Consider the following 288,358-nt stretch of genomic DNA (forward strand, 5'->3'; position numbering starts at 1 on the left):
GAGAGCAGACAGCTTTTGCTTTGGCCCACAGGCTTTTTCAATGTCCCCCTTTCTCAGACAGTGGAAGAGAAAATACTCAACCAAATGTGATCCAAAGTTCACAATTATGGTGACTCGTTACTGAGAGGTGTAATTTCAGTACACAAACTTCAGACAGGCAGAGAATAAGCAATCTCTGGTTAAAGCAGTCTCGTCAAGGTTGATGCACATCTTAAGTATTACCTAGCTTTTGTCATCCACATGGATATTCATAGCTGAAAGATCCACATAGCCTCTCTAGCTTTTCTGTGATTCTTTTTTTCCTTATATAAATTTTTAATAAGGGTGAATTACGGAGGAAATAACACTGAAGCACAGATCCTTGGATTGCTACTGCAGCCCTGCGAAAGCAAGAAGCAGGCATGTGAAAAGAGACTGGCAGCAGAACAGGATTTATCTTGTGCTGGCCTGAGCATCTAGGCAGTTTTCCTCCGTGGGATTAAGAGAAGTTTCCTCTGGCTTCCCTGTGGTTCTCTAGCCAACGCTGCTCATCACTCTGGTGCGCATGGGTGTGTATCTCCGAGAGGATTTTCTGTTTCCCTTCTCCCACCCCTGCCAGTAATTACCAACACATAGCACCAGGGAATGAAGAAGGAGGGAGAGCTCTAAAGGGGCCTACCACCAATTCAATAGTGCTTTGATTTAACAGCTCCGAGCCCTTTGAAAACATTTTGCCAAGAAAAGCTTGCCATCAACACGTATAATCTCTTATCAGGGGCCATTGAAAGCCTGGGCTCCGAGGTTAATTCTCCCATCGCAACGAGTTTCAATCAGTTCAAAACTCACATCGAGATGAAAGCCACGAAGCCTTCTCGCCCGGCTTGTCCCGCAAAACCCACTGAGATCAACAGACTGGGGAGGATTAGGGCATGCTCATCTGCTGGCTCTCCAGCGGGACGGGCAGGCTGAAAAGAAAAACAATAATTAGGGATAATTGCTTGTGTCCAAACACAGGCATTAAAGCCCCGTTCCCCTTTGGTACTTTGTGAGCTGGAATGAAAAAGACACCCCCTGTTTTGACAGCTGGGCAGGCGAGCAGAACTGGTGACAGATGAGGTGAGACGTCCCCAGCCGCCGGCAGCGCAGCGGGGCGGGCCGGGCCGGGCCGGGCTCGCCCCACGCCCGCCTCTCCTCAGGCGGAGCCGCCCCGCCATGGCCGCGCCCCCACAGGCGGGCTCCGCCTCAGCGGCGGGGCGGCGCTGCCGTTGCCCCAACGGCCGTAACGGCAGGAACGGGCGGCGCCGGGGCCGCACCGAGGGCCCTCGGCCGCCTCCGGCTCCCCGGAGGGAGCCCCGCCGGAGCTGCCCCGGGCGGAGGGGGCGAGGCGAGGGGAGCGGCGGTGTGCGAGCCCCGACCCGCGCCGAGCGGGCAAATGCACATCAGATGGGGAGAGCGGAGCGCTTCAAAAACGGCTGACTAAAATTACACTCTTGAGCTGTAATGTATACAACGGCATGAGTGATTAATTAGGGGAGCCCACATCCGACAAGAAAGGAATCTTGGAAAACGCTGCAAATACAGCTGGGATCCAGATTAATACACTTATCTAATAAAGCGCTTCCCGGCCGCCTCCTGTCTTCTGCCCGGTCCTGTCTCCTTCTTCTTCTGCCTCGCATTAGGGCAGGCTCGATCGGGAGAGCTAAACCTTTGCGCTAAAAAAAAAATTGTATTTGTGTGGTAAAGGTAATGGGTCTGATTCCAGCTCGGCACACCACACCGCTAGAGCTCACTTCGGTTAAAAAAATTTAAAAAATAAAATAAAATAAAATTAAATTAAATTAAACTGTTATGTCTCTGTAAAATCCCAGACACCCAGAAGCCGGCTGACTTCAGAGCGCACCGAGGAATGAAGCGGATTGCAGAGTTTTTACTCTCCCCGTCGTGTTTTACAGTGCCACGCCGACCTCAGAGGAGAGCAGCTCTCTTCCTGTTTGTCCTGGACTTCTTCAGCAGCTAGCCTAAATATACACATACAGTTAGTGCCCTACATAAAAAATTTTGATATGTATTTCCAGTTACGTAAGCGCGTTAATAAAAATAATAAAGGGAAAAAAAATAATAAAGAAAAAAAAATAATAAAGGAAAAAAAATAAAGCAAAAAATAATAAAAATAAAAATAAAAGGAAGAAAGGCGCCGTAGCTCCCAAGCACAGAGCAAGCTCTGCCCACATCAGAGCTCCGCTCGCCCCCGCGCCGCGGGCGCAGCACCAGGCTGTGGGGCGAGAGCAGCCGCGGGGCTGTGGGTCGGCGGTGGTCTTTTTCTTTTCCTTTTTCCTCCGCTGTACAGAAATACCGAGGGCAGGTTGGGAAGTAGAAACCTTAAAGCAAGCACACCGCGACGTAAAAGTGCGAGCCAAGCCTCACCGGGAGAGAGGCGGCACGCCTCTGTGCTTTCCCAAGGCGGCTGGGGATATCTGTGGGGCTTCTTCTGTGAATAAATCTCGGGAGGGAAAAAAAAAGAACAATTATTAAAGAGAACAATAATTAAGTTAAAGGATCTCTAAACTAGTTCAAACGCAAGAGACACCTCTTTGAGAGTTCCGGGGGTCCCCAGCATAAAACAGGTTGTCATTCAAATGCGGTGTGTGGGTGAGTGGGTGTGTGGCGTGTGGTTTCTTTTTTCTTTTCCCCAGGGGTAAAATCTTGACAGCTGTTTCACACGAGAATCTTTAGGGTAATTTTGTGGACAGAAGTCGGCAACCTAACCGCGGTGTTTCCTAGACGAAATGCCCACCGAAGCCTCACCAGCGCGTTGGCATGGGCATACCCAGTACCTCCAGCCCAGCTCCACGGTTACACTGCAAAATCCCAGTCCCTTGCCTCCCCACTTTCGGTTCCTTTGATTTGACAAATTTTGACAAGCTGCAGAGCCCCGATAGAGACCCTACCCCGTCTGCCGGGACTCGGGGAAGTCTACAGAAAACTTCTATTATCTTGTAGCACCGCGGCGTTGTGCGCTGCTGGGCTGGTATGTTTTATTGGTGGTAGTCGCAATAACCCTGGTTGAAACGATGATAATATAATCGTCGGTGTGTTGTTAAAGATCGTATTTCGTTCTGAAAATTTCCTAGAATCATAAATACAGCCATGAAAAACACAAGGGCAAACAATGTGCCGAATTACAATTCTCCAGAAACTCCTGGATAACCTCCCCAACCTTCCTAATGCAGGATCAAACCCCAAACAAGAAGTGTTTAACTTCGGTGTAGATGCTAATCCAGAGATTGAACGAGAGGCACAACTCGTCCCCGTCTGCTCCAGAGTCTGCAAGCACAAGTGAGAGGACAGCACGGGTTTGTTCCTGCAGTCCTTCTTTTTCTAAAAAGCTTCTGAATCAGTCACTAAGAAATTAATAGAGAGGAGGAAATACCACGTACACTGTGTTGAGATTTGTCTGGAAGATACTGTGCAGGCATAATTCTCTTCCGAAATTGTTTTACACATCGCAAGTACAGAGACAGGGGAAAGACCCCTTTATAACGAAATTCGAGCGGGTATTTTTACATTTTCTTTTTGAGCGAGGTCACTTACTCTTTGGCTATAGCCGTGTGGCAGCCCGCCACGGCCAGCTGCCTGCACACATTTGGTGACAAATGGGCAAAAAAGAAATGTAGGCTGACTGCAGCGTCCGCGCCCGGGGACTTTATTCTACGTGTTACACTCAGAGTTTTACTTTTCTATTCGTCTAATGCAGTTTTTGCCGGGAGGTTTTGTCCCAAATTAAGCAAGAGACGCTGATCGCTGTAAGAATTATCCTGTGTCAAGTTTTAGGTGGAAAAGGGAATTTGACAATGCCACTGTCGAACATTTCAGCAGCCGTTTACCACTAAAGAGAGCAACTTCCAGAGTTATATACCTTGTACTACAGTTCATAAACTTGATTTATGATGAAACAGAATTACTGGATTTTACTGCTCTGGCCCTCCCAGCTGGTAAGAATTTGTCTGCAACATATGGGATTTACTGTGAGCGAAAACAGCATTATATCGAAAGCTTCCTCTGTATACGTGTCCCCAGTCAACAGGTAATGCAAAACCCCGTCTTGCAAAAACACACGCGTATTTAAGAACAGATTTTCACGTCCAGATGGAGCAGATGAGGTCTGCATGCTCCTGAGCCCCGAGACCTGCCCGGTGCTGCACACACAGAGGGAGTGCCCCGTGGGTGCCTTTCGACAACCTGACGGAGCCCGTACCGGGAAGAAGGCGATGAATTTCCAGAGCAAATGTTTCCCGAGCATCCGTGGCACTCGGGGGAGGGAGGAATTTGTGCCAGCTTAGCGTGCTTATACTCGTGGCCGAAACAAGCTGTCGATGTAGCCACCTAATCTGGTGCTTTTTAATGTCATACAACGGTGTGCTACATGCACCACTCGCTGCAAATTCCCATCTCCCGGCTCGCCCCCCTCGGAAAACCTTGTGATCCGGAAAGGCACGACCGTGGTGCGCCCAAAGCACTACTCCCAGGACGTCGGAGGAGACACCGGTGCCAGGGGGCGAGGATTTCCCCTGGATTTCCCCCGGATTTCCCCCGGGAAGCTGCTTCAGGGACCCCGCCGCTTTCCAGGGGACCCTCTCCTTGTCCCCCTGTCCCCAGGGTCCGCTCCGCAGCCCTCTCCTCAACTGTGCGGCATCTCAGCGAGGCGCTGGGCGGGGGGCTACCTCTCGCAGAGGGTTGCGAGCCCGTCTGGAGGACAGGGGGGAGCGGCTGCCGCTGCCCCCCGGCTCGCTGGTGCCCCGGGGGATGCGGGCGGGCTCCGACACAGCCCCGCCGCCCGGCAGCGCCGAGCACCGCGAGGAGAGACCCGGGGGCATTTTTGTGGGAGATTCGTACAAATCCATGGAAAGCTGGGGAGAAGGAGGGAGGGAAGGGGAGCCGGCGCGGGAGAGTGCAAAACCCGTGCTGGAGAGGGAGAGCTCGGCTTTGGAAGAAGGGAATTGTATCTTGCCAAGGTGATAGTTGGAAAAATATCGCTGCGAGCCAGCGTTTATATAGTTTTTTGTTGTTGTTTTTTTTTTTTTTTTTTTTTTTTTTTTTTTTTTAACTTGGTACAGTACAAATTCACGTAAGCTTTCGACAGCTAAAGTCGTCAGAGTTTCCATACCTCGCCCAGAAAGCCACTAATCTGAGTTGCTGTTGCGGTGGCTATTTACAGGCAATTATAGGATAGGCATATGTTACCAAAAAGCAGGAACGAGTGTGGTCTTTCGTCCTCTTTTCATGCTTTTAATTAAGTGGTTCTCTCTGTTCGTGCACACTTAAACACTTTTTTTTTTTTTTTTTTTTAATTGCCTCCAAAGCCCCTTGCTTAAAAAAATACTGCCGTACCATAGGCTCGAAGTTTCTTTCTTTTTTTTTTTTTTTTTCCCTACTGCAGTCCTCTCCAGGCTAAATGAAAGGTGATGGTGTTTTTTTTTTTTTTTTTTTTTTTTTTTTTTTCGCTTCAGACGTTCAAACGCAGGCAAGGAGAGCCAGATAATGATTAACGAGCACATTTCGCGGCGGGGGTCGGCGGGGAAGGGGGCGCTTGGCGGCGCAGGGTGGGCTCCGTGCGGGGCCAGGTCCCCCCGCACGCCCCGCTCCGCTCGCGGACCGTGGGAGCGTGGCAGGGGCCGAAGGTGCGGCGGAAAACAAAAGGTGGCTTTGTCGTCCCCGTTGTTAAACTTACGGAGAAGCAGCTTACGTGAACGGGCACTCCTGGAGGCGAACGAGCAGCTCCCGGTCTCAGTGTTTTTTGCGGGATGCGCCGCTTCGCGTTTGGTCACACAGAATCACAGAATTTCTAGGTTGGAAGAGACCTCAAGATCATCGAGTCCAACCTCTGACCTAACACTAACAGTCCCCACTAAACCATATCCTGGTCCTGCCTGGCGTGTTAATTGCTGCTCCCCTCATCCTGGAGATGCGGTCTTGACACAGCTGAGCTGCTCAGCCAAGAAGCCAGCAAGGGACAATCACAGGCAGGGCTGTCTCCTTCGCTGTGAAATAATAACCGAGCACATTGTAAACCCGGCGTTATAACCTCAGCAGCCGTTTAACTCATGCTCGCCACTGGTCTTAGCATGGAGACTTTATTTATAAGGATGTCTCTGTAGAGACGTTTAAGTTTTAGTTCTCTTTGCATGTCATTTCCCGATTTTCTGTGGTGCGCATCCCTTGTTTGGAGTTCTTAAAATTAACAAAACTCTTTTTCAAAAGTCCTTAATGGTACTTTTTATTATTATTATTATTATTTTATTTTCATGGGGATAAGCATTTTATTCTCAGGGTAATAACTGATATTGCAATATCTGGTCCTTCTCTTCCCCAGATGAACTGCCCAAGGGACAGGATACCAGTCAGCTACAGTGTTTGCAGCAACAGAGGACAGAGGAAATGCCCTTCATAACACCATGGTAAGTTACAAGGACTTTCAGAGGGCTTGGTGCTGCAATTGTGTTTCTTTTTTTTTTATTTATTTTTATTTTTATTTTACCTGTGGCTTCCCCTTAACATCCCACTTCTCCACAACTCATTTTTTGCTCTTTTTCTCAGCCCAGCCTGACTTTCTTTCCTCTAGACCCTGAAGTCATTTTCCATTTCATCTCTTCAAACCACCTACTTCTTTTCCCTACAGGTGTTTAGGACTTTTCACCTAGGACTCAGTAGAAGGAGGCTTCTCCCCAGGGCTGTGTTCAGCCTTGACCGTAGCTCGTGTGACTCCAGTCTGGCATTCTGGCAAGTTCTTCGCTCTGGAGGCACAATGGATGAAGGTCCAGGAGGCACAATGGATGAAGGTCCAGATCACGAAGTAGACAGCCCAAATGACTCTGAAGGTTGAGCTATATTGTTTCCCCCTTCTTTCTAGAATGTTTATTGAACATAAGAGTTCATTAATTGGAGTAAGACTCTATTGCTGCTAGTGGTATACCACAATTTATATCAACTACAGATCAATACCATAGTCAAATGTCAGCCTTAATGGAGGCGGACACTTCAGCAAAGCAGAAAGCCTGTTATGGGGTTGGAGGGGAAGGGATGAGTGCTAGAACAGAAACTTTTTAGAAATCCAAAAAAACGAGTCAGATCTGGTTCCATTTGCGGCTTGTGACACTTCTTATTTTATCTGGGTGTTTCACCAATTCCTCGCTAAACAATAATAGGCATTTCTAGATAATTTGATATTTAGCCATTAAAATGATTCAATATGTACTACACAACACTTCATTATGATCCCACCTTAAACCAAGCGCCTGTGTATAAAGAGTTGAAGTCCAACGTGGGACAATTGCTCTGCTGCTTTGAAACCCTGGTGCAGTGTGTGCCCATGTAACGTGGGGCAATTCCTGGGCTATTTGCTGCCGTTCCCTGTGGATCTGGGCCTTTCCCTTTGTTAGACATCTGCCATGTGATCCGTGTGGATGACTGAAAAGGGCAGCCTTGTAACAACATTATTTCAGGAGGATAATAAGTAGCCATCATAAATTCCTTTTTTAATAGTTTATTGCCGGTTGTAGTCTATTGACAGTGCCTGTTTTATAGCATGGAGGAAAACAGTTCCTTGTTGGTACTAGTCACTAAAACTGTTTGATAGCTCTGGTCCTTTTTAGTGCCTTCAGAGAAAACCTAGTGTCTCATGAAATGAATCATAAATAGCTGAGTTGAAGTCGAACAAAAGACGGAAAGAGGGAGGAAAAAAGAAAACAGTCTTGCACTTACTGAAATATGTTTACTTTGGACAATAATCTATTAACTAGTTTAACAAAGATACTTTAAGGCTCAATCCAGCTGTTTTAGCTGAAAAAAAAAAAAAAAAAAAAAGAGAGAGATCCATGAGGACTGTGTCTTGAGCCGTGTCTTGAGCGTTTATAGGGAGACTGTTCAGCAAATACTGTCCTTCCTCTAACTCACAGGGTAGTAAGCACAAAACTGTAACTAGACTTCACCTTTTTGGAAGCCAAAACAATGCAATCTAGTGCCTAGAAATGTCTTGTCATCACTGTCTTGTTGTATAATGTTGGACAATTTAGGTAATCTCTTGGGGCAGTATACAATGAAATACATAGGTATTTAGAGAGGGCTGTGAAGGAACTGCAATGGGTCCCACAAAACCCCACATTAGCTGCTGTGTAACTCTCCCGATGTTTATATTTACAGTTCCTATTCTGAGTCACTTTTCTCTGAACCCTATGACTGTTCTTATTTAAGACTGTTCAAAACCGAGAAACCTGTGTGTCCTAGTTGGTGGACTTAGCTGGTGTGGTGGAGGCCCTGCAGTCATTATGGGCACTATCACACAATTTTCCTAGAGATTACTGCCCAGTCTTTCTCTCTTTCCTCTATTTGGCCTGAGATACTAATTTAAGCTTTCACCAGCTTTATCCCTAAACAAACCCTCTCTACGCATGCTGGTTGAGTGGTAATTTTAAAGTACATCCTAAGAGATACCAGGAAGATGTAACTATTCTGACAGAATTTATTTTGGTTGAAATACACTACCCACTGCCTCCATGAAAGACAAGATGGAGCCCATTTTATATACAATGCTGAGACAGAAGTGAGGGACCTGGCCTCAATGTCATCCCCAGCCCAACATGCTGAAAGATCCTATGGGAAGTCTGATCCTATGGGAAGTCTACATTTCCATTTGTCATGAGTGCCTCTCAGCCATTAAGCTGAGCTGCACTGCAGAAATTAATACAAAGGTCAGGGAGATGGAGCACAGCTCACAATCTTTGTATTTGGGGCATCCAGGGATGTTTCTGGTACCTGCTTCCTGGTCAGCTACTACTTTTAATACAATGCTTTTAATTCCTCAAAAGAGAACGTGAAGCCTCAGAAGCCCCATACCTCTCAACTGATCAAGGTTTTGAGGCTACAGTCATACTCCTTCACTGAGATATCATAAATTATTTGCCTCATACAGCTACAAGAGGAATGATATATGTCTACACTGTTATGAGTAAAACAGACGCAAGTGTGAGCCACCAGTCACTGAGCTAAAATAGGAAGTGAAGCCATCCTCTAGTCCAAAGTGAATACTGTAATCCATGTTGTTATTATTATTATTATTATAATTTAACTATAAAGCAAATGATAACATTATTTTCACCCAAGGCAAATCCTCAGCTTTGTTTGGACCAAATGACCCAGAAGGAGTGCTGGGCTGTGTTACTCACATAAGGTGAAGGTAGTTTCATACACAGATGCTCACAGGTCCTTAAATTGAAGAAGGCCAGATGTCTCTTTGGATGTTCTCTGTCCATACCGTTCCTTATAGCTCATTCTCTATAACCCCATGCTTGATGTCAGAATTGTTTGGGCTGCCTTGTAAGGCATGTATGTTTTTCTAAGGTCCAAGCATTTCATAATGAACTCTGGATTTCAGTCCAGACCTAAATTAGGTGCTGCCTATCTTCTGTAACAGCTTTCATTCTTTATTGTTTCATGGTCTCATGATTTTATGGAGTGAGAATCTATGATTTATTTATTTATTTATTTATTTATTTCCCCAAGTAGGCTCACATTGCTGTAGTTATCCCTGTTTTGTTCACTTAAGAATTAAGATTTCTCTTGAACCCTCTTTTTTGGACACTTCTCCTGAACTCCTTCTCAAATCTACTTCTCCACCAGACAACATTGTGCCTCTAATTTGCATTGCTTCTCGGTTTTGTCCTAGGAGCAACTCTGGTCTGATGATCTGAAGTCATGTTCCAGTAACCACCTCCTACCACCCGTGGTCTCTTTAGTATTGGTATCAGATAGAGGAAGAAGACCTAACATCTCTGGTTTCAGTGGAGGGAGACAGAGATGCCTGTCTTTGAAAGCTTCTTGTGAGGAGTCATGATGCTGTAAATTGCTTACCTCCCGTGGTATGACCAGAGGTAGACTTCTCTGAGGAGTTTACAAGGTCTGATCTGTTACAGAATACATTGGAAACCTGAGGAACAAATAGGGAAGTCTGAGCAGATGTCAATAATAAATATCAAATCACTCCCTCATTTATGGTATTTTTTTTTCCCCTTTAATTGATTGCTATATGCTGTGAGCAAGAGCTAAGGGAATTAATAAATGAAATAAACATTGCAGTTATCCTGTCTGTTGTTTGTCAGCCGTCTGAAACGGTAAATGAAAGATGTGATTGGTGCCGAAATGAGCATGCAAAGTAGATCTTGCCTGCTCTTGATATGCTAAGCATGAGGCTCACATGAGTGGGCTCTTGCAGTCAGACACAGACGCAGCCAAACCAGTGGGACCCAATAACTGTGCCGCTGTTTGCATGCAAGAGGATGCAATGTTAGGTTCGCATGTTTTGATATGCATGCAGTTACACACAAGTAACTTTGCACTGATTTTGTTTTTGTTGAAAGAGATGAAATTGTCTTCCTTATTTCATATATGTTGTAAATGTAAAGTTGCTTGTTATCTTTGTATGCTTGTAGGATCCTGGCCCACAGCAAACAAACAAATAATCTATTTTATGTCACCGTTTCTTCTTAAAGATGCCAGTCACCTGGTGCAACAGCATTGTTTTATTATTGTGCTCCACCTTTCTTTCACTTTGGTTTCAAAGTCCACTTATAAGACAGTCAGCAAATCCCTCTTTTCTACTGTCATACAACATGTGCAATTTTCAGAAACCCTCAGAAATGTTTGTGCATGGAGAATGAGCACAGTCTGCTTTTTCCTATGAGATACTGTGCTTTACATATTTTTATGCAGTATCTGATCTTTCCTGATGGCCGATTCACTATTTCATTTGATATAAAGTCTTAATCCTTTTCCCTCCATTTTTTCCTGATGCCTTTTGGACATGGTAACACACCAAAATGCTGTGCAATACTGACATCTGCCAATATGTGTCTGGAGAGCACTAAGCAACTTACCAGCATCTCCTCAGACTCTCCTGCAGGGAGAAAAATCCTATTGATTTAAGCAATAGCTGGAGAAGACAGGCAAAAATGTTGGGGTCCTCTGCCCTTTTCTCTTAAAAAAAAATATTTTTTTTTCTTCAAGTGTTGAAAATAAGAGATCAGAAATCCTCCAAAGCAAAGAGAAATTTAGAATAATTGAAGCAAAATACATATGCAACTAATCATTTTAGTGATATATTGCTTTGCCTAATCATTAACTTAAAATGCCATATAAGAATTTGTAATCTACAGTAAATCATTTGGTAAGAATGATTTAAATGTACTGCTGACTAATGTAAAACAGTCTAGTTTCCACACACAGTTGGCTGCCAAACATTGTTTAAGAAAAAGGAGGGGGGGGATCCAAGTTGACATAAGTTATAGCAGATATAACTCTCCAATATAGTGGTGGTTTTCAAATTATTAGGTTTAAGAGATAGGAAGAAGATGACATACTAAGCACCACAAGGATTGCCAGGCCTCTTTTGTCCCTTAATTAGGATGCATTGCAACTCTATGTTTAATTCTTCTCAAAGACTGCTTGGAAATGCTTTTATGACCATCCTATCTGCAACAACACTAGGGAGTGAGAACGTGACCCTGAAATGCTGGATAATTTACTAAAAAAACCCAGCAATATAGAGGCTACTTCTATGGTAGATAAAGTAGCTTGTAGGTTGTTCTCCTTACTACAATGATGTAGTAATCATAGTAAGAGCTTTCTAGTATTTAAGAATAAATGAAAAAAAACAAACAAAACCCAAGCATACTCTGCTCAAGCACAGAAGAAAACAAAAAACAGTGATTTAAGACATTTACATGGCGGCCTTGTTGAAGACATAGACTGGTAATGTCCAAGTACCTTGGGTTTAAGGAACAACGATGATGTGAAATGAGGCAACCAGTAGTAAACAGTGAGTGTGAGGGAGACAACTTATCTATCCTCACATCTTTTTAATTTAGAATTTTCTTTGAAATAAAGGAGAAAACAAGGATATACAAATTCTGATTTTACCGTGGACATGTAAGTCCCTTCAGTAAAGTACTTCCTATTCACTATCTCATAACAGATATATTATTTCTGCTGTCATAATCAGAAATTCTTTAGGAAATGAGCCCCTTTTGGATCAGTTAGCATGTTGTATCATTTGTCTTTCCTTAGACTAAGATTCTATCAGCATCTTCAGCAGTGCAAGGAGGGGGGAGGATGCCAGCTCCAGAGCCACTTCAATGTGATGCAGCACAGCTGAAAATCAACTTTGGCACTCCAAGTAGTCCAGCTGTAGCATCATGGGTGAACTGTTTGAATATTTACTCAGCTTTTCAAACAGTTTGCTCAGCCTTCCATGCTGCCCCCACCGCACGACTGCCAGACCCCGAGGCAACCAGCTGTAACCTCACTGGCACTTGGGTCTCTTGTCTCATGGCTGTGGCAGTGAGGCAGGTCCCAGGACCTGGGCAGGGTACCTATAATCTCAGATCCCTCCTGTGCTTTGGAAAAATCTCCCCCATTGTGTCTGTCTGTGAATAATGCTTTGCTGCTGTGTGAGGTATGACAGCGTATTCCCAGCAGAGGAACGAGTGGGAAAATTAACTCATCCTGCACAGTCACAATTCAGTTCCTGCAGAAATCCCCCCAACACGCATACACCATCCCTGCAATGCACATACATAATGATCTAATGGTTGTAACTCTTCTAGACACTCTATACAGAGAACAGGCTTTGCAAATTCAGGTTTTAGTATGCCAGACATAATCAATGTGTTTGCAGAAAAGCAGAGATTTAACAGTGCCAGGAACACCATGCATAGGAGTATGGAAAGCAAGGGTTCTCCCTTGAAGTTAAATAATCCATTTCATTCATATATTTTATAGCTTAAATGGCCATAGGTGACTAATGACTTCTAAATTCATCATTTTTGGAGTTCCTAGCTGTAACACCTTAAAGCGATGTGATTTTCAGCCAATTGTCTGACAATCTGGCAAAGGTACCTCAAAAGCAGCAATCTCTAAAGTCAGTGTTAGGAGGGAGACTGTGAAGAGGGGATGACGTTTGCTAGAAAGTGTTGAAGAGCAAGTGATGTAGAAGGGGGAGGGAGGGTTTTGTGCAGCAGGAAACAAGCCAGCCGGGCAATTACCATGAAACCAAGATGAAATAGCAGTTCCAAGAGAACTATTTGAGCTGGTTGGACCTGCTTGCTCCTGCTGCTGGCAGTGACCAGAATCAGGATGGTCAGGTTAATGGGTAACCTGTCTCCCACATGGTGCAGCAGTTTATTTTAGGGAGCTTTATCCCCTGTGCTTATGAGTCAGGATCCCCCAGCAAGATTTCCTTAATGTGGGGTTGGTTGTGGCTGTGGCTGGAGCAGTAGATCAGAGCTTCAGAGCAGCAGAAGCAAACACAACAGTCCCACTTGCAATATCAAGAGCTTTACCTGGACACAGGGGCATTGCATAAGGGCAGGTGCAAAGGAGAAGACAGAAGGTGATGGCCAGCCCTGCCTTTGTGGCATTTCTGTGTCAGGCCATACCTGCTGGTGGGTGTGAGCACCAGCCTCATCACATGAGGGAGCCTTCCCATCTCCTCTGGACACTGGACAGCCACCTGATCAGGAGCTGGGGAGTAAATGCCACATGCAAGCCTAGAGCACCAGCTCAGCTCCCTCCAGGTGTCTTGGGTTCAGGGCCTGCAACTGCCTCCTGCACCACCTCTGAAGCCCCTTTAAATTCTCACTGTCCATTTTCTGCTATTTCTTGTCACCCCATAGCTGTACCCATCAGTTGTGCAACCTCCAGCAGCATCCCTGACTGTCCTCACAGTTCATCCTCCTGCCTGCCCCCTGTGTCACACCAGCGTGTCCAGCACCCGTGTTGCTCCTAAATGCTTGGCCTGTCCCAGTGCTCTGCATGCCTGCTGCTGAGGGAGGAAAACAAGCAAAAATGTCACTCTGGGCTCCAGACACTCTTCAGCTACCTCGGAAAGTCTTGTCTGTTCACGAGAAATGCTTCCAGCCCTGTTACCCAAGACAGAAATTGATGCCTAAGGGCGTTATATCTACATGCATGTGCACATCCCTATTTTGTCTAAACAGCGACATCTCCTGACACCCGAGTTGCAGCTGTGTGAGTAGGTTACTACTCCAATAAAGTTGTTGTTGTTGTTACACACAGTAAATGGCCTCCCGAGGGCCACCCTTAACAAGAACCATGTATGCTCATACGTTTCATTCTGTGCCAAGCATGCTGTCAGCACTTAACAGCTATTAATAATAACAGAAAGAATTACAAAGCTTCATGGGACAGAGTAAAGACTGCTTAAAGGCAGCTCTTTGAGCGCTGTCCTGCTCTGCTTGTGTTCATACATCCAAACTGGATCTATTTAAGATGATAAAGTTAAAATTACCAATGTAATGTGATTCTCAGTTTGAAGCTTTGCCAGACATTAAGTGTTAAGACTATTTCTATAAACAACATGCACTTTCTAAAGGAACAGTGACTTCAGCTTTTTACTGTGAAAACAGTTGTGTTGGTGAAAATTCAAATATGCATTTTATTCATATGTTAATTATGTATTGTTTATAAAAGCAGCAAAGATTTCTTTTTGGGCTTTTTTTTTTTTCTTCTTCTTTCTCCCTCTCTCTCTCTCTATTTTTTTTTTTTTTTTCCTGGCATCTATTTTACTAAATCTGGTGTGAAGTCTTCACAATGTTCTCCAGCTCCTAAAGGTGGTTGACAAATGACAGAAAATACCTGATATGAAGATAATTATTTTTTTCAGGTTTATTGGGCCAATCCAACATTACTGGGGGCAAATGGCATTATTTTTAATAGAAGCAACCAGGAAAGAGCAGCTGAATTTGTATCAGTATTGTAGGTAATGAGTGTATTCCAAGTTTTAATGGAGGGCTGGGAAATGTGTTCATGTATGAAGCACAAAAACAAACATAATTTTCCACTCTTGAAGTAGGCAAATTTCTCTCAGTTCTCTGTGCCAGGGTAGGCGCAGTTAGCAAGGGACAAGAGAAACAGGTAACATAAAAAATTATGCTGCTGAGTAGCATAAAATTAGGATTGGTTGGCTCTTTAGTAAATGTAAGATGGGAAATGTATATGCTAGATACAAATTTTGAAATATTACTATCTTTATGTGATGTATTGTAACTATCACCATAGTAGCTCCCATTATAACTGAACAATTAAAATAATGTTATCTTCTGGTAAACAATGAATGCTAATATCAACTTCTGAAAAATACAAGAGGATACTTTTTTCCAAATAATTTTTATTTATCAGTCTTCAGCTACTAAATTTATACGAAATATAGATATGAATTGATAGGTTAAGTCAGAGTTTATGTAATTTAGGCGTGCCCATGTGTGTGCATATCAGCTACTTATGCACCCCACAGTACTGTAAATAGGCATATGATTCTGCAATAATGCTATTTTCTGTCCTCATTACTCATGTTGTGCATGTAACTTGTCTAAACTACAAGTCCCAGTGCAGCAGCAAAGCTTATAAGCAGGGCTTGTATACAGGATCCTGTTACCAGCTCCATGCCTTTGACAGAGATTTCTTCAGGAGCAGACCATTCATCTTACATTCCCACATTGATTTCCATACTCTGTTGAAACAATAACAGCAACAACAAAAATAGCCAAGCAGAAGTGGTTATAGTTGGTTCTGTTTGCTGGGTATATAAAAACATGTGATGAATCTGGCAACCATAAAAATTTATGTTGGCTGGTTTATGGGGCCTGAAAAAATCTCTAATTTGTATTTCTCTGCAGCAGAATAATATTGTTGCCTGTTATGAAAAACTGAGGGACTATTAAGTCTCTCTGAACACCAACATAAGCAGCTAAATGCCAGGTAATAGGAACCTGAATTCATTTACACTTGTAACAAAAATATTCAGGCTGATAATAATTTTGATGCAATATTGTAAGTGAAATATTATCCAATTAAATCACAAGCCTGGTTCTGATTAAGAAGGCATGTTTATGCACGTTGAGATTTCATTATTCCTTTTGGAAGCAGAGACATAGCTTTGCAGCTCATACAGTTATTATTTTTTTTCTTTACTAAACAGATGGAGGAGAGCTTGTTTTTTGTGAAAATAGCAGAAAAGTAACATAAAATACTTGAACATGTAATGTAAACCCCTAACATCTTAGTAATGCTGCCCTGTAGGTCACCACCTCCTGTTCTCTAGGGCTAAGTAAACATTAAACATTTACACATTTGTTGCCTCATTTTGATTTACTATCAATATTAAGTGCAATACACAAAGCACAGGCTGAGAACATAGAGGTACTTAAAACAGGTAGCATAGTTTGTAAAAGGAGTTTATTTTTTCTCCTAAGTTTTTCCTGTTTGTTTGTTTGTTTGTTTTTCTTCCCTGCCTTGTTGGGTGTTACTTTTTCTTCTTGACTTTTCTTTGCCTTCCAGTAAAAGTAGGGACAAATCCTGACTAATTTTAACATGTAGCTTGAACAGTTTATAGAAGAGGCTGTGCAGTTGTCTATCACAGCAGGGACTGTGCAATCTTTTCCACTTTGGTGCTCCCAGTGCTGTAGCCTCTCATCGATTGCCACATTAGTTCAGTTCCCACTGACACAGCCTTATGGTAGGAGACCTTAAGCAAGTTATTCTACCCTGTGGAACTGCAGGTTGGGGCGCTGTGCATATCTGTGTTTGTGTATTCCAGTGCTTTGCACATTTATACCACCAGATTTTTTGAATATATTGGAATTGGTGGAGGAATTCATTCCTAGAAAGAGATCTCAAACACGTTTATATGGAAAAGTTAAAGGAATGACTTTAAACTGAAATTTTGTTTAGAAAATTGTTCACTTGCATCATTTGGTAGGGTGGAGAGTTCTCCCCACCATTTTTTGTTCCTTCCCCATCACCAATTTATTATGCTTTTTTCTCTTTTCCTGTCTTTCCTTCTCATTATAAATGTGTAAGAATATGAGACATCCTACACTGGCATTCCTGTAATTTCCCATTTCTCCATTTTCTGGCTTTTCCAAATATTTATGCCTTTGCCCTGTGGTTTCCATGAAGCTGGGTGGAATTTGTGGTTGCTACAATTAAGGGAAGGGTCTGAATATAGGATTTTTACTGCAGCTACTTCTTCATATTTCTTCCTGTTCCATGCCAGCATATCCAGGCTGAAAATGCAAGTACAGAAGAAGCATTAGACATTTCATTGTACAACCCTCATCCATCTTGTCCAGGATGCTGTGGCCACATGCCCCACAGTATTCATTAGACACAAATAAAGGCCACATTCAAGAATGTTAAAATACAAGAACAAAGTCCTAACATGACTGATTTTCAAAGATGGTGAATGTGCCTGTTTCCACAGTTTTTACAGGTAAAAAAACAGTGCTCATTCTGCCTGTGAAGAAAGTCAACTGGTCCAAACCAACCCTGGTGCAAGTGTGCTCTGTGCCCCCAGAGCAGCACAGTCCTGGTCAGTCCCTGTCCAGCCAGCCTGGAGAGCAGGAAGAGCAAGCACCTGTGTGTCTGCAAAAGGCCAGAGAGACAGAAAAGAGGCTGTAATAATGCAGGTTGCTGGTACATTACAAAGGGCTTTTGAAGGGAAAATATGGAGAAGGGAAATTCTTATTTGAACAAATATTGTAAAAACATTTATTTATATATTTATTTCTCCCTAATGCTTTATCAGGATTAGTAAAACTGCATCTTTGTATACACATGCACAAATTCAGAGCTGTGTGACTTTACAATGATTTTTCTGTCTTTCTCTGTCCCTTTCCATGGAATGTGTTATAGGAAACTGCTGTTCTGTGGAAAACAGACAAACAAACAAAACACAAAAACAACAAAAACACTATTACATCTTTATAAATCTGCAGAGAGTAATTTCTGCCAAAGTCCTGGTATTTTCAGTCATTTTCCTCCACCCCTGAAAATAGCATAAGAAGAGAGATTTCAACTGATTGTCTAAATAGTAAGTTTTTGAAAATGATAACATAGCAGCTATGCTGTGGCCCCTGCTGTCCTGCTAATATTTCACTTTCCATCTACTTAAATGCAGGTGGTGATATGTTGAAAGCTGAAAAATAACTGATGGTAAACAAGGATGGGAAAGAGGCACAAACGACAGCATCTTCCATCACCTGGCCCCTGACTGAGGCAATGCCGTGTCACCTGTATAGACCTGGGCATCAGTTTGTTCTCTCCTGCACTGTGCTTGCATGGAAACTCAGGGCAGGACAGGGGAAGAAGGAAGGAAAAGCCGCAGAAACACATAAGCGATGCATCTTTAGTAACGCCTGTGGAAATATCTGTATTCTAAAAATAGGCTGCATTCTTCAAAGTTTTTCCCTGGGTTGGAAGGTTTGTGTGCTGCTTTTGGGAAACTCCTGGTGTGCTGTGTTTGCTATTTGCCTGAGGGAGGCTGGCTTGGTGAGAGACACCAGTCACCCAAAAGTGGGGCACAAACCAGCCCCCACACCAAAAAGAGGGAAAGCAATCACAGCCTTACCTATGGTCTGATGATCCAGTACCAAAAACTAACAAAAATCACCTGCTACATTCTAAATAAGTCTGGTGCAATATAATACAAACAGAAGAGAATAATCCCATCCTAGGAATTTTAAAAGATAGGCAGCAGCTAATCTGTTACAGCATGTCCAGTGGTGTTGCTAAATAGGTTCTGTATATGCAATCAATTGCTCATTACAGCTGCCACACGAGGCACACATACAAGCAACCATAGCATTACTGATTTCTCCTTGACCCCGCGCTGTTTTTACACGATGGCATTGAGGGCAAGGAAGGCATTTCCTGATTGATCACTTGAACACGGGAAATATTTTTGCCTGTTCCCTGAGGAAAAAGACTCTCCATCACTTTGTAAATGTTGTTCAGGAAGCCACAAGCCTGCTACATCTCACAATTAGACTCTGAGTAACTCCGGAGGTGGTGACACCATGCCCTGAGACCTCTCAAAGGCATTCTGGCAGGAAAAACAACCTCTGCTGGTACTGGGACAGGCTATCCCAGGAGCTTGCTGGTGTCAGTTGAGAGAAACATAGGTCCACGTGGGTCCACCCCACCACATCCAACTGCTGCAGGTCACCCCATGCTTGTGGGACAGGGCTAAAGAAACTCTCCCTCCAGTCCCCACCTTCCCTGCAAAGCTTTGCATCATATCACCAGTGGTTTTGAAGCACGTGAGCCAATTAATACCTAACGGGTAAAAGCAAATGAGGAAATACATCCTAGGAGAATCTCAGCAGCTAACAGCATTCAGCTAACCGGGACAAAGTCGGTGCTACCCAGCTGATGCAGGCACTGCCAGGACGGTGCTGCACGCCTCTCTGCCAGGCACGCTAGTGCTGGCCTGGGCATGGAGCAGCAAAGGTAGTGTTCAGCGCATCCTGACAGCGCTGACAGCTGGACTGGAGCCACGGATGATACTTGCATCAGGCACGGGTCGTCCTGTGCGCTGTGTACAAGCAGCATGCCCTAGCTCTCCGGAATTGACTCTCGGACTCCCCCGTCTCCTTCCTGCAGGGAAATCATGTTGTAGGAGTGAGGAGGAGGAGGGTGGATGCAAGGGCACCCTTCAGCCCCGGGCTGGATTCCTTGCAGATCTCCGCTCCTCCACTGGGGGCGAGCACATCCTCTTCTTCGTGGGTTTACTGGGTCTTTCACAAGGGTTTTTTTTTTTTTTTTTTTTTTTTTTTTTTTTTTTTTTTTTTTTTTTTCCTAAGCCAAATATTGGTCTCCTGGGAGCTTGGGGTACTTTTTAAGGGTATTTTTATTTTCTGTAACAAGGGAGGAAAACTGTGGACCAAATGGTTCAAAAGCTGAGAGGAGAGAAAGAGGTGGAGGAGGAGGAGGAAAAGAAGGAGAAGGAGGAAGAGGAGGAGGAGGAGGAGAAGGAAGACGGGGATGAAGATGCGGCCCGGCGGCGCCCTCTGGCGGGTGCCGGTGCCGGGAGCCCTGCTCTAGGAGAAGGGACCCTTGGTTCCCCTTGCCCTGAGACCCCGGTTTCCTAAATCCTGGTGCTATTTAAAGATGTTGCCTGGGAGGATTTCAGCACTTCTTCAGGCGATTCAGCTCCTTTTGGGCACCTTTTCAGGCTTTCCTGCATGTGTATGTGGGCACATGCACAGGAGCATCATTGGGTGAAAGTAGGGTTTTGTGAGAAAGTGCTGTGAGAAAGAACACCTTGGCTATGGTGGCTCCTCACAGATACCACAGCAATGGTGTGATGTTAGAAAGCAGAGCTGAGATGTAGATGTTATCTAAATAATGGCAAGTGGCATTCAGCATCTGGAGACATTCCAATCCCTAGAGACTTTTACTGTGATAAATAGGTTGGGCTCAGCTTCATGCTGATGGGCACATCGGTACCAATTTCATAAATAGCTAGCTTATGGTCAAAATGGTATAAATGGAATCATATTAGGGAAAATCCCAGTAAATCACTCGATATTGCATGGTTTGGATAATCACATAAAACTTTCTATGGCTGGAATTCAAGACACATCTAACTCTAATAAAGTGTAATTCTATGGATCTGCAACAGCACTGCAGACAACTTGAGAGAAGGGGTAATTTTGCTTAAGGAGCAGTATTTTAAATGAAAAGTGTGTTAACAAAATCTCCCAATGTAATCTTCTGGGTGCTCTGAGGAGTTAAACTGGTATCATCCAGAGAGGCCTTGTCAGGTTACCTGGGTTGAAGGTCTGGCCAAATGGGTTTATTCTTTCACTCACCATAGGGCAGAAAGATATTGTAATATTCAGAGCAAAGGGCAAAAGAAAATAAACTTGTAAAGATAAAAAAAAGTTAAAATAGGAAAAAGGATGATATTAGAAGGTGGAAAGAAGAGTAAGCAGAAAAGCCTTCATAGAATATTGCCCTATTCATAAAATAAAATAAAATAACTTAACTAAACTAAACTACTAAACTAAGCTAAAATAACTAAACTAAACTAAACTAAACTAAAATAAAATAAAATAAAGATAAAATAACAATCAGAACAGTGAGGAAATATCATCAGAATGGAGTTTCTCAAATAGCTATGCAGCAGTAAAACACACCAACAGAATCCAGACAAATCATCTGATGGGTCAAGATTATTTTAATACATAGCTATTAACATTTATTTAGTTATTTTTCTATCCGGAAAAAAAAAAAAAAAAAAACAAAACCAACCAAAAAACAACAACAACAAACTTGGGACTCCCAACAGGCTTAGTGTCTATAAAAGTAAACTTTAAAACCAATATGGAGTCCGCAGGACAATCTGGATTTCCCATATTTACTCTGGCAGTACAGTCAGGTGTCATGAAAATAAAGCTATGACTACCTCATGAAACATGTTTATGTCATGCATTTGGGAAAAAAAAAAAAAAAAAAAAAAGCCAGCAGCAAAGGTCCGTGGTTTGTGACAGAAGGCATTTTCTTGCTGTGGGGGAGGAGGGCCAGGCAGAAATTTTGATCCTGATCCTGCAATTGGATTCACCACGCCTGACCTCTGTGCTCTCGCGGTGCCTGCCGGGGCCAGCAGAACTCCGTGCTAAGTGCAGGCGCCTGCCCACGGGACCCGGGGCCTTCCAGCTGCCTGCTGCGGCGGCCGGGTTCACCTCCACGCACACTCTGGAAGAGGAGCAAGAGATTCCCACAGGGGAGCCTCATGCTTATTTTTAGTCCTCCTGTTCTCTCGCTCAGTCCCACAGAGATCGCGCAGAGTGCTGGCCCTGCTCCAGCTTCACGTGCTACCTGCTGGCACCTGGTCGAGTGCTGCCGAAAGTCAGCCTGTCCCATATTTCCCTGGTGAGAGAAACCTCGCACACTGCAGAGACTGTCTGGAAGCTGCTGCTGCTGTTGCTAATCCAGCTTTTGAGTCAGCTTTAATACTGTGTCCCAAACGTGACCCCTCGGTGCCATTTCCTGCACATCAGAGCACAACACTTTTGTAGCTGATTGTCTCTTGCACCCCTCCAAAAAGGCTTATTTTCTTGGCATGCTCTAAACAGGCAGGACAGGGAGGTTGATGTGCATCTGGAGAGGGACAACATTCTGGATGCACCTCTCTAGCCTGAGCTACATCTCATGACAGCCAGCGAGGCTGCAGGGGCACTCCAAGACCTGCTTGTGCTCCTCCAGCCCCCAGAAGTCCTCACAGACTGATGACAGCAGGCAGAACCTGAGACAGTTTTGTTTTCAAGCAAGGGAAAGCATCCAAAACACAATTCTTGCTTTCAGAGAAGCTATAAGACCAGGAGACTGGCCTGCATGCACACCACTTGGTTGCCTTAGACTCTGACCGTTCCCCCCAGCAGCACGTTGTGTCGTGCCTGCTCTAACATGTGTGGGCTGGGAAAAGCTTTTGGGTTGAGCCCTTCAAGAGAGGTTGGCAAACCTGTTGGGCTCCTGCATAAGGTAGATAGATGTTGACTTGTCCAGCTGTACTGGGGCACTTCTGGGCACACTCAAGAGCAGAATTTAAATGTGTGAAAATACAAAATAAAAACAGAAGGACTCATGGCATTTTCCTGGCCATTGCTCTGTGCTTTGGACAGCTCCCGAACAAAGATTCTGAGGACCTCCATGCTGATATCAGAGATTATGCACCTCTTTTCCTTGTCAGATCTTGTTAATCTGTTTGTGGATAAAACATCTAGAACCATGTTGGTGTTGCAAGTCGAACTTGATCAAGAAAATTCACTAAGACAGGTAGTTGCCTTGATGCTCTTGGAGAATCTACAGCCTGAGTTCTGTGCCTAAGACCCACAATGAAGAAAGAAGAGGTGTAGAAGGTGTCCCATTACAACTCTCCTGCAGAATTAGGGTGCAGCTGGTCATAGCTAAAACCTTAAAAACTGGTAGGACCATGCACCAGTGTCAAGACTTCAGAAAAGTGCCGTTTTGTGGTGTTAACCAATTAATTATTAGGGCCCTTGGTGGGAGACAGTGCTTTGTGCTCCATCAGGCAGAGAATGGAAGTGAATCCAATGCAGGCAGGATCTCTTAGGGGTCTGTGTAAAAATGGGCATAAGGCACTGTTTTTATTTTCTCTCTTCCAGGATGCTCTGATTCAAGCAGGGTACTCTGAAAATGCCTGCAGGACTGGCTCATACAGGGGAAGCAAGCAGAGAAGATTGAATGTGTGGACTGGACTTATGAGTGAGTAAGCTAGTCTAAGGAATCAGGCTGAATTAAGACCTTATAGGCACTTCTGTAGATCAGGCATGCAGACATTTTTGAAGATTTCCAAGGAATCAAGAGGAAGAATACATCAAAAATAAATCAAGTGTATTCCAATGATGCTGAAGGTCCAGGAGCAATCGTGACCTTCCACAAACATCCTGTGTGTTCATTGTTTGCATTGTTTTCAGCAAGTCTGAAATTCAGACTCTTTGTTTGGGAACCCTAGCATGGATTTAAATCTCTCAGTTTAATAGTTTTGCTATTTAGGCTGCATAGCAAGGAAGAAAATAGCTTGAGGAAGAAAAAGAAGGGGTTGGTTAAGTACCTTCAACAATACTCAACCACACACAGGACCAAGATTTTGCTTACACTTGCTTATCATGCAAGTGCTAAGGAAAAGATTCATGGGGATTATAAAGCTGGTGTCTCTCAGAAGTGCGGTTGTCCATAGTTACTTTATTAAGATAGTGGGTAAATTTCCTCATAACGAGGAGGTGACAAATCTTCACAGGTGTAGTCTTCCAGCAGCTCTTCTGGCTCACTGGCACTGTCCTCTGACCTGAAAATAGGAAGAGAAGGAGACACAAAAAGTATTTAGCAAACACAAAGCATACAAGTAACCATAATTCAGTTTCCTGTCAGCCTTATCTGAGCAAAGTGCTTCTCGGCTTCAGTGGGAATTTTGCTCAAGAAAATGCTACAAGATGAAGTTTTACTGTAATTCAGCTATTTGCTGTATTATTTGTGTAGAGTAAAAATGTCAAGAGGTGACCTTTGTTTTCACGTTGTCTCTGCCTGTTGCACGTGGTGCTGAGAATGATGAGTCAGTCAGCAGTTTTGCAAACAGACTTTGATAATGAACTCAGTGACTTAATTTCTAGGCAGGATATAATTCTGAGTAAATCCTGTAATTAGAATATTTTCCCTTAACAGTCTGTATAGAATTATTTTATGTCTGATTAAAGTAGTTTCCCGTTGCTCTGTAACACCTGTGATCTTGTTTGTACCTCAAAAGTAGGATAAGAATAAAGGCTGGAAGGTCGCTAGGGTGGCAAAGAGTAGTGACCAGCCGTAGTCAGCAGGGAGATCATCTGGTACTGAACTGACTTTCACTGCTGTGAAAATGCTGTTTGTGCATTCACTCTTGTATTGTGATTCTGTTTGAGTGGACATAGAATAACAATCTTCTGAACACAGTAAATCAGCATTAAAAACACACAAAGAAACAAAAAAGCAGTTGTACAGGAGCATATGCACTAATATCTTTGAAAATAACAAGAGACTCAGTAGGTTGAAAATTAAAAGGATTCATAACTGAATTCTATTTGAACAAAAGTGCTTCCCAGAAAAGAAAAGAAAAAAAAAGTATGTCTCTCTGACCTTTACTCAACAAATATTCCTAACAAAGGGGAAAAAAAAAAAAAAAAAAAAAAGGGAAACAAAACAACAACAAAGAAGTCTGAAGGACAACACACTGGACTAGCTTTTGTTTCCTTTGAAATCGTACTCAACACTTAAAGAAATTCTCAGAAATTTATGTTCAGCTGTACCAGGAAATTTCAGAAGACGTACCTTTGGTTCCTCGTATTCTCTGCAATAAAACTGGTGTAGCTCTCGTCTCCAGTAAAAGCTGGGTTGTCCAGAGGATAGGCCGGGCAGAAGTGAGCAGAGCCTGGGCTGGGGATCGGGGAGGCAGTGGAGGGAGCTGCACTGCAGCAGCCGAGCACAGGGTGCAGGTATCCTGTATTCACAGTGATGCCTTCCTGAGATGGGTAAGGCGGGGGGATGTACTGTACCACGGTGGCACCATGAAAAGTTATGGGCTGGTTAATCCCAGTGAACACGAAGGACTGTCCGCCTGTGGCCTGGTCGATGTCTGATGTGTTTTCCTCTCTTTCTTTGCAGGGCTTGCACGTAAGCATGTTAAACTTGCAGACAGCAATCAGGATAAAAGTCACGCCGACAGACAGCAGAATAGGCCCTAGTAACTGGGTCCACTCCAGGTGAGTAATGCCATCGTATTTTATCCATCCCATCACAGTGAAAGTGATCCCCACCAGTCCCAAAAACACACCTGAGAAAAGCAAAGTGGCACCAGCTTTGTCTCCATCTGACACCAGGACATCAGACCTATTTGGCTGGTAAGGAGCGACAGAAAACACGTTCAAGGAGAAATCTTCTACATTGCTGTTGTTCTGCTCCATTACCAAATACCAGGTATCTCCTTTCTCAAGAGAAAGGGGGTTTGTAAAGGACTTCGCAGAGCATTTAAAGTCAAAGGTTCGGGTTAATTATACAAGAACATTGTGTGTGTATGGTTAACAGAGTCCATCATGTGAAGGAATAAACTTTGCTTAGAAGAATAAAGGTCTGAGAAGTGAAGCCTGAAGCGACCATTAAAGACTTCTTGAATTACCACCATTGCTTCCGAAACGGCTTCACCCTTGCGTGGCTACTAATCCCTTTGTTTATCCCCTTCTTTAATTTGGCACCCACTGATCCTTCCTCGCTGTGCCCATGCCAGATGGGAGAGAAAGGAAGCTGAGGTCCCCACAGCTTCTCCCGCCCCCCCCCCCCCCGCCAGCTGAGGCATCCAACATATGGGCTGCACACATTCGGCCAGCAGCACTGCAACAACTCACTCCCTCTCCTCGGGCCACCACTCCGGCAACCCGGGTCTGCAGGGAAATACACGGCCACCGCCGTCGGTGACCTTTGTAGATGTGCCCAGACCCCTGCTGCAGCTGGTTCTGCAGGCCAGACCTTCCATGGTTTACACAAATATCAAAGAAAACTTTCTGATGGTGTGCCAAGAGGGAGTAGTGGGTGGGTGGTAGGGTAAAGGGGAGCAGGGCAGTGAGTGCTGAGCAGCCTGAGAGAACTGCTGGCTATGGGAGAGCAGTCATTTCCAGCCAGACAAAGCCTTTTCAGCTGTTTGAAGGTAGAATAATTACTCTGTAATTTCCCCTTAATTGTAGACATTTGTTGTTGTTGTTGTTGTTGTTGTTGTTGTTGTTGTTGTTGTTGTTGTTGTGGGATTGCCATCCGTTCCTCAGAGTTTAAGCTGAGTAAATCCCCCCTGCACTGTATGGTGCACAGCTGCAGGGATGAGAAAACCTCTCCTGGAACATGGTAGAGCAAGGGATCTTGTCCTCTAAGGTAAATTCTGTATTCAAAAATACCCAGAATGTTACATTTGCACCAAAATTAATTGTTCTGTTGGAATTCCCTTCTGACAGTACTGTGTGGCTTGCAGAACCCACTTTTTTCCTGAATTCCTGGGGCTCCACAGTTGAAACTGGCATTGTAATTATGTCAGGATTAACCAGTGTCCTGGCAGCAGCTGGTTTGTACTCTGCACCTACCTGATCTGTGGGCAGAAGGGTGTCCCAGCCTTCTACCATTGAAGAAAACACCACAGCAGGACCAAGTCCTAATCAAGGATACACCAGCATTGCTTATTTGTATCTGAAATATTAAAAAGATGGATTAATTGAATGTTGAGATTTCTGTTTCCTTGTGGTTTCAGAGTGAATTGCTCTTGGAGTGCTCCAGTAGAACATCTTTGTGCAATTCCTTACGGAGGAAAAATCTTCCACTACTCAATCTGTTTTGATTAGCATAGCAGGGGAGCACATGCAGTACAGAGATTACTCCTCAGGAGGTAGAACATATAATGCTATTTCCTGCTACCAGCAGCTCTGGGGAAGCAAGCTTATCCTGAGATTTATAAAATAAAAATAGCTCTAGAACTAGAAAACTCACCTTCTTTCAGACTGCTTCTTCAAAACTGACGAAAGTGCCCTTAGCCTATTGTGCATTCATATCAGTTCTGAACTTGGCTGCTCACCAAAATAAGTGCTCTCAGAACTGATGCTGAATACATCTGCAGATATGTCTTTTTCTTCTTAGTTGTCAGTAGACAGATTTTGCAGAATATTAATGCTGGACTCCTTTAAAATAAACAAACAAACAAACAAACAAACAAACAAATAAATAAATAATCTGTGAAGTTTCCAAAGTCAGTATTATGTCTCTTCTGTTAGTGAGGGTGTCAACAAATTTTCTGACAAATGCACTGAAGATCAGACCTGCTCCCAGCACCAAGTCTCGTCAGGACTCCACGCACCACCTGAGCAAAGCCTAGGGATTTCAGTGTAGTGGTTTCATATCACTCCAACTCAGAAAGAGCTAAAACATTAGGTAAGGTAACATTGGTAATTGTAGACAAATTGGCTAATGTGGTAATTAGACCCCCCCCCCCCCCAAAATAAATAATCTTCAAATTTATATTTGGTAAAATAACTGGAATGAGCTTTTGTTGCTGCTCTCTGCAAGCCAGATTTTTCCATGCCGTGAATCATTCCAGTCCCTGTTTGCTGAATCTTCCAGGCTTTCCAACATCCTTTTTAAAGCAGTACATGTATCACATTCACTGCCTAACTAATGGTATACAGAGATGTAATATCACCTTTCTACTCACAGCCACTAAGGAACTCTACAACTGTTATTTGCAACACCTTTGTGCCAGAGCTCTTCCTCAGTCCTGTGCAGTGGTACTTAGACGCTAGCTGGAGCCAGAGATTTCCAGCTCAGGTGTTGCACCATCCCATGGGTTACATTCCTTGTCTCTGGCCTAGGACATGGCTTATCAGTCACTGAGCAAGGGCACAGCAGGGCTGGAAAATGAAGGTGGTTTCTTCTAAGACTGCTTGTCACTTGAACTTCAGAAATTGGATGTCTGGTACAGCAAGATCTAAATTAAAATTATACCTTTCCCTGTAAATAGCACCCTCTTTACCTGTAAGGTATAATTTTCTCTAACCCTCCCTATGTTTCTCCCATTATTTTCCCACAGAGTACCCATGTTGTATTCAGGCAGCTGTCAAGGTCTTAAGAGATTACCAGATCGCATTGATTTTATAAGTCCAGTACTTTCCTTTGCCAAGTAAGTGGATGTTCTGGGAACTCACAGATGGTGATTTACTAAATGTATCCCTTTTACCTGGAGTAACTGTTAAATGAATGAAAATGGTCTTGTGAAACCCAGGAGGTGGAAGTGAATGAATTTTCTAAAAACCTTTCTGGTTTTATTCCAGTGCAGTGTCACGCAGAGTATTGGTATCACTTTTGTCAAACAGATAAATTGGAGACTACATCCCCACTATCTTCAAGTGACTCCTATGTTTGTTTCAGGATCCTTTTTCAAAACAGATAATTTTCAGGTCTCACTGCAGTATTGCTCTGGTCTGCTTCAGGGACCTTACACCTGAATCCAACCACTGCGTTATTTTCTGTTCCTTGCATAATTTTCTATCATGAATACAAGTCTTACCCTGCAATGTTTGCTGCTGGAAGCAGGTTTTCTGTACTGCTCTGTACCTTCTTAGTTCTCTAACCAGTTTCAAGAGTCATCCTAACAAACACCAATGGGTCTACACTTAATCCTTCCTTTCTCTTCTCCATCTGCTACCAGTTCTTACAAGGTTGTTCACATTATCACTGTCACAGTAAGGTTTTATTTCTTACATGCCTGTAATAGAATCAGACATTTAGCCACAGAACGTCCAAAAGGTGCCATAAAAAAATAAAAACAAGTTATACTGTGGTACTGCACACTGATCAGCTTTTAGAAGAGAAGGTATAAGATATAACTCCATAATGAGATTATCAGTTAGAGGGAGATCGAGGAGTTAATGATTTGACCCAGAGAGACCTTTTTCCTAGAGAAAGGAGACTATACTTGGCATCCTTAGAGAAAAACACAAATTACATGTGTTAGACTAGCACCTAACCATGAATTAGCCTCAACCCTTGTGGCCATGTACTACTTCAATACCAGCCTCAGAGCATAAACATGCAGAAAGGATCCAGTTCAGCCAGCTGCCCACAGCAGTATCTAGCTACAGGGTGGTGTTATACACTCAGGGAATGTTGTCCTGCCAGCAGGCCAACCAAATCAAAGGTATTTCCATGTATAAGTATAGAGATAGATGCATGTATGGCAGAGGAAGGAGCACAGATCTAGATCAAGGCTGACACATTAGCTGCAGAGACATGGAGGTATTGGCAGAAAAGTCTGCCTGGACACAGAAATGCTTCATAAGCTGTGACTCTTAGGAGACAGGATGGAAAAGGGGTAGTGGAATACAGTGCTGTGCATAATGAAGTACATGGTTGGGCTGGATGCACTCCAGCAAGAGCAGCTATCCTAAAAGCAGCATCATTTGAAACATTTGTGTAATTTCATTTTTTCACAGAAGAGTTTTCAATTTTTCTAGCTGCTGGTGATGCAAGAAGAAAGACCTCTCCTAGAGAAGAGTTATCCCTTTATGTATTTATAAATCTTTCTCATATCCAAAAAATTGTTGTGTTCAAGTTACAAGCTGGGCAATGTCAGTGCAAACATCAATGAAGACAGATCTTAACTTCACTTACAAGAGCATAATCTGTCCTTACCTCCCACTTTGCCTGTTTAAGTAAGTGTGAATCAGTAACCAACTTGATTTGCTCCCTAGCATTTGTATGTCAAGCACTTAAGCTAACCTTAGGGCAGAAAGGGGGTTATAACACCATTAGTGTGATAGTAAAGTATGTCACTTCCTCAATAAAAATGCTATTCTGTATCATTTTAAGCTACTTTTATAGTTTTACAAAGTGTTGCTTCCTTTATAATATAGGCATTTCACTTCTACTCCCCACATCAAAAATTCCTCCCACAAATGCTGTTCATGCAGAGGTAGTCATCAGTGGTAGATGAAGATCTGCCAGCATTTTACTCACGTTTTCTGACCTTGCTGAAATGGATTTTGACAACACAGTAAGCAAATACTCTTACACTGGCCTGGTTAGCTGTCAGTGTTGAGCAAGTTATGGAGTGAATTTTAAAGGAATGACCATCCAAGCCAAAAATAGAAGGTGCTTGCACAGCTGCAAGATGAACTAAAACTAGGCATCTTTTCAAGATGATACACAAGGAAATTCTGTTTACAAGCTTCATTTTAAAAGGTAAGTAAACCTTCCCCTCCCAAGAAATTCAGGTGGATTCAGCTGACGCTGAAGAGCCAGGCCAACAGCTTTCCACTCAGTGTGCTTATTGCAAATAAAGCAATCCACACAGGATCTACAGTAGAAGATCAAAACACAATAACCTTGAAGGAAGATTATGTTTCAGTTCAGGGTTAACACACTTTACTTGATGTATGTGGTCATTTGGATACATATTGGGAAAAACTGATTGAGCTAGTTGTAGAGAGCAGAAAAGGCTAGTAACTTTACAGTTAGCAATCAGATGTTGCCTGCATTCTTTAAAGAAGAAGAAAAAAAAAAAAAAAAAAAAAAAAAAAAAAGGATATATTAAAGATTTATGTCTGTTTAGATTAATCACTCTTTGATTTTTAACCTTCTAGGGAAATGAGTGAGTGTTCATTTGTAATTCAGACAACAGCAAAAAGCCAATGTGGGCCTTTGTTTGCACATGACCTTTAAGGTAAAATACTTCATCTTCTATACTCTCTATATAATATCATGACAGATCCAGAGACAAACTCCTTTGACACGCACAAGATTTTGTATGCACAAGTCACACAGGGCAGTGGGCACCACTGTTAAGAAACAGGTGAGAAACACAATTAAAAAGAAAAAACAAACAACACAGTAAGACATTAGGTGATAGCTTGGATTATAGAAGGCATTTGAGGAACCGTGTCCTTTAAAAATTTACTACTGTGAGGAATGTTTTAACAATTCGTGTCCATAAAGAACAATTCTGTTTGAATCCTGTCTGCCTCTGGGCCCTGCACTGGCAATTTAATTCTTGAACCACAGATGCAGTGTGTCCCAGTCTCCCCCTCATTCTAGTCAATTTATCACTTCTTAAATTTATGAACCTGTTTGCTTTTGTTATTCCGGACTTCTATTTCTAACACTGCTATAGATGTGTCTGTGAATGGCTGGGGAAGAATGTTTTAATTACTCGTGTGTCTGGGAGTTTCAGAACAACTGATAACAACTAGTGACTGTTATGGGATACTATGTGGATCTTTGGTATCTGGTTAGGGGGGGCTGAGAGATAAAGAGGAAGGAGAAAGAAGCTGAAGGGCGGCTGGGAGACAAGACTTGAAGAAGATGTTCCGTAAACTTGGGATGGTGCCCAGCAAGTACAAAGGGGGAGAGGAAGACTGCGAGTCTTCAGCATGGAAGACCCCTAGAGACCCCCAGAAGAGACCCCAGAGGAGACTGCGCATGCTCCAGTAGGAGGGACTGCACCCCAGAAGCTAATTTTAATAATCTATTTTTTTTAGAAGTAGTAATGAATATGTATTAGTCTAGGAGCATAAAAATCAGCTGCTTGATGTAACTGGTGTGTGTCCTGGTGGAGCGGAGACTCCTGGTGCACCCAGCGCTGTTTGCTTACCTCTATTCCTTTATATTCTTTCAATAAATCCTATTTTTTTATTTAATCCTAATTTGAATCCTGAGCCATTTATCAAGGGAAAAAAAATCAAGGGAAGGAGGAAAGAACAAAAAAACCTGCTGGCTTTGTGGCTCCCCTTCTTCACGTGGACATGTCCCATGGCTGAGTCACACCAGCGTAACCAACTTCCACATATTAAAACCCTCTCTGTGCTCTGCTTGGTCATTCCTCTGCATGTACATTGATAACTCCCTCAGCTCTGTCACTGGCTAAGTACACCTGCCTCACTGACTGGTTTTCAGCTGTATTGCTGGCTGAATGTACCTCCCCATCATTGTCTTTGTTGGTGTTGTGTGTGTGTGTTGCTGCAAAAATTGCTGCCCCAGCACGACAGAGAATGACGACACAAAAGTGTAAATAAATGGCGAAATGCAGGAGTTAGTAAGTATCTCCCTGAAGTACTCTGCTGGTGAGTACTCTGCATGGTCATAGGAAATATGAGGCAATTGCCTTTCCCTAGGCACAGGAGTGCACTTGCATGCCTAATTAAAGCTTAGCATTCTGTGACAGGTTCCCTGAAATTCATCAGGGTAGAACACAACTCCTGTTTGGTTGGGGTCCCACAGCACACAAGTGTTCAGAGACTCAGCTGAACAAGACAGAGACCACTCTTGCAAGCTGTTTTAACACCAGTAATGTTTACCACATGAATATGGTTTACGTGGCAAAGGTTTGGTAGGAAGGGGACTGTAGCTGCCCCGTGTCAGAGCAGAGCCAGCTCCAGATGGCTCCAAAAGGGACCCGCTGCTGAACAGAGACATGCCAGGGAGCGATGCTGGTTGGGCCTCTGGGAGAGCAGATTTAAGGAAGGGAAAAATGTTGTGCTACAGCAGTTGGGAGAGAGGAGTGAGCACCAGCCCTGCAGCCCCCAGCTGAATGCAGCAGGAGGGCAGGAGGTGCTGCAGGCAGGCAGCAGCAGTTCCCCTGTGGGCTGTGGAGAGGCCCCTGGTGGGGCAGGCTGTCCCCCTGCAGCCCATGGGTCCCACATGGAGCAGATCTCCACGCTGCAGCCCCCCCATGGGTGGAGGAGCCCCCGGTGGAGCAGGTGGATGTGGCCTGGAGGAGGCTGCGGCCCATGGAGAGCCCCTGCAGGAGCAGGCCCCGGGCCGGAGCTGCAGCCCATGGAGAGGAGCCCACGCAGGAGCAGGGGGTCTGGGGGGAGCTGCTGCCCACCTGTGGGGGACCCGTGCTGCAGCAGTTTGCTCCTGGGGGATGGATGGACCCCGTGGTACAGAGCCGTGTGGGAGCAGTGCTTGGAGAGCTGCTGCCTGTGGGCAGCCCTCACAGGCTCAGTTTGGGAAGGACGGCATCCCATGGGAGGGACCCCATGGGGAGCAGGGGAAAAGAGTGATTGTGAAGGAGTGGTGGAGACGAAGTGTTAGGGACTGACCACAGCCCCATTCATCTACACTGCTCAGGGGTAGGAAGTAGAAGAGGGTGGCTGAGGAGAAGGTAGTTGTAGTTTGCATTTAGTTTCACACTGTTCTAGTCTACCAGTGATAGGCAATACATCTCATTAATCTCCCTCTGCACAACCCCTTTTGCATGCGATAACTGATGAATGACATTCCTGTCTTTACCTCAATGCCTGAGACCTTTCCATTGTATTTTCTCCCACTTCTCCTTTTAGGAGATGGAATGACAGAGGAGTTGTGGTAGAGTTCAGCTGCCCAGCCAGGGAAAAAACATTACACCCTACTGAGTGGAGCCCCAATAGAAACTTTGCCACCTTCCATTGCAGGTCTCTTTTTCTCAAACTAGGAGGTTACAACAGGTTTCATGTCAAGTCAAAACACAAAGATCAGAAGCAACTCCCTTGTGAATTATCATCTCCTATAAGAAAACGTTTCAATTACAGACAGATGAGCTAGAAGAAGGCTGCATTTCTGAGAGGTCAGGAAAGAGCTGTGTCAGTTAAAAACATGCATTTCCATGAAATACCATCTCCTGCAGGAGCTGGTCAATAATGCCTGCTTGTGGAAAATACTCATTCTCATAAAGTTAATCAGTACTGCTTGTATAAACTGTAAATGATGGTATTTAATAGTAGTATAATGCCCCTGAAGTCAGTCATTACCACAGTTAAACTGACAGCCTATTAACTATCCTCAGTCTTGCCTTAGGGCTCTTAACTGCTGGCTAAAACTGATTTTCAGGGGGATTATACTTACATAAGGACCAGAGAGGGTCTAAATTAAACTGTGTAGGGGTTGTTACTAGGCAGATGAAGAAGTAACCACTTAATTTCTCTATAACATATTGGCTCCCCATCTTAAAGACTCCTATGGGTGATGCTCTCAGAAAACAGTCAGTGACTGAAAGGAAGTATTTTCCACAAAAGTTAAAGAAATAGAAGCACTTCTTAATGATTTCTTCTTTGAAGCTCTGAACAGATTTTAATTAAAGAAGTAAAAGAAGTTTGTCTTTACTTACTGCCTCTTTTATAGAAAGAAGAACTAAATGTAGAAACTGAAGCTGTAACAGAACAAGATGAACACTTATTATTGCAGTAAACTAAATCACTTCATAATATTCACTCAGAAGTCCAGCATTATCTTGTATTTCTTGAAGCAAAAACTCATGGTTTGTTCTTGTTAATGAAAAGATCAGACAGACAATATCAGTGCTTTTATTAGAAAATGTAAATAGTCAAAAAGTCATAAATCTGAGTCAAAAGTCATAAACCTGAGTGCAATTTCATTTAAAAGTGGAATCTAGCTGACAGTCCTCTACGAGCTGGTGTCCAATGTGGTTAGGGAAACAGATGAAGATGTCAGAGAACATTCATTACTTGTTACCGATACTTTGTCTTCGTTCTCTGGAAGTGATTCAGAGGAGGGAGACATGGGGAACATTGGTAAGATATCTGAAAGTGAACTGTATCCAGAAATTGTACATGCAGCTTCATAGTCTCTAGCAGCAACTGTTCTATCATCATCTGCAAGTTGTGCTCTGTAAAAACAAAGCCATATATTAATACAGCTCATTTCTCTATAGCAAGTGAAAAGTGAAGTTACTCTTGACTTACATGAACATACATGTACACACACACTCCCTGAAAACCCCTGAAGCAAAGAACTTACATAGGCATTAGGATTTCATACTATGTGTTACATTATGACTCAAAAATTCAATTACTTCAGATGGAAGGGCAAACAAGCTCCTTTCTCATTCACATCACAGCCTGGCTTATGGGTATTAGCTGCTTTTGGCAGGGCAATCTTACTAAATCTTTTGATCCTTTGCTCCTAATGTATCTTCCTTTTTGCAGTCTACCAGTCTATTCTCTTCTGTTATGAAAGACTGTTACTAGACTTAGAATTGCATCACTAAAATAGGAATCCCTAGCTGCTTGAGACCTTAAATGAAAGGAAACTTGAATTTTTATAAGCCTTCCAGCAACCCGTTAGGACATAAGGAGTAGCATTCCTGCTCAGAGCCAGAGAAACAGAAGCAACAGGACACCAGACTACTAAGTTCAGCGGAAGTCAAGGAGAGCAGTCAAGTAGTCAGTGCTTCCATCTAACCATCACAGCTAGATCCCAATTGGTTGCATCCACACTATTCTAGCATGCTGCTCAACTCACCCTGGAGGTGGCCCTCTGCATATTGCTTCAGCTGCTTCCCAAGACAAGGGAAGAACTCCTCTTTCTTTATGCCTTACTCCCAGAGCCAACTTGTAGTTTTGTGTGTACATCCATACCCCCACCAATTCCGCATTCAGTGAGGAAACACTGAGCATAGTCACCTCATCCCCAGTAACAGCATTCATAGAATCATTAAGATTGAGAAAGACCTCCAAGATCATCTTGTCCAGCTGTCCCCCTATCACCAATACCTTCCGCTAAACCACATCCAACCTTTCCTTACACAACCCAGCGACAATGACTCCACCACGCAACCCATTCCAATGCCTGACTGCTCTTTCTGAGAAGAAATGTCTCCTCATTTCCAACCTAAACCTCCCCTGGCACAAACTTGAGGCCATCCCCTCTTGTCCACTGAATATGTATGTTTAGGAGTGAAATAAGCCACTGACAACTTCACAGTGTGATAAGCAGGAAGGAGTAGGCACCATTCTAACACAAGCCATCTCCTCCTCTGTGGCACTTAGGTCTTTGGACATGAAAAGGGTTTGTGCTTGCTTGCTTCAAGGCGAAGATAGAATTCTGATGTAGAATTGATACCAGACACACAGCTAATACAGCTGGTCATGGAACTCACTACCTCATGTGAGCAGAGAAATCTGGAGTACAGGGACTCTTGCAGTGATGGTGCTTCATATACTGCATAGTCTTGTAGACCAGAGGCATCCCATTGAACAAGACTCACACAAGCTACTGACCCACAGATTAAAACCAAACTCATTGGCCCTTCCAAAGGGTAAAACCTCCTCAGTCCTGAATCGTTAAGGGCCTGAGAATAAATTGGGTATATGGTACCTAGCTTTTGGCCAGACCTGGTTGAAGCTCCTGGTATGTGGCCTTGCAGTAACCTCTTTCACCCTCAATAGCAACCCACTGCTTCTAAGCCACAGGGGGAAATGTCCCTGAAAATGTGTATAATGCAGGAGACTCTTCAATCAGCTATTCTTGCTACCTAGGCCTGGTGGTGGCAGCATCTAGCAAATCACACTCTGCTCAAGGCATAGGGGAGTAGCTACATGGGGAAGGTACAACACCTTGTTATGAAGTTGGCATTGCAGCCTCCCTTTAAAGCTCCCTGGAGTCTCCTGCTCTTCTTCCACAGTATCAAGGCATCCTTCTGTCTCACCACGCTGTCAGTCACAGCAGGAACAGGGCAGACCAGCAAGAGCCTTTCCACAAGGCCATGAAATAAAGAGTCACAGGGAGCACGGTACACATTAAAGTGCCACTCCCAGGGTCATGGGACCTCTGGACAGGTGTCATGAAGTGTTCATCACACTGGTTCTACAGAGGCTTCCTAAAGTCTGGCAGGGTCACCTTCTCTTGGTGAGTCTACGGAAGTAATCTGATCTAGCAGTAGCTAAATAAGGCCACTAATATAAGATTATTGATGAAATTAACTTGTGACAAACTTAAAAATTTTAACCCTTATGGAAGACACTTGGTAGTGTGATTCCCAACTCCTCTTTTATAGTAGGATTTGTGCCAGTAAATAAGTAAATAAGGTATCTGTAGTTAAGCAACAGAGTAGAAAAGTTTGTAGTGCCTATTAGAGAGACTTAATTCACAGTTATTTAAGAACATGTGTTGAATACCTTGAGAAATGTCATTTCCAAAAACAGACAAGAAAAGTCTTACCCATCATTGAAGATAGATTCGTATGGTGGAGGATTTTCACTTGCAGGAAAACCACTTGACATAAGACAAGGTGTCACAGATGGTGACATAGGGTCAGCAAAATAAGGTGGTGGTGGAGGTGGGAATACCATTGTTGCATCAACTAGGGGAAAAAAACACCAATTACTGCCTTTGAAAAAATAAGCACCCCTGTTTTTTTTTCCTAAATGTATCCTAGAACATCTCCTGTCTTTTAAATTACAGTATTTTTACTTGTCTATCTTTTAACATAGAGTGCAGTAACCCTACATGTAGTTTATTATATATTCTGAGCTGCAGAAATACATTGGGGATGCATTTTGGGGTAATACTATTTCTGACTGAAGACACAGCATATTCATAGATGGAAGAATTCATTTAGAGAACTCCGCTGGGTGGTTTTCCAGCTATGAGATAAACCTCTTTGCTGTTGGTTGTCTTCAGAAACTGGAAATACAAAACCCACAGTTACCATTGACTCAATTTAAGGGTAGAAAAGTATTGTTTTTCCTCATGTATCTAAAACAGAAGTTTTATGAATCTGCCTGTATCTATTTCACTGCTATAACAGAGTATTTGAGTCATGAATGGTTCTGATTACTACTTCATGTAGATTTTGAGTGCCTTGACAGTTTCCCTACCAAGTTACTCAGGCACACTATTAACACAAGTACCACAAAGCTATAGATAAATAATTCAGTATTAAATGTACTGTGTAGCGTACCTGCCAATTTCAATTTCATATTTCAGGATTCTTTTCTAAATACAAAGTTTGTATCAGTCACTGAGCTTGAATAATTTATATGGACATTCACTGCTGCCTGGCACTTCTTTCTTTGCAGCTTGCAGGGACAGGTCAGGAAGCATTGAAGACACCGAGTAAGGCAAGGGGTGTTATCTAGTGGGGTGACATTCTGCCACAGTGGTGACTATGTCAGTCAGGCCTCATTGTTCTACCTTTGAGTTTTACTCTCCAATGGAAGCATAAAAGGAATCCACTAGTTTTGTTTTTTAAAGGCAATAAATTAATCTGATTTTTCTCTATGCCCCTTTCATTTATTCTAGTGGCTGGAAAACTGATGCTAAACCCTCACATTTTCTGAGCTATAATCAGGCTACAGGTCAGTATATTAATTTGACAGACAGAAGGCCAAGAGTTGCGCATAATGGACCTCAAGTCCTGTCAGATTACAGTTGAGCAATACTATGATTGACCCATCAATCCTTCCTGAGAACTAGAGAGTTATCAGAATAATCTATGTATACAATGTATTCACGGGGCTTTAAAATCAGAGTGATACTCAGGATCACAGCATTTCCTCCTAATAGACTATTTAAACACAGTATATTCTGCAATTAACAGAAGCATCTTTCATCAGAAAGATTAACTGCAAGATCTGGCCATTATTCAGGGGAATACAATACAAGACCTATGAATCAGACTCTCCTGCTTAGGGGGTTCAGATCTCCATGCTAAAATACATGTAAGTCTCAAATATAGTCACAGAAGTCATTAGACCTATGATTTACACTGTCAGCTACACTCTTTTGGAAAGGAAGTGAGATTAGATTAATTTGTGCCAGACTATGTGTTTTTTTTTTTTTTTTTTTTTTTTCCCCATAGACAATCAGATGCTGCTTTTAATGCCAAGAGGTTCTCTCATTGTGAAAAAGGTAATTGAATTGATTGTACAGAAAACAAGACAAAGCAACTTAAACTCTAAGACTCCACTTTGTCTGTTTGGACAGAACAGAAACAACATGCCTATAGCCCAAACAAGTAATATTCATAAACAAATAAGCCATTAGTGGAAAGAAAGCAAGCTCAAATTAGAAGTTCACACATCTACCCACCTGCTGTAACTTGAAAAGATTCAGGGCTCTGAGGATGTTCTTCATTTTCAATAGACCCTTGGCTGAGACCGAAGTTTTGTTTTTTAACATGAGCTATCACGAAGAAACACAACCCAGTAAACACAATCATTGGCCCCAAGACTTGAAGCGACAGGAATCCACAACCCTGGAGGTTCACATCAGAACTGTGAGTCTGGTTGAGCAGCACACTGTGCCAACCAGGGCTGCAGCCAGGAACCCAAATGCCCAGGATACTAATTAGCATTCCACTCGTCAGAAATAGGAATCCAAAGATGAGAAACTGGGCAAACTGACAGCTCCCTCGACAGAAAACAAGGCCATACACTTGCTCATTTTGCAATTGTCTTTGTCTTATATGCAGCCTGGCCCTTGATTTTGCCAATAAAACAAAAACCAAGCCAGTTACAACCAGCACAGGCCCAGAAGCCTTAAGAACCCCATTACAGTCCGTGAAGGTTTCATATGGGCATGACTGTAGAATAAAGACTAAAAGCAGAAATCCAGCACAGAGAAAGACTGCTCCAAAAACAAAGAAGAAAAAAGTAACTTTCTCATGTTGTCCATTATTTCTTTCACCTCCAGGTGCAGGAACAGCCACTGGAGGCATTACAACTGAATAATCAAGCAGATTTTTTCCTGCCAGCATTCAGTTGCAGAAAACTACAGTCGATCTGTAAATATGAAAATACACAAATCAGAAGAAAAAAAATAGCAGGACTAGCTACATAATATTTACTGCTACATTTGCTCCTCAACCTATTCGAATTGCATGCTTTTAGTATATTTTCTGTTTTGCAGTAATGCAGTCATGGAATGAAAGGCCTAATGAAGTTTGTTGCCATTGAATACAGACAATGGGTCAAAACTTACTTCAGAGTTAGGCTGAAAACAACTGTAACACCCCACAACTGCTGATATACAACTAATGAACTATTTCTTTAGAAATACAGTCTTATGATTAAGGGGACATTAACATAAAAGACTGAATACTTGGAATAAGGTGAGGTTAACTTCCCCTTGAACACAAAGCTAGGAGAAATTTCTGTAGCATATGGTAGGAAGTGACAAGTGTTGAAAGCAATAACCTTAATGAAATTGAGTTTAGATGACTACTGGCCCTTTTTACCAAGTAAATCTTCTAATACGTACCTTTCAAAGCATGTACATCTTGTTTCTTTTTCCACAGCCACTAGAGACTTTGCAGCTTCTCTCCCTAAGTCACCTTCCTGTCCTACTTAACCACAAGAGCAAGTACATAGAGGATTTTTGGTTCCATTCTGAAAATGAAAAAAAAAGCCATGTTAAAGATTGTACTTCAAGTTTCACTGATTCCATAACCAGAGCTGGTACGTGTATCACTCCCACACTTCCTTTCAACCTCCCCTGTTTCCAAATTCTTTGTCTACACTCTAAGAAAGCTTTGAAAAGAAGTAACAAAGGTGGCTCCTGTGGTGTAATGACCACACAAACACCAGGGTTCTCTCAGGATCTGGTTTTTACACCACAGGCTCCCAGAAGGCTTCTGGACCTATCAGCCTGTGGGAGTTCAGATTCAGAAGTAACCAGAACACAGAAGCTAGTGCTGAGGCCAGTAACAGTTTTGTGCATGCAGACAACAATCTGCTGATGTTGACATACCAGAGCAGGGAAAACCTGAATGAAAATTAGGACAGAGTGCCATTCAGTGAGCTCTAGAAAAAAAATTCACTTATGTCATTACTAATAGGGAAGTTTGCACCACTCTGACACAGGGATCAGGTTGACAGCTGCAACCACTGAGATCTGTCCAAGCAGCTACCATCTATCAAGAGCTAACCTGAAACCACGGGGAATTTCAGACTGGAAAAATCACAAGTCCAGATGCACCATGAGAAAACAGTCTCCTGCTGGGAGCAGGAGGCACTTGATCCTGCCCATACTGCAGTGTTTCAGCACTGCTCTCTTCCCTGCACCAGTAGTCTCCCAGGACAGGCTTTGTCTGTGACTTGGAAATACCACAAAGGACATCAGACTGGAGCAGTTTGTCAAAAATGGAAGCAGGTAACTGGCTTAATTTGCTGCTTCAGGTAATCTTCAGCATCTCCTCTACTGCCCTGCTATGAACTGAGACAACTGGAAGCTACAAGTTAAGTTAGACTGACTCCTCCTTACAAATGCCTCAACAACAGCTATTCCACAAGAAAAACAAAGTATTCTGTGATTTCTGGAAGCAAACTGTCGAACATGTGTCAGCCACAACAAGCTCTGTGTCACTCCCCAGTAACTGCAGTGCCCCACTGGGATGAAAACAAAACATAACCATAAAACCCACTAGTCACTCAAATACATAATTATCTAATTATCTGTCTGCAATATAAGGCAATCTATTGAGTCACTTAACTTGTAAGAGCAGAATCCCACTTAAAGAAAGGGGTGTACAGATATACACATGAAGTTACTAGATCTGCTGAACATCAGACAGGACCTCTAGCAGCATGGGAGAAGGCAGGGAGCATGCTGGTGACAAGGCACAGTGAGCACAAGACCTGGAGGGCAAGGAAGCAGGCTGTTCCACAGCAGCAGGATGACCACTGCAGGAAGCAGTCCCCTGTCTGGCTATCTCAAGCAGCACAAGTAAGGGACGGGCCTTAATGAAACACGTTACTCTGGTCAGTTCATTCATAAGCTATACCAAGTATTTCTTCTCTATTTTGAGAATAACTTCTCTTTACTATGAACGGTTTGAAAAACTGCTAGTGGGCGCTCCCTTATCACAGAATGGTTTGGGTTGGAAGGGACCTTAAACACCATCTAGATCCACACCCCTGACACAGGCAGGGACACCTCCCACAGACCAGGTTGCCCAAAGCCCCATCCAGCCTGGCCTTGAACACCTCTAGGGATGGGGCATCCACAGCTCCTCTGGGAAACCTGTGGCAGGGCCTCCCCACTCTGGAAGAATTTCCTCCTTACATCTAATCTGGATCTAACCTCTTTTAGTTTAAAGCCATTCCCCCTTGTCCTATCACCACACTCCCTAACAAAGAGCCCCTTCCCAGCTTTCCTGTAGGTCCCCTTTAGGTACTGAAAGGCTGCTGTAAGGTGTCCCCTGAGCCTTCTCCAGGCTGAACAGCCCCATCTCTCAGCCTGTCCTTACAGGAGAGGTTCTCCAGCCCCTTGATGATCACAGCCTTACGCTGGGCTCGTTCTAATACTCCCATGTCACCCCCTGTGCTGGGGGCCCCAGGCCTGAATGCAGGACTCCAGGTGGGGACTCATGAGAGCAGAGGGGAAGCATTCACCTCCCTGTCCTACTGGCCACACTGCTTTTGATGCCTTGATAGTATTGAGCATTGTAGGAGTATTACTCGTGACTTCACTTTGGAAAAAGCTGCTATGCAGGGCAGTAAGGGTAGGAAAAGAAAAATAAAGAAATCTTGATAGATTTCAAACTGAAGACCTTCACCCAAGCGTACTTCTAATATTGCACACCAATTTGACAGATATATTTACGAACAGAGAAAATAATTAGGTTGGTCACCCCTTCCTCAATTTCACTGGTCCTTCCTAAATTACTTTTTTTTCCTAATAATTACCTCTGCTCCCTGATGACTAAAATTGTTCCTCATTTTCATAATTGATTTGAGCTGGTTCAGAGTTATTGACCTACAAGGGTACTAAACTGAGTAAAGGGCCTCTGAAATACAAAAACACACAAAGCTCAGTTTTAGACACAACTGTCTTGAGATGTTTTGCTGTTGAGGCACATTAACCATTATAACAGCAATACACTATAATTAGAGAAAAGTCTGAATGCTTTCTTTGCAATTCCCTCTAGGGAAGAAAATATGGAAATAAGTACAAGAAAATTAGGACAAAAGGAAACAATGTGAAGTGGAAAAAAAAATCAAGTGTTTAGTCCTTGAAAAGAAAAATCCAGAGATTTGTTCTCTTTGCTCCAACACAGTGCCTGTTTCTCCTCCACTAATCTTGTTGTTATGAGATTAAGTTAAAACACACATTAGAAATGAAGCATGTGCATATTTTCTTAATTCTCGCAGGCCACAAAAGAAGGAACATTTGGAACAGTCTGTTGTGGCTTTGAAGATGAAAGCCACAGATTTTATGCTGCAAAATCCAAGGGCAGACAAATTTTCATTTGTGCTACCATCAAATTTTAATAGCAAACCCAATGAAAGATTAAGCCATATTTCTTGTGTTTCAAGAAGCACTTTAAGACAGAAGCAAGGCTTATATTGACTATGTGTTTGAAATACTTCCACAAGATCAGATGTCTCCAAATGCATATTGACAAGGGGAAGTTTTCACTTCCTATTCACCCCTAGCTTGAATGCAGACATTAAATAACAGGTCAGAAACCGCTGGAACAAAATTCAACAGTGTAGAGACAGTTAGGTATGAGGGAAGGAGGAACTGGAAATGTGGCTCGTAAGGGAAGTCTGGTTATGAGCTTAACTTAAACAATATAGTGCTTTATTCTCTTGTAAGCCTGGCCTATGACAGGTATGCAGAACAGGAAATAACGTTGTATTTTCTGGATGTAACATGTGCGATACAACTTCCACATTATGGACTGCTCAAAGAATTTAAAAATCCAAATTTTGATTACAGAAAGGGGACAGGTTGCTTTCTGTCTGACCCTTCAGAGTTCACTTTTTCTAAGATTTCTACTGCAAACACCAGGGCTATATGCTTACTCTCCCTTACCCAATTTGATATCCTCATGCAGTCATATGAATTCAGGAACTGAGGATTAAAAGAAAAAAAAAAAAAAAAAAAAAAAACACTGGAAGAATTAAAACACTTCTGTCTCTCTGTTTTATGTCTCCCAGAGTAGGCCTTATTTCTGCTATTTCACTTGCAGATGCACCCAAATCTTTTCATGCACAAGGACCATGCTCTTAGGACAAGATGGAATGGCCTCAATTTGTACCAGGACAGATTTAGGTTGGAAATGAGGAGACATTTCTTCTCAGAAAGCTCAGTCAGGCATTGGAACGGGTTGCCCAGGAAAGTGGTGGAGTCACTGTCCCTGGGGGTGTTCATGGAAAGGTCAGACCTGGTGCTTAGGGATATGGTTTAGTGGGTGATATTGGGGTAGGGGGATAATTGCACCAGCTGATCTTGTAAGGTCTCCTCCAAACTTAATGATTCTATCACCAGGTGTAGTTTATACAATTACTTAGAAACTACAATATCTAACTCTTTTAGCTGTAGCCCACAGCTGCAACTCTCAATGGACTCACAAGCCATCTTTCAGATGTTTTGCTTTTAACTGTTTTCACCCCTAATTCCAATTTTGACCTCCTCCTGCAAAAGTTGCCACTGCCATTCTATGTTTTTTCCTTCTGGTTTCAAGTAAAACCATGAATCCTGATAGGACAAACTAACTGGAGGGAAAACCTCCAAACTTTGCTCAGTTTAACTTCCATGTTACAACTCCAGAGGGCTCTCTCCTTCTTCTTGCTCTGCCTCTCACTCCTTGTATAATTCCCTTCTCCATTTACATACAACTCTGTACCTATTACATTTTCTACAATTATCACAACACAATTTCTCCCCTAAACTGCTCTCTTGACAGTCAGCAGAACTATCTTTCTGTGCGCACAGCTGGTCAACCTAAAGTAAATTGGAGTTTACCATCTTTTTCCCCCCCCCCAATGTACCACCCCCTCACCCCAACACAATTTTTAATCACTTGTGTAGGTACAGGCAAATGCCAATTAAACTGAAAGTACTATCAGGCTCCTACTATCAAGCAACAGTAACACTACCAGCACTAGCAACTCTGCAGATGCTAATCTAACCAATTTGCTCTCATACATAAGCAGACTAATTAGTGCCTGACTTTGTTCTCACATAGCATCTGACATTCCAGAAGAAGGATCTGCAAAATTTAAAGGCTGCACAAAACAATCTCCAAGCATTCAGTGGATGTCACAGAGAGAAACTCTACCAATGTGAGTTGACAAAATGATTATACCAGTTCACAATGTAAGAAGGGTAACACTCTGTTAGTTCTGAGTGTTAAAGGTGGGACAGGACTAAGCCCCTGGAAGAGTGCTGGAAAACACCCTCAGTAGGAAGTTACACAAAACAGGGTAATCCTGACAGTCTCCAGGCACGTGTGCAGCAGGGATCCTTCTCACTACAAGCCGGCAACGTGTCAGGGCTTCTATCCCGTGCCAGACAACTACATGTACCCTCCTTTAAGAAGCTGCCAGCTACAATCCCTGCGGGCTACAGAGAGAAATGGCTAGAATAGAAGCTGGTCTACAAATGGTCCAAATGGTACAAAATTGCAGGTAGAAAATTAATAGATGTGAGGTCCAAGCACACAGTTAAAACCAGAGGTGACTTTCTTCAGACACAAGGCAGAGCAGCTTATGGCAAATTCTAGGATCTGATGGACGTTGACTGGCAAAAGGCACAGGCAAGGAGACTCACAGATCTTTGATGCCTGTGACCATCAAGAAGACCTAAAGCTCCACAAGCTGTCCAGAGCCCTCCCGTGTGAGTTTCTTGATGCTGCCCTTGGGCACTAAAACACAGCCAACACATGGACAAAGCAATTACGCTCTACTCCATTCAGGAAAGGCACCATCCCACCAAAGACCCCACCTCACACTGTCTCCCAAAGGCCAGAGAGGATCTCAGAGGGGCAGGACGATGCACTGCGAGCGCAGCCCGTGCGTAGCGCCGAGAGCCAGGTGGCAGCAGACCCACAGGTGGGTCAGAGGCAGAAGGCAGCCGGACCCACAGCGACCACAGCAGCACAGCCGGGTGACACAGCACCCCACGGAGCTCAGCAGGAGGACGAGACCTCCTCCGGCACCCTCCGCCGGAGCCGCCGCTGTCCCCCCATGGCACCGTCCCCATCCCTCCTTCCCCCCGTCCCCTCAGCGTGGGGGCCGCCCGCCCGCCATGTTCGCGCCCTCCCTCCCGCCCGCTCTCAGGGGGCAGCGGGACCCCGACATGGCGGCACGGCCCCGCACCGCAGCAGGTGCTGCGCACAGCCGGCAGCTCGCTCCATCTTTCCTTCCCTCCCTCCGTCCTTCCCAGCGCCCCTTACCTGGCCAGACAGCTTACGTTGTTCAGCCGCCGCCGCTATTTAAGCACCTGCGCCCGGCTCCGCGCACCTGGGTGGCAACGGCGCGGGGCAGGGCTGAGTCCAGCCGCCCTGGGGCGCGGCGGCGGCGGCGCTGCTGGTGGTGGCTGCGGCGGCACCGCCTCCTTCTCCACCTTCTTCTCCTCTTCCTCCTCCTCCTCGCCTTCCCCGGTGCCGGGAGCCCCGCCTCGGTCTCCCTGAGCCTCCCCCGCTATCCCTGGGGGGGGTCCGGCAGCCCCCCGGGGCGTGAGGAGGGCGAGGGGGCGGGCGACGCCATGTCAGGCGCCCCGCGGCTCTGAGACGACCGCCGGGGCTGAGGGGCTCCCTCCGGGATGGGCTTCCCAAAACCCCGCCGCTGTGTTTGCTGCCCGGCTGCGAGGGATGCTGCTCGCCCCTCACAGCCCTGCGTACGTGGCCCGTGTCTGGCGCACACCCGAAATTCGGGTGGTTTTGGGGTGAGGCCGATGAGTCTTGCTCCCGGGAGGGTTGCGCCACACCTGGCATCGCAGGATCCCTTGGGTCACAGCCTTCTGTGTGTCCTTGACCCAAGGTGTTGGGTTTGGGGCTGGACTCCCCTTGCTTCTCGTGGTCTGGATGTGCCTGGTGTTGCTGAGGGTGACACAAAGGTGATGCCACATTTCCTGCCCCTCCCGCCATTTCAGTAAGATTCTGCAGTTAAAGCAAGCAAGCAAACAAACCAACAAAGAAAGCAAAAACAAACAAGCACAAAACAAAAACAAACAAAACCAAACCAAAACAAACAAAAACAACAACAAAAAACACACTTCTGCATTCTGGGGAAGTTGCAAGGCATTACCTATAGGCCAAGCCTAGGAGTAAGAGATTTCCCTCAGTGGTGATTCAGTCCAGGCAGTGAAAATGGACGTGAGGAGATGCTTTCTCTCCAGCTTCCTAGGCGCAGGCAGCGTGAAGGAGAAAGGTGGCTTTGGCAGCAGACGTGAGAGCACAACAGTGAACAGCAGGCTCAGGTGGAAAGGCAAAGAAAAGTGGGAGTAGCTGTGCAAGAGGACAAGGGGCTAAGGGAATAAGGTGGGGATGTGCCACTTGCAAGTGCATGTAGCTGTGGTTGGACCTGAATGACCACGGGACTAAAGCTGCTCCACTGGTTAGGCCCAGACTGGCAGCTAGTGAGGTGCAAGGGAAGCTTGGTCAAAAAGTGAGTCAAAGTGAGAGGAAGAGTGAAAGGCGGAACGATGCATGGGAAATAGACAGCAGGAGGAAAAGGGATTGGTTAAAGTCTTGTTTGCTGGGAGATAGTTTTGCTAGATAACAACACTGAGAGAAAGGGAGATATGTATGTTTTTGGAGGGGATCTGGGTTTGGGTTAAAAATAAGGAAAACTAAGAGTGAAAAGTTAAAGACCGGGGACTTACTAAGTATGACTAATATGTTACATGTAGGGTGTGAGAGAGAAGGATGGGTTCAAATTTTCTAGAGTTATAGGTTTCTGGATGTTATTGACCCTCTGTTGTTTCTATGTTTTTATGTCCCAACTCAGCTGCCACCAACTGGAAGGCAAATATCAGTTGTGAAAACTGAGACACTGTTGTGAAGGATCCCACAGTAAGGAGAGACGAGGAAGTAATTATTTCTGTATTCAGTGAAGAGTGAAGTATTTCAGTAAAGGAGAAAGAAGGGGAAAATGGCTTGAAGAAAACAAAAGAAGATGAGCATCATTTGTTACAAACACAAGCTGAAGCTGAAGTCTTGAAAAAAAGAGAAGGAGCATCAAAATGCACAGTCAGACTGTTTTATGATGTGTGGCAACACTGACACGAGGAGATTAATTATGTTTATGTGACAGTTTTCTATTATCTGATTCTAGTTCTATTGTTGTCCAATACAGAGCTTTAATAATAGTAATAATAATATATTATGTGATGCTTATTTCTGTACTGTCTTGTCAGGCTGAACTTTCTTCAGTTGTCTGGTATCCTTAACTGAGAGGATCACTGTTGTTTTATAAAATCTCTCCCTTTTCCTGTTAAGTAAATACTTGTGCCAACACATATTAGGAATTTCAGATTTATTAAATTATTTTCTTTAATTTAAAAAAAAAGGATTTTTTTTTTTTTTAAAAAAAAAAGGAAGACAGTCACTCTGTTTAACTATAAGTTATGCATATTTTATTTCTGGATACCAAGTGGTAATATTTGGCAAAAGTGGAGGTAAGCTGATTTTCCCCATACCAGAAAGTACAGAGAGAGTTGTTTGTATAAATCTGGACATGGTTGTAAGACAGTGGTTATAAAAGTTGACACTAATGGAGAAAATAAAGTATTTTGGACTGACATAGAAAGTAGTCCTAGGGCTATGGAAAGCTATAGTGCATTCGCAGCTGGAGTGTGACAGGAAACCCAGAACTACCAGGGTGTTTAGCTTTTGACACAATTTCGAGGCCTGCAGTCAGGAGCACTTGTGAAGGCACCAGAAAGGCAGATTTACCATTTTGGGATAGTGAGCTGGGAAATAGAGTTGTTCACATTGTATTGGTTGGGAATTAGTCAAGGCTGTTGTGGTGGAAGCAACTACTAAAGCAATAATCTAATGAAATACAAACTAAAATTACTAACTTGCTACACACACACCTTTTTTATTTTTATTTTTTAAATTAACACACATAAATGACAAAGTCATTTGCGTGATTTCGGTTGCCTAATGAGGAGGGTCTCTAGAAATGAAGACAAGTACTGTAAGGAAAGTTAAGCATATTTTGTCTTCTATAAGTTTACAATGCAGAAGAGAAGTTAATTTGTTATGAGCGATATGAGACTGGTCACAAGAATCACAGCTGTTGGAGTAATCTTTTCTCTTTTGAGATTATACACGCAAAATACACGATGTGCTGAGATCGTGCTTCAATTCAAAACACTAAATACACTCTCCAGAAAATATTTAGGTATCCGAAAGCACAGTGGAAGAGCCCGGGCTATTCTAATCTGGCTTGATGAGAATGCACCCACTAGAGAAACATCCTGTGTTTATAATTCACTCCACACTTGGAAGTTTTTCAGTTGTTTTTCTGAAACCATACAAAATCCTTGAATCAAGGCTGGTGCTACTTGCTTTGTCTCAGTGAAATCTGACCTTTAACTGGTATGCTTTGAAACAAGAGCTATTGAAGAACACATGGAGGTAATGTGCAGCAAATTGTACTTTATACATTATAACTTGCTTACTGTGACAGTGTGGACCAAACGAAATGATGGCACAGAAGCCAAGGGAAACCCAGTTCTCCTGCTCCCATTGAGTTCTGTACAGCCAGTTCACAGCAAGCACTCAGCATGCACAGTTACTCTGAAGCTCAGCTGAATAGCTGAGGACTGTGTGTTTTGGTTTATTTAAGTTCTGGTAGACTCAAAAGAGCTATACTTAGAAACACAAGGATATAAAGATGCTTGTTTTATTAGAATTGTCAATTTATAGGCTGAGGACAAAAGCATCAGTGCCAACAGCCAGTAAGCTTTTGGACCAAGCTTAATTAACCCTGAAATAGTTGTTCTTTTGCAGCTGTTTGGCAGATGGTTACAAAAGAGTTGCAGAAAAGTGCAGCATGCTGGCAGCACTGGAAGTGTGGGAGTGAACTAGACATTGACACCCTTCTCCCAACTGCTGCTGCCTTCTGCTCATGCAACGCACCCTATTCACCTGTGAATGCCCCTCCTGCAGGAGAAACTGGAAAAGTCCCAACAAAATACCAACAAGGCTGCTTTCTTCAGGGCCTGGGCAAGCCAGTAGTGCTCTTGATTTGGCTGTCACTGCCCCTCCATAAATCTTCCTTCCCACCCTTCCCTCTGTTCCTCTGAGAAGTGTGTGAATGTGGCAGTTCAGCTCAATTTTCTGTTTGTAAATGAAGACATTTAGAGAGCAGAGGTCATTTAATTAAAGGTTACACGGTCACCCTACCAAAAACCATGTAACTTTGTTTTGGCCTGTAGAGGTAGCCCAGTATCTCACGTCTGCATCTTAATTTGTCGTGTTTGCCTATCGTGCCTGAGTCGGATTTTAAGAGAAGGGTGTGGCAGGTCCTTCAGCTGGCGGTGCAGGCAACCCCTCACCTGTGGCACTGAAGAGTCACGGCACTGGGATGAGGAAATGAAGGTCAGCCCCGTGCCTGCTGCTACGTGCTGCACCTCTCGGCGCAGGTGTTGGCTGCAGACACCTACACCCCGACTGGCTGCCCGCCTGCCTGCACTGAAGCCTGGAGCATGGTAGAAAACACAGTGGGATACAAAGATGGATCTGTATTCTTGAATCAATACGTTTTTAACCTGACACAGGTGGGAATCTTCATTCCACTTGGGGTGCCTCCCTTCCTACTTCTCCCCTCTTGCTCCTCCCAGCCTTTCTGTGGGAGTCACAAGCTCCTCTGGTGCTGGAGTGACAGCTGAGGCTCTGATGCTGCTGTGGATCTCTTCTCTTCCTATGTGTAGCAGCTCAGTGGCTGGGACATTTAGGATGGATGTGAGAGTCCCTAGTCTGTGGGATTCAGCCAGGATCTAAACTGGGAACTTGAAACAATTAAACTGGCCCATGCTGGACTGTGGTTGGGGGAAGTATCAGGTTGGTGTTGCTTTTGAAATTGTGTCCCCCTGCCCAACTCTGGGCAGACCCAGAGTTGAAGTGAGGTGCCATTTAGGTACCTGCTGAAGGTAACATTTAGATTTAGATGCTGCCAGGAGAATAGCATAGGAGTGTGATTCGAGGGAAAACACTGTCTTCTTGCTCATCTTTTAAACAAACTTTTAAACAAACTTTACTCCAACTCCTGACTATTCCAGAGAGGTGCCTTTAAGTGGAACATGGACAATATATTGGAGGCAAGTCACTGCAAGCTCTCTGGCCTGTCCAGGTCTCTCTGAATGGGACTTGCAGAAGGTACACCCAGGCACAGCCCTCTGGTGTACCACACCTCACAGTTTTGTGTCATCACCAAACATGCTGAGGGCTCACTCAGTGCCTTCATCCAGGCCACTGATGAGTAAATTGAACAGTTCTGGACCCAGTACTGACCCCCCCAGGGACACCACTAGCTACAGGCCTCCAGCCAGACTGCGCTGCTGATCACAGCCCTCTGAGCTCTGCCATCCAGGTGGTCCTTAATGCACCTCACTGCCCACTCCCCTAACCCACAATTCCTGAGCTTACCTGTGAGGATGTTGTGGGAGACAGTGCCAAAAGCCTTGCTTAAGTCAAGGCAGACAACAGCCACTGCTCTCCCCTCATCTACCCAGCCAGTCATGCCATCACAGAAGGCTCTCAGATGGGTTAAGCATGATTTGCCCTTGGGGAATGCACACTGACTGCTCCTCATCACCTTTTCGTCCACATGATTAGAGAAGACCTCCAGGATGAGCTGTTCCATCACCTGTCCAGGGATGGAGGCAGGGTGACTGGCCTGTAGTTCCCTGAGTCCTCCTTCTTGCCCTTTTTGAAGGCTGGCATGACATCGGCTTTCTTCCAGACCTCAGGCACCTTCCCCGTTCTCCACAACCTTTCAAAGCTGTTGGGTAGCGGCGTACCGATAACATCTGCCAGTTCCCTCGGTGCTTGTGAGTGCGTCCCATCTGGGCCCATGGGTTTGTGAATATGATGTTTGCCTAAATGGTCTCTAACCCGATCCTCCCCAGCCAAGAGAAAGTCTGCCTTTCTCCAGACTTTCTCCTGTGTCCCAAGGGTCTGGGATTCCTCAGGGCTGGCCTTGGCAGTAAAGACTGAATCAGAGCAGGCATTAGTTAGTGCTTATGAAGCTCTTGAGAGCAGAGGATACTGTGTGGAGTTTGCTGCTTTATGAACCAACCACATGGTTAAGTTACCGCTGATTACGTGTAGGAGGGTTGCTCTCAAACAACAAAAATTTCATTATAACAAACCTACTTAGTATTCAGAGAGGAGGACTATTGTAGGGAAATCCAGATTTCATTGAGTTCCGCTGTGCCAGATCAGCTGTTTTTTTGAGGACAAATAAAAACAGTTACATAAAGTTCAACTTGCCTGCTGATGAAACCAGGCTGTAAACTTCTTCACACTGGACACACTTTCATGTAAAGCATATCTCTGGTAGTGTTTAATGGTGCTTCAAGTAGCCAAAAAATACAGCATATAGCCGTGTTAGCCATATACAGGTTCAGTTCACCTTTCTCTTAGAGTGGTGTTGCCGTACGTGGAGTTCTGTCTTTCTACTTATGTTCATGTAAACTGTAACGAGTTCACTCCTCAGGCTTTGATATTCTGAAATAGACTCACACCATTAGTGCCCTGTTTCACTCATTTTGCAAGTCCCATGGCTTTTTTAATATTCTTCATATTGGCTTTAAAGTAAGTCGAATGAAATTATGTTAAGATCATCTCTAATGTAATAAAGCAAAACAAAACAAAAACCAGGGAAAGTTAACTTAACCATGGCCAAAACCTTTACCTGACTATCAATGAAGCATATTTATTTATTTATTTATTTATTTAGCTGAGGATTCTTGCCTGAAGTGTTTTATTTTATTTTATTGGTAATGTTTCACATGCTTTAACTAATTATTTTGATATAAATGCTGAAATTTTACTTCTGTACAGTCTAAAGATTTGTTCTCCTATATTTTGGACATCATAATCAAAGAAGAAAGGCGGATTACCGATTCTTCTGAGCATGGCAAGTGTATGACTTTGCATGCACATATCCAGGTACTGATGCTGAAAGGTTTTTTTATAACTCTAATGGTACCTGTGAACTACGTGTCTCCCCATGTGTCAAGTGATTCATATGGCTTTGCAGCACCACAGGCACTTGGCATTTCTCAGACTCAGATTTCTCTTGTTTATTCAGGAAGCTTCTGGCCAGAGGCAATTTCTGAATGGTATCAGAGGTAATTTCTGAACGCCTTGAGGTGGAGAGAAATGGAGATGGTTGGGATATGTGCCACAAGGAAGTATTTCTTGATAGTGATTGTACCCTTATTCTGAGATATAGTATACAGTTTTATACCATGAATGACTCCAAGCAGGCAGTTTTTGATAATACTTGTGTTATCTGGATAAAGATTGCAGAAGCATATGAAAAAAGTGACAAGGAGATTGCTTCTACCAACATTTGTGTCTTCTCTGCACTGTACCTAGCTACAGTGCAGTGTATAGAGTTTAGGTCTATTTTGTGGATAGAGCTATAATTTAAGGGATAAAAATGTTTCGCTTTCATCCCATAATATGGGCTGGTGTCACATCAGAAAGCTTCATCTTCCATGAGAGCTTCATAGGGTATGAGACAGACACTAACGCACTGGGAGAAGATGAGTGAAGACTGTAGTAAGATTCTTGGAAAAGGAAGCAACATAATTGCATTCAGTCAAAATTAAAAAAAAAAAAAAATTAAAAAAATCTAAGCATGTTAATAGGTAGGATAGAGAGTGTTGCTTCTGCTGTGGATGAATGAGATTTAGAAAAGGATGTAGGCGGGGTAGTTTGGACTAAGTGAAACTGAGGAATTATTTTTTGGCAGGAACTCCTGGTCACTCTGAAGTTAACTTTGTCTCCAAAACTCTTCATATAGGCAGATCTGTCACAGAAGCCTGTGTCTTTTTTGCAGTCATTCCAGCTGAAGTAAAAGATGCCAGAAATTCCATTTCATAGACGTGAAAAATGTACCGCACTATTCCACTGAGGTCAAGAGAGTGAAACCAAGGCTTCTCCAGGCAATTGGCTTCTTCTTTAGAAGAAAAACACAAGGAAACTGTTGAGAATGGAGCTTCAATCAGGTACGCACAAAGAAAAGGGGTGAACGAGTAAGACAGGAGTAGCAGCTAAATATATGCTCAATAAACTAATGGAAGCTAATGGAAAGCCAATATAGCCTGGAGGAGGTTGCACTGGTAGATGGTGGAATGATGGTTTCCACAAAACAGTCTTTGATGGATGTTTTTGTTGTTAAGAATGACATTTTTATCTCAATGGAGTTCATTAAGTAGGTAAGAACTCAGGTCTTTGCCCATGCTTTGAGCAGGTGAAATGGCTTGATGATTTCTGGGGTTCCTTTCCAGCCTCAGTTCTTTTGTGATTCTGTGAAGATTTGCAGGTTTATAGTCAGAAGTTGTGGCACTGGATGCCTTTTAAAAACAGTTTAGAAAAGTCATTAGTTATCTGAAAGCAAGAGAACATTTTATCCTTATTTAATTGATCCTAAAGCCTCCTCACACCTATTGTGTGTGATGTCAAAGTGGTCCAAACTATTTGCACGTGAATGAGATCTGGTTTATCTTTTGTACCTTTTGTCATCTGCAAACCTTTATTTTTTTAAAACTTCAGGTAATCAGAAAAATGTTGAGCATTATGAAGTTTGCAGGAATCCATCAGAAATGCACTTGATTTCTTTTTTTTGTTACACCTTAAGGCTCAGTTTTTAATCTATTGTGTGCTTGTATTGTTGTAGGTATAAACAAAAACGTTGTGTACTATGAAATCAGTATCTTATATATTTTTTTTTCTTCTTTTGACCCTATCAGCCTTATGATTCAGATTTTTAACCTAATCCTGAATTATTTTAAGACCTTTATTTGGTACATCCATGACAAATACTAATTAATTATATTTTAATTTTCTTACTAAATTCTACATTACAATTATTTAGACTTTATTATTTTTTTTTTTGTACTGATGCAGTGTTAGCTTTCTTACAATCTTCTAATACTTTCCAACCATTTAAAGGCTCACTGAAGGGAAAATTAATCGTTCATAGTGTGGCTTATCCAGCTTCCTAAATTCTTGGATGTCATTTATCTGATCTGCAGGTTTAAAAAAATGTAGCTTGATGATTTTTTAATATTCTCTTAGGTACTGCTGGATTGCAAGGTATTTTCACCATGTGACTACATAGCCTAGGTGTCATTTAAGAAATGTACAAAATAATTATTAAACATTTTTTTTAAACTGTTTTTTGTTATTACTGATTCTGGTATTTCAGTTTAGAAAGGGTCCAGTAACACAGTGGAAATTAAAGGATCTTTGTTGTTTTTCAGAACAAACTCCTTTCCATTGCCCTCAGTTAAACTACCTACATGGACTTCCCTACCCCCTGTGTTTATTTGCTTTTCTTATCAATCTCTCAGTTTATAACTCCCGGTTTTACAGACACTATCAAGAAAAGTCTCCCATTCTGCCATCTGAGCTAGCTGCTTCAGTTCCCCTCTCTGGCTGTGGCTCAGTGAGCAGCAGAGCCAGGCTTACAATGCGTTGCAGCTGAAAGGGGAGATCTCGCTCCCTGACCCTTCTCTGCTTTTGGGTGGGGAAATGCCCGTGTGCGGTGTTGGTCAGACCCTGCTGCTGGCTGGTTCAGCTGGATAACGTATCAACAATCTCCCTCTCTTCTTTATTTCCCTCTCCTGCATTTGAATTATGTCTGGTTGGTGATTTAAGTTGACTCACAGGCCAATACGATGCATGCCACTGGTGAAGTGGACAAGTGTGGTGTCCGTCTTTTGGCACTGCCAGGACATTGAACTGGCCCATCGTGAAGCTGTAGTCTAAGCCAGTTTAGTTGTTAATTACTCTATACCTTTCAATCATGGGACTGCTGCTTTATAAGGATCAGTAAAATCTAAAAGTTGACCTTTTAAAGTACTACCTGCCCGTAATATTAGTTTGGATTGATTATAAATAACAAACATGAATAATGGTGACTTGGTTGTTAGAACTATGTGCTTGTGCCATCCAGCCAGGCAGCTTAAGATGAGGTATAGCGTATGATTCTGATGGCTACGTCAAATGGTGTTCTATTTTTCTTTCTTTCCATGACCTTCATGCTCCAATCTCCTGTTTGGGGCACCATAAATTAATGTGCATACTTCACAGCTTCAGTGAAGAGGACAAAACTGACAACGGATATTGCTGGACGCATGAGCAAGATCTAAAGATTAGACCCAGATGCTGAAATAATGGCTGGCAGACTTCTTGAATAGTGGAAATGGTGAACTTTTGGATGCTGCTCCTGCAATGTCTTGGTTCAGGCACACATTCATCTTTCTGATGACTTGAATAGGAGGTGTGGTGAATCTTTGTTGGGAATGATTCCTTAAGGGTAAAATTCAGCACGTTTTTTGTTTAAAAACTAGTGTTGAGGTTAGAGTCACACGTTTAAGAAACAAGACATTTTTGGAAGGCTTCTGTTCAACCTGTGGCAAACGGTGACTTTTCCTAATCATTTTTTGCTAATCAGTAATAACACTGGGACAGCCTTAGTAACTCTGTATCATTGATGACTATCGATATAACCCAGCAATGACAGTAGTGGGGAGGGGAAAGGAAGGCAGTGGAGGCTATGGATACTATATAATGGTTGTATCTAATTGCAAAGCAGGAGGGGGGAATCAGCGATTGCAAAAATCAGCTGCTTCATTTAACAGTGAAGAAAGAACTGAGCAGAAGTGAGCCAATGCATAACCACTGATAGCTTGCTGGAGCAGAAATGAGACCTTCAGGAAGGGAAATCAGGCGATGCTAAGAGGAAGAGTTGAACTGTTACCATAATTGTGAAGTTGGCGTAATTTATGACATGATTATTATCCTGTTTTTTTTTTTGTTGTTGTTGTTGTTGTTGTGTTTTAAATATCTGAGTTCTAAGAATAAAAAAATGCCAAGTCACATAACAAGGCTTTTAGCAAGAAATACATCTGAGACAATGGCAAACAAAATGATTCCTTAGGTTATAGTAATTGAAACAGTCATCCCAAATTAAGAGAGATATAATGGATTCAAACTGAAGTGAAAGCAAATATAGGAAATGCACCATTTGAATATTAAATTCTTAATAAGTAATTCAGGAATTGCCTCTTGTTTCTAAGATTATTCTTTACAGGCTGGATGATATCTATTGGTATTGAGTTAACTAAGGAAGAACTTAAAAATCAACACATCAGTAAACACAGAGGTCACACAGTGTTGAGAAGGAATATGTGGTAGTGTAATAATATGCACAGCTGAAGATAAAAATCAGGTTTTCAATTAAGAGGCCTAGTAATCAGTCTAATCAAGGGCACTACACATTAAGTATGCTATTTGCTGCTTTAGTACCTTGGACTGTTTTTAGCTTACTCCATCCTTACAGGAATTTCTGTTTTTTTTTTTTTTTTTTTTTTTTTTTCTTGCTTGCTCTAAAGTAAACTTGTCCTTTCATGGCAACTGAAATGGAAACCAATTATCTAGCAATTCCAAGAAAACAAAAGGTATGGAGATATTAAGATGCCTATCTTAAGCTTCTCAAACATGCAAGGCTTGAAATGTAATGCTTTTTGGCATGATGCCAGACCTTCCTGGCTAGTTGGATGGCAAAAACCACCACACTTGTAACTTCCATGCTGTTCTAGTTGATAATCAAATAATTCATCTGCTTCAAATGCACTACCTAAATATTATTTGGCAGTGGTAGGGGTAGATGATTATCCCTGAAAAACTACCTGATAATACACTTAGATAATGACAAACCAGCTTGAGCAGTATAAATCCAGTTTGTAGGAGCTGTGAGCAGTACCTGGGCACTGGCTTACAATAACAAGTCAAATGTTAACAGAAGTGCCAGAGCAGTGATCTCCAGCACTTTGGGCTAAATGACTGCTGGAAGGACTGAGCAGAGCTGAACCATTTCACATCCCTAACCAATAACTGAGGATGCTGGGTGAGTAGCAAGGAAAAGGCTTATGAGCTCTCCTTGCCACAGTCCATTCTTTTGCCTTTGCTGAAGACAAGAGTCCTGGGCTAGACAGACCACTTGGTCTGGCCACAGGGCAGTGGCCAAAGGGCACTTGCATTCTTCATTCCTGCCTTGCAGCAGAAGATAGCAATCAAACCCTACCCTTGGACTATACTACTTGCCAGCATGACAAGAATGGTACTTACTGAAATGATATCCAGCCAGCTGAGAAAGTCAATTCAATAAATCATTACTTATTAAACTACACAGACTGTGGGACTAGTGGGGAAGAAACAGACAAGCATACATTTGTTCAGCTTCAACCTTTGTTTCTGTGCTTGAAGCTTTGAGGGGTTATCTATTCTCAGACTGTGGAAGTAGTACTTGAATTGCCTGCTGTTATGAGTGGGGAAACGTAAGTCAGAAAGAATTCCTTTAGCCTCGACATGGACTTTTTTCCTGTGCACTCAACAAAATATATGCCTATTAAGGAAGTTAGGGAACGTATAGCATTTTATGGCACTATTTAGAGACAGCAGCTACAAGCTAACTCATCTCTACAAAGTCAAGATCTTTCTGACAAACGTATCTGCAGTTTTGTCTGACCTTAATTAGTTAAGTACATCAATTTAGTAAAGGCAGAAGACATTGTAGACATCTTCCCAAGCATTCCAGTTTAGTAAAGATGTAACTCTGCAGAAATCATCTTTCCATCTTTTTTGTGTTGTTTTAAAGTACAGAAAATAGATCATATATTACCTCTACTACTTATTACTTGCAAATCAATTAACACTTCACAAACTTGTAATACAGGCATATTTTTGTTCTATTATCGTATTGTACCTCTCTGGCTTTGAGTGCAAAAGTATAAGCAATATAAATCAGTATTTAAATTATATATTACATGTTTATTATGGGTGCAACATTTTTTAAACTTACATTTTATGAAAAATCAGAAGTATTTACAATTTTTGCAAGATAAACTTGTATGCTCTAATTTACAGTCTGACGTAGTAACAATTCATAAAAATTCAGATCCTTTAGAGTTGTGTTTACAAATTATTTTTTTTAGGAGGCAGCTACAAAGGATATTGCTGTATACACAAGCAAGAACCAGCTTGCTACTTTTTTTCTTTCTTTTTTTTTTTTTTTTTTTTTTTTCATCAGACAGCTACATGTATTTTTTACATTGTTTTTGAATTTCTTTACAAAAAGTCTACATAAACTTGTATGGCTTCAAAATTGTAACCTGCACCCAATGCAAATGTATGTATAATCACCTGAATGAAGACTAGTTTAAAAGTGCTGAAACATAACTACTTCATTTAACTTAGAATTGAAAGTAATGGTTGATTAAAAACAGCTATACAGTTTTGGGTTTTCACTAATAAAACATATTAATGTTAAAGAGCATTTGATTGCAAAGCAGATTACAATTAAGATTCCAGTAAATTGACTGTACCATTTTATGTGAGTTAGAAATTCATCATTCAGTAAGATCATCAAATTAGAAGCCAGATATACTCTTCCAATCAGGTCTAAAGTACAGTATCCCCATAATGCTAATAATGGAAATCTCATCTGCAAAAGTGTATAGTATACCTTAGAATTTATGTAGCCTCTGCAAAGCTTAATTTACTGTAAAGCTTCAGCAGTCCAATTTATTACCGGTTCTGCATGAATTAGTTCTAGCAAGTTTTATTGTTTTAATATACAATTTAAAATAGATACTGGTATTGTGAATGGTCATATAAAATCCCCACTTGCACGTTATTAAATTATTTTGCTCCAATACTTTTGATTTCTGTATTGAAAAAAACACTTGATAATAAAAACACATAAAATATTTTCTAAATTAGAAATTTACTTTAAAAATGTTACTAATGTGTCACTTCCCTGTGCTTAGGCTGTATAAGAAAGAGTAGATGACAAATATTAAAATTGGTGGTTACAGATAAAATTTAAGCTAATAAAAAGGGCAGTACTTGTCATCCTGCTGCCATAAAATACCCTTCTGAAATGCTATTCCTCCCAAGGTATTATGTTTACATTCACTTCACACAATTCCAAAAGCACTTAAATTCCAAAGACGTGCAATCAAAGTGAAGGGAAATGCTGTCTGTGTGCTGTTATAATCTTCAGTGATTTTTCAGGATTCTCATCTTTGGTGACATTAAAGTTTCTGTATCGAAGTTTCAATGTCCTGCATGATGCATCTCCCTCTACTATGGCTGCATGTATTGCAATTACCCCATAAGGAAGTAATCCAGTATTTTAAACCTCTTTTAAAACAATCTCCAGTTTTTGCAGATCTCCCTTTTAAATCCCAGTCAAAGGAATTTTTATAAAGTCGTATGTATTATAAAAACAGTATGCTTTCTTTATGAAGGGCCAAACTTTGAAAAAGGAAGTGAGGCACATGAATAACAAACTGGATAGGCACAGGTTTCTTTTAAAGGCACAAATGTTATGCAATTCATATAAAAATAAATTAAATCTACAGCATTAATTCAAACAATCACAACGCCCATAAAATTTACTAACTGCAGAAGTAAATCTCTTCTGTCTTTTGCAATTTTATAACACATTGCACTTCGGAAAAAAACGAACAAACACCTATATAAAACAACTTAGATGTTAATAATATATGATACATGGGAATCAAGTTACATTTTTATACACCTCTAACTCAAATGGTTTTATGGCATGAGTGGATGGAAAAACTACATGAGTTTGCCTTTGTTTTCTTTAAAAACTGGCAATTAAAGAATCTGATATTACTTATGGAAAGCTCAAATATTTCTTACTTGCTCTCCTACGTTTTAAGGTTTAATGCTTACCGTATAACATACAATTTCATACTTTCATTACAACTATTGATTACCATTTTGACTTCTATATAAATTTACTAAAATTTTAACAAATTTTCCCCAATATTGCAGTTGATCATTTACAGACAGTGTTGAAGTTAACTTCAGTGCTATTAAAGTAATAAAAAGTTTGCAAAATGACTTTCAAAAGTGCATTTTCTGTTCTGTAGTTCAGCCTCAAAGTAGGTCAACATTTAAAAAAAATTAATGCATGTTAAAATAGTGTTTGAGAAGTAGAGGGGGCAGAGTGAGCTTCTTGCACTCCTTTGATCCAATGACTTTCACAGGTTCATCAGCAGTCTGCCATATACCGTCCTGAAAAATAAAGGTAGGTTTTTTTTGCATTCAGTAGGTAAAATAGATTTTGTCAGTATTTTCCTGTGAGCAGTTTAACTGACTATGGAAAAACAAAAGAAATGCGAAACAACTTTCAGACGTGTTTTAAGGAAACACAATTACGCATCAGTTGTTTAACAGTTTCATAATCCAAAATTTAGCACTACAGAATACACATCATATATTAATTTCAATACATAACCATTTCAACATCTTACCAGTGGCAAATCTCTTCTTAAGTAGGGAAAGCCGATAGCCAGTGCCTACTAGCTCTACATCTACTCCTGAAAGGGTGCTTCCTTCACTTATGAATTGCACTGCAAGTGTTGCTGGTTTACTGGGTCCTTCTGAAAGTTCAAATTTTGCCCTGAGGGATCCAGAACCTATAAAAAACAGTAATGTACCAAGAGGAAAAAAAAATATCTCATTCTTCTAACATAGACAAGATCTAATTAAATACATTTCCCAAAAAACTTTAGTTGATTTTTCATAGACATTGGTGAAGCTCACTTCAGTGCCATTATAAAATAGCAGTAGTTCAAAATTATTTTAAATACACCTCTGTAGCTAGTGCAAGGCATTAAAAAAACATGCTACTGCTCCCTTTTTCTAGTTCTTTAACATTTTCTTGTTCTTGCACTGTCTAGCGGAAAAATAATGAGATTTAAATAATAAATAATGGAATAGTAAAAGTCAAGTCCCTTTACTTGCTTAAAACAACTTGCTATTCCTAGTCAATAGGAATAGCTAATTGATGAGGAGAGCTAGTAACTTGATAAATATGCCATAAAGTCCACTCCATTTCTTTATTATGTATGTCATAGTTTGGGTAAATGGATTCTCATATTCAAGAGCTTTGAAAGTCAGTTGTGTTTTACCTCTGTGATTCACCACTCATCTGATGTGTTGGATTGTACAAAAAGCACATTTTACCACCCTGTGCACCACAATAAAGAGACTTCAAGGCATTCGCCCTAATATGAAGTCTTTCTGTAACTTCTATTGTTTCTGTAAGTGTAAGCCTGGCATACTATTACTTCCTCTTAAACACTGGATTGTGAGTATTAAGTATTTGCATTCAAGAGAAAGGGAAACAAAGATGGTGGGAAGACAAGGGAATGTAACAGAACCAGTGGGATATGCAGAAGTCTACTGGACACAAACAAGATGTGATCTGCATCACTAGCAGTCCATTTTATGTCACTCTGCAAGTGTTCAGTAGTTTTTCATCTGGCTGCATTCATGTTTTAGTATGGCTTTTTTTTCTTTTAAAAGAAAATATAGTTTAGGAAAAAAAAGAAAAGAGAAAGCTATCCCTACATAATCAAAATGGAAGACGAATGGCAAAGAACTGTGAGGTCGGTGAACGGTAAAGTACACCAGACTACAGCAACAACCTCTGTCAGATCAACATCCCTCAGATTTTGTTCAAATGACCACCACAACTTTGCAGCCTTTACACCAATTGAAGAGGGCTTCCCTTTCCAGGCTTATAGTTCCTATATGAAATCAGACATATTTACAGGAAAATCTATGTTTTCATAATGCTCTTCACTAAATTCTTAACAGGACTAGAGGCTCTTCCAAGGGCCACAAGGCCATTTTTTACATAGATGCTTTGTGGATGAGGTGCTTCCCTTTTGCCCCTACTTTTCTAATTCAGAAAAAATATTGCAACTACAAAGTCTTCAAGGACTGTGACATCAATTGGACTTAAGGGAAAGGCAGCTGTGTGGAGGATACCTACTGACACCTCACAAAATGCCACATAACCTACCACTCTGAGCAGATGTGCACAGTCTTTTTTTTTTTTCTCAGAGCTGTACGCAAAAATTAAGACCCTCAAAATGCTGGTCAGGAATCATCTAGAGTTGAGCCTGTTTCAGCACAGCATTTTTTTAATTTTTTTTTTTTTCATTTCTTCCACTTACCTCTTGCTACTGTATCTCAACTGTCAATGTGTGGCAAAACATAAGAGAGTGAGTGATCCTTTTTCTTCGAATAATTGCTCATTTTCAAATAGCATTTATGTAATAATTTCCTTACTAAATCTAAACTCTATTTCAGAGCTGGTAACTGCTTTTAAGGGGGTTCGATATTTTTCCTTTTAAGATTAAATTACTTGTGCTGGTTTCAGATGGGATAGAGTTAATTTTGCTCCTAGCAGCTCATATGATACTGTGTTTTGAATTTAGGATCAGAATAATGCTGTTAACATGTAGATATTTCAGTTGTTGCTGAGCAGTGCTTATGCTAAGTCAAGGTCTTTTCAGCTTCTCATGCTGCCCTCCCAGCCACTGGTAAACAGGATACAGCATGAGATGAAGTGTATACATGCATAAGGGTGCAGAGGCTAAAATGATTACATTTTTATTGTTACCATTTTTCTGTAGAAGAAAACAAAACAAAAAAAAATCAACTTGCCTCCATTCTCAGACTTCTCTGAAATGCTAGATATTTTCCAACAAGCTTTCATCTGGTCTGCATTCCTGTAAGAGAAAGTTACAGGTTAGTTACAAGCATCAATTTTTAGATAATTATTTCTGTAAGTTTACACTAGTACTTTAAAAGACTATGCACATAAAAACTACATCTCTAAATGGATGTTTATGAAAATGCTTGATTATTTTGTATAAGTTTGTGGAAAACTATACAAAGCAAACAAATGCACTGCACCTGAGTTTGTAGCAGAGCTCATGTGTACATGACCTCTTTATACAGTTTACACTGTCCTATGCCTAGGTTGACAACTCAAAAATATTTGTCTTCAAAGGGCAAAGACAGGCCAAATACACTGGAAATGGTTTTAAAGATGAGTTTTTACGCTTGATGGTGATAATATGAATGGGAACAATGCTGATTGCTCTCTCCTTTGTGAGACTCTTGGCTGTGTAAATTTTATTCCATTTCCATTCTAATAAAACTATAGCTGGCAAAAGTGGCATGTGGTTTAAGTTTATGACACACAGTTTAACTTCTGATTATATACAGGGACAGAAAAGAAAAAGGCACCAAAAACTGGGGTCTCTAAACTGATAAGACATTTCGATATTGAGCACTTTGCAGCTGTTTCATCATAGGAAAATCAACAACACAAAGCTGTGAGTGGCATGAAATGCTGACGGGTATGAAATTGTCTTTGACATTGGCATAGCAGGAATGAAATGTTCACATAAGCAGCACAGATGATACCAGTCATTTGCCAGAGACAGAATTAAAAAACTTTACTAAAAATAAAAATAAAAAAGCACAACGGGCCACTACCCAACCCAGTAGACCAAAAATGTAGCATGACAAACACTACAACTGTATTTTTTATCAACTTGCAAAGCTTAAAATTCTAGCTTTGGGTGGTTTCTTAGTTGAAAGGCAGAATAGCTGGGATTGAGCCCCTTACTCTGATGAATCTGCTGTGAAACTGTCACTAAGTGTTGAATCTTCCTAGCTAGCACTAGAGATGTTCCTGTTTTTACTTAGTTTTCACTATGAAAGGGTTTTGTGGAAGAAACATGGACTGGGAGAAACTGATCATGTTGTGCAGGCAGGATACTGAATCTGCTCCAGTAGAAAAAGCTTAAGATGATCTGATTACAAGTTTTGATCCCTAGAAATAGAAAATCTAGAAAGATTCAGTCTTGGTAGATTTTTTTCCACTTAAAATGATTCTGTATTATCACATTGTCCAATCAACACATTTAAGAGGATTGCCTCCTGAAACATCAAAACCTGTATGATAAATATATCAAGCTTATTCTTCTTCTGAACCTTGCTTTATAGGAAGGTTAACGAAGTTTGGCATTCTTTTCTCTCTTAATCTTCATGTTTTCCTCAGTTATAAAGACACTCTTGACCTCCTTGGAAGTAAACAACCTGGAATTAAATTACACCTGGGGGAGTAATTTAATGTTACCAAACCACAGGTGCAGTGGTTGAATTTTGGTCACCTTTCACTCATGGATGTACTTCTCTGCCTTTTCCTACCACTTATCTAAGGCTTATGTCTCACTTTCAAGTGCTGCTGTAAATGGTCTGCAGGCTTAGGAGGTGGTGGCAGGTAGCTTCAAGTCAGGTGATAATTGTGACAACTCTCGAACTGAAAGGCAACGCTGCACGGCTTATAAAGTACTCTTCCATTTAGTGAGTTATCTTTTAAAACAATTTAAACCAAACGCTAACTTTTAAATTAAAATAATCAAGAAGGATAAATCTGTATGTTGCAAGGAACAATGATCAGAGGATATAAATATACTGACGTATGTGGAACCTGAGTGTGACACTAACGTTATGGAACAAGGAGTGGAAGTTGTAGTATATAAATTATGTATTTATATAATGTTTTTTTAACCAATAAGAGATTCTGGTTGCAAATCATGTTATTAAGAATAACTATGCTGTCTATTTGACCAAAAGAAAACATTAGAAATTTCATGAAGACCTGTATTATTATACAGTTGGAATGGCTGAATATAGTCTCATTTTAGTCTGTACGAATTGGCTGTTCTTGGTCTATTTTGGACAAGAAAATGTCCTATGTACATTATCAAGAGAAAAAAAATTCAACCATTTCTTCCAATAAAATGTTTTAGGCTATGACCCTAATGAATACAATGAAATGAACTTGAAATAATAGAAATAAAAGTATGAATGTTACCATTTTGCAGGTGGAAGTGACTGCATGTTTGTTACTCCTCCATCTACTGGTACTACAACCTGTACATTAGACAGCATACTAGGCACATTCATCGACTCTGGATTGTATTTATAATCCACTCTCACATCAGTAGTGCTAGCATTACATTTCCAGTAAGTTGCAAGATTCAAGGGAGTGGACTGGATGCCATTTGAAGATACCTGTAAAAAAAACAATCAAACAAAAAAACACATTGAAAGCAGCTTAATTACAATATCTACCCTTCTGGGCAGAATTATGGAATGATGGTAATGAGTATAACTATAAGTTCTGACAAAAGATCAGAAGAACAATCGACCTCTGAGCCTTTAATCTCAGAATTCTAAAGATTGTTGCAGCCTACAGTAATTGCCATTCTTTTAATTTTAAAATAAATTATTTTTAAAAGATGGTTTAGACTCTCTATGGCCCATGAGACTTTCTCCTGTTCTGCCTTTCTGAAGCCCGAATAGTTTTGTTTTAGTGTTGTTCTCTAACTCACAGAAATAAGTTACCAGGAGCAAACATCCTTACCAGTTGTGTAAGTTCCCATCAGTTCAGCTCCCCAAGCAGCAAGCAGCAAAAGGAAATACCTGTCATTGGATAGGCAGACAGCAAAACACTTCTTACATACTAGAAGCATTGTTTTCCTGGTGTAGGAGAGCTGGAAGCTTCTGCTCCTGTGGTTGAGATCATGCTGCTGCCCTGCTGCATACCCCTACCACCTTCCTTATCTGCCTCAGGAACCTTCTATTTCCCTGTGCCCTATCTTGCCTGTCCTTGGCAACTCAGGGCTATTTTCATCTGCCATGGCTACTGCATGCCAATGCCTCACTTTTCCCCAGTGGTAAAGGCCTCACAACTCCTCTTTCCACAGCGCTCATTTCTGCAATCCAAAGAACAGTTCTGTTCCTTCAATCTTAGGGTTTCTGTGAATCTTCTTCTGTTCTTCTGTGAATCTAACATTCTTTTTATAGATTCAGCATGGCAATATTTGGACTATACTGAGAGGATGTGGAAAACTACACTGGTATTAATAGCTGCATTGGTAGGCCTAGGAAATTCTTGTTCTCCTGTTCAGATAAACGTGTAATTTCTGTATATTTCCATTAAGGTCTTCAGTTGACAGTGAGAACATCCCACAGAATCACAGAGTGGATGTAGTTGGAGAGGACCTCTAGAGGTCATCTGGTCCAATCCCCTGCTCAAAAAGGGCCACCAAGAGTCAGTAAGACCAGGACCATGTCCAGACAGCTTTGAAGTATCTCCATGGGGGAAGACTCCACAGCCTCTCTGGGCAATTCATGCCACTGCTTGGTCACCCTCACAGTAAGAGGGTTTCCCAATGTTCAGGTGACACCTCCTGTGTTTTCAGTTTGCTTCCACTGCCTCTTGTCCTGTCACTGGGCACCACTAAAAAGAGCCTGTCTCCATCCTCTTTGCACTCTCCCTTCAGGTGTTTGTAGACATTGATAAGATCTCCCCCACCCCCATCTTCTGTATGCTGAAGAATGAATCCCAGCTGTCTCAGCCTTTTGTCACAGGAGAGATCCTCCAAGTCCCTTCTTTGAGCCATCTTTGTGGCCCTTTGCTGGACTCTCAAGTGCGTGCATGTCCCTCTTATACTGAGGAGCCCAGAACCGGACTCTGGCTGTGGCCTCACCAGCTCACCAGGGAAGGATCACCTCACTCAAGCTGCTGGCTACAGTCCTCCAAATGCAGCCCAGGATACCATCAGCCTTCTCTTCTGCAAGGCATGCTCTGGCTCATGCTCAGCTGTGTCCACCAAGATCCCTGTTTTTTTTTTTAAACTGCTTTTCAGCTGGGTAGCTCCAGCATGTCCTGGTGCCTGGGGTTATTTCCCTCCCAGGTGCAGGATTTTGCACTTCTCTGTTGAACTTCATGAAGTTCCTGTCATCCCTTTTCTTCAGCCAGCTGCTCTAAATGGCAGCACAAACCTTTGACCTATCAGCCACTCCTTCCAGCTTTGTGTCATCTGCAAACTTGCTGACAGCAAAATCTTCCCCATCCTCCAGATCATGAATGAAGATCTTAAGCAAGGCTGGTCCAGTAGTGACCCCTGGGATACTCCAACTGGACTTTGCACTACAGATAACCACTTTCGGGGCCTGGCTGTTAGCCAGTTTTCAAACCACCTTACTGTCTGCTCCCCCAGCTCCTCCATGATGATCTTAAGGGATACAGCGCCCTACTGAAATCCAGGCATACCATATCTACTGTTCTTTCCTCATCTACTAAGCCAGCTGTTTCATCACAGAAGGCTATCAAGTAAGGGGAAGCATGACTTCCCCTTACTGAATCCATACTGACTACTCCTGATGACCTTCTTGTCCTCTGTGTGCCTAGAATGGTTTCCAGGAGAAGTTGTTCCATATTTTCTGAGGGGTCAGAACATCACTCACTCTCTTATATTACACCTGATCAGCTACAGCATCCAAAATTAATTAATTACAAAAGCAAATCAATTGAATTACGAACTCAAACAAACAAAAACCTGAAAAATGCCTAAATTCATGGAAAACTTAAGACTTTGCTAACAAGTACCTAAAGAAACAGTGTTCAAAGTTTTCACATTTGGAGTAAGGTGTGAGCAAGCTGAAACAGGTCATGAATCCAAAGGAATCCAAGGGAATGACATGAAGGCATAACAGGAATGCACTCAGCCTGGGCAGACCCTATGGATTGGAAACAGTGACATATCCAGAATTGATCTGGATGCAAGGTGACCGTTCATCTGTATGCTATCAGGCAAAGAACAACTCTTATAAATTCTGTGTAGATTAGACATCAGCCAGAGTTCATTAAAAAATTCCAAAGGGAAAAATGTGTTTACCTGATACTTTAAAACATCCACATTATAATAGGATGCAGATGGGTTCTGCTCTGATAACTTCTTGAGGTAGACAGTTATAGCTTGCATGTTCATCCAAAAATCCCTAGTACTGGAATCACTTTGCGACTGATCACTACAAAGAAAAAGAAAGGTAGGGCTGAGAATACAACACTGAGCGTTCTTTTTGGGATGTCTAATAATTAAGACTTGATCCTTTCCCTTCTTCAAGCAAAAGTTTGTTATAATGCTTTATGACACACAATTATACCTTTTTAATATTAAGGAAAACTATCAGCTTGTTGTATCTAGTAAAATTCTCCTTCCATTCAAGGAGCAGTGAGTTTTCTGCACTGACAACTGACACCACAAGATTTAGTCTGGGATTTTATATTTAATAAACTCAATATTATCAGGTGCCATGAGGATGTGCATGAGGTCGGGATACAAAGGGTCATTGAAAAGGAATGGTATCCAATTTGGAGTTAGACCTAAAATCATAATTAAGTTTGGTTATATTATAGCAACACTAAGATTTCTGCTATACGTGTGTTACTATACTTTCACATCAGCAGAAAGCATAAGCTTTCTAATTTTTTTCCATTAAAAAAATTTTCAAATTATTATAAAGAATTGCCTTTTAGGTACTTATAGTTACATTCAATCTATGAAGCAATTTATTATATCATCTCTCTATGTAGTTAAGAGCAAACATGACTGCACAATCAAAATGCTGGTCTGGAGCTACTGGAACATGAAAAGCTGTTTTGCAGGTCAAGAATATTTTCAGTTCTGGTTGCATCATGTTTATTTTGAATAAGGATGAAATTTTTAAGAATACTGATTCAGAAACAAAATACAAATCATTTATCAATCAAAAAGCTTCTCTGAAGCTCTGTGGCTACAGTGAGGACCTGCATCCATTTGCTAAGCAGGTCTGCAGAATGTGTGTGCAAAGCAAAAGCTAAAAATGTGCATCTGGACCACAGTAAATATTACTGCAATGGTTTGAATCTAGAACAGTGACTTACACACTATATGTAGTCTGTTCGATTTATTTTGACTTTGATTCTCAACATAGTATTGTAATTCATGCTGCATCCATTTTTAGTAAAATATGGATGAACACTTACTTTTCATGTCAAAAAGCAGCAAATACATTTTTCACACTGAAACATTAAGTATGAACAATCACAATGAAATTAAATGTGAAAAAATGGATGCATATGTTTTGTTTCAATTATTTCAGTAATTTTTAAAAATGTACCATCTAGAAGTGTTTAACAGGTTTTCAAATAATTTCTTCTCTAAATGGAACAAATAATTACAGCTTTTACAAATGTCCTTTTTTTTTTTTGAAAAGAAGCTAAAATGCTGTGATTTGAACAATTATTCTATTCAATCACCAGCCTTTTTTCTTAAGAATTCTCTAAAGCATGCTGCTATACACTTGATATATATATAGTCACATAATGACTTGAATATACTGTAGAAACAATACAGCTTAAAAATACAGTATTAACCAACAAATGATGTTAGGCATACCTCCTACTATTTGTCTTCCACTTAAAGCCACTGTTTCATCATTTAATCATACCACTGTTACTACATAAATAAATTTATATGACAACATAAGAATTTCTTAGTTTCGATATGTAATTTTTCTTTATATCTTTTTTCGTCATAACTAGTTAGATGGTTCATATAGTTTGATTGGGAAAAAAATATTTTTTTCAAATAGTTTGTTAAACCATTTCACGTATAAAACGCATGCAAAAACACAGCTGCCTTTGCAAAGTACTTCTTATGGCTCTTGTTTTATTTAGCATAAGTTTCAGTACCTGACTGAGATTTTTAATGGTGGCAGTAGAAAGAAACTGAGCTAAACAAGATTAGTTCATAGCATTAAACTATGTTTAAGCAAATCAACAAGATGGCAGAGAACTCCGATTTACGTATAAAACAAATGAAATTTTAGAAATCACATAGTTTACTATTATATTAAAAAAAAAAATACAAAACCTGTATACAAGTTGTGCATTTGGAAGAATCTGCTCTAGTTTGCTTGTGTTTTTTACCCTGAAGCAGAGCACAGCTGGAGATGGGTTGCTGGTGAAGACTTTAATAATCCCACTTGGGAATGATACTGTCATATCACCAGTGATCTTCACAATACATCTAGGAGAATGAAAACATCAGTTTTATTGCAACTCATTAACTACGTGGTTTTAATTACTGATTTTAAAGCAATCACTGTACTTGCACAATCTGATGAGCTGAATTCAAAACAGAAAGTCAATTTTAAATGAGGGTAATGTGGCACTGTAACAATGTACCATCACTTTCAACTTGAAAGTCAGATGAAAGTGAAGAAAAAAGTGTAGCTGGTTAAGCATACAGTAGTCTTGGTGGATATTATTCAGGCTTTGAAAACATGGCACAACTATGCTTAGGCAAGGCCTACTAGCATAGCAAGGGATGTGACAGGGTGAATGAGGTGCTTTATAGAGCTGCCCAAATTTACTTGTAGCACCTAGCTGACTATGATAAAAACCTTTCTCATTTTCAATATTTTCACTGAACTTATTTTTGTAAAGCAGGGATATATGAGCTCCTAGCAGGATGCAGGACAATAGAGAGCAAAGAGCCACTGTTGTCACTTACGCTCGGGGAAAAAAAAAAAAAAAAAGTGAAACCCCCTTCTAATGCACATGCATTTTCCCCAAAACATTACAAGTATAAACATTGGGTTTTTTTTGTTTGTTTTTTTAATTGTAACTTATTACATTCAAAACAATTCACTATTTAACTAACTTTGTGGGATCTGCTCCTTTAAAGTAGGCGTTAACAGATTCAGTAAGGGCTACTGCAACAGGCAAGGTGTCCTGGTTTCCAAGGCTGACAGGGCTGGGACCACGTGAAACACCTAGAATACATACAGTGTATAGGTTTAATTTATAAAAGCTTAGCAATAGATTTCAGAATGGTTGACTGTATCTGTCATTTTTACAAGATGTTACTACCATCAAGGTCACAGTAGGGCCTGAAGTGGTACTTGAACAGTTATTAGAAAAATATAAACATAGTACAGTACAATCACACCACCAAAACACTGCTTAGCAGCCTAAGAAAACAGGACTATCAATATGACATGTTGTACATGGACAGACACAAGGAAATACATATGAGCTAGAGGAATGCTGCATTAAAATGGCTAATGATAACACTAAAGTCAACAGATCCAAAGGACATTGGACATTAACTACAATACTTAAAAAACAACAACAACAAACCCTACTGTATGCTTGTTGCATGGAAAAATGTATGATACAATGGTCAGGGAAATGCAAAGAATTCAGCTACAGTATATATGAACTTAAATGCATATATATACATATATACTCTACATAAGTGAACTTTTAATGACTTCAGTCAACAAAGGTTAAAATTTCCAAGCAGAAATTGCTGGAGAAATATTTTACTATGTTTTCTATTGTTTTTGTAGTAAGGGTTCTGGGAATACCTTGGAGGTACTTGGAAATACACAGCAGTTTGCAAGAAAAATAATTATCAGGCTTGCATCAGCCTTCATAGGTGCTTGTGCATACACAACAGCATTAAAATGCATAGCTACAAAAATCAACTCAGACCTCATGCTATGGCTTTTTAAAATCCATACAACTGAAAAAAAATGGTTGTCATGGGATATTACTTTTATCAGTGTTTTCCAGTGTGTGGCCAGCTACTTAACATAATCCACAATACTGGAACTTTAATCTTGTTTTATTACTGCAGCTGCATAGTAGAGAGCATCTTACTAACTTTTTGTACCACTGCTGGAATGGTTTGTATCACATAATATATCTATCATAAAGGAGGCACAGTCTTTCTCATGTCATAAGCAAAATGAGAAACTTGAATTTCCTACCATGAAGTAGACAGAAAATGCTTCTGTATAACATTGCTAATGGCAAACTGATCTCCTATTTACTTTAAAATAGCAGCTGTACCTTCTGGGCTCTTTCATAAAGAAAAAGGAATTTGAGACCTTGTTCTTCACAGAAGGTCTACTATGTGATTTTATGCTTAAATACAGAGATAAGAGAAAGAAGTATTAACAACAGAACAGTAAAAGACAGGAGAGTTTGTCTAATTCTGCTACTTTCATACCTTGCCCTCCGTCATGTTTCTTGCCTGAGGTATGAAAATGTTCAGAATACTTCTCCATGCTATGAGAAGTATTACTGCAAACTTTAGGCTCTCTTAGATGCATAGTACTGCTCTAGTCACAAGTGTTCAAAAAGAAAAGATTCTTCAATGAAAGAAATGTTATGATGCTGTTTTGTTTGTTTGTTTTAAAATATAAACAGTAGATCATTTTTATTTGTTCTTTACACATAGATCATGTTTCCAGTGCTGTGTTTCTCTCCATGGAAGCTAGCAATAAAAGCTGTAATTTTCAGTAGTCTTGGGAATGCAGAAATAATGACTTAAAAAAAGAAATTGGCATTAAAAGTCTGTATTAACAACCAGACCCATTCACAAAATTCTGTCTGATGAAATATCGAACTCCAGAAGTATTCTCCACCTAAGTCAAAGTATGCACTTGCTGGAACAAACAACTGCAGAACCCATAAGAGGATTTTATGTCATATTATGTCAGATTGTCTACAGATTTATAAATTGTATCTAAATCTTTTCTTTATAAAAGTGTTGCAGATATCTTTAGAGTGAAATTTTAAAATCAAGAGTAATGTGAATACATAAATTATATTCCTATCAGCAAAAGACAAACATTGATTTCTTCACCAAACAGGGAAATTTATTAGTAACAACAAGGCTACTTTACACTTTTCTGGTAATACCAAAGCAAACATATGTATGTATAAGCATTTCTCTGAGGTGTGTCTTAGGGACTACTACTTATTTCCACAGTTCTCAATCTTCATCGCCCTTTATGATTCATGAAATCTAAGCATTCTCCTTAAAAACTATGAAGTGAAACATATAAAACTGTCTAACCAAACACTAAATGTGATTGTTTTGTTGCCTTGCAGCTGAAAATATAAGCCTAACAATACAATGCACCACTATCCTGCATCGTGGCATTCGATGTCTGCTGCACCCTTTCAGAGGGACAGGATGACACAGAGCTGTGCCAAGGTGGACTTGCTGCATCTCAGACTGCAGCACAGCTCAAGGGTCCAGTTGCAGGATGTTCTGCAGCACCTGCATAGCTGGCCTTGATGTCCTGATCACCGTTAACAGCACATCAGCTGTGCTGACACACAGTGACACTGATGCTGTTGAGGAGGGTGGCAAACTGCTGAATAAAAGCTTGTATTATTGGTCATAAAAAGGCCAAATAAATAACTCGACCAAAGGGTTTCAGTTCAGTTCAGAAATAAAGACTCAGGTGATTTTAACATTGGCTAAGCTGTTTTGTTGAAAAATATATATATATATTTTAAAAGACTATCTTTACTATCTGTATCTTCAAAGCTTCGTATTATATGAATATAAAAAAATGTTTTTACCTACTTGTCTTATGAGAATAAGGGCTGTCAGAGTAAAAATGTATTCCCCTTTTTTGAATAAAAGCAGTAAAGCAAAACTAAAGAAGTGAGACCAGGTGTCAGCATGTTTGGAGAAACAGATAGAAGACTATGCTGCAAAGAAGTGGTTAAATAAAGTTTTGATGATTTTGGTAAGCTATTTGTATCTGCCAGACACCAGAAATAGCTGGAGAAACTTGTTCCAAAAGAAATACAATTTTATTAGGTGCAGTGCATTAGAATGATTAGTTAACATGTAAGTCTGCTTCTAATACAATACCTGGTAGTGCGTCACAAAGCCTTTCTATTGGATGAAGTGTTCCAATCAAAAGATCATCCTCTATTACATTTAAATGAAACAAGACATTGCAAGAAAACAAAGTATTTCAAGCAAAAACATATGATAATATAATATATATATAAATTCTTTTCAAATGAAAATAAAGCTAAAGCATAAAAGAAACATACGATTAGGCATACCTACAAGTTCACATGGAACAAGACAAGAGCCAGCTCTCCATTTTGCAGAACAAATGGGGTGATTAAAACACTAGATTGTGCAAAAGCCAGAAGACTACAGAGTAGTGCAGAGTATCCTCATGCCCCAAAGTCATTCTGCCATCTGCACTGCCCTTCCCATCTGTCCAGGTCTATTTAATTCAAACACACAGTGCAGTGAACTGGCCCTGTTCATTTTTGGTAGGCCAGGTTAACAACCATGTCAAATCTCTGTGGCAGCACACACCTCCTTACCTTCTTCCTCACACACACATGCATACACAGAGAGCTGGAGCTATTGATGCTGCTGCCACCAACTTCTAGTTCCTTGGGACCAGTGCTGAGGCCTGGGGAAGTGAGCCTGGATGGACTTTGACAATCAAAATATCAGTTATCTTTCTATGATGATTCTCAGGGTTTGGGAAAATGGTAGACGCTGAACTGTGCCACCACCACAGCAGCTAAGGCTGGTCAGACCTTACTAGCCTACGTCTTGCACAGTGAGGAAACAGCTGCATTGCTTTCCTTATGGAACTCCCCTCTAGAAGCTGTGCAGATACTCCTGAAATGCTGAGCCTGGCTGAGAAATCCTTAGCATCAGTACCAGTCACAGACAACTGAGTGTTAACTCAGAGTCTAATTTCACTTTGAACAAAGTGGTAATAGTGTTCAGAAATGAAATATTATGCTTCTGCTAACAAAACAAGTTAGAACATCTTTAAAAAAAAAACAACAAAAAAAGCAAACAAAACACCTCAGAAGTCTCCTTACCATTTGTTAAAACCAAATATAAAAATTGAGGACTTCCCTTTAAAATCATGAGAAAATCTTCTGAAACTTGTGACAGCATGTGGAAACTAATTTGACTTTTTTTTTTTTTATTGTTCTTTTGTTTTTACCAACTAGCTCTGCTTAGTTAAAATACTGCAATAACTTGAAGATGCATTTTTTTTTGAAACTGCAATTACAGAATAACAAACAAAATAAAAATAACATAACTCTGTTTTGAATATTTATATTCATTCAGATTTATCAGTATCCTGAAGTATTTTTGTACCTATAAAATAACATAGTCCAAACAAGTGCACAATAACATATTGTGCTCGATGAACGCATATACAACCACACCGAATATGAATTCACTGAATATTTTAACTTTGAAAAGTATTTCACTAAGGAACATGCCATAATTGCATCAATGGCCTAATCTAATCAAATCCACTCTCCTGGCAGGACAGAACACTGTCCTGTCTCAGTATCACATAGCAGTAGGTATTTCAAAAGATGCTTGAAATACCTACACTAGACTTACATGTGGAACAACTAACTCCAAGGAATGGTTTTCCTAAGAGGTGAAACTTAGTGGTGGAATTATACCACTCTTAAGTTAATATGGTTAATTTAACTTACCAACTGTAGGTGTGTTTGCTGCACTGAGGGAAGCAGAAGAGGATATTGAGGAGATGCTCTCAGCACGTGCCAAGGGAGCTGCAGGTGGTGGACTTGAGTTAGAGGTCAATGGAGGGCTGAATGGCCTAGGCTGAACACAAAAGTTCACAGGAGTATTAAATAGACAAAGTGATTTTAAAAACAAAAAATACTGTAAATGGAGGAGTTTTTCTATTTCTCCAGCTGGGTAATGTATCTTCCCCAATACATTTCAAAGCATTTCTTATTTCTTTTAATACTTTATCCATCCTAGTTTTCAGTGTAAAACAGAGAACACACATTTTCCTTGGAAATCAACTCTACTATTTCATAGACTATTAATACTGTTTTTTTTGTTTGTTTGTTTTGTTTTGTTTTTTCCCCTGGGTAGTGGAGTCTAATATATTTGATTGTGTAACAGCCTGTCAATAGTTGAACTGTATTACAGCAGCAGAATTTAAGCCTACAGCCCTGTGCATGTGTGCACCAAATGCAGATTTGCACAGCTAAAGGAGAGCTACTAGCAATCTGGAAGCAAGTCCAGCATAAGGCAACTAAAATAGCTGGGGTCTGGGGAACATAAGAGAGAGTAAGAGCTGAAGGACCTAAGTTTGCCCAAGCCTGGAGAAAAGAAGCCTAAGGAGGGATCTACTAGCAATCTCTTACCAGCTAAAAGGTGTCACATTCTTCTCAGATGTGCAAAGAGCTATAGCAAAGGAACTTCTGTTGAATGTATGGGAAGAAGTTCCTTCTGATAAGCTGGGACAGCTTGCCCAAAGAGGTTGTGAGATCTCCCTCCTTGGAAACTTTCAAAAATTGGCATGTCCCTGAACAAAATGATTCAATTTTGAAGTTGGACCTTCTTTGGACAGGAAGTTGTCATAAAGATCTTCAGAAGTCCCATCTACCCAAAAACTTTGAATAGCTTTGTAAATCACTTGACTGTAAAAGCATCAGTTTAAACTAACCAATGATCACTTGGGGATTAACCTATCTAAAAGGTACTGAAACTCCTGAAACATCTATTTTGTGTGGGCAATGGTTATTTTATTTCAGTTCTATCACTCTTGTCAGTGAGTGTATGACTTTTATACAGACTGTGGGAGTTGTAACAGTACATGACATATAATGAAGACAACTCAGTCTTCCACTTGTACAGAGATAATAGCTGATTTCTAAAACAACAGTATAAAATGAATGTAACTTTAAGCAGAATCATACTTTATAACAGAACGCTATCAGCTAAATTCACTTCAATTTGGATGATAAGAAGAGCAGATTCCTTTGCCTAAGAGCAATTACTACAGTTTTATATTGGAATGAGAAAACAATCTCAAAATAGACCTTACAATATTACAGAATAGCAAAATAGTTAAAAACGTTTCCATTTTGTGAACATGTAGGATCAGAATTTTGTCTATAGTGAGATAGAGGTTGGACTCTATGATCTTGAGGTCTCTTCCAATCTAGAAATTCTGTGATCCTGTGATTCTATGGTGAATGTATCTTGCTATTTTGAAAGACAGGAAGAGGATATTACCACAGTCACATTCTTTCAAGTCACTAAGTCAAACAAAACCCAAGGAATTATAATATTCATAGAAAAGATATTAAGCATGGCTTGGTTTGATATGCTGCCTGAGTACTTGCATTCTTTGCCAAAATCTTTATTGGCAGGTGGACCTGCACTGCAGGCAGTGAGCAGAGATGACCTCTCACTATCCTGATGGGCAGCTGCTGCAATCTGCCACCTCCCTTCACCAACGACAAGCACCAAGGACAGGGTGAAGTCACAGCATGGCTACTTGTGTCAGCACACAACTGATAGTGATCTACTTAATGCCACTCATTCCCCAGAGCTTTGGTGATATTCCTAAATCAATGGAGCTTTACTAACGACTTTGCTAGAGTTTCACATTTTGAATACCTTAATCCCACAAACATACTATCTTTGCATTTTCAAACTATTTATTTATTCACTTAAAAACAATTGGCTGATGCAAAAAATATGTTTTAGGCCTTTCTAATTCAATTAAAAATTATTTTTACTATAATGTTTACCGCAAACAACTTCCATGCCTATTTGGCAATGGTGAAAATGGAAGGTAACCTCACTGTGACAGTGTAAATTAATGGTATATCTGACATTGAGTTATAGAAGAGAATTTAAAAAAATCAATACATACTATTTCATTAATTCCACTAAGTTTCCCTGTAGACAACTTTGGTCTTGAGGCAGGCCTTGGTGGGGGTACAATGGTGCCTACAGAAAGAGGAGTTGTGGGTCTTGCTGAAAGAAAGCAAATTTAAGGAAATCAATATTAGAAAGGTCACATTGAACAAAAATACGTACGCACTTGAATAAAATAAATGCAAGTTACGTTTCTATTCAAAGTCCCTACTTTGCAAGTTCCATTTTGTAAGATTTACCACTAATCAAAAATGCTTTTAAAATAGGGCTATATGATACCCTGAAAAGTGACTCTAAAAATGGCATCATGGGCTTTCTCATAGCTCTCAAATGATTTTATATCAACTATTCTTGGAGGTTTATAGGTAAAAAGATGGTCTTCCCTGAGTTCCTTTCTGAGTATAATCTATATGGATTCAGAAAACAGAACAATCGTTCATGCCTCACCATAAATGGAAAATTCAGTGGAAATTCGTATTTGGTCCTGGCTGACAATGGGGCAACTGTTTGCTTAAAATTACACTCTTTGAAATCATATTGACTCCAATATGTAAATGCCAGTGCAACAAATATAATTCAGTAAATTACGCTGGTGTTTGCAAGAACACAGTAACTCCTTATTATCTCTTAGCTAATCTGTCAGAACTAAAAAGTAATTAAAAATACTGCCCCCATGTCCTTCTAACAGGTGCAACTAACAGACGGTGGCAGCAGTACAAAGATGCCACTTTTACACAGTCACTTTTCTGAATAGAACTGCATTTCAAAATAAATGTTAAATGCCATCGAGTAAGTATGCCCCATCTAAAATTAACTTCAAAATAGAATGAAACCCTTATACATAGTTACATTTCCAGTACTTCATCTCCCTCAAATTATTCTGAATGTTTCTTTCTTAAATAATTAAGTTAATGTTATATAAAACACAACTTCAAGCATGGAATTTTCTCAGGCATTCAGCATAACTCTACCCCCATTGAAGTAAGGGAGTTTCATTGCTGACTTGGAAGAAATTAGGCTAATACTGACCACATACACCTTAAAAGTTGCAAACTGAAATGTCCCCAAAACAAATTCAATTCTGAGATATCAGTAGTTCCTTTAAAAATCTTGTTGTGCCCAAGGAAGGCAGTGAATACTGAACACTGAGTAATCTGCTGCAGTATCAAAGGTATTCAGTGAAACACGGCACACTTGCCCAAATGCTCTTTCCTATTGCCCTCTTAATAGCATTACCACGATATCATACACGCTTCAAAATAACAGGTATGAAAAAAGTACTATTCTTATTCCAATGTGTTTATTTAATCTGAAATTATATACGAAGCTGGTTCAGAATGCATCTGATTAAGAATTGAATTGTTTTTGCAAATTAAATCATTTAATCTTTGAGACCTCACTGCTCTCTGACATCACAGGTAAGTACATTCATATTTCTAGAAAAGCTAAGCTTCATGTAGTTAAGAAAAAGCAATGCTTTTAATTGAATAATTCAAATTTTTCTTACGATGTCAAGCTGAACATTTATTTTGATGTCCTAACTTTTGAGGAAGTTGATGCTAACAAGCAGTTTGTTTAGTACATTTTAAGTTAAGAAGACAAAGTTAATTTTAACATCGGGTGAGCAAGAATAATGAAATGAAAAATCAGTCCAAAGCTTTGGAGTCAGTTATTAGCAAAGAGCAGTACACAATGCATGCTTGTCATACCCTTATTTGTATGAACACAAGGAGACACTAAACTATATTCCAGTAGTGCTGAAGATGATGTGGAAGAAATTTCAGCAGCAGTGCCAGTTTCTTCAATGAGTAATTGTTCATGGCATATACCATTATTTGAAAGGTCACTTTGATCCTCAGAAGCACAGCTGTTGGAAGAATTCCCAAGCAAAGCAGAAGAGGCAAGGCAGGCATTTTCAGTTGTGAATGGCAATTTTGGGGGCTCCTTCTTGTCTGTGCTTGTGTCTCTACTTGTAAGAAGTTCATCAGCAAAGGAAATCCACTTACTCAGAGACCATGAAACAGAGGATAAAGTACTCCCTGATGGTGCTTCTGTAACACCAGATTTGCACAAAGTGCTAATGGTAAAGTCTGGTGAGGATGGGCTTCTAGACCCAGAATCTGTCTGGTGTCCAAGCAAAGACTGAGATACTCTACACCCAGGCAAATCATTGGTAGATGAAGAGCAACTCCTATTGTGCTCTCTTAGAGTAGCTGAAGAAAAAGGGAAGAATTGAAACTAGAGGCAACACTGAAATGATAAAAATTTCAATATAAATCTCAATATAAATCCAGACTTAAAAGGTGTATTCAATAATCATTGCATGATGATTACTAGCCAGCATGAAGAAAAAAAATGAAAACCAAACTGTTCTACTAGGTTAAAAATCCCACTACTTACAATTAAAGGAAAAACAACAACAAGAAAAAAACAGCCACATATCATAGCTACTTTGTTCATACTTTCAGCCAGGTCACTTTCCATTTGTTAAATAGGCCAATAAGTAATTTATGGTGTTTTTCTCCTCTTAAGGCCTTTATTCTCATGACTTTGCTTATTCCTCTGACTTCTTCTTTATTGCGGTTTAACTTCCCCTTGACTTTTTCTTTTATTTTTGGTGTCCAAATCCATTTTTATTTCTTCTCCACAGCATTTCTTTCAAACTTATTTAATCAAACCTATCCTTCTATGTTCCTTCTAAACCCTCCATGCTGGTAATGGAAAGGCCTAACACAAACGGCTGCTCAGTAAATGAATGAAGACAATGATGTCATGAGATCCTGTTTAATATTTTTCTGTCTGTATTCTAGTGAGTGACTGCATGCATGAGGCATCACCTGCCTCAGTTTATTTTTGCTCTCATCCCAGAGTCTTTGGGGTGCTGGAAAATGGGAGTTTCCCACAAGTATTCCCTGCACTTGGCTGTTGCCTGTTGCAGTAGATGACAACAGAAGCAGCAAATGCAAGGTTAGTCAACTCTCAACATCTTGCAGATTGGCAAAGCTAGGAGCAACAGCAGAGTGGCATAGAGAATTAAAGAGAGCAACACATTTGAAAGTTCACGTCAGAAGTGTAAGTCACTACAGCTATCTTTCTGTCATGAACAAGTACATTCCCTAAGCCCAAATAGAGACCCTAACAGATTTCCCCTTCTAGCAGATATTTAAAATATCATTCAAAGACTTTGAAATACTACTACAAATCCTATACAAAAGCAATGTGGAAATGCTATTTTAAAAATACCTGTTTATGAAAATGGGGAAGATAAACAAAAAGCATTTTTACAGTATCAACAGCTCACTAAAAATGTCTGTTTTGTTTGTTTAAGATAACAAAGTTAGTTTAAACATCTAATAAAACAGGACTATTCACGGATGACCAAAGTTTACCTCTATTCCGCAACCAATGCCTGCTCAAATACCACAGTGGTTTAGGTGTTCAATGATTAACAGAGTTACAAAACAGTATCTAATGAAATATTTTAACAGTAAAAAAAAGTATCCATGGGACATGCTAGATCATATTTACATATTCTGTATACAAAATAAGTAAATAATTATATATACTTTAATATTTTTTTCAAAAGTTTTAAGCATCTTGTCTTATAAGCTTATCTTACTAACATTCAAGATGAAGGTAACACTGATTTCCATAGGTCTCAAAATAGGTTCAGATCAAAGTATGTATTTTTTGAGGTCTTCAGAACTAAGATGCAGGTAAATGAACATCAGAAGCTAATTTGATTTAAACAAGAATATGAACTACTGCAATTAAGTAAAAAATTTCCCAAATGTACTACTAATTTGATAACACTTTAGCACGCTCACTTGCTATTTAACTCCATGGATGATTTCACTAATGTAAATACCATACTTAATTCCTTGAACTACAATCCTTTAAATAATTATTCATCAGATAAAATTTGCAAAGGCAAAATATGTAGATATTTAGATATTCTCATATCTAAAACAGACTTTCATATCTAAAATTGACTTACACCCATGAGGAATTATATTTCAACAATCTCAATCAAACATAGGGCTCTGTGCCTAAGCACTTTCATGTACCAGGCCAGGTGCAGATGAATCCTCCTGAAGTCTGGCTACTGATCCCAGTGATCTGTCACTGCTCATCAGCCAGAGGCTACTCTCTCCAGTTCTGTTGACAGGAAGGACTGTGTGAACATTTCCTAACCTGCTTTACCCTCCTACTCATGGGTAGCAATAAATATCTGATTGCAGACAGAGCTTCAGATGGTGAATGTGGCCCTCCAAGTCCCACGCTGCGGGCAGTGCCTGTAGCCTCTCTCTGATGCCAGGACAGATGATCCCCTGGTCCTACAGGACAGCTGCAGTGCTGTCTTGGAGGAGCTATGCCACCAAGTGGAGGAGATACAGGAGGGAATGAGCAGGCTGTGCAGCATATGAGAATATGAAAGGGAGACAGATCTTCTCTGAGACACAACAGCTTGAAGAGCCTCAGACCCCAACCACAGTAGAGAAGCAGGCAGTGTCCACCCCCACTATTAAAGCACAACCTCTAGAGAAGGGGAAGGATGAAAGCTGGTGACTTCTGGCACCAAGAGGAAGGCTTTTGCCCCTTCCAAGGGCTTACAGCTACAGAGGAGGTTCACTGCCCTTGCAGTTGAAGAGAAGCCAGATGGACGTTAACGCAGTGAACATGGCCCACCTGATCCTACACCATGCAAGAACACCTGGAAGAAATGGTAAATCACTATAACGGGTGACTGACTCCCTGCTACAAGCAACAAAGGCACACGTCTGCTGACCTGAGATACCAACTAGAGAGGTTTGCTGCCTGCTGGAGGCCTGGATCTGGGATATGGCAGAGGGACTGCTGAAGATGGTTCAACCCACTGACTACTCTCCCCTGCAGTTCCTCCATGTGGTGCATAAATGATACTGCTAGGTGAAATATGAACAGTATCAAAAACAACTACAGAGCTCTGAAGGCAGTAGTCAAAGGCACAGGGGCCCGTGTGGTACTCCACTCAATCCTGCTGGTGAGGGGAAAGGGTGTCAGAAGGGCACTAACAGGGCACTCAATACTTGACAGCTAGTGACAATGTTGCAGGTTCTGTGACCATGGTACCTTGCTTACAGATCAGCTACTGCTTGGGAGAGACTGGATCCACCTCACTACATGGCACAAAGACATTTTTACCAATAGGATGGCTGGCCTCATAAGGATGATGAGGGACTAAAAGAGTAACCAGCAGTCCTGTGAGGGATTTGAACATGGTTGCTGAGCAAACAGCATACGGTCATGTGACTGGAACAGATTACAAAAATCAACAAAATGGGGCTTAAGAAGGGTCATCTTCATCACTTGCACGTAAGCAAGGAAATGCCTACAAGGAACCATCACAGACAGATTGCTGAAAACCCTTCTAGAAACTCCACATGCTGGGACACCTTTCTGAAATGCCTGTACACTAATGAACATGGTATGAGGAATATACACAATGAATTAGAAATCAGCATGCATTTGTGGGGCTATGAACTTGCTGGGATAGCAGTGGGACAGCTCCTGTGACTGAAGTAGGAGTCAGGGATGGAGTATGGGCAGGGATACCACCTGCTAGATCAGGCTGCCCAGGGCCTTGTCCAACCCGGCTTTGAACACCCCCAGGGTTGGGGCATCTACAACTTCTCTGGGAAACACGTTCCAGTGCCTCACCATCCTCTGAGTGAAGAATTTTCTCCTAACCTCTTATCTAAATCTCCCCTCTTTAAGTTGCTTTTAAAAACACCCCCCCTTGTCCTGTGATTGTTTGCCTGAGCAAAAAGTTGTTCTCCATCTTTTTTTTACAAGCCCCCTGTAAGTATTGAAAAGATGCAATGAACTCTCCCTAGAGCCTTCTCTTATTCAAGCTGAACATCTCCAGCTTTCTCAGCCTTTCTTCATAGGAGAGGTGCTCCAGCACTCAGACCAGCTTCTTAGCTGGGCCCTCTTCAATAGATCAAGATCCTTCTTGTGATGGGGACCCCGGACATGGACACTAACAACCACTAGCAGAACAAACTAAGTATCCTCTCCTTTCCTTTACAGACTTCAACACCAGACCAAAGCAATAATATGATACCAAAAAAACAGATTACTTTGAGAAAATGCAACTTCTTTTCAGCATATTTAATTCATATATGTAAAATTCACCTGCTCTCAGGTGGTGCCACAAACTTCCCCCTTGTTTCAGTCTTAGTCCTGCCATTTTTCTCCCACTTTCCCTGGATTCTGCCCACACATCTCCTAATAGAATCACGGTTTACTATAGAAAGCAGGTTCATTACTGCAAAGTTCTAGAGTGGCTTTGTAGTATACAGCTCAGCAGGCTTCCCTGGAAAGAAGCAACCCATCCCTATTCACAGTGCAAGCTCAGCTTGGGTCACAGTTGTTCAACAACCTCCATTTCATCTCCCAACCCTACCAGCTGAAAAAATAGATTATATTAGTCCTCCAGAATAGATGGTCATTTTTTGGAAAGGGAGAAAAGGAGATAAAAACATAAGCAAGAGGGAATTTTCCTAAGGTTTCTTGTGTTCTCTCTTCCCACTTGCTCCCTAGACTGAAAGCTTGACATACTACATTATTGTCATGTATTACTTATAACATAGTGCTTTTAAAAGTTCTTTCACTTCCGTATCTATGCACATTCCCTTGCAATGACTAAAAAAGCAACAACAGAAGACCCTGAAGAATATGCAGAAAACATTTTCTACTATAAAATATCTTACCTGAGGAGGATGAGGATGCCAAGGAGGCTGAAGAGGATGATTCAAGAGAACTGCTGAAGAGTGGATCCCATGCCAGAAGGTCACTGTTCCCCTTTCTACAGTAAGAGTTACAATAGGAATATAAGTGAAAGGCATATATACTTATAAAAACAATCAAATTACAACTTGGATAGTTCATCTTCTACATTAGTTAGTCCTTGCATCTCAAAATAAAAAAGTACTTACAAATTGTAGGTCAAGGAACTCACACATAAGTAAACTATCTGAACTGATTGCTTTATCACCTTGGTAACAGTTAGCGTTTGGGTATATATCATTATGTTAGTACTTATCCTCATTTTCATTAAGAATTATATTTACAAACTGATTTGTTTCATCAAACACATATATGAACAATCTTAAACGCTCTTAAAAGGAAACTAACCTTGGCAATTTAAACATAAGTTTTTAATAAAAAACAGTATTTATTGATTATGTAATTTTTAATATCAATTGAGACATCACAACAAAGCAACTGCATTAGGAGGGCAAAAACAAGTGAACAGGAATCATTACACGATTAGTCCTTAACTCATACCACACAAGATATGCTTAAAACAGCAGTCGAAGTTTCCAAGGGGTTTCTAAGTATTGGATCAAAATAAGAACAAATTCCCCCCAAACTTCATTCAACATAATATAAAAGTTGAACTTACTCATTAGTTGGTGCAGGAAGTTTTGATTTTGTTAACTCCTCACCTAAGCAAAGGACAGAGTAGTATGACCAAAGCTGTGATACACTAAAATAAAAATCTTTCAGCTTTATTACACAGAAGTAGTAAATGCTTATCACTGCAGTTCAAACTTTATCACAGATTATTAAAATGGAAAGAAGATGCATTATCTCTGATAACATAAATTCAGATATCCTGAAATACCTTCTGAAAGGACTAGACAGAGCAGTACATTTTGGGAGAAAGTACTGATCGCTTGAAATTTCATCGTTATATTATTCTGTTTACACCAACTTTATTCTTCAGCAAACCTGTTCTTTTTTCTAACTGGGAAAAAAAAAAAAAAAAAGAAAACCACACATACAAAAAACCTAGAGGATATACTTTCTCTCTGAAAGATAGTACTTAGTGGATTTGTAGATCTGTGGATCACACCTAACTAGAGATGGTGGAAGGGTTTTAAGAAATTGCACAAGAGTCATTTCCCTTTGCTCTTGGACTTGTCACAGACAGCCTCATCTGATTCCCAGAACAGGGAACAAATAAGTACATAGAAACTGAGATCTTCACATATTTTCTACGGTATTGAAATTTAGACCACATAACTTAATTTTGTCCTTTGAATTTACCACTTTGAATTTACCAAAGAAATATCACAAAGGCACCAAAAATAAAAAATCTATTTTCATGCTAAGTTGAAAAACTAACATAAATAGACTAAAAGTTAAATATTGTACTTACTGGATGAATTTCTGTTCATTTGTGCCTGAAACAAAAGAAAACATATTATTGTTGTTGTTGTTGTTACATTTGCCAAATAAAACACTTAATAGTCCCAGGGCTCGTATTTCCACTCAATCTTCCATGATATTTTACTTTCAGTGCCAGGCAGAACATTCTGGAACTTGCAAAACAATAGAACCAGAGCCATGACACAGCAACCACTGCAAACCTGTCATACAGTATATGAAAAGGCAGGAAAGAAGATTGCAGAACTGACAAAGGGAACAGTATTACCAAATTTCTTTTCAGGCTAGGCCAGTAGAATTTCACAGCTTTCGTATAACATGAAAGCTGCATCGGTCTGACAGATAAGAATAGAAACATTCCTAAATGTTTCTATTTCTAAATGTCTACTATTCACATAGTAGACTTACTAGATTTTCATTTGAAAACATGAATAAAAAGCCATTCTGTACTTACAGGACTGTGTCTCTGCTTTCAAAACATGGGTGAAAAAAGAGAAAAATCATTGTTAATATATTAGTATTACTTTCCTTGAAATCAGAGCCATCCTAATTCTACTCTGACTATTGCACTAGAATATTTCAAAGCTATTTATTTCTAATTTCATCTCTTGGTATAAAGAATAATACTGTGGTTTGGCAGAATACATACAGTAAAGATGCTCTTTAAGAATTGCATGTACCTACATCATATAATCAATTTTAAAGGTTTCTATATTATTGAATACTCATTAGTTAAATAAGTAGGCAATGCAATGCAAGCTTAACTCCACATTTATTCAAATTCATTGTGGTGGCAATGGTGGAAAGACAAGGATTGAGCACTTCTCAGACTTAAGAAAAGTTAAAATCTGAGAAAATTACTTAATATTATATTGTGATAAACCGCATGAAAGATAATCACGTGCACAGTAAAAAAAAAAATTATAAAATTTTAACCTAGAATAAATTCTGGACAGTAAATTACATGTTTACGGTAAAGATTTCTTATCACTTTTCTTCTCTATTCATTATAAATACAAAGAACAACATTACTTACGGATGTTGCTGGAGAAAGGGCAATGTTCCCTATAGATACTTTTAATTCATCCAAGGAAGGCATGGTATATTGAGAGCTATTATTTGGCTGTACAGGTTTTATTTCTATATGGAACCTCCTGGGTTCATCATCTTCAGAGTCAGAATCACTGGATGAATAGAAGTGGTTCTCTTTGGTATGTTTTTCTCAGTTAAGGTGGAAGTACTACAAATTCACTTACTTTACAAATTACAAATTCATACACAACCGATAAACAGTACTGCCTAAACTATTTGTGGAGTTATACAGACATCTCAAATAGATCCCACAAGACAGAGTAAAAAAATTCAGTTTTCATATCCCACTCGTCTTCAAAATGGTACCCCTGTTATGAAAGGCACTACTACATCCTATAACTGAAAATGAGCATATTTGAAGGCATTCAGATAAAAATAAAGATTTTGCATTGGCAACAGTTCTGTATGTTAAATTAATGATTTGTAAGATTCCACTAAAGATCCTAATGCATGTATGAAAAATGTATGAACTGCAGAAATCCTTAAAAAGCAAGTAAGGGAAAACACTAGGCTTTCTAAATAGCAATGGAATGCCATGGTACCTGTACCAACCATAACAGCAGAGGAAGCAGCAGCAGCCACCACAACTTGCCATTTTTGCAGAGTGGCACAATTTTGCAACAAAGCATGCCAGTTACACAGGAGGCTGCACAGTAAATGAAACACCAGAATCAGCTACTTAAAACAATGTCAACATTCCTTAAAAATGAATCACAATGACAACTGAGCCCTCAACACAAGCGAAATATATAGATGAACTTAGACTTGATCCTTTTTATGTACATATACTGCACTGGGAAAACCTCTGAAAGGCCTATGCTAAGTCTTAAAAGATGCATTTGTTTTGACAAGAAACAAGGTAAAAAATTTTCTCTACTCAAAATTTTCTTGCCATGTGGGGGGAGAACACATACCCTATACATTGCTTTCTTTTTTTTTTTTTTTTCTTTTTCCATTTGAAAAAATGCCAGCCATTTGAATGAATTCTCTTGAAAGTATTTCCTGACAAAGATTAAAACCCTGAACCATAAATGCAATACAAATCCAATTTAACTTAAAGAATCCCTGAGATCTAGTGAAGAAAAATTCAAATGTCTCCATCTTACAGGCTATCCGTCATCAAAAATGGATGACATCTGGAAAAGAAAATTTTAAGACAAGCAATTTTTAATTTCACAAAATTGCCTTGCCTGTAAAGTTACTCAGTTTTATGACTCATATACTACAAATCAGGCTGTTGCATGCAGGTCTATTAAATGGTTACTGTCAAAAATTATTTTGATCTGAATGACGTGAACTGAAAGGTCAGCCAGTAATTTTTAGGATGAGTGTTCTTCCAACACTTAAGATTGGCCTTACTAAGATAGACTGCCATTACGGTAAATTTATGTCCTCCAACAAATCATCTTAAGAGTTCCCATCAGCAGAATAAATATCCACTCTTGGATACTAGTGGGAGGAAAAGAAGAAAGGAACTGATGACTTCCTGAATCAGGTCAAAAGCTTCTGAAGGTGAAGGGATTGCAAATCATTGAACTTTGTCACTAGATGTATGGCTGTTTCCATTTCTTCATGACAACAGGAATAGTGGAGAAAATGATGTCTGGCTGGGTGAATCTTTTTCAAAGAATGGATGTTACTCACTGCATTTTCTAAATATATGCAAAACATGAAATAAAGCCCTCCACAGAACTGGATAATTCTGTCACTTTTATATCTGTTTTCTAAACGAGAGAGAACATGACTGTTTTCTTCAGTACAGGAATCTTCTCTGGGTGCAACAGAAGCATATTCTGCAGGGATGATGAAAACAGAAATTGTGATGAACTGTTTCACTTTAACGTGATTTCAACTTGTTAAAAATTGTCACTAAGATAAATGTAAGGTGTAAATTTACCTTTTATTTCTAGTCCTACAAAAAATCAGTGAAAACGTTTCCAAAAATTAAGGATCTTGCTAACACCATAGGCTTGCTTAGATCTATAGCAAGCCAGATTTCAGCTCCTGAATACAGCCTGCCTCTGCTTCTGATAGGAGAACAAAAGAAGACAAAAATATTTTCCTTCAAAGGAAGAGCAGAATAAATCATGAGTCTTCATAAAAAATTACTCGTAGTGAAAATGTATTCTACATATCAAAACAATTACTAAAATAAAATAAAAGCTGGAAGCACCAATTAGAAAAAGCATGTGGTGGAATGACATAATAAAGAAATGTTATTTCTAGAATGTTGGAGCTCCCAACCTTTCTAATGGTGTTATAAAAATGTGGGAAGGGTGTGGGTATATGTGGGTTCATTATGCTTAAAAGAGTTCTACTTCACAAACTCTCTGAAAGGTTTTCATGGAGAAAGATCTTCATTGTCACCTTAAAGCTTTTGTTCAGGCTTTCTGTTACTGTTTTGTTTTATTTACTGCCAGACAAAGAGCATCCTTTTACAGTTCCTATGATGTCTGATCTAAATTTTAACATTTATACACAAAAAATCTTGGCCAGACAAAATTTTGTATAGTTTGCAGAAGCTATGAGCATAAGACTACAAAGTTGCAACAAAAGCTTGAATGATGTCTTCCTTTACTTAAAGCTTTAATCAGTACTTGCACTCTTCAAAGAACTGTAACAACATCAAATAATTTGGTACAACAATAGTAAAAAGGATATCCTGTGTTGTTTCTGGTTTAATGCTGTATCCTTCATCATCTACATCAGGAATGTTCTAAAAACAAACAACAAAAAAAAGTGGTATTGACAAGTAACTAAAAAACGTTCTTACATCAGACTGGATTTTATGTCAATGACAAATTAAAATTTGATTATGACAGCTCATGAAAATCATCACTATTCACCAATAATTATTGCAGTTATCTCATGTTATGGTCTATAATTCGGAAGTAGAGTGACAGGCAAGATACCTCAGAACAGGCTGCAGCAAAACAACCTCTGAATTTCCTGTGAAAAATGGCAGTTTAAATGCAACTGTTTTTACTGGTAGGTTAGCAAAAAGGTCAGTAGCAAGTTACCTTTATTGCTGAGTGTCAAATAAGTCTACAGGTTTTTGGCTCCAAATATTTTCCTAGTTGCTACTTCTAATTCTTTCAGCTGAGCCCTTTGAGGCTGTGATGGCGCAGGAACATAACATCTACTAAGCACTAGTTAATACTTCAGTAAGTGAGTAAAAGCATTGCAGGCTATACAGGTTGCAACTTTTTTCCCCCTTGATAAGGCAGCAAGCCTGCTTTAGCAAAGAATATGCACATCAGTTAAAAAGCATGGATGAAAATTAAAAATACATCCTCAGCACTGCCCTAGATTTTCAAAGCTAATAATCATTCAGGAACTTCAAACCATTTCAGTTTTTCAGGTCTTCCACGCATTTAAACATAAATAGAAGAGAATTATGCTAAAAATCATTTAGAATGATTTAGAATGAATTTATAAAAACATAATAATGTCTAGGTTCGTATAAAAAGTGATTTATTCTGATGTATCAATAAGTTAATCCTTTCTCTATTAGAAAACAGGTACGGGTAAGCAGTTTGACTGAAAAAGAAACACATATTATGGCCAAAATATATCTTTCTGATACAAGTCATGAGATACAAGAAAATAACTTATACTAGACTGCCAGTTGGCTAGCGAGCAGCCACTTGACTTCACCTAAAATTTGAAGGCAAGCTTAAAGAAATATTCAACCTGAATAGCTTTAGAATTACAGAGGAAGACAAACATATAGTTGCTCTTCTGTTCATTTTATAGGCATCACAAATGTGGTGTCTCATATTTTACTAAGAGACATTCTTTTCTGTACAGCTCTCTAAACACTTTTAGTGTTTTCTTTTTAACACTTCTGAATTAAGTGTAATGAATTTAAACATAGAGCAAGCTTTATGCTAAAAGGAGTAAAAAATATGATCACATATAGGAGATACAATACAGTATAACAAACTAAAACAGCATAACAAACTAAACAGCATAACAAACTAAAGCAAAAAATATATTTAAACACAAACTTTTAAATACAGAACATCTAGATGCAGTTTCTTGGAATTTGGAACACTGCCTTCACCAGCATTTGATTTAAAAAAAAAAATAAAAAGAAAAGTAACACCATCAACCCCCCCTCCAAAAAAAAAAAAAAAAAAAAAAGGTAATAAGAGTAGGATCACACGGTCCAGTACCTTAGCTCTACTTGCTCAAATCAGGGTTCTTTGCTACGCTTGACCTCAGGCCAACCTTGTTTATATGCCAAAAAACACTAATGAAACTTGACATCAAAGTAAACAGAACAAAAACATATAGCTAGAGGGTAGGTACATGTTCTTATTACAACTTCTGAATTCTGAAGTGATTTAGTTGTCATAATAGACACTTTTCAATAGATTTGGATCACTCATGGTTAAGATGAATTGAAAAACAACAATCTTCAAATAGACAACATTTAATTTTTCTTCCAGCCAGGCCATATATGTAAAAGATATTATTACTCGGGACACACAGCACAAACAACTTAGCTGACAAATCTGTCTGTTTAGGTTTATAATTGTGAAAAAAAAAACTCAGTTTGAAGAAGATATTTTCATTGCATTATTTTAGCTTATTGAGTAATCTCTAAGATAAATTGTATCTGTACAAAGCACTAAAATCTTAACTTTAAGTATGCAATTTTTTTCTTAATATTTTTATCTAAATATTTTTGATCTTGAGAAGATATTTGAAGCAGCTATTTCTCAGCAATGTTACTTTAGCATATAGCCTGTATAACTTCAGACAAAAAGTTAAAATTAATATTTTCAAAACAGATGGAAAATGTACAGCCTAACTTCTGAACACATGAACTGTAAAAGTCCTTGCTCTTACACCTCCAGGACTAGATTGCTTTTCTTTTTTTTTTTTTTTTTTCCCTAACACTTTCCAAAGAACTTTATTTGTACTTCTTTTTTTCTATTTTGAAATTTTATATATATATATATAATTTAAAACTTCTGACTTTCCATAATGTAAGCTTTCAGAAATCATCAGGCATTATATTTCCAAGTTCCTCCATGATTGATTTTGATCTTGTACAAAATTCTTATCATTCTTAAAATGCCTTCTGTTTTCCTTAATGAGATACTGAATTCACATTTTTGTATAACTATTAACAGATAATGGTGAATCAATGAACTTTTATACTGACAAATTGTGTCATATACAAGCAAAATGTTACTTCACTGTCTTACTTAAAATTAAGTAGTAATTTCAAAATACTGTTTTCATGGTGGTCAGTTTTCCTTATTTTCTGACACACAAGACCGTTATTTACTAATTTACATTTAGTAACAGTACTAGAAGACACAGCCCTTTAGATAAGCTACATATTCACAAAATTGATGTTAATGAAGGCATTTACACTTACCAAGCTAAGCCTTCTCCACACTTCTACAAAGACAGAACTATATGTAAGGTGGTAGATCATGGTGCATCTTTCAAATACCAGGCATGCAATATAGTCAAGACCTGATTTGCCTACCGCAATGAAATGAGGAGAAAAAATATGACCTCCATGTATACATGTCATTTTCGAACTTCAGCAGAGAGGAAAAAGATCTTTACAAATTTTGGTTTTCCATAAGAGCTAATTATGAATGTGAGTGGGGATGAAGGTTTATCCCCCTACCCAAACGCTTTATTTATTACATTCACAGAAAAAAGTGCTCAATATGGACATGACTTGAACTCTGAAAGTCTCTGGAAAGTGTACTTCCTAGGAAGAAGGCTTCACATTCTCAGAGGTTCCGCTAAGTGACTAAATATACTGGTACAAAAAAGCACAGAGTTTTTCCCTGTGCTTGCAGATGTAATACAACACATTACTGATTAAGTTAGTATGTAGTTTCGAAGAAATATATATACAATTTTAGATTTTATAACTCGATCTTTACATTAGTATGTTTTACACACTTTCTGAGATGAATATTTTTTTAAAACAGAAATATAACAAAAGGACATAACAAATAACAAACTAAAACTACCTATACAAAAAGCGTAAGGAATGGAAATTCTATTGCCATTTTCAGAGTTTGGGTCAATACTTTGGCTCAAATTCTTTGTTCTATCCCATCTGGCATTTAAAAATGGAAGATGCCTAAACCACTACCACGTTATTGGCTCATCCAAGGTACACACAAATGATGAGAGAGGAGACAGCTACAGTCTAGATACTTTATTTGTCCCTTCCTCAGCAACATCAGCACTACTCACGGCTTGGTTACTGGGTCAAAAAACAAAGAACCTTAACTGATCTTCAAGTCTTCCTCAAGGTGTGCTTCAAGATATTACTAAGCAGAACAGTTCACTGTTTCTTTTTTTTTGCTTGATGAACTTTCTGTCATTTTACTGAGGAAGACTGACTTCTTTCTGTACACCCAGATCAACAATCTCAAAGCACACTCAAAGTGAGCAGTTGAAGCTTATATCCTGGAAGAAGAGAAAAAAAAAAAGAGCCTCTCTACTTTTAACATATTTAAGATGCAAATTTGACCCAGGTACATCCTCATGGCTAAGACTGTTTTACATTACATTCTCAGCCTCCTCTCTTCAGGGTGTATACAAAAGATATGAAAGAAGAGAGCATCCAGTCACTTTCTTTCACTGCCAGAGATGCACAAAGAAAACAAAATGAGTATTCATAGTGCTCCCCTCCTGCACTGTGACTATAAAGGTTCATATTCTGTATCATCATCAGCTACTCAAAACAGATCAGAAGTGAACATTACAAAATACAAATAAAAAGAAAAGCATTTGAATATAGCAATCCAGATATAATTAAGGTTGTACTCGTGTTCCACAAATTAATGACAATTCCAAATTCAATCATTCCCTAGGAATAAAAATGATGTATAATTACATAGAATCTTAATTATGCTATACCCTTTACATATTAGATTAATGAAAACTTTTTGATGCCCCAATATTGTTTGCATTCCATTTTCCAAGGAAAAAGGGTTCGGCACTATGTTCTGTGCATCTGTGATTCCCTTCTTAATTACTTTTGAGCTTACTGGATAATTTGAAATGGATTTGACAGAAAGAACAGAGGACTCAAAGATAATTACATTACTACAGTTTTCATGAAAATAGGCAGTCAAGTAGAAGAGAGGTCTGCTAGTATCCCAACCAAAGGAAGGGCTGCAATCCAAACTCAGACCTTACTGGACGTAAGTGGAACCTTGTAAATGCTTTCCTAGAAGAAAATTTCTACTAGATCTTCCTATACACCTACAGACATGTCAAACTCATGGGAAACAAGACAATTAGTTCTGCCCATGGAGCAACTTGCTAGGGAATAAACACACAACCAAACTTCAATCGCTGTCTCCTTCTAGTGTACACACAGCTTTCTATTTAATTATTAAGGCTTTACTTGATGGAAGTTATATGTGTAGCCTGATATATAATATCACATGAGTTTCATATCTCATGACATACTGTGATCCATACTTCAACTGAGAATGCTTATTGAAGTGTTCAACCTCTTTAACAGAAAACAGTTCTAAGTACACAGCTGCCTTCAAACTCATAATCACATAAAAACCTGTTATAGCAACTACAAAAAAAATCTTGATATCAATTAATGATTTTTTTTCATTTGAAATAAAATTATATTTTCCAATATATACAATCTAACAGCTGCATAAAAAGGATGAGTATAAGCACATAGCTTTAAGTATAAGCACATAAGCACTTTAAGAACTTTCATTTTGGTACAAAAGACCTTTCTTAGGACAATCTTGCTGTTTTGTTTTCTAAAAACAGAGAATACAGGTCAGAATATACTGCATTATACATTTTGGACTACTGACAAGACCCTGATGGAACTGGCTACTTAGTATCTATTTTCAAAGATCCACGAAAAAATGGATCTGGTAGATAACTGATATAACCATGGATAACTGGTAGATACAGTATTGAAAGTCAGTTCTTGCTGGTTACTCAGCTTCTAAAAAGTCAATATATTTACCTCAGTGTTTAAAATTACAAATATCTATAAGGTGGTTACTTCTCCTACAGTCCCTTCTCTTGAGTGAAAAACAACTAAAATTCTTGGCAAAAAAATAAAAGCCAATTTTAAGAAAAAGATCATGATAATATAAAAGCCAGACATTGAGATTTTTAGTAATTGACCAAACATGACCAAAATCAAAATATTAACCATTAGTACGGGACACCTTAAATAAGCTGAATTTTCTAAGGATTCATCCTCAGTATTTTTCTAGCAATCAAACAAAAATAATACTTCCTTTTTCTTTTTGCAATAATTCTATTTCAAGTTCAATTTCTTGAAACATGTAATGTATTGTGAAGATGTATACCAAATGATCCTCATAGAGATAGCCAGGTACAGTAATTACTAGCAATAATTACTTAGACCAAGTTTGCAAAATGAAACAGAAAAGATGCCTTACAGTAAGACAAGAAAAAGTGAAAAAACATATGAAATGTCACCTTCCAGAGGAGGATGCCAACCCGAAGTACAAGACTACACTCAGGATAAGTTAATTTTAAGGGGTGAAATGAATCTCATCTATGGTACATTGCATCATTTTTCATGACAGTAATGGGTTCTGCTACTAAAGCACTCTACCATTCAGAATAATACTTTTGTTTGTAAAAAGCAAGAAGAAATGATAGACCAATTTTTAAATTCCAAATGTAATCAAAAAATTGTGGGCGTTAAAAAGAAGAGGAGGCACTGAAAGTATCAGTTTTGTTGTTAAACACTACGAAAGCTAGTGTTTTTTTGCTTGTGTTTTTTTTTTTTTTTTTTTTTTTATATATATATATAAATTAAATCTAGACAGAACAACTAACTTATATGATCATATGGTGTGCCTCATGCAGCCAGAATGAATGTCAGACTCATTTACAGTTGAATTAATTATCTTCTAAAAACATAGAGACCAAAATAAGCAAGGAAGAAAATAAATACTGCAAGTCAAACTCGGTTGTGCTTCACTCCAGTGACTCAACCTGAACTGTCAAAAGACATTATTTCCATTAAAAGCCTGATAAACTTGCTTTAAATTAAGATGACTTTATACAAGATAAAATAATTGTCTCATATGATTCTTAGAGGGCTGTGCATACACATGCAGTTCTATTATGTGGCAAATTTTACCTTTCTTTAAAAACTAAATTCCTCAAAAAAAAAAAGTTTTTATACTACATACTAAAACTTACAGACATTATATGAAAAGATGAGAAATCCACAACAGGTGCACATGGAGACTAAAATTGTTTAAGATAATTGGCATCTAAATAAATTAACTGAAAATCAAATCAGTCTATCCAAAGTCACTTAAACCATTCTGTAAATTATTCCCTACTGTAGCTACAGGGAGTTCCAATATCCATTACATATAATTCAAGACAACATCTATGATTTTAAATAAAAATAAAAGACTTAATTAAGGAAATAAAAAACTATTAACACGTGTAACTGTTACTTATTTTAATTTAATAAATAAAATTCTAAGATGTAGCACAGATCAATTAAGAGCAACAAAAGACAGACCACAAAAAGCGTGCATCTAGAAATTCTACATTTAAAGCAGTATTTTACAAACTATATTCCTACATTCTATTGCCATCAATCAAGCAGAACTCCATTAATTTCAGAAAGGTTCTCCAGGGAGACAGTAGTAAAGCAGAAGAACGTGATGATGCAAAGTTGGGTCCACATGAGAATATAGTGAACTTTTAACTCACTCAGAATCTATTAGTCAAGCAGTTCAAACTATTAACTGGCAAAATAAAGTAGCTATTAATTGCAGTAAGAATATCCTGTTTAAACCTAAAATTGTTAGGAAACAAACACATTATAGATGCATATTTTCATGTATTGCGAAAGATTATGATCTGAGAAAAACTTAACACTTTAGTTATGTTAGCAAAATACTAAATTCTCTATCACATAAATAATACTTTGCAAGGACTATATATAAAGTTTTTGTTTGTTTGTTTGTTTTTTAAATTGCACTGTTTAACAATGTTAGCATAAACATTTGTGTAAGAAATAAGTCTACTTACAACTGAGTCTGTGTCTGGACACTCCCTATTAAAAAAAATAAAGAATATACACAATTACAAAACACACAAATGACTTTATTCATCCAGTTCTGTTTCTACTTCAGTGTTTCAGATTAATTGAAAATAATAGAAGTTAACCCCTTTGCCTCTCAAAGTCTATTATAATTTTTGCAATAAATAAACCACATTCAACTGAACGAAATTTAAAAAAGAAGCTAAAAGTTTATGGTGAAAACACTACAGAAGAAAAATTCACAATAAATGCTTTAAAAATAAACTCACTTCATAGCAAAGAAAAAAAGAATCAAGGGAATTCAGGAGTACTGTGATTTACTTTGAACAAATAACTTAAAGAGTCAGGTCTCTGTGGACAATGTGCATAATAAGTACAAGTCACCAGACTCAATGAAACATTTTGGATAATAACTAGCTCTTCAAACAATTAAGACTATTCTTAAAGGAATTCAGATCTTCTTTCTTTTGGAAATTCATTCCTAGTTCATGCTTGTCAAGTAAAGTTGCAGCCAGGCACCAGAAAGTGCAGGAAAAAATAAAGGTATCTTCTTAAGAAACACTTAAAAAAATAAATTTAAAAAGTGGTTGGAAGGAATAGTGATTACAGTGATCTCTTCCCACCAATACAAACAAAAAACCAGAAGGAATTACATTTACTGTATGTGGGGATACCTGAGTAGCATACAGCTGATTAAATCCTCTCTAATCTGCACCCTCAGGAACAACTCTGTAAATGCTAGTACTACTGAACAACCACATTTTGGTGCTGTCAAATTGAACATCCTAAATTTGTACTTATGAAAAATTTAAGAAAGGGAAAAAAAAAAAAAAAAAGAGAGAGAGAGGAGAAAAGATTTTGGAGCAAACTACATCACCTCCAAAAGGTTAAAAGAAGTTATAAGTAAAAACTACAGTGTCCTTAAAAACAGGTTTGAAAACTTGCTGACATGGAAACACGAACACAAAATTCAGTCCAGCCTATTAAGGAACACAGTGAGATGAAGGGTCTCATCTCGTCTCCTCTCCCCTAAAAGGCTGCACACAAAAGAAAATGTGTGTAACGAAATCAAATTGTCCTATGTCATACTGCCCTCTGCTGGCTAAACTGAATTCATAGCAATAGAAGCAGCTACTTTAAAAGCTATTGCAGCTTGAAGTATTAGACTTCTCTCAAAAGGTTCTAAATGGTGGTGAGGTGGAAAATGAGGACATCAGGTTTTAGATGGATGTGCTTTTATATTGTTAGATGCATAATCTTTTAACATTAAAGAACTGGGTCATGCTTTTAGTATAATGCAACATTGCAGCAAATGGGGGCTTTGTGAGGGAATCTAAAAATTTTAGCTAAAAACTAAACCAAATAAATCATGCAAAGCAGTAATTAGCAAAACCCTTGACTGAACCTGTACAGCAAGAGCATAAAGTGTATGACAATTACTTGTGTAAAAACACTACTGGGCACAACATCTGGTTTAGGTGTCAACACTTCAGAGATTGATAAACTGAAAAGCCTACAAAGCATGAGTTATTTATTCTAGGTCTGGAAAGCATGTCCTACACAAACTAAGCAGACTTCCAGTCCAGTTTAACAAGAAATTAAGAAAGCACTCTCTGTGTGCAGTGAAGTTGCTGATACAGAGCTCTATCATGCACAGTTTGTAAGCTGATCATCAGTAGAAGATGAAATCAAGCAAATACAGACTAGCAGTAAAACTCAAAATAGATGATAAATAACTATTAGAATATTTTATTTAAGAACTTAATGGATCCTCTATATTTGAAAAACAAATATTATACCACATGAAGTTCTAAATATGTGATAGAAATTCTAGACTAGTGCAAGAATCTTTGTAAAAACCTACGGAATGTGGTGTACAGTAAGTCAGTATCATGCAGTTATATTTCTTTCTGTTTGACCTCTACATCTATTCTTTTTTGTGTTGTGTGCAAATATAGAAACAAAATATATATATATATAAATCAAGTTTTGGAACTTATTTTCCCATTTCTGGCTGCATTCGTTTTTGTTATCTGGTGACATCACTATGTAACGAAAAACAGTATTTTTACCTGGAAGAAACACTCAAGATTATCTTTGAATTTTAAATATAATTTCTTTGGAAAATGTCAGCTTTCACAAAAGTATTGAGACCCAATGGATAAGCACACAAAGATACTCGAATAGTACAGAAGCCAATTTTCAACTATCCGTACCAAAGACAATTTCTTTCTGTGATGGGTCAAGCAAAAACATGACTTCTGAGCAAGGATACATTAAGTGATATACCTACAACGAATCATTTTGGAGCTTCCTGGCCTTTTACTGGCTCCAGAAAAATAATATTAAGAACCTTCAGTCTTTGCTGGGGCCATATTAAATTTCATTCATCATCTGCCAAAGAATGGATGGAAGAAGATGCTTGGCTTGCAAGTTAATAAAAAATACCAGAGATCAGCTTGTTTAACAACCCATGTAGTGGTAAAATATTTTTTTGTTGGACCGAAAAGCTGACAGCTATAGAACTCAATCGTGTAACAGTATTCAAAACTCAATATGCAAAATCACTACTTTGCAATGCAGTAAATGCAGGGAAAAAAGGCTAATGAATGTATATAGTGCTGTTTTACATGGTGAATTTTGCATCACAAAAGAAGTGTAGTAAACAACTTTCTAGAGAGAATTCATACTTCTAAAACGTGCACAAAAACCCTTTTAAGCTCTAGTATCATCATTCATAACACATTATTTTAAATATTTTAAACTAAATCATCAGAAAAAAGTTTGTAACTTTATTTTTAGGTTACTGCTGACCAAAATCATACTGCATACATTTTTCTCATCATTTACTTCAACGTAATTAAGTATGCAAGAGAGGGTGGGGAAAGATTAAATCACAGAAAGAACTGAAATATAGAAAAATGAGTTAAAGCAAATAACATCTTTGAGCCCCAGTTGCATCTTCCTTGACAGCATGAAGAAAAAGGATGGTTTAGAAGCGTATCACTATTTAAATCAAACACCAAAAGAAAAATAGCTATAAGGCACTTTTTGTATGTGTAAATAATTAACATCTGCAGTTCTTAGGTTATGAATTTTTCAGAACTGTATTAAAAAAGAATGTATACAGACGTTGCCACCTTGAAAATGTTTCTATATTGTTACATTTCTGTTAAATTGCAAGCTATTTCTGTTGAATAAAATATTTCTATTGAGCAAATACTTCTGGAAATTTAGAACCAAATACCCTGTAATACAGTAACCGTAATTACTAATACATGGAATGCTACCAATCCACGCAAGAACTTTTATTTAGACTCACTTTCTGGATAGTCTCAACTCCTGGGAGATAGAGTGAATATAGCAGAGGGTATAGCTGGGATATCAATCATGAGTTAAAATGATGATCTTTCTGACTTGAGTGTGCACATCATTTACTGGAAAAACATTCTGTACCATACACAAAAGCTTTCCTAACAGAAGAATAACAGAAGCTTCAGATCTGCAAACAGACATATAGCACTTTTTCCACATCTACAGCTATTATTTCATTAGGAGTTCATGTGAAAATCGCATTATCTACAATGTTCAAATGTAGAACTAAGGAGAACTACTTACCTCTGCAAAGAAAAGAATGAAACATCAGTAGATTAATAAGTATATTATTTCCTTTAAAAGCCTCCGTTACAAAATTCTTAAATAGCTGTGATGTTTTCATATTGTTAGCATTTTTCTAACTTAGCTATAAAACCAGTTGTTAAACATCAGTTCAGTTCATGTTTATCTCCGTACCTTCACAAGTTTTCATACAAGACAAAGCTTCAATTTGGGAACATACTTACACAGATTCAGTATCTTTTTCTTTTTTCATTATTCCTGATAAACCAAAAGGCTTCCTCTTCCGTGGTTTTATCCCTATGGAACAAAACCTTTTCTTATTCAAATATCAAAGAGATGAGTATATATCTAGCTGTGTCAAACACTTGTCCATATCAACGTCAATACCTTTTAAATGCTGCTACAACAAGTGATAGAAAAATCTAGCAGTGGAAGTAGTATGGAGAGAAACTAAGGGAACATAAGCTATCTGCAATACATTCCAGTATATTGTTAAGTAACACACCACCCAAAAAGCAACACATCAATAATTTAAGTCATTATAAAACTGATTTGCATTGTACTTGCTATTCTCAACATTCAGTATGCTACACTGCCACTTCTTTTATAAATGGACACACTGCTAGTTCTCAGGAAAGGGACCCAGCTCATGGAAACTCAAGAGAAGCCATTTCCCCTGCTAATCCTGAATAGCCAATGAACTTGGATCAGAAGCTCAAACTGTCCCTATCAGCTACTGCAGTTCAGCATCCTGTTCTTATTTTCCTGAATGTTCCTAGTAGCTGCAAGTCTCCACCTCTCCCCAAACCTAGGATCTTTGTAAAAAAGAGAATGTCTCTAGGTTTTCCAGCTGAGGCCCAGCTCATGATTCCTTAGTGCTGTAGCTAGCACTAAGGCTGGATCCCATTGAGTCTGGAATCATGTCTTCCCCATTTTTAACACTAGATACATATGGGTATACTACAGAAAAAAAAATCTTTTATTCCTATTTAATGTAATAAAAATAAAATACATACTTCTGAATATTTCATCAGCCTATCATTTCTACCTCTCTCCCCATTTTTGCTGTAGCTAAGTAGATTGTCAATCTTTAAGCAAAATGACTAACTACAACTAAGTGCAAGCATTTGATCCAATGAGTCTACAGTTTTTTTGTTTTTGTTTTTGTTTTTTCCCCCCCAGTATTATATACTATCTACAGCAAGCTTTTGAGCAGAATGGTGGAAACAATTTGGTTTCCCAAATTTTGCAACCTATAGTTCAAATGCATCATTAAAATTTCATTATATTACCCTTTACAGCAATATATCACATAGCACATAAGGAACCTCTCTGCTCTGAGAAATTTTCAGGGTGAAGTAATTTAAACTTCTCAAATCGGGTAGCTGTAAATTCAGCTGCATCTTATGTTTTTGTAAGTACACAAATTGCTCCAATATTATTTTAAAATTCTATTGTGAGATTTATGTCCTTTATGTGCTTTATCCAGTCCAATCCAGTAACAAATAGAGTATATGAGTAGTTTCTGAATATTGATCCCCTTTATTTTAGTCAAAAAAGATTTAAGTTTCAGCTGCAATCTTGGCAATTTAAAAGTTGCTGGACACTACAGCTATACTGTTGACTCCTCTGTCCCTAACATAAATACACAGTGTATGCAAGTAAAACTGTTCTTAACCACTTAAAACAATTCCCTAAGCAAAACAATTCCCAACAAAGAAAGGTTTTGTGACCATAACACTGCATTAAAATTGGTACAACTAACATGACAACAATGGGAAGAGCCTGGGCCATATTTTGACACTTGTTAATGGAGTTACACAGTTGTAACTGAACCAAATCCAAACCTCTGCAAAGACTAGGTCTTAGCCAAAGTACATTCATAAGAAACATTAAAATTCTCTGACATAATGCATTAGTTCAAAAAGTGTTGTAGGTCGTACTTTCTTCTATGTTTGTTTCTTAAAAGAACAACTGTTTCTTAGTTGATTGGAATACTTTCAAGTTATATAAATTCAAAAGCTGAATACAATTCACTAATCAAGAGTTCCAGGTGCTATCCACTGAACTGTCATATAAGTAACTACACTACAATAACTCACCTTCAACAGCACTGGATGTATTACATTCTTCAAATTCAATAGGACCTCAAAGAAATAGCAATGAAGATAAACATTAGCTTAAATTTAACTTCAAATGAGGGTCAAACACTTTAGCCACTATTAATATTTCTTGAAATTACTAGATAATCATTTACTAGATAATCATAATTATGACTTTAAATGGTAAAGGAAAACCACGGTTGCTCTGTCAATGGTCAAACAGATGGTAAAATCATACATATACAGCAAATCATTAAATATTTTCACTTTTTCATAGTGAAAAATTAAAATTTTAGTGCACACTGCCTGAATACAGGTTGACTGCCTGTGCTCTTAGAGCCACATGAAACTATTCTGTTTCCTTTTCTCATTCAAAACTGTATCTCTAATATAGCATTAGTGTAAAGTTTTAGGCTTACCTTTTTTTAATGAGAAATGAACTATGTAAAAAAAATTGAAAACCAAAAAGTATAGCTGTAAGTCTAATTTTGAGATTCACACCTTTCCTGACTGTATTTTTAGTTCCTGTTTCTTCTTCATAGCTAATTACCTAGACAGTGAAAAGTGATGTGTGAGCACCGTTTAAGTGTAGTATCTAAATAAATTCATTATTGTGACTTCTCATTAGAGCTGACACAAGGTAGCGGTCAGGTATTATTGCAAAGGGTAAAGCTAACCCTCTTCAATCTGTCTAAGTCTAGAGCTTGTTTAGCCCCACTATGAGCCATTTTAAGAAGTTCACATATACACTCATTATAAATACAGAGAAAAAAAAACAAAAACCAACACCGTTCCCAATTCTGTAAGATTGCTATTTTTTTTTCCTCATACTCTTTTTTGGGGCTTACTCATCTGCTGCAAATGAGACTGAGATCTTGCAAATTTCAATTACAAGCAACTAGAAGTAAAGAGATTGTGGAAACTTAAAATACAGAACAATTTTCACTTCTGCCCCAAAGCATATGTGCTAGTAAATACTCTAATTTATTTATCTTTATTATGAAATCAAGATTGTTTTGGAACATCTACCATAAAACCAAGAGTAGTGTAATTTTCAGTGTGTTTTCACATAAAATAAAAGGTGTGCTTGCGAGCATTTTCCATCATTCTCACTTACACTCACTTCAAAATGAATGTGATACCCTTAGTCTTAAAGTAACTAGTTGATATAAACAGATCGTATATACAAGAAAGATGACTACAGGCTTCAGTTTTTTTGTTTTTTTTTTTTAAGCAGTACAACATAGCAAATTACTGTACTGCAATTAGAGATGCCACAACAAAAGAAAAAAATAATTTAGCTGTGAATTAATATTGTGAATTACACAACTGGGATTAATTTGCATTTGATTTACTCAGTTAATTACCTCAAATGGTTATATTTGTAAAGTAACCCTTAAAATGTATATTAACTCTTGAAGTGTAAAACTGTGTTCAACATAAACACCACATTTTGATGGCATTTCTCAAAATTGCAAATGAAAAAAAGTTACACTTATGTCAAACAAAAAGATAAAAATATAAATGAGAAACTGATTATGTAGCTCCATCCTAGGTAATGTTAAACAAACTGAATTATTTTAGGCATACTAGATAAAAGCTACCAGATAATTTGAAATCTTGCAGATATCTAGTGAATTGGATTTAAAAAAAAAGAATTCTAAGTAATGACTTATGTTTATTGCAATGACACAGTCTGCAATATTTTCCCTGCTGGTTAAAACAAAACAAAACAAAACAAAAAACGTGTTTGTAAAAGCAGCAGTAGCATGAGAATCTAGGACTAGGACACATCGATACCTCATTTATCATAATGTAGTTGCTTAGGCTCCAGATGAAGCTCTTGAGAGCAGAGTATCAAGACTAATTTCAAATGCCAGTCTTAACTACCCTTTAAATTTCAATTGCTAAATAACTTAAATGGAAGTCTAATTATTCCACAACAAGATAAAATGCAAATTCCAAACAGTTCTCTCATTCTACTATATATTGTAAATATATTGACATTTTAGACTGCTCTTCCAATCATTTCTCCTTTGCTCTCCTTGAAATTCATTGTAAAACAAAGTCACTGTGCTCCAAAAGTCAGCAAATCTGGATATCTCACAAAATGAAAAAACAGAAAAAAAAAAAAAAAAAAAGAAGAAACACTGATTCAGAGAAATGTCAAATCCCTGTAACAATTTCACCATTTTATTTTAGTTAATTAAACACTATTGTACAAAACACATTGAGGACAAAATTCAGAAAAAATACTGTAAGACATAAAAGCTCAAGAACAGATCCATTACTTATTCAGTACTTCACTTCAGACAATCTATTTTTCATCAATTTGCTAGGGATTCAACTGCTTCTATTTCTTGCTTCTATGCATATTTCCATTTAGCCAGGAAAAAAACAAAAGCCAAACCAACCACAAGCATTCTTCCCCAAAACAAAAACAGAAGGAAAAAACTGTAAACAACAGGGACTTAAACATATTTTTAGAATAAAACAATACTAAAGGTTTTTCAGAATACCATCCTTTCTCTTTACCATTACCAGTTACTAACACAGATTCCCAGACTTCTAATTCTACTCTAATGATTAATATATATATATATATGTATGTATATATATTCAAGGTTCCAGTAAAACTCATCCTTATTTCAGATATCTTTCACTTCAAACACAAGCATAAAAAAAAGATTGATCAACATGAAAACATGAACACATCAAAGTTTCTCTATTTTGTCCACCACGCTTGCCTAATGTTTGTCTTTGAAGGAAGATTTTTATTTATTTATTTATTTATTTACAGATTGGTAAGCTCTTTACTTCAAGAAATGAACACTCTTACTTAGTACCGAAACACACACGGATGTGAAGAACAGATTAGTATGTTCATTTAGAATTAACACAAACTGGCCTATCCCCACCACCCTGAGCTTACAGTCTTTCAAAAGGGTATTCTTTCCTCATATGTCTATAGAATACAATCTGAAACATTCTTAAGAATATTAAGAATTAAGAACTCTTAGTTAAGAATAGTCAGAGACTGTAATTATCTAACTTCATGCTTCCTCAAAATGTGCAGTTAATACAGAAAACCCTTCTCCCCACATGCTTTTTCCTTTCTCTGTCTGCTAGCTGCTATACTACAAGAAAGATAAATCATGAGAACAGCTTTCTCTTACACAAAATTCTGTGAACCAGTTAAAATTCTAAAGCTTCTTCTTATCCTAACTTACATTTTCCATTTAATTCAAATTTCTGTAAGGCTCTTTACCATTTGGAATCTGAGATATTTAAGATGCTTATGCCTGTCACTAACAAGTTCACAAATATCACAAATATTCACTCACAGTCTATCCTTTTCCTCCAAACTCCATAGAAGTTTGCTTTTTTTTTTCTTTTTTCCCTAAAATTTGTATGTAACCTTCTCCTGACACAGTGTATCATATACTTGTAGCTAAGGCAAGCAAGGGTAAAATTCATACATTGCGCACTTTTTAGCAGAACAGCACGAAATTTGTAGTAGCTCTTATTTTTCTGGAGTTTTATTCCGTAACTTCAGATCTCCAAAACAGTTCTGTTCCCTACATGCCCGCTGTAAAGAACACCACATTTAGCCCTAGGAGCGTTATTTTAAAGCCAAAATAACATTTCAGAAATAGATATTTTATGTGGTGCTGTATGGTGAGCCAATTTAGAAAATGGAACAGCTGTGATGAGCATTTGGTAGTCCGCAAAATAACTAGAGTTTCTTGCAGGCAGAGAGCTTTGTGCCTAAAGAAGTAATAATACTGTTTTTCAGCTAGAAGTGTGCACTGTTGCCACATCATCTCCCACTACAAGATGCAGCCAACCAGAAGCTTTCTTAAGAAGTTCCACTACATTATCCACTGTATTTTTTTTGCCTCTGGATAACAAAAGCACCCGTGCTATCACTGAAAACAAACAAACAAACAAAACCCACACACTAAATCAAAAAGCTTTCTTCCCTGAACAACCATAACCTCTATCTTTCTAATTCCTAATTTCTTAATCTTTTGAAAATCCTCAAAAATTCCTAATGGGTTGGCAATAATGTAGATATCCAAATAGGTGTAATAGATAGCTGCATATCAAAGCGTGCAAACTCGTGTATTGCTATCACACTAACTTTTGTAACAGCTGCACAGAGATGTGCATGCACTACATCTTCACAAGGAGGAAAGAAGTTTTCTTAACAGACTTGTGCCCAGCTACTGCTGTGCAGACAGAAGGTTAACTCCAACAAAGATTTCAGCTCAAAACCTGCACGATTAACTTAATGGCACTTATACTTTGTCTACAGAAACAAATGCTGCACAACCTAACTTCTGAGATTTCTGAAGCAAGTACTTGTACTTGCCCATCACAACATCTGAAGAAAGAAAAGCAGTCATTTCACATTGAACAGGTATTGGTGATGACAGGGACTGAAGGGACACATTTTAATGGATATCTCTAGAGTCCTAGCCACATGGTAGCCCAAAGCACTGAAAAGTGTTACCACACTGAAATAATAATGACAATAATCTGCAGTACTACAGTCAAAGCATTGAGATTTCGTTTGTACTTTTTCTCACAGAAAGACAAGAAACTGATGTGAATTCAGATGGGAGACTATTCTCAAGCATTCACCGGAACACAAAAAGAATAAGGACATAAGAAGAAGAAAAACAAATATTAGAACAAAACCAGGACTATGAAAATCAAAAACACGTTTTAAGACACTTATCAGAGTAAGTAAAAATTCATAGCTGAGACTGCCCTTTACAAAAGTCTTTGCATTCATGTTCTTTTGGTTTACAGATGGATAGTTTCAGGCTCCACTTAATATCTTCGCAGTCTGGTCTGCTCGTTCTTACCTTGAGCTATGGAATGGTAACTCAATGATTTATATATCTGAAATACTTGTACATTAAACTTAAAAAACTATTTGATACTGTATGTACCCTAGGTAGAACAAAAAAATGTGTAAATGAAGGTTAGCATTTACAACAGAAAGAAATATGAGTATTTTGTGGGATTTCAGTCACTTAAGGATACATACCTAGCTAGCAGGATGCTAACAAGAACTTAGCACCTACAAATGAAGGGGGCCTCAAAATTTAGTAAGCTCCTCTAATTGTATATCCACATTCCCAGCAAGCATCACCCTAAAACACTTTCCAAAGTAGGCTGCTGCAGCTCACAGCATGGCACCAGCAGGAACAGATACAGACAGGAAGGAAAAGCAAATGGACAATGGCTTTACAGACACATGAAAGCAGAGGGCTGCTATTTGACCAGAGACTGAAGCAAATAAATCACGAGTGGGTCCGTTCATGGTTCCTGAAAATGAGGAAGCTTTGGTTTGCTAAAACAGAAAATGGCAATTTGAAGAAACTGACAATTTTGATTTTAATTAATCTAATAGCTTACAATGAGTGACACTAGCATCAATAAAGTAACAGTGAATCTGTAGCTCAGGACGCATATCCCAGACTATTCAGAAAATATAGGTAGAGTTCTCTTGTTATGGGAGGCATATATGTGGACTTCCACAACACCAAAAAGCAAAGTGGATGGCTAACAATAAGGAGATACTAATCTTATTCAAAGATGAATGAAGAAAATGTAACTATGCTGATACAATTGCACTGTTAATTTTAATGTAGTACCTACTACATATTTATCCTATGTCTGTGGGAACAGTTTTTTCAGAGTATACTCAAGGCAACTACAGAAGAGAGTTTATAAATAACAACCCTTATGCCTGCTAGCAAAATTATGTACAAAGTAACACCAATAGTCTTCAAGACAGTTACGTTCTTTGTCAAGGCCTTGAAAACCAGTTATAAAACCTACCCATAGCATACGGTCAGGGAGACTCTGGAAATAAAGGTTTTGCTAAGGTCAGACAAACAAAATTATTTGCACTTTGCATAACAGGGAAAAAAAGTTTTATTGTTTGAATTCTTAAATAAACAAGTCAGGTAAAAAAGCCAACTACTATCACTAGGAAGGCAAACAATATTATGTCATTCTCTGGAAAAGAGCCCCCAGTAAGTATACCAATGAACTGGAAAATCCTGCCAAGCTAAAAAAATAAATAAAGCAAACAAATCAAGAAGTCAATAAATCAACTAACAACTGTTTTACGTTTGTATCTGCTTTTGGTCCTTTTTAGTTTAAGGGGGCTACACATGACAGAAAGAAACGCTCTCCCACCCAGACATGTATTTTTATTAACTACATTTAATTTCCAATAACTGGAAATCCTCAGTCACTCAAAGAAAAAAAAAAAAAGTATATATATATATATTCTGACCTTTCCTCTCTTCAAAGGAAACAGTTTACATAACGCACGCACATATATAAACATTAACATATCTCTTTCAACCAAAAGCTTTTAAAAAAACTCTGTAAATCTGCACTTGTAGTTACATATACAGTAACAACCAATATTCTTGTTTTTGATAAAAACAAAAGTTTTTCTATTTGACAGTAAATCATGCATGAAAGGAGGACAATTTTTTTAAACTGCACATGCTTCACATGCTGCTTCAAATGGCAAAGCTTTGCGTGCCTGGCCCAGTGCCAGTTGACAGCTCAGCTGGATATCAATGCACATTCTGACCCCCCTTGCAGCGTGTCACTTCTGAATTGTTTCCGCAGTAGAAAGTTTATTCAACCTCTCTCTCAAATTCAGTGGACCGACCATCATTCTGCTATTTAATCATAGCAGAACAGGTTATTTTTCTGACAGCACTAAAGCCAGAGAGCAATTCCTAATGAACAGCTTGATACAAGTGGAATTTCGACTGTTTTAGCCTCAATTAATTCTGCTGTCAAAACAAATGACTGCTTTTAGTGTTTAGATGTTAAGCTGTATCACAAAGGTCAATTTTGTATGTACACAAACATATAAGCAATCTTTTTCTTGCCATCATCTGATCCTGATCCCAGCTATCAAATTTAGAAACCAGGAAACCAAAATTGTTTCTAACATCAACTTCACATTTTTATTGCCTGTCCAAGAAAGATAAGCAATTTTCTATTGCTTATCTTTTTTATTTTATTTTATTTTTCCATGGAAAAGGATTTCTGATCTAGAATTGGAAAAAACAAACAAACAAAAAATCAAACATAGTTTATTTGTAAGAATGCATTATAAAGATGCATTAGTCTTTGAGGTAAATAATGTATCTGTGTATATTAATCGTATTAGTACCAGACTGTCTCAAACAAACATTAGTTCATGGGTTTGGTCAGCTCTATCTCACTAAAGAGGATAAGGGACATAAAATACAATAACTGACCTGAATGTAAGCCTGACTGTGAGAAAATACTGAAATTGTGATAAAGCTGTATCCTTAAACCTAATTCTACAAATAATTTTTATACAGTTCCACTAAAATAATCACCCAATTTCTGACTAGCTTTTTTTTTTTTTTTTACATAATCAGGCTTATGTATCAGCCTAGCTTTCTAGAGATGCTTGAGACTTGACTGAATCCTCTTTTTCAATGCTCATTTTGAAAAAACAAAAACAAAACTATAGTATGGTGATAGTACTTCAGCTAAAAAAATTGAAAAGATAGAGGTGACAATGCCAGCATAGACGACTGTGCTTATCAGTAGCAACAGCAGTAGCACTTCCAAATGACTTCTTTTTTAGATGAACAGATTAACATAAAAGGAGAGCAAACTTTGCCTCCATCCACTCAACAAGCAATTTGTTCTAACCCTGATTCTGCTGCGGTGCTTTTAGCCCCTCACGCTATTCACAGGATCAAAGGAAACATCATTCATCTCAGGCACTTCAGGTACTGTGTATACAACTCCACAAGTACACTAAGCACGCTACTCTCAAGGGGCAGGATTTCCCTGTGGCTTACACAGCAACAACGAACTAGAAAACCTTCATTATCCTCATAGTTTTAAAACGATTACCATCAATTAAGATGTTGATCAGCAGAAAGGGGTACATTTTTTCTCTAAGGTGACAAACATCTTCAGTTATAAATAAACTAATTTTTATTGCTCAGATAACTCAACAATTTTCAACAGGAGGCACTAAGCACATACTCAAAGCAGTTCAAAGTTTGAGATCCAACTATCCTACAACACCAGAAAACAACAAACACAGAAAATTTCAGCAGTTTCATGAAATTCAAGAAATGAGTGACAAAATTAACGTCAGCTAAGACAACAATCTGCAGAATACAATGTTCCCAAGTCCCTTTCTTGATACTCCCAGACTCTTTCTCACCCTCTTCTACTCTCTTACTTTGCAATTTAAATTCATTTTATATTTTCTTTTCAGCTGGGTAACGAACAGGATGTGAGATATAGCAGGTTTTAGACTCTCCACGAGCTGGCCAACATACAAACACATACTCAGCTGCCTGCTGACTCTCAGTATTAGCTACTGGACATATTGCAGGACATATTTGGGTCCTTCTTTACCTGTATCCTCATTTTTACCTAATCTTTGCAACCTCTAATTTTGCATCAAATTTGGTTGAAAGCAGCAAAGCCTCGGGACAATAAAATGGCAGGACTGCAAACACCTAGTTTATAATAATAAGCATATGCAACACACAGCTTTGTCTGCCTGCAGGATGAAAGACTCGTCTGTTGCAGGCAGAACATGCAAGTACGTAATGATGAAAAAATTGCATAGACACATTCAAGTAGTGTTCTTCTTAAGAGTCAAGTCAGCTAAGATGTTTTTTAACACAAGGCATTGTATGTACATTAAATAATATCCCTCTTCTTTAAAGAATCACTTCTTTGTAACTGTTGCACAATATCCCTGTAAGCCAAGAGGGGTATGGTTTCTAAGTCCTGAACTCAAATCCATGATGAAATCTTAGGAGGTTAAAACCTTTTCCAGGACCTGTTTCTAAAGAGAGGAGAAAAAGGGAACAACAACAAAGAAATCGGACAGAAAAATGTTTTTTCAGGTAGACAAAAACATCTTCATAAAAACATCTTCATGGGAAATACATGTTTTCTTGTTTTGTAGCACTTTTATAGTGCTATCCAATTTACATGTACAGAAGATTCAGATGTTAGGGCGAGGAAGAAAACAATTGACGCTTAATCACCTTTCCACCCTAACTGTAAAATGGGAATTTACTGATTACTCTGTGACAGTTTCCAGTGCTACTAACACACAAAAAAATTGTAATTAAATTCTTCCTAGTCTGTTTTTTCAGCATAAGTTTGACTATGAAATATGTCTCACTGTTTAAAGAAACTAAATATGCATAATACCATTTTTTGTTTATTTTTAAATCCTTCTTTGGACATTAAAAGCATCTAAGCAATATCAGGCAAATGTGACAGTTTCAAAGTCAGTGGCTGCAAAGGGACAAATGTCTGTGACATGATCCTGATTTTCCACTTCTATCTAATCTTCCTGTACCAGACTATCAAAAACGATGTAGCACTACACAATCCTCTAAAGTGTATCAGCTACAACAGTAAACCTGAGAAACACAGTGTGAAACTAAATTTCCAAAGCTTAGGAAGTTTAGTGCTAGTAACAGCATTTCTTACACTGTTTTTTTTAGAGACCATCTTTCCCACAAAACTAGGCAACTAATAAGAGAAAAGTCTTCAAAACAAATCCGTAACATTACATGAAGAATTTAAATTATGAACATCATTAATAAGACAGGAATTTGAAGTTTTATTGTTATGGCTAAACTTGGGCTTAGGTATGAAGAATGCAAGTCTAAGAGACATTTAAACCAACCAGCAGAGAGAAAAGTGTATGTGTTAAACAGATGTATATGTAAAAAAGCATCAAGAAATTCCCATTTTTGTAGCATTTGATAATTTTGCACATATGAATCTAGTTTGGTAGCTAAACAAGATGGCAAATATCTGTACAGCTATTCAAGCAACAGGTGCCCCCCTGCACCTTGCAATGCCAAAATGCAGAAAAATCAGTATCGATTATTTAAAATGAAATTGCTCATGCAGAAGGCTTTCTGGATGTGGAAGATGATTTATGGCAATTAGGAAGAAAATCGAAAGATACTGAAGAAAAAGGGGATGAGATTCTGCACTTTCTGACAACCACCATGGACCCAGGAGGTCAAAGGTATATTAACTGAGAATTCATTTCCAAATCATAAATGATATTCTCGATCAAGAAAGGGTATAATACACAGATCTAGTTCACTCAATCAATTCACTGCAAAAAATGTCCAATGATAGCTTGTTCTGGTATAAAGCACTTCCATGCTGTAGTATTACTGTCAATGAAATTACGAGAAATAATTAATGGTCTATTAGACTTGTCAAATATTGTCCAATAATTGTCTACTAGAAACATGACCGCATACTATTTAGTGTGTAAACTGTGTAAGTTTGTATGTTAGACAAGTGCGTGAAGACTGTATGCTTAGGATTTATTTTAATGTTATTAGAAAGGTAAAGTTCATGATCAAATATCCTACTTGAGACTCCTCTATTTGCTTCCCTAGTGGGAAACCATATTTTTTCTCAATAACTTAAATTACAAGATTCAAGATGTTGCTTTTCTCTAATGTTAGTTTAGTAAGAATGAACTACAGCATAGATGTTTATAAGGTTTCCAAATCTTTCCACATTTCAGTTTGTTTTTGCTAAGCTGTACCTGCTGAAAGAAAATAAAAGAAAAAAGAGAGAATATACTTCCAATTGTGCTTCTTGTGAAAATTTCATGTTTGAAAAGGCCATTTAATGTTTACTGCGTCCACAGAACATTTTCTACCTTAGAAGAAAAATGTCTTAAACAATTACCCCCTTCCTCCAGCATTAATTTCATATGTTATACTGTTTATATAAATAAATTACAGGTCCCATTTGCTATATTAGTACAAAACATGCCTCATGATGCTATTTCTATACTCAGGTGTTTAAAAGCTCTTCATAAATATTATTATTGTAGTAGTACCTATCCTGCAAATTACTTCATTTTCTGAGGAGTTTATTACCTAATCAGTATTTAAATTACTGAAATTGACATTTCTTTGCTTCCACAACCTGTAATAATTACTTGCCTTAGTCTGCAGCAGTTTTATTTTGTTGTTGTTTTTTGTTTGTTTGAGGCAGGCAAATCTAAGAAAAACTGACAGTACTTCTAAGGGAGTCAAAGCTTCTTTTTCTGTTGCATCTACAGTTGTTTAAAAGTTTCTGTGGTATTTTTCATTTTTCCCTTTTCCCACTTTTTTAAAATATATTTACGCTACATTTCAGTGTTTTAGCTAGCTCTGTAGAAGAAATTGTACTAATATACTGCAGAACTGTAATGAATCTGAAAAAACAACAAGGGCATGGTTCCAGATGGCATGGCACATGCATTTCTAAAGGTTATCTTTACATAAACTTTTACTGCTGTTCAACTATTTCTTAGGTGTGTGTTTTTTTTTGTTGTTGCTTTTTTGACAAACCATTGAAGTTGGTTTCCTGCTGTTCTACTGTTTTCTTTTTCAGCTAATCTTGTGGTTGGTCTTTTACAGATTTTCTTCCTAGTTATCACAGGCAGCTCTTGATTTCCCTAAGTATTTCAGAAGAATTGGACGTTTCTTTCTCTGATGGAATGAACCCAAATTTTTCACACACCAGGAAAGGATCACTCACCTTTTAAATTCAGATGTGGACTTCTGAATGTGTGTGTCTGTGAACGTAATACATTCAAGAAAGATACCACACCAAGAATAATTTTTGTTATTAATATGAATTGTTCTTTCTACTACTTAAAACACAATCACTCTAAAATGAAAAGCTTAATTAGCTTCCTCAAGGCACCACATTTGTAGCCCAACCTGCCAAATAACGTTAAATTTCCAGTTGGCTGACAAATCCAGTACAATGCTACCAGTCGTCCACAGGCACTAAGAGATTTTCACAGCAAAACCTGTAGTTTTAACTCTCCAGACCGTTACAAATAATAATTTATTCTCTTTGTTTAAATCAAATTTGCAAGTTAGATATATTTAATTATTTAAAGTCTATGCTGGCAGATAAGATTTCCTGAAGTCTACGGCAGTTTTGGCAGGTTTGTTATCTATGACAGGACCTAATTTTTGCAGGCAAAATCTAACAGAGACCTAGGATAGGAACTAGGATGCACGAAGGGACTGTCTTCCTTTACAGAGAATACTATTGTGAATCCCTTGGGCACTGTCATTGTTGATAAACTAAACTCCTTCCTCAGTCAGCCTTCTGTACAGAATTATGTATGGGCACAGGCTTTGAAAAACTGAGACACTTCTGGCTATTGATGCATCTATTCACAAGTGTTGGCAGTATTAAAATATTCACAATATTTACAGAAAATATAAAAAAAAAAATTATAAGAACATAAATAAACAGTTGCTTTGTTATAATTCCTTGTGGAAAAGAATCTTAAAGATGTCACGCAGAGCTGTTCAAAAATTAGTATTAGACATTTTCAGTGTTTACTTCCACCTATTTTGTTGTTTAGCTTCCTAGAAAAGTATTTTTTATAAAACCTACAAACTATTATGTTATCAAACAAACCCATGGAAAATACCAATGCCTGCCACACCCAGCACCGTTTGAAGTCTTTCCCTCAAAGCAGAGTTTATTATTCAAATACATGAAAAGCTAGCAGCCTTAATCAAAGCAAGCTTCAATATTCCATGACCCTTGTTTTGCCTCTCAATCTCTGGGAAAGGACTTAACTTCATTCTGAATTTTCATAGACATAAAACAGTTGTTCCAAACACTTTTTTTTTTTGGTCTACATTACCCTATACACCTTGTTCATTTCTTCTTATGATAGAAAGTATATAGTTTTACACAACATAGTAACTTAAATAGTAATGTTAACAAAGAGGAAGCACTACTGTGCATTCACACTACACTGGTTACTTAGGACTAGCTTCACAGCTGTGGTGCAGCTCACATTAATGCTCTTGCATTCACTTTGGGAAAAGCACGTAAGTAGTGCTCCATGGACATTTAGGTCTAAAATGACCACATAACAATTAGCAAAGGCCAAACAACATCTCATAAATTCGCACCTCAACTTTGCACCAACTCACCAGAGCCAACAGCCAGCCACATAAAACATTACTCTAATCACACGTACAACAATTCAGTTGAGTTAATTGAATCAGTACTCAGTTGAATTAAAGCCTAGGTAAAATTTGTTTTTTAAATGTTTACTAAATTGAAGCTTTGATGCCTTACAATTCTGGTAACAGGCAATGCCGGCAGCATTAATGAGCTTGTAAGGAATCCAGATTAAACTGCTTTGATTGCCATCCAAATAGTAAACATAATGGTTTGTCAACAGTTTTGCAGCCTGTGAAATTTCCATACTGCTTTCAGCAGGAATGTCATGCTTAAATAAATCATTTTTAAGGCTTCAAAATAAGGCTTCAAATGCTAGCATTCCAGAAACAGAGCTCCCAGATGTGTTGCCTCAGAGCAGACAAGGATCATCAGCACATTGAGGACACTGGAATATATTTTTCTGATATGCTCTGCCTTATGAGGCATTGGAGGTCTTGATATTATAGCTGTTTTAAGTCAGTCTAGACTACTTCACAGCCTTCCCAGAGAGCTGAATTTCAAAATGATTAATAAATAAATAACAATTCTGAATTTATGCATGCATTTGATATCCATGACCTTATACTTCCTGATAATTGGACTTACCAGGAGCCTTGAGACCATTTTTTTCCTGCATTGGCAAATAAAGAAAAATAGGTTTCATCAGCTCTAAAAAGCCCCAGACCAAACATTTATTTATCAGCATTGCTGATTAATTATTGACTGAATTGTCATTTTCTGGGACTGTTAGAAGAAGGAAAAGGAGTAAAGACAATACATCTGTTGCTTTCTGAATCCTGGTATATATGGAAGCATCATTCAATTAAAAGGACATAGACTGTTATTCCCAGTATCTAAAACGACAAGGACAAATTAAAATGTTATGCTATATGTACAGCTATGTCACTGTGCAAGAGCTAGTGACAGCTGATCACCAGCAATTGTGGACAACTGACAAGCTCAACTATTTCTGTAGAAAGAGCCTGTGGATTGCTGACACTCACTTTACAACGCTTTAACAAAAGCAGACTTGTAGCCTCTCTAAAGGTCAAGTTTATTGGGAGAACAGTATGTGAAAGGATACAAGAAGTATTTTTAAGTACTTTTGTTTTCAACAGCCTAAATTCTAGATGTGTGACTGGTACAGTTAGAAGACAATGTGTACGTAGCTGACTCCCCTTCCTCACATTTCATTTGCTTGCAAGGGTAAGGATGTAGGGTCACAGTGAAAATCATGTTCTGTCTCATTCTGATTGTGCAGATGGATCAAGCTAGCACAAAAATAATGATTTTATTTTTTTTTAATAGTAGGAAAAAACTGACCCCCAGTTCCACATTCAACAATGGCACAGTATATGTAGCAATTGCCATCTGCGGATAATTGTTTAATTGGAGCGTTATGGAGCCAGAAAGGATTTTGTCTCTCCATTGTTGTCTGTATTACAATGTTGTTGTTTTTTTGTTGCTTTTGTCTTTATTAAATTTTTAAGAAAATTGAAAAAATAAGAGCAACAACTTAATAAATTACCAACAACCACTAACAAGGGACATCAGAACAAATTAATGAAAACAAATAGTCTAGATTTGGCTATTGTTTGTGTGTTTTTGGACAATGTAGCACAGCTGAGTCTTCTCATTTGGCCTTCAAAGCTAGCTTCTGTAGTGGGCTAAAACTAATAGAGGGACAGACACACACAGACTTAGGAGAACACTGTAAAAAACTGAAAATCATTCATGACCAGCTACAGCTGGCTACTGGCACTCACAACTATCTTTACACACAGTATATATTATCCTGCCAATTTCAGGCATAAGATCTTGGAAGAACATGAGCTCATACTTCCTAACAGTTTCTGTTTCATGCATCAACTTTTCATAATGGAACAAACCAGATTTTTATAGACGATTAGAAGATTAAGTAAATAAGACAAAAACTCATTGATGATCTGGAATTTATATCATCTCAGCTATAGATTTAACATCTACTTTGGGTGGAAGAAAAGTAGGCGTTTTCTGCTACGCTATAAATGATTTTTCCAAGGAACACAGAGCAGCAACCCATCACAAATGGAAAGCAGATGCATCTGAAGCGGACAACAATGGTTTTGATCAATGTTGCACAACAGAAGCATCTTTCAGCTGACAGTACCTAACCCACTATTCAACCTAACAGCAGGACCAAATAAACTTTAGAAAATAGTTCAGAGAATGTATTAAACTCTGACCTGGAGTGCGACTGTATATTGAAGGGTCCTGCCATCTCTTTTTCTGTTTTTCAAGGTTTTACGTTTAAGTGATTTTTCTTTCAGTTTGAATTAAAATAATTGCAACTTAATATACATGGCTTTTTTTTTTCCACTGAAAGAGAGTATGAAAAACTATGAATAGAATTTCTTCAAATATTGTATATCTTTTAAAAATATACTTGAAGTAAATTCCATAAGAATTAGGAGATAAAGCTCAAGAGGTAGGTTATTTAGGTAGCAGTTAAAAAAAGCTTTAAAGTAAGGAAGTCCATAAATAAGGTTTAGAAAACTCATAAAGCATTACTGCTCGAAATAAATTTTATTTGTACTAGAGAAGATGTGTGTTAAACTCTACTTGTTGCGGTACATCAAGACTTCAGGTATCAGAAATTGGCCACCAGAGGGAGCCCATATAATCTGGTATAAGGGATATGATCATACAAAGAGAAGTTAAGCAGATGAGAATTTAAGAAAATAATTCATGTACAGAGAAACATTACAAATTATTCCTAATCCACACAATAAACAGCCCTTCTACAGTACTTCCTTCCAGATTCATATTTATATTTAGATATGTAGAAATAGGAAAGTGAACCCTGCTGTAAAGTACTATAACTACAATTTTAAAATACTGAAATAAACTAAAATACTTTGTTATACACTATCCTTTGTTGTTGTTGTTGTTCTCAAAATTCAGTATTTCAGAATGTTCCACTAACTGATTCAGTATATTGGTCTGCAAATAATATGGGAAGGCGAAGGCCTACATACTACTGATGATTAATAAATTGTTTCTTTCAAAAATATTCAGGACCAGAATCTTAAGTAGCACTAAGACATTTTTTCTGTATCTGTTTTGTACTCCAAGTCAGTACCATTTTTATACATTGAATACTTAGATTTATCTGAGAAGCCATCTCCTTCTGCAGCGTAATTACTAAATTCTTATCACAGAAAGACTTATAGAATTTGCTTCATGGTTAAAAATGTCTTTCTATTAAGAACAGTTCTCAATTGTGGAAAAGCATTTTTGAACTAAGAAAAAGCTGCTCCTCCCACACTGGATGTTTTCATTTATTCTTACAGAAGTGATACCTCACTTTGTATCTGGAATATCTGTAATTGTCAAAGCTATATGACTATAATAGAAGCAGTAATTATAACTAAGACCAATCTTTGACACCTCACAACTTCTTGTGAATTTCTACTGCTACTGAATTTGCCTATGCTTTCTCTCTGCCCTATGGCAGCTTTGCAAAATTAATATCAATATAATCTCACTCTGTAAAAAAAAAAAAAAAAAATCAATATGCATACATTTCCACACTAAAAACATAATCCTTCCTTAAACCTGTTTGCTGTTAAAATAGTTACAGAATTGTAAAAAATAGGATTTGCCATGGCAAAAGTTTTTATTTGACTCAAGAGAATACAAATAGAATATGATGAAATCTGTAAAGCAGCAAATAAGTACATTGTGTACAACTTCTCCCACTGAATTAAAAGGTGAAGTGCTACTTTTCTTGTGATTGCTATGTCGTCTAACAAAAAAAAAAAAAAAAAACAAATGAAAAAAAGTGTATTGCCTGAAATGCACAGTGCTCTAGAATACACTAGCACAGGTCTTTGTAACACAGGGAGTCAGGATCCTGAATGTAAGACAGCTACCCCTACATGTGACATCTTGGCCACAGCTAGTCAAAGAGGCTTGAATACTGAATTTTCACCTGTCTTCATCCTGAATTCAGTCCAACTGAACATGAATCCCTGAGATGTATACTTTTTCTTTCTTCCTCTTTACCAAAAAAAATGTAAGACACACTGGAAAAGTCTGACAAATGTTCCATACACAATCTTGCCTCATCCCACTCATGTACGAACATTAGCAGATCACAGAGTGAATATCACAGAATCGTCTAGGTTGGAAGCGACCTCCAAGATCACAGAGTCCAATCTCTGACCTAACACTAACCAGTCCTCCACTAAACCATATCCCTAAGCTCTACATCTAAACGTCTTTTAAAGACTTCCAGGGATGGTGACTCCACCACTTCCCTGGGCAGCCCATTCCAATGCCTAACAACCCTTTCGGTAAAGAAGTTCTTCCTAAGATCCAACCTAAAACTCCCCTGGCACAACTTTAGCCCATTCCCCCTCGTCCTGTCACCAGGCACATGGGAGAACAGGCCAACCCCCACCTCGCTACAGCCTCCCTTGAGGTACCCATAGAGAGCGATAAGGTCGCCCCTGAGCCTCCTTTTCTCCAGGCTGAACAAGCCCAGCTCCCTCAGCCGCTCCTCGTAGGACTTGTTCTCCAGACTCCTCACCAGCTTCGTCGCCCTTCTCTGGGCTTGCTTGAGCACCTCCACGTCCGTCTTGTAGCGAAGGGCCCAAAACTGAACACAGTACTCGAGGTGCGGCCTCACCAGAGCTGAGTACAGGGGGACGATCACCTCCCTAGCCCCCCTGGTCACGCTGTTCCTAATACAAGCCAGGATGCCGTTGGCCTTCTTGGCCACCTGAGCACACTGCTGGCTCATATTCAGCCGACTATCCACCATCACTCCCAGGTCCTTCTCTGCCGGGCAGCTCTCCAACCATTCCTCTCCCAGCCTGTAGCTCTGCTTGGGGTTATTGCGCCCCAGGTGCAGGACCCGGCACTTGGCCTTGTTGAACTTCATGCAGTTGACCTCAGCCCATCGGTGCAGCCTATCCAGATCCTCCTGCAGAGCCTTCCTACCCTCAAGCAGATCGACACACGCACCTAACTTGGTGTCATCTGCGAACTTACTGAGGGTGCACTCAATGCCCTCGTCCAGATCATTGATGAAGATATTAAAGAGGACTGGCCCCAGTACCGAGTCCTGGGGGACGCCACTAGTGACTGGCCTCCAACTCCATTTGACTCCATTCACCACAACTCTTTGGGCCTGGCTATCCAGACAGTTTCTTGAGGGGAATTCAGTGGGGAGCGGTGTCAAAAGCCTTGCTGAAGTCAAGGTAGACCACATCCACAGCCTTTCCCTCATCCACCCAGCACGTCACTTTGTCATAGAAGGAGATCAGGTTTGCCAAGCAGGACCTGCTTTTCATAAACCCATGCTGACTGGGCCTGATCACCTGCTTGCCCTGCAAGTGCTGCATGATGACTCTCAGGAGGATCTGCTCCATGAGCTTCCCTGGCACTGAGGTCAAACTGACAGGCCTGTAGTTTCCCGGGTCTGCCCTCCGGCCCTTCTTGTAGATGGGCATCACATTTGCTAGCCGCCAGTCAACTGGGACCTCCCCCGATCACCAGGACTGCTGATAAATGATGGACAGTGGCTTGGCCAGCTCCTCTGCCAGTTCTCTCAGTACTCTTGGGTGGATCCCATCCGGCCCCATCAACTTGCGTACATCCAATTGCCGTAGCAGGTCGCCAACCATTTCCTCATGGATAGTGAGGGCCACATTCTGCTCCCCATCCCCTTCCACCAGCTCAGGGTACTGGGTATCCAGAGAACAACTGCTCTTGCCACTAAAGACTGAGACAAAGAAGGCATTAAGCACCTCCACCTTTTCCTCATCTCTTGTAACTAAGTTTCCCCCCGCATCCAGTAAAGGATGGAGGTTCTCCTTAGTCCTCCTTTTTGTGTTGATGTATTTATAAAAACATTTTTTGTTATCTTTAACGGCAGTAGCCAGATTGAGCTCCAGATGAGCTTTGGCCTTCCTAATTTTGTCCCTGCACAGGCGCGCAACATCTTTATAGTCCTCCCTAGTGGCCTGCCCTCTTTTCCAAAGATTATAAACCCTCTTTTTTCTCCTAAGCTCAAGCCACAATTCTCTGTTCAGCCAGGATGGTCTTCTTCTGTGCCGGCTCGTCTTTGGGCACGTGGGGACAGACCGCTCCTGTGCCATTAGGATTTTCTTCTTGAGGAGCGCTCAGCCTTCCTGGACTCCTCTGCCCTTCAGAACCGCCTCCCAAGGGACTCTACCAACCAGTGTCCCGAGCAGCTCAAAGTCAGCCCTACGGAAGTCCAAGACTGCAGTTTTACTGGTCCCCCTCCTGACTGCCAAGAATAGAGAACTCCACCATTTCATGGTCACTCTGCCCAAGATAGTTTCCAACCACCACATCTCCCACCAGTCCTTCTCTGTTTGTGAACAGAAGGTCTTGCAGGGCACTTTCCCTGGTAGGCTCACTAACCAGCTGCATCAGGAAGCTATCATCTTCCACGCTCTCCAGAAACCTCCTAGACTGCTTTCTCTGGGCTGTGTTGTGCTTCCAGGATATGTCTGGGAAGTTGAAGTCCCCCACGAGAACAAGCGCCGATGATTTCACAACTTCTGCCAGCTGCCTGTAGAACTCCTCATTAGTCTCCTCATCCTGGTTCAGCAGTCTATAACAGACCCCCACCAGGATGCTTCCCTTGTTGGCCTCCCCGCTGATCCTAACCCAAAGGGACTCAACCTTATCATTCCCAGCAAGTTCCATGACATCGAAACTCTCTCTGATATAGAGAGCCACACACACCACACCCCTTCTGTGCTGCCTGTCCCTTCTGAAGAGCCTATAGCCAGATATTGCAGCACTCCAGTCATGAGAGTGGTCCCACCACATCTCTGTGATGGCAAGCAAATCGTAGCCTGCCTGCCGCACGATGGCTTCCAGCTCCTCCTGTTTGTTACCCATGCTGCGTGCATTAGTGTAGATGCACTTCAGCTGGGCCATTGCCTTCTCCCCTGCCTAGACATTATTCCCCCTGGCACACCTCCAACAAGTCTTATTTCAGCCGCATCATAGTATAAAGCTCTTTCAATGAGCCCTGCCAGCTCCTGACCCAGGATCCGTTTTCCCCTTAGAGATAGGGACCTGTCTGTGGCCATCAGGCTGGGTGCTGAGTAAAGCACCCCATGGTAAAAAAAAAATAAAATTTCTGTGTTGGCACCAGCCTCTGAGCCACGTGTTTATCAGGTTGGCTTTCCGTGTCCTCTCTGCACCCCTCCCTGCCACTGTAGGGATGGACGAAAACACCACCTGTACTCCCGCTCCATACACTAACTGTCCCAGTTCCCTGAAGTCCCATTTGATGGTCTTCAGGCTTCTCTCTTCAGTGTCATCACTGCCAGCCTGGACTACCAAAAAAGGATAGGAATCAGAGGGGCAAACCAGATTGGGAAGCTTTCTGGCAATGTTCCTGACCCTGGCCCCAGGGAGGCAGCAGACTTTGCTATGGGTAGGGTCAGGCCGACAAATAGGGCCCTCTGTTCCCCTGAGAAGGGAGTCGCCTACAACAATCACCCTTCTATCTTTCTTGGTGGAGGCAGTCTTGAAGCGTGGAGTCAACTTCCTCGCCCTAGGCATACTCTTGTGTAGACTTTCTACCTCAACCTCACCCACCAGTCTCTCAAGTTCCAGGGCCTCAAATCTGCTGTGCAAGGGCACCTGGGAAGGTGGGGCCTGTAGGGTTGGTAGGGGGGGGCATTGCTTGCGAGGTCGGTAGAGGGGGGTAACATGTATACGTAACAATGTTATATTAAAAACACAACATAGAAGCATTGTAAGATATCTAATAACCATATTTAACAATTCAATATAAATACTTAAGATCTAAACTACTCTGTACATCCTTGCTCTGAAAAAAAAATGCGTTGATACTATAAGGCAGAGATGCTAACAAGGACTCCCAACACTCCACACCAAGAAAAACAGTACTACCAAACTTCTGCATTCACACATCTAGTGACCATGTTCCCATGCCTGAATAGTAAGCTCAACTTTGTATTTTTCCTGTAATGGTAGATATATAGTAATGTGAGATTGTCCTTTTATGCCAGTCCAGGAAACGTAACACACCCAACAAGCAGTACTTTCAGAAAGTACTTGTAAATTCGTTGCTGATAAAGAAGAAAACAATCTACATATAATCTATTAAAAAGCATGATTTTGTAAACTAACCAAATAAACCAATGTAACTGTTACAACAACTCTATAATCAGCTTTACAGACACCTATTCTGAATACATCTCTAAATTTGTATTAAATTTGGAAATATAATTTGTGCTGAAGCACATTGAATAAAGGTAGTTTTGTGCAAGGAACTTCATTTTCTGGACAAACTTCACCAACATCCCAAGGAACAGTATAGTTTAAAAGCTTCCTCAGAAGTCCACATTGGAGGACTCTGAGCTAGAAATTGTTATGCTTTATGAACACAAGTCCTACAAATACATAATAAATAAATTGTATGTTGTTAAATTTCTATGAAACATTTAATATCAAAGCTAATGAATTCTGAGAATTTTGAAATTTTAAGTATGTTACAACAATAGCATATTAACAAATAGGGTTTGCCTTTTTATTAGGAGAGAAAATCTACAGTATTAAAATTAGTATTTGCTCCTCTATTTTTAATCTCTTACCAGGTCTTTCCTTGCCTGTTCCTTTTGACTCAGCAAATTTCTGTATTAAACTCTCAACTGTAGTATTTGTCATGTTATTAATAAACTCTTCGTGAACCTTCAAAAACAAAATACCACAAACAACAGGAATTTAAAAAACAGTAATTAAAGAAATTTAATTAACTTCAGAAAGTGTTGTTTTGTTTTTTTTTTTTTTTAAACTCTAGAGTTTAAAATTCTTCCCTCTAAAATATATTAACTTCCACAAATCAACAAATCCCTTTTTATTGCTTTAGCTTTGGTGACTGTGTACACAATAGACATACAAACAAGGAAAGAAAGAACACAGACTGATGTCTATGATCTACTTCCATTTCTTCTATCTAAACTACTTTTCTATATATGCTTTTCTGAAATTGTCAACAACAAGCCCCACGACAATGTCAGGAAGACAAACTGTCCCCTTAAGCCAGCACCAGTTAAGGGTGTGAACAGTTACCACTGTATTATCACAGTTCCCACCTGCTTGAGTAAAAGCATTACTGTTGTAATGGTTTTGGTCTGGCAAAGGAACGTGTCGTTAATATGAAGTTTTTCCAACAAGGCAGTAATATGTTTTAGGAATAGGTAGAGTGAACCTTGTCACCGTCATTCACCAGCAGAAAACCTCAAAACTAAGAGAACAAGTGACTCAAGCAAAGTATACACAAATAAAACACAAGACATCAAAAAAACTGAGGACTACTTACCAGGATTATTAGTTAGACCAACTTGCATCTGAAGAAAAGATACTACAAAAGCTTCTTTTAATACTGTTACTGGAGGCCTTTCCCTAACAGCGTTATCAGAAATTCTGAAACTTTTCGGACGATATAATTCTATATTTAAGTTAAAGAAAAGAGGAAGTACCCCTATTATGTGTAAAATGAGTGTTAATTTAATATCTAATGAACAGAGCTTTGAAATACACTAAACATCCTTCAAATGGTCAAAAGACATTATTTTCTGTTAGCACAAAATTTAATGATTGTTCAGACTTTAGCATTTGTGATACTGAATTTATAAATGCAACAGGAAGCAGTAAAATTTTTGGCTCATATTGAATTTAGATATTAAAAAGATTTCCAATACAGTGAACAAAATCAGAGCTGATAAATTTTATTGAATGGATCAAAGAGGCTTAAATAAGAGAATAGATTGCACACTTCTGAGAAGACCAAAATGGGTATTTAGTAGATATTGAAATCTTCAAACTTCGGAAAATCAAGTTCAGCACTGATACAGTATTTGATATCTGTGGTAAAAAGAACCAAATCTGCTTCAAAGTCTTTTAAATTCTGTGTTTTGTTACTATTTATCTCCTTCTTAATGTATTTTTAAAAGTTATTGCCATTTGAAAGATGTAGTCTTATAGTTACACAAGCATGAGTTATACAAACACAGTAAGGAATGTTCCATAGTAGTTAGGAAAAATATGTAGCATAATCCAAATAAACAAATGATAATATAAAAATTACCTCTCCTATTTGTAAATGAATTTCCTTTATGGTATTTGACAATGATTCTATAATCTCTTTCATATGAAGAAGATGTGTTTCTTCAATGTCTTGAAATTTCTGTCAACCAATGCAAGCAATTACTCATAATGAAAATAATTTTTGAAATGCTAAACCTTATATCATAATAATTAAATGTACTAAACAGAAAAAAACAATCTTTTTTTTTTCCCCAGATCTTTATCACAGTGATTACAGTATTTAAGAAAGGAAGGTGTAAAATTAACAGTTACAAAATAATGTACTTTATAATACATCCTTCTGAGCTTTTATATACATCCATTATTGAGCTTTTTACTTCCTTTTTCAGCTTTCACCTGTCTTGATTTTTCAAAAAAATCTGACCAATTTTTACCAAGAGAAAATAGGGTTGAAGAAAAAATCTCTCTTCTCCATTACTGAAAGATCTCATGATTTTTCGTCTAATTCCAGAAGTCCTATTTCTGAATCTGTTTTGTACTTCCTCAACACCCTCTGCTTCTGATCCCAATACATACATAATCTTTGCAGTTTGTTTGGAATTTGTTCCCCTGTTCTACTTTACCCACACTTCCATCATTTTAAGAGCACTTCGATCATCTCTAAGAAAAGAAAAATTTCCTCATCTTACCCAAGTTAGCCATAGTCATCTTGAAATATTTCTTTACTCATGGTCTCTACTGATTCTCTTCCTACCTCTGTAACTGCCTTTTCAAATGTGACCAAACTTTGGAGCACCATTTATTCCTCTCTATTTTTACAAGGTTCTCTGAAGATCATCTTTACATTTTGTACCTTCTGGCAGTCTGATTCACAAACACAAGTATAACTCCATACAAGTCAAATATCTGTACGTTCTAAACTCTTAGTCTGTCTTTTGCCACACTCATATATGACTCACTAGCCATCAATAAGCAGACTAAAATAACCGTTTTTTTTTTTTGTTTTTTTTTTCCCCAGCACCTTTCCTTGTTGATCACAGAGAATAGGGTCAAACTCCACAGACTACTATATGATATTATTTTTTCCAATTGCTTGCTTAGATAAATTGCACTATTTTGCTTTCAAACATATCTGTGGTCCATGTCTACACATGCTGTCAGTCAGTACACATGCTGTCAGTCAGTACAAGATGCCAGCACTTGTACACAATGTGATCTTCCAGCCTACTTCCACCACCTAATGTTTACCTAAACTAAAAGTGAACTTTTGAGATTATACCAACACTGCTGCCTTCAGGTTTGGTTGAAGATCCCCATAAAATTGTGCAATACTGATGTATCACTCTCTTTTAAACTCTTCTCTATGATGCATATCAAAACAACAGGCCATTCAGAGATTTTTGCCTGTTACATCAGTGGATACCATGATTCCCCTCAAGCCACTCCTGCCATTCTCCGTTTCCTTATTTCTTGTTTATTGCTCTATCTGTAATAAAGTCTTTGAAGGCTTGTACAGTACGTAACACAATGATTCTGATCAAAGAATATCTCAGCACTGCAATACAACCATATCCATTCATGTCACAGATAGAATCGTTAACAAAATTGTTTATTTAACTTTCGTCTGTTCTGAAAGGATATACTGAAACATACTGAAATGTATCTATAATGAATGCTAAGACCAAGTAGAAGACACTTCTTAGTGTTTTTTGCTAAATTAAAAATGAAAAATCTTCGACTATCTTTACACTGTGTATGCTGAGTTAGACAGTTAAGTATAATCCATTTTGTAACCATTCTCTCCTTTTCAGTTTTATAATGTGAAGAATTACTACTATGTTTTTAACTTCATGTATATACACAGATTGCTTAACACCAAAGTTATCTGAACAGTCAACTGTACTTAATTCTAGTTAAGAGAGAAGGCTTTCCCTTGACTGGCTAATACGTTTTTTTAGAAAAGCTTCTAACAAGTTGGAATACTTTGCAAATGAGACATCATGTTTTCTTAGCAATTGCAGAGCAATTATATAATGCAATCACAGCTTTACTTAAAAAAAATCTTTCAACATAAGGAATTTCATTTAAAACCAATTTCTAAATGACAAATTAACTATATTATCATTCTTCTGTAATCATAAATAAACCTTCCATCTTATTGCAGCAAAAAATAAAACTTGCAATTCAAAATTAGGAAGATTGTATTTCAAAATTTAACCTGTCAAAATCATGTCTCACAAATCACTTCACTTTGATAACTTCAGATAAGATAGTAAATGACAAAAAAAAGAATAAAATTTATGCAACAGATTTAGGGGCAGAGGGTTAGCAAGAAGGACAGCTAAGTGAAGACATTACTACATGATTACCTAGGATAAAGCCAAATCAATTCAAGATGTTAGTGTTCTCAGAACAATTTTATCTAAAACAGCCCAAGACAGACTGAAGTTAAGCCAACTATTTTTTGCAATGAAACAGCAGAGAATGACCACACTCCTAATTTGTTTATTGAACTAGTGTATTTCAAGTGAAATATACTCTAAATTAAGATAATCTGGGTTGTGCTTAACTTAGGAGGGGGCCTAAACATATTCACGGGTTTTCTTGTTTTTCCTATCACATCATATTTAAAGTAGCTGTCTTGCAACCAAACGTTAGATGCAGCTACACTATTACACTTAAAATACAATAATTGAATAGATAGGACAATTGAATAGACAGCCAGAATTTTCAGTTCCAACACAGACAACCATGAAAGGTATTAAAAGTTTTCAGTTGTCTCTTATCATCTTAAAGGAAATCTAAAGTTTGAGTAAAAGGGTTATTGCAGCTAAAGAATAACCGAAGACATTCAGACAAGTATGGCTTGCCATGAGAAGTAAATATGTACCATTTTTGTACTGGGGGAAAAGAAAAAAAAAAAAAAAAAGCAAGAAGTATTATCATGCTTTCCCAGCTACAATATTTACTACAGTAGAACCTTTTTTTCCTCTCTAAAGTTCAGTCATATTTAAGTACCTAATACTTACCTAATAACATAATCAAGGGGGGAAAAAAAAGCATCTTCATATTGTGTCTCTAGATAAAAAATAAGTCGTTTCTTTTCCTATTATTTTGTTGAACTGAATTCTTCAAATGGCTTTTCTTTTAGCACATCACGAGTAGCCCAGCTAGTTTGCTTGCTGAAAGTCTCTACGTTTTCCTTCAATGATTCACTGACAATAAAACCGATTTCAAATACTCCTCATGTCTATCTCCTGTCAGCCTAAATAAGAACTCCATTACTCATAGCTTTCTTGCTTATTAGTGAAAAGTTTACAGGGCAATTTAGCAAGGCCAGTTCATTAAAGTCATACTTACACACTTCAAGGCAGCCTACGGACACAAGCCTCCACCCCTGGTAACACATTGCCTTTTCTTTTGTGCCAGCACAAATGCTTGTGTCGTCTCTTAATAAACTAGACCCCAAATCTCCTCTGGGTTAATGTTAACCTTCCTCATACATTAGTTTTATTTGGCTTAGTTCTACAAGGCTGTTTCTCAAACAAATACATGACAAAAGACCAGAAAGAGGACAACTACTGCTTTGGACTGCAACACTAACTTAAAACATGTATTGAAAACAGAGCTTAGCAAATCGGGGATGATATAGAGAAGGACAACAGGAGTTAGAACCTTTACTACAGTACCCATGAATTTCCTTAGTGATTTTATTTTTTAATAAAACCTTTTATAACACTGAATAACTGCAATCATCCCTACACAATTAAACAAACAAACAAAATATTTAAGATTCACATTTTTACAAGGTGAGGAAAAGAATGATCTTAGCCAAAGTCAACTCAAACTTAAAAGAAAAGCTTGGGGCATAACTCCTCTACCAGAACCTAGTCAAGATACTGCACAAACAAGATGCCTATTGGAAACTCTCCAACATAAGGGTATCAAGACTCCTAATATAAGTCACATTAAAGGCAGACTTCTGCAGTAGTATATCCGAGCATTTTTTTGTCACAAATCACTGGACTGGGGGGTTGCAAGGAAGACTTCTGATATATGATATATTTGGTATTTTTTCTTTAACGTCTGTGTTGAATATGTATTCAGAGATGAACTAGATCAAGTTCTAACTAAGCTTTCAAAGTAGAAAAGCAGTTTATAGTTTAGGACAGCACAGATTTTTCTGTATCAACCTACACAATTCCCGTACTGTAAAATTCAATTAATTGAATTATTAATTTAATTCTTAATTTCCAGGAAGTTAAGGAAAATGCTAACACTTGTACACTTCTACATTAATAACATGTAATAAGTATGACATAATTTCCTTAGTAATTCCACCCATGCTTAAAAATTAATCTTTGAAACTAAGCAAAAGAGCAAAGAATTTCCAACCAAAACCAGAACTCCAATCTTGTAAAAGCTTTTTTTCAACCAAAAACATATACAAGTAATTATGTCAACAAAATATTAAAAAGAGAAGAAATGGTGCATTTTGCTTTTTGAAATCTGGGACAGTCTGCTATCAACAGATTTCAAAAAGAACTTTAAATTATAAGAAGAAACAGAATGTTCAAGCATATGGAGAACACGATATCCTCTGTAATACAGATTAAAACACCTTAAAAAAGCAAACAAACATTCATTTGACATTTGAATAGAGGTAAGGGCTTTTGACCACCTCAGATAAGCACTTAAGGGAAGACTCTTTAACAAGCTGTTACTGAAATGTTTTGCTGGAATGATGATGAAAAAACCATAATGGGTCACAGTATTGTAACTCCTGCGAACAAATTCTGGCTCATCAGCAATTCACAGGATTTCCTGCATCATCACAATACATCTACAACATATACAGAAGTTCATTTTGTTTTCTTACTAAAAATTTCTTCAAAATGTCTTTCTGGAGTGCTAGTATTTCAGTGTGTTATTCAAGGACACTGCCATCACAATACACGTGGCCATAGTTTGTCTTTCAAACTTATTACTTTTGACAGAACAGTTTACATCAATTTCCAAAGAGAGATAAAATAAAACATATTAATTTATTTTAAAAGTGTCTTATTTAATACAACACTTACCTGTGCAGTTTCTGTCATTTTCTGCTCAAAATCAGATTTAACTGTAGCATATTTCTCCACATACAGTTTATAGGTATCTGTAGCTTTTTTCGATTTAACTGCTGCCTGTGGATCAGTACAAAAAGTGTTAATTCGATCATATCTAAGGCTTTTAAAGCCGCTATTGAGAGAAAGCATAGGATGATGTATAAAAAAGATTCAGGGGCATATCAAAACAGTAAAGTGTCATAACAAAATTTTACCAACAAATAACTTCGATTCAAATTGTTCGAGATTTCTGCATAAAATCATTATGCTGCTTAGCATAGGTCACGTATAAAAGGTAACAAAGCAACTACCTCATTTAAATTCCTTCCTCTTATCATCAATGACTAATTTATAATACGGTTGTTTTGAGATCAACATTTTAAAGCATGTGTTGCTGAAATTAAGCTATTTCACTTATACATAAAATATTTAGATATGCAACAACAACAACAAAAAAACACGAAAAAAGCAGGGTTGAAATTCAGAGTAAACAGTTCTTAGTGCAATTCTGAAAGAGTCAATTGTAAAAAAAAAAAAAACAAAAAACAAGAAGGCACTTGTTAGAAGTGAAAAGAAAAAAATAAGGAATGTGGAAAAAATAATGAAAACTGAGTAAGAAGATATTTGAAAGTGAAGTTAATGCAGAACAAAGTGATGGACAGATTCATGCAGCTCAGGTTTGTTTCTAATAATACTTTTTAGCATTATAATGATTTTTTTTCATTATTTGTTTACAATACACCAAAGTTTTCTTTCTGTGGACTTGATATTCTTAAAAGATAAAAAGAAATATAGGAGAATCTCAAGATGACATGGAAAAAAATTGAACGAAGTAACTATTTTTGGTAGGGAAGTTATTTTCAAATTTTACAGCATGACAGGAGATTAAGTTTTTTGAACTTTGATATTTTTGCTATATCCAAGTAAATAAATAAATAAATAAATGTTATTTCTCATCAGCTTTTTTTTCTGCCAAAGAAGTTCAAAATACCTACTTTATCTGAATGAAATTTCCCACCAGTTGTAACAATTCAGAAATAGTCAGTCAGTGACATGAGTAAAGATAGAATGTTTACTATTCTAGTTCTGAAGAGCTTTCCTTTCCTCTTTCAAAGGGATTTTATCAGTCCCAGATTAAAGACAGCAACTACTACTCACTTGCGGTAGTTGTAAAGCTGACCACTATCTATAACGTTCAAATCAATTAATACAGAGATGCCCTCTGGAAGGAGATAATTCTATTCTTCCTCTTCCAAGAAAAAATAACCCAAAATCATGAGTAGCAATATACCATTAGCACTTGTTTATCGGGGGAACATCAAACGGGACTTCAAAGGATGAGGAATTGAAGGTGCAGTTCAATTTATCAACTTACTGAGAAAGCTTAAGCAGACCTTGCTCTTGTAGTACTCCAAACCCAGCACAACAGAGCATGAGAATACTTTACTGTACAAAGAATATGGATCCTTCAGGCATTAAGGATAGCATGACAGGATGTATCAGACTGACCTACAACTTGCCCTGAATTTTGCTTCATGATTCTTTCTCCTGCATATTCACATAGGGAATTCCCAAGAAGAAAACTGTCCTATCTTGTTTCCCAAATATGCTTTACTTTATTGAAAGTACAAGATGCTCTATAAACACCTGGTTTTAAAAATAATTATGATTGCTTTGAAATGAGAGGATTCTGAACTCGATCATTTGAAACAAAAGGAAATGCCAAATTAAAAGACTTCAAAAATAAGTTTATTTTGTGAAGGATTATGTAACCGAACCCTGCATGTATGGGATTTTGATATAAACAAAATGTTCTCTGCCTCTTGTCATCATGTTTAACTACGAGCAGAATCATGAGTGTTGTCTGCTGTATACAGAAAACAAACAGCAAGACAGACAATGATGGAACATGAACATTGCATGATTAGCTACTAATCTCTTCTGAAAACAGGATGTGTCTATTCTCAGGTACAGCAATTGCTAGAGCTCTACTTAGCAGTTTTACAGTAACTGAAATAATAAAGATTAGTCAAGAGTTTTTTTGTCAAGTCACTATAAATACAGAAGTTACCATGTCAGAGAAAAACAGGAAGTTATTACACAAGCTAACACTATCTATCAGCTGCAATTAAAATTGAAAGCTTTCATGCCTCCTCAGATTCTTTGATAAAGTATCTCTCGAAATACTAAACTTAATGATAAGCTCTTAGCATACTGGCACAGATCCTGTGTCTTGTGATACAGTAGGTATTGTGTGATTTTTAGAAAAACACCTTTGATGTTCCGCTAAACATAACAAAATTACTCTCTGCCAAAAGAAAAATATACGAAAACAATCTGCATCATGATTCTAACAGTACAAGTGTAAATTTTAATAAAGACATGATGGAAGGGATGTGATAGTCACAGTTACTAGCTCCCACCAGAAACATTTTTGAAGTACTAGCTGAGTATCAACCATGCTGCTCTATTGTTTGGACAAAATTATCTAAGGAAAGATGCATAAAAAATCAGAAAATGGCCCTCGTCCTGCAGTGTTTCCTCTCTTTCTTCTGCAGTGACAGAACTATTGGTAAAACTGATTTTTTTTTGTTTCTTTCTGACCAGAGGAGGGATTATGGATTATATCTTAAAAGTAAGCCTTCCATCAAGTCAACTTTTCTTACTGAAAAGTTTTGAACTACTTTCAGAAGTTCAGAAAAATAAATGTATTTTGAATATACTGGCAAGAAAACATATGCTGTTCCATATATTTTTGATTCATATCTAGAATCCAACACAGATTGCTATTTGAAATACAAATCAGGGGAAAATAGATTTAAATTAATAATAATCAGAATATTGTCAACAGGATCACCGTTGTCATCAATGAACCAACCCTATCTGCTCCACCAAGATTACAGAAAAAAGGTACTATGACCACTTTAACACGAACAGACCAGATAACCGCAAAAGAAATAGGCAGAGAGAAAGTATAGAGACAGGGAAACATAACCACTTCCCTCTACTTTGTTTCCTGAAATCAAGAGAAAGTTTCAGTTTTCCCAGCAGGTTGATGTAGGTGATCCTTCCCCTCTACTCAGCCCTGGTGAGGCCACACCTATAGCACTATGTCCAGTGCTGGATTCTCCAACTGCTAGATAGACACAGGTACACTGGAGAGAATGCAGCAAAGGCCCACAGAGATGAAGGGATTAAAGCACCTCCCCTATTACGAAAGGCTGAGAGTGCTGGGTCTGTTCAGCCTGAAGAAAAGGAAGCATAGGGTGATCTTATCTATCCATGCCTACAAATATCTGAAGAGAAGATGCGGAGGACAGGGCCAGGCTTTTTTTGGTGCAGCCCAGTGGCAGGACAAAAGACCATGCGCACAAACTGAAAGACGGGAGGTTCTATCTGAACATCAGGAAACACTGCTTTATTATGCACTGGCACAGGTTGTCCAGAGAGGTTGTGGAGTCGCCCTCCTTGGAGATCATCAAAAGCCACTTGGACACGGACCTAGGGTCCTGGCTGTGTCTCTGAGCAGAGGTCTAGTGGTCCAGATAGTCTCCAGAGGTCCCTTCCAGCCTCAGCCACTTAATGATTCTGTGAATGGATCAAACTCTCCCATGACCCAAGGACAGTACTAAATACAGCATCAAGACACTCATCCCTAGGGATTTTGATCCATGTAATTGGAAGCTCCTAAATTAGCTTTGAAAGTAATGTTAGCTTGTTTTTCTTTTCAATGGAACAGACTTCAAATACTCTGACGATTAACTACTTTGTCTCAGTTGAAAGGACAATGTAAAAAACTTCCTACTCCTTAATTCAAAAAAGAGGGCATTGAGTGTTTGAATATTTACATAAGAAAATGCATCAAAAATGTAGTAGGTGCTGAAACAATTATATGAAATCTCAGTAAAACCCAATAAACTAAATTACCTTATGAGGCAGTAATACAGTGTAATTAGAACTGCGGTGCAGTTAGAGAGGACAGATAAGGAAGTAAGTGTAAACAAAACCTAGCATTCAAAGGATCATGTACATTATAAAATAGCTATGGTTTACCGCTTTTAGCCCTTTCTAAGCATTTCACTAATACAATGTGAATGTGTTACACCTTGACAACCCAATTAATTTTAAGATGTCACAGAATTACCTTATCGATTTCTCTTGGTGTTGCTCCTTCCTTTTTCAAACGTTCTTGTTCAAGACATTTTGCATTGTAGTTTTCCTTGGACTTCTGTAAGGCCTGAGTGATACTTTGAATGCTTTGCATTGCTTCCAATGTTCCTGAAACTTCTTCTTTAGTCTGCCAAATATCACATAGTCATCAAAATCCAACCTTCTGAACTTTAATATTAACAAGTCACTGGACACACATAAGAAAAAAAATAACCTTTTTATAAGCTTTAATTTGTTCATCTCCATACTTGTGAACTTCTTTTATTAGCTCTTGTAATCTCCGCACAAGATCCAAGTGGCAGCTTGCTAGTTTTTCTGTTGAGGTTTTGAAAACATCCCAAACTGGTGCAAATGTTCTGGATTGAAGGGGGAAAAAAAAAAAAAAAAAAAAAAAGTAATGTTCATCTGGATTTTTTTCCTTTCAATTAGCTAACTTTTTTTAAATAGTGCTAATGTATCAATGTTTACAGAAGTTAAGCTGTGCTCCTAAACTGAAGCAAACATACAAAACCCCACCAACTGCTATGTTATAAATAACTTTATTATATCTTTCAAATGTACTATATGCTAACTTTTCAGTTTTTGCTGTTTTAGAATCAACACAGGTAAAATATAAAAGTTTACTCAATCCACTCAATCTTCTCTGTCATCAACACATGAGAACGACAAGGATATTCCTACAGATGATGCAAGAATAGCTCAAAAATTTAACATAAGAATTTTTATGTGCATACTGTAATAGGGCTAAATCTACTGATAAAAGCTCTCTGTATTTCTGTTTTCTGAAGTGTTAACTCTATCCTCAGAGATGTTAAGAATGTGACTTTTCAATAGATTCATTCTGTAATTTCATTATTTTTTTTTTTTTGAGGTAGGTATTAAAAAATGGAATGATTTTTTTTTTGTTAGAAAGATTATGCCTACAGCTCAGACTTCTTACATGATGCTAAAGGCCTTTATATTATTTGCAGTAACCACAGCTAGAAACAGAAATAAATTCACTGCCACATTTGTAGACAATATGTTCTCTACTCAGAACGATTAGGTTTGAGAGCATTTAATAGCAAGTCATACTATTTTGTCTGAAAATAACTCAATCTGAAATACAGAGGAACAAACAGCCCTCCTCATGTTTGGTTGTGTTGTTGTGTGGCTGTTTTTTTTAATATCTAAATAAAGAACTATACGGTCTTTTATTTTTGTCTTATCTGCATATTTTGTATGGTTGCATACTAGCTGAAGGACTAACAATCATTTTTAAAGGTGGCAAAGTTATGCTACTTTCAAGATCGCCAATAAAATATTCAGGAGCAAACTGGCTTCTTAACATGTATGTAGTTAATTTTTTCTCTCTTGTGCACACTTACTTACCCAAGTTGTGTGTAATTGCTCGCTGATTTAGCTAGTTTTGTCATTGACCTTGAATATGCTTCCTCTATTGTAGCCCTGTCAAAGAAAGCAACCAAAAACACATTTGAAATTTTGAAGATACTTAAAGACAGATAAACATGAATTCTAAAAATGCAAAGTACAGGACTGTTTCTTCAGATGAAAATTGTTCCATTTTAATGATCCCTCAAAAACTATATGCGAAACCAAAGAAATATTAAAAAAAAAAAAAAAAAATCTAAGTACATTGTGACAGAATGTTGAAGGGAACGGGAGAAAGTAAAACTGAAGGACTCAAGACTCGCAAAAGGCAGCACCCTCCTTCCTTTATTCTCTGCTTTTTCCTGTCTTTAGTAACAGTTAGAACAAAGTGACACGATCACCCATCTAACACTAGCTCAACACCTGAGATTTACAGAGCAGCACGATCGAATAAATTTGTAATAAAACATTAAACAAACTGAATGCTTACTGAGTGATCGTATTTGTTCACCATAAATATAATGAGGTCTTGTGTAGCCTTTCTAGTTTTTTTCACTGTTTTAAATTCCATGCATAGTGACATTTGAGTCTGACAAATAGTGAAGTGACATGCAGCAAAATGTATTGTGTTCTACTGTTTATACTTATTTTTTTAAAGAAGAATCTCTCAAAAGCCAAGGGATTCAAAATCCAAGGGTCACCATTAATTCCTCTCAGGAGGAACTCTGAGAGCCTTTGTTGGGGCAGCTGTCATTGAATAGCTATCGTGCGCGATGTATCATAGCAGTGACTCTTTCAAGTCTTTCCCACATCAATCTTCCTATTGCTAAGGTTAAGGTGCACACTGTTTTCATTTTTGACCCTAAGTCAATACTCAGTTCTTATGAAAATATGAAATGACGTAGTAATAGTCACCTGAAAGTCTGATAGATGTATTTAAGCCTACTAAACTTTAAAAATATCAAGCTACTCAGCTGGACAATCAACTAGGAGACGGCGATTAAAACGTAAAATGCAGCAACTCAACTGCATTTTAAAACTCACCTACAAACAACTACAAATTTATTCACCACAATAAATTAAATAACTTTCTTCTCCTTCCTCACATGTAAGTATTCTTGATGATCGGAAAAAGGTTTTAAGTTTTCAAGGCTGGGAAAGCTTACTCACTGCAAAAAGTACATATACTGATGTTTCTTTAATTATCATGTTGAACAATGTGCTTTGATAAATCATCAACAGCTTCTATCATTTTTTTTCTAGATTTAATAGCTCCACACTTAAAAACAAACAAACAAACAAGCAAACAAAAAGAAACATGCTTTTTGACCAAAATCCACAGCTCTTTTCTTCGGAACAATTTACAGAATACTTTAATGAACTATCTTCACAACTCTGAAGTTATGAAACTTGCTACACATTTTATCAGCATACAACAGTTACAAACAATAAAAACCAAAAGATGCTGCTGACTGGCTGGGCACATTTATCTGCGCTTGTTGTATCAACTGACTTCCCAGAGCACTGTGAAGTCTCTACTATACTATAAATGCCTGGTTAAATTAGATTTTACTTATGTGAAAATGTCTTAGGTCGGGATCTATTAAACATTTAAACTGGAATACATGCATTGCCAGTTTCTCCTGATCAAGGAGTTCCTTTTTAGGCCATTTATAGACAACTGGTGCAGAAAAAGGTTTGAAAGACTTCTAGGGAAAAGCCAACACAATACCTATTCAGTTCCTAGTTGAGAACAGTTTATTATATATACTCATTTTAGGTGTTAGATCCATACAAACACAACACGCAGTTGACCTACAAAATCTTCCCAGTATGCAAAGTCTGTATTTCTAAATAAGAAAAGAAAGAAACGTGGGTTAAACCAATCTTTATACATTTTTACTCCTTTAAAAACAGCATGTCTATGCACTTTATCGTGAATAGAGCTAAGACACATATCTTTCAGAAGAAAGACACCCGACCAAAGATTTAATGGTGCTGAGCAGAGTGCTCTCCCACATACTCATTCTTCCAGGAAACACATTTCTGAATGTCCTCAAAGGCAGTAACTACTAACTAAGCAACTCTGCTATTCAGAGCAGTATCATATCCAGAAAAAAAGGTAGTAAAGAGCCATCCAAAGGTCTAACTGTCCCTCAGTCCTGTAAGAACTTTACTATTAGCAAGTACTCCAAAAGAAAAATGAAACAGTGAAACACTGTTGAAAACTGAATTGCAATTCACTTGGTAAATCAACAAAGGAAAATTATCTCTTTCTAATAAGCTTAGAAAGTTGCATATAGAATGGAAACTCGAGTGCCCACAAGGATGAGCTGCTACAGGCAGCAGTCTGGAGGTCAGACAGACCATGGTAGTTTCAAGTGTCCCACCAAATCCAGGACCCAGACAAGGGGAAAACCTTTTGCTTCTTCCAGGAATATCCAGTTTTAACAGCATACATAGTAAAAATACACTGTGTTCTTTCAAATGAACACATTACAAACATAGATACAATGATTAAGTGCTCTAACTTTTTAAAGTATTATCAGTAACTCATGATCTGTCTCCTCTACCTATCCAGCAATTTTCTCTCTGGTGTTTCCACATTTGAATAAAACTACTCGCTACGTTCAAAAGGAACCCAAAGGCAGAAAATGTGAACATATGCAGGTTTGTTTTTCAGAGACAACAACCCAGAAAACAGTACAGCCCAGGTACAAGTAGGGCATAAAAACACAAAATGTTGGAGGCACTTAATGAATCTTGCTCGTCCACTTCCATATTGCCAGCAGAAAGGAGCAATGCAAAATAATATTCTATTCTATGTTCATCTGTGCAGAGGAAGGAGGGGAACAGCTAACTGTGGACAACATCTCTTAATTACTTTGCAATAAACAAAGATACAGAACAGAATGAAGTCAAGATAAGCAGTTCTGAAATAAAATACCACTTTTGGTGGTTTAAGTCAACATGAAAAACATTTAATATTTTCGATTAAAGATGACGTAAATATCAGCTTCAGAAGCCTTGAACATTTCATACTAAACACCAACAGTGTGATATCCCTCCAAAGCAGGATTTCACTGGAACCCTGTCTTGTTTCATAATGTGTTTTCTGGAATCAGAGACTCTTGAAACATAAAATTCCCTGGTTTGCATACACCTTCAGAGACGAGCCTGCCTACATGTATCACACTGGGACTCTGCAATTCACCTACTTAGTGGAAAGATTCTTGTCATTTTCTCCACTCCAATTCACCTTGCAACTATACAAATGTCAGTGTCACTGAGTACCTGCCAGAACCACAGTGGTTACATTTTGCTGAGGTCATTGCAGGCCACAACAGAAATTCTGATGAAAATTTTCAGAAAACAAAGGCTGCTTTTTGGATGGATTTTACTGCAAGAAACCTTCACTGAAAGAGGTTCTCAAGTTAGTCTTTTATGAGTTTTTTCCATCTGTCAGGTGGTGTCATTAACTGAATATGACAAAATTCTGAACCAGACATATAATTAATTTCATCTAGAATACAAATTCTTGCATTCCAAGTAGCAGCAATTGTCTTCTTCCATAAAGAAGAGTGAAAACAGCAGTAAGTCAACTGTTACGGAAGTTGTCATACCTGCAGATTTCATTTCTCTCCATTCTATCCCATAAAGAACCTGGCTTATTTTCCACGTATTATTTTCTTATCCCAATATACCACTCCCTTTTCTTTTAAGAACTTGATCTCTCAACATCTTAATCTGAAAGGACAACTTTTAAAGATCATAATTGCAGTTGCTACTACCCTAACTCTACAGCTATGGTCAAAAATTTTGGAAGACTGATAATTTGTACTTGTTAAATTATTGCTTTTCTTCCAACCATGATGAAAATTGTGATTAATTTAAATAAACTGATGGACCCCTAAAGTGATACTCCAGATTTTTGCCTATTTTTTTTCTTCTCCAAATCAAACCTGAAAAACTGGTAGCTTATTAATTAATGCTTAAGAGTCACTATCTGGTTCTAAGTGAACGGAATAAGCCTAGATATTCTTGTAGGATATGAGAGATCTTGAAACACTCGTTGATGTTTACATATTTAGCATGTCACTGCAACACATGGCAAACTGAAACAAAGGCCAAAAATAGTACATTAAAGACACAGAATCAACAAAGACGAATACTTACCTTTCCCTAATAAAGTCTGCTAATTCTTTTGTTGACAAATGTCCATGCTTCATGTTGTGATAGAGAACGTCAAAGCCATTGTTTCTTTCCCCCTAAGGATTAATAAAAAGACAGAAAAACCATGAAACACAATGTGCTAAAGCAATTACAGAACAAAGTATAGAACCTATAAAATTTAATAACTGCTCAAGTTTCATGAACTGAATGATTTCTAATGGTTCAGCTTTTAGTAACTGCTGTTAGTTCTCTTAATGTAAAACGAACTAAAATCACCCTCAGCAGCCTCTACTATGATTCTACCGACAACTCCTCCTTTCCATATGTTTAGGCTACATTCAAAGCCATTTCCTTTTTCAACTTCTACAGTTCTTGCATGCTTTTGCTTCATATCTTAGTGAATACATACTTAATACTGAACACCCTCTTCATTCTCTCCTAACTTTCATTATTTCCCATGAACTAAAATTCAGGCTTTGAGATCACTGGACTTCCTACCAGTCTAGTTCTTCACAGATCATGAGTCTTTTTTGTTTGGTTGGTTGATTGGTTGTTGTTGCTTGTTTGTTTGTAAAATCAGTAAAAATCGCTAATCTCTTTTTTCCCTTTGTAATTTCCCTCTGTCTATTCTTAAATCTAGTTTTAAAATTTAAAATGTTTTTCGATCACTACAACATATCTCACCCTTAAAATTAAGACACTGTCCTAAACACTGATTAAGAAAGTGAGCCAGCTTATCGCCTTTGGCACTACAGTGAACTTCCTGTGGACAGGAGAAAGCAACAATAGGAATTAAAAGAAGGCGAGGCTAGGCATGGTACAATAGCACTGCTACTCCTAGAGTTTTCCTGTGAAGCTGTCCATGCCCCTCCTCCCTTCCAAAAGCTTCAGATCCACATCTCTGCTGCTGCTCAAGACACAGAAGCGAGCGGCAGCAGCCACGGGTGGGTGGCTGGAGGAAGCTCGCAGCGCCGCAGTAGCAGGCCCCCGGAGCACGCATCAGTCTGAGCACTAATGCAGCAAGCTCCCTTGAAGGACACCATGTAGACACAAATACATTTCTTTACAATGAACAGGCGAGTGAATGGCAATTTCATTCAGATTACTAGTCGGGATTTTTTTGCTTTAGTTCTTCTGGGCACTGGGAAAAACTAGCCAAAAAGAAATCTGCAATCAAACAAGAAACACTGATAAAATGACTGCAAGCCAGCAAATTAGTTTTGAGGAAGCCATATAGCTGCAAACACAAGTAGCAAACAGTTGCACTCCTACTTATTTCTCCTTGCAGTTTGAAGCTCAGGATCATTTTGATGACAGGTGCACTAACAGGCACCTTATTATCTTCATGTAGTTACTCAGTATAAACCCCGATGAATGCCACCACATTATAAAACACCATAGTAACTCTGTAATTGAGGAGGTACTGATATTTTCAATTAGTATACAAAAACAAACTCTATTTTAACAGTTGTTGTCATGCCCCAGTCCGGAGGTTTCACAAACAAGCATTAAGCACGTCTTCTAGAAAAAAATAAAACATTTCTCCTTTATCGTGTGTTCTTTCCTTGCTTTATTGTAATGCGTTTCTCCTACCTGAACCAACTCACTGGTCAAAATGTGCTGAATACACACTGCTTGCTGTAAGTGTGACTGTTCCTAACAGGGTAACTTTTAATCTTTCCTACACTGGAGGCTCCATAGATTTCCTGCCAGTTTAGAAACACAGGAAGGGTAGCATAGCCATGACCCTACTTCTGGCTGCAGCCTTCCTGAGTGCTGACAGTCTATCAGAAACGTAACTCTGCAAATCCTTGCAGAACTGAAGGATCCAGACCAACCAATTTTCATCACCATCTTGTTCCCTAATTGTAAGTGTAGTTTAACGTAAGGAACTTAGTTTTCCACTTAAATGAAGTCTTCTAATCAGTTCTTGTCTTGTTCCTAACGTCTTGTTGAACAGCAGACAGAACAACAGAGAAACAGAACAGTTAGTTTCATAAATGAAAGCAGCTCTCTGAATGCCACATATTTTATATATGGTAGGTAGTTATCCAAGGCTAAGGGAGAAGTCTATTCAAGATTAAATGAAGCAGCAAGACCAAAGCAGGCACTGTGACCTAGTCCCATGCAGTTTAAATCTGGTGCAGCCAGAAGATGTTTTCACTTGCAAATACAACACCAAGTGCAGCCTATCTTACCAGTATCAGGCTCCTCCTAAAAGCACTAACATCTAGACTTTGAAACTGCTTGATTATTTACAAGTTACATAATCAAGAGTTCTGATAATTAACCTGAGGACAATTCTCTAAACTACATTATCTTCTACTCATGCCTGGGGAGACATTTGTGTACCTATGTTAAATAAAGCATGATATCTCAGTGCAGAGAGCAGGTGTTTTTCTGCTTAAGAAAAGCTATATTGCCTACCCATAACCACTCCATTTTTAAGAAGGGTAGCTCTAATACTCACATACAGAGCATCACAGTTAAGGCTCTGCATTTAGGATACAGATGTATGCTGAAGCTAAGAGAAAAAAATGTAGTTCAATTTACAAAAATACAAGTATTTGCCCCCAACATGCGTATATACCATCGACACTGTTAATTTCTGTGTTTCTGTGTTGTTTTTTTTCCTTAACAACCTCCACAGATGTGGCATCAAACATGGGAACTGCAGGTATGGCCAATTATTCTTCATTATGATTTTTATGTGCTCCTTCCTGATGCCAACAGTGATTGCTGGGATCACTGAAAGCCCAATACGAACTGTCTTAAAAATAAATAAATGCAGCAGGCAGTAAAAGGAACTGGTGAGACCTTCCACTCCTGCTCAGAGGCAATTACCATCCCCTCCCATAACAGACTGCCCGTGAAGTCAGATGCACATCCCTCTACTAGCAGCATCTTGGGAGAAATACCAGGTTGTATGCAACCCACTACCAGATCAGTCTGTAAAACTATTCTGAATGTCATTCCAGGGTTAAAATACCATCTGTTGAGGATGAGCCCATTACATTACACTTAAGCTTATTAGCAGTTTTTCCTTTTTCCCTAGAGATAACAGAACTCTCTCTTCAGAAGCTGGGATTCTTGTGGAGGTTTCCCATTTTACACCACCACAAGAGAGAGCTCTTTCTCAGATACGACATAAATGTCTCCTGACAGCAAGCCATCAGAAAACGTAAGACTTAAAATTCAAGCAAGCACCTCACCTAAGCCCACAATAAAGAATACGGACTAACTTCATACACAAAATAAACAACACTCCCAGAAAGAGAGGGTAGACAGTCATTCCACTTCCCTCCATGGAGAACTATCTGCAATGGTTTTCTCATGGAAATGAAAATAACCCTGTCAGCAACGGAGAAGTCAGAATTCAGCATTTCCATGACTTGTACATAACAGGAAACAGACTACACGAACTCCGTTTTACTAAGCTACTTAACAGACTTTGAAAAAAAAAAAAAAAAAAAAAGACTAAGTTAGTTTGCTACACATAGAGATAATTCCAAATCTAAATCTACATTTTGTAAAATAACCAGAAATTTTTGGGCCATCTCTAGCACTGTTTATTTCCTATGTTTCCAATCAACTTGTCTAAGCACAAGTTCTGTCTGCTTTGGACTAAAACTGTTCAACATTAACGTGTACTAGTATAAAAAGCTAATACTCTGTTAAAGTACACTCCTTTTCCCTAATGTAAACAAATGCTTCCCAACTATTGACGTGATTATAAAGTTTCCGTGATTGGTCAGGTATTTACTACTGGTTTGGCCAGTGTGAGAAGCAAGAAGAGGACAGCTGCAAATGCTGCTTTCACTGCAAAACTCAGTGGACAAGTCAACAAAAGGCACATGCAGTAGTTTTTGATTTTGGTCAGACTTTAGAAGCTTGATGAGAGATTCAGCCAAAGTTTAACTTTTTCCAACTAAGTTTGGCAAGTAAAGAAACATTTGACAATAAGTGAATTACCATCCTTTTAGCCTATGCTTTTGTACCACATGTGAGTAGTGGCTGAGTATGCATGATAATCCTTCAACCCCCTGTTCAAACTTTTACACATGATCGCAATATCGCATTACACTGAAGGAATAGAACAGAATAAGAAAGCTATACTTTTGACTTTAATTCATTAATTTAATCATAATCTGTTGACTTCCCTTTTTATTTTTTTAATAGTCTATCTAGCCTGCAGCTTATTCTCCAGGAAACAGGCATATATTCAAACCGCAACATTTAAAAGTGCTTCTTCAACTTAAAGACGGGTTTTCTTTTTAGCCCTAAGAATTTTAGGTCTCTAATCTACTTCAAATTGTCTAAAAATGAAAACCGGATAATCTCCAAATTAAGTTAAGCCTTACAACCATCTGTGGCAAACATGCAATATCAACAACACCTAACCAGAAAGAAATTCTCTTGCTAGATAAATACTAAATAGGAAAAGACTAGAAAATAATTAATATGGAAAACAGAGTCATTTGCTTCAGTTTTGGTGGTGAGAATAGGAAAGTTTGTATTCTTTGCCTCTTCTACGGGTCAGCTCTAGAGAAGCTGTCCTACAGCTACTTTTACGCTTAAAAGTACTGCCCATACTACTATCAGATGCAAATGTAAGAAAACCACACCCCTGAATGTAAGAGTATGCATATAAAACCCCTAGCAAGGATAAATCTTAACAATTTATAAGCCTTTTTGGAAGAAAAAATGTTTCTGTATCAAAGTCTCAGAGTTGCACTGATAGGCCAAATTAAAATTGTAGACATTCCCATAACTGAGCACAGGGAGAAGCACAACTCCCTCAACGGGGGTGAAATAAAGCATTAGCTGGAACTAGACGCAACTTTTACAACCTTTCAGCCATAAGATACAAGTTAAACAGGTTACAAAATACTTTATTTTAACAACTAATTTACATATTTTAGTGCATTGGAGACTGGCTGTTCATTCCCCTCACCCTAAAATGAAAAATTAACCAAAAAAACCTTGCTCTTCATCCACAAACTTAGATGTACACTGTCTGCTATGGCTTGTCCGTTTGTACTGTGGACTTCTTTTCGTGAACTCATAAGGAAGTATGACTTTAAAGAAATAAAGCTACAGAAGCCCAGCTAACCTCAGGTAAATTTAAATGAATTTTAGATGCTCTGATATACATTGTTGTGCTTTTGTTTAATCAGTTACTGCTTACTGCAGTTGCAAGTAAGTAATGTTTCCTGCATTCCACTAAGGCAACTGCTTAATCTAGTGGACATAGTCTACACGAAAATACTCCTCTGATGCATGTGATGGTGTTACACTTTTGAAAGCTGTAATTTTGGATCACTGAGTGTCTGAAAGAGCTACACAGAACTGAGTGCATGGAAACACCCAAAAAGTAGTCACCTGACGTTTAGACAGGCAAAGTATCTTCCTCTGTTCTGAAAGTTTTTAGAAGTTTGAACACAAAGCAACCTGGAAATTTAAATTTCATTCTTCCAGTTTCAGTAAATTAAATACAGATCAGCTCCATAGAAGCTCCAGGCATACAATGGAGGAAGGATGTTTTTTCCTCTACATCTAGGTAATAAAAAATATTTGGGGGACAAGAAGATGGAAAATTGCCAACTCATGCTAAACAAGTACATGAAGAGGGAGGGGACTGAACAAACATTGCACAACAGCTCTCCTGAAAACTGAGCATCCATCTGCATGCCAAGCTGAAGAGTTGTACTGCATAAACATATGAATGGGCCTCCAGATGGAAGCGCGACAAGTCTCGGTGTCAATCATAGCCCGTAAGTGCGTAAGAGAATATGTCTTAGATTTATTAGAGCAAGCCTCTTCACAAAGCTAAGATTACCAGCCCCGGATACAGCCAGCCCTTACATGTTGCAAAAGTCCCTGAGAAGAAAGGAACCTTCCTCGCAGCCCTTCTCAAAGGCTACATGTATCATAAGCAATTAAAAAGATAAAACAGAAAGAAATTGTCAAAGCTGACTTAAACGTGCATTTTTATGCCACAGAACTTCCCCAACGCTTAACACACGCACCACTGCAGAGACCAGCTTCAGCTATGCATAAAACTTCAATCAGTTTAATCAAATTAATCTAAAACAATTTACAGATGTATACCGACTGGCTTAGAAGTGGCTTATTTTGGTTGACTTGAAACAGTTTAATAGACTTACAATTAATGGGGGTATCGCTTGCACCAGGCAATTTAAAACCAAACTTATGTCAAAGCTTATGCAACACTTCCTAAGCATTGCTAGGAAAACAGTAAGTAATGATAATGAATGCTATTTTTTTCTACTGTACTGGCATGAGTGTATTCAAAGTGACAAAACCTAGTTATTTATAATGGAAATAACTTAGGAAAGTGTTCCCTTTAAATTACATCATTGTTTTGATATAGCACATACATAGCAGCGAGCACCCAAGTTTTATGACAACATCCTAATTAGGAGAGGGGAATGTTTGGCCATGTGACTTGAATGCCTGAAACTCAGTCATAAGAATCAAAGCCATTTATAGTCTGCATTACTCATTCATAATTTCTGATACCACAAACAAATGAAAAAAAAAAAACCAACAAACACACCAATAAATCACACACACACAAAAAACAAACCTATATGATACTGACTTTGAAAAGCTCAGGAGCACCACACTCTACCAGCATACCCCTACATTTTCCAAGTGACAGTACAGGCCTCTAAACTTCAACTTCGTGTCCTGAAAATAATCTTTAATGACCTCTTAGAAGCAGTCAACAAATGACAGGCCCAAAAATACCACAGAGAAAGTAATTTTTTCTCATGTTCCCTACCAAAAAAAAAAAAAAATAAATTCCAACTATCCAGTTTCTTTTAAAAGCAGTACAATGTGGAAGCCTAATAAGCTTCAAGGCTATTACAGTAAAGAAGCTAAAATTTGTTTCATCTACTGAAGAACACCAATAAGAACTTCTTAGAACACAGCAGCCTAAACAGTATGTAAGAAGCGCACATATATTCATGCCACCCCTCTTTACCAAATAAATCATGTAAAACCCTCAAGTTTCTTAGGCCTTTCCCTACCAATTATTGCAGGTTATGAAGCAGGGAGGGGGTCTTCCAAAGCACAAGACCCAGAGTTCCATTTCCAATGTGCCATTTCAGCTGTGAATCGATGGCAGCATGTACATAATGCAATTAAGTATTAATTATAATGTTTTGGATTTACTCCACATTAGCGCTTTAGGAAGTATAATTAACCCCATTCCATAGGTGACGAACAGGACAGAAAGGACGAACAGAAAAGTAGAATATTGTGCCCTGTGTTACCTAGAAGGCGATGGCAAAAGCAAGAAATAGACGACACTTCTTCCAAAGTTCAACGCAATACCATTTTTCTTTCAATTTACAGACCTATCTTTGTTTTTTTCAGTCATCACACTGTCAGCAAATTTCAACAGCAATCTTCTAATTTCCATCTCAGCCTTCTCCCCACATTTCTAAGCAGATATAGATGGTACCCTGAATCCTCCAAAGCCTTGTGGTAACAGTTCTGAACAATAACCCATTCTGAAAAGCCAGACAAGCCTCATCACTCAAAACGCAAAAACCTACGCTTTTTTTTGAGGACATACTTTCTGATGTTAAAAATTATACATATGTGTAGCCACTAGTTTTTCTAGAAAGATATTTGCCCACATCAGCAAGGAGGTGGCCATCCTCATCACTTTGTATTTTACTTTTACACAAAACAAAACTCTGTCCATGGTATTACAAAGGTTTCTCATAAAATTTTGCCAGTTTAAGACCCTGTATACTGTCATTGTCACCACTGCAAGATAAGTGAGAAGAACACGCTTCCTGTCCTACTCGACGTCATTTTTGGAGGCAGGAAAAAAATACCTGCGCCAACAGAAGAAAAACTCCTTTTCTTGGCACCCATTTCTAAACCCACGGTTGGAGTTTGGCCTGCGAGCTGTAAGACAGGGACTTTGCAGGGCACAAAGGGGGAGTGGGAAGTGTTGGGTAGACGTCCACTGCCTCATATTTGCTGGTAGCACTTTTGTAGGCACAGAGGGAAACAACATAGAAGAATGGCCCTCTATCTTCATCGATTTAACAAAATTACTGACTTACTACCGAAATTAGCCACAGATAAGCACGCAGCCAAAAGTTTAAAAAGTTAAAAGTTATAGTACTTAACGCAGTGAAATGGAAAAAAATATTTTATTTCAGTTGAGGTTGCTGGATAAAAGCTTGTATTTCAGTTTACTCGTAGGAGGAGATATCAGGTTTGAAAAGAAAATTTGACTTTTTACATTAACTTAAACATTTATTTATTTATTTTTAAAGATTAAAAGGTTTCGGGTGTTAGTTTAATATTCGTCTCCCATGGCAGAACTTCAGCCTCTCCACACACCATGCGAGGAGCAAACCTAGGCTCCTTTCACCCGATTTTACCGTTCTGTCGAAAAAAACAAACAAACAACAAAAAAAAGAGCCAAAGCGAAGGAGAAAGCAAGAAAGAAAGAAAAAAAAAAAAAAAAAAAAGGCAGCAGGGCTGCAGACAAAACACGAAACCAGGGCTTACGCCCTGGAGTACCAGCGCGTCGCATTTGGGAAAGCAGCCTTCCCTGGGCGTTAGGGATCACCATTGTTTGTGCAGGAGCAGGAAGACGGGGAGGACCGAGGTATTTTCTCCCTCTTTTTTCGGTGTCTGTGCGTGTCTGCGTGTGCGTGTCCCGGGGAGCTCGCCCGCCGGGCAGGCAGCGCACGGAGGCAGCACAGCGAGCCCCAACGCCGCCGCAGCCACCCGGACCCGTCCTGCCCGGCTCGGAAACGAGCCCCGGGATCGCCGCTCCCCATGCCCGTCCCCCCCCCCCCCTCCACCCCCACACACCGCCCCCCCCCCCCCCCCCTCACACCGCCCCCCCCCCCCCCCCTCACACAGCCTGAGGGGGGCACCCCCGCGGCACCCCGCGCCCCCCACCGCCGCCGTACCCAGAAGCTCTCGGCGAAGTACGCCATCATCATCCCGCCGCCCCCGGCGAGCGCGGCCCGGCCCCAGGCGCCGAGTGGCGAGGGCGGAGGAGGAGGAGGAGGAGGAGGAGGACGGGGGGGGGGGAGGAAGCAGCAGCCGCCGCCTCCCTCACACGGCCCCGCCGCCCCTCGCCGCCGCGCATGCGCGCAGGCAGCGGGTGGACGCGGCGCTGCCGCGCAGGCGCCAGGGGGCCTGCGCCGCTCCGCCGGGAGAGGGGGAGGTGCGCATGCGCCTGGAGGCCGTTGTGTGCTGGGCGCCGTTGTCCGCCTGAGGGAGGCGGCGGGGACGGGGCTGGATCCGGGTCCTGCCCCTGCCCGGGGAGCGGCCCCGCGGACGGCCTCCGCAGGCGGCCTGACACGTACAAGCACAAACGCAGGCGCAGAGGGCGGTGAATTAGCGTGTGCGCAAGAGGAATGCGACAGGAATCTGCCCCGGCCGCGGGGCGGAGCGTTGCGCCGCCTCGCATATCTGCGAGGGAATAAGCGGCGTCAGGAGGCTGAGCTGCGGCAGTGCCCGTCACACACCCGCTGCCTGCTCCCCGAGACGTCCCACAGAGTCATGTACTGTGATACGTGCGTGTCACAGAGTCCTACACTTCAGTCCTATATCACAGAATCCGACGATCGAGTCCTGTATCACAGAGCCCTACAGCTCCACAGGGGTCGACCGCTGTCTGTACCTCAGGCTGGGATGAAATGGCGCAGAAAGCCCCAAAGAAGGGCAGTGCCCCGTGCCTGCTGCCCCCTGGCACTCACGTTCCCTCTGCGACTGTTCGCAGTCCTCAATCCTCACCTACATCTTACTGGTTTTGATCAAGGGTACAGCTGCCAAGATTATCGACAGTCAAACATCAAGCTTACTCAGGGACCAACGCACCCAGAATAGGGTAGATGGTCTTTATGGGGTCTTCATGTTGATTAAACACCTCCATCAAAGCCAAACGGTTAGGAAAAGCATCCTGCAGAAGCTTAAAGAACTATAGACTTTAATTAGGCATATATTTTATATGCTAGGGCAAAATGAGACCACCAAATTTGTACCAGCACAAGTCAGTGTGATTCATTCTGCCTTACAGAATTTCAACTGCCTTTACAAGTTCATGGAAGATGAAGAACATCATTCCGAATTGGTGTAACTGGCTATACCTTTAGCACACCGTTTCCCATAGCCCCATGGTCACTTTAGGAGTGCCTCTCTTTCTAGCAGCATTCTCCTAAACTTTCACAGTGTGCAAGGTTCACTGAGTCACCAATGCCAAGACAGAAAAATTCTGGAGCCTTTGTGTAGTCACAACTTACAAAGAAGTCCCAAAAGACTGCTAGATCTGGATTTATCTCTTTTAATAGTAGCAAGCATGTACATGGTAATTCTAAATAACAATATGCTGTAGTACTACATTTAAAAAAAAAATGCTTTATGCTTCTGTTTACATGACATAAGGAAGCATTCTGCATTATGGTGCTCTTAACCTAAAAGATATGAACACAGTTCATTTTGTAGTTTATCTCTAAGGATGTACTCCAGGGCAAACAATGGAATAAAAGCTGCATGATGCAGAGCTGAGTTGTTGTTGTTGTTTTCCTCCCCTCTCTCCATACCAGATATAATATATATATATATATATATATTTTATTTTTATTTTTTTTTCACATGGACAGATAGTATGCTATGATGGAAGGGGAGTCAGGTTTATTTATACATTTTAAAAATGACTTCCCATCTTCCACATTTTCAAAGGTATATAGTCATCCTGTATCTATCAAGATGCTACATCAAGATGCAAAACAACTGCTGCTGTTCTGTAGCAATCTACCATCACACAAGCATCAAATGTATCCTCAGGCTTTCTAAAAGTCCACCCCCCCCCCCCCCCCCCCCCCGGAGAAGTTAAGTGAAATGCAAAGTCTTAGACTCAGCTTTAAGGCATCCTGCAGCACAGGTACAGTTATCTAGAAAACCACTTTGATATAGATGAAGATCAGGAATAATAATTATGTTCTTAAGGTACACTGAAATTCCCACAATAAAAATAGTATCTTCAGAAGTGAACTTTCTTTTGAACTCCACACACAATCACAAAGCTCTACCGGCAACAAAGGACTGTTTTAAAATTTTAATATTGTGCATGCAGATCTTGTCACTTACCTTGTATTTACAGTAGCACATACTGAAAAACACTTTCTGAAGCCAATCTTATTACACACATCCCTTCTTTGGAGACTGGGCTAGATAAGAAAATTCTTGATTATTGATTACCTTGCTTAAGGTACTGCTGGGTATTATGTAGTGAGCATGACTAAAAACTCAGTTCACGTGCTACCTCAGTACCATGTCAATAGCCAGTTAGTCTCTACAATTTTTCGGGCATGACTCTTGCATAGCACCCAGCAGCAAGTATTAGGACATATTAGCACTCAGTATCTTGCAGCTGAAGTTAAAATTCAGTATAAAGACATATGATGGGGGTGAGATTTTATGTGCTGTTACAATACCTAGCCAGTGTATTAAGGTCATTCTGCAGGGCAACTCTGCAAATTTTCTAGATAGAGAAATCCACAATGGGTTACTAAATACAAAATCAGTGTCACTTATTCTTTTTGCTAAGTATAAGAATACTTTGCAAAAAAAATACCATTTATAGTACTTTATTTATTTATTTATTTTTAGGTATTGTCTTTTAGCATTTGCCAAGGACAGGATGCTGAGTTAGGTAGGCTCTGTCCCAGCACAATTGTTCTTTTGTTCTTATAGTGTAATGGGAGTGGGCAGAAAGGAATGCTGTGCTGATAGCCATAACTATACAGTGAGCACTGTGCAATACAACAAACATTCTCATTGCATATTATCCCTAGCTTTCACAGAATATTCAAGTAATTTTCTGGAGTACTAAGTTTTTTAGTAGAGAATTTAAAAAGCAATTCCTCTCCTATTTTTGCCATGTACACAAATTTAAGGTTAAAGAACCACAATAAATAAAGAACCTCACAATAAATGTTTGAAGAGCTGAACAGATTTCTTGACTATACTAGTTAAGTAACATCTCATGAATACAATCCTCATTTTGAAAAATGATGCCATTTGATACTAATGTAGGTTGCATATGTGTGAAAGGAGGTCTTCAGCTCATAATTCCTCTCCCAGAAAAGCATCCTTGATTCTAGTTTGCTCTCTCCGTTTCATTCACCCATCCTTCTGTATTGCCAGCTTCTGATCTTGTAAGTTTTAATAACAACCTATTTTCAAAAATCAATCCTTTCAAAGACTGTAGATTAGGCGAGGCATGGCATTATATGCAGTGAGTTCTTATTGGGAGGATCTGTCAAGTAGGATACAGAAATATGGAGTGCCTTTAGACTACACACATTAATATCATTAAAAAAACAAGATTGTATATTGCTTTCTACCTATAGAAACTAAGTTAATCTACTTTATGAGTAAGTCATTTGAAAATAGATTATGAACTTTAGGCACAGTAACTGAATACAATTTTGGGGTACACCCATGGTACATGAACCTACAACTGAAGGCACTAATACTTTGAAATGAGAAAAATGAAGACATCAAATAACCTGAATTAAATTTGGCTGCTATTAAATTACTGTCATAATGGACTGCCAAAAAGCTAGTTGATATTTGAAGCTCTTTATACATTTAAGAGTAAGAAACTGATGCAGGTAAAATACAATCTTGCACTGCGCTATTTTTTTAAAAAGAGAATCTGAAGACGCAGATGGAGTTGGACCTTTTTTATGCTCCTCAGATACATACCAAATTGAGGCACACCCTTGAAATGCATTTACTTTACTTTTTTAAAATAGTTATACAATGAACCTTGATAAGAAAACAAGAACTTTTACTGCCAATTGAGACAGATTCCAAAACAATGAGCACCAGAAAATATACAAAGCCTTTATTTTTTTCTTATAGCTGTAGTGGAGAACAAAAGATGAGGAAGAAGGAAGACAGCAAATTGCTAGGGAAGTTTCTTTCAAAAGTCATTTAACTGTGATAAGTATTATCAGGTTATGTTACAGGATTTCAAGATCATCAGGAGCATGTTCTAACCACATGGTTGTACCTGACCAGATGCAGACATTACCCAGAAGCCTAATCATTCACTTGCTTCTGATCTAGACATTACCTTCATGACTAGAGAAGGTTTTGTGTGTGTTGTGTGTGTGGTTTTGTTTGTTTGTTTGGTTGGTTGGTTGGTTGGTTTTGTTTTGTTTTCTTAAGGCACAAAAAGTGCAATGAAATCTGGTACATGGTAATCAAAGCTAGAAAGCTTTAGAAAAAAATCTGGCTAGGAGTAACAGACTAAAAAGTTGGTAGCAAATACAGCTAACTTAAAATAACTTATCCAAAGAGTACTGGCAATTCTCCAACACAATCTTAAAATATTCCCAGCTCTTTTCAGAGATATACACGCAAACTGAAGATGTGGTCTATTGAGAGATCACAGGTGAGATTATGACCAAATTACACTTTTGGGCACAATAGATGTTTCTATCATTATTTCTGAGTTTATGATAAAAATAATTGTGCACATAGATAACCATATTCATTACAGTATGAGATCAGCTCAATTTTTTCAGCTTTCTATAACACCCCACCTAAGCTCTTTCAAAGTTGCTAATGATTTTTGTGTTCTGTTGAACCATTCACTAGCGAGTTTCAACTGCGCTGTTTTCAACATCCCAGGAATGCTGTATTCCATTAGGCTGAATCATCTGACTCACTGTATATGTAAAACCACACTTCTATTGATCTAGTCAGCAAGCTTGATCACATCCCATTCATTACTTCAATTACTTGAATTATGAACTCAACAGCATTGTTTCAAAGTGAGTCACTTAGTACCAATACTCGACCTTTATTAGCCTTCTGCTCACGCTGCCAAAATCTGACTTCATCAAATCAGTTAAACCAGATGGAAGTGTTAGTTGGCATTAGTAACTATAAAATGCAGTAGTTTAATGGCTATAAGTTTCATGTTGACTTTCTCCAGTGACACTTCAGTCCTGCCTGAAAAATTCTGTGTTATTTCTAATATATTCAGGAGATGCATTTACTACAGATACACCATGCTGAGTTCTCTGAAAGGTAATATTCTGATATTCTCTGAAATTCTGATTTTCTGATATTCTCTGAAAGGTAATATGATGAATTATTATGCTGTGATCCTGTCAGGTACAGAGTCAATGGTTAACTAAACTTTGCTGTTTTGTCAATATTTGATATTGCATACATAACGTTTTAGCCACTTACCTGAAAATAGGTTAATCAATGCACTCGAAGCAGCTTCTTATTTGTGGTCAACCAATGAAAAAGAACCTAAATGAAAAAGAAAAAAAAGAAAAGAATTGTTTAAAGGATTTAAATTAAATGAAAAGCAAACAAACCTGAAGCGTTTAGAAGACAGAACTCTGATGGTATAACTTCACTTAGTACCAAAATGCCGCAGAGTACCTACCACACTGTGATTTCCAGACCACAAAGATCTTTCCTGATAATATGAAACAGAAACGGTAGCTTGTGGTAGAAAGGCATGAAGATCCACTAATAAGATCACACGGTATCTCAGGAAAGTGTTCTAAATGCAGCCTAGTGGAGAAAATACTGCTTGTGTTTTTAATTAAACACAAATACAGCTCATTATTATTACTATACTAACAAACAGGAAGTGCAAAGACTTGGGAATGAGTTTTATGAGATATATTCACAGAATGATGAAAAATTAATCTGGACAGAATTTTTTGCTGTTTAGGTAAGAAATCATTGGGAATATTATGAGAGAAGTAAAACAAAAAAGTACAGGTACTGAAGTAGCATTGCATGTTTGAAATCTGAGTGGTGGTAATGGACAATATAGGCAGTGAATGAGTGGGTTGCATTTGGGAGGAAGTCATGCTATGTGAAAATATAACTTTTGATTCTTTACAGCACCCATAGTTATACACACTAGTGCTTACCAATGGCAGCCATCAACTTGAGCAGCTGGAAGACAGACAAATTTCATAGTGACCTTATCACCTTGATAAAAAAACATGTTAAAGCCTAAGTCATTATGAAGATGTGCAGACTTGTATTAGCAATAATTTTCAGGGCCTTCTGTCTCCACACATAGGTTAATATCCTGGTATTTCTGCCAATTAGTACAATTAAGAAATAAATGTATGTGAGATGCCTATTGCTCTTAATTAGGCAAAACTCTGAGTTGTACCAGCGGGCAATTCACCTGTGGCCTCTTCAAGTCTCCACAACTCCCTTTTAAACGCTGCCTTTTTATGGACTGAGTAAAGGAACGCTTGCAAGTAGTGGGAGCTGTGGTCAAAGGTTCGAGCTAGCTTCTGCCTGTTTTTCGCCCAAGACAGACAAAGGTTTTGATGTGTAAAACCTATAGCAGTAAGGAGGATTGGGATAAGGAAAATTAAAATTAGATGCATTATCCTACGGAAAAGTACTGGAGAAAGTGATGCAACTCTGTCTCCTCTGCTAAGGTACGTAAAGAATGAAAGAAAATAGCCACTTGAATTCTTAGTGATGCAATTCATCTGTCTGTCCAAAGTACATCTGCTCCTAGAAGGAAAAGGTGTGTGAGTTTACTAACCTGGTGTTATTTTGGGTACAGGTTCAAAATGTTTACTTCAGCAAGCAGCTTTTGGAATGTATGTGCAAGACAATGACCGGAAATATGTATAATGACTGAAATTTTATTTTCCAGTACGATTAAGTTAGAGGAAGGCAATGCAACATACCTTGTGTCAAAACACCGCTCTGAGAAGGTGCATTGGGTCTGGCTGGGATGGAGTTAACTTTCCCTGTAGCTGCTCTGCCTGCACCTCTATCTGGAGCAGTCATGGCACCAGCCTTGTGTCTCTTACTGAGCAGCACTGGCACAGCAACCAGCCACCCTCCAAACCCCCTCGAGCCAGCAGGAGGTGGGCAAGGGGTGGGGAGGGGACATCCCCAGGGCAGCTGATCTAAACTAACCAAGGGACACTCCTTACCTCGTGGTGTCACACTTAGCAATAAAGGGTGGGAAAGGGGAAGGAGTTGGGCAGAACAGGCTCTTGTTATGAAGAGGTCTGTCCTCCCGAACAACTGCTACGTGTATTGAGGCCCTTCTTCCCGGATGTGGCCAAACATCACTTACTGATGGGAAGTAGAAATATTTTTTTTCCTCTGTACTTCTGCGCAGCCTTGCTTGTTCCCCCTCCTTGCCCTTCTTTTTCCCTTTAATTAAAATATCCTCATCTCAACCTGTGAGATTTTTTTTTCTTCCTTTCCAGCATACTTCCTTCTTCCCTCTTCTTCCAAGGAGGGGAGTGAGGAGGGAGCGATTGTGGTGGAGTTTGGCTGCCCATCAAGGTAAAACCACCACAGAAGAAAAACACCAACACAGAATTATAAAATTTAAATCAAAATCTTATTATTATATTATTCTTAAAGGTCTCATTCACTATATTTGAGTTTTCAAACTGTAGAATCCTTCAGTTTCTTTATCTGCCAGCCACAGAATCCTCTAAACAAGCCAATGTGAATATAACTCCAATGGGTGTATTGACAAAACTGCACCTGAAGTTTGCTCTACACATGGGGCGTTCCTTGACAATTATGTCAAGGTAGAAGTATTGGCAAGTTACATTGCTTCTCGCTATGTACAGTGCTGTATTAGAGATACAAATTGTTTTGCATTTACAGCAAGTACCAGGGGAGCAGATAGAAATACTGAACAGTTTAATTAATCTTAGTATTATTGCAATAGTTACACATTCAAGTTAACCTGTATGCTGTAAACAAAGGGGAAGACTAAGTTCCCCTGTATGCAAAAAATCATGACTATCCATTTTGCCAACAGGTGATAGGAAAAGGAAAAATGGGTAAAAATGCTGTCATCATAAGACTTCAAAGCTTTATTTTCAGATTTTAAATATAAATTAATATTTGACAGAAAGTATTTGTACCTGGAGCTACAAAATAAAGAGTATGCCAGTTTTAACTTTCACAATTCAAATGCAAGTCTGGCAAAGTCAATAAATTTGAAAATCTGTATGATTCAAAAGTATTTTTTTATATGTTATCACTTATACATACATGCTATAAGAAGTGTGCAGCATAATTACATATGTTTTTCTTAAAGTGGACTGACTAGTGGAAAAAACACCAAGTCCACCATTTTACAGATTAACATTGGTGGGTCTTTTGGGAAGTTTCATTGGTGCTTGTATTGCTGATTTTATGCAAAACAAGAGCAAACGCCTCTGAAAGAAATGGACTTTGGATGTCAATAATTTATATAAGCAATATGCTTCATTCCGAGTCATTTGGATTAAAAAAGTTACCAACATTTATCATTTAACGCACATAAAAAAATGCATGCACTCAATATTCCTATTGAAATGCTTCATTTTTCATTTAGGTCTTATCTTTAAGTTAGATACAAACGTAAAATGAAAGGGAACAGCATGGCGTATGTTGGAAAGACAATCCTTTGCACTGTTGCAATCTAACCACAAACTTAGTCACAACATTCGTTTTACCTGTTCAAGATGCTAGCACTTACACTGCTCGTTTCTTATGTGTAAGCAAGTAGTCATTAACCTCAGACTCAAAATTAGAGGTTACAGCTAAAGATCAGGCTCTGAGTCAAGAGGGTTAGAAATTTTGTGCAAGTACCCTGCTAACAGCAGGACTCTATCATAGGTACCCCACGAGAAAAGGGAGTGGGAAGGGTAATTCGAAAGAAAACACACTCCTACCCCTCCCACCAGTCACCAGTGCACTCATGTCTCACAGCTGACAGGAGCTGATCTCTCTAGGTTAAGCAGACTTTTATCTGAGTATGCAGCAATGGATTTCTACTGAAGTTTTATTTTGTATTTGCTCATGCATTTTATTGAAATTTACCACTACGCTATAGAAGTTACACCTGTCCAGCACAGGTAACTAAGTTGTCTGTATGTAATTGACCAACTGTTAAATGTTGAACATGAAATGTTCAAATTGATCTAGATGGATTTTGTCCCATGAGATACCACTCTTAGTATTATGCTTTCATTTTGCAGACTCCTGTATCAGGAAGTTAGAGAAGAGCAGATCTTTACATAGCTTGCATGATCCCAGTCCCATAAAAGCTAGACAAAAATTGGATAAAGACCTCTGCAAGGTCTCCTTTATTTTTCTTTTTCCTTTAAGGCCTTGATTAATTTTCAGTCATTTTTTAGTTTGCTCCTATTTTCCTTCGGATTATTGGTAACACAAGTAGTGAGGTCTGTTTTCTCCTATCTGGTGAGCCTTAGCAAACATCAGCTATTTCAAATGAAAATGAATTCACCATACCATTTCTCAGTAAAGCACTTAACAGTTATGACCCAACAAATACTGATATAAGTTCAGTTAAACCTTACATGTCTACATCAATCTGCCCCCAGGCAGCATGAAGCATTTAAATTGAATTGACCTGAACTAATCCAAAGATCACTTTCTTTGAGATAAATGCAAACCCTCCTTATTCTTGAAAAGACTTCAGAACTTGCATGTGGTAACCAGAAGAGTGCACTAACGGCTGAGGAAAACCATAAATGAAGCTAGAATCTTTTTTTTTTTTTCATTAAAAATTAGAATGCAACATCTATATTTAAACAACTTTATTAACATAGTCAAGCAGTGATTAACATTCACATCTATTATGTCACATCATACAAATGTAAATACAAAATTACTACAGTACAATATATATTCTCTGCATGATCCAAAATATTTGGTGGCCCCAAAAACTCTTTAAAATTCAGCAGCTTATCAAAAATTAAAACCATATTCTATTTAAAATGAAGTTCTGTTAGCACATAGGCAGACTTCAAGAAATAATCACTCAATTTAGTACAGTTTGAGAGGTTGCAGGAGGATATGTTTGAAGGAAACATTCCAACATTGTGGCAGATACAGAAACATCAGATTTAAAGCTTTCAAGCAAAACTCATACAACCTAAGTTGTCAGCAGAAAGATCTAGTCATCTTTCACTTTAAACTGTTTTATATACTGCATTCAATTTAAAATTTTGGAAATGTTTAGTATTAGCAAGTCAGACAGCATACAACATATCTACCTATCTCTTCCCATGAAAAAAAGATACTACACTACAGACTTAACAGCCAAATAAACCTGCTCGTACTAATCTTTTTTAAATAATAACGATCCCCATAAAGTTCATCCAGGCCTTCTCAGTTTTGTTTCTCACCCAAAGTAAGTAAACAGATACCTAAGGTGAAAGTAGCACAAAAGAACTTGCTTATCAAAAAATAATACTATAAGTGCTGAATTCTTAGAGATGTGGATTTGGCTTACTAAGACGTATACTGTTAACACCACACTGGGATACATCTTTTATAGAGCCATTTTAACTTCCCTCACATAAATACATTCAAGTGAGTAAAGTATCCTTATTATTTTAGCAGAATATATACCATAAGGCAAGCAACAAGAGTACTCACCTCAGAGTTTCCCCATTTAAAATAACCTAAAACTGGCTTGCTCCAACCATTAAGTGCAAAGAGCAAGCATCAGTGGCAGACAAAAAAAGAAAAAAGAAAAAAACAGCTTCTATTGGAGAAGAATAGCTAGTAGACTGATGGATGCAAGTCATCTGGAGAATGCATAGGTGAGTGAAATACACAGCTACTGATCAAGCTTCATTTACTCAAGATGAGGTTACTGGAAATTCTTATACTTATGTAATATATAACAAATATGTATGCAAACTACATCAGCATCTATGTGAGATAACTGCAAGTTTTATCTTTTTAACTTACAGCAGTCATTTCACTGTAGAGCTTAACCTTTATCTAAGATAAAAAGTTACTCTTTAGACCCTATATAGAAGCTTTTTGCATCTATCATCCCCATGAAAGTACTGAAGTAATTAGTGTTAAGTTGCAACTTCTTTCCATGACAAAATCTGAAACAGAAGGTTTCCAATACAATGTTGCATTTAAAGCATTTTTCAACAAATAGTTCAGTTGTTTGAATATGGATGCATTCTCCTCAAGGGAAGAATGTTTTTGCACCTTTATCTATTAATACATTCAATATGAATAAAATAGGTGAAGCAAAAGTCATTATTGTCCCACAGTAGAAGGTTAATTTAGATTAAGTTCAAGACAGAGGAGCTGCCTACCATGAAATACATGAACTGATATAATTAAGACACATTTTCATAAGCATGTGTTCTGAACAAAAAGGGTACAAGAGTATTCACCTGAGATAAAGCTAGTATTTGAATATTTCTAAGTAGCAATGAGTTTCACTTGAGGAAAGCCACTCCAAGTTTTAAAATATACATTTTACTATTATACAATATATGCAGTTTAAGTAAGATTGATGTTAACATAAAAGTCCTAACAAAAAAAAAATAATAATCACAGTGTGTATCAATATTGTTAGTTACAAAATGTATGCTACCTCATAACCTTTAAAAATTATAATGATTATAAATTTTAAACCCATTCTCCTAAAAGTGATCTTCTGAGTATAAGCATTAAGGAGCAATAAACTAAAGCATAAGAATTAGCTCATTACAATTTAAATATATACATATTCACTGATTTAGAAAATAATCAAGCTTTGGAAAAAAATTACAAAATTGATTATTTTTGCTTGCACTGGTTAAAGTAATGAACTATTATAATTTTTTTTTTCTTTTTCCTAAATGAAAAGAGCTGTTTCCTGAATGTGTAATGAAACATGTTTAGTATTGAACTTCACTTAAGACTAATTTAACAGCAATTTTGAACTGCCAAAAAAGATGCATTTGTAAGGATTTTAAATACACTTTCTGTTACCAACTTAGGTTGATCAGCAGCTTTTGTTCACTCTCAGAATCCTTCAAAAAAGGGAAACTCAAAACAGGAGAAAGGCATATATAAAAACAGTAAACACTGACCTCCTGAGGTTCCTACAACAAAAATATTCAAGTAGAAAATCTACACCATTACTTAGCAGCGGCTATTTCTGTAGTTTAGCACACTAACAGCACTTTATTCAGTGTGTAAGGAGCAAATGAAGTAAGCCGTGCTTTCAGCATGCCAAGAGGCAGAAACACTGGAATGTAACAAAGACAAACTCACAATTCTACCAGTATAAACATTCAGTCAACATTCAAAGACTGTCATGACCACACCACAAGAATCAAGATGCTTTTTTATATATCCCATGATGCAATAATTGAATTGTAACTGTTAATGTTGATTCACAACTTTTCTTACCTCACATTGTACCCTAAATGGCTTCTGCAAATTTCTGCACTATATTATGCATTAGGAAAAGGGTTTATTCACTTTAAAATATACAATGAGAGAACTTACTGGTACAAAAAGACTACTTTGTCAGTAATGTTTATGTCTGCCTTATTTTAATTACTTCACTTGCTGTTATACCAGACCAATTCACATCTGTGTAAATACCTATTAAAATATGAATGTACAAAAGTGGCATCCTAAGCTAATCTGTGATGAGGTGGTGTGGTTTTATTTGGTTAAAGGGACTTTCTGAAATTTAAAAAGTCTAACTAAGCTTGGATTCTAGCCATAACGCTATGTTTTATTTAGGTAGGTATTCTATGTTACAAATTTTTTAATGTAATTTCTCTGAAATTCTTACCTAATGTTTGAACACACTCGAAATTAAAGCAAGTTTGGGTCTAAAAAAATATCCTACCTTGCTAAATTTTAATTTTTTGTTCTTTTTCCAGATTAAGTGTTTTTAGTGACTAAAACTAATTCTAATTTAGTTCAGTTATTAGTTCAGAAGGAATTTGTATTTGCTACCAAAGCAATGTAATTTGAAAGCAAGTTATCGCATGCAATTTTGACAAAATCATATAAATACTATGTACTAGCATTGCCGAGTGTACTTCATACAGCACGTCCAAACTATTTTTCAGGCATAATCCATTTAAATTTGCAAAGCCAAATTAAAAAAAGGACAGAGGGGGGAGTCGGGGACAACGTAAAATGTGCATGCTATCATGCATAAAAAAAATTATCTTTGAACATCATTTATAAATTCACACTCACACAGCTCAAACTTCAGTGCAATGGCTAAATCATCCAACACTCAAAGAACAGAACCATGCAAAGAAGAGCAAGTTCTTAAAAACGAACAAACAAAAGAAAAAAAAACAAAAAACAAAAAACTGTTATCCAGTATCCATTCTGCAATGCAAAGGTGAGAAACTAAATCTATAAAAAGGCTGTTATGGCTTAATTTTGTTTTGCGGATTAATTATGCAGCACTTGAAAAATGGAAAGGTGTGGCTTCACCTCTGGCCAGCAGAGTTAAAAATCTCTCCATTTTCCTTTATCATCATGGGATACTCTTTAGGCAATCTAAATTAATAAAGACTTGCCACTTTCAGATGGACACAAGATCAAGTGTACCAGTTAGGATTTCACATTCACAGTACATAAGAAAATACACATGGAAGGAAAAGTAAAGGGTTAACTTAACAAGGATTTATTCACAGGAATACATGTAAGTAGAGAAAAAAACACAACAGAAAAGCTAAACAAATGAAATGAAGAGGATCCAAACCAACTTTCACTCTGTAGCTTTAAACTTGCACCCTTGTGCATTTAACTACATCACAAAGGGCCACCAACATGCGCCGATACAGTGTAGATACCCTGCATTACATCCATTAACTTAAACATCTCTTTAAGATCATGCTTTGAACAAAAAGAAAGCATAGAAGGTAATATGTTGAGTGGGAATAAACACAAATATAGCAATCATGTCATCAACTTCTACAATTGTCTTTACGTGCCAACTAACATTTATGCAGCCTTTAACGGGTCTTACCATGTAACTCATTTTTAGAGATTCTGATAAAATCACTAGTATATAACCATGCAGAAAGCACATCACACTGACAGCACAGAGGCAAGTATTTTGCACAGCTATATCAGCTTTCCACATTGTGCAGGTTACACACAATACAATATCAATCTTATTCTTAACAGATCCTAAAAAGGTATTTCAAGGCCTAATTGTTAACTACAGTACTTTATATCTATATTCTTAATAAAAATAAAATCCACAGAATCTTAGAAAAGGAATTTTAAATGCAGGGCTATACTGAATTGGTAAACTGCAACACAAAACTGGCGCAACATAGGTAAATGTATACCAATTTCACTCTATGTGATGCAAGCATGCTACTTTCCCACTAATTTAAATTACTTCTGATCACTATGAGCCAGAACACATGCCTGAACCTTAAACTGCACGTTAAGAATAATGCCTTACTCTAGAAATTAAATCTAATGAAGTACAATAATCAAATCATATCCACTACTTTAAATTCTTTTTAACGTAAAAATTAGGATGTCAATCTCTACTTTGAATTGTCCCTCCCCTTACCCCAAAAATGAAAGGAGTGACTCATTTGGCAGCTTGCAGGTTGCTTCATTTTGTCCAAGCTATCCTTTATTAATTTATGATGGGGTTTCTGTATCATACACTGCAAGTGTCTGTTTCTAATACAGACACAAGCTGCATTTTAACTGTACTAACTTCATTTGTGTAGTTCTTCATTAACATGCAAATACCTAGGAATCCCATCAAGCAGGATGAAATAATGTAGAAAACCCTTACTTAAAAAAAAATAAAAAAAGAAAGCCTTTTACTGTTTGTGACCCCCATTCTTAGGTTTCCTTTATTGTGCGCAAAATAGTTTTCCTCTTTACGTATCCCCATGGTTCAATTATATGGTTCTTATTTTGGTACAATTCCCCACAATATTCCAGAATGTGCTGTTTTATGAATAGATTCTTTTTTTTCTTCTTCACATCCAGTGCAGAGTTGTAATAGGAGACAGATTTCCACCCACAAAGGCTCCAGATGTTAAAACATTTCCCAACATCGACTTAATACAGTGACGGCAACACCTCCCTCCCGCCCCTCCCAGTAGGGTTGGGATTGTACTGTATTCCCTACTGGTTCACCCTTCCCCCCAGTAAAGGGTAACATTTTCCCTGGGTGCAGAGGCTCCCTCATAGTCTCCCAGACTGAAGGACCTATAAAAGAAGAGATAGAGGTATAGTTAAACCTTACTTTTAAACTGAAGTGACAGACCTGTGCATAAACAGAGCATTTTTTTTTTTTTAAAGCAGTAGGTGCAAGCATAAACTTAAAGAGAATTTGTGCATAGATTTTCCTTTTATAAGTCTGTTTAAGAAAATAGACTATTTATAATAGTGAAGATTAGTATTCACGGCAACAATGTATGCTTTAAAGCTACACTGACAGTTCTATTATTGTAAGCCAAGCTTAGATTTAAGGTGAAAGCAGTCCTGTATATTCTATCAAGATTCTGCCCTTTTAGTACAAAATTATGAGGTAGTTACAGTGTCGAGAAAGATTATTAAACATATCTTTACTAATATAAGAATTTCACTTTTATGTGAATTAAACAAGATCATCATACTGTCTCTTCAACACAAACTAAGAACAATTTAGCTTTTTTTTCCTACTTTGGATTTTTCTTTAGAAGGAAAAAAAAAAAAAAAAGACTATGTCTAAACTAAAATGCCCTTATTGATAAATACGTAAATTTTTGAAGCTGGTACATTTTAAATCCATTTTTCAAATGAAGCATGCAATTTAAATGAATTATTATGCCACTGACTCTGAAAAACATTAGGCTGACTTTTAAATAGTTGTTAATTCAACAGTAAAACAGAATTGCACAATTCTCACCAGAATTTCAGTATTAAAATTCTCCAGCAAGTTATCAGATTTATATGTCTGATTGAATGAACTTAATCTGCCCTCCCTTCTTTTTTGTGCAGTATAATAAACTCTTGGCAATATCACACTCCTTTATACATGTGTACTTTGCTTTAATACAGTCTTCATAAAGAGCATACAAAGCAGGGTAGTATAACTGTAACTGTCGTAGAATGCACAGTCACTGTTCTTTGATGAAGCTGAGTATTCTGAGACAGAACTCCAACATTTCTGAATTGGTGCATAAAATGGAACATTGGAAAAACAAAACATATGAACTTCCCCCAAAAGTAAAGGTTTACAGACTGTACAGCTGCAGATTAGCATATCCTTAACTCAATGCAAAGACCGTATAGTATGTAGCCAGGAATGTATTGGACTTCTCATAACTAAAGTGTCTTGAACTTGCTTTTCTATCTGAGAGAAATGTTCAGCTTAAACTACACCTGCTATCTACTAATTCTTAAACTACATCTGCTATCTACTAATTCATAAGATGCACAGCGAGCCTTATGTCTTTAGTATGATGCCTTTAGAATCACACTCATCACTTTATTAAACCTGAACAGGCACTTAGTTACACCTATGCCTCCAATCTTATCTTGATACACTACTGTGCATATTGTACATTTTCTCTCTGTACAAAATAAAGTGTAGAGTCAGAAAGTTTTTGTAACAGCTACACTACCAGCACTTAGGTACACCATCATTGCCTTTTTTCCCCTTCTTATAGGAAGGAAAACCTTTAATCTAGTCAATTAATCACGTTTCAAATAATGCAGGTATGGATGAAGTCTGCTATACAGCTCTATTTAGCAAGGAAGATTCGTATGCTTACCTCTAATTATGGGACTGCAGCTACAGTGCATGAGGTTAAACTCCATAGTAAGCTGCAAGGCGCTCTTTTAAGGGAAGAGGAAACTGGTCAGAGAAACGCCTCCAATTCTCATCCCCAACTTGATTTTTAAATCCATGAAGAATCTAGAAGTGATGGGGGGGAATTGAAAGTAAAAATAGTCACTAAACAATAGATACACGATTATTATTTATTAGCAATAACCTACAATCTGTTGAACGTTCATCTATCTAAATTCTCCGATTTAAGTGTTAAACAAAGGAAATTAATAAGGCTTTCTTAAAAGGAAAACAAATTCAGTGGAGACATACAGAATATAGCTACCCATAAAGACTGATATTAATATTTAACTATCAAGTAAGATGACTTACAAAGTCTGTCAATTGACAAAATATTTAGTATTCTGAAATGACCTAACTCTAGGTTGTACGTTGTGATTGCTGTATTCATATTTCATTTTTAAATGTGTTACGGGTTCTAGAAGAAAAGTTGAGCCAGCCAGTTTCTAGCACAATTTCAATGCCTGCCAATTTCTAGCACAATTACAAAAGCATCCTATTAAAGCTATGCTTTTTCCTCAGAACCTGTAGACAACTGCTACTAAGAATGAAGTTGTTAAAAGTGTTTTGGGCATTAAAACAACATGGACCCACAGCAGTTAAAAGCGAGCATAAGAATAAAAAAAGCTACTGGTTACAGTCTGGATCTTTCAATATAGTAAGTCAACTGAAAACTAAGTGATACTATCAAAAAGGTCTCTGTATTTTTAATGTGAAAACAGCAGGTTAAAAGGCATATGTAAGAAAAAGCAGGATGAAATGGCTCCTCCTCACAAGAAAAATTGCAGAGAGTCTAAATGTTTCTGTTTTTCCTTTTTTTAAACTCAAGAATACTGAATTGCAGAACAGTTGGTCACAAAAATATCCTCATAGAAAAAATGTTAAAGCTCATAGTGCCGAGTTCACCCCCAACAACACATTCTCAGGGAAAGGTGCCCTTAAACAGGATGTAACAATAATTTTATCATAATTAATTTACTGCTTTTCTCTTAAAAAAAGACCTTCACCAAACAGGCTCACCTCTCTTTCCTAATCCAAGCAAGTCAGATCAGCCAGCTAACAAGAAGTGACAACGAAAAAAAAAAAACATCCAAGGATGTTCAGCTATGACACACAAAAAGACCGTGTCTTAGAGTGTTGTCTAAATGGTTCTTAACTCCAGCAGGCTCGGTGCTGTGACCACTGCCCTGGGGAGCTTGTCCCAGTGCCTGACCACTCTCTGGGTGAAGAACCTTTTCCTGATATTCAGCCTGAAAACCACACATTGTACAATCCACTAGCAAAAGACCTCAGGAGGCTACAAGAAAAGCTGTTTTTTTTCCCATTGTTCCTAAAAGATGTAGTAATTTTTTCAGATGGCAAAAGGACATACTCCAATGAGGAACTCATCTGAAAATTTGTATGCCATCACTTGATGAAAACTTGCCTCCTTTCTTGCATGAAAGAAGACAAAAGGATAACACTGAAAAAAAGCAAGTATCTTCTTATGTAAAATAGCCAGGAACTGCTGCATCTAGTTTGGAGGCATTAGATCCCACATGACTATCTTGGAAAGAATCCAGGACAGTTAAGCTTAACCTACTGAAGTGAGTATTCGGTGCTGAAGGAGCAGTGCAGAAACATGCACTGAAACTGCTTTGGACTATCATCACAGACAGCATCCTGGACTTCTTTTAAGCTTTTAAGTATTTGTTGTTTCCTCCTACTGACACTAGAACACTTACAACTATGCATTTCCTGAACCCAAACTTTCTTCAAAGGAGACTAGTTCTCTAGTACAGTAAGATTTCTGTCTTTGCTCCTCAAGATGGGATTCAAAAACTCTAGCTTCTGTTCTGATATTGATACTTAGCATTACTTGAAGAGAAAGTGCCAGTACTGACCCATGATCCTAATACATACTTAGAAATACATTCTATTTTAGCTTTAAAAGGAATATTGTGAACTTATGACACATATCCTTCCTAAAAACAGAGATAACACTTTACAATGTATGAAAAAAGGCTTATTACTGAACAGTAACAGCATATGTTCATGAATCTGAAATAGAAGGGGTTTTCTGTTGCTTTGCTTTTTAACCTAAGACACATAATAAATGTGTCTTTTCCCCCCACTTCTTATTTTATAAAAGGCAGGTAGTTTTTTTGCTTATATTCCTAAGCGAAGTGTCTATAGAATTTATTCTTGGATATCACTGCACATTTCTTGAAGGTTTGCTCATACAAGAAGGCTTCAGCAGAAGGAAGATAAACATATCAGGATAGCAATATAATATTTTCCATTTGCAATCTTCTAGATACTTCTGAAAAGAAAAAAACAGTTGTCCTTTTCATGGCAAAAAAAAAGTCTTGAACCAGACAGATCTCATTTTCTATAACAGAGAGATGACACGTGGGTATAGATAATCCTGTTCTTCAAAATGCAGTCAAATCATAGTAGTGTGGCATTATGAAAACCTCTTTGAGGGTGATTATCCTTTCAACTAAAATCCCAAGTGAACTTCTCAGCACCATTATAAAAAAGTTTGTAATACCCGGAATGCGTCTAAGAAAAAATAGGTCAAAAAACCTTCAGATTGTTTTGACATTTTGTCTGAAATTTATGACTTTGCAAAGAAGCCTCCATGACCACAAACATAGGAAGTGACGACAGTGGAAATAGAAACAAGAAAGAAACAGCAGACCCAAAACAACCATGATTAGGATATACTATTATACTAAGAACATTACCTTACAGAACATGTCTCGGAGATCATCTTTTGGGCTAACCCACGATGCAACAGCATCACAAAAAAAAATAAAGTCCTATAAGATTAAACAATTACATACGTTAGAAACCTCAATTTATAGGTCTGAAAACAATGCTTGATGTTCTTTCTATAAACTATGCAGGGGTCTTTGATCCTAACTCAAGAATTGATTCTGTTTTCGTGTACTTATTTTCCAGTTAATTCCGGTAAATTATTTTATTCCTAAGTGTACAGAAGTAGAAATGGCTGACTATGAAAAGTTTTGTTTCATCAGGTTTTTGATTAAATAAAGCCACAGTAACAAACAACAACAAACACAATTGGCTACTTTGAATTCTTTCAGTTCACATACGAAGTTTAAGAATCAGTCATCTTAAAAAACATGCAACACCAGATCACACACAACTTTCACTCAAATCTTCAGATGGAGAAAAGCTGTTCTATTTCTTTAAGCAGAGCCAGAAATTATTTCTGGGGCACGCAGAATGTTTATCATTCATGTTCAAAACTAAGACACCTCATAATCCCTGCACATAGTTCATCTGCTGTCATGCATTACATCTCTTACTACTGTATTAGAACACCAGTCTTTAATCATTAATTTGACAATGCTCATGTTTTTGGTTAGGAATCAAAGATAACAGCTACAGAGAAGAAGAGATAGGATAATGAGAAAAGTCCTTAATTTCCCCTGCAGTTGTTTGAAAGAACAAATGGACAGCAGAAGAGGGGAATAAGAACAGAATAAGGCGTAAGTGAAATCAACTGAAAAATTCAAATCAAGACAGAGGCTCAATTCTTCTATTTCAAGGAGAAGGATTCCAGGCAGTGGAGAGGAAAATTCACTTTGATTTTCCTCTCACAAAATATTACATTGGTATAGCTTTACTTTGGAGCTGTGGAGATTAAAAAGCAAGTCACTTCTATTCTTGACATGTACCATTTATTTTAAAGAATATCTTCCTTGTCACATTGACTATTTATGAAATATAATCCTAGTTTTGACAGAATCTTCCCTACCCTAGTTTTAAAAATGAAGAGGTGTTTATTATTTTTATTTCTTTCTCTCTTTAACTGTTTAGATTGCATCTGAAAAATAGGTTTTAATGCGTTGGATTTTGTCTTATATTTTCATACAGATCCTCACCACAAAATATATGACAGAAATATCACAATAGTTATTTTTAATCAAAGTGCATTATTTACAAATTAATTTTAGCCAAAAGATGAATTTAACATCTTTGCACTTCAACTCCTTTCCACAGATGATAATTACTGAAGTCCTGAAGTATTATCAGTGCTTATCACTGCAATGTAAACATTTTGGCCTCCATGACTTCAAAATAAAGCCACATCATGCTCTGCAGTGAATCAACATCAAAACTTTTTAATATTCCATATTCAGCTTTCACTAAATTTCACAAGGAAAAAAAAACAAAAAAAACCATAAACCAACCAACCAACCAACCAAACAAACAAAAAAACCCACAACAACAATAAAAATCTATTCATGCATCTTACTTGGACTACTCCACTGGGGTTGACTGAGATCATGGTACATATCCCACGGAATGCTGAATCCTTTTCCTCATTGTCTCTTATGTTTCGCAGAGAGGTGCACCTAGTAAGTTGGAGAGCAAATCTTAGCTAATTTTATTACTCCTTCATTCAGTCAAGTCAGAGCTAGATGACAGTATTTGATGGAATAAGTCACACTGATATAATGACCTAAAACACTGTTTTGAACAGTTAGAAAAATAGTTGCTGCAGTGTTTACTAGCATATTCCCATTATGCATCATATCCATAATTTTTTCTACCGTTTCACTATATACAAAGTATGACTTGTATTCCATTAAATACAAAAGGAACATGTAACTGAAATATTTATAGGAACTATCATTATTAGAAGCAGAACATATAATACCATCACAGTATGAATTATGTCAGATACCACTTACAGAACAGTTATTTAACTTTTACAGCAGCAAGCAAGCTATTTATACATAACAAGTCTATAAACATATATTCCTTACAGCATTTCAAGCCTCAGACTGATTTTTTTTTTTTTTTTTTAATTTTTTAAATAAAGTAATGCACGGTTTAAATTTTACAGTATTTGCATGCATTGTATTATCATTCTGGTGGATTTTAAAATGCTCTTTCATAATCAAGCTTTAACACAGCAAGCATGTGACAATCTTATCCCATGCATAAATTAGTCGTTAGCCACAACATAAAAAAATACATGACGGTGCTACTAAAAACTCACAAACCTGATAGGACAAGATTAGTCACATGGTTGGCAATGATTAAGGATTGAGATTTTGTAACCAACTGAAAATATATCTAAAAGTGAGATAGAAAGAAGAAAGAAAGAGAGTGAAGAAAAATGAATTAAAAAAAAAGATTGAATAATACACACCAGGGTCTTATAAACTGCTGTAGCATGGGGGCCACCTCTTGAGGACAAACGTAACCAAGACGACCAATTGTTATTGCTAAGGTAACGCAATCACGGTTATACACCACCAAACGCCAACCAAGACATGAGCAAATGAGGGGGGAGGAGAAAAAATAAAGAAAAAACAACAAATAACTCAGAAACAGAAACCAACAGAATCTGTGTATGATAATAAACATAAGATTTCACCAGTGCTGTTTATTACCACCCCCTAAATAAGAGGCAGCAACATATATGGTATACTCTCCAGGGTAAAAGAAAAATTAAAGAAGTAAATGAGAGAACACCAAAAACACAATTTAAAATCCAAAGGCTTTCTGATGTAAATAATCATTCTGCCCTCTTCCAAGTTCTCTCATACGTTAAATTTACCTACCATGCACTTGAGTTTTTAATCAAATGTGGTATTAAAAATTCCCTTAATCAAAAGGAATCAATCGTTTTCAGTTTTAGTATTAAGTACTCTTAACATTTGTTTTTTCAGTATTTAGAATTCAAGATTTTAATACACCTGTGAGTAATGATGCATTTAGAAGTAAGGTTACATTAAATGTACTGTTGTCTACCTATAAACACTAAGTAGGTGATACAGTTCTTAAAGAGTACCAAATATATATATAATTTTTCTTCATAATCTTGTAGGGAATTTAAAGTGATTGCTAAGTCACAGCAACTAACTTTACAATGTTAATTTTTTAATCCCAATTTCTCTTTTTCACAACAGGCTTCCTCACAAAAGTCATGTAAGAATCTGATTTATGTTACAAAGGCATAGGGACACATGAAAATCAAAATCGCTTCTTGAGATGATTTGGTGGTTTGGTCTTTTTTTGAGGGTCAGACTGAATAAAATATCATTATGCAAATGTGTTTTAGTGGTGTTTGCTCAACTTACAAAAGATTAATCTTTAGAAAAAGAAGAGGGTGGGGAATAATGTATCAGGATTACTTGAAGCAAAATACATGAATAATACTAAAATCCAGCAGATTTATATGAAGCAGAGAAAGGAAACCTGTGTTCAAGGGACATACTATGCAACACTCTAATTAAACAGGCATTTGTGAACAGTTTCATGAAACATGCAATAAAGCAGATGATGCTTTCTCCAATAAAAGTTTGGTGTAGGATATAGTAGTAGTTTGAAATGTACTCATTCCATGAAAGCTGCAGCTCACTTGTTATGTACTATTCTTCCCTGATATTACTCAATTTCAGCATACAATGTCTACAATTTTCAGGAGATATAGCTTCCTAAATTTTATTTGAACTACTCGTTTCAAATGAAAATGTAAGTTTTACCTCTAAGTTCTCACACCTACAGTCTGTACAAGAAATAGCAATTTCTGACAAAGCTCAAGTTTTTCCACATGTACTTATTTTTAATGCTACTACTTTTACTTAATGTAGTCATACATTTCTATAGAAGTGTTCTCATAGATCATTACACAGCAACTTAACACAGAAAACAGTAATATTTTTGCACATACCAGTGGCATGCAGCACAATATCCCACAACAAACTTATAATAAGTACACCACACTCAACATTTATTTGCAGTTACGCATCCACATTTAAAGTAACTATTAAGAGAATAAAGAAAATGTCAGTGTTTGGATGCTTCCAAAAATTCTCTAAGAGTGACAGAAGCAAAAATTTAAGTATTGGATGCCTATCAGTTACAGGTATTACACATCCATCAGTGCAGAGAAAGGGGGACCAGGGGTTGGGTGAGAAGGAATATACTGCTACACTATTCCATGGTCTATTTCAAAACAACTAGGTATATGCTCAAAAATTATTTCAAAATGTTACCTATAATATGCTAGACAACTAGATAGTTTTCTTTCACGTTCACCTTCCATACTAAATTAGGGTTGGTGGGAGGGAGGGAGGTAAACTGCAGTTTTTACAGTTAGAGAATACTGAAGGAAAATACATTGAGAATCTCTCTCCAATTTACCTCATGCTTCACATCACATGAATTTGCATCATTTTCAATTGTGTCATGTTATAATGACTAAACAATCATTTTCTTACAGGATAATTAGTTTTCAAACATGAAAAAAGATGAAAAGATTCTCAATTAGTAAATGAGAAACCTATCAAATTGTTAACAAATTTCTACTGAAGTATGGAAGGTGCTCTTCATACCAGAACGTGCCCTCTATAAATGCAAAAGAAACAAGCCTCAGAAATTCTTGTTCAGTTTGGTGACTGTTCCAATTTGGAAGGCAAAGCTGTTGGACAGAACACACGTGCCAATTTTAGATTTTTTTTTTTTTTTTTAAATTGTGACCAGGTATTAGAAATTGTACAAGATTTCTTTTATGTTGGTGGTAAAAGTGCCATCACAGATCTAGATCTTTGTGATCTCACGATTCAATAAAAGTACTTTTAAAAAAAGTACTTTTTTGAAAATTCTAAAAAATCTTTGTTATACATATGCCAATTGTATTTGTTTTAAACACTAGAGATATATACGCATGTCTTCATATGTATGTACTGTGTGTATATATTTAAATCACAGTAAAGTCTTTAGTGTCACCTATTAAATATGACAAACATACGCAGTAAATAAAATTGGAAGAATATTTCAAAATCAAACAGATGACAAATAAATATAGTAACTCTTAAAGAGGTGAACTTTCCAGAATCTAGATATATGATAGATGGTTTGCTGCAAGGCTGAGACTTGTAAGAGCTTCTGCAAAATAGAGTAAAAGCCAAATACATATCAATATAATCAGTTCTGGTGTGTTTCCTCTATGCAATTTTAAGAACTAAACAAACAAACAAACAAACAAAAAAAAAAACAACAAAAAAAAAACAAAACTGTAATTCCCTTCACCACAAATGGTTGAGTTTCTGGGTACCTGTGTTCTCTAACAACGTCTTTGGTGTGTTGGGTCTGTTAATTATTTCTACAAGCTGGTGCAACACCATCGGAATATAAGGCTGCATCTCTATACCTGAAATAGTCAAATACAAACATTCAGAAGAAAATGAACATTAATATATAATCTATATATATTTGACACATTTAATTTACAGTCAAGGACAAGGTTCCCAAAATAAAATTTAAGTTTTAACATGAAAGAATCATTAAAAATAAACAAAACAAAAACAGGCAAACAATGCTACATATGCAAAGATCCAAACTAAAAAAAAATCTTACCCATCTGGATGGAGATTTCCCCAATTGCCCAGGTGGCATTGTTACACACAGAAATGAATTCAGGGTTTAGGTTGGTTCCCAAGATGGGCATGAAATCAGCTAGAAAGAACAACATTTTTAAAGAAATCTCATCACACAACACAATCATCTTGTCCCAGAACTATAATACTACAGAAAAATAACATTCAAAAATAAAATAAAAATAATATGAGCCTACTTAAATACTTGGAAAGTGTAATGCATGAATTAATAAGAGCTGTATTTCTGCTACACATTGGATTAACGTGGATTTTGGAACCTAAGTAGATCAATGTAAATCTTTTCAAACTATGATTCTAAAATGCTTCTAATAGGCTTTACATTTTATGCAACTCTGTAAAACTTTTTTCGTCCCTTCCTTTAGCTGGGTAAGAGGGCAGAAGACAAAAACAACCCAACAAGTACTTGTAGTTTAATAACATTGTTGAATAGTCCTTGAATCTCTTGGATAGCTATGCATATAGCTGTGTTAACAAAAAAATGCTTAGAAGTCAATCACATCTATAGAAATTCCCATTTCTATAATTCTAATGTAACTACAGATTCTAATAAAAAATATGAAAGCTACTAATTCAGTGATTTATCAAATATATCAATTGTTCTAATTAAAGTTTATTTATTTTTCTGTATTCTTGCAGAACAAGCAGCTTTTACATTACAAAAAAATCAAGCACCAAAATGAACTTCTACCCTGTCTACAAAAGAACACATCTTTTAAACACATAGTTTGAAGGAGAAAAGACTACAGCCCCTTGCTGATAAAAGGAAAATGAAAACTTACACCACCATAACAAGGCAAGCCACAAAAAAAGGAACTTAATAACAGATAAATGAGTTTCTTATCAGTTTGTAAACAAGCTAACTTTAATATGCAAAAGAAACATACCGATGCAAGGCTTAACATGCTGAAAACATGCCTTTGTCAGATCACCTAACAATGCAAAAGAACTCTGCCGTACCTCAGGCATTTTATCCTAAAGAGGAAAAGAAAAAAAAAGACATTAATTCTAGAAGTGTTTTTGATTCTCTTAAAGAAAATACTTAGATTAAACAGGTTTCTCATCTCACCTGCATGCATTGGTACATTAGTGTCAGGATATTGCTGCGGGCCACTAGCTGTTCAATGTTGCCTCCCAGTCCTTCAGCTAAACCACTAAGTAAATCAAGAGCCACAATCATGAAGTCTTTATCTGGAGCCTCATATTGGTCTGGTTGAGCATTGTGCAACTGCCACAAATAAATATGCATTTTCAGAATGAGTATTACATTTTCTCAAGAGTATGCATAAAAATAAAAGTAAGGTTTATTTAGACATTAATGACTGCAGCTTCATTTAGACATTCTATGGTTAAACTACAGATTTCCCTGCCAGTCAGAACTTTACATAATTCATACGTTGTTTTAATGAGATATTCTGAAAACATTGGAATAGCAACAGAAAAATACCATGGCTTGTGCAAGGGTCTTCTGCACCAGATTTACACAACGCTGGTACACAGGTTCACAGTATGGAAGAAAGCCAGATTGCAAGGCAGTAGCAACTGACGACAGGCACTGAAATGTCAAAAAAAGAGAAAGAAGTTACAAACTTTCCTCACCTCCCCCAAGAGCCTTTTACTTGGGAGAGGTAAATTAACACATTAGTATTTAAAGCATATCCAATGCAACTGATTAAGTAAACACAACCTAGAAAGGCAGTATCTATTAGCTGACCCAAAGCAACTGTCAGCTAACTGCTACACTCTCAAACACAACAGCTGACAGAATTTCTCAGAAGCAGTATCTTCCCTCTTGTTAATTTTTAAGTATATACAAAGACATACAGCACTTACACTAAGCTTCAATATCTTGATTGTGTACAAGCCTTAACACTACCTAACATTATTTCATTTTCTATGAGTGTTTTCCTGCTTCACACCTGGAAAGTAGAGAGAACAGACAACACGGTTTGATTTATACCTTCAGGTTGTCTAAAAGTAATTTTAATGGAGGTATAAAAATAAAGTGAGAAGACAAAAATAAAAAGGGGTATTTTTTTTTTTTTTTTTAAAAAAAAAAGAATCCCAAAGAAAACACTCAAGAGTGGCAGAAAATAATCTAAGCTTTGTACTAAATATAATGACATTTCTTCAGTCACAAGATTTTCTTTCTACAATCAGAATATTTTATCTATAATAGAAAATTCCTTATGCCATCAGATTTTGCAGTCTCTCTTCCTAGTAGCAGCTTCTTTAAAACCTAAAACACTTTCTTCATAGAAGTAGTTGATAGATGATAGTCAAATTTTAACATTTACCTCTAATAAAGGGAAGAGATCTTTATCTTCATCCTTCAACATGTTCCACTTCTGGATTAATGGAGGCATAAGCATCTGAATATATTCCTGTTCAGGATGAAAATGCATCAGTTGCTGAAGCAGTTCATTGCATACTAATTTATTTCAAGGCCAGAAAAGTGATATATCAAGATCCACTTTATTTTTTTTCAGCAGAAAAAAAAAATGATTTGCTGTAAACCACTCTTTGTTGTAACATGTAGAAGCAGTTTAATATTAGAGTTTATAATTTATATTTTAAGATCATTTCAATGAAGCATGTAAATACATTTGGAAAGTGAATCTTTTCTTCCAGGGCTGTTTTCAGCATAGCAACTGTCAATAGCTGCTTAGGTTTTTACACATCTATATGATTACCACAGAACCTACGAAATACTTTACTTTTTAAACTAGCAATGCAGTCTGCCACCTGCTTTTCTCAACCAATTGACATTGCCCTCATGTTACAAACCCAATCACCCCATATACCTCAAACTCTTCCTCATGCAGCTAACCATCTATAAATAAAGTTTTTTTTTTTTTTTTTTAAATCTATCTATTAGGACAATCTTGCCCATTCTGAAACAAGCTGCTGCATCTTCACTGCCACTACTCAGTCATAAGGACATTGAGAAGGCATCCCTATCAGTGATGCTGCTCCCAGAAGGTATCCAAAAAGCCAGCTAATGCTGTGTCTAAAACTGCAATATTCTAAGTGACTGAAGAAAGTGTCAGCATCACCAGGAGTTCCCATTTAGCTTCCTCTAGGTGCTGTCAAATGTCAAATTGGCCAAGGCCAGAAGGAGGTTAAAAAAGAGGTCCTTAGATGGTATGGGATTTTGGATTGTAAGTAAAACACAATTACAAGAACCCAAGTTGATTTATTCTACTCTGTCTATGTCATGTGAAGTACTATAGAGAAAAACAGAATTTAAATATGCTTAAGAAAATGCATACAACATGTGAAATATGCACATTCTATTAACAAATGTACACTAAACACCCCCTACAGTTTTTGCGTTATCTGTGCTTTGGCTAAAGAATTTGGTGTTTATATATACATGTATATATTGCATGTCTGTTCTACTCTCAAGGAATTTCTAGTGGCAATATACCTCACTACATAGGAAAAAGATGACACACACAGCAGCTTAGCTAAACTGAAAGTAGTTACAAAAAAAGATTGGTCAGAAGAAATCAGCACACATTCCACCAATTCCTCTGAAGTCCCACTTAATATTTATATTGACATGCATGTCTCCCCTAAGCTGAAAAAATCTGAAAATGAAGTACAAAGGCATGACAAGAAGCACATTTCACAAGCCAATACACAGAACCTTTTATTCAAAATCATGAATACCTACATTGTGGTCAAATTACATACACTATGTATTCTACATGTAAATACTCAGTATCACTGAAACCTACACAGAAAATTTAGCATTTCTTTTTCTTAACATGTAAGGCATGCTACAAAAAACAATGAACCAACAATTTTTCAGTAAGTGTGTTTACAGAACATAAGGTATACTCACTGGTTTATTTAGATGATGACCTACAGAATCCGCTAGAGTTCCTATGGCATCATAAAGAATGAGCAGGTTTTTGTGCTGGTATTTACTAAATGCGAAGACCAAAGTGTCAAGTATATACGCAAGATAAGGAACAAGCTCTGTACAAGCCTCCTCTTCTAGAGTAGCAAAGGCACTGAGAAAGAAAACAAACCAAGAAAGCATACAGGTCAGGCCAGAGGTAACCTCAATCTATTTTGATTGAACACATAAGGGTTTAGGTCTTGCATTATGACGAATAAAATTCAAAAATATTCATGTAAAAACTGTTACATACACACAGGAAGCCCCTTCTGCACCCCCCAAGCATTACTGTATAGAAGTTATAATGTATTAACTAAAATTGTAGAAACCATAAAATTGTTTATTTCTGCTAAAACCAGCCCATTATATTTAATACATGCTGCAGTTGCACCCAGAAGCCCCAGTGCTGTTGTACCAGTACAACACCAACATCAGCCTGTACTTGCATCAGCTCGCTCACTGCATAGAAAAACAGGTACAGAATGACAAAGAAAACAAAATCAAACATGAGATGAATGACTTTAGCCACCCTCACTCAAAGCACACATCACAGCATCACTGAACCTTCTCAGCTCAAATTGTCAAGTGTGTGTGAACAATGGCATTAAAAAAAGCAGGACATGCTGCTTCAAGAAAACAATAAAAGGGAAAAAAAAAAAAAAGATACTAGCCTAGCTTGTGCCAACAAGATTATTAGCAGCCTGCCCCAGCTCTAAAAGAAGGCATGTATCACATTATGACGTGAACAATTCCCTACTGGCCTGTTGCCAAATAGAGAAATGCCTTTTCTTAACAGAATACAACTGTGAACAGTTTAAGTGGCTAGCATCATTACTTTTTAAATAAGTTATTACATTATTCTGAAGTATTATTTCAGAAAGGCATAGACTGTGAGCAGGAAAATGTGTTTCAATAAAATCTTTTTGGGCGCCCTCAGCTATAGGAACAGTTTCTTAATATCACAGCAATGGAAATCAGACAGCTGCAATGATGTGTAAGTCAGTGATGAAAACATATAGTATCCTGTGAGCAATTTGAAATATAGCAGACAATGATCTGTGCAGCTCTCCCCTGTATGGGTACGGTTTTTAGCTCCTCTCCAAGAAAAATCATTGTATCGCTATTTGTAAAGCTACTAAGTACATTTTGACCCCTAACAACTCTACATTTTCCTTAAAGTGGAACATCCCGGACTATTTTTAGCTGCAACAATATTTTTATGAGTCATTGCTGTAGAGAGAGCATTTCAAAAGTATGCTACAAATCTGAGTGAACTTAAAAAAAAATAAATTAGGTGTTCCATTATTTTTTAGTATTTCCATTTAATCTCTACCAACAGTAGAGATACTTTTCTCTTTTAATAGTTCCACCACCTATTGTGCATACTCCGTAAGCACTCGATGAGGGTTTTCCAACAATCGCAACACAGCTATGTTTAACTGTACGCATATTTCAGCCATGTTTTGGACAAGGAAAGCATGGACAGAAATCGGTTTTGCTGGTTTTGATTATTGTTTTAAACAGAATTTGTAAGCACATAATTCCTTGGATCCGCAAATTTGTGAAGTGAGAACTCAGATCACCATGCTCCTGTTCATTCTGGAAGGAACAGAAAGCTATTACTAAGAAAAGAGGGGCAAACATAAGCAGAAGTTAAAGCTGAAGAAATTTGCTAGCCAATTGTTTGAAAAAGTTTATAGACAAAAAAGATACAGTGCTTAAATATGCAAAAACAGTGCATTTCATTAAATTACTTGATTCTGATCTTAGGCAAGAACACATTTACCCCTTTAGTGCAAAGCTTAGCACGAGAACTCTGACCTCTGCCTTGAGACACTACTGAAATTTGAAAAGTAACAATTTTTTCAGGCATTAAGTGTGCAATCAGATGCAGATCTAATTCAGCTTTATGAAGAAACCTTCTTGGCAGTCTGCTGTGTCCTGCCCTGTACAAACTGACATGCAAAGCTTTATTTGTTGAACTTCCTGCAAAAGAGGTATACCTATTCCCATTCCATTATCATTCCATCCATTAATGGAAACATTAATTTTATTTTGTTCATAAAATACCAGCAGACAGGTGGGAGAAGGGAATCCTATCTCTCAGGATTTCCTTGCAAGAAAAAAAGGAATATCCATTGCAATAATAATGGTAACCCAAACGTTTTGGTAATACTGGGTTAAGTATAAACAACATTATGATAGGATAGTTTTCTATTTTCATCCGTGTTGACCTTATTCATAATCATATAAAAGCCTGTTAATGAAACTCCAAATGTTTAATTTCAACATGTGTCACAAGATGGTTTCTTTTACTGCAATGTACTATTTAGTTTGATGATTCATATACTCTGATATCAAACTGGACAAGAGAAATACAAATTAACTTTTAAAATCTTATTAGAACTGTGAGTAATTTGTGTTTGTTCCACACAAAGCTGCACCTACTCCAGCCTGAAAGAAATAAAAACAACATCAAGTGCTAAAAATGGAGTCATGCATTCATCAATAAAAGCATTAACATGACTTCCAATGAAAAAGCAGTGTCACAGACAGTGCTTTTTGGTTAAGCTTTGGCTCACCTGCAGGCAGCTTCTTGTACTCTCTTGTTGCTATCCAGGATACGCTTTAGCAACTCAGTCATTAATGGCTTCAAGTATGTGTCTGGGGGTTGACTAACTACCCAGTGTGCATAGCGACTCAGAGTCCAGCATGTAATGGAACGCACAAGAGCCTTTTTGTCGGAGAGGCACTGAATAAGGTGAGGGATCAGCTCAGGAAGATATGGAATCATACCCTGCATGCAGCCTGCAAAATAAAAATATAGCTATTGCAGTACCAGAATTAACAAAGAATCCTATTTCCTAAAAGGGACATCTTTTCATTCTCTATCGCATAATAATACATTTTAATATACAAAGCAAGTCTACTTAGTTTATGTTAAGTCCCAGAAAGAAACATTACCATGAACAATTAAACCTCCCCAGTGAAATTTCTATTTAACTGCACTTCTATTTCAGTGCTTCCCCAATCTCCAGAAATTCTGCTTTGTTAGGTAAAGAAGGAACACACAAATAAAATGAGTTTATGAGGCTTCAAGGTCCTAAATCAGTCTGCTGACAGTGACCAAAGCAACAAGTAGAGAAAGATTTGGCCTTGATAACAGATCATCACATCCTTAAAAAGGATTACTTCAGAATTTCAATTTTCTTCATGTTTTCTCCTAATATCACACAAACACTGACCAGCAATAAAAGCTGATCTTTCAAGTCAGAAAGGGCAGTAATTTACTAAGATTTACCAGAGGTACTACCTTTTACTTTGCTTGACTTGAAATCAAAACCAACAAAAAAAATCCTTAGCAACAAAGAAAAATTATATACACTAGTCACTGTGGGGGAAAAGAAAAAAAAAAAAAGATAAACCAGGCAGACATGGACCCAAAAGTATTCAATCTGCAAAAAGGACAGAGAAGATGGAAGTCTGGACAAAAGGCTAAGCCTTTAAGTACAAAGAAATGTAAGTTATTTTATTTGTTGTATTTAAACCAGAGAACTATCCAAAAAAAGTAGCTCAAAGAGAGCTAAGGAATGAATAAAAGTAATAATCTAAGTAAGTTAGTCTCCCAAACATGCATTAATTTGAAAATGAAAACTTTAAGAAATAACTACAGCCACCAAATAATAGATGTAGAAATTAATCACTGAAACCAAGATCAGTGGAAGACACATACTTGTTTGCACAGGTAAATATAAATAATCACAGACCTGCTTTAGAATCAGTCAAAAGTTTGGCAACCTGATATGCACTATTTGCCTTACCTTCAGCAATTGCTCCAAGAACAAGGATACCAGATTCTTTAACTACCCATTCAGGATGGAAGAGCAATTCCTTCAAAAGAGGCAAGATGTGTGGCAGAAGTTCATCACGAAATACATTGGCCAGGACATCTAGAGCAGCAGCAGAACATTTTCCTGAAGGAAATTAATAGCGTTAATCCCAGTTGCAGTTAGGCAGTATAATTCTCATTTTAACTTTCAGCTACCAGTGGGGTTTCAGGGCATTAGAAAGGACACCTCTATTTTGTTCCAGTCACTGATCCACTTTGCTCTGGTGTAAAGGTACAGCTCCTAAAAATCCAGTTTTGCAGCTCTTAAATACCAACTACAAATACATGCTCTGCAGATATTAACTAGCTGACAGGAACCATACCATTCTGTTGCAACACTCTATACACTACGTAATTCCAGGATGGCGTAACACCAAGGAAGAGAAAAGGTCTGTGATATGAATGTAACATACTTGAGAAACTAAGGAGAAATGGCCTAAAAACAAACAAATAAAAATCAGTGTTTGATTCAAACAAATTCAGCCATGATCCATGTCTCAAAGAAAAATCATTGGCCTACAGACTGAAAAGAATTTCAGGCCCATGCTCTGAATGTATACCACACTCATATTTTTTGATGCACTAAACAGGAACAACTTGAAATTAGTTTGAAAGTTTTAACCCTACATTTGTAGAAATAAAAGCTCATAAAAGAAAAATCAGGAACACCTTCAAAGCACAATTCAGAAATCCTTACTCTATTTTTCTGCTGTAGTGTCGTCATGCCTAGAAAAATAACACTATGGCTGTTTTATGAAGAATGTGTGCATTACAGAACTTATGCTGTACTGTTTTGCTTATTATGATCTCAGTTCCTTCTTAATCTGTCAGAAAGGTTCTAACTGGAATATACTAGACAAGTATTAGGCAAAACATACATACCATATCTAACATGCAAAAATCCTAAGCTAGACCTAAACTGCTACTGGGCCCAGATAGGATACAAGTTTCAGCTGGGAGGTAGCAACTACTGAAACAGATAAAACCTTCTGCTCTGCTCTTACATGAGGTCAAAATATTAGCATGAAACAAAGAAGAACCTTCAAGTTAGAGAAGATTTCAAGTGAAAATCAATACTAAACAGCACAAACTCCCAAAGATGAGCACTTGCACCTATCAGCTAAGACTGTTTCAGCTTTCTACTAGAGAAAAAAGGACTGCTCCTATGATTAATTAACAGGTATCATTAGTAAGCAATACTGCTAATAGCCAGGTTGCACTGATGATTCCTCTGTTTGAATACAAAGTCAAATATAGAACACTGGTAAGGAATAGGGGACACAATTCTGAACTTCAGATAACCCAAATTCTCTCAAAGTCCAGGTGACATATTTCAGTCACAGTTCCCCAGCTGTTCTGTTCTTCCTCTTTCAGGCCACCACTCCTGGTCAGCTTTAGCTTCCTCACCGTCTTAACTAAACCTCTTACCACAAAGTATTCTGTCAATTTCAGCTACGCTTTTCATAGCTGAAGAATAACAGAAAATATGTATTTAATACTGAAATCTCTACACACAACAGTGACAAGAACACCAGGAGTCTAGAACTATGTATTTTTTAAGATACTTTACAAAAATAAGCCGCTTATGTCAATATTTTCTTCATAATTCTAAAAAATTTGGTTAAGTCTCAATTTTTTATTTTGATCCCTAAGCTTCAAGGTACACTCATCTGTTATGAAAACTCAGGACTTTTTAAGAAAAAATGTTTATGTGGATGTGTCTCAATAATGAAAAAGTGGCTCATTAAGGAAAAAAAAGGTCTAATTTATATATCTCATTATACAGCAAGAAGAACAAAACTGGGAAAGAATAGGTTAGGGTGTATAGCTTGAGAAGTTTTTGAACCCAATCTGAGACAGCCAACAAAATCAGGTATTTTATTCCTATACCTTCTGAGAAGTTGACTGGAGTAGTTCAAAATCATGTTATGAAGTTGTCAAAAAAAAAATCTACAGTGTGATTTCCTATTTATATAAGTAAATCTATTTGTAGACTGTCCAGATTCAAAAAGAACACGTTTTAATCAAACCAATCCATGCCAAGAAACATAAGTTTCTAATGGTACCAAGAAATTATACTTCCTCATTTTGTTATCCAACATCTTCTGGATCATAACCGAGAAATCAGCTCTTGGATTCTTCTTCTTGGATTCACCTTTTAAGGTGGTGAGCAGCAGAACCAAGAAAACGACAAGAGTGGCAGCTACAGATTTATCTCATGTGGAAGCAGACAGAAGACAAATCCTTGCCTGTTCCAGAATGAGGCTACTTTTAAAAAGTATATTTAAGCCTCATTTGACAGAATTCTGCTTGCTATGAACGAACTAACAAACTATACACATATACACGCACATGTATATATGTTAAAAAATACGTAATTTGTGGCATTGCCTTTCCTTACCATATGACCAATTGGCTTAAAGATCCTACGACATACACATGCACAGACCACCAGAACAGTCATTTCCTCACAGCTATCTGCTCTCTTTGTAATTCTGGTGCTCTGCTCTGCTCAGAAGCAAGTTTCTCACATGTAAAAAGAAACACTGGTAACAGCTGTCAGTAGTAGCATGTTCAAATGGAGGAGGGAGGGGAGAACCACAAATACCAGTTTTGGAGTGGAGACTGAACTAAAAGAAAGCATTATTAAGCTTCTCCCAGTTATGATATCTACATTTTTTTTAAGCTAAATAGGTGATCCATGATTTGCATTTTGTAGAATTAAAGTCCAAAGCATCTATTAAACTGTACAGGTTTATAGCCCCATGTGCCATATTCACAACTAAAAATAAGCTTACTGATAATCTAAATATCATCTAAAAGAACTACCCCAGGAAAAAAAAAAAATTACAACATCCCTCCTGTCCAAACCACAGGAATTTTTTTTCCTATTCTGAAGTAAAGCCTCTGTATTTCTATACACAAAGTCTTCTTTTTACTGTGGTTCTGGTATTATGCAAGTAACTGTATTTTAAAAACATTTTACACATCACTTTGACGTACTTAAATTCCAGTCAGAAATAGTATCATCATCATCAAGTTCATCATCGTCATCATCATCATCTTCAATACCATCCTCTTCATGTTGCTGAGCCACAGTCCGTGAACGATGAAAACGAGGTCTAATGTCCTGTTCACTATCTGGAATAGCTTCATCTTCTTCAACATCCCCCTGTCATCAAGATGTTTTCATTAGTGCCATTATACTATTCAAGGAATTTAGGAATGTAGTGTGTATCATTCCAATTAACAGCTCAGAAACTAACCAGATATTCCTACAGAATAAAAGAAATTGGTGCTCACCTTCAGCAAAATAATATCTATCTCTGAATATTTCATACCATTCACCAGCACAGGTATCAACCTACAAAGAAGTATTGATACATGTCAAAATAACACATATTAAGAATGAAAAATTTCACTTAGTAAGGCCACAATTTTGTTTGTAATCCTTCCTCCCCAACAAAAAATCCGCAAAAAACAACAGCCTGATAACAAAAGCTAGGACAAATACAATACAAAGACAAATAGCATTTCATGATGCTAATCAGTACTTGTAATCTGAAATAGTGTTATTTTAAAATAACAGTCTTTTTAACTAGCGGTAGCCAGATGGCACAACTGAGTTTTACCTTTCTGTCATAAGATGAAACTTATTCTGAAGCACCTTTCACAAATTAAATCTAAAACTTTTCAGCAAGTACTTGATAAACAAGTACTAAGTTGGCTCTCACCAACAGCACATGAGCATTTATTTACTCGTGTCTGAAGTCCCTACCTCACTATTCCTAGAAGATACAAGTCTAACTGCATTAAGTTCTCCTAACATATGTGAAACCATGTATTACAAGACCAATCAAGCTATTAATGAAATCATCATGGACTGAGCCAGCACTAGTGACAGACTGAATCCATGTAAATTCTACAACTGAGAAGTATTCTTGTTCAGTGTTTTAATCTTATGTCTCTCCAATTGCTTATGAAAGTAAGTTTCACTGAACTTTATATATTTTAATTGCTTCACATCTAAAATGACAATTTCTACTGAAAAGAATGCATGTCTTCTCTCCACATCTTGTCTGGAAAAACAGACAGAACTACCATAGTACTTTCAAAAACTTTCCATGGGTGCATTAAGCGAAGATTTTTTTTTTTTTTTTTAAATGTGAACACTAAAGATTTTGTTAATTATCACAGAACACTTTAAAATTAATCAGGAAAAAAGTTACGATCAATGTTATGGACATGTAGACATTTAAGTCTCAGATGTGGATATTCATTCCCTTCCAGCCTAAGTGTAAGTGATGGTGTAATTTTATCAATTTCTTTATAAAGACAATCATTGGCATGACTATACACACAGAAGGATTGCACTGTGACCCCCAGATTAGCAGTTGTCTAGGCTACTTGTTTGTGTATACCATGATACACCAGATATTAGACAATGTCACGTGGAAATGTTTGTTTCAGCTTAAATGCATTAACAGTGCATCTTAGCGTCCATCTGATGTTTAGCAGACAACTTTATAGTGACCACAGTACACAGATGCACCAAAGTGACAGATTGCATCTAAAACTAGCTGCGTCTGAAACATACAATTCTCTTCAATGAACTCTGTGCCACAAACATTTTTACTCCGCACAATAACTAAGCTAGGGAAAAATTCTTCTAAGCATGCTGTAGGATAGGTACAGTCTTTATAAGAGTCAAGGAAGAGTCAATTGAAGTTTCAAGATGACTATTTCAAAAACAAGTTGTAAATACTTATACTTACTTAGTAAGATGCCGACATAAGACATCCTTACAAATGGGTTGTTCAGCCAAAGTCAGCCAAAACTCACAAGCCTCCAAAGCAACATTTTCATCATGGTCCTGGGTCCTTAGAAGCATGTACTTCACCATACAGAAAGAAATTACTTGTATTAGTTCTAAGTGACAAGAAGAAGCTACTAATATTGCAAACTGTGTTCACAAAAACCGAGTATGTCACCACAGTAATATTGTTTCTTTGTGGGGAGGGGAAGAGAGTTAAAAGACTACATAAGGCTAGAGAATTTGAGAATAAACTCAGAATAAAATGAGACTTCTTTCTTAATCCTAGATGATATACACTCTATATTTCTTTATAGCTTAAGAAAGAACATTGAGAGAACAAGTCCTCTGGAGAACAAGTCCTACGAGGAGCAGCTGAGGGAGCTGGGCTTGTTCAGCCTGGAGAAGAGGAGGCTCAGGGGCGACCTTATTGCTCTCTACAGGTACCTTAAAGAAGGCTGTAGCGAGGTGGGGGTTGGTCTGTTCTCCCACGTGCCTGGTGACAGGACGAGGGGGAATGGGCTTAAGTTGAGCCAGGGGAGTTTTAGGTTAGATGTTAGGAAGAACTTCTTTACTGAAAGGGTTGTGAGGCACTGGAACAGGCTGCCCAGGGAAGTGGTGGAGTCACCATCCCTGGAAGTCTTCAAAAGACGTTTAGATGTAGAGCTTAGGGATATGGTTTAGTGGGGACTGTTAGCGTTAGGTCAGAGGTTGGACTCGATGACCTTGAGGTCTCTTCCAACCTAGAAATTCTGTGATTCTGTGATTATTACCAAGAAACTATGGACAGAGACTAAAGATAATAAAAAACAGTTTCCTTTGATTTTTTTTAACTGACCCCTCTTCACTTTTGAATAGAGTACAACTATACACTTTAAAATAACTTTTAATCCCAGTGCCATAACAAGCTTCCAAAAATTGATTATGAGACAATTTAAATAAGTAGAAGCCCTAATAGGAAAAGAAAAAAAAACAACTCACATTTTTCAAGCCTGAATAGTAATTCATAGATTACCAAATCTGTAAATCTTGCTATGAACCTTTAATCCCCCTTAAATAAAAAATAATCAAATACCTGCATAACTAGAAAATGTAAGTATACCATTGCTGCATCAGCTTCTTACAGACAGCTGCCAGAACAACGAAGGGAAGATGCACGCAACAACCAAAATAGTAATTTTTGTGCTCCTCCATGCTGGCATTGAGGCAAGTTTTGTTTAACATTTTTATTAATGATCTTGATGAGATGATCGAGTGTACCCTCTGATGACACCATGTTAGGCATGAGTATCGATCTGCTTGCATGTAGGAAGGCTCTGCAGCGGGATCTGGATAGGCTGGATCAATGGACCACACCCAAATGTAGGGCATTCAACAGGGCTAAATGCGGGGTGCTATAGTTGGGTCATAACAACCTCATGCAGGAGTCTAAGCTTGAGGAAGAGCAGGTGAAAAGTCTCCTGGCAGAAAAGGTCCTTGGGGTGCTGGCTGACAGCCCTCTGAACATGAGCCAACAGTGTGGCCAGGTGCCAAGAAAACCAACAGCATCCTGGCTTACATAAGAAACAGCGGGTCCAGCAGGGCCAGGGAAGCAATTGTCCGTCTGAACTTCGCTCTGGTGAGGCTGCACCTTGAGCACTGTGTTCAGTTTGGGCGCCTCACTACAAACAAGACACTGAGGTACTGGAACGTGTTCAGAGAAGAGCAACATGGCTGGTGAAGGAACTAGAAAACAAGACACATAAGGCATGGCTGAAGGAACTGGGGTTGTTTAGCCTGGAGAAGAGGAGGCTGACGGGAGACCACATTGCCCTCTGTAACTACATTAAGGAAGTTGTAGCAAGTTGGGCACCAGCCTCTTTTCTCAGGTGGAAAGTGACAGGACACAAGGCAATGGCCTCAGGTTGCACTAGGAAAGGTTTAGATTGACTATCAGGAAGGATTTCTTCATGGAAAGACAGGTTAAACATTGGAACAGGCCGCCCGGGGCAGTGGTGGAGTTCCTCCTCCTTAGAGGTATTTAAGAGTGGTATGTGTGGATGTGGTGTTTTGGGACATGTTTTAGTCGTGGCCTTGGTAGCTTTTAGGTGGATGGTTGGAATTGATGATCTTGAAGTTCTTTTCCAGCCTAAATGATTCTGTAACTCTACTAATTTTAGAAGCCTCACAGAAACTCTTGCACCTACCTCTCCTCATACATGAATTTAAAACAAGCAAAAGAAATCCTTCAGTTACTTCCGAATACCATTTTCTCCCCCCTCAATACAGAGAACTCTTTTTTATCCTTATGCATTTCAAGGATGCAAGATTTTCCATGGACACACCCCTTTCTACAGAATTAAACAAAACTGCAAGCTTTTTCTAAGGGTTCGCTATTGTGACTAAGAACTAACAGAAATACCACTCTGTTCTGAGTTATCGTCAAATTATAGCTTGGAAAAGATGAAAAAACCCTACTACTACAAGCAAGGATTCATTAGTGCAACTGAAATTTGCACTAATTTAGGATTTTCCACTAGAGACCTTAAAAATCTGCTATTTTGTTCCATTCAGTCATTTGTCAAGAAAATGAAAAAAGTAACAAGTAGTAATCTGTTTGAAGGCACTCCTCACACTGCCATTTCACCTTTAAGTATACATTATATATATATATATATATATATTCTAGCATGCTGCTTACATGTATATGTAAATATTGTAACATGCTGCTTAAAGTTAAATAATTGTTGATTAAAAAAGCTACTTACACACTCAGTGGTATAAGGTAACTATATACACAGTCTAGAAATCATAGTAAGAACAGTGATTCTAGTAACAAAGCAAAATGTGGGAAGGGTAACTGAAGATTTTGTTTAATATTACCATGCTAAATTTCAACAAGTACTTTTAACGATAAGCTATAAAATTCTGACTTTAGGCAATGGAAATTGTTGCTTCATAACTGCAAATTACAAAACAGTGCAGGAAGATTATTCAATACAGTTCTGTGTACTTCATAATGTAAACAGCATTATGACAATCTTGTTAAGCCAAACCATCAAGAAAAGAATGGCAGAATACAAAAAGCATTAAGAGCACATCCTTTGAGAAGTAACAGATGCATCTTTGTCTGAAGAAAGCAACAGGATGCACATCTTATGACTTATGACAAGCTGAGTTTCTGTGTTATCACTTCATATCATCCATACACTATTCATTCATCACAAGCAATCTCATTATGTATTGTATGATAAAAAAAATCAGGATTTCTACTGATAGAGAACTTATGATCCACATGTTTGGATAAATATTGGCTGTGAACATCAAAGTGTATTCTAATCATGGAAAACTGTTAGGTCTACTCTTGATATATCCTGTAACCAAGTTTTCAGACAAAAACAAAAAATGAAAAACCAAAACCCATGCATCTGCTTCTGCTCACCTCTAAGCACACATTCAGAAAGCCCACTGAAACACACACTCAGCTATTCCTTTATGCTTCAGTAATTTGGTATGCAAGTTATTACTAAACTTGTCAGCCTTAAAAGCACAATACTGCATAAGATGACGTGTCTTTGGATCATTAACATTCTTAATCATTTTAAAATTGCTTCTGCATTAGCATGAAAAACAGCACATGGATACATGTTTTATCTTTTTTTTAAGACTGCCTGGACTTACTCAGAGTAGCCACCATCAGCAGCTTGGAGGTAGTCAAGCTTCAGAGGGCAAACACTACTCAATTAAATACTAAACAGTAGTCACAGTTTGGGGCGTATCAAGATGCAAACAGAACTGTGGAAATCAGTAACTATACATGGTAGTCTCAACACTGAAAAAAGTCTAGACTTCATTATAGAACAGAAATTCATGACAACTGCCTTTTGCAGAGAGGAATCTGTTAAGATTTCCCAATAACAAAATATGAAGTATAATGAGAATACAATCTTTGAACTTCTGGTCGGTGACACTATTGCTACCTGCAAAGGCCTGAATCTTTAGAGGGTGAAGAGCAAGACAATATTGCTCTCATCACCACATCTTTATTGTCAAAAAAAAATAAAAATCTAAAGAGCCAATAATCTTTGCTTGTCCTATACTACAAGAGAACACATCTTGTACTGGTGATGTGGAATTCCAGATAACAAACTAAATGACTAGACACCACACCAAGGCTGTCACCTGCTTCACTAATCCCTAGTGGAAGCTGGTGTCCAAGAAAAAAAAATTCCATGTTGTCTGGACCTAGCCCTGTTGGAATATGACACTGGGTTGTGAACCACTGTTCACATGAAATCTGGCTGACTGACCTTAGCTATATTTTAAGTCTGGCAAGCAGCATATGTGAAGGCTACCTGGAAACTGCCGATATTTCCCGGAAATGTGGAAATTACTCAATTCAAACAGCTGAGAGGGGGAGTGGATGGGAAGAAGCTTACTAGTGCAGACTTGCTTGCCAGTTGACTAATCTAGAATGGTAACGGAACTATCAAACAGCATTAACTTCTACAACCAAATGCAATGGGAGGCAACTTTGTTAGCAGCCCAAATAGCATCTCAGCTACACAGCAAAACATGCCTTATCCCATGATCAACACATGCAGACAAAAGAGTGACAGCTTCAATGTGTAAACTGTGGCAATATCAGTACTAAAACTAAGATTTGCAGCGTGATCTTGTAACATCAGTTGTTCCTGATGAGCAGACAGAACCTCTTGTGTTCCATTTTCTTTCCATTGCCTCTGGTCCTGTCACTGGGCATCACTAGAAAGAGCCTGGCTCTTGTCTCTTTTGCACCTTTCCTTCAGAAATTTATACACATTGAAGACATTCCCACTGAGCTTTCTCTTCCCTAGGCTGAACAGTCCCACATTTCTCAGCCTTCCCTCTTAAGTGAAGGGACTGCAGCACCTCTCCATCTCTGCGGCCTTTTGCTAGACTCTCTCAAGTATGTCCATGTCTCTCTTGTGCCTGAGGAGCCGAGAATGGGACACAGCACTTGAGGTGCAGCCTAATTGGTGCTGAGCAGAGGGGAAAGCTCACCTCCCTTGACCTGCTGAAAATAATTTTGGCTAATGCAGCTAAGAATACTGTTAGGCTTCATATCGGCAAGTGCACATTACTAGTTCATGTTCAAACCAGAGTAGACCAGGACTTCCAGGTCTTTTTCTGCAGAGCTACTTTCCCAGCTGGGTGGCCCCCAGCACATACTTGTGCATGGAGTTCTTCCTCCTCAGGTGCAGGACTTGTCACTTCTCCTTTATGAACTTCATGAGGTTCCTGCCAGCCTACCTCTTTAGCCTGCAGAAGTCCTTCTGTATGGCACCATGGCCCTACTGTGAGTCAGCCACTTCCCCCAGTCCTGTGTCATCAACAACTTTACTGAGGGTGCACTCTACCCCACTGTCTAGATCATTAATGAAGATGTTAGACAGGACTGGGCCCAGTATTGATGCCCCAGGTACCCCTCTCGTTACTGGACTCTGAGTAGACTTTGCACCACTGACCATTAACCTATGGGTCCAGCCTTTCAGCCTGCTTTTGATCCACCTCACTGTATGCTCAACCAGCCCATACTTCAACAGCTTGGCTATGAGGATCTTATGTTGGGACAGTTTCAAAGGCCTTACTGAAGTCCAGGAAGACTATCTACTGCTGCCTCATCCATCACATTGGTCATTTCACTATACAAGTTCATCAGGCTGGTAAAGCATGAATTCCCCTTGGAGAATTCATGCTGACTATCCTGGTGATTTTCTTGTCCTTCACAGGCCTGGAAATAGTTTCCAGGATTATCTGTTTTATCACCTCCCCAGTGAAAAGCATTCCCTGGAAATGCTTTCTATTTGTTATTTCTGCAACCCCAAATTGGTTTCATCATGCAGTGAAGGAAATGAGACTCACCTCAACTATACTAATCATATGAGGAAGAAGGCGATCCATTCGAACTTCCAGCAACATTACCAGAGCACGACAAACATTTTTGCGTACTTCAGGCTCCTCATCAGTAGCCAGCGCAAAAAGATTCTGTTGGAAATTAATACCAGTTAAAGTCTTAATTTGCCTAGTTCATGTTGCATTTAAATTTATATTAATAGCAAACTGAAGTAGCCAAATATGCAATTCTGTTACCTTTCCCACGCCTCAGAATACCCTGTTACTTCTTAGAGATACTTGCTTTTAGCAAATAGCATTTTCAGATTCTCAGTGTGCATAGTACACATGACGAAAACACTTGGCAATATTAGACCCTGGCACAAGAACATTATTCCCTGGCTTTTTAATTTTTCCATAAACACAAATGAATTTCTAAAGCAATGCTTCTGTATGTAACAGCAGCAAATGAAATACTACAGATAACCTAAAGCACCACCCTTCTTGCTCATGTTCAATAGTCGTCTTAAAAAGACACTCATCACTCAGACAGATTAAATGACATGATGATCCCTGTACTGAGCTCTCTCCATCACAGTTAAGTAACAGACTTGTCTCATTACTTTTTATACCTTTATGCAAAAAAAGTAATGCAAAAAAAAAATCCTCTAATTATGAAAAGGAAACACCTTTAAAACTACTACTTTTTATATCAGAAACTAAGAACAGTAAGCCAGAGGTAAGTGGCAGTTGTAAAACATTATTCAAAGCTCTTGAAAGAACAGGCATTCAATTTGACTTAATCCCCCCCACCACCAAGAATGCATACCCACCTCAATAAAAGAATCTATGTGCATCATAAGAGCTTGCGTTCTGCTGATGATAAATTGATTGACGCATGCAACAGCGTGAGATCTAGAACAATCAAAATTTACATTTTTGTGATTTAAAACCTTTTTCGAAACCATACGTAGGCATCAAAAAAAATCAGAATCAAATCACATTGACCAAAGATCACCTAGAAGCAAGACTGAAAAAAATCTGTCCATCTACAGTATTACCAAGGAAAACTAAGTACCACCTTATACTCCAATACACCTAATAAATATGTAAAAATCAGAATGTAAAGTAAATAAAAACCAGAGCAGGATGACTATGTCTGGCACACTTGTTCCTAGCAGCATGGAAGGATGTTCTTTCTGAGCGTATTATGATTATTGATCTCCTCCACTACCAACAATTACATAAAAGTCAACATGGTGAAATTTTAATATGCCCTTCTTCACTTTTAAGTATCATTTATTTTTTTTTCCTGATGAGCAGATAAAACCTCCTGTGTTCCAGTTTCTGTCCATTACCTTTTGTTGTGTCACTGGGCACCACTAGAAAGAGCCTGGCTCTGTCTTCTTTGCACTTTCTCTTCACGTATTTAGACACACTGGTGATATTCCCACTGAGCCTTCTCTTCCCTAGGCTAAACAGACCCAGATCTCTCAGCATTTCCTCACGGGAGAGGTGCTCTAGCCCCTTCACTATCTTTGTGGTCCTTTGCTGTCTCTTTCCAGTATGTGAGCATCTCTCTTGTATCTGATCTGTGATAACACAGATCAAACCCACAGCTGGGCACAGTACTTGAGCTGTGGCCTCACCAGCGAGGAGTAGAGGGAAAGGCTCACCTCCCTTGACCTGATGGTGATACTTTGGCTAATGCAGCTCAGGATACCATTAACCTTCTTTGAGCAAGGGCACATTGCTGGCTTATTTCAGGGTAAAAGCTACCACTCTTGTTCATAAATACTAGCTGTAACAAGTTAATTCTTGATTTTTTTTTTCTGACGTACTTATGTTACTTAAAAGAGATTAATATAGTATTCAAGTGAAAAAAATGAACCCATTTAATTTGACCCAGTTGAAAGATAAAAAGCTTTATAAGTTTCACGGCAGTTAGAAGAAAAAAGCAGAAGCATTCTCCTGAAAGAACTCAGAAATTATCAGCAAATGATTTCTTGACTCTCTCATTGCTGTAGTCATTTCAAAATGAATGAGGCATGCAAGATAGTTTTTTCAAATGATCCTGAACAAGCAAATGGCACAGAGATTCCATGCATCAACAATTTTCATGCTTGTCTGTTGGGTTAATAGATCAACCTCTTCTTTTATACATCTTCCAAATCTACAGTCTATGATTTTGCATATCAAAGTGTTCCTTTTGTCACGTTGACTATTATGAAAAAATTAATGTAGTGGTTAGAACTTAATATACTGTGTTTTGTTTTCTTTTTTTTTTTTTTTTTCAAATTAGACTGTTTTAAACAAATCTACAAGGCATCAACCTTGCTGCTCATTTAAATAATATTTTTAATATAGATCTGTAGTATAAGATATAAACCTACCTTATTTTTGGACTGCTGTGCTTGAAGAACTGCAAGAATTTAGGGATCATGATATTGAGTGGTCGGTCCAATACATCACTATCTAATATTTCAGCAGAATCTTCACATATCTTCTGAAGAGCACCAAATGCACCCTGTTTAAAACACAAACAAACCATACAACTGCTCTTTCACATTCTGAAGAAAGCTACATGTCAGGACAGGCAATTTCAGCACAATACCACAATAAATGTAGTAAGTTAAATGCGTAGTAAAATTGAAACATCCTTGAAGGCTTTCATCCTGTAATACTTTCATATGTAAGCTCTCAAGCTGGGCAAATAGCTGACAAGTGCTTATTTTAATTTTAGTATGCAATATTAATTTATTTAATTTTATTTTAGAAAATGCTTAAAAGCTGTTTCTTATTTGAAAAACAACCTGGTGCAGGAGTATCTAATTTTGTTTATATATGATTTTATTACAGGGTAAGACAGAACTGTAGATATGATGGTCTATTTGAGTCTCACTTTTAAGTGCTTTTTTCTGTTTGTTGGGAAAACAGCACTAAAACATTATGTAACAGCATGATACCTTGGACCATCATTCTATCTCTAAGGATTATTTTATACAAAATGCTGCACATACTTATGGAGACAGTATCAAATAACTGAAGTTGTGATCACAGAATTTTATTTTTTATTCTTAAATCAGACAAGACTTTTTTCTTCCTTGGTTTATAACACTTAATTATTTTTCTTTGCATACACTGAAGAAAGAGTTCACTTCACAATAGCCTGACACAGCAATGACAGATCACATTTCTGGATGAAGTCGTATGAAAAATGAACAACTAAAGCATTTAAGTAAGAAGATTCAAGGTCAACTTGATAATGCCTAAATGATTAGGCACCACAGAGCGGTAACTTAAGGACACTTTCCACCTGAGATGCTACAACTATCCATCTGCAGCCTTATTCTGCTTTTATGTAAAGAAAACATTCATTTGAATGAACATTGAGAACAAAAAATGAAGGTAGAAAAAGAAGTACCAAATTTGAGCCACTACTATCTGAAGAGATTTTATATGTATGTACATACAAACAGAAAATACTATACATATAAGCAGTATCTATGAAGAGACAAAAATAATCAATTTCAGATAATCTATTTCAAAATAAGTCTCCTTACCTCACAAGTATTGTAATCCTCAGAATCCAACAAGCTGCAAAGCTTTGGTAAGAGTTCAGGCCAATTCTGCAATTCCCCTTTTGAGGCAATGGTTGTTATCAGAATGCCTAAGTGAATCAGAGGAATGAAGGAAATGAGATTTCGTTTTCACACATTTCATACTTTTCTCCTCTCTCCCTGTCAACCATCCCCCGTCTTCTCAAAGAACAAAGGAATTAAGAAATGGCAAACATAGAGACAGGAAATACATTTAATTATGAATGGTATTTGGAGGGCTTCGAAATGCAAACATTGGTTGTTTCTTCCTCCTACCATGAAGGGCTCAGACTTGAGAACTAAGGCAGAGAGTAATTCCAGTTAAGGAAATAATCATGTCCAAACACTAAGACAGGTTTGACTGCAAAATTACAAAGCACTGTAAAAATCCTGACCTCCAGTAAACAGAGAATCCACTTTAAATTGCCTCTTATGATACAAAAGCATGAACAAAGGAAGTGCTTTATAATGGTTGTCATTATTCAGTAAACTCACAACCTAGTAGTCAAGTTGTGAACACACAACTTAACCATGTTTATATAACCATTCTGGAAACATGTTAAGAGCGAAAAACCTATTAAGAGCTTTCATACTATGGCAGGTCATCCAGTGACCATCTGTGGAGATTGGCTGATTCAGGTCCAGCAAACAGATAGCACAGGCCAATGAGTCACTAATTCCATTTCCAGTATACACAGAAATTCCAAGAAAAACAAATCAGAGGACCAGAACAGGGAAGGCTGCTGTCCTGCTTTCAGTTGGGACATAGTTAATTTTCCTCCTAGTAGCTGGTAGCGTGCTATGTTTTGGCTTAGGATGAGAAGAGTGCTGATAACACGCTGATGGTTTAATTGTTGCAGAGCAGTGCTTACACCAAGCCAAGGACGTTTCAGCTTCTCGCTCTGTCCTGCCAGCGGGCAGGCTGTGGTGCAGCAGGAGCTGGGAGGGGACAGACCCAGGACAGCTGACCCCAACTGCCCAAAGGGGCATCCCGTACCGTATGGGGTCATGCTGAGCAATAGATAGGGGTGGCTAGCGGGGTGGGGGGCCAGCTGCTCAGGGTTAGGCTGGGCATCGGTCAGTGGGTGGTGAGCAATTGCACTGTGCATCACTTGTTTCGTACACATTATCATTAGTAGTAGTATTATCATCATTACTGTTATCATAATTATTATTTTCCTGTCTTAATAAACTGTCTCTCTCTCAACTCACAGGCTTCGCTTTCCCGTTTCTCTCCCCCATCCCAGAGAGGGAGGAAGGAGGGTGAGCAAACGGCTGTCTGGTGGTTAGCTGCCGGCCGGGTTGAACCACAACAGCTGCTTAAGAACTATTACTGACTTTATACAAGTCAAAATTTAAAAGTTTGCATAATTCACTACTAATACTGGTAGTTACGCCTCATCCCATCACTGGGGACCACTGGAAACAACCTGGCTCTGCCTTCCTTGCACACTTCTTGCAGATGCTTACAGACATGGAGATCCCTGGAGCCTTCTCTTCCTAGGCTGACCAGTCAGTCCCAGCTCTCTCAGCCTTTCCTCAGAGGAGGGGTGCTCCAGTCCCTTCACTATCTTTGTGGCCCTTTGCTGGACTCTCCAGCATGCTAATCCCTCTCCTGGACCTGAGGAATCCAGTACTTGAGGTGTGGCCTCACCAGTGCTGAACAGAGGGAAAAGCTCACCTCCCTTGACCTGCTGGCAATACGCTGGGTAATGCAGCTCAGGATACCATTAGTCTTTGCAGCAAGGGCACACTGCTGGCTCGTGCAATTAAGCCGAACTTCACAAAGTAGTTTCTGACTTTTGACAGGTTTGAGTAAGACCTGAGAGTTAAAGCGGGCCTCTCCTTCTGACCAACATTCTAAGCTCCGAGTTTATCAATTGAAACTGAAAATCTTCAAAAGATGGTCTTTGATGTGTAATGAACTTCAAATCACCATTATGAATCTGTTGCTATTTCACTTGACAATGTGAAATATAACATTAGCATCAGCTTGGTGCTCTATTAGCCCAACACATGAGAAAGTCCAGAGGGATGTCAGAATTTGTTAAAATAGAAGTGCAGTTGTCATGACAGCATCATTTTCTCATTATTTCAATTATACACAACCCTAATTTATTGCACCATCACTACCATAAAAAATTTGAGAATGAAGAAAAAGCAGCTATGCTTCACTACTTTCATGCCAATAACAGAACAGGGGAAGACTTTTTTTTTTTTCTTCCAGGTGGTGTTTTGCCTCTGTATTTCCTAAAAATCTGATTTCTGAACTCCTTAATTCTAAAACGCCAAACTTCATGACAAAACTGCCCCACACAGAATAATCATTAACTTTCCTTTCCTTTCTACAGTGAAGCTCTTCCATCCTGCCACTACTCTTAGTCAAACCATTTTACTTGCTTGCTTTTTGCTTTTAAGCAGGACCTGACCAAGGTACAGTCCTGACCAAACCAGAATTCCTGGGAAGTTCTAATAGTCAAACACCTTCTAAATAGATGCATTTATTTACTGGTTAACTTGGTGGGTCCTCAACACATGCAGCAGTCCTTTTTAAATTTGAATCCACATTTTAACATTGTCTTTAGGGTTTTTAAGATCTGTACTAAACTAAACATAGAAGTTTTGCACAGTTACTCATGTTGGGGTTAAAAAAAGCATAACACTAAGTGAGGAAAAAATAACACATTTACTATTCAATCTTAAGTCGCTGACTCTATTGCTGTATTCATTCTCTTCTGTGAGATGACTTCTGACAAGAGAATTTATCAGCTTGCCTCCATCTTGATCAAAAGGTATTAGCTTTCGTCTGCTTAGCACCAGATACCAGAGACCACAAAGGAGCAAAGGCTGCATTACTTCTCTGGCGGTATTTTGATGCTGCTGTATTTGCTTGTTTTCCTCTCAGAATTACAGAGATCTTAATTATGGTTGTCCCATTAAATTGATTGTGCTTGAACAGCAAAGAACTACTCATCTCAAAGAGCAGCTCTGACTTGTAAATGCCAGCTCATATGCTAATAAGCTGTGTAGGTAGGTAGTAACACATTTACACCTTGCTGATATCAAGTCACTGGTGGGTATTGGACCAAGCTCACTATTAAGACAGAAGTCTTTGATGACTTCACACAGGAAGGTGCAAAGCATGTGCTAAATAGGAATCCTTATGTACGTATGCTCACAGTTGATCACTTGGTATGCATCTTCAGAGTTTGTATGTGACTGAATAATCCTGCAATCACTTACAACTCAATAGTAATTTAACTATTAATCCACACACTACTTTTACTAGCAGAAATCAAAGAACTGATTGAAAGCATATAAACGACCCCTACAGAAAAGCAACCACCACCAAACCATGAAACAGCCCTAAGACAGCACTCCAAATGGAGCTGGAATATCTCCTTTAGACAGTTCCATTGTAGGCCACTGACAAGTCCTATGAACAAATAGTAAGCACAATTTCTAGCCTGAAAGTTTCTACTGTTGTTAAGGAAACGGGACATTAATAAAAATCAGCCTCAAAAGTGATGAGACCGAAAAAAAACAAACAAACGAACAAACAAACAAAAATACAAAGAGAGTAAAACCTAAGAGTAAATAATATAGTGTATAGTGGTCTGGGGAAGCAATCCTATAGAGAAGATAAAAACAAAACCAAGTGACTCTAATGGAGCAGTAACTGGTAGATTATTTTATATGCTTGCTGAGCCAACAGGAATCAGTTGATATGAGCTGAATTTCTTCTGAATTGGCACATAGCTCTCTTTCTTCCTTTTATAATCAACTATATCATTAATGCTTTTTTACCTTTTTTCTATTTTTTTGGAGTGGACAAGGAGAATTACTGCAGTGACTGTAGTAATTAAGGGAAATCATATTCTCAAAGAGCAGGCAGAAAAAAACCTCTGCTTATAAAAATAACAATAATGCACACTTGCAACATTTTATGGAAAAGGTGCACTAAAACATAGTTAGGAAATCAGAACTTCATGTGGCAAAGAAAAATAATAAAAACACTTACAGCTGATGTTCTAATCACCACAAATTATCTACTGTTTTTTAGAAGAGGTGTTTAACAGCAGAAGCTCACTATGTGAATGTATGTCACGCATGGTACAGTAATTATGATTCCCTGAATGTACGTGCATACATGGGTGGAGAGGGAAGGAAAGAAAGCAGCTACAAAAGTATTAAATTGAAACAAATGGAGTGCTGAAATAGTTCTGAAGTCAGACCTTTGTTCCTATTTTCAGGTAAAAAAAACAGCAACAAGCTGAATTTTTATAGATTCACGTAAACTTATTTTAGTTTTTTTGAATTCCTAAATCAACTAAGAAAACAGGAAGCAAAAATAAGTCCAACTTGCACATATTCATGTATTCATACTGAACATGACTATCCGCATTGAAACATTCTGAAGTTGCAACAATTATCAGAAGCAGACAGTTTCAGGAGTTTACTAACTCTAGCCTCCTAGTGAGGCTCCAACCCGTATACTCTGCATCCTGAAAATGTTACCAATATCAGTAAGACCAAACTCACCTACAGTAGCTCTGATCAAGGGAGAGGAATCACCAATGTTGTTCAGACATTCACTTTTAATGAAGTCAGTTACCCCATTTGGGAAGTTGTGAAAGTGTGCTTTTACATTATTCTTCAAGATAAGACCACTCAAAGAACGTGTTGGTTCATCTGCAACAGAAAATAAGTTACATTCAACCTTCAATCAGCTCTTAGGATAAGGCAGATTTCCAAACAATGCAACAAGAACAAAGCTTATAGTGAGATATTAATCTTATCTCTTCCTCAAATGACACCCACCAATTTATGTAGCAAAGCTTTCTAGTTTCAGAATTCAGTATTTCCATTTATTCAAAATTAGACTATTAGCATTGCCTATTCAACATTTTGAGATAGTGTTATAGAGATATAGGCAGGGAATAGAACTGAATTACAGAGTAAGAGAAAAACCTCTACTCCCTGAGAAATAGCATTTTATTTTTCTACAGAATATTGAACTCCCTTCAGATACCAGCTGTTCTATTAAATTAATAGCTAAGAGGGGAAAAAAAAAAAAAAAAGGCTTTAACCACTGGTAACAGGTGTTATATAGTGAAAACCGTAAGAAAACAAGTTACCAGAATGGACCTAAACAGAGTAAAAATTCAAGATAAGGCCACCTTGAGTTTCAGTTCAAGTTTGCTGAGCTATTTTTTCCTGTGTATTCCTCTAAATTACTGCAACAGGAAGAACGGAAAAAGAACAGCTGAGACCTTTCAGTTATATTGGAGTAGGCTTGTGCTTGGTTCTTCATGAGAATGAGTACCTTAGTGTTACTTCTAAAACACGCTGAAAGTGAGATCTGGATGTTCTATATAGGAAGTTTATACTGTAAGAACCTTTACATTTGCAGTAACTCTAGAGAGCATGTAAAGGTAATTTTAATTAGTATTTTAGTCACGTTTGAATTTCTTGTGCTGTTGTTCATAGCCCTGACCTGGGCAAGAAATAAGGATATTCAAATTTCCTTTGCAACAAGAATTACAGTTTTCACACAGACCTATTGTAGGTTTTCAAGAGGATTAATATCCAAATAGAATAAAGATAAGTAAAGTAAGATATGCACCTTTCAAAGATAAAGTAGTTTAACATTAAAGCTACTGCATCATAACATAGTACTCTCAGTACATCCCAATGTCTTCAACATCTGGCAGTCAGACACTTTCGTTATGATCATGGCTAATTAAAACAGAAGCAGCCCTTCTCAGGACAGGGTTTTTTGCTTTGTTGATTAGAAATTAAAGTTCATTTTAATCAACCTATCTTATTTGAGCTCCAAAACCAGAAAGCCATCAGGCAGTCTTTAATCTAGTTTCTATGTTCATATTTCATTTTTCCTGAAGAAGCATTATTTGTCATGCTCCATAACTATAAATGTATTGATTCAAAAACATAGCTTTTGTATAGAACTCATTTTTATAAACCAGAAAGCCACACTCTAAATAAGTATTTGAGACAATTATGCAACTTTACCTACACCATAGATTTTAAGTACCATCAAACTTTAACCAGTGGAAAAAAACAAAACAAAACAAAACAACAACAACAAGCAAACAAACAAAAAAACCACATTGTTTCATTTGTATAGTGCAGCAGCATTTCAAGGGCCAACAAGTTTTCTGGGAGAATGAAAAAGGAGGGGCAAAAAGTGTTTGCTATTTTAAATAGAGAATAGATGCATGGAGCAGCTTTTCACAACCACAGAGCTTGGTTATGACTTGTGACAAACCATATAACTACTACTTGGCAAGTCAAATCAAATCCATCAAATTCCATCTTTTTTTTTTTTTTCCCAAAAATTTGAAGATATCATCAACAAAATTCTGGTGGAGAGTGACCTACAGAAAGAAGTTCCCATTTGAATGTACTATCAGCTACAGTTTTGACTGAAATACTTACTGAATTAAAGTAAAATCTCTACATCTACTATTAAACCAATTTTATCTGCCAAACTCTGACTGTTTTACATAACTGCAATCCATTGACAGCACATCTTCAAGAAATCCAGTGCTCTGTAAGCAATTAAGATTGTGCCTATGTATTTGGCCAGGATAGAAGCCAGGAAAGTCCTTCTTTAATTCCTATGTGATTTAAAGTCCTTGAAAGCCACAACTTACACATCATCTTAGTGACCAGTTAGATACAATACAATAACTGCTCATTTTTCATCTGTCAGCAGTATCTTCTTAGGGGTGCAGGAGGTCAGAGTTACATCCAAGGTCTCATTAGACATGATATGTTAGCTGCTATTAGTATAAACCAATATTAGCCAGAAAATACTAAACACTACTTTAAGGAAAACAGGTGTCCTTTAGAATGCCTTGACATGATTGCGAAAGTGACAAAACAACAGCTTCAATTTAACCAAGCAAAGATACAGGTACTAAGAAATTTCTCAGATTAGCCAGCTGGTTTAAATAAATATCAAGGCTGTCTTTAAGAAAAATGCTGCTGTAGTACTGCCTTATGGAGCATCCTACGGAGTGCAGCAGTATCAAGTATCTCAGATCCATTCTTCTAGCCAAGATAAAGATAGCCAATAGAAAGGCTCTTTTTCATAGTAAACATTTATCACAGAATTGCAAAGATTCCAAGGGATTCATACCATAAGTCACATCTCTGTCAAATGGCAAAGAACTAGAAGCAAAAAAAGGAGAAAGATTAAAGACAAAAAACAAAGCCAATTATCACCATGCTGAGAGGTGGCAAACAGATCACAAAGGTGGGCCAAAGAGACTGCTAAACAGACCCTGACTATTTAAGCTACAGAAGCAACATAGAATCTGATAATCAGGTATTTTAAAAACCACACCACAGTCAGAATCTCAGTTAGAGAAAAAAAAAGTCTGATACTGCATGAAGATATTTATGGAATTCAGGGCATTCAACAACTTAACAGCTACACCGTCAGAAAACAGTAATATAGGTCTCAATGGAGTTTTTGCTGTAATGCCAAGATTACAAGCAGATGGCCTAAGAGCTGAGTAAGACACTCTTTGGTCTTCATAGATTTTGTACTAAGTTCTGTCAGCCATATGCTTCAGCCATCAAAAGAGATCGCAGTCTTGCCTTCTATCTCAGTCAGCCCTAAGTACAGAGTGGACAAGAACATACAATACAAAAAACAGGGAAGTGAAGCAGACCTCTAACATTTGATGTCATCTTCACTGCCAAATTAATCAGCAGAAGATTCCCCACTCACCTTACCTCACTTCACATTAAAGCTATTCAAATATTATGTGGTTTTGAGTAAGTTTTCAACTCCCTTGCAAGGCTGTAATACTAGTTTAATGCTTTAATGGCTCACAGAGTAAGTACTTAAAAAATAGTACTTAAAAGCACTGCTGTACTTAAAGAATGAGGTTGTGCCCTTCAAATAAACACATTTCCTCTAATCAGAGCTTGTATGATATTGGGTATATATGGGAAAGCAGTGCGTCTTCTGTAGTTCATCTGGAAGTCCAAGCGAGCTAAGAAAAAGGCTACCATACAGAAAAATGAATGAAATATGCGACCACGTAAAGTGATTTATAGACTCTTACTCTGACCAGTAAAATATTGATAGAAGTAGACATGGGTGCCATGATGTCAGTGTAGTGTTCTACCTTAGTGGACAAGATGTCACGCAGATACATATTAAAGAGTGTTATTATTCTTTATAAAATTATTCTTCATAGAGTTACAGATGAAAAAAGGTTTCTCCTGCTCATGAGGCTAGGTGTTGGTGTCTGACCTAGGCTGTGATGGCTCCTAGGAAGCAACACCATCGCCTCTTTGTAGAGTGTCAGAAAGCAGACTTGCTGTGAAATGTTATGATGACATTGGAACAGTTTCAGTGGCTTATCTTGCAGTGCTGAGGCAGGTGCAACTGATTAACTCACCACTCTTTGTGAAGCCAAATCTAGCCCTATAAAAGGAATGCCAGTTATCAATTCCCACACTGTTCACGCGCAAGTAACAATCCCATCCCTTTAACGCTAATTGGAGGGGAACACAGAAAAAAATGCCAGCAATAATAGTACACACTGTATTTTTCCTACCCTCAGAGCTGAATATCTTTCCTGCAAGCAATCTGAAAAGCCATGTAAAAGTACATCTTGATCCCACAGTCAAGATGTCTGATGGTAATAAAAACTGACTTCAATAACTGGCCAAGAATTACTCCTGCTTTTGCAAAGCATTCTGAAATCCTTTCTCCTCCTTTTAAATGGCAATTCTTACACTTCAGAACCCAATGAAGATTTGACTCAGCTGTGCCTTCTGCTTTCGCAAGTTATTCAGGTACAAGAGTGTCATGACGGAGTCATAAGTACCAATAATGACTGCAGTCTGCATTCAGCTCAGTACAGGCAGCTTATGACAGCTTAGCCCTATAGCACCTGACTGAGCAATGCTATTCCTTCTTAGTGAAATTGGTTGCTTCATCTGAAACAGCACACATCGACCATTCAAGCAGGTATAGATTCAACAGAGCATATTTTTATTTCAGTATCTCCAAGGAAAAAGCATTCACCTAACTCCAGGTGATCAGAAGGATGTTCTCTTAACCAGAGGATCTACTACTGCACGGGCAATTCTGACTGGGAAGCTGTAAGACTCAGAGAATTTTTAAGCATTCCACAACGGTCGAGAGCAATCTCAACATGAGCCAGCAGTGTGCCACAGAAGTTGAGAGGGCAAACTCCATTTTAGGTGCATTAAACATAGCATAGCCAGCCAGTCAAGAGAGGCAAATTCTCCTACTATATTTAGCATTGGTGTGGTCTCACCTTAAATGCTGTGTGCAGTTCTAGGTTCAAGAATAAGGAAAGAATGTTAAGATACCTGAATGTGTCCAGAGGAGGGCAACAAAAACGGTAAAAGCTGGAAGATGGTAATGGCTAGAAGGCATATCTCATGGCACATGGGTTGTCTAGTTTGGAGAAAAGGAGGCTGAGAGGTAACCTCACTATTTTCTGCAGCTTCCTGAGGAGGGGAAGTGCGGAGGGAGGTGTTAGCCTCTGCTCCCTGGTCACCAGTGACAGGACTTGTGGGAACAGCACAAACCCAGGGGAGGGTCAGACTGGACATGAGGAAAAATTTCTTTACTGTGAGGATGGTCAAGCCCTGGAACAGGCTTCTTAGAGAGGTGGTTGATGCTCCATGCCTGTCAGCATTCAAGAGGCATTTGGATAACGCCCTCAGCAACATGCTTTAACTTTTGGTTAGCCCTAAAGTGGTCAGGCAGTTAGGCTAGATGATCTTTGTAGGTCCCTTCCAACTGAACTGCTCTAAATGACTCGATGATCCTTGTGGGTCCCTTCCAACTCGGGATATTCTGATTCTAAATGGTAGACACTCCAAGCTCTTCCTCATTTTCCTCCCTCCACAAGGAAAGGTGACTGTGGAAGTCTGAAGTACAATCTGGAGAATAAGGAGGCTGAATATAGATTTCAAATGACTTGGAAGAAGAGAATCAGCACAACCACATATTGATGCTTCTTAGATAGCGTCTCATTTTAATTAGTATTCCAAATAGCAGATCAGTCACTTTGCTCATAGTAAGAACTCTTGTGAAGGTAAAACAAAAAAGTTAATTTTCTCAAGTAATAACAGTAACAAAAGAAACTATATAATGGAGTACTGAATTAAAAGCATGTATCTGCTCCCTAATTTATTACTGCAGGTTGATGCACATCTATTTAGGAAGAACACTCCCACTAGTGCAAAAACCCTATGCTGCCATTTAGCAGAATGTAACCTAAAATAGAAAACTGAAAATATGAGTTCAAGTGTACAGAAAAGTCAAACAGAAGAGGAAAAAATATGCCAAGTGCAGGTTCAAGAAATAAAAATGACAGAAGATTGCCTTAATGAACTAGTTACTAATTACAGGGGAAGAAGACTTCCTGGCAAGGAAGTCTCAGGGAAACAAAGTAGTTTGTTTATATAACAGAACCCTGTATGTGCCTGCAAACACAATTTTTTGTTAAGCTATACCTACAGAATTCAGACAGCAAAAGTGGCCAAAACTTCCAATGCACGGCATGGCATACTATACACCAGTGTTGGTGAGTATCTTTTATTTTGTACTTCCCAATATTCACTTCACAGTCTGAACAGTATTCTGAATTGCCCAAATTGATAACAAGGCCTTATTTCATTCATCCAATTAATCCTTGTGTTCCAACAGCTATTCATATAATAGATGTCATGTTCACCTTCAATACATTCAGAGAGTGAATAAACTTCAATTCATCTCACCAAGCAATTTCTTCAGAGAGATTAATTACTCTAATTCCTAATTCATTCATTGCCAAAGACTGGCTAGGTCACTTCCATCACAAAGCTCATCACTTCTTTTTTCCAATGCACTTGAATTAATGCTAAGGTACAGACAAACAGAAGAGACAGAGGATTGTAGTCTTTTTTTCTCCAACTGCAACAATATCCTGTATTTGTTACAGAGTTTGGGATATTGTAGCAAATCTTATTCTCCTTACACTTAATTTCCATTTGGCATTAATGATTCTTCTGTTCTTTGGTAGAATTCTAGCACCAATTCAATTGCTGGATCAGGAGGTGATGCATAAAATGGCAATAAAGAGCTGAGACAACCAGTTTCTGGGGATACAATAGAGAAGCTGAAAAGAGCAGTGAAACCAGAGAATTAGTTCTTTAAAACTTTTGTGGTTTTGTAAGCCTATAGAGATGCACAAATTTTTGCACTGTTTGACCTGTGGCCATTATTAGTTAGAATGAATAAAACTTGTACGACTAACCAATAAATTAATTTTTGGTCAGCAGTTCAACACTCTTCCCATGTTCTTAACAGCTCAGCTTTATTTACAACACTATCTTCAGAAGCATGGCTGTTGCCACTTAAGCAATAAATATGCAACACTCAGCATCAGCAGAACACTTCCAGCCTTGTTTTGGTATCTTACAGGCGTTCCTATACTTAGGCAATTGTGTCAATTTTTTTTTCCATGACTCACATGAGTCAACTGAGCACCGATTAATTTCAGACCAGCCACTGCATTTCAAGGTTGTTAACATACTCAAATACATTGAATGTTTTGAAACATCTCCAGTCTTGTTTCTGACTGGATAGTGTACCTTAATCTTAAAGTATTATACTTAAGGTTACTTAAAATCCCAGGGGAGGAAAAAAAAAAAGATACGTTTTTTTCCTGCTGTAAAGCTCATAAAGGTATTTCTGTAGCTGTCACTCTGAAGACAACATTTATCTTGTCTCATGACACTGCTCTGTCAGGATCTTTATTTTTCGGTTTTAGCTCTTATGAGACAGCCTATTTCTCAAAAATGGATCAGAAATCTTCAGGAACAAGAGTGACACTTGCGATGATTTTATCACATTTTGCATTTGCACATATTAAATCCACACCAGTAGTTAAAACACACAGCATGAGCTTATTTCTAAAAAAGCCTCAACGGCTTTGAGAGCAAAATGAGCACACTGAACAGTTTTCCTTTTAAATAGAAGTTACACCATAACAGTTAAAGTTGCCAATACTACAGGAGTAAGAGGGCAAAACATAAGCGATGCTTATAGTCACTGTATCACCATCTACAAGTGAATAACACTACTCTCATCTCAGTCACTTGTTTTTTTTTTTTTTTTAAAGCAATCCACACATGTATATTCTAACAAAGAGAAGATGAAAACCACAGCAAAAGACACGCTAGTCTCAAGCACCTCAGAACTGCACTGAAGCAAACTCTACTACTTGGTGGACAGAAGTACACTGAGAAATCACACCAGCAATGTCTTCCCTCTTCTCTAGGGAAACACCACACAGGGACAGTGGGTACTGGCTTTTTAAGTACACTTCAATATGAGAAGCAACAAAGCAAATGTCACTGGGTAAGAAAGTATGACTCAAGAAAAGTATACAAATATATGCCCCTTGTTGTAGCAGACTACATTTAGCTTTTGAGATATATACTAAGGTAAGACTTCAAAGAGATGGCTGAATACCTCCCACTTACCCCAGAAATAAAGCCACGCTTTCTTTGGAGCCAGAACAGACCATACACTAAAGACCACCTAAACTTCAGAAAAAAAGTTTGATAGCCTTAATAATCAAGGGCAAGTCCGAGAACTTCTGTCCTTTCCTTTCAGAACGCTATTCAGAGAAAACAGAAATTCTAAGATTTCTGCCCCAAAATGACTTTGCTTGCAGTGAACAGAGCTTTTGAAGAGCCTACACCAATGTAAGCAGATCAGGGTACTGGGTTAGAAAACAGGTACTTGCACTCAATAGACTTGTTACTGTAGCTGCTCTTTCTCAATATTTACCTTACTCCTAAAACCCATAGAAGGAAAGAGATAATAATAGAGATCCCACACTCTGATTCTGGATGCTCACGATAAGGATTTCTGAGAAAGCATTCCTGAACCATAACACAATCCACTGGTAACTTCAAAGTTTCTTTCAAGACTCTTAAAAGAAAAAAATATTTAGATTCGTCATTTCTCACCTATGGTATATATGCCATGAAACTGCTTAGGAGAAACATTTTACTGAAGTCTGTATTACAATACAGACTTCAGGGGGCACAGAAAGGAGGAGTTAGCTGCCATACAGGTGAAAAAGCATGCAGTTTTCAGTGCTCTGATCTTACAAAATTAATCATCTCATGAGTTGGTTGACCTTAATAAATGTATGCACCTCAATTACTTTTTGCATTGATTCTAATACCGAGGTGTCTTTTTGTTTTTTGTTTTTAATTCTCAATACATCAGAATTTAAGGGGAAAATATTTCAGTTGTTTTACTAGGACACTATACATTCTGTGCAGCACTTTAAATTCTAAGTAAGGGTATATTAATCTGAGTTTAATTCTTAATTTTAATCCCATCAGATATCAGATTCACTCTTTGACAGCTATTTTAGTATATTTAAGTGACATCATGATGGATGACGGGTTTTGTGAGTGATTTTTTGGGGGTGGAGGTGTTGTTTTAATTTAAAAAACACCTTTTTCTGGTTTAATCCTGCTCATCAAAAATACGTTCCTGAAACTGAAAGCTAGTTAATCAATACATGATCTCACAAGATCCTTTTTTTGCTCAGCTTCAAAAATCTTTCAACACCAACTTGCCAAGTCAATCTGTAATGGAATGAAAACTACTGGCCAGACCATATTTAATTTCCAGCACTTATCAGAAAATATTCACTTTAAACCTACAGAACCACTCTGGATCCCAGTAACAGTTTAAGAAAAGCCATTTCAAATTTCACCTGCAGACCTAGGTGAATCGTTCGTGTCATTATGAATAGAAAATAAGCTACCATGTGTGTCAGCTTCTATTGAAACAGAAACTTTGGCTGGGGAGGGAGGATGGGTAGGAAAAATACTAACAAACCTTCCCACAGTAATGCTCCATGAGCAAGTAAGGCACTCTGAATAACAAAGTGACATATGAAAATAAGAGTGGTTGAGACACTGTTCTATTTTCAACTATTTATCCTGTTGTACCTATACAAAGCCTGCTGGATTCTGATCTTGGATCATGTTTTAGTGACTGACTCTTCAGCCCATCCTGAAGTGGGTTTGGTGTCACTAGCGTTACCTCTGTGGACAGATTATACCCTAGTGCAAGGCAACCAGATAAATAACTATGGCTACATGGGCCAGCTGAATGACGTCAGGACCATTATGTGTTTTTCTCAAGGTACGTTGCCATTACCCTAGGTCCTGGCAAAAAGCGCAGTAGTGAATCTAAAGGACGAAGTAGCTGGAACCCAACTCAAGGCTTTAGATCCATAAACTAACGATGACTTCTATTGCTTGTCTAAGCACGATAAAAGACAGATCTGAGAAAGGACTTATTTTTTTAAAAAATAATTATTTGTTTGTTTGTTTTTAACTAGAACTTTTATTAGTAGCCATGTTCTTTTTTCACAATATAAAGAGGTATCAGGTATGTCAAATCTTACCTAAGAAGCGGTAAGCTTTGACACAACTTCAGTTCCTGCAATTCTTATATAAAACATCCACTGTCTTGAAGGCCACATCAGGCCTTCAAGAAGAATAGAAGACCACATTAGTTCTGACACATTATAAAGACAGCTTTCTTTTTGCTGTCTCGGAGTTGTGAAGACCTTATTCTGGCATGGACATAGTGGGCATCCTCCACAGAGATTACAAAGTTGCAATGTAGTTTCTCTACATAGTTGAACAGACAACTGTTGCCAGGAAGCAACAGAGTAGTCTTTGCTGATGCAAGCACACCCTGTCATCTCAGAATATGCTGATACAACACTGTATCCACCAAGTATCATGCCACAATTATGACAGTTGTCACATCCAATACTCCCTAATAGACAAGTTGAATTTACGAAAATTAGTCGAGTATTATTGGTGAATGACAACGGTCATCAGCTTCTGATAATTTAGTGTAAGCCTGATCATCTTCTTATTCACAAAGTTCAGAAGGCTGTAGAAGATAAAGATGTAATTATAGGTTAAAAATAATAATAATAAAAAAAAAACAAACAGGGTATTGTAAGGATTGTTCTACAAAAGCCAAGACAGACGAATTAAGAAGGATGCTATTTTTGCCACTGTGTTTTTGATGGGAGGAGGGGGTTAAGGTATCTATCAAATATTTACTTACAGAAGGTATAAAACAATTAAGGTTTTGATACAGACAAACTTGGGGAATTCCATCATTTGGGTCAGTAAGGTCTGAAACAAAACTCAGAAATTCTGCTTACAGATTGAGCCACCTGTATTATGATACCTAGAAATCCTTCCTCTGATCTGCCTCATGCTTCAGATGTCTTGAACAGGTGCCTCAAAGCACCATAACTAGAGACTGGAACTGCCTGCAGCAAGAGAGTGAGAAGGCTCAATTTTCAGATGTTTTCTTGTCCTTTCCTTCAAGGGAACAGAGTTGGGACTACAAAAGCAAAAATGTAAATAAGGAGGATTTAGATATGTGACTCGGAACAAAGAATGAAATCTCCAGAAAGGTAAGAAGAAAAGAACAGAAGCAGACGTGACACTCTTAACTATTTTGCTCAACCAAAAAAAAAAAAAAAAAAAAAAAAAAGACAAGGATCTGGGAAGCAGTAGTAATAACACACACACATTCCAGAAAGCCAGAAAGTTACTTATTTACAGAAGACAGGCTTACAGGGTTCTGAGCTCAGTTCAGGGGACACCTTAAAAAAAAAAAAAAAAAAAAAGAAGATAGATGCCAGGGCAGCACAGCACCACTACATTATCTGCCAGGCTTTATACCTGTCAAACCAAGAAGGAACAGCTACAATAACAGAAAATCTGAATGATACTTTCATTTACAAATAAAGACAAACTTCTTTCAAACACTTTTCAATTAATATAGGCTTCATCTTGCCCAACTGAGGATGACCTCTGAGCACCATACTTCTTTGGAATTACCTTCTGGAGATCTATACTTCAGCCTTCAATGATTTGGGACACTTTATTCCATCAGCTTGCCTACTGTCTGACTTTCAGGACAGCATGCTGTTTCCTGGATGTTTGTTTATTTTTATGTTTTTACATTCTATGATAGATATTTATAATGTCAGGATTTGCATTTCTGAAGATAGCATTGTAAGTCTGGACAAACCATTACAAGAAAAAAAAGCTCGGGCATGCGTTAGCTATAAGACTGACCTTGTATTTCCACTGATAAATTGTAGCAGGGCAACACCTGCATTCAGGAAGATCCAAGCCTTTATCAGCTTAAAGAGACTCACAAAAGTCTAAAACCAAAACCAAATCAAAGCCTACATTATGTGCAGTAGTACCACAAGAGACCTAAAACCTACATGTTATAAGCATTCAGATACAGGAACTTTATTCGGACAAAGCTAAGGCTGGAAGGGAAAATAAAGTTAGACTTCTTCAGAAGGAAAGTAAAATTTCTGGTACTAAAAAATGGCGACAGTTTGGTACAAACTTTGTTGCGGTAAAATAAAGGTGCTTAAAATATGCTTAGATGACAGCTCCTGAATGTGGGAATTCTGTAATGGTGGATTAAAATGCATGCTATTTCCCTTCTCTAGCCAATAGACTTGTAGGACAGATTGCCAAGAGAAAACTCCTCAGGAGAGAGACAGTGAAAGAATACTTCCCAGTTGTAATGAAGACAGGGTCCATCATATTTCCCCTGCTGTTCCAAGAGGATGCAAGAGTATTTTAACTACGTAACAGCAGTTCTAAAGACTAATAAGGGATGGAGAGCTGCTGGCTCTCCATCAAAAGCAAAACTTCCATAAATAAAACCAAAATAAAACCTCCATTCAAAGCAAAACCAGCCAACAGTCCTCTGTTATCTGTCATTAGTCCTATCTAAGCAAGGTAACAAGATATTTGGAACTTGGCAAACACCATGAAAAATACCAACACTGGACTCTATTATGACACAGAATCACAGAAAGGATGAGATTAGAAGGCACCTCTGAAGATCATCTGATCCTACTCCCTTGCTCAAGCATGAGCACCTGAAGTGGGATGCCAAGGACCATGCCCCACCTTCAGTAATCTGAAAGTTTCCTGACCTTGAAATACAAAGCTGAAGAAGACCAGCAGCCTTGGACAAAAGATTATGACTGAAAACATGATTGATGCAGGACAAGATCTTCTCTGAAGCAACAGATACTTCTCAGTAGTCTCACAGAAGACTACATGATGTACTTGAGAGACATTGGTGCAGGATGATCCCAGACAGCTCTTCTTAGAAGTTAACTTGCTACTTCTCAGTTTGGTTGCCTTCCTCAACCCACCAAATCCTAAATGTTTCCTCCCTGCAATGTAACAGCTTTAAAACAATCATAATGATTAGCATCTCCTACCTTTCATTCCATTCCAAATAAATTAATGTGTGTAAACATTAAGAAGGGGTAAAAAGATTATTGGATAAATTGGATTGGAGAAGCTGAGAAGTCCTTGGCTTGGTGTAAGCACTGCTCTGCAACAACTAAAACATCAGCGTGTTATCAGCACTCTTCTCATCCTAATCCAAAATGTAGCACCCTACCAGCTACTAGGAGGAAAATTAACTCTGTCCTAACTGAAACCAGGACACCTAAGCAGATTCATTAGAAAGAGAGATCCTAACATCATTAAACATACATCAGTACCTAGAACCTCAAGCACAAGTGGTGAGCAGAACAATAAAGGGGAAATTAGCAGGTTAACTGGTGTTAGAGAACATACTGAGAGAAAAGATGTGAAGCAACCTCCTCACCATATCATTTGTCCAAATTCCAGATCCCAGTACCAGACTTGATTTGTGTTTTTATTTTTCTGTTACTGGTTTAAAGCACACAAGCAATTAAGGTATGATACCACATTCATTAACATGTAAGTGTTGGGTACTTTATATCTACGCTACCAACTTGCTCAATAATTTATTAACTTGGCCGATTCAGGTCTTGAAAGCACTCTCTCAAATTTCAGAGATTTCTCCAAGACCTTAAAGATTATCAGAATACTTCCTATGTGGGCAATCCAAAAGCACTGTGGCATATCCCAGCCTTCAAATGTGAAAACATGCTATCCTTCTCTCTTCTTCCTACTTTGGTATGCTGACAAAACACAAACAAAACACTAGTTCAAACAGAATGTAAATGATCTCGCCAATGCTTTAAATATTACAAGGCCACAAGTAAGTAAAATATAATTCCAAGTGGAAAAAGCAAGCACACCTAAAGCTCAGAGGTAATACACTAAAAGACAGAAAATGCATTGTCAGCACGACACTAGGGAAAAAAATCCCAAACAGCCCAATGTATTAACGACAAACATAAAAAGGCCACGTGTGCTAAAACAGGTCCTGAAATAAATCTCTCTCACTAGTGAAGACCTCACAGATCAGTAGCTGTAGTACACTGGAAAGAAAATCTTTCATATGAATTTACCAGCAGGTAGAGGTTATGCAGTATGCCATACAGAGCATGTACTAAGATCCATAAGAATAAGCCCTCAGTAAATACTGAGTGGATTTCTAACTCCATTTTACTAGAATGACAGGGAGATGAAGGGGGGAAGGAGGTGTTAACTAGAATGCCATTTTACTAGAAAGACTTCAGGATAAAGGTTCTGACAGGCAGCCTTTTCAGACAACTCTAGTATGTGATCTTTAAAATGTTTAGCAGGCTGACTACTAGTGATATGATCGTAACTAGATCTAGCAGCATGTTTTTATGTTGTCTACAGTCACAATTCATCACCATGAAGCAAGTCTATTCCATTTTCACTACAGTCTCAGAGAAGTATGATGCTCCAACACTTCTGATAAGATTTCATAGGAATTTAGAATGGAATCTATTCTAAAACTTTGAAACTACAAGCAGCAGTAAATTAGCAAATATTTTACCACAAAGTTTCCTGAGGGGATGAGTTCTCAAATGACTATCGAGATCCACACACCAGCAAACTGACTGCAGGAATCAGCTTCTTATTTCTCTCAAGGTAAAGAAAACAAAAACCAAACAAGTGAAAAATAAAACCAGAATAAAACAATTTGTATCTCAAGAACTCACCTTCAGACTTTAACTTCGTAAGAACGAAGATCAGGTAGTTGTTGAAATCTGGATACTGATTGAGTTGTTCTAGTTTCTGAGGAGAAAGACTGTTAAGGAAAAGTGAAATCTTCCATATGCAGCTTTTATAGCTTTCCAGACACAATTACTATTAAATTTATTGTGTGCTACTGTGTCATTTTGAATGGTTGTATATAAAAATTAAAATATTCTGAGTAAGAACAATCTGAAAACAGTCTGCAGTCTTCATAATGAAGCAATACCTTTTACTTGTGGTGAAATCTGAAAAAAAAAAACAACATCCAGGGACATAAACAGAAGTTAAAATATTCTTAAAGAAATATTTCTAAAAACACTATAAATCTGTTTCTGTATAGTTTTGAATTTCAGTATTTACAATCAGAGAAGCCCGCCAAACTAAGGAATCCACTGAGACACAATCCCACAATACATTTCTTGTTTTTCTCCGCCATAAATAAAAGCACTTTGGCCTATCAAAATCATAAATAGCTATTTGATTTTAATGCTATTCACTTTCTTAATACCAGACAAACTTTTTTTAAAAAATGACTCTAACTAGCTGCAGCCTGCGCTCTCAGCAATGAGAATTAATTTAATTGTAAATGCCTGGATATTTGTAACAAGTTTATGACTTGTTTGAGATGGTGGATAAGTATAGAGAACTGTTCTTCCTTATACAACCCATTTTCTAGAGTGCCAGCTTTCTGAATGTCTTACTAGCAATATCAACCTCTTCAGTATGTCCCTGGGGAAACTACAAGAAGAATTATTATGTTTCTGAAGAGCTGCAAAAGTATGTAGCTGTTTTTCTAAAATCTACCGCTTCTTCCGCCTCAAACTTCTAAGTATTCTGTGCTGTTTGTCTGGAAAAGCAATCTGGCATTCTCCTTATATCCTGTTCTTGCACCCTGTTATGAATTGATATGCTGCTCAACAATAGTATTGTAAGTCATAAATACGCAGCATCATCTTCAAGTTACTGACATACTGATGATACCTAGTAGGTTCACACCATCAAGAAGTTCAGCAAAAAAATAGTTTCTGAAGAACACTGCTTGATTCACATGCATTGCATTGATTTCACTTGCAATTTAGCTGAACCTTTAAGCAATCAAAATAGGGAAAACCTTAACCAAATTCATCTGTTTAGTCTCCATGTCCCACTAGGTACCTCACAGTTCTGAAGGATCCTTTTCCTTCTAATGACCAACAACTAATTTATCTAGTCTCAAACACAAACTTAAGAAACTTTTTAGATATTTAGGTTGTTTGCATCGAGTATTAACTTTGCTAGAGAAGCCAGTCCTCTCACCACTCAGTAACAGAGCAATGCACACTTATCACAGCTACAAGATATTTTATCGTGAAACACAAGAGATGAGTGTAAATGGAAGGATGGCCATGCCACGTGAAAGTAATACTGACTGTTCCACGTGGTGCCTAGAAATGATAAAGCACATATCTCAAGATTGTTGTTATAGCTGCCATGCCAAACAGCTCTTTCAGGAGTCAAAAAAAGTAGGGTACTTTGTCTTGTAATTTTTTTTCCCTTCTCCACAATTCAGAAACATGACCACCAAAGCAGTGGGTTGAGAATTACTAACGAATGCAGGTCACAATGCCTCAAACATGAAGCAGCAGCAAAAGCAGGCAGAAAGAACTCAAAGAGCAGTATTAAATTAGAATACACCTCACCAGTCTAGGAATCAAAGAATAGCTAATAGGCCAGATTTTCCTCAACATCCTCTTCACCTACATTTTTCTTGGAAGAAAAAAAGAGTTAATTTTTTCATCTGACAAATGTTTGAAAGCCTTACTGATTCATAACCTAAATTAACAAAGGATTTTGGCTGACCTGTGCTCCCCCACTTTATTATATTTGAGTTCTGAGCACCTAAATGTCAGAACTGTGTCATAATGAAAAAGCACAAGTGAGTACACTGATAATCTTACATTAAATTATGGACTGAAAAGTCCTTCAAATTTGAAACCATTAATCGCCATCTTGCTTGGACGTGTTAATAAGTAGCACCCTACAATACAACAGCTATCATAAACGGACTGAAAGGCTATTTATTTATTTAAAATTACAGATCGTGACCTGTCAAGAGGTATTAAAACATTTTTCCAAATTATCAAGTGCACTTTTGTTAAAAAATAAATAAATAAATCTGCTCATCTTCAAGACAGACAACATCTACTATGTTGCCCATCCAACATTTACACTGATACTTTTCAAAAAAAAAAAAAAAAGAGCAGGTTTTTTGAAGATGAGCTGTGAAATGTCTTTCTACACTGTAACATCAGTAGCTTTAAACAGTTTCACATTTGAAATACTAAGGAACGCCTGCTCAAGCTTGAGGCATTATCAGAGCGCTTCAGCTAGCCATGCCGTATGGTATTTTCCAAAGGAAGAAACAGCGTTTTACAAGTCTAAGGCACAGCTCTGAGAGCAGGGTGACTGATATCAAAACTCACTCTGCTTTTCAGATAATAGCAGAAGCTGTTCTGTGCTTGGCCGTATGGGTTAGCAAAGTGCAGAAGTTGAGTAAATTTGTCTTTAAGCTAAACTCTTAAAATAACCTTACCTACAACGGTTCTTACCTACGCGGATCAATTCTGGTGCCATCTGCTAAGACCTTCGAGCACACGCCTTAAATAAAAAGGGAGCGAGATAATAACCCCGAAGGGGTGGGAGATGACAAATTCGCACCGCCGGGCGAATCTCAGGAGGGCTTCTGGGCATTTCGCAGCACGGATGCGGTCGCCCCGAAGGCCCGCGCGGGCTGGAATATTTTTCGAGGGCGAGCTACGCCTCCACCGCTCCCAATCCAAAAAAAAAAAAAAATTTTAAAAATTCCCTTTACATTTTTATTCCGCCATTTCATCGTTTCAAGACTGGGGGGAGGGGGAGGGGAAGGGGGGAGGAAGACGGGCGCGCTCCGCTGACAAAAACCCGCCCGGCAGAGCCGCCCTGAGGCGCACCCCCCCCACCCCCCCTCCCCGCCGCCGCCTCCTCACGGGGACCGCGGGCGGCGGGAGCGGGGCCGGGGGCTCCCCCACGGCCCCCCCACGGCCCGGGAGGCCTCGCTGCGGGCCTGGGCCCCGCCGCGGCCGTGCGCTGGCGTTGTCCCAGCGCGGGGTAACCCGGTAACGTGGCCGGCCCCGCCGCCAGCCAGGGGCCTGAAAGGGGAGCCGCGGCCCTTGGCGGCGGGCTCGCAACAGGTGCCCGGGGCCGCGGCTGGGGCCGGGGCCGGGCGGCCCCCGGGGCCCGCAGGCCGCGCTTCTCCTCCCCCCCTTCTCCCCCCCATCGCCCGGCCTCCCCCGTCCCCGTGGCGGCCTCGCCCCAAGGATACTTGTTGCACGGCTCGCTGCGTGGTGGTGTCCGGCGACTGCGACTCCTTCAGCAGCTGCAGGATCTGCTGCAGCCCCTGCTCGTCGGGCTTCCACTCGTACTCCATCTTGGCTGAGCTGCGAACACACCGCCGACAACGGCGCGGGCCGCCCCTCAGCGGCGCGGCGGGGCCCAGGCCGCGGGGAGGGAGGGAGGGAGGGAGGGAGGGGAGAGGAGAAAGGAAGGAAGGGAGGAGGGAGGGAGGGAGGAGGGAGTAAGGAGGGAGTAGGGAGGGAGTAGGGAGGGAGGAAGGGAGGGAGGGCGCAGCGCGACGCCCAGCCCGCTCCCCGGCCCCACCAACCGCCCCCGGGGGTGAGGAGGGACGGACGGACGGACGGACAGACCGACACCGACACCGACCTGCTGCTGCCTCCTCCGCCCGGCCGAGCGCACTGAGTCACGGCGGGGCTGGCGGCCCGGCCCCGGGAGCCGCCTCCTCCTCCTCCTCCTCCTCCTGCTGCTGGTGCTGCTGGTGCTGGTGGCGCCGCCGCCGCTGGGTCCTAGCGCCCGGCCGGGCCGCCCTCAGCCGTCCCCTGCCGGCGACAAAGCGCCGCGAGCCGTCAGCGCCTCCCCCTGCGCCGCCGGGGGAAGGGAAGGGCAGGACCGCACGGGGGGGGGGGGGGGGGGGAGGTTTTTGGGAGAGAAAGCAGCCCCGGGGGGGGAGGGAACAGCGCTGCGAAAAGGCAGCTGGGAACTAACTGCCCTGAGCGCCCGGCGCATCCTACCCCAAAATGCAGCGCCACGCGTCTCAGCTCTACATTATCAACCCTCTTTTATCCGCCCCGTATCCACACATTCCTGCTTGTATATATTATACACGCGCCAGCGGCCAAAATATAAACACATACTGCGTGAGACTCCCGCAAAATATGAACGTGAAAGCCTGCAATGCCCTGATCTCAGTCGCTGTGTTTGTAAGCAGCCTGCTCGCCGAACAGAAAACTAGTTTCGCTTTCTGCCGCCTCTGCTGCAGCACAGCGCTGGGGTTGAGCCGCACGTGCGCTGCACATCGCAACCCTAAGGACTGAGGCAATGCCGAGCGTGAGAAACTAAGCTGTGTTTTTGCCGTAGAGAACTAATTTTCTGTATTCCAAGGTAGTTGTGTAGTCGTAAGAAGAAGAAATGCTAAGCAGGTAAGTGGACAGTAGAAGGCCTCACTGTTCCAAAATAAGGCAGAAGCTTGAGAAAAGCAGGATGAGCAGCGTGAGAACAGCAAAACAAAGATCACAGGTTCTCAAAGCATAAGAAAGGAGAAATTAAAGGGTTGAAAAAAAAAAGAAAAACTGTACATGTATGGTACAGAGAAGCGTCGAGTAGCTTGCGAACCTGTAGTACTCAGGCAATGAGGAAACAGGGGAGGTGATCAGGCATCGGGTAATAGGGAATAAGAGGCTATGATTTGTTTACTAAAATGCACTCCTGATTGACAGGACGCCTGCCACTGCAATTGTGAATAAAATAGCTTCACAGAAGATCCTGTCTGAAAAAAATTATTTGAGATTTTTCTCACACCGAGGCATCAAGGACAGGGAACAATAGTGATTTCCAGGTAATTTGCTGTGTAACTCTTTTGTCTCACCTCCCCAAAGCTCTCAATTAAATCAGTATTTAAGTTACAGTCAGCTGGTACTAAGAAGTGTACCTAGCCAACTTGCCTTCTGTTAAGGTGAGCCACCAGCCTTGCAGAAGGAGCCAAAACCAGTACCCACAGCAAAACAGCAGAGCAAACTGGAACAGGCAACAAGTATGACAGGCCGTGTACCTATAATATCCACACTCCTGGATAATGAGGACAGTCAGTCAGGAAAGCATGCACACTGGAATAAGAAGCAGGAAACAGATAAACAGCAGAGAAGTATGCAGCACAGCAAGCAAGAGAACAAAACCAACGGACAGAAAAATACTGTCTTTTAAAATAAACAAGCAAACAAATAAATGGGATGTTTGATGCTACCTGCTGTTTAAGCAATTGCCACGGTTATCCCAGGGCTGTTTGGGAGAGATTGCTAAAGCAGTGCACCTCTTCAGAGCTTTTCCCACTGAAATGCCTACAAATTGGAGTCACTAAGGCAGGAGAGTAAAGACTCGCCACCAGTTACAAGGAAAGGAAGGGCACGAAGTTTTATCCAAGAGTTTTATGAGCAGTGGGAATTGCCACTCGTTTCCCTCGGGCACGGAAAAGTCTCAAGCAAAGAATCACGGCTAACCAGATTCAGACCATCAGAAACTATGCTTGTGGTTCACAACATATGTGCAGCAGAGCTTTCCGTAATGATGCTTACACAGCTGAAGCAGATGAAAGGTGAGGTCCAACAAGCCAAGGAAGTGCTCATTTGGATCTCACTTCTCCAACTGCTGCCTTACCAGGAAGGTTTTAGAAACTTCATTATCACTGAGACTTCTGGCTCACTGTCAAATTTGGTTGAAATTGTTTAGAGCTTCAAAAGTTACTGTCCAGAATTTATGACACAAGGATTGCATCTGCTTAATTTGATCAGGAAACCAAGGGCCAAACCTAGACAAAAATAAGATTAGACATGGGAAACAAGGGATGAGACTAGAAAGGAAGGTTGAGAGGCAGAACAGGAAGAAGCAGGAAGAGAAACAGGCCATGGATCTGGAACTAAGAAAGACTGACGTAGGTTTCCTTTCCATGAACATGACCAGAATTAATTCCCTGTCTTTCTGCTGTGGAAAAGAGAGAAAAAGGCATACAAAGCAGAGTGGGAATGAATGGGAACTGCTATAGTTAGTAGAACATGTAAAAGCTTTATATGTTTGTCCTACGGGGCAGGTTCCTCCTGAGGTTCTATATAGGATCCTTTACCACTGGAAACTACTCAGCATACACAGAAATCAAAGCAGGTAACTAATTAGCTGGATACCTTCTTTTCTTGACCATTACCTTGAATTTATTTTTACCCATCTTTTATCCTTTAAATTGAGAGGGGAAAATACTTTGAGTGAAAAAAACAAATACGATTGAAAGTAAAGAATATTGTAGAAGAAATGAGACAATTGCTTCTTTCCAAATCCTTTGCCTCCTTGTTTTCTAGTACCGTTTCTCTCTAGCAAGAATCTTCTTGTGTAGAGAGAAATTCAGAATCAATGTTAAACTAAGCAGTGGTTAGAAGCCTGGAAGCTACCCATCAAAACAGATGATGGCCTGGTTCATCCCACTCAATCAGTAGAATGCACCAGAAATGAATATGGAGCACTGCATCAACATATGTAAAGACAAAAGTTCACTGAAGACAGGAGACTGGAACACATAGTGAAGCCAATCTTTGATGCCTCTATTATCCAAGCTTCAGATGTCCACTGGTATCACAGAAATGTGTATTAAAAAAAAAAAAAAAAGAGAAACATGCAAACAAACAAAAACTCCTGAACTAGTCTGCATCTTTATTTCTCTCTCAACAAACCTTGTCATGTTATATTTGAACATCCACAAAGAGCGCAAAGATAATTTTTATTAATTTTTGTTTGGGAACTCTTTGCTTTCTCTCTCAGAGTGTCACATTAGATCAGGATTAAATTACACTTTTCAGGCATATCTCATACAAGGTGAAAGGGGCTGGGGCAACAATGGGACTGCAGGGGCTGTGTGGGGTGTCGCGCTGGGGATTAGACGTAAGGCACCACAGGTTTTAACTGAGGCTGGGGGGGCTCTCCCTCCCATCTCCCTAATGGAGGAGGGCTCCCACAATCACAGCTAAGCTATAGTAACAATTGTGCAAGCCTGCCCTGTTTCCTTCTTCTCATGAAACATCCCAAGTCACTTCTGTGCCAGAATTTGGTAACCCAGGTTAGACCCTGACTGCTCGGCTTCAGAGCTTCCCGGGACAGGCTGGGCCACAAACTGTGTGAATTTACTCATTTTCTGTCTCTCACCAGGGGTGCTGGAGACAGCTGTAAGGAGGTGAGGTGGTGATCTGTGAAAACTGTAAATCCACATAAATGCTGCATGGTGGTGGTGTGTTAAAAACTGTAAATCCACATAAATCCTGCAAATTGGACGTGGGACAAGGTGCTTGTGAGAGGTGCTCTGCTAGCATAAGTTTCAAAAAATCTGAATAAAAGTGGTGGTACCTGTAATTATCTATGAAAAAGGCAGTGGAATTTTATGGAAAAGCTTGGTCTGCTATGATTGCATTTGGTACTGCAGACCAAAGGCAGCCAGAAGTTGGCAGTTTCAGTGTTGATCTCCTAAAGTTTTTTGTGATTGTTACTGGGGAACCAATTCCCTGCCTAACTGGCCTACTGGAACATCTGGGCAGATTGCAGAACAGAGCAGACGAACCAAAACGATCAATTAAAGTCAAACGGTGATAGGAAAAAGGTGTCGCCTTACGCTCTTTTGTCTACGCAAGCTCAAGCAATTGCTGCTAGCGCCGCCGACACTGCTCCGCTGTGCTGCCAACGCCTCTGGGCTGCTCCTCTCTCTCCCCTTCTGCACCCCCGGCTGCTGATCCCGATCGTGCTCCGCGAGCTCCGTTAAAGGAGTTGGTCCTCCCTCCGCGTGCGTGTGCCTTTTAGCGTGGCAGGCTCGGCGGCGTGACAGCAGCAAGCGCCGCAGCTACAGGAGGGCCCTGGAAAAGCATTACAGATGATTAGAAGTATATTTAGAGCGTATGATCTGACGTGGACAGACGCTTCTCAGCCGCCAGAGGCTTTGTTGACGGGGGACGGATGAAACGATCGAGTTCGGCCCAAGACGAGCGAGTGGCCGCAGCCCCGCGCGGCGCAGCCACGTGTCTGGGCCAGGAGCCAGGCTGCAGGCCCCAGGCGCGGCAGGGCTGGCACGAGTGGGCTAGTAACTGCAGCGAGGGGGCTACTAACTGCGGCGGGGGCAGCGGGACAAAGAACAGCACGTTGGACACGGGCAACAGGCTGTCAGCAAGAAACGGGAACACCCCTCTGCTTTTCTAACTAGGCTAGGGAAACAGCCGCCGATGTCTGGGGGAACAGATCCTGAAGCAGAACAAAACCAGCCCCAGGTTGTCTCATTATTTGTAGATCAAGCAGCCCCAGGTACCAGTAATTATTCTGCAGAACATTTCCCAGGATGGCAAGGTATATCAATGGAAGAAGTAACAAGCATAGCCACGTTTGCATATAATTAAAGGAGGAAAAAGCAACTCGGCAGAGGAAACAGAATGAAAAAGCAAGCCCCCTGGCAGCAGCCTTACTTGGGAGGGACACTAAGGGGAGGCAAGTAAGAAATCAGAGAAGCAGAGATCAGGGCAGAGGTCAAGGAACACCAGAGAATTGCTGCTGATACTGCAAGCAACCAGGACACTGGAGACGAGAATGCCCCGTTACGCTGGGCAGGGGACCTAAGACCATAGTTTAGGGAAGCCCTGCAGGGCAGGGGATGGAGAGAGGACGATAAGGAGTTTCCAGACCCCCAAGCCCCAGCAGTGGACACCAAAACAGAAATACACCTCCCAGGCAGATCCTGGGAATCTATATTAGATATAAAAATTGGAAATAAGGTTTATGCATGTTTAGCTGATACTGGGACAACTTACTCCACCCTAACCAATCTCCCAGAGAACTCAAAGTGACAGGAAAAGTAAACATAGTAGTTCCAGAAGGAAAACAAGTAAGTGTTTGAAAGATAGGCCCATTTGTACCATTACACCTATCAGTAGACCTTTATTGTTGTTGCTGTTGTTATTGGAATCAGCATCTCCAGATTTGTTAGGGTGGGACTTATTGGACGTAGTGCATAAATTACAAACAAGATTGGTATGCATTCCTGAAGGTATAACTTTCAAACTTCTGATAGAAAAATGTTCCAAAAAAAATGATGGTTACAGGCCAGGAGAAAATAAACTACATCCCTCAGGAGCTGAAAGGCATACTGACATCTTTGTCTGCAAGAAGTTCAATGGATGTGGGTCTACTAAAGTCATCAACCCCACTTATGTTGGAAACAAAGGGAGGGAAACCTCCGTTCTTGAAGGAGCATCTGTTGTCACGAGGCTAAAGAGGAAATAAGGCCAGTGACTGAGAGTTTTTGAAGAAGGGAATTTTAACTCCCTCGTGAACCTCCCTGTAACACACCATCATTACCAGTGAAGAAGCCCAATCCTGGCCCAGAAGGAAAGCCGGTTTTCAGATTTGTGCAAAACCTAAGGGCAAGTAACAATGGGTAGAATACCCCACCCAGTAGTCCATAATCCATCAATTATACTAACCTTCTCCATGGCAGATGCTAAACATTTTTCTATAAGTAATTTGTGTGCACTTCCTTTAGCATTTCAATACACATATCAATATATATTTGCCTTTAACATGGGAGGGGCAACAAATGATATAGATGAGATTACCGCAGGGGATTGAAGGATCACCTCCAATATTTCCAAAGACATTAGTTACAGACTTGCCGAATGTTGAATTACCAAATAATTCTGCACTGATTCAATATGTTGATCATCTGCAAGTTGCTAGTTCTAATCAGGAAAACTGTAACATTAGAAAGGCTTTACTGGTTTCTTCAGTTAAAAAAGGCCACCACGTTTTTCCCAGCTAAATCTCACAGGGAAGAAGTAGAATATATAGGATATGTATTATCTGGAAAAGGTGGTGGTGTGGTTTAACCCAGCCAGCAGCTAAACACCACACAGCCGTTTGCTCACCCTCCTTCCTCCCTCTCTGGGATGGGGGAGAGAAATGGGAAAGTGAAGCCTGTGAGTTGAGATAGAGACAGTTTATTAAGACAGGAAAATAATAATTATGATAACAGTAATGATGATAATACTACTACTAATGATAATGTGTACGAAACAAGTGATGCACAGTGCAATTGCTCACCACCCACTGACCGATGCCCAGCCTAACCCCGAGCAGCCGGCCCCCCACCCTGCTAGCCACCCCTATCTATTGCTCAGCATGACCCCATACGGTACGGGATGCCCCTTTGGGCAGTTGGGGTCAGCTGTCCTGGGTCTGTCCCCTCCCAGCTCCTGCTGCACCACAGCCTGCCCGCTGGCAGGACAGAGCGAGAAGCTGAAACGTCCTTGGTTTGGTGTAAGCACTGCTCTGCAACAATTAAAACATCGGGGTGTTATCAGCACTCTTCTCATCCTAAGCCAAAACATAGCACGCTACCAGCTACTAGGAGGAAAATTAACTATGTCCCAACTGAAACCAGGACAGGTGGAAAAATATCCAATTAGTGAATAAAAACCATTCAGGATATGCTTAGGCCTCTAACAAAGAAACAGGTTAGAACATTTTTAGGAGTCGTAGGATTTTTGCAGATCCCTATCTTTGAAGAAACAGCCACACCATTGGTAGCGTCCACACAAGCAGATGCTGAAGAACCACTGAAATGGACTTCAGATCTGAAGAAAGCATTTGATGACAGCACGTGCACTTAGGATGCCAAATTATAGTAAGCTGTTCCTTCACACACTTGTGTGTGAAAGGAAAGGAGTGTCCTCTGGTGCTAAGACTCTGGGCAGCCAGATGTGCCCCCAGTGGCTTACCACCCAGCCCAGTTGCACCCAGTTATTAAAGTGACAAAGGAATGTATTAAAACAATAGCCTTGGAAGACTGATGGCAGAAAAATAGGGGAAGATTGTGTTAGGACACCCACTGACTGTAAACACCCCACATGATGTCGAACTGAGGATCACTAAATTGTCACATGTTGAGTTTTCAGAGACTCCAGCAGTACGAATTGCTGTTGCTGACAGCAGAGAAGCAACACCTTGAACCTGGGTGATGGGGAACCACATTGTGACTGCACAGAGGTCACCCAAAATTGAGAAGAGGTAAGAGCAGACCTTACAGACATGCCCTGCCAACTCCAGGCTTTTGTAGGCCGATCACCTTGGGATCAGAAGTAACAGGGTATGCCGCCCTCCTGACTCAGCACAAGGTGCTTATTAATGGCAGAGCCTGTTTCTCCCAGACACGATGCTCCAGCAGCCGAGTTGGTAGCCCTGGCAGAAGCCTGCAGGGAAGCACAAGGGAACAAAGTGAATAGCTACAGGGACCTGAAGTATGCTCTTGTACCCATCCGCCACGCTACAGGACAGGACAGTTGTGGAAACAAGGGCAGTTTGTGACCTCCAGAGCTCCAGCAGTGGCTGGAGAGCAAATGCTGAGCAGATCAAGGATTTGTTAGAAGCTATCAGCCTCCCAGAAAAGACCTCCCAAAAAAGCGTGATGCATCCAGCAGCGCACAGTGAAGAGCAGACTCTTCCAGCTGGCAGTGCAGATGGCAGGCAGTCAAGCTCCCATTAAAAGATGTGGTGACCGGGTCTGGAGCTCCAGACAACATCGACTCCGAGCAGGGCAGCCATTTCACAGCCCAGGTTTCAAAAAGCTTACACGAAACATCAGCTATCACCCAACAACTGCATAACCCTACCACACGTAATTGTTAGGAAAAACTGAAAGAATGAAACAGGGCCTGAACCGTTCCGTGTCTAAAATTTGTGCAGAACCCAGTCTGATATGGCCAGATGCCTCACCAGTCACTTCAATGCACAGAAGACAGAGGCCAAACCAGAGAGTGTTAACACCAGCTGAGGTATCATTTGGGAGAGATCTGCAGGTTCTGAATGCTTACACTGCCACAAAGACCAGCTTGTTGGATGGGGATGAAAGGTTAGCTCAGTGCGGTGGAGCTCCAGAAGAAGATAAAACCCTCCCAACACCAAGCTCAGCTACAGCAACCAGTGCTGTCAGGAGGGAAAATGCACCTCTGTGAACCAGCAGATTACATGCAGGTGAAAGCACATGAAAGGAAAAGCCAGTTAAGCCCAAGGTGGGAAAGGCTCTTTTTGGTGTTGTTAACTTTCTTTTCTGCAGTATTTGTAATAGGGCAAAACACTTGGATACATCACTCTCATGTGAAACTTGTCACGACAGGAGAAATCAAGAATCTGTTAAAAATTAGACTGAAAAAAAAAACAAAAACAAAAAATGTGTGGTTCAAGGTAAGTAAAATATACTTAACAATATTACGATGAATGTCAAGACTGTATTTACTGCTAGCAGTATTACTGTTAATTCTTAGTCATCGTTGAGAATAAAGGCAAAGGGAAAGATTAATGCTACTGATTTATGGAAGCAGACAAAAACAAAAGCAACTTTCCAGTTAGGGGTGAGCTGAGACAGACTGTAAGAACAAATACAGAATAATGATTGGATTAGGTTAGGAAAACAAAAAACACCCTCCTATTATTCCATAATCAAGAGCTGACAAAGCACTGTGAAAAATGCTGTTTGAAGATGGGATATTCAATTCCAAATTGCTCATTAATCAAGCCATTTTTATAAAGCACCACTATGATATCTTTAAGAAATATTCACCCAAAGCTATAGTATCAACACATCCTATTGTAACTGTTAATTTTGTTGTAGTTCTGTTGAATTTAATGACCCTGCTGTTTCTGTGTGCTGCTTGCTCACATGTGAATATGCAGGACCCATTTTCGAAGTGCTCATGCATCAGTATTGAAGAAGATACAGGCCTGGAGCTTCCCCCACAAAGAAGTGGGGACTGCAGGGAGGAGGTGAACTGCTCTGTTCTGCCCTGCTCTGTGTGAATTGCTCTGCAGGGAAGAGCGGCCTGTTTCACCTGGAGTTTGGCACCGCTTGCTTTGTCTCTGCCAGTGCCACAATCACTGGTCCAAGCATGTTGGTGGATGCTGGAGGAGCAAACCCACAGTGTGATGAGACACCCAAAGTCCCGTTTGAGCAAACTTTGGATAAACTTTAGTATCAACTTTGCAAACCTGCCTGTTTCCTCCTTGTTACGGAATGTCCCAAGTCACTTCTGTAACGCACCTCATTCAAAATCCAGTACTTAAGAGCGTTAGCTCCAAACACGAGGCAGGTTTCAACTCTTTCTTCTTCCTAGGGCAATGAAGCCAAAATTTTCTGAAAGTGTCCTTACTATCATATCACAGTGTACTTAGTGCTAAATCTTTTAACCTCTTTTGTTTTCTGTTATAAACAGATATTAAGAGGAACTTGGATTAAAAATTACTTCGTAATTGAGAAATAATACTCCAAATACAAATATAGGCAGCAAAAATAGTCAGGAGATTTTTAACAGAACACCCTCCCCACCCTTCCAGCCATCTCAGTGCACTGAAAAGAGAAAGAGGAGAGACTGGTGACACCCTGCTGACACCCTGCCAAAATAGTTTTGAACTAGTAGGCAGATATCCCATCCCTCAAATGTCTTAGCCTCCAAGCCGTAACATTGGGAAGTACTTCTCGCTGCTAGCAGTTTTGAAACTAGTTTCAAATAACTATTCTCTAATCAAAATTAATTATCAAATTTGCCCCAATTTCAGAATATTTTTGTGGTTTCAGTCCCTTTAACATTTATAAAATCATTCCCTGTCTTTAGTTTTACCACATTGGAAAAGTTGCATTTTTTTTTTCTGTTAGACAGCAAATTCTAATAGCTACCTTCCTTCTTTGTACAAAGTACAGGCACTGCTATCTGTAAAATAACATGTTTAATAACGAGAATCAATCATCCAATCCACTGCTACAATCCAGGCTTCCAAGTTTCCACACAGACTGCTTACAGTGTGTCTCTGTATAGGTTTGTATGCACAGGGGGAAGAGTAGATAACTGATATTCCATAATAGATCTCTACATAAACCCTCTTATTTCAGGCTAAGAGTGATGTGGATTAAGCTAAGCAGAAAAAAAGCTCTCAAAACACAGAATAAGCGTGTCTTTGCAAAGGAGCTCATGCAGAATAGATATCACTACACCATTTTGCAATACCTTCTGCCTGGAGGCATTTCCTAAGCTTTCAGTTAAAAAAAAATAATAAAATGCTGGTAGTCCTCCCATCAAAGGTATCAAAGGAGAATACATTATAAAACATTTAGGGTGGTGTGACACATACGACAGAAGTGGTACTTTTTCTGGTAACTAAGGGCACAGGAAACATTTGTGTGTGTTCTTGGGTGCCAGAGGATGACAAAAAGCAAAGACGGCACCTACAGGAAATCCACCCAGTGGAATGTAAGAAAAGTCCAACACGATCCCAAGTACAATGGCATGCCTTGGGCTCAACTAAAAATGTTATGGAATGTACTGAACTATCTGCTTCTTTCATTGGTTTAAGACCCTTAACGGTACACTACCAGCAATATTCAAACCAGCAAATACACAGGTTCTCACATAATACAATTTCAGAGTTGAGTACAGTTATTTGACTTTAATTTGCTATTGTCATTCATTCCTTGCTGCTGGTAGGTCCAGGAGTAGAATAAGAACCTGAAGAAGCGAAGGGAAATTATGTTAGCCTCCCATCCTATTGAGACAATTACAGCTATAATCAATTTTGTCTTATGCTGCACGACATATTAGAAATTGTGTACATGTGCTATTGATCCCATAATAAAACACCTTGTAATGAAGCCAAACTCTTAATTTTCTGGAAGACTGGACATTTCAATATGGGTGGCAACTAAGTCTGTAACATGATTTGCTCTCCATGGAATACCAACTTGAAGATGAACTTATTTTGACAGTACCTCCAGTTGTGATAATGCACCTGCTCAGGCAATCTGCTCGACTGTTGCTTTTGGCAAATGGAGAGTTCTGGCTTATCCTGTGGCATCACTGTCCACGACTGTGTTTTATTTTCCCAAAGGTGACAAGCAGTATTTATTTTTGCAGATAGTGTCCACAAAAAAGCCTGTACTGTGGGATCCCACTGATCAGATAAAATAGTATGTATAATAACCTGCTACCGTAATTACACTCTTTGGACAGAAGTGTGTTCCTTATTTAATGGATACCTCTGACTGCTCCTCACCTATTCAGCAAGCATATAATAAAGTGCAGAGAAATGCAGCTTCTGTATATCTGAAGGGCCAAACCACCACATCACTGCAGACAAGATGGATGATAGGCCACAGCTTGCATGAACACTTGAAACCTTGTAGAATAGTTAATTAAGACTTAACCCAAATTAGGCTTACAAACATAAACACACAGCACAGGCTGACATACAAGTGAAAGCTAAAAAACGAAGCCTGTTGCAATTGTTGGGTTTTATTACATGCACGACATCATCAACTGCAGAGACAGAAACCTGTTAAGCTGTCACCAGTTTGGAAATCATCAGGGAAGTTTTGAATTCTACTTTGACAGAGTAAAACATTGCTCTTATAATTCAGTAAAAAGTCCAACCGACTGGACAAGAGGTAGGCAAAACTGCAAAGATCTCTTGATTTGAAATGCCTTTGATTAACTAATCTTCTGGACAAGGATACCCCCATTGTAATCACACATACTACACAGTAAAATGGTAGCACATGTTCTTAATACTGACAGTCAAAAATCTGAAATTGAATCAATGACTGACAAAATCATCACCTCCTGAATTTGTGAGGGATGATGCCAGATCTATTAGCTGCAGTATGATATAGTGCAACCTCCTCTCCCCATATTTTTCCCCCCTTTCCCCTCCCCCGGACACAAGCTTCTTTCTCTAACTTCAAGAGTACCTAGATTTCATATAACCACACAAGAACCATACAAGCCTCTTTAATTGCCTAACATGAAAGGGATTTTTGAAGGTATGGAAAATGATAACTGAGAATAAGGAAGTCAAAGTGGAACGCTCTGTCCTGGGTAACAAGCTCCACTCATTATTGTTAACAGGCAAAATCTACTTCAAGAATTACTCCAGCCTTTGAATACCACCCCCACCTTGAAGTTCCAGGGTCTTATCTGCATTTCACCTGCCACACTGCACATCTGTAGTTCAGGGCGTGCTTTTTACCAGATTAAAATCTTTCAGGCATACCGAGATTAGTGTCAGGTACATATGAACCCTGTTCAACCTCCTATTTAAGTTAAGTTTATTTCTCATAGCTGTAGGAAACAGAGCAGCTGGTGTCTGCTGTAAGATTTTGGTTGAACATGAAACTAATCATCTGTAACTGATGATTCAGACTGTCCCAAGGCAGATAAAAATAAAGTTATACATAGCTTTTGAAGTTGTTTTTCATTAATAGATCAGAACTGAGACCTTTGAAAATATTTGAGGAAAGTAGCAGAAATAATTAAAAAATGAAGTTACAGCTGAAAAAAATCACATTCATGGATGAGAATGATAGAAGACAGAAGAGATGCGGTCCCTGAAATTTTAGCATTTACTTTTATTCAATTTTGTGCTCATCCTCATCAAATGAGGGGGATTAGTTAAACAAACAAACATGAGATACTTATCTCCTCCTGATGCCTGTTTGACAAAGTGGTCCTAACCCCTGAAAGCCTAAGAAGGAAAGTCAGAGAGACTTCTGCGTTGCTCCTCTAGGAGCAACAACGTTCAGCCAAGCCAGATGGGGCCTTCGTGTGAGGTCCCGTGGCCTAGCCCTGTGGTAAAGGTCTCTGTGCTCTTTCAAAAACTTATAGAAAGGAAGTCCTCTCCTGCCCAGACAGTACAGAAAAAGCACTCCACAGCAAATGCTAAAGGTAACAGACCTCATTGTGGTGTAACGCCAGGTCTGGGGAGGTTTTTGGATCTGAAAAAGAGTGCGTTGCTTCTTTAAAACTACTTCATTCAAAATAATTGTAAATAAATAAAACTTACAAACTTGATGATCCAAGTAACTGGCTCTCTGTTTTTAAGCTTTATATTATGATGAACGGAAATACACCAGTTTTCTAACTACAGTTAAAACATAACTCTAAAAAACAGTCAATATTAATGCAAAATATGTATAAATAACTATCATAAACCAGTTTAACCGAAATTGTTTAAGACTTTTTGTACAACTACACCATAAGTCATTCAGTAGAAATATCTTTAATATTTCTTGTATAAAAACACAATGATTAGGAATCTAATCAGGTATTAACAAACATGTAAAGGTACAAAGGCCCTCCTGCTAGCTGAAAGAGGGGTAACAGACGAGACAAATGGTGCATTTATTTTTAAGTCTGTTTTGATGCATAAAGGAGATGAGAATGATTTATTGAGGAAAAGAAAAACTACAAATGTAATACAAGATTAAAACTGTCTTCTCGCACTAACCACTGGCACCAGCTACAAAGGCATGAGTACAAAGGATGTCTTCAAGAAGCAAGGAGTCTCCTCCAGTCAAAACCCAGGCACTATTAGGAAATCAGTAAGGGGGCTGAAGAAACATGTTATTAGGCACAAAGATGTGGTTTGTCAGATTTTTATTTTTACTTCTTGACAAAGTATCTTGCAGCCAGGGATGCAGAGAATCCAGCTGTTTAATTACTTAATGTTTATTAAAGCATTTACACACAGCTCATGCATCAAGACATACAACTATCAGCAATACTACCACCACTGTGAGGTCTGTCAGTGACGGTAATGGAGGTGCTTTGGTGGCATTTGCAACACTGACAGCAATGCCATACGCTAAACCAGCGTCACCAACCGTTTTACTAATATTTTGTTCCCCATGTGGCTGATGAATTTCCTTACTGCGGTAAGTGATTTATCTTAGGTCTTTATGATGCTGTTGACTCAAGGAAATGACATGATTAGGGTTTATATTAATCTCTGTGTTACTCTAGCAAGCTTGTATCTGTCCTACACAGTGACTAATTGGAGTCATATTCAAATGTGCAGAACGAAAACAGAACTTAAAGACTTAAAAGGCATCAGCTCAAAGCAAGAATTCAATCTTCTGCCCTGTGAGCCTGAGTACAGTTGTCTGGCCTTCCCTAATCTCTGAAGTCAGATAAATATTCTGAAATTCCATCCTCCTGGATGAATGAGCAAATAATTACTGATTTGGAATGGATCTCCTTCCAAAAGGAGACAAAGCCATGCATGTGATCATGAGTGAGAAGAATAAGCTAATACAATCATACATATAAGCAAAAGAAACTAAAAAAGATGCCCTAACCAGTTTAATCAAGGAAGTGAAACTCTGAAGACAAGTAAGCAATTAAAACGATCTCACCGAGAGACGTAAGAAATGACTGCAGGCATTCCTTGTATTTTAAGGCTTGAAGGAGAGGGTAAAAATGCAGGGTAAAGGTGGAAGTACAGGCACAAACACATAGCCCACCCAAATTGTTCCTGTATATACATACAGAGTGAAATTTACAAATACATTATTTTTTCCTTCTCCAAGTATCAGTATTTTAAGATGGTAAATAAGACAGAGTTGAAATTATTACTGTTTAATATAAGAAAACAGTACTATCCAAGCACTTCAACATTAACTCTACAGGAATTTTGTAAACCAGATATAAAATATATTTAGAAATTAAAATGTTATTAAAAATTCCTTTAGAAAATTTTTAAGTTTCATCTGACCAGAACAATAAAACTCACGAGATAATCCGGTAAGGAAAAGAATACCATCTATATAGTAAAGACTATTCCAGTTAAGAGAGGCACACTGTATATGTAATACAAATTGATATTTCAATAGAAGAATGCTTCACCTTTTTCCATTCAACTTTACCCAGTCATATTTTAAATGCCCTTGAATGTGAAATATGAAGCTAAGGTTTAAGAGAAGTCTTGCAATTTCAATTAAATAACATATTCAAGTTGCTATATCTTGAAGCAAACAGATACCACAGAGGAAAGCCTAGATACTTCTACACAGATCTTCATGGCCCTTTTCGGCAACAGGTGTTAAGAGATCACTGAATAACTCCACGTGAACAGTGTCTGATTCAAGAAGAGGCACTAATGTGGGAAGCTATGAAAAGGTTGCATATAACAGTATAATTCTTATTCCTAATTTTTACTTTATTTACTTGTATTTTTGAAAAAAAAATCATTTTCATGACTGCATCTGTAAGACCACTAATCTTTGAAGCAATACTGAACCAGCATTAAGCATATTACAAATAAAAACACAACACTGCAAATAATTTCACCGCCCTCCCAAAAATAAATTTGCAGGCATCCCATCTTTGTCTTACAATAACAGTGTAACCACCACATGAAATATAAAACTACAGAGAGCTGAAACCAAAGTCAGTTTAAATTGTTAACAGAAGAAGTTAACATCTCCATCCTATGTAACAGTTCTTATATACCATCGGGATGCAGAATCCAGGCTTCTTTTTTCCTGCTAGCGATACTAATGCTCTCCACCTCACGGAAAATTTACTGTCAGGAAGCATCTTTTCTGTTGTAATGCCCTTAACAAAATACACAAAAGGCATTACAAGCTATTTACCATCCTTTCTCAGATTCTACATAGAAATTTGGGTTTCAAAAACAAAATTGCTCTCCTTTGGTGCAATGTTTATAGATGCTTTGAGTCTGTTGCACAGTTCTCATTCTCCTTGTATCTTCCCATTACAGAACATTTGTCTTTTGTATTGTAATTCAGTTGTAAACCATAAGCAGAAGAGACTTATTTTGTTACTTCTGCCTAACATGTTAGAGCCTTAATTCATATGTGGAGCTCCTACTGTAATTTAAATATAAAATACTGTAGCCTAAATCTTTTTGCCATTTAGTATTTTCTGCATGGCATGACATGTCTGACAAATTCCTACTTCTATTTATTTTTCTTTCAGATTATGTTATCAAATACACATTTCTGTTGTGGAACATACTCATTTTAATATTAATAGTATTATTAATATATATTAATAATTCCTTTGTAAAACTTGGTGCTACTGTCATAGCATACCATCATTAACAGCATCAAAATTGCTCACCATGGACAGGACCAACACTGACTTTAAAGAATTTCCTCAGAATTTCAAATTTGAGCTTAAAAAGCCCAACTATGGAACACAGAGTTCAATCACCTGCATACTTACCACTAAATTAGCATAATCTTAAGGATACCTGCATAATAACAAGCTTTCCCTAATATACATTTTCCCTAAGGTGTAGACAGGATAGCTGAACTTCTCTCAAGTAAAAGGATACATTTCTCTTCATTTAGGTCTAACTAGATGCAAGGCTGAAGTAATCCTTTCTATATAATACTGTCACAACAATGTTGTTTCATTATTGAACATCTTCTGGAAGACCCAAGATTTCAATTGTGATGAGGACATTATACCAGATATGACCACTGTCATGAATTTCCTCTGAATTTGGGATATGTCTTACAATCTACGTAGAAGATGCTCTAATGGATGATAGAGAGTTCAAAAGCACACACTATAGCATCTTTTCTAGAATTTCTACTGGCACGTAATATTTTATTCACAGATACCAAGTTCTTCTATAATGGGTAACTCCTGAAAGGAACATCTCATCTTCTTATTTACCACTTTATATCAAAATCTCTTTATTATTTACTTGTGGCTTCTACTATTACTGCTGATAAAGCAAGAGGATTAAGCGATCTGTATGAAAAATATAAAATCAGACATGCAGGGAAAACAATTTATATTAGAACTAAATATTTCTAACTATCATCTGAGAGTTGTGAAAATAGCTACTCTGATTATATGAATAACATGGGCCAGTTTTTAAGATCTCTGTTATAACATAAGCCCAACCTCTTTGGCCTCAGATATTGTACTTGTTTTCACAGGCATTGTTTTTCTTCAAACCTTCACAATGTGTACATATGTGTTAAAGAAACTTTAAGTCATCCTTATGCCCAATTAAATCTGCATTATTCTGAATTCAGAAACATTCTGAAATGTGTTTATTGGACAATCCTCAGAAGGCAGCCTCTAATATCTTAACTTTTTTTTTTTTTTTTTTTGCTTTATTTAAAACAAGGAGAGACTTACCCCGGCAGAGATGAGATTATCAAAGACTCATTGTACTCCATTAGACCTGTTATCTACCGTAAAGAAAACAAAAAGCAAGGGCAACAACCTCAGTATATGCTCATTCTTACTGCCAATATTAAAAAAATATATATACAAATAAGGAAGACGTTAAAGCATATAGTTTCATATATTCTCTTTTTTCTTACCTAAAAGAAACCTGTCTTTCAAACACATTGTACAACTATTAAGGAGAAAGAGACAGAACTCAGAAGTGAGTCTTGCATGAAACTGCCACTGTCTCATGAAATTCCCTAATCAGTATTGACTTATCCAACCCACAGCTTGAAAGATTGCTAATGGAAGTAATAAACAAAACAAAACATAACTTGAAATCTACACTACAAGTGAGGGAAGCTGTGAAAATACTGCCAATTATCAAACAATAAATATAGCACAATTTGTGCAGTCACTGACAGAATCAAAATAAGACAATCACTAGAACAGACAGTGTCTAGCCTAAAATATGCTTTCCTGGTAAATTAAAGATATATCACAGTCATAAGCTGTAAAGTATATTACAGATACCCATTGGTTCAGAAAACAACTGTAATAGGGTATTAACCAGAAGCAAAATACTGCATGAAATCACAGTGTGTTACCCAGTTTTTAGTCAAGAAATACTTTCTACACTCTTCTACGGAGATGAGGTGGAAGAAGACATCAGAAAGGAAGCTGCCTCAAGTGGTTCAGTAATGTAACCAAATGCCTGTCTGGATTTTTGCATATTAGAGGTGGAGAGATTTAACTAAGCAGGTATCTGAAGATGTGATACGGAAACGACACATATCTGCACCAGTGTATATACTTCTGTGTTAGAGAGAAATGAGAAGCAATCACTCATTTATTTATTTTTAAACCAATCATTTCCTCTCATTAGTTTGCCTACTTTAACCTGTTCTCCCAGGGGCTCCAAAAGCATATCTGCTCCAGATTCCAGTGCTTGAAGCCTTCTGCTGCCTGGCTTCTCACACGTAAGTCAAGAATGTAATTACATGACTCTAACGTTCTTGTCAACACAACTGGTTCCCATTTGTTCAAAAGCTCCATTCAAACCTCACCTTGTTTGTTTTTAACTACTTGTTATGAGACTGAGTCAACAACTAAAGCTTTCACTTCTGATGCCAACTCCCTACTTACTTGGAGGGCACTGAAGTCAATCCTGGCTTGGAACCATGTAGCTCAGGGTTTGTCTATAGAAAATCGCAACAATTCAGCTTAAACTTGTCTATGCACCAGCTTGCAAACCCCTGTGCAAAACACTTCATTTTAATTCAATGTTGGCTTAAGCTTTTTCTTTTCTTCTCTTCCACCCCCACCATTTTTTTTTTTTAAAAGGAATTACATCAGTTGAACCTGAGTCAAAAAACAGACTGAAATACAGGTATCTATTTGGACTTTTGCACTTAAGTTTCCTTAGTTAAAAAAGCAGACTTCTGTTTTTAGCCCCTGATAATAGACTTGCCTCTTGTCACCACCTGCATCCAACACCAATGAACAGCCCCACTGTCCCCAGGCAGGTCCACACTTCTGGCTCAGCACACAGGAAAAAGAGGAAGACATGGTGAAGTAGGATGAATGGGATAAGTTAGATAATAAGCACACAGGGGAAGCTGAAGTTCCACTTTGTGTTTGATGGACGTGAAGATTTGCAATTTGGGTGTGTGGTGGAGAAAGTATATGGCTTAAGTTTAAAATGAACATAAACATCTGCAGGTGCATGTTTGGATGGGACAGGTAAGTATAAGCACTGGACTGCTTACACTAGTTTGGAACACAGGAATATGCAGCAGAAAAGCTCTGGTTTTGTGTGGTTAGGAAAAACATGATCCTGGATGCCAGAAGTTACATCTGACGACCACATACCCGTGAACTAGGTTAGGAATGCCCTGGCCATCATTTCTGCAAGGATTTCCTTTCCATGTTTTAATACACTAGCAGTTTTCTTGAATCTTTGTACCTACTCAGCTGCTATTTTCCATTCTCTGCCAAATACGTTGTCTTGCCTTTCCCTCTGCTTTTATGTTTAGCATTAGTCAATTATCTAATTTAAAGCATTTCATGGCAAGCCTCTTCATAAGCATCGTATTTTGAAGGTTTAAGGATATTTTGCAAAAGCTTGTAGAAAATGCTATACAAAATAAAATTAAATTACTTAAATTATTTAATAATGGAATAATTTAACAGTAACGTGTCAGATTTGATTTATTTAAAAAAATACAAAACCAGTTTATTTTAAAAACATTCAATATATAGGAAAAATACATAGGAAATAGACTTTTTGATTGTTTAAAATCAAACTCTGAAGGCTAGAAGTGACATGTAGAAGTTTATTTCTGTATCACTATAAGAAGCTACCTTCCATTGTATCCATGTTCATGCACAAACAAATGTTTACGTACAAGTTATACATATGCATATGTATGTGAAATCTATCAATAGGTATAGAAAGCCAATCCAAATTATCTAAATCAATACTATGAAATAGTGGAAAGAAGTGGAATAGGTGAACAAAACATACATAACACACACACACGTATCATTTCATGTGTATGTTAGATTATAGATCCAACAACATTGGGTCTACACAAGTAGATCTATCAATGAAAGATTTAAAAGATAAAATCTTAGTATGAACTGCAGTCTTGACCTCGGGCCCCTATAGCATTTGCATACTATACATATATGAATACCCATTTTTATATATTTTTTTTTTCTGTCACATGTAAAATCTATCAACAGATGCAGAAAAACAATCCGAACTACCTAACTCAACGCTGTGAGACTGTGGTAAGAAGTGGAATAGGCGAACAAAACATATTGTTACATGTATTTCAATGTTCATAGAATCTGAAACTAAGTCAACTGACAGAATTGATTTCTGTGGTTAAAACTAATAAATCAAAGTCACAATGTAGTTAAGACATAAAAATAAAGGACAAGCAGTTTTATTCCTTTCAAAAACTAAGAAAGTCCTGCCCTGTTGCATGCTGGCAGAAGCTCTACTGATAATAACATACTGACTTCATCTGAACATCTTTCACAGATGCATGGTCTAAATTTTTATATGACGATGAAAACACAAGTTCTACAAAAGGATCTCTTTACCAATGAGATATTTTAAAAATTAAATGTCAGAAGTGATTATCAGCTGCAATGAAGGAGGATTACCCTTGCCTTTTTGCTACTTTCCTTTATAGCCATGGCATCTTGGTGTGCTCAGAGCAGGGGCTAGAAGGAAAACTGACTGAATTACACTCTACCGTAGCTCTGCCGCTCTGCTGGACAGCTCTATACATACCTGTCACCTAATCATACAGTAATTCAGTCCCTGAGTTTGCTGATTTACCCCATGAACCTGAAATTTAACCACATGTATAAGTTCTGGTTTAGGGACTCTTGTACGTGGATGTTCAAGAGAACATGAATACAGATATCCCAGAAAAAAATGCATGTTGGATGATCTAAGCCTACATTCGTAAACACACCATTGTTATTTTCACCTTCTCGTCACGAGGCATGCTGAGCTCAGTTCAGCAGCTGTTGTTACATCTATATCAATTTCTGAAGTCACTGAAATGCGTGTCACAGCCTGCATGCAATAGTAAACACGGTCCTTTATCAATATTAATTCTAATGAGAGACTTCCTACTTCAAGGCAGAGTAAACTGCTTTTTTAACCATATTTTCCCCCCAGAATTATAATGTTTGCTTTGCACTATGCTGCTCGGAGTACAGGCTAGCTATTTTGAAGAAACGCACTTTAAAGTAATCCTGATCAAACAGAAACTCTTCCCAATTGCGGGCACCTTCCCTCCATCCTCCCACATACCACCCAAAAATAACCGAAATTCACACAGCAGATGCAAGACGAGGACTTTTAGAAACAGACCATCCACTGCCATTCTGGAGCATAGCTGAGACTCTAGGTTAGCTACACGGGCTCCAGTCCCTACCAAGGGGCCCTTGTATGGTCAGGGGCATGTGATTATTTTCCCCCTGCTCATTTGCTCGTGTCCTGCAGCGACACAGCTCAACCTTTTGTTGGGTGAGCGCTGTGAGCACTGGGCTGCACCGGCGGAGTGCCGAAATACCACGTTAGGGACTGCTGGCGCAGGCAGGACAGCAAACAAACCCCTTACGAACCTGCACCACTCGCAGCAGAGCAAGCAGGAGGATCTCGCGGGTCCCGGGCATAGCTTCGCGTGAACGGACTGACTGTCTATAGAGGGAGAAAGCAGGGAGCCTGCAGAAAACCACCCCAAAACCACTCGGGCCAGCTCACCCCGCGGTGGCCCCGCAAGCTGCAGCGGCTACTTCCCGAGAGAGCCCGAACCGGCCGCCCTGCGTGCCGGAGGGGAGGCACCCGTGTCCCTCCCGCACTTCGCAGCGGCACCCCACCGAGCCCTGCCCGCTCGGCACGACCCCGGAGCCGGCGCCAGGAACCGCGGCCACGTCGCTACCACCCGGGGCTGCTTTCACTTCCTCGGCCAGGAGATGGCCGTGTGCCGCCACCCCAGCCCACCCCATCCCGCCCCTGGCAGCGCGGACACCTACCCACAGCATCCCACAGCCCGGCGGCAGGGGCGGGGAGCGGCCCGTGGCGGCGCGGCTCAGCGCGGCGCGTCCCTGTCCCAGTCCCGGTCCCGGTCCCGGTCCCAGCCCGGTCCTCTCCCCCCGGCGGCTGCGCGCCCCGAGGTGCCGCGGCCCCGAAATGGCCGAACAAAGGCGGCCCCGCTCCGCCGCCGCCGCCGCCCCTCCGATTGGCCGCGGGGCGGGGCGAGCCCAGGCGGGCGGGGGCGGGCGGGGGCGCCGCTCGCCGGTAACCGTGGCGACGGCGGCCTCGCCTCGCCCGCGGCTGGGGGCGGCTGCAAGATGGCCGCCCGGCAGCGCCCGGACACGGGTGGCTCTGTGTTGAGGTGTTCTTGCCCTCACGCTAGGCTCTGGCGGGCGTGTGCCCCCCTCAGAGGCCAACACGCGGTGTGGGGTCTCCCGAGCCGTTGCCTCCTTCGATGAGGTGCCCACCCCTCGTGCCCACATGGCCATGAAGGGGCTCTGCTCATTGAGTTGAGGAACATGGGCCCCGCTGCAAAGATGCAGCGCGATGGGTTTCATCTCAAGTCGGTGACACAGAGCCGGGGTCTTCTGGGCTTGCTCACCGGGCGAGGTGGCCACTCCACATGTGTTTGTGGCCATGTGTAGCCCAGGGACAGTGGCCGTCTCACACAGCAATCCTGTCTCTTTGGCTGTAGGCACCGTTGAACTGTTGTCTATTAAACGTTCCCACACAATTCCAAAGGTTTGGAGAGCTTTTAGAAAAGTGAATAGTATTGCGAGCCTTGACACAAAGTGCCACTTTGTTTATGGTCCTCTCGTGTATCTCCTGCCCCAACAGTCCATGGGGCACAGTCCTCTCTTTGACACTCTCCTCATCAAGATGACGCTCCCTGCATGCACATACCCGTCTTGCACACCGTCATCACTTCACAGCTACCAAAATCACTCACCGGTGTCATCCATAAAGACAGCTGCTTCTCTAGACAGCTGTGTAAGGCAGCACCCCAGTATGGCTTCATTACAGCAACCCTAGCTACTTCCAATATTTTAAAACTTCGTATTAATTACTTTTAAGGGTCATTTTCTAATACTCATTATTGCAGAGAAAAACTTGAAAACATGACTGGGCTGAACACCAGAAGTTTATACACATAAACAAGTTCATCATCTGTTATTCCAACACCAGCTCCATTACTTTCATGAGATGTGTCTAGTAATCATGCGAGTATTAATATTTCAGCACTATGTCTAGATCTCCTTGTACTTAAAGATCTGTTTGTGTACATTTAAAAGTCTGCTTCCCCCTATAAAAAGCCCTGCCCACACAGTCCAATTAAATACCTAATATTTTTCACAGGTATTATTTTAACGCATAATAATCAGATCCGATTGTCTTGTCCTTATAGACTACTTAGTTGCTCTACCCTGAATTATAGCTCAATACTTATACCCTCAATGACCTCAGTATAGATCCATGATCACACAATGAAACCCAACCTCTCAGCTAACATGAAGGTGGGTACATTGGTCAGTGTCTTCCAGTTCAGCCTTTCCGAATGCAGAGCCACGAGCCAGCTATGTGCCAGCCATAGCTACAGCAGGCAAGTGCTAGGATAATAGTGCTAGGATGCAGATGTCTTAGTTGCAGATGCCATGAAAAAAAATGAAATAAGAGCTAAATTCTTCAGCCTCATATTGAGACTTGACAGGTCCTGAGACTTGATCGCTCAGAGTAAAAGCTACTGATAGAAATTGTTAAAAATGTTTAATAATTCTTTATTATATAAAAGAAACAAAGCAAATATTCCAGTCAAAAGGAGGCTAAACAGTAATAAAAATGCATTTACCATACATTTGCACAGTATAAACTGTATACTTTATATTGTGATATGTGATGCACATTTACACGATGTATATATATGTAAGTGAAATGGGCCCATTAGCTTTTTTACTTCTTACATTTAACGCACAAAACACAAGAAATAAAGTGTAAATAGACACTGCAAATATAGCAGCTGATTCAAGTCCAGAGAACCACAGCTTTCACTCTTCAGTAGTCCATTCACAAAAGATCTGAATTTCATGTGGCATCAGTCAAATGAAGGCCTGTTTTCCTCATGACACAATGCTATGTGATTCCATTATCTGCCTGGATGTCCCATTCTCTATTATTTTTTTTCTGAAAAGTTTTCAGTCTGTTGGTCAGCTGCAATCAAATCTGACTCACAGGTGTAGGTCTTGAAAACATAACTGAACTCAAGTCTTGTGACAGACAGCAAAGAGCCAGGTAGATGAGAAGGGCTGTACTAACAAGATGATGTTGGAAGGTGTGGGAGGAAGGGATATTTTCCATCTGTCTGATATGCTGCCAGTTCATCAGTACCAACACAGTGGATAGTCCATCCCACACATGTAATTTAAAATCAGACTCATAATACTGTTTCTTGCCCTGCTGTCACTGCAAAGATGTGGGAAGAAGCTTGTGATAACTCAGAGGGTTTAGTGGATATGAGAGGGAACTAGAAATACTCGTTACAGTGTTATGTTCTGGTTCCTACTACAAGTATTTTAAACCAGTCCATAGTATAAGAAAGCTACAAAACTGGCATAATCTACTACTCAGGTATTTCTGCTAAAAGTGACTGGGAAGCCAGTGTGGCCACACTGCCCTTGTACTTCAAATTCCCAATTGTCAGCACAGCCTTTTTCAAGGCTGTTGCGTTTAGGGGCCTTTCACTGGGTAGAGACTAAAGGAGGGAGGAATGAAAGATGAGGGTAACCTTTGCCAGATTTTAGTCAGACTTGAGGTAAATACAGAGTACTACCTTTCTGTTGGCTTCCCCAAGATTTTTCTGTTATAATACAATACAATAGTTTTTAAGCAAGCAGTACATTTTGCAAAGCATCTAGCTAGTCTTCATTGAAATACACTTTCAGACTTCAGGCTGCTGCTACCTAAACAAGGCCAGCAAAACTGTATTTTATATTCTCTTTTGCTCTAATGGTAAACGGCAACAAAATATATTTAAATGGCTTCTGTTTTCCATGCACACTTGACATTATCTAAAGAGGTCCAATGAAGATGTCTTGCATACACAGGAAAATTCTGCCCTTATCATCCATTTAAGATGTTGCTGACTTCTGACATCCTGTCAAGAATGCGTGATGGAAGTGGCTTACTGAAAAAATGATCCTTGTCTGCATGTTCATTTGCAATATACAGGCACTGTAGTGTATCATGGTAGGGAGTTAACTGGGTATCGAAACCAGCCAAGGCATGACATCATGATGCAAAACATTTGATTTACCTGCCAGCAGGAAAAGGTAGCCTGAGAAAACAAGTCTTAATGTTTTATGTTAGACAATTTCCAAATTTATTTGGAACCAGCTTATTCATCTCTACATTGCTCTAAAGTGTACATTATACAGACATACATCACTCTCCACAACTACCTTAAAGGAAGTTGTAGCAAGGTGTGTGCTGGTCTCTTCTCTCAGATAAGAAGTCACAGGAGATGAGGAAACAGTTTCAGATTGCACCAGGGGAGCTTTAGATCAGACATTAGGAACAATTTCTTCACAGAGAGGGTGGTCAAGCATTGGAATAGGCTGCCCAGTGGTGGAGTCCATCTCCCTAGAGGTATTTAAGAGATGTGTGGATGTGGAGCTTAGGGACATGGCTTAGTGGTGGCCTTGGTAGGGTTAGGTGGTTGGTTGGACTTGATCTTGAAAGTCTTTTCCAACCTAAATGATTCTGTTTCTTAATTTTTCTTTTAATTAGAGGCTGAACTTCTATATGACTGCAGATCTCTCTTTTTAGGAACAGCTTTGGTTATTTTTCACTGTCATTTGTTATCCTAGTCAATTGCCTTTAGAACATCTGTTTTCCCTTGGCAGGATCAGGCAGTGTAGATAAGTCATCTGGATGCAAGAGCAGTTTTCTTAGTCATAAGGGAAGCTATGCAGTTCCCATGCAAATTTGTTCTCTGGCTCACTTAACTGAATTTCTGCCCAGTTCAACAGAGAAATAGGTATCAAGCTGAGGTGCTCGATAAATGGTGATAAAGTGTCCCAAGATAGCTCCAAGTTTTCTATTTATAATTACATTTAAAGTTATGATCAAAGAAAACCTTAAAATTAGATGTGAAGATGTTGTAAAGTTTGCCTGAGTTTGCAAATTCCAAATCAACAGGTTGAAGATGTGTTACTCTCAAACTGATTGAGGTATCTGATTGAGGTATCACTCAAACTGAGTGAGGTATCAACTCAAATGTATATGAGCCACATTTAAATGTTAATATCATCTCTTTGTTGGCCATCAAATAAGGGAGAAAAACAAAATTGCATTGTGTAATTTTCCAACATCTATTATCTGGGATGCTTTTTCTTGGTTAGTGTTGGTGGATCTGTCAGAGTACTAGCAGTTACTCTGTCCCCTAGAGAAGAAATAACTGAGATAAAGAAATCTAACAAAAATGAGTACAATGCAATGCAAGGGAAGGGAAGGAAAGGGAAGGGAAGGGAAGGGAAGGGAAGGGAAGGGTTTAAGGATGCTAATAAAATACAGCAAGGTTTGTTCAACAATATGCAGTTTACGCCTTTTGGAAGCACTATGCACAAGAACATGATACATGAGAAAGTAACCTGGCAAAGGCCTGGTCACTAATTATGAGGATCATATGATTAATTGGGAGTGCTGCTCAGACAGAAAGTATCATAGTTTAATTAATTTCATAGACAAAATTTTCCATTGACCTTCAATATGTGTAAAATGACTGACTTAATTAGTTCCTTGTCTACAAGAATATGAAAATGTCATTGCTATTTTTCCTGTCTAAAGGGTATTACATTTTAGTTAAATTCATAGACTATCTCTGTTAGGTTAGGGTTTTAATGAACTCGCTGTTAACAGAATTGACACATGAACTTTCAACATTTAGGTAGCTGCTTGTAGAGAATTTCATCCTTCCTTTTCTTAACTAAAAATGTTTTTTCAACTATGTATAGGCAAGATGGTGTTTAGTGTTAGCTGTTGGAGATCTGTCTCAAGTTACTTTCTGTTTTGTATCACTACAAAGAATAAGCTGCCTTCCTAAAGGTTTTGATTTACAATTGAAGATAAATTTAACAGTAGCAACTAAAGTTGTTATTGCCTCAAGCGATCTGCACCAGCCATCTCTCCAAGATTAGTCATAGCATGCCAAGTACATTTTAAGTGGAATTTAAAATATAAATGTTCTGTAGTAAAGGTAAAAGTGTATTGACATTAGTGTGTTTAAAACAAACTATTCACTGTTCAGGATATATTTTTGCTGGGCAGGTTGAACACTGCAAAGGCAAAAAGCTGGTACATTAAATAAACAGATAGGGAAAAGGTGTGAAGCAGGCCATCAACATGTAAACCAAGACTGGTAGGAGTTAAAACTACCATAAACAAACTAGTCACAGAACGGCTTGGGTTGGAAGGGACCTTAAAGATTATCTAGTACCAACCCTCAACCCCCTTTCATCTGCCCAGGTATCATTTTTAACAGAAAATTCTCAAGAACTTTTTATGTCTGTCATGTTCATATTTTTCTTTGTTGGCCAGACAAGTTTTTTGAATAGAACACTGTATCCTGTTGGGTTCCTCTTTCATAAAACCTATGGCTGCCCATCTGGAAACAGTAGGGATTCATAGAGAGAAGAAATCTTTGGAGATCACCTGAAGGAGCTGAATGAGTTCCAGTGAGAAGGTTGCCTGTTGCCACTAGCACTGCATTTTATAAGAGTTTTCATCTCCTTTGTTTTGAGTGCAGAAGTGACAGTAGGGGAAACAGCAGAAAAGATGTAAATGATGACAAAGAAAATATTTTTCTTTTTTTGTTCTTGTTAATAGATGGGAATGACAAAATTAGGAAGACTTTGGAGGGTATTGGTCAGTAGCCAGCTGAATATGAGCCAGCAGTGTGCTCAGGTGGCCAAGAAGGCAAACAGCATCCTGGCTTGTATCAGAAACAGTGTGGCCAGCAGGAGCAGGGAAGTGATTACCCTTCTATTCAGCTCTGGTGAAGCCAAATCTCGAATATTGTGTTCAATTTTGGGCCCCTCAAAACAAAAAAGACATTGAGGTGGTAGAGCATGTCAAAAGAAGGGCAACGAAGCTGGTGAAGGGTCTAGGAAACAAGTCTTATGAGGAAAGGCTGACAGAACTGGGACAGTTTAGTCTGGAGAAAAGAAGGCTCAAGGGAAACTTTATTGTACTTTACAATTACCTTAAAGGAGGTTGTAGCGAGGTAGAGATCGGGCCCTTCTCCCAAGTACCAAGTGATAAGTTGAGGGGAAGTGGCCTCAGGTTGTACTAGGGAAGGTTTAGGTTGGATATTAGGAGAAATTTGTTTACTGAAAGGGTTGTGCAGCATTGGCCCAGGGAAGTGGTTGAGTCACCATCCCTGGAGGTCTTCCAGAAAAGTGTAGACATAGAACTTAGAGACATGGTTTAGTGGTGGATTTGTCAGTGCTAGGTTATATGTTGGACTAATTGATCTTAGATGTTTTTTTCCAACCCGAATGATTCTATGACTTCAGTAGAGACACAGATTGAGACCCCTTACTTCTGTCTTTACTGTGATTGAAAGGTTTATCTGCCAGATAGAACTGGTGGAAGAGATTGAAAGAACAGAAGTACTGAGAAATCAGAGATTGGTTTACTTGAGAATAATGAAAAATCTTGGTAAGAAGGTGATAAAAAGTACTAGGAAAGAACTAAAAGAAGTTTGATAAAATAGAGAAGAAGATAGTGGGGGTGCCAGGTAGATGCGGGTTACAGGGATGGTGGAATGGCGAGTAAAAAGGACCCAGAGAGAGGCAAGATGTTGCAAGTTGCAGCAGAAAGCATAAGAAAGGTTGTGCAATAAATGCCTTTAGTAATCTCTGGGATGATTCTGGCTTCTCTTCCTCCTGTTAATTTATCTATTTTGTAGAATAAAGTATTGTATAAGTTTCTTTGTTGCTCCTTGATTTCTACAATTATAAATTGCTATGTCATAAAGCAACAACTTTCAAACAGTGAGGTATAAACCAGGGCAGGGTTTGCAGCAGTGCTGCACCAGGTGAGCCTGTCTGGGTGTGAGTTCTGCCAGAAACTGCAGCACAGCTGCAAAAGAGAGGTGTTGATGGGTCTGGGAGGCTGAACACAACAATCTATGGAAGACTTCTAATTTTTCAGGGTGTCTTTGCCTAAAAAGCGTTTGCTGTAGGCTGGACTAGTACTCAAGGAGGTTATTTATTGGATTGTGTAATATCTGTAGGTCCCCCAAACAAAGAATGCACTGTCTGTTGTGTCTGGTGTGGTTACTGAATCCTTCAGAAAGGTTGTTTCAAGGGTATGCACACCAGGGAGTCCCAAGGGCATACCTGTATGTGCCCCAAAATGTTCTGATAAAAATGCATATTGCGGTATTTTGCCCTAGATAAAGAATTATTTTTCTTTCTCAGAACTCTTCTCAAAGACAAGTCAACAAATCTCCATTTAGGGAATGAAAAAACACCAAATTTCACCTATAATTGAGTTGGCTAGATTGTGCCAGTTTTTACAAATCTGTAATTTCTATGTGTCCTCTAATACTGTATGCTTAAGAAGAAATACAATTACTGATCCATTAGAATGCACAGTCCAAAAGCATTCAGCCATGGTATAAAAATAGAACAATTGATTTCTTGCATTTGAGCAAGTTATATTTATAAGTAACTTAATACCAAAAGCCAAAATGATAACACAACAAGTGTAAATTACATGAAGTATAAAAAATATATTGTTAAACATTCCAGTATTATGAACAGGAGGTGAGGTTCCTTCTTTCTTTTGTTTTGAATATTTATGTTATACTTACAGATTCAAATAAGTTGTTGTATGTGTTTTACAGTTACAGCTTCAAAAGTATTACAATATCCAAGTCATATCCAGGTGTGGAGAGCCAGGAAAGATGTATGGTAAAAATAAAATTATGACATCATCCCTAATTTAACTCTGACTTTATTGAAAACATAGGTAACATTTTACATAGTGTTAGGATTTCACTCATTGCCCTGTGGAGACTAAAAGGCCAAAGAGTTAGGTTTCGCAAAGGCACAGAGATACTTAACAGGTATCCACTTAGATAAAACAATGAGGTCAAATATTTAGTAAAATACGTATGTCTAGCTTAGAAAAAATATTGCAAAGGAATTCAGTGTGATTAAAATACAGCTATAACAGCCACTTTTGAAAAATATAATAGCTTTTTTTGAACGGGGAATTATCAGTACAATTTAAAAAGCATCACTCTATTTAATCCCTAATAAAAACAGCTGTTGAACTCAGAGAATTCAGCGCTGATTTCAAAACAGAAGATAGAACAGTGAACATTTTAGGTATGACAGAAAAAATTACTCTTTCTCAAAAAAAAAAGAAAAAAAAAGAAAAAGAAAGAATGAGTAATTGGACTTGCGTTTCCTTAGATACTGGAAATTTATCAAAGGACTGGAAACACTGGAAAGTGTTTCAGTACAGCTTGTAAACATTCTTGCTAAGGAAACGTGTTTGGAAAGGCATTAACGGACCTTTCCTGGACAACATATCCCCCTAAATTTCTCTAAAAAGTGTAAGTAGAGGTGGTTCAGAAAAATACTCACAGTTCTAAGCTGTTGTTAAAACAAACTAAGCTAATTTACAGTATTTGAGGTATTTAGTTTGGTTGAATGGCAAAAAGATCTCTTTCTTTGGCGTGTATTTCTTGATGATCCCCAGAGGCATTCTGACTGCTGGCCAGAATCATCCCAGAGATTACTAAAGGCATTTATTGCACAACCTTTCTTATGCTTTCTGCTGCAGCTTGCAAGCAATAAAATTTTCTCCGTTCGGGACCAAATTGTGCCTGATCCTATTGCAGACGCAAAAGGAGGGGTGGACGCTACATGGTGCCCTCTTAGTCCTTTTGCTTATCTTTAGTCATGGAAGTTTGCTAGGTTACTCCTCCATCTGGAAGGTGGAAGAGTGGGGAGGAAAGACATGGTGACCGTGGTCCTCTCCCTGCTATCTCTGCAAGCTTGGACGTAAGAAAGGATACTTCCAGAAAGGCTCACAGGAGTTCTGAAAGAGGTATTTTGTACTGCACAAAGCAGACTTCCCTCAGAGATGTGGGAGTTGAGAAAAGGAATGTGCCCCATAAGGGATGAAAGTCAGCTGTTTGTATCTTTCAATCTTAGTGGTACTGTCTTATTAGCTAATGTTTTCATTTACAAAGAGAAAGTCTATACTCTTAATCTATTTTTATACAAGGCCTGTGGCTCTCTTTCACTGGCCTTCAATAAAACACTACCATGATCTTTATACAGTAGTATTTTGTAGTGTTTATTGTTGAAAGGAAAAACAAACAGCCACAGTTAGCAGAATTTTATAATTCAGGTTTATTTTTTGTTAAAGCCAATCAATATTAGCAAGAAAAATGTAAGTACCAACAATTCTAGTTTGAATTTGAACTTTCTTTCATGGTTGTGAAACCCTATTTCTCTTCTCTGTTTTTAATAGTTCCAGGACATTCTACATGGAGAATTTCCCATGTTGTCATATTCAGATCGTACATTTAGTTTATATTGATGTCCTTTTGTCATAAATGGATATCAAATTACTGTTGAGCTTATTACTAATTTTGCAGACCTTAGGCTCTGTTTCAATTCCTGGCATTAGTGCAAGTTCTTTTTACCACAGCCTTTTCAATTAGTAGGTTTCTGCCAGCCTTCAAATTTTCTTGTAACTTGTTTTGCACAGTTTAGTATTACTTTTTAAAATCATTTTTTCCCTGTTTTATATTGCTCCCTATATGTCTATACCCAATTATCATGCCCACATGGATCATCAGTTGTTTCAGTTTGGAAATTGTTTCCCTAGCAGCAGCTGGTAACAGAGCTTGATGAGCAGCAACTCAATTTCATAAAAAAAATGCTTGCTTACAAGTGAAATATTTTTTCTTAACTCTGCACGGGCAGGTTAGTGTCCTTTCTGCCTGTCATCTTTAAATAACATTTATATTCATCAAGCATCTTCACTTCTCTAGCAGGGAAAAAAAAATAAAATTACCAGTCTCTTTCCACAAAGAAAGTTATGTTTATATTATGTTTTATATTACTGCCCAGCTACAGAAATATTTCTCTTTGTTTCTTTAAGAGCTATACTAATGATTCCTTTCTAGATATAATTCTTCAAGACTGACTTATGATATTTGCCACTGTGCTATACCCCTGAAAGATAATTAAAAAAAAAAAAAAAAAAAGAAAAGATATATATATATAAGAGAAAATGTGTGTAAGTAAAATAAATCATGTTATATTTATTTCATTCATTCATTTATTATGCTGAGTTTTAAAGCCGATGGACAGATCAATTACTGTGAAGGAAACAAACATGACAGTCAGTTCTAGGTGAGAAAAATCTCTTTTCTGAATAGGTGATAGAATATAATTCCATTTTAGCTTCAAAAATTACTTATTTTCTTTTGCAGATCTTTTTCAACTCGTGTACACAGAACGACTGGTATTGGAAGAGCCCTCTGGAGGCCATCTGGTCCAAGCCTCTGCTCAAGCAGGGACACACAGAGCAGGTTGCTCAGGACCATGTATACATGTCTTTTGAAGATCTCCAAGGAGGGAGACACTACGGTCTAGCACATGTGCCAGTGCTCAGTTGCCCATGCAGTAAAAAGCGTTTCTTGATATTCAGAGGGAAACTCCTGTATTCCAGTCTGTGCCTATTGCTTCTCATCCTGTCACTGGGCACCACTGGAAAGAGCCTGGATCTGTCTTTTTTGTACCCTCCCTTCAGGTATTTATAGACACTGATGGTATTTCCATGGAGCCTTCTCTTCTCCAGGCTGAACAGTGCCAGCTCTCTCAGCCTTTCCTCAAAGGAGAGGTGTTCCAGCCCCTCCACTATCTTTGTGACCGTTTGCTGGACTCTCTCCAGTATGCCCATGTTTCTCTTGTACCTGAGGAGTCCAGAGCTGGACAAAGTGCTGAGTAGAGGGAAAAAACTCACCTCCTTTGACCTGCTGGCAATACAGTCAAGGATAATACTAGCCTTCTTTGTGTCAAGATCATGTTGCTGGCTTTGTACAACAAACTGTTTTCTTGCATTATTTTTATTATAAGCATTTTTGTAATAAATACAAAATAAAACAAAACAAAATAAAATAAAACAACATTGTGCTGGGAAATATTATTATTATTATATATTAATATATTATTAATAATGATGATTATTATTAATAATTATTAATATATAATTTATAATAATAATAATAATAATAATAATAATAATAATAATAATAATAATAATAATAATAACCACCTTTCTAAAATCATCCATAACAAGATTTACTTAATTGTTTAACCTTAAGTATATAACCTGAAGTATATAACTTGAGGTAATTTCCCACCTCTAGTGCCGCTGTACACAAACATTCTAACATTGTCTTTAAGTTCATATGGTGTTTTGACATTGTAATTGGGAAAGTTTTGCCACAGTACACAGTGTTACATCACCCATGAAACGGGGTGGAAGAAAACAGAAATGGAGCTCACGGAACAGCATGCTCTTGGGTGTTCTAGCAGGTAGTGGATTTTTTCATATTTTCACTTCTGTGCGTGAGTTTTACAGATACAAGTTGTTCTTTTACTTACAATTCTTTCAGTTAGGACTGCCTGTGTCAGTAAAGAGGTCACGGTCAGACTGCAAGTTGGCACAGAAAGTGAATCATAGTATCACAGAATCACAGAATGGTTTGGTTTGGAAGGGACCTTAAGGACCATCTAGTCCAACCCCCTGCCATGGGCAGGAACACCTTCCACAAGGCCAGGTTGCTCAAAACCCCATCCAGCCTAGCCTTGAACACTTTCAGGGGTGGGGCATCCACAGCTTCTCTGGCCAGCCTCTTGCAGTGCCTTACCACCCTCAAGAGGTTAAACGATCATAGTGGAACAAGCTGAGCATTACCTCCCTGTGCATATTAGACATCAGCCTCTACAGTGATGTTGCAGACAGAGAGGTGTTTACAAGGTAAGAATGGCTACCAAAGCCTGTCTGTTTGGGATTTCAATAAATATTTCTAAGAAAAGCCTGCAATACGAGGTGTTATAATATGGCTCAAGAAGAATGATGCTACAGTATTAGAAGGTGAAGATGGTTCTGAAGCTGCATCCAATTTGCAGGTGGGAAACCTCAGGTAACAGATATTCTACTGAGTGTCCATTAACTTTTAATGCATTACAGACCACCTGTTTGTGGGGCTTTATCTGAGAGAATTAAAACAAGGTATTCTGAGCTGCCAGTCACTTCTATCTTCTACTTCTTTCAAACTTACCTAAATAAAGAATTTTGAAAAGAGATGCCTAGGTGACTTGGTAACATAATCTAGTCTTTGGGTGAGCCACCAACATCACTTAAAGCTATCTGTTCTGAGACCTGTGTTATAAAACCACAGAATTCTTCATTCTTATTAGTCACCAGATTTCATCTATTGTCTTTTCTTCTTCCAGTGTTGCCCATTTTAACAATCAAAATATTATACCTGGCAGATGTTATTTGTGTTTACATTTTTGTTCTTCCCTTTCATTGCTGAGAACCATGACATTTCTATACTACTTGTCCTTCAAACAAGGCAGCTTGATGCACACTCTTCCCCCACATAGATAAGGAGCAGTTTAATGAGATTTGAGAGCTGTTTTTGGTAAGAGGCCAGTGCCCTATTAGTGAACTAGTAGTATGTTGGCCCTATCCTATACACTGACCCTCTTTTCACTGCATGTTGAGATACCCATTTAAAACTTACATCCAAAAACTTGATGATGTTTTTGTAATTCCACACCCAACTTTTCACACAGAGAGAGAATGAAATCATCTCATATTTTCATATATGCAGCAAGCTTACTAAATGCTATTCAATTTCCATGTTTCATCACCGAAACTGAATATGCAGACATGGATGCACAGCTGTGTACATGTCCCATGCTTCACCTTCTAGAAATGATTTTTGATCTTACTTGTTTTAAAGTATCTTTAAAAATATTTTGACAGTTGGATTAAATTGTTTACTATTTTCCTCTAAACAGCTAAGCATGACTTAAAAAATGTGTTTCTATTTTTCTTCATAGGACAGTCCATACCTGTGCTGATACTTAACATATCTGCAAGATAAAATTCCAGAGGAATACCAGAGGCTTTTGAACTCCATGAAACTGATTTTTAGGCCTAGCATAAATTAAGTAATGGATAAGAAAGGGTTACAGCAGAATACATCTATAAAGATTCTGCACTAAATCAAACTATGCTGGAATGTAACAGTTGCTGCTGTGGTGAGTGTCAATGCTATTTGCTGATGCAGCTCAGTGCAGTTGAACTACCACAAGGGAGACATTTCAAGAGCTCTGTGCTCAAGCATCTCTTGGATGAAATCCATGAGAGAGAAGCCATGAACTGAGTTATAAATCCTGGAGACGTATGTGCTGGTGCCATGAAATGGTATCAGTAATCCTATCCACAGTCACAAAGTATCACAGAGGAAGTCTACCAATATTTTTTCCTTTACATAATAATGATAATAAAAATCAAGAAACAACAAAGTAACATATGATACATATATATTTATTTAACAATGATGTTTTATTTGCAGTTATTAATATTTCATAACGGTAAAATATACAACTGTCTTTCTTCCCATAAAAGCTAAAAAAAAAAAAAAAAAAGCTATTGTGGCAATAAAGGCCAGGTCCTTGGATTTTTTTAAGGACAAAGAGGCAATCCTGAAAGATTCTGTGTACATCCACTAATATACATGCATTCCTAAACTCTTTGGGTATATCTGAGAACTGGCTGTATATACTGAACATCTCAAGGCAGCTTACCACACTGCAGATTAAAGGCTCCTAATTCATTACAATTTACAGAAGACTTCCAAGCTTAAATAACTAGGAAGTTCTGTGCTTTTTGCAAGGCTGTGAGTCAAAAAGAGTTGAGGATGTTCTTTCCAGGACCAGAGAAAATAACAAACAAAAAAGAATTTTATTACTGTGCTACCATAATGACCAGGCTATTATAGGAACAAATCCATCCTGAATCACTTGTGACACTCTCAGTCTCTCCCAGGACTTCTGAGGTTGCTCTTACAGCCATCACCTTTGACAGAGTACTTCCTAATGATTGTGTCTGGGAATGTGAATATTATTTTCCAAAGTCATAGGTATTGTGCAGATTAAAACAAATAACAGAGAGAATATTCGGGGTGAATACGTAAACATTAATCAGAGTGCATTAGAAGTAATGAAATCCCAAATCATCCATAGGTAAGTAACAAATAGCAAGTAGTTATTAGCCGTGCCTGGAGGAGCTTTCAAATCATCTCCATCATTATCCATTAATGTGCTTCTGTATTAGCCTTGCTAACCTACATATTATGAGAGGCCATTATTTGGGCAGGAGAAATACAATTCCTTTCACGTCAACTATTTAATGATTAAAAACAGGAAGACATCATTTTCATCTATTTTATGTTACATTCCACTTTCTTTGCTTTTTTGACTGGTTCTATTGGTTTCACACTTGTTTTAATGTGAATTTGTTATTTTCTTTCTCAGTCCGCATTTAAACTTAGTTCCTCTAGTGGGCATGGGTTCCACAACGTGGATTCAGAGCAACAGTGGCCACTTATGTGCTTACATATCCCTGTACATATCCTTGTTAGATTAGTGGACTACTAATTAGGACTACCATCATAATATGGAGTGTGTTCCCGGTGAAGAATGAAAACAAATTTCAAGCTTAATTTTGAATGAGTGTTTTGTTTAATTTTCAAGTCCCCCAGTCAAAGACTCACTTCTGTCTTGTGATAGATGCAGGAAAGATTTCAATGTTTGAGAGTATGGATTTTGAGATATCTGCACATTGCAGAACTGTCTTCCCTACAATTTCCTGAAGTTATTTCTTCCCAAGAAATCCGGTGGGTTTTGCAGTTGCCTGCTGGTGAGCAGAGCTATTTTATGCGTCAGACTTTCTCTGAGAATCCTGTGGATTAGGCTTACTTCCTCTGGTCAGAGCATGAGGTCTTACAGAAGGGGCATCTTGGTTCACAAGAGGGTATCCAGAGAAGACAATTCTCCTTGCTGCAATTTTGACCCATTGTGCTGAATTTCATATAGCTGGGAAAATGTGTATATTTCTGCACTATCTTCCAGGAAAAAACAGGACTTTCAGCTTCCAAATGCAAATGAAGTTGGCTTTGTTAAAGCTGTTGGTGGAATGTTGGAGGAGGGGAAAGCGGTCAAGATAAAGACATATTTGAAATTCATTTGGAGTTGAACTGGGTAACAACAAAACTCCTTCATCAAGAATATTTGCTACAGTTAGTGTAAGGTCTTTTCAAATGAATTTAAGAATTGGAGTTTTACTAGCCTTTTCCCACTTTTCTGTATTAATTACGAAATCCACACTAAAGAGCACCACAACTTAAATACAGTACACCAACTGTTGCTATCTTGATTTAATAATAGTTTTTGTAAAATCTGATTAATATTTAATTTGTAACACAGCTACATTTCACAGTGGTAATCACATAATCTGGATAATCTGGCAGTAATCTGTTGATGACCCTCACTCAGAGTGCACTGTGTTATATTCTGTACTCCTTGTCCATTCATGAAGCTATTTTTAACAGTGTGATTAAGAAAACAGTATTTACTATAAATAAAAAGGCAAAGCTTCCTTTCCTTCTCCAATCATAAAAATAGATTTACAGTGACAATAAATTAATTAAATATATCCTAAAAGTAGGCTGTCATGAAGGCCGGATGACAATAGCACAACTGAACTCCATTTTTTGAACATCGGTAGAAGAATGACATATTTACTTCTACAAAACATTTTATCCTACTTACTGGTTCTTTCACTTTTTGAGTGTGTGAAAAGAATGTTTGCCACAGTATAAGAAATATATATATATATATATATATATATTTTTTTTTAAAGCACACTCATTTCAGATAAACACACAGAAACACATTGGCCTAATTGCTTTGATAGTATCTATCCTCTAAAAATTGAATATCTGTCATTTATTAAAACTAACTTTTTATACAATGTTTAGAAACATAATATACTCAATACCAACAACAAAACATAGGGGAATAGAAGAAACACCATTTTGTTAATAGAGATTTGCATTATTTTATTTGCTAAAATATATAGACATTTCAATTTATTTTATTAGTATCTTTTATTTTTTTAAAGGAATTTGTTGTTTTCCTGCTAGTTGCAATAATATTTAAGTTATATCATTAATTTTACTGATCACTTCTGTGTTTTGTTTCCTGGATAAACAGTTCATTTACTTTTTCAAAAACATTCTTTCAACAGGCATTTGAGACATTTAAAACAATGTTTATATAGTCTGTAAATGCATAGATTTATTATGAAAACTAATATTGTGATAAATAAAATAAAATAAAATAAAATAAAATAAAATAAAATAAAATAAAATAAAATAAAATAAAATTTTAAAAAACAGGATTCAATTTACCTGAATTCTATGATACTTTTGTGACTTAAGATGATAAAGAATTCCTATTGCTAATCTGGGTGTAGAAAATTGCAGTGTATCATAAAGTGCTTGCGGTAATTCCAAATGCTAGCATTTTATGCCTAGTTTATAGCTCTCTGGCAATTAATATGGCAACCAAAGCAAGTCTGTACACTAGAGTGACTGGTTAATTATTAAAATGGTAATGTACCATCATCTGTGAAAGTTTCTCTTGAGCATACGAATGAAAAAGCTGTTTTAGACAAATTGCCTTGACTTTATTTTCAGTTCATTCATTCAAAAATTTGCACTGGCCCTGTACTGAATGATTAATGTGAGTCATTGGGGCAATGAAAGATGAGTTGATGAGGTTTTGAATGGAAACAGAGTGAAAATTTTAAAGTTATAAACCATTCAACTATGGAAAGTTCCATCTGAAAGGAAATTGTTGGGAATAAATTAGATAGACCATAAAGCAGGAGTACATAATTGCATAGACTTAATAGAACAAAAATATGTATATTTGCTTTACTGGGAGAATGAGGTACCAGAGGCTGATAAATGTGACAGGTATAGTTAATTACCTAAAACATTATTTCACATTATTTTCTTTTGTCTCGTACTCACACTCATCCACTCACTTTCTAACTTTATCCCTATCTTCTTTCTATCTTTTGAAACTTCATGGTGCCAATTTCGAACCATCCTGCATGCAGCAAAACTCCAAGGAAAACATCTTCCTAAAGACTTCCCAAAGTTTCTGATCCCTGTGATGTTCAAAGAATTCATAAACAAGAATGCTGAAGAACATTAAAAGCTCTGGTTTGTGAAAGAAAAGGTGGTACCAGTTCAGGTACTAGCTATTTGGGAGGCTGTCTTCTGATAGCATAGACCATTCTATGTAATAACCAGAGTAGTAAATTCAATTTTATTTCCTCACCACTGACACACCTAAGATTGCACAATTCTTTTTATGGGCATATCAGCAAACACACATTGGTGATTTGGTGGATTGCCAGACTGGATTTTTTTCTTCTTTTTCATGAACATATGCATGTATTACACAGGACTAGCAGAAACGGAAAACTTTTGCTTTAAAATCTTCACTTCATCCCCATCACTAAATTGCTTGGTAAGACTGTTAATAAATCATAGGATCTCTTTGAGTTTATGAGCCTTCTCCTCTGCCAGGGCTCCTTGAGGGTTTATAAGACTCCTTATCTGTTCCAAAGAAGAAAGCAAAATTTGGCTTAACCTTTGCTCTAGCTGTTCTTATTAGTCAGGTACCAGGTTCACCGAGGGTCAATGTGATTTTGCGCCCAGAAATTGTGCTGGCATGGACTTGCTGTGCTCTTTTGAGCACTCAGTGAAGTCCAAATGTGTAAGTCTCCAGACAATTACTCTCACTGTAATGAAATGCTGCAGAAGGTATCTTCATTGTACCTCCTCACACCAGCTAGACCTGTGCTTTAAAAACCCACTGCTTGATGGACAAACGTATGTGCAACTGAGTATGGGAGAGCTGGGAGGCAGAAAAATGAGAAGACTGATCACTTGGTATACAAGGTTGACTTCAGAAACTTCTCAGAAGCTGCTTCTGTTCTACAGACTGGGGGAATGATGTTTTTGCTCATAGCACCATAACAACCTATTTGTTCTGTTTGTTTCAGAATTACCATACCCTGTTCAATTCTTTTCTCTGTCATTTTCTTTCCCACCAAAAATATCTGAAAGAGCAGAAAAGCCAATGAAGGGTAATAAAGCTGCTGCAAAGAAAAAGGTCTGTTCTGACTGTCATTTTAGGACTTTCACAGTGATGAAAGGCATCTCAACTCCCACTCTGACTTGAAGAGTATGGAGGTGTGTTAAAAAACTGTTCAGACAATTTCCTGGCCTGTCAACACTTGCATTTCATTCCGCATCATATCAGGTGCTCTAGCAACTGACTCCGTTAGCTACCTTGAGCTGGATGGAAATTTACATAAGAAAAGGGAAGAAGTGGAAGCATTAACCACAGTATTTTCAACATGGCACACGTAACACCATAATGTGTTTCCTGTTGCAAGACAATATTTATTTAAATAGCACCGGAAAAAAATCATCAGGAAGTGGTCATAGAATTGCATTTGATGATACTTGTGGGTCATTTCTAACTCAAGATATTCTGTAATTCTATGATTCTAGATATGGCCAATGATGGCCAATTAATAGGGCCATTCTAGGAAAAGACAGATCTCCCAAAGCCAAAAGATAAGTCAAAGTGAGACCTGGTAAGGAAGCAGAGAAACTTGCTTCCTTAATTAAGGAAATCCATGTACAGAACTGATACATCGTGATACAACTTTGATATGGTAGGTAGAGTCTGAAAAACACGTATTCTTTTTTTTTTTTTTTTATCAAAGTTTTTCCATGGACATTCAAAATGTAGTTATGAGGATGTGAGTGAGGAAACTCACTCAAGACTCATACACAGATGTGCATGAATATCTGTCTAAAACATGAATGGTATTGCTGAATTTTGGGGATGGAGACATTGAAGAAACTCCCTGCCATAGCCATAAAACAATATCAGAAGAGTTTTTCAGTCCCTTTGCAGTGGCTTGAATGTGTTGAGCAGAGATGCTTCCTTGGAGTAACTGTGATCTGTTTCCCTGGGATTGCTAGGTGGAAGGTGGGCACTGACAAGAGGATGACACAGCAACTGCCCCCACACAGGTGTTTTTCTCTGCTGAGACAGAAGCACTTGTACATAGTTGTGAGAGTGGCTTCTGTCATAACCATGTTTAACTAATTTTCCTCAAAGAATTAATGTCTTATGTTTACCTTAGGGTTAGACCTGCCACTACAGTCCTCAATCACTATGCATGTTGGAACGCAAAGCCTGCAACATGTTTTCACTGTACCTGTTCCATTTTCTTGAAATATAAATTGACTTATTTCCACTCAATGCATTGAAAAATATATGTGATGCCTGAAACCAGCAAATATGATCTTTTTGGATTTCAGCAATGCTTTTAATACTGTTTTTTACAGTATCCTCCTGGACAAAATGTCCACCATACAGCTAGACAAACATGTAATATGATGGGTGAGCAACCGGTTGATGTGTTGGGCTCAAAGGGTTATGGTAAATGGGGTTGCATCAGGCTGGTGTGAAGTCACTAATGGGGTTCCCCGGAGCTTCATTTCAATATCTCTTTGATATTTTCATTAATGACTTGGATATAGGACTTGAAGGTGTACTAAGTAAATTTATCAATGACACTAAACTGAGAGGACGTTGTTTACTACCTTGAGGGCACAGACCTTGCATCAATATCTTGACTAGTTAGAGGGTTGGGCAATCACCAACTGCATGAAGTTCAACAAGAACAAGTGACAGATTCTGTACCTGGGATGGGGCCACCCTGGCTATGTGTACAGGTGAGGGATGAGAGGCTGGAGTTCAGCCCCACAGAAAGGGGTCTGGGGTTTCTGGTCAACAGCAAATTGACCAAAAACAGGAGCCAGCAGTGTGCCCTGGCAGCCAGGAGGGGCAACCCTACCCTGGGGTGCACCAGGCCCAGCACTGCCAGCTGGTGGGGGAAGGGATTGCCCTGCTCTGCTCTGCGCTGGGCGGCCTCACCGCGAGCACTGTGCCCAGTTTGGGGTGCCACAGTATAAGAAGGACATAAAACTATTAGAGAGGGCAACAAAGGTGGTGAAGGGTCTAGAGGGCAAGATGTCTGAGGAGCAGCTGAGGCCCCTTGGTTTGCTCAGCCCCGAGCAGAGCAGGCTGAGGGGAGGCCTCATGGCGGCCTGCAGCTCCCTCACGAGGGGAGCGGAGGGGCAGGCGCTGAGCTCTGCTCTCTGGGGACAGCGACAGGACCCGAGGGAACGGCATGGAGCTGGGACAGGGGAGGGTCAGGCTGGGGGTTAGGGAAAGGGTCTGCACCCAGAGGGTGGTTGGGCACTGGGACAGGCTCCCCAGGGCAGTGGTCATGGCACTGAGCCCGCTAGAGCTTGAGAAGCATTTGGACAAAGCTCTGAGACACATGATCTGATTTCTGGGTGGTCTGATTTTTGGGTGGTCCTGTGTGGAGCCAGGACTTGGAATCAAGGATCCTTTTGGTTCCTTTCCAACTTGGGATATTATATGATTCTATGAATAATAATAATAAAAAAGTACAATTTTTATCATCTTATGGAAAAGCACTGAATATCATATGCTAACTTGAGGAAAATATCTGTATTTCTCTCTCTCTCTCTCTCTCTATATATATATATATTTTGTAGGAAGTTGGGGGCAAGTGCATAACTCCTTAAGTTTTTTTGTTTGTTTGTTAGTTTTAAACCATTGCTTAAATTGGTCATACTTTGCAGAATTTCTATCAGTGTACCTGATTTGTCATTTCTCTTATTAGATTTCACAGAAATAAATAAATAAAATGTAGTCATCTGTAATTCTTACAGACCATGAATTCAGCACCTTCCAAAGTACAAATACATAATAGCACATGAATATTCACAGCTACCGTCAAAGCCGCAGTACACCAGTATGACATTAATATCAAACAGAAGGGACTTCCCACTGGAAAGCTGGTGCAAGTAGGCTCAGGCAGGCGGTTCATCTATCCAATCATTTGCTGTCATGTGTGTCACACAAAACTGGCACAACAACTTGTTAACAGGCATAATGTCACTGCAACATATCACTGCAACCGTAACTACAAAAGCACATATGTATACCAGATTGTCAGAAATACAGAAGACAGACATGTTAGGAACAAAATTCTTGGCCAACACAGTTTATCCTAAGCTTGCATGTTTAAGTATCAAATAATAATTATAAATACTTTCCTTAATATAACTCTTACATCTTTAAATATCAAACACTTGCACAAATAATATAAAATAAAATAAAAAAATTCTAACACTACAGAAGGGAGACTGGCAGAAGGGAGATTTAGGCTAGCATGTGATGAACTCTAAAGACAGTGTCACCACTAATAAAAATAGTCTTGTTCTTCCTACACTTCAGGAAGTTTGTGTTACAGCTGTGACAGCTGCAGCTACGCTGGGGAGGTTACACCATGTGAATGGGTAGAAGCAAAGGGAGAAAAGCCCTACTAGTCTCTTCTGACTGTTGGCAAAGCCACAGTTAAATAATCTTGGAGAAGAGCTGCTTTTAGTATTTTTGAAGGTTTCTTCCCACACCTTCAAAATCTAACTCTGAATTAATTAGGTAAAGCAGAATAGTAAAATGGTGTTAAATACAGCACACCAGAAAGGAAAGCATTTAAATTCTGTGCAATTAGTTCCCATAGCAGGCTGAGGAATATCGTTGATACCTGTTTCTGTACAATGTGGAAATAACACTTCGTATGTTAAACCTGCCAGTGCCAAACGTCACAGTCTTATAAGGTGTATTGAACTGCTGCTGCTGGATTCCAGCATTAGGGAATGTAGCAATAAATGACTGAGAGCCCATTCTGCACTTGATAACCTGGCCCTGTTCCTGGACAGGCTTGATCCTGTTCTTCTCCAGTCTGCCTTTCAAGCCCTGCTATTTTAACAAAGGCTATTTTCTGACGATATTGATTCAGTGCCCTACACAGAGTTAAAACTCTGTTGTCCTTGTTGTTGTTGTTGTTGTTCTTCTTCTTCTTCTTTTTCTCTCTCTCTTTTTTTTTTTTCTTTTTCTTGCCTTTCTTCAGGTGAAAATGTGTTGCAACCAACTCGCTTATCTGTATACCTTATTGTTGGTTTTTTTTTTTAATCATTATTTTTATTTTTATTTTTTAACCAAAACTAACTTTTGGTTACTCAATTGGCCCTAGCTTTTAAACAAACAAAACGCATTGTTCTATGTTTAGATGACTAAAATGATGTTTCAGTATTTATTAATAAAAGACAGTGAAAGCCAGCCCAACCAGCTTCCTCTTGACAAGAAAAGCTTTCTTGTTCTGGATGAATAATGCAAATTGGAGAAATAACACCGCTCCTGCATTTTATGCGTAGGCAGATAATGTCCTATCCTTCAGCAAGTGCATTAGACAAACAAGAACACTTTGGAGAAACAGTCATCTCCCAGAATAGAACATTGCATCCTTGCCGTAGTAGAAAGAACTTTCCAAGTAAGTTACAGTATTTTCAACTTTGTGATTTAAGATTTTTATGTGCAGCTGTTTTGGGTTCCTTGCCTTTGCAGTCATTCCTGGAGTTGCTGCAGCAGGAGATGCTACAAAGGAATGGTCCTCCTTACTGTCAGCAGAAACACATGGTTTCAAAGGACGCACGCAATCCCCAACAAGTCAGAAAACAGGGAGATGGTTTATCCTGAAATTAAACTGCTTTATTTACTGGTAGTATTCTTCCCAGCAGTTGTTGAGAAATTGTGATAATGTTTGCTGGAAAGAGTCACATTTTACCCTCTTCTGCTGGAGTGAGAGTTACTCTGATTTGTAGGCTTTGAGTGCTCAGAGGTTCCCAGACTCTCCAAGGAATTAGATGATGAAGTCCCTGCTGCCTCAGCCAGTACAACACGTCCCATTTTCCAGAAAAAAAAAAAAAAAAAAAAAATCACCACTTGTTAGGTTGGTGTTAAAGCCACAGATTTTTATTCCTATCAATAATTTACATAAATAAATAAAGAAATAAGTATATACACAAGGCTTACACTATAAGCTCTCTGAGGCAGGGAGTTTCATAACAAACATTCCTTCATATTTTCACAGCATGCAACATACATATATATCAATACAACATGCATGTTGTTTACAACACCAAACACACCTTCAGACTATTCTGAATTAGGTAGCAATTCAATTTTTACTGATGATCTTTGTTAATTTATTGTTGTATAGCAAAAACAGAGATCCAAGTCTCTCTGTCTGAACTACTTAGGAAACAAATGCAGAAAAGGTAGGATGTTCTGACACTCCCATAGAAAATGTCACCATTCTTATTTTCACTTGCTTCATCTTAAATATGTGGGTGGTGAAGACGGCTGATTAATGTGTCTGTTAGATTACAGATAAACTGGGTCTCTGGAAAAGATCTAAATAGAGGGAGGACAAGAAGGCACCATGGCCAAACAGAGACAGAAAACTGCAGAGTAAGAGTCAGATATACTGGTGTCTCTGTTAGCACCATGTGAGAGTAGGGAAGACCAAATGAGATGAGGTGGGGCTGCCTAGAAGACTGAAAGTTCAAATGTAGATTAAAAAAACCCTCAATGCATTAGAAAGTAAATTCAGAGCTAAGGTTTCTCTCTGAAGTACTATGAAACACATGTGACATATATGACATAAACAAAGCAGAAATCATTCAGTTATTTATAACTTTTTTTTCCATTCAGGTATAATTATTTATATATATTATTTTTTTCCCCATAGGAGTATAATGAGAAGTATTTGAGTGGAGAAAACACCAGAAGTTATTAATGCACCCAGGAAATCTGTGTCCCAGACTGTGGTTCAGTCATGTCCTGGGAATTTTGTGTATACATTCTCAAAGGTACCATGTCTCTTCTTCCTCCTGGCTTCCAGCCATATGCTTAGTGCCCTGGTCCACACTGTGTCTACACACACAAACATCCTATCACATCCTATCACAGTATAGTCCAGGGACATACTGAAATTATGTTTGAGGTCTAGGACTGGACTGCAGTGTTGCCAGGTGATAATTTTTTTGGCTCCCTGCCTAGATGGAAAATTTACCAGAAATTTTAAGATAATTTAAATGAAACTCTTAAAAAAAAAAAAAAAAGCCCCAGAAACTCCAGCAGTTATTTATGATTTTGATACTCATGTCAGAATGAAGCAACAGAGGTTGAGAATACATCAGGGCAAGTTCCTCCTTATTGTTTCTCACTCCAACTGGTAGGAAAATAAAATTGACCCTCTATTGCCACAATTTGATTATTTTCTCTGACTTTCTGATAAATATGCTTTTCTCCCTGACTCTAGGCACAATAAGGTATCTGGCTAGCACATAAAAGCATTCTGAATGTCATATTTATTCCCAAAGAACACAAGGCAAACAGACAGTGCCAGCTGCTAGTCTTGTCTATTTGTATTGTTGTCATCTTAGGGGCTCAACCAACCGACTTCTGCTCACATCCAGCAAGTCAATGGTCAGCACTATAAGTCCTGATCTCCTGTTGTTATGGCAATGGCAGGCCAGTTTATAGTATCCCGTAGGCCAAATTAATTAATTAATTTTAAAAGGTATAACATTTTACTTTGAAGACATAAAATTATGTGAAATTAATCATCTGTTAAAGTGCTGTTTGGAAGCTGTAAGGAAGTTCTTCAACTCTGCTTATAGTTCAACAGCAAAACAAATTCCTTCCTGCCAGAACTCATGTGTTTTCTTTTACTGGCAGCTCTTAAATACCACAGAATTTACAGTGGTAACATTTTATATGGAGCTACAAAGAACTGTCCAGCAACATGACAGCAAGAGTCAATGACACAAATTTTGAGCGGAAAGAAAAACATGAAATGCCCTCTAACAGTAGAACACATCTTGACGCAGACCAATATTGCAATTATAATTGTTCAAGACCTTTCTTAACATATATGACAGATATGTGTGGAAGTTATAGTATAATACTGTAACGGCAGTTATGAAGAGAAAATAGTTTAAGGAGTCACAGAAAGCCAGTCTAAGAACTGGGACTTATTTTGCATTCTGGGCAGAAATACAAATTTCATCATATGTCTGTCAAAACTTGTGCAAGAAACAGCTGAAAAAAAAAAAACAAAACCAACAAAAAACTCACAAAACATACGTGGTAAGACTGTCTAAATATGGAATTTTCAAACATCCTTGGGGAATAGTCTTTTAAAATTTTCTAGCTTTATAATGTGAGATGAACAGAGTTCTCAGATAGTCAAAGTGTTATTGCAGAATTTTGGATGTTGTTGCCTTAATTTTGAATTCTTTAATACCCACACAGTGAAGTTGTGCTAAAACCAGCTACAGAGTGTCTGCATAATTTTCATGTAAGAAATTCCTTTATTAAGACTAAAGCTGCAAAATATCACTCTGTATATAAAGCCAAACTGGTGTTACTCATCCTGAGTAGTACTTACGCTATGACTAGCCTCTTGAAAACATTAGGAACACTTGCAGAATAAACTGCTGCTTAATTTGAGTAGCATGTGATTGAATGGAATGAACAGTTTGTCTAGTCAATCCCAAGCCTTATAGTGTGTACAATACTTGCAGAGACACAGTTTCTCTGGCAGCCATTCAACAGTTCCAACACCACAATCAGCCTGCAGACTGACATTTTGCAATGGGCTATGCTGTTGTGAAGACCAAGCCTGTTCCAGTTTCAACAGTAACAAATCAAGAAAACAGACAACCCAGGAGAGCTCTGAGGCTGGAAATATCCCACATTTCATCAGCTCAGAGACAAAATGTGCAGCTGTACCCAGTTCTTATTTTTTTCTCTTTGTCTCAATATGTAGTTTGTGCCTACTGAAAGAGCCTTATACCAAACAAGGTGTCATAAATAAGCAACCTCCTCTGGTTGCACATTAAAATTTAATGAAAAGTAATCTGTAATTGGGGCTCATTTAAAAAAGAGTGTGCTCATCATATTCCAGATATAAGCTCAAAGAGTGGCGTGCTGATCTAGGAGTTAGAGTCTACAGCATGCCTGTCAAAGCATCTGACTTTCTGCCAATATGAATGAATGGATCAAAAAGCTAGTTACCCTTAGCCTAAATGACGAATCAGTTATTGGGTATTGCAGTGTCACTGATGCTATCATAATTACAACTAGTGACAACTTAACTTGAAAAAAACACTTCACCTCTGTTTAGTTCTATTACTAGTACAGACAGCAGCCAAGTTGATAAAGAAACCTTGGCCATGCTCCCCAGGTCTAAATTTGCCTTAATTCCTTGCTCCACTAGCCTAAATTAAATGCCAATGGATTAATTAAATTTAATGCCCACTGCCTACCTGTATACTTTCTTAAGACCTCTGAGCTTCTGAGGCCAGCAGAGCAATTCTCTGCACTGAAGATGTATAAATCAGTTAGCCTAATTCTTGGCCTGAGCTTTACTTTGTTACTCAGCAGGTAACAACTGCTTAGAGCAATTCCATTGCATATAATTTAGTGGATATCTGTGATAGCCACTCAGAGAAAGAGAGGTGGAAACAAGCTATATGTAAAGGGTCCCTTTCATGTGTTTGAGCTCCTTGTGCTCCTAGTCCCCTGGGAAAGGCACAGCTTGCAGCGCAGCACTTCTTGGGAATAACCCTTGAAGAATTAAAACAGAGCAGCACTGTGGTGGGAAGCTGTGCTCCAATGAATTGTGCAAAAATATAAAAATATAGGACCCTTCCCTCCCCCCACGCTTCAGGCAGTGGCACATGCAGAGTGTCCTGGTTGGAGGCTAGAATGCTGGGTGTGCTGGCGAGATCCCAGCTTATGCTGACAGAGCACCAAGGGAACCCTGGGGATCTGCAGACAGTCTGGACAGTCTGCTCTCAACCTTGTGTTGGTATTCATGTGAAGATACACTGGTGTACTGAATTAGTTCAAAGTGCAAATTAAACAAATGTATCTTACTAAGCACATTAGAGGTGATAATGTACAATGGATTGTGGCAAGTTAGATGTCACCCAATGTCTGCAGTCAGGTATGGCACTACCCACAATAATGGAGAAAGAATAGGGTGTCAAGCTGTAAGGTGCAGTGAAGATAATCATTGTTTTTGACCAATAATTTTAAAGAAGTGATGTGAGAGAGGCTCACATTAGAGATAGCATATGGGACAATTTCCTCCAGTATCTCATCCTCTTTCTTCTGAAAATGTAATCATTGGCCTTGCCTGTGAAAATGCGTTTCATTCTGAGGAAGTCTGGAGTTTTTAGGTTTCCAAGCACTCACCCAAATCATAAAACCACAAACTGAATCTGTCTTGAACATTTTGTGAAGTATGTTCTTTGTTCACAGAGAAAGTCCATGCAAAGAGATGATGCAAATGCAAACTGTTTATACCCTGTCTGACTTGGACATTACATGTTAAATCTGATTTATGTCATGACATCAGTGGCAAAGATACCTTCACTGATGCCTAAAAATATTTTTCAAACATTCAGTGGCTGCTAAGTCTTTTGAAAGGTTATGGTAAATTTCAGTGCATCTGAGAAACAAGACAATTAGTTTCTAGAGATAGTAAGTTACACATGTGGGTTTTGTTTTTATACAGTCTGTATCTGAAAGTATTGAATATCTCCTTTACAGAGCTTTTCACCAGCTACTCAGTAGTTCCAGGTTGCTACCCATTAGCAATTAAGGATTTATCACCTTTGTTATAAGATCCAAACAAAGAATATTTTTTCTTATTGTCTTTATTTTCCCCAGATTTCATTGATTAATTTTATTTGGTTCAAATTTACTGAATGTTCATTTTAATTTCATTGTCTTGTTTAGCCCAGCAAGCATCTTTTTAAAGGACAACAAACACTTCAAAAGACAATTATTCTTCATTAGTAGTTCAGAGAATGAAATGCCTCAGTCACAGAAGCTTGTTCAGGCTACCAGTTTTATCACTACACTTATTAACCTCAGTGGTAGAAACACCATTGATATGTAAGTTATGCTTTGTTAAATCTTTCTCCTGATATGAAGGCCTCTGTTCTGCTTCCCATTGTTGCTCCAAGGGATACATCACTCCGTACAACTTGTTGGTCTTGTTGGTTCCAGTGAAAATTTTGTAAAATGAATTAGCAAAAGTTAGATCAAAAGGCAATGGATCAAATTATTTGTCCTACAATGCTGCTGAAATCTGTCACTTGAGGGATGAGCTTGGCAAGCTGGTTCAATCTTTCCTGTCACCTACTGCATATTGTGCAGAGTTTTCTTTGATAAGCATCAGAGAAGTCTTGCAAAGATCTGTAATTTAACATAAGTGTAAATTTGGGTAGTATACCACAGCTCATCTGCAAAGCACCTGGGAAACTGTGACATTTAGTTCTTGCAAATATACTTGCATTTATGAAAATTATAGGGTGGGTTTATCTGCTATTGTTATTACATCAAAGGAAAGAGATTTCAACTAATTTGGGAACCCACAGAGTAAAACATTCTGCAAATATGCAGCAAGTTCTTTCAAGAGCTTACAATTTACATTATTACCTAAATAGAAAACAAAGAGTAAGAAGAAAACAGAATGATGTTGAAATGCATTGTAGCAGGGCCAGGAATGAAAAGCCAAAATCTCTTTTACAATCATGTCTACCTCATCACATTATCCCATCAAGATAAGCAGATTAAATTGCATCTTGTCACATGAAAATGTTTCTATGTGTAAGTTATATGCATGTATGTCTATGTGCCCATGCAGGTACATATCTACTTACTTCCCTACTTTTAAAGCTTTCTTGGATAGGTCAGATTGTTTGTCCTTGAACATTGACTTTCACATGAGACAAGAATATATTTGCTATCTCCTTTCAGAATAAACTGTACTGCTTTTTTACTTTTTCTATCTCTTATTTTCTGTTCCACTAAATTCACTTCTCTTTATGTTGTCTGCAAAATAATAAAGGTAAACAAACAAACAAACAAAAATACTTTAAACAGTACCACTTTAAGAGCAAGATTTTTTTTCTTGGTGCCACTCCATAGAAACCCGATCTTTGCATTTTATTTTTTTTTTTTCAACAATGATATATAGGCTTAAATCCCTATACTTACAGTTATTTACATGCACAGTTTTTATCACTGCACTTGCAAAGATACATAGGCATGTACAGAAACTGCCATCCTGGTACTTTTGAAAGTGATAAAGAAATTAGGTATCTATATGCATGTTTGGACAATATTCATGCAGAAAAGTTCTGAAATCCTCAACTCTAGCAGTTCAACCCATCACCTGAGATCTGTTTGATACGTGATGACCAAGAAACTAGTTTAAACTTTTTTTTAAACACAGAGATGAATTAAAATTGTCAGTTGATACACTAAAGGCATCTAAAACGTGCCTACAAAAGTAGTAACAACATTTCTACTCCCCCCATGACCTGCGCTCATCCTAACCTCTCCCTCTCCCCTTCACACCTCTCTGAGCTTGAGCAAAAGTGAATGCACACATACCTGTTTTGAAGGGCCTACATAGACACCAATGAACTGGCATTTGTTATTGGTGCACAGGCTCTCTTAGGATGTGCATTTTACATTTGAATATCTTGCTTTCTTGAGTATTTATTTAACTCCTAATTGTTAATGTAGCCACTGTAACACAAAACCTTTTGGTCTTTGATGTCTTTCGCAGTAGCAATCCCTGAGATGGATACAAGGACCTGTATTTTCAGAGATAGTTGGGCATTATTCTGCTCTGTAAAATTTAGACTACATTTGTTCTTTTCCAGATGGACATTGACCAGTGGGATTCTGGCAGAGGTAGTCCACATGAATGAGCTGCAGAAAACACTCAGGTGTTTCTGTCCCAGCTGCTTAAGCTGGTCTCCATGCCAGAGGCTTGCCATCCCCATGCAGGCAGTGGGGTTGTGTGTTTGGGAGGTTCATTGTCACTTGTAACCCCCATGCCTGCATCTTCCTCCACACAGAGGTGGTAAGCTCTGGGCAAAAGAGAGGATATAGCTGGGGAAGGGTCAGTTCATGTGTCCCTACAGTCGAGATTGACACTGTGATCCATGTCCAGGTCTCTGCTGAAACCTAGGGGAGCAGACTTGTGCTATTGGGACCTCAAGTTCCTTGCATGCACATGTACATGCACAGACACACAGAAAGCATCATGAATTCCTGGTACTGCTGTGGCCCTCTGCCAGATGCAGCTCTGAAGTGCCAAAATTCGGATGAAAGCCCTAAAAATGCCTACACAATAGAGTTGCGAACACCTGCCAAGATCGTTTATTGAAGTTTACATGTAATTGGCAACATGAGGTCATGTACAACTCAAGTTCTTCTTTCGTTCTGATGGGACTTTTAACTTTTGATAAATTTTGTAAGTAATTGTTGTAAAACACAACTACCAGCATAAAACACAATGATGACTGTGAAACTCTGTAGTACTCTGTCCTGCTGAAGCACTACATTTTGCATTTCTCAGAAACATTTGCCACCTGTTTGCAGAAGAGACTATCCCCTACAGCACTTTGTACATTTTGATGTTGGAAATAGCATCATGATTCAGTCCGATAGCTCTTCTAACTGCAAACTACTGGCATGCAGGAACGGTGAGAAAAATTAGGTTTGACACCTCAACATACTCTGAAGCTGACAAAAAAAAAAAAAAAAAAAAAAAAGAGGGAGAGAGAGAGAGAAAAAAATAATAATAAAAAACAGAAGAAAAAAAAGGACCTGCAAGGCTGCTTAGAGCAATAGCAATTGGCCTATAAATTATTACATTGGACATGAGCACTGAAACTTCAGGTTTAAAAGCTGAGTTCAATGACTGTGCCACCATAAAGACATGCTCCAAAACTTTGGATTTCCCCCTTGATGGCTGAAAATTTGTATTGAAATACAGTTGTACTGAAACTCCTGCTATCAGGATTTAGCAAGCGTGACTTATGCCACTGTGATTGCTTCTGCTTTTGGTGTCTTGCTGCTCTCTGCTCCCGAGAGCTCAGCTCTGCAGACATCAGCAGCCATTTTACAGGGGGCTAGAATAACTGAGCAGAAGACAAAGTGTTGATCCTATTTTTAGTAAAATTGAAAATGTTTCACATGGAAGTTTTTTTCTTATTGTAGAGTCATTTTTACTGTGAACAGCGGTCTAGATATGGGTATAAATATTCAGGTATATCTCCAGCTGGAATGGATGTAGATACCATTTTCATGTCTTGTCACTAAAAAGGAAAGTCACTCTCTCTTTTGCTGTAATTTTCTTTTCAAATTTAGAAAACATTAGCAGGAGTTTTCAGCCAGCTTATCCATCTTAGAATTTTATATATATATATATATAAATATAATTTTTATATATAATAATTTTATATATAATATATATATTTTTTTCCCATTGGGAAATGTCATCTCTCACACACAATTTTGCATGAAAAAATGCAATGAGTTATCCCTTTTTTCTGATTCACACACACACAAAAAGTCCATTTCATTCAAAATAGGTCATTTTGTTGGTCATTTGTAGTTGTGTTGGGTCTGTCTGAGCTGGAGTCACCTTTTCCCTGCAGCAGCCCACACAGTGCTGTGCCCTGCACTCGTAGCTGGAACAGCACTTGTATCACTCCAGTGTTGTGTCTATTGCTGTGTAGTGCTGGCACAGCATCAGGACTCCTTCCAAGCCCCCAAGAGCCAGCAGGATGGGGGTGGGCAAGTGATGGGGAGGGGACATCACCGGGGCAGCTGACCTAAACCAACCAAAGGGATATTCCGTAACACCTGATGTCACACTCAGCAATAAGAGGGGGGGTTCTCATGGGGGAGGGGGCTGTTCCTCCTGAACAACCACTACATGTTTTGAGGCCCTACTTCCCAGGACATGGCCGAACATCGCTCATTGATGGGAGGTAGAGAATAATATTTTTTCCCTCTCTCTGTGCTTCCACGTGGACTTATTGTTTCTTTTGTTTCTTTTTCTCCCCATTCCCTTTCCCTTTAATTAAACTTTTCTCATCTCAAACCTCGAGTTCCCTGTGTTGTATTTTCTCCCCCTTCCTCTTTGAGGAAAGGGGGAGTGAGAGAGCGGTTGTGGTGGAGCTCGGCTGCCCACCCGAGTAAAACCACCAGAGTAGTGTGTAATGTCTTGTTTTAATTTAATTTTAAAAGAGCTTTATTAAAAGTTGCTGGCTGTACCTGGAGCTGACTGTAACAAGTGACAACATAAGAAATTGGCATTAAAAGCTGAAACAAAAGACAGAATCTTGATCTTATTGACTTTTCAAAATTGCTACATTTTAAATCAATAAGCCCTATGTATCTAGAAGGAAAGCAGGTATTTTCTACCAAGCTGCTGTTATCATGAGTCTAGTGATGGGCTATGAAGCTTTCATGTATAGGGCTGAGATATATGGGTAGAGTTTTCTTACTGTTGTTGCAAAACACTGTCAAATTCCAGGACCATGATAACAGAAAAAAATGGTTTTAAAAAGCTTTAAAGACATTGTGTTTTACAACATTTCTGTTCGTCCCATCCAGAAAATTGCCCTGATAACCATAAAAGCTGAAGTAGCTGAAGATTTAGAATCAGACTAAATGTTGAGATAGCGTATTATATACTTCTTAGTAGAAAACATTTGTAGTTTTGTCTTATATATCTCTAACCAAGAACCAGCTGGACTGGGGATGAAACAGTTTTGAAAAGACACAGAAGATCAGAAATTAAAGGGTTAAAGCTTGTGATATAGATGAAAAATAATGTAACTCTCAGCAGAATGCAGCAATAGCAAAAGTGTAGTTTGCATTTATATATTATAAAAGAATCTTCCCAGCCAGCATCTAAAAATACCTTTTTAATTTTAAGTATTTAATGTTGCAAATTGGTTCCCCTGTTTTGATATTAATATGCATGGCTGGGGACTATTCAATTTTTCCTAGCTGGCTGTTCGTCATCTCAGATGACTTTTGCTGTCTTAGGTCCATGGGGACTACAAGAAAATGTACTATTGACATCAGTGAAATCTCTACTCCGGAAAAAGCCTATAGGTACACATAGATCAGTGAGCAGGTTGCTCAGAGGGGATCTGGGGTCTCCGTTTTGTAGATGTGACTGTGCATGGCCCTGAGCAGTCAGTCTGCTGTAGGTGACCCTCTCCTGAGCAGGAGGTTGGACCAGATTATCTCCAGAAGCTCCCTCCAGCTTCTACCAGTTTGTGACTCAGCAGAGGCGCCCTGCCTTTCACATCTCTGAAGTGAATCACATGGCTTTGAAAATAAATGTCAGCATCCCTGTGCTCACTCACTGCACAGAGTAAACCTGCAAAGACTCTTGCAGCCTACAAGTGTAGATCTTACATAATGGAGCCCAGTTTTTGAAATAGCCCAGCATGTGATTGTTGCCATTTAGGGAACTAGAACAGGAAGCTGCTTGATATTTTAGCAAATCCCTTCCATTTCAATAGTCTGTCTTAACTTTAATGCGTAACCCTTATCAAGCTTTAATGGTTTCTTACCAAGAAAATAGGAAGGTGACATTTCTTGTTTGAAACTATAAATACATGCACACACACACACACACATATATATATGTAAATATACATGTAACTATAAGTAACATTGCTGAAGTTTGTTATAATGTGATAGGCCCCTCTATCACAACCTGTGTCACATCTGCATAGCTCTCAATATGTGACTCCAATATACCACACAGGTTTCTTCTTAAATGAGACTTGCAAATCTCTCTAAGTGGACAATCTTCAGCTGTGCAGAAAAAAGAATGATGAGATGCTCATGTTGTATTTTTGTTGACTGTTTAGATAAATAGTTATATCTGAATTAATATTTAAATGCTTTAGTTCACAACCACATTAGTCCACAGCAGAGTCATCTGCTCCTGTCTTCACAAATACAAAGATGTCACGGAGCCCTTGGATCAGCTGGGATACAAAAGCTCTTAGTTTATAATGATTTGACTAAAATTATGTCTTTTTCTATTTTAAAATAATCTAATGCACAGAGCTGGTTTGAAACTTACAGTGCTTTTGACATTGAATCAGAGACTGCACTGCAAGGACTATAAGACACAAAAATAATAAAAAACCCCTTCTCACTAATAGGAAATGAAGAACAGGTTTTGAACAGCTACCGTGAGTACTCCTGCCGAGCAAGTGGTGTATATCACAGCCTCAGACCTCTCTGTAGTTGCAAGAGATGAGCATTGCACAATATACAACTTGTGCTTCTAACCTAAGAAAATTGTCAGGAAATCAATTAATTAAAAGTTTAGGTTTTATCTAAAATGAAGTTCTAATGAAAATATTTTTGTGTCGGCAGCAATAACATATATATGTTATATATGTTAAATATGCATATATATATCTAAGTTAAGAAAACAGTGAAACAAGGGCAGAGAATCTGTCTTATTCCAAACATAATAAATAGCACTTTAAAACTTAAAAACAACAGGCTATTCTCAGACTATAGGCAAGTTAGATCTTCACAACCCAAGGAAAAATATAGATGGTGTTGAAAGGTATCGTGTGAACAGAGCCTTATCTGCTGCCTACCCCAGGCTGTAGTGGTTCTGCGTCTGGAAGTGAATATATTTCAAGCTCTGCCAAAACTTTGCAACAAATTAAAATGGAATAACTGAATATATTTGTCGGTATCGGAACACTCAAGTTAAGCACTTGGATGATCACTATGTTGTGTGAATTTTCTAAGTGGTATGTGGAATTTGGCTGTGGTTTACACTGGGTGGTTTAAGAGCTGGTTACTGGATTTAGTCCAGTTGTAGTCATAGCTGCTGCTGCTGCTGTAAATCATTTGAGTGTTATGAAAGAATCTCTGCTAGGCTGGCTGTGCTAGCCAGGCAAAACGATGTGCTTTAATCGTGGAAGCTCCTCCCCAGCTGAAGAGCAGAAGCAGTGATACAAATCACTAAAGCAACCCCGACAAAGATGGTACTGGATCATCTTCATATTCCCACTAATCCTGGGACCTCCAGACACTCCATTCTTCCACCGAGCCCATCTCCATAAAGTTTCCTTGATTGCAATATTTTTAACAGTATAAGTACACTGGGTGAAATGTGAAAGACAGTGAGAATTTTTGCCTTGCTTTACAAAAATGCCACAATGGCAATTATGTCAAGTTCAGGTTGGGCTGTAGGGTTACATGAGTTTGGCACAAAAGCAGCTGCACAACCTATGGTCCAGTCTCTTGTATCTTGGGGCCTTACCAGTGCAACATGTTAGACAAGAGATCCTAACAGGAATCACACAATGTCATAGCATTACAAAAATAAGCAGTCTGGAACATGAGCCACCAGCAGTAAGGTCGCAGCTCTTTCAAATGTGTTCACAGGTGGCCAGGATTGTAAATCCCTTGCCTCACCTAGCAGATTACAACTCTCATCTCATCAGCTGGGAATGCTTTTGGCTCAGGGAAAAAAATAAAAAATAATATAAAAAAAATTACAGAACTCTGCTCATCTCTTTTTGGTCACCCTCATCATGCAAAAATGCATTGTAGCTTCTGCATTTTCTTACAGCACTGTATGTCTCAGTCTGGCACATTACTAAAGAAAATTGTCCAGAGTGGGTGTAATGCAACAGTTTTTGTGCTCTGGCTCCTCTTGTGGTCACATTTATGTTACATCAACAGTGTCACTGTGCAGTTTAATTTATTCTGCCAAGGACAACTGTGAGAAGGACTTGTACTATGCCAAAGACTATGCCAAAGAGGAGTATGGGAAGCATTCATATTGTGGAAAGGCTTCAATGACTGCTCAAGACTAGTAAGTCTTATGGGCAAACTCTGTACGGAGCTCAGAAGATGGGGAGTGTGGATGCTAATGGGGAGTGGGGAACCCACTAATTTCACCAGGTAAAAAATACCACGTTGTAGCAGGAGCAAGCATTTCTTCTGCAGGTTAGTAGTTAATCAGTCAGCCAGACTGTGGGTTTTATTAATAGCCTTTATAATCTAAAAGAAAATTCACTAATAAAATAATTTTTCATTTTAAGTAGAGTTGTACAGACAATGCAAATCAATTACACAAAAATTTGTTATGAGCTCCTTGATAATGGATATGTAAGTCTAAACTCTAAAAAAAGAAGGAAAAAAAAAATCACAATTATAGATGCTAGAATTCAAAACTGCTTTAGATCATGCTATGCATCAGTCTCTTAAGAACAATTCCCCTAGCTAGATTTTCTGGACTATCACATTAGCAACGACTTTCACCTTGTAAACTATTTTCTAATCTCAGCCAGTGTAACTATTCTTTAAAGAATCTGTCCTTTAAAGAAACTCATCATCAGCTTCTAATCAAACATTTTGATTTTGCAAGCATAATTTTTCATGAGATGATAAACTTCCTTCAAAATATTGCATTTTTTCACTGCACATATATACAGTGAATGAAGTTTTCCCTCTTCTAGTCATAGAATCATAGAATCATAGAATATCCTAAGTTGGAAGGGACCCATAAGGATCATCAAGTCCAACTTGTAGTCAAAACACTTTATTTTTCAAACAAACAAAAATTAAAGTTTTCTGTGAAAAAAAAAATAAAAATCCTCAGATTACTAATCCACTCCTTTTGCATAATTGGAGTTCAGTAATCTCTATGACATGATCTAATGGATATTACATAATTTCAGGAACATTCTTATGTACAGATAACATGCACATGTGCAATGAAATAGTTATCAGCCTCACATATATTTGGGAGGATTAAATATTTCTTAAAGGACCTATACTATTAAATTATCTCCCATTAGATTGGATTAGATTATGAACATTCTTCAGTTGTAGTCATGCGAGGTAATATGCCAGGACAAACCTAATCAGTACTTCCAGGCACTGGAATGAATACAAGGAACTAATGCTATTGTTTCTATGTCATTCAGTTATCATGCATCTAATTATATATATAACAAAATGTTATTGTAAATGCTACTATTTCAAATATTCCATAATTAAATTATTTCTGGGACTGTTATGAATAAAAATACTGTGGACAAATGCTGCTCCAAACACATAACTGCAAATTCCGATTGACCATAAAGTACGAAAAAAAAAAAAAAAAAAAAAAAAAAAGGAAAAGAAAAATAAAATTACCAGAACAACAGGACTTATGTTTCAAAGAAGTATTCTAGGAACAGATATTAATTATTCTTGTCTGTCTAACTCTTCCTGAACTTAATTCTTAGCTGGGTTCAAATATCTGAACACTCACTTAAATTAAAAAGTTATAGCCAACTAAGTAAACATAAGCTGAAAAAAAAACCATTATTAATGACAATGCTTCAGTAACATAAGACAGCTGGAGTTCAGCTTAGGTCATAATTTTAAAAATAAATGGTGGACTGTGCATTCCACAATCTTTTTGGTATGGGCAGTGTGTAAAAAAACTACCCAGGGAGGAGGTTAGTGCCAGATGCATGGTTCCCACGAAGCAGCTCAGCACACAAAAGCCTTGTTTTTCTCAAGAGAAGATAAAGATGTGATAGGAAGGGAGGTGATGCACCCTTTAATGAACTCAGTTTTACCCTGCTTCATGGGGGAGACGTTCCACACAGCTCAGGGTCTGAGCTGGTGTTATATTCTACACCACCATCCTCTGCAGAAACTGAGGTTTACCATGAAAAAGCTAATTTAGTTCCATTACTTTTCTCAGCCAATGTATGTTTTCTCAGTCTCTATTTAGTGTATAAATACCAATACACTAAAAATGAGCAACATAGAAAACAAGACTTCTGTGAACAGCTTAATATTTCTCTGGGTCAGAATGTGAGTAGCATGGGTTTCTCTTCCAATGTTAAGGAATACTAATAGAATATAACAAGCAAGTAATTAAAAAAATGTTATCCGTGAAGTCACATTTCCAGTGTATAAGCATTGCATGGATCCTGCTGTGCACAACAGTACGTTCTCTTTCCGTGTTAGAAATGATGACTCTGAAGGCATCATGTTTTCAAGACATCCCATCCCTTGACACTGTGAAAATTCTCCATGTTTTGGGAAAGTGTGCAAAATGTAATAATGTTCTTTTCTTAGATATCTGATGACATGCATAAAGAGGCTTGAAAAAAAAACTAATGATAATGCATGGTCAACAGCAGTGTAAAGGGGAAGTTAAAGCCATTCATTGCTCTTTATTAAAAAAAAAAAAGAAAAAAAAAAAAGAAAAAAAAAAAAAAAGAAAAGGAAGAACAGCAGAAGAAACAACCCCCCAAGCCTCCCCAGATATCTAGCCACCACAACCCAGTCATACGTGTACAGAGCAAATACAAACACAGCTGTTGCAGCTCTTCCTTACAAGAGAAAAAATAATTTTCTCTACATTTATTTACACACTGACTCTGCTCTGACATTTGGCTGGGCCACACAGCTCCAGGCTGCAGGGAATACAGAAATCATATGCTGCAGACACATGTAGTACAAGAGGGTTTCTCCTCCTTAGCTGGCAACCCTGTGCCACGTAAATAAGCAGAGCGGAAATCACATCCTGATTAACCTGCTGCCTTCTTAGCATGCGAATTATGTGGTGTAATTGCCTAAAGTAACTAGGAAAATAAAACTAATTTTCACATTTTAAAGAAAATGTATAGCATTGAAGAGGCTTTCAGGGTAGGGCATAGCTGCATTACGTGAGCGTTCCCTAGATGCTTTCGCACTAGAGGAACCTGGTGTGCTGGCTCTAAGGAACAGCACGTAGTGTAGAGTGGATTGGAGACACCACAGCTAGGCTTTGTGACCAGGTGGGGACTCAGTTTTTCTTGTTCACACCAAGACCAATAAGCTGCACATTTACTACCCTGAGCCAATGACCCGTCATTTTTTGACAAATGCTGTACTCAAATGTACTTTTGCTCATTATAATATCATTATAATACCAAAACACACCTCCATCCCAAAAGCTACCCGCCTCCAACGTGCGACCACCCCTCACTGAGCATGCACTATGAACTTCTCAGAGCCTATTCCTTTAAACAGAGATGGGAAAACTTTTCAGCAGTCGTAACTAAGATATGCTTGACTAGAGTCACTCAAGTTCCACCTAAAAGATAGAAAATACTATACATTGGCCTAAGAGAAAAGGGAAGTTAGGGAAGATAGCATCATCAGGGGAGATACCATCTTGAGGGAATATACCTTCATGAAGGCCTCCTGACTCCTGGGATCAGTCGATGGGCTGAGCCTCTCTTCCCCCCACTATGGGATGCCTTTGGGTGAGTTTTGAACACTTGGTTATACTGTGTGTCTCTGTGGAAACTTAGAAATCTCTCTGGAGTCTTTGTGTCTTTTAATGTGTTAATTTTCAGGCTGTGCACCTGTGTATTTCGTGCATGCTAGCTTGCTTTTGCAGACAGTAATTATCGCTGGCAATCCAAGGAACTTTTGTACCTGTTGCTGTAATAAATTGCACTAAACTGCATTGTTCCTTGCTGTGATAGCTCTCATTGAATGTGACTAGAGTAAGGATGCAATGTGTTATTGGTGAATCTGTGACCGTGGTAGTTCAGTGCTCTGAAACCAACCAGGCCCATATTGGTTAATGCATTATTGGTGATATGCTGTGGTTGTGATAGTTCAGTATCCCGAATCTGACCGGACCCATAATGGTTAATCAGCTACATCCCTTAATGTGACAGAGAAATTGGTGCAGTTGGCAGGACTGCTACGGATAAACTGCTGCAGAAATGCAAATGTGTCCTTTCCCAAGTGGGGAAGGTGTGGGTCAAAAAATTTTGGAAAAATCAAGAGGAAGTGGTAGAATGCATAGAATGTCAGACTTCACGAAAGATCGGACAACAAAAGGATAAAGTTGTGATTTGTGTTGTGTTAGAAGCCTGTTTGTCTTGTGCTCAGCAAGAAGCTAAGGAAACTCCTCCTCCCAAACTAATTTCTGATGTGGAATATACAGCTTTGAAATCAGAGATTGAGGTGCTGAAATCATCATTGGCCTTTGAAAGGGAGACAGGAAAAATATTAGGAATCAGAGTGATAAACTTCTGAATAAAAATGATAAACTTTTGAATGAGAATAACGAACTTGTGACTGAAACCGATAAACTTGTGAATGAGAATATTTATCTTGAACAATTACTGAATAGGTTTAATCACCTGTTAAATAAAGTACAGCCTTCTGCTCCAGGTAAACAGGTTCGTAGACTGATACATAGTGCAGACCCTGAAAGCTGGGATGGTGATTTTTGGTTTGACAGTGATGATGATGTCAAAGAGATTGCTGACTCTGAACCTCAGTCAATGTCCTTGAGACCTTTGGTTAAAACTGAGACTACTGTTGATGATGATGATGATGATGAAATCCACACTACTGTGTGAGTGATTCCATGATCACCAGCAGAGTTGGTTAAAATACAGGAGAAGTTCTCAAGGCGGTCAGGGGAATTGGAAGTTGAGTATGTGTGGCAAGTTTCTCTTGAAGGAGGAGATTGAATTATGTTGAGTGAGGAAGAGGCAGGAGACTTTTGGGGACTCGTATTATTTTTAACTATCATAGCAGGAGACCATAATTACTCTATAACTGCACGGGCTGCATACTGGGCAGGTGGTATAGATCTCCAGGAGAGAGGGGAACCCCTGAAAATCAGAGCCACAAAGTATTCTGATCTGGCTGTAGCAGTACAGAAAGCAGCTTGTATTCAGTTGATATATGAAAGAGAGGAATTCAGGAAATCCCTGATGTTGGCTCCTATCGACCCAACTCAAGTAACCCCTCTCATCAGTGGACTCTGATTGTCTTAAGATGTTTGTAGCAAATACCCAGGAACGTATACAAGCTGCTTGTAGGGATGGTGATCGTGGTCATAGGCAAAATCTGAACTCCCTCATTCCCACCTGGAGTGAATTTATACAAGACATAGATAAGTATGAATGCTGAATGGGCTGGTTTAGTTCATCCAGTATTAAGTCCCAAGACCACCCTCAGCAAGTCTGCCAAATCCACACTCAAAATCCCAGATACTCCAACTTCAAAGAGAGGTTCAAACCAATAGGGAACAGGGTGAGTTGTGGCATAAGGCCCTAGCTTTGGGTGCACCCCGACCATTCTTGCATGGTGCCTCTTTGGAGGGCCTCCATATATTAGTCCGATCTCTGGGGAAGAAAAATATTCCAGCTGGGGACAATTGCCTAACTGAAAAACAACCAATCCATAAGGAAAGTACCCCTTCTGCACCCAGCCTAATTGGCAATACAGAATCTCATCAAAAAAAATCCTATCCCCGGGGAAGGCTGTGAGCCACCCTGCTCAGTGGGTATTAACAATTCAATGGCTCGTTAATGAACACTCTGACCCTATCATTGCCATTCCCATTGGACCCTGAAAAATATTAGTAAATTTTCTTATTGACACCAGGGCCCAAATATCAGTAATTACAGATGAGACAGCACAAACCCTGGGCATAACACCTGGTCGACACAGGGTTAAATTCATGGGAATCACTGGTGTGGAAAAACAATGCCCCACTGCAAAAATTTCACTCTGGCTGCTAGGGGAAAAACAAAAAAACCAAAAAACTAGAGCAGAAGTATTAATTGGTGCTGCATATACTAATATTTTAGGATTTGAAATACTGTATGGGTGTGTGTGGAAACTCCTGATGGAACAGTATGGAGTTTTGCAACACATAAAAGGGATTCGGACACAGTGAGACTAAATCTGTTACAAACACCCATACCCTTACCCCTCGCTAAAATCACTAATGTTCGGCAATATCTGTTGCCAGCAGCAGCACTTATGAGGATTTAGGGGGTGGTAACAGAATTGGAAGAAAGAGGCATTATTAAAAGGACTCATTCACCTTACAATTCACTGGTGTGGCTGGTAAAGAAACAAACCAGGCAATGGCATTTTACAGTGGATTACAGACAGCTAAATGCTAACACCACACCTTTGACTGCCGCAGTTCCGAATGTGGCAGAGATAGTGAAAGCCTTCTGTGCATCTAACAGTAGCAATGGTGATAACTGCTCCCAAATATCTCTACCCATGGGAAGTCAAAGATCACTCTTTCACCCTCTTTCTAACCCTGCTCATTGAATACAACCGAGCATATTTTATTTTCTTTTGTGTTCACAGGAATCCTGAGTGAACCGCGTATGAACAGCTGGAGGATGATGAATCAACAGTTTGGGTTAATAAAACTATTCTTTACCCTGACCTTGATGCAATCCCTTCTGATTTATAGCCAAGGAGACCCAGCATGGCTGTGGTCTGAAGGCTATGTCAAATACACTGGAATTTTGGAAACACAGGCCTTGAAGGAAAAATTAAGCTTAGCTACTGTGGTTGTGCATAGAGCTGAGGTGTTTCACCGTGACATCTAACCATGCACTGTCACACCGGCTGGTTTGAGCAGCATCCAAGCACAGTTATGGATACAATCTGTAGGACCAGCTATTATTAGAGAGGGAGAAGGAGGAACTTTACCCACTAACATTTGTAAATTGATTTGGGATAATGCGTCAGATTTGAAAAGGAGTTTCAAACGTGGTGGCAATTAGTCAACTTTACCTATTATGCAGAAAGTGATAAAATTATTGCCTTTATACTTACCATAAGTAATACCACAATATACAATGTATATCCAAATATTGCATTAGGACTCAGTCATGATGGAACTATACTTTATCCTAAGGAGAATAAAGTATGAGCCCATCAAAAGAGAGGAAAGTGGCAAACAATTGATGTAAATGCATGTATTGTGTGTGAACAAAAAGGTTTTATGTGTGAGAGTAGCACACCTGAAGCCCAAGACTTGACACTGGACAAAATATTTGCCACTTTGACATATATCCTAATGAAACCCCTGAAACTGTACTTGTATATATCGGGAAAGACTGTGTTTGTATGAGAACCTATTGTGATTCTACAGTCATAAATAATACTATTGTAGATTCCAGTAATCACTATAAAGTTTGTGTTTGTAATTTTACCAAAATTCTAGGATGTGATTTTAGTTACTCAGCTCCTGCCACCTCTTATCAGCTTATTGCGTCTAATTATATTCTGCTTCCTGATCTGCTGCCTACTCCTATTGGAATAAACCTTACCTTGGTGAAGAAATTACTGTTACATGAAGATTTGAAGCAGCTGATGAAACAAGTTAGAGATCATGGATGAAAGACTGATTACTGTCCACCACAATATAGAAGAAATACATCAAAGTGATGGAGAGAGTAAAGAGAGATGAAAAACACTGTTGGTGGGACACTGGATGGTCGCCAGTTGCCACAAGAATCCTCAACAAGATTCTTACAATTAGTTTGTATGTTAAACTTCGGATTATGGTGAAACATTTAGCATCCCTGCACAATGTACATACACTCAATAAACCTCATCCTGGGAATGTATGTGATATCCCTGACATATTCCAAATGTCGTGAAGCTTGTGTGACTATAGAATCATAGAATCATAGAATATCCCGAGTTGGAAGGGACCCATAAAGATCATTTAGTCCAGCTCCTGGCACCACACAGGTCTAACCAAAAGTTCAGACCATGTGACTAAGTGCACAGTCATGGGGTGGATTATGTGGTGTAATTGCCTAAAGTAACTAGGAAAATAAAACTAATATTTACATTTTAAAGAGAATTTACAACATTGAAGAGGCTTTCAGGGTAGGGCACAGCTGCATTACCTGAGTGTTCCTTAGGCTTCCAACCTTAGATGATATCAATTTGGGGAACATGGTGTGCTGACTGTAAGAAATAGCATGGAGCGTAGAGCAGTGTGGAGACACTTCACTGAATCTGACCAGACCCATATCAGTTAATGCGTTATTGGCGAATTTGTGATTGTGATATTTCAGTACCCCAAATGCGACCAGACCCATAATGGTTAATTTGCTACACCCCTTAATGTGACATTTGATCTCAACATCCTGCAGGCTGAAACCTTCTGCTCTCCAGTGGGCTGGAAGGGGAAGGACACCAGAGGTCAGGGGATACTGGGCTTAGGAGAAAACCTCAGTGGCATTAGCTGCAGCAGGACTTTGAGGGTCTGAGACAGGAACCAGGGACCTTGAAAGTCCCTGGGCTGCACCCTGGCTTTGCAGAGGAGCTGTGACACATGCAGCAGGAGTATGCACCGCACTGCTGGCAAGTAAGAAGGCAGCATGCAAGGGTTGCATGGGGACTTGGGTATTTTATACTGCTGTACAAACCTGCCCTAGGGCTGAGCATGTTGGTTTGAGTGCTGTTCCTTAGGAAAAGGAAACATGGAAACACTCCCAGCACTCCAAAACTCAAACTATGGCTGATTTTGATGTTTATTTGTGGTGTCTTTTCTGAGATATATTCATTCAGGGATATAGAGAATTAGGGTTCTACTGGGTGCAGCTTCAGGATTGCTAAGAATTTCCCCAGGGATATCAATAGAAAATAAACCTAATTGACTGTAGAGTGACCAAACTAAACTAAACTCCTTATCTCAGAAATGCTAGAAATAGCTGGCTGGTCCCCCAGGTCCACAGACCATGAATTGCAAGCATTGCTAGAAAAAAAACAAACACACCACAAACCTATTTCTGTGAACAACTGCATTTACTCATTCATTTTAATTTCTAACTGCAGGTTAGAAAATGCATGGAAACAAAGATGATTGTATCTAGCTCTAAGGAGTTCCAGCTACTTGCTATAACATCATGGTTCAGTTATTTAATTCCTGGACACAGTTCAGAGAGAGGTAAAATCAACATCCACTTGGTGGAATTTGTTTGCTTTTCTGATCATCCCTCCATTGTTTTTCCAGTCCATCAAGATTTCTGCAGGAAAACTGTATTTGTTTTCTTTTGGAGTTAACAGAAAGTACAACATGTTATTCATAAAATAAAAGGAAAGGCCTTACGTTTTGCTGTTTTCCTGAGACTTGTGAGCCAGATTCTACCCATAATTAGCTATAAATTGGACCTATACATTGTTTGTGTATGCGTACCACATCTCCCCATCTCTTCAAATGAACCGACTGTAGAAATAATAATGGAAAAATCTTCAGAAAATCAGCCCAACTTTTCTATATTGTTTCATTTTTATTTTTTTTTCCTGATCCTTCAGGCTTTGATCTAATTTGCAGGAAAAGAGATGTATAGATCAAAGCAAAACCTGAAATAAGATTCTAATTGCATACTGTATCTACCAGCCACATTAAGAATGCAAACAGGAGAATTGAATTCCAATATGATTTAAACACTTGTTCATCAAAATATGCATAAACATTCTTCCATACACATGCTTTTGCTCAGTTGTAAGCCTCTTTGAGCCCATTTAGATTTACTCTGGAGACATGATGGTGCAATAGATGAGATTCTAGCCTAAATGATATCATGCTGGCCAAATGCTGGCGGAGATTAATCTCTAAATTCAGCATTCAAAAACAGAACAACAACAAAAAACCTCCCCCCAAACAAAACAAAACAAAACAACAACAAACAAAAAATATTTCTAGCTGCTGGGATGCCAAGTATGTTAAACCCTTGAAGAGAAATGATCTAAAAACTTGTGTGGAATGTGATGATTTCACCAGCACATGGGACAGAGTCTGTGCTCAGTTGCAGATGTAGAAATCTGTGCTTTATTATGACAAAACCCTAATCTGACCACTGGCCAAGTTCATGCTGGCGTGAGGGAGTCTGGGACTGGCTTAAGCAGATGGCGTTGCACTGAGGGGAATTGCACCCAGGAGACAGAGAAAGGTCCTTCATCTGCTCATTCAGAGCCAGGTTTTGCTGGTCTTGCCCATACTGAGTAACAACCACTTAGGACTTCAAACTATGTTCAATGGGTGGATAACATGTGTGAGACATGCGACATGCCACAAGCTCTGCACGCCCAGAGACTGTGAGAAGGCACACCTCCCAGCACAGCACAGCTCTGCTGGGAGGTAGTGCTGCCTGCCTGCCTGCCTGCCTGCTGGGCAACACAGCTGCCACTCACACAGCCCTCCAGATTCTGGGAGTATTTCCACCAGCACTAGGCTCAGAAATCATGTGGTTTAAGTCTCCAATAGTAACAGCTGGCAGAATGTAAA

The 288,358-nt window shown here is 38.7% G+C and overlaps 4 protein-coding genes across 8 annotated transcripts; all 4 read right to left on the bottom strand.

Moving 5' to 3' along the window:
* Positions 1 to 23,598: 23,598 nt before the first annotated feature.
* On the bottom strand, positions 23,599 to 25,343 carry TMEM174 (transmembrane protein 174). Its single transcript, XM_032205337.1, has 2 exons — positions 24,712 to 25,343; positions 23,599 to 23,698 (listed from the first exon to the last, which is right to left on the bottom strand). The coding sequence occupies exons 1-2, from the start codon at positions 25,341 to 25,343 to the stop codon at positions 23,599 to 23,601; spliced, it is 732 nt and encodes a 243-aa protein (XP_032061228.1).
* Positions 25,344 to 34,245: 8,902 nt separating this feature from the next.
* TMEM171 (transmembrane protein 171) lies at positions 34,246 to 39,452 on the bottom strand. Its single transcript, XM_032206380.1, has 3 exons — positions 38,773 to 39,452; positions 36,901 to 37,042; positions 34,246 to 34,567 (listed from the first exon to the last, which is right to left on the bottom strand). Exons 1-3 carry the CDS (start codon positions 39,437 to 39,439, stop codon positions 34,345 to 34,347), a joined length of 1,032 nt encoding a protein of 343 aa, XP_032062271.1. The 5' UTR covers positions 39,440 to 39,452; the 3' UTR covers positions 34,246 to 34,344.
* Positions 39,453 to 60,616: 21,164 nt separating this feature from the next.
* Positions 60,617 to 150,147, bottom strand: FCHO2 (FCH and mu domain containing endocytic adaptor 2). 4 transcript variants are annotated; one of them, XM_032205382.1, is made up of 27 exons: positions 150,074 to 150,147; positions 141,102 to 141,193; positions 136,926 to 137,000; positions 135,769 to 135,910; positions 135,529 to 135,681; positions 131,358 to 131,462; positions 126,317 to 126,415; positions 124,821 to 124,917; positions 103,096 to 103,140; positions 101,218 to 101,290; positions 97,363 to 97,387; positions 89,956 to 90,010; positions 87,239 to 87,417; positions 86,657 to 86,668; positions 86,195 to 86,219; positions 85,436 to 85,478; positions 84,741 to 84,835; positions 77,981 to 78,084; positions 75,777 to 75,906; positions 74,149 to 74,208; positions 71,128 to 71,239; positions 70,336 to 70,491; positions 68,317 to 68,449; positions 65,445 to 65,644; positions 63,218 to 63,282; positions 61,012 to 61,176; positions 60,617 to 60,772 (listed from the first exon to the last, which is right to left on the bottom strand). In XM_032205382.1, the coding sequence occupies exons 1-27, from the start codon at positions 150,104 to 150,106 to the stop codon at positions 60,750 to 60,752; spliced, it is 2,496 nt and encodes an 831-aa protein (XP_032061273.1). In that variant the 5' UTR covers positions 150,107 to 150,147; the 3' UTR covers positions 60,617 to 60,749. The 4 variants fall into 4 exon arrangements, with proteins under 4 accessions (XP_032061273.1, XP_032061272.1, XP_032061275.1 ...); XM_032205381.1 differs by having other exon boundaries at positions 86,657 to 86,671; XM_032205384.1 differs by lacking the exon at positions 74,149 to 74,208.
* A 13,456-nt stretch (positions 150,148 to 163,603) lies between these two features.
* Positions 163,604 to 220,232, bottom strand: TNPO1 (transportin 1). Of its 2 annotated transcripts, XM_032205371.1 has the most exons (25): positions 220,169 to 220,232; positions 219,771 to 219,885; positions 216,394 to 216,469; positions 201,848 to 201,997; positions 197,270 to 197,376; positions 196,100 to 196,233; positions 194,540 to 194,621; positions 193,737 to 193,859; positions 187,816 to 187,934; positions 186,344 to 186,404; positions 186,044 to 186,212; positions 182,973 to 183,125; positions 181,734 to 181,959; positions 179,092 to 179,263; positions 177,539 to 177,625; positions 176,689 to 176,796; positions 176,311 to 176,469; positions 176,129 to 176,216; positions 175,204 to 175,302; positions 174,902 to 174,997; positions 171,989 to 172,064; positions 171,086 to 171,185; positions 169,545 to 169,619; positions 166,739 to 166,881; positions 163,604 to 165,188 (listed from the first exon to the last, which is right to left on the bottom strand). In XM_032205371.1, exons 2-24 carry the CDS (start codon positions 219,873 to 219,875, stop codon positions 166,774 to 166,776), a joined length of 2,673 nt encoding a protein of 890 aa, XP_032061262.1. In that variant the 5' UTR covers positions 219,876 to 219,885; positions 220,169 to 220,232; the 3' UTR covers positions 163,604 to 165,188; positions 166,739 to 166,773. The 2 variants fall into 2 exon arrangements, with proteins under 2 accessions (XP_032061262.1, XP_032061261.1); XM_032205370.1 differs by lacking the exons at positions 163,604 to 165,188; positions 166,739 to 166,881; positions 169,545 to 169,619; positions 171,086 to 171,185; positions 171,989 to 172,064 and adding an exon at positions 171,643 to 171,912 and having other exon boundaries at positions 220,169 to 220,229.
* Between the last annotated feature and the right edge of the window lie 68,126 nt (positions 220,233 to 288,358).

This window comes from Aythya fuligula, chromosome Z, assembly GCF_009819795.1.
Source record: "Aythya fuligula isolate bAytFul2 chromosome Z, bAytFul2.pri, whole genome shotgun sequence".
In the NCBI taxonomy this organism is placed as follows: domain Eukaryota; kingdom Metazoa; phylum Chordata; class Aves; order Anseriformes; family Anatidae; genus Aythya; species Aythya fuligula.

Coding starts and splice junctions, on each gene's coding strand:
- TMEM174 (XM_032205337.1), bottom strand. CDS start 25,343: ATGGAGCAGAACAACAGCAATGTAGAAGATTTCTCCTTGAACGTGTTT. Junction 23,699..24,711: donor GAGAATACGAGGAACCAAAG/GTACGTCTTCTG, acceptor TCCTATTTTCAG/GTCAGAGGACAGTGCCAGTG.
- TMEM171 (XM_032206380.1), bottom strand. CDS start 39,439: ATGCTGGCAGGAAAAAATCTGCTTGATTATTCAGTTGTAATGCCTCCA. Junction 37,043..38,772: donor ATCTTTTCAAGTTACAGCAG/GTGGGTAGATGT, acceptor TTTTTCCCCTAG/TTGATGCAACAATGGTATTC. Junction 34,568..36,900: donor GAATCTATCTTCAATGATGG/GTAAGACTTTTC, acceptor TTGTTTTTACAG/AGCACAACTTGCAGATGATG.
- FCHO2 (XM_032205381.1), bottom strand. CDS start 150,106: ATGATGATGGCGTACTTCGCCGAGAGCTTCTGG. Junction 85,479..86,194: donor AATGAACAGAAATTCATCCA/GTAAGTACAATA, acceptor TCCTTTGCTTAG/GTGAGGAGTTAACAAAATCA. Junction 74,209..75,776: donor AGCAAACACACCTACAGTTG/GTAAGTTAAATT, acceptor TAAATGTAATAG/AGGATGATCTTTTGATTGGA.
- TNPO1 (XM_032205371.1), bottom strand. CDS start 219,875: ATGGAGTACGAGTGGAAGCCCGACGAGCAGGGGCTGCAGCAGATCCTG. Junction 175,303..176,128: donor GCATGTTAAGCCTTGCATCG/GTATGTTTCTTT, acceptor TGTTCTTTCTAG/CTGATTTCATGCCCATCTTG. Junction 174,998..175,203: donor GGAAATCTCCATCCAGATGG/GTAAGATTTTTT, acceptor TGACTATTTCAG/GTATAGAGATGCAGCCTTAT.